This window comes from Leopardus geoffroyi, chromosome A1 (genome assembly GCF_018350155.1).
Source record: "Leopardus geoffroyi isolate Oge1 chromosome A1, O.geoffroyi_Oge1_pat1.0, whole genome shotgun sequence".
Lineage (NCBI taxonomy): Eukaryota > Metazoa > Chordata > Mammalia > Carnivora > Felidae > Leopardus > Leopardus geoffroyi.
Window position 1 is genome coordinate 217,684,491 of NC_059326.1, and position 266,381 is coordinate 217,950,871.

The window sequence follows — 266,381 nt, forward strand, 5'->3', positions numbered from 1 at the left end:
CCTAGAGAGTATAAAACTATGTGATAGAAGTCAGACAAAGACAGATACTGTATGATTTACTCATGTGTAGAGTTAAACAACAACAACAAAACTGAACCAACAACAAAAAAGACAAACAAAAAAGCAGACTCTTAAATACACAGAACAAATTGGTGGTTGCAAGAAAGGAAGTGGGTGAGGGGATGGATGAAATAGGTGATGGGGATTAAGAACACACTTATCTAGATGAGCACTGAGTAAGGTGTAGAAACTTTGAATCATATTGCACAACTGAAACTAATGTAACACTGTACGTTAACTCTACTTGAATCAAAAAAAGAAAACTTACACTAACATGTAGAAAACTCAGCCAATGTGTAGCAATATAATTGACTAGGCAATGCCTAGTATGTTATGCAGAACAATTATTCTAATTGGCCAACACTTATTTCACACCTGTGTTTAAATATTTTGACTAGTACTCTTGGAACAAATCATCCACATCTTCATTTTTGAAAATTAAGAATAATGCTAGATAGTTAATTGATTGTAAAATACTTAAGAAAAAAAATGGGCTTCACAAAACCAAAAATAAAAACAAAAAACAATAAATTACAAAACGACCTCCCAGAGTGGAGTGTCAACTAATACCAGACTAACCTGAAGCATAACATTAACTGCAATGTGACTATTAATATCGGAAATGCCATCTGGGAAGCAGCTGAGTAGCTCAGTAGGTTAAGTGTCCAACTTTGGCTTAGGTCATGATCTCGCAGTTTGTGAGTTCAAGCCCCACATCGGGCTCTGTGTTGACAGCTTGGAGCCTGGAGCCTGCTTTGAATTCTGTGTCTCCCTCTCTCTCTGCCCTCCCCCGCTCACAGTCTGTGTCTCTCTCTCAAAAAATAAACATTAAAAATATTTTTTTAAAAAAGGAAATGCCATTTGAGTTTTTATTGACATACACTTAAATATATGTGAAATCTTATAAATGTGCATCAGCAAAAAAACAAAACAAAACAAAACTTCTATTCTCTACAAAACAGGTTGTAACACCCACGACTACCAACTATGGAGGAAATGATTTCCCATCATGTCTTGCTGAAAGGTGCAAATGGACCACAACAGAATAGTCAACTGGTAGTTAAACTACTTCCTTGATATCTGAGGAATAAATTCTTTTAACGTGGTCTCTTTTATTTTATTGAAACGGTCATCTTCAGGTCTTTAAAATTACTTGAAAACTGTTTGAGGCTACTATTGGTTTGGGTTTCCTAGAAATGTTTGGAATTATGAGTTTACTCATAACAATATAAAGAAGTTTGGATTCTTAATTTTAAATGCCAGGGAAATTCTTTTTTGAGTCTCCTCACCCCTGTTATTTTCCTCCTGATTATGGCAGTTAGCTGTGCGCTAGAATGACTATCCTGCTGTGGTGTTAATCAGATGAGAAAAGACCCTGCTGGGAGATGTGGTAATTACACTGGGATAGTTCATCTCTTTCTGAACTCTCCCTAGGTCTTCATTTTTCCTAACAGCAACAGTGATACTAATTAAAAATGGATGTTAATTATAAAAGTTTAAAATATCCTTCCTTTACAAGTTAGTATAACCTTTTCCACCAATGAAAGAGAGAAGTTTTTACATTCTTGTAGCACTTTTGTCTGATGCTTCAAAATGAGTGAAAAAAAAAGCATTTTGTAAATGATAAATGTTCCTTTATACAGAGTCATAGTTTTCACCTTCCTTTAGGTGCTATTTTAGTCCCTAAGTTCTTTTCATTTATTAATAAGTAAACCTTCTATTAAACTTTATGGCTTATAAAATTGGCATCCTGCTTACAAAAAGAGTAGGATGTTTACTGAGGCTTTGAAAATCAATCTTTATTTATAGAGGGTTTCTAAACATCAACTAGCTGATGTTTGTTTGTTTTTTTCCCAAGAATGACAAATGCAAATAGAATTTGATGTTAATGTATGTATATATCCATTGAGGTGTTTCATCTAAACCTGTTTTTTCCATTGAGATTCAATTCACGTAACCTGGTATTGCAAATGAATGTGAATAATATTTATTAATAAAACTATGTCTCTGAAAAGAATAAAATCAGTCTAAAAAATCACAAGTGTATTAGGAACGTATATTGGTCATAGATAATGGAGAAAATCAGTAGTTAGATTGTTTTAAGGGGATATAAATAGAGATATTATTGTAAAAAATCTCAGGCATTTATATGTTTAATTTAAACATAAAACAGTAATTCATAATTTGGAATTATCAGTTAACTTCAATTTAAATTTATTTTTTTTACTTTGCATAGAAAGTATTAAAATGCCCAGAAAACATGCTTTAAAGAATAAATGCTTCTGACTCATAAGCACCCGATAAAGTTCTAGCAATTATTCTCTGAAATCTGGGACAAAGAAGCTAATTGAGTGTATTATTATAAAACTCTAGGGGGAGAAACAACAAGTTCAGCAGAACTGTCAAAGGTTTAGAATATTTCTACTCTTTATAGGATTAATCTCTCTGGAAGCACGAGATCTGAAGCAAAGTATGAAAGAAGCAATCACATTTTAAGTGCTAATGTGACTGAAGACATTGTCATTTTACGGATAACCAGAGCATCTTTAAATATTAGATACTCAAAAAAGTTAGGGTTTTCAATTTAGTCCTCCATCAAATTCTTTCAAAACACACTTACATATTTTTAATCAAATAGGTTAAATATTAATATCTCATTTAAAAACAAACCTTATTTCACAAAATTTGCATATTTGAATACTGTAAATAAATAATGCCCAGTAGAAGTATATTTTTTTAGAAATTTTTGATATCCAAATTTATTTAACTTTATGATACTTTTTGTTGAATCTGACATACTTTATTTCTAAAATTCAGAATATATAGTTCATGTTAAGGATACATAATTCAAGTTTACTGTGTAAACTGTCCCAACAATGAACCATTTACGAAGGCTGGATCTTCCAATTTTCTAACAGACTTCCAAAAAAGGTTTTAATAGCCATAGACTTTATGTGGAACTAAAGAATCCCAATCAGTACAATTTGAAAAGCCTAAATAAATGAGCATAGTGCTAGCGAAATGATACAATATACAGAGAGTAGAAGAACAAACTAAAAAGCTTGGTTTTCAATTATTTAGCCATATGACTTTTAGGAAGTTAATTACTATATTTGAGTTATAATTTCCTCATTTAATTTGTTATGAGAATTTAATGTTGTAACTGTATTAGGGATGCGATGCATTTATATGATCTAAAATAACATGTAGGAATCCTATACAAGGCTTATATCATTCTGCGTTCTTAAATATTTCCATATTTGATGTACTCATGGGAAATCTGAAGGTTCTTTGGAAAAAAAAATCAATAATGTGGTTGCACTGGGAAATATATGGAAGAAATTATTTGGTAACTTGTTGCCTAAATCTATATGAACAGGTTATGATGGAGCTTTCCTATAGCACCTCTTGACCAACGAAGTTTTCAAAATTTCAGTTACAAAATCACACTACTTTAAGCAAGTGAAGTTATATTTATGGATTGCACCATTACAAAGTCATTAGTGATATACCCTTGCATAACTGTTGGATGCACATATTCAAAGCAAAATAAATGAATACTCCTAATATTGATGAAGCAACTCAATCTCTCCTTCTGCTCATATTAATAAGAAATAATGTAACATTTTCTCCACAGTTACCATAATGGAGAGGAAAAACTTTACCGTAGGTAGGTCCACATTGGAGGTATATCATGAACAATATGTGTCATAAATCCTGGGACTTTCCCAGCGGGGACATTGGTCCTCATATTCATAGATTCTGTATTTGTGAATTTACTAACTTACTAAAATGAGTTTGTAACCCAAAATCAATACCATGGCACTTTTGTGCCCATTTGCAAACATGCATAGGCAGCGAAAAACTTGAGTCATTGAATGCTCACCTTTCCAGCTGAGACTGAAGAAGATGTCTCTCTGCCTTCTTGTTTCAGCCCTCATACTGTACACAAGTGTCCTTTTGTGGTCTGTCTAGTACCACAGTTTAGCATTTTCGTGGTTTTTTTAATGGTGATTTCACTGTTTACAATGGTCCCAAGCTAGTCCTGAGCTACTATCTAGAGCCTAAGCTCAAGTAGACTGCAATTTTCCTTATGGAGAAAATATGTGCATCAGGCAAGGCCTCATTTAGACATGAGTTATAATACTGTTGAATGTGAGTTCAATGTTGATGAATCAACCGTGTGTGTGTGTGTACGTAGTATCTATACACAGAAACACACATAATACAAGGTTATATATTGATTGGTTGGCACAAGTGTTATGACCAGAAGACCTAACTCTGTATTTCCCCTAAGACCATTGATTCAGTATTCACTAATTCTGTGTTCTCTTAAACTATATAGAAAACAACTGCTATGAATAATTAGACTCACCATATTTCCCTACCTTGATATTTTTTATTTATAGAAATATATTAATTTATTGCCTGGTATAAAAATTTTTCAGTTCTATCAATCATACTTGGTATTTATTTAAATGAGTTGGAAATTTACATCTGCACGAAAACCTGTACATGGAAGCTTTAGCTGTAATTGTCAAAGCTTGAAAGCAACTGAGATGTCCCTTAATACTAAATGGATAAACAAACAGGTACATCCAGACAATGGAATATTATTCAACAGAATAAAGAAAGGAGCTATCAAGCCATGAAAAGACACAGAGTGACCTTAAATACATAATGCTAAATGAAAAAACTCAATCTGAAAGTGCTACATATTATATGATTCCAACTATATCTGGAAGAGATAAGACTATGAAGACAGTAAGAAATTCAGCGGTCAATTGGTTCAAAAGAAGGGAGAGAGGAATGAATAGGCAGAGCAGAGAGGACTTTTTAGAGAAGTGAAACTACTCTGCATGACACTATAATGTTGGATACATGTCATACATTTGTCAAAACTCATTGAATGTACAATACAAAGACTTAAACCTTGGTATAACCTATGAACTTGAGTTAGTGACACTGTATCAATATTGGTCCCTCAATTGTAACAAATGAACCATGCTAAGTTAACATGTTAATGACCAGGCTGACTCTGGTGAGGATGGTGGGGATCAGGAGGATATGAGAACCCTACACTTTCTGCTCAAATTTTCTATAAACTTACAATTGCTCAAACAGTAGTGTATTCATTTGAAATAGAAAAAAAAAATGGATGTTAAGTCTCTTAGATTCAAGTGAGATTAGCCCAGTTTAGCTAATTTAGCAGAAATAAAATGGGGATTTAAGAGAATTGCGAGTTCAGGAGAAATAGGCATTGAGGCACCTTAAAATACTGGAAATTATAATACAGAATTACTGCAGCATCTGCAAGTAAAAATACTATTCATTCTGCCACCACCGTAGCTGCCATTGGACATTGACTGCTATAACAAACATCAGCCTTAGTGCAATCCCAGCAAACTTGAATGTGTTGCCATAGATACTCCCCACACATTGGTTTTTCTGCTGTGACTTCTTTTTGTGTCACTATCTCCTGACGGAAAGTCTGTCGCCATTTAGGCAATGAACTGAGTCTTGGTCTAGTGTTTCTATCCTAGTCGTTAAGGGAACTCTGCCTTCATCTAAGATGTTCAAGTTAAGAATTCTCCATGCATAGGAAGAAGGCTCAGATTCTGAGAAGCCATAAGAAATATTAACTGTTCACTGTAGTAACACAATGCATTAATAGAAGAGGTAATGTAAAGATGTCAACACAGCACGTTTATTCATTGTAAAAATTTACTTAATGAACTAGCAAGAAAGTTATGCTATTGAAAACTCAGACATCAAATCAGGATTTGATATACATTTAATTTTTTTTTTAGATGACAACCTAAGGTCTAACTGATGCTTTTGAAGCAATGCTTCCATTCTCTTTTTTATTTCTCTAATACCAATCTGGGTAATTTCTTGTTTTATTCTGTTTACAAGTTACTTCAAAGAACATTTTACCTATGCTAGACTCCATCCACTGCATTCAGTTTTCTCTTCCTATAACTTCACTGCAATTGCTCTTATATAGTTACCAATGCCTTCTAAAAATTTTTTCTATTTTAAATTTCATTTAAAATAAAATTATAGGGGTGCCTGGGTGGCTCAGTCTGTTAAGCGTCCGACTTCGGTTCAGGTCATGATCTCAGTTTATGAGTTTGAGCCCCACGTCAGGCTCTGTGCTGACAGCTCAGGGCCTGGAGCCTACTTTGGATTCTGTGTCTCTGTCTGTCTCAGCCCCTCTCCTGCTCACACTTTGCCTATCTCTGTCTCTCAAAAATAAATAAACATTAAAAAAATTGTAATAAAACTGTAATTACATACACTGTTGAGGACTCCCACCTTGCAACACTCTACTTCTTTTCCATGAAATCACTTCTCTGTTTCTGCCTATTTCTTTGACTGTTTCTTAGCAATTTATTTAAGAACCCGCAAAACCTAGAGGGTCATGAGGCTTCCTTATAGACTCTCCCCTGGATGAACTCACCCAAGCCTACTGCTTTAAGCATCACTTATATACTCTTAATTCCCCCATCTAATCTCTGTATTTCCATTTTTCTTTAATGTAGACCCAAATTTCCCCAGTGTATCTAGAAATGTCCTCTTATAGCTCATGATCCTCTCCAAATTAACACATCTTATAAGACTAAAATCTATCCCTCCACCTCTAGTCCTTTCCTAAATTAAACATTACTGCCACATTGTATCTAGTATACCTAACTGTATCTAGTATATTTAATTAAACATTATTGCCGCACAGATAGGTTAAATCTTGTACATTGTTCTAAAATTTGCATTCTGACTTGGTCATCACAAGCAACCTGTCCCATTGTCCTATACTTTCTCCCACCTAAATAGAATGACCCTTTTTCTCTTTATTTCTATTTCCAATGTGTTGTTTAAACCTTTACTTTTTCTCCCCAAAGCTATTACATTTTGTATGTTGCTAACATTTTTACATTCTCAATCTCTTCCCTCACTAGTCCCTTTCATACAATGTATATAGTGAGATTTAACATAAATAAACCTCTTTCAAATTCTTCAATGTTGTGACACAGCCTATAAAACAACATCCGTGCCTTAACTTTACAGTCAGCCTTCACAACGTGGCTCCTACTACCTGTTCTTAACCCTGGGATTTGTTCGTAATGTAAGCAGTGACTCGACTGTTTACATTTGCCTCTGTATGTCATCTTTTACAATTCTGTGTCAAGTTGGGAGGTAGAATGGTGTATATAAGGAGATGTGGCTAGGATTTAGATAAATCTGAGGATGAATCCAGGCTCTTCGCCGTACCTATGACTTGAGAAATATCATTTCCCTGGGCTTCAGTGTCCTGATTTGTAAAAGGGAAATACATACCTGGCAAAGTAGTGATGAGTTGTAGACAATTTAATATAGCTCAAGAGTATGGAACCGTGTACAGACCTCTTGTAATCCACCATTTTATCCATTCAAGAATCAATTATTGAGTAGTTACTATATGCCAGACAATACTCTGGAATGAGAGGCGTGCATATTTCTATGAACAAAACAACCATATTTCTGTTGATTTCCTTTGTCCCTTTCTCTTTTTGCTTTTGACACTTCTGATCCATATATTTTTCTGATCTTACTTGTCTGATAAACGACATTTGCAGACACTGCAGAATTTCAAATGCATTTTCCCCTCCCAATCTTGTGAAGTTTAGTGGAGCTTGTATGCACATCCATTATGGTATTTGTTACTTGATTTCAGTTTATTATTTGTTCTTACTATTAGACAAAAAACGTTTTGTACAGCAGAACTTGTATCTTATTATTTAAGTAGCTATCCATGGTAAATAGCATACAATGAATAAAAAGCCTTATTCTCAGATGTTTTAACCTAGGTGTTTACATTTCCACAATTATATCTTTAAAGCTATAGGTCAAGCATAGTGGTAAAAAGATTGGAGATACAAAAGTATAGGAATTATTGCTAAAAGGTAATTTGAGCAGAAAACACACATCCGTGAAAAAAAAAGTTGAATTGAAACATAGTGCTCATGTTTTTTTTTTTTTTTTTTTTTTTTTTTTTTTTTTTGCTAATTAGTAGTTCAGGTAATAAATTCCTTAAGAGTTCAGGGTAGAGAAACATCACTGTGGATTACTCCAGTTAAGTGAAATTTCCATGGAGAATTCAACTTTAATGAGAGGAGAGAAAAGGCAAAGACATTCCAGGTGGTAGGAATGAAGTAAGCAATGGAACAGAGCCAGGGATTTGCGGCATATTTTACGGGGAAAATATTAAATCAATTTTCTAAAGTAAAGAATTCACTTAGGGAGGTAGTGAGTGATGAATCTGGAGACACACAGACTGGCTATGAGAGATCTGAAGACCAGAGCTTTAGTGGGGCTGTATGATTTAGGTAGAGAAGAGTTACGACAGTCGAATCAGAGATGGAAGCAGAAAGCATTGTCTCAGAACATTTGGTCTGGCTGTGAGATGCTCGATGGTTGGCCTTCAGGGTGCCTTTAGATCTGGAGAGATAGTTAAAAGGCAATGCTGATTATTTTTATGTGAATTAATTACGACCACGGCTAGCATTTGTGTATACTCTTTAGTCTTCTAGTAAATTTAATTCATTCTTGATGTCAAAGTGATGGCAACACTTCTAAATTAAATATGACAAGTTCTTCTGAAATACATAGTTTCCATAATTGTTTTCAATTTTACTTATTTCCAAAAGATACCTAAAATAGGTTGTATTAAAATCATATGGATTCTGGAGTCATATATTATTTTAATAATAATTGAGATGACTAATATGTGTATTTCCTTTTTATTCATTGAAAATTTGAGTTATTATACTGTAGAGGAGAGAAAATAAGTGGAATAATTTCTGCTTTCACGATGTTTACAATCTATTATGGAGACAGTTGAATTCATCAGTATGATATAAAAAATAAGTGGTAGATATTGTAAGGGTTTATAAAAAACAAAAAGTCTCATGGAAGCACAATTCTGGCAGGAATAATTAGAGCAAATGCCACTGAAAGGCTTGCACATAAGCTCTGTTTTAAAGTATATGTGGAATTTTGAACCACAGAGATGGATGAGTAAAGGCATGACTGTAAGAGTGTCAAACAAATAGAGACAGAGAAGAACACGTATATGACATATTTGGAAATTGACATATTGACAGGAAATCACTGTGGTGTGAACAAAGGATAAAAAGAATAGTATCCTGAGAAATAAAGAAGGTATAATCGATTGTGGTCATGCCACTGCAGTGTGTGTGTGTGTGTGTGTGTGTGTGTGTGTGTGTACATGTGTGTGCATGCATGTTCATGAATGTGTGTGTGTTGGGGAAGCAGGGCTTTAAATATCATTATATTAATTTTTGATGTTATTGTTTGATAAAGTAGAGAGCCATGGGAGAAGTAGAAGGAGGACAGAGCAAGAGACTTCAACTGATGTGCTGGGGCCATAACACAGGCATAGGAAGGAGTGTGGACTCATGTTGGCCTCAGTGAATCATTGGAGATTTGTGAGCAGAATAACAACATGGTTCCTAAGGTATCTGGTTTAGGGAAGTAGCTGTGTCAGTAATATATAAGAGTTGAGAAACGAGAGCTTGTGATAAACAAAGAGAACATTTAAAAGATTTCTGCAAAAGTTCAAGGAAGATGTAAATGTGCCCTGAAATGCTGCTTTCTATCCAACACAAGCAAGTACACGTAGGGAAAAATAAACTGTATTCTAACAAGTAAAATTTAGTTATACAATCTATAACCAAATACTGTAATATATATTGAGGTAAAACTAAATTCTATAATAATAATTTTTCAGGCATAGAAAAAAACTAATTATATACACAACCAACATATTAAAAAAAGAGGTTTTCTTTATTTTGCCAAAATCATAAAAACTTTTAGAAGCCGTTATAGAAAATGTTTCTTTTCTTTTAAAGTTATTTATTTTGAGAGGGAGAGAAAACATGCACATGTGTGCAAGACAGCACATGAGTGTGGGAGGGGCAGAGAGAGAGAAAGAGAGAGAGAGAGAGAGAGAGAGTGAGAATCCCAAGGAGAATCCATGGAGTCAGCACAGAGCCCAACATGGGGTTCAACCCCAGGAACCGTGAGATCAGGACTGAAGTGAAAATCAAGACTAGGGCACTTAACTGACTGAGCCACCCAGGTGCCCCTATAGCAAGGTATTTCTATTAAAAAGCTATATTCACTAATAAATCAGTGCAAATGTTTGATTTTTAGTATTTATAAAACATAACCTTAGGGATATTGGATATTTCAAAACCCTGAGAAGATTGAGACTTACTATCGTCAACTACACATATGGTCATTATTCTTTATAAAGATATATTCCTCTTGTGTAAATATAATCTCTTACTGGCCATGTATTGTTTCCAGTTCAACAAGAGAATATATTATAAGGAGTATATTTTGTTTTATTATACACATATAATACTTTGGAATTCTGAGCAAATTCAAAAAGCTCGAATCATCAACAAAGAACCAGCAGTTTATATATTAAAAGTGGTGATACTTTTATAAATAATACATTCTACAAAGTGTAGGAGTGGGCTATAAAAGGCAGGGGTTACAACATACCTTACCTATCTGCTATTGTTCCTGATGACGGGATGGTCATTGTCAAATACCATGCCCTTGTCACTTAACTGATGGTAGACCAGGACCAGATCCGAGGACTTAACTGTTAGTCTAGGTTACCTTTCACCTTCCATGGAGTTCTTCTGTTAGAGAGTGCCATGATGTCACCAATATTAATATACTATAACTTTGCTTTAATTTGAAGCATTATTAAACCTTAAAACAATATTTTATCCAGGCTTCCTCATTAGAAATAGTGTATGTTTTATAACTGAGTACATGTTTTTAATTTATTATTAGTATGATGACATTTTAATTGGAAAGCTTTATTTTACCAGCACTTAAGAGTTTAAAAGTTTACAAAAATCATATAGCTTTCAACTTATTTTATTTGTCATAAAGTCAAATTTTGTGAAATGTTCTCTATAATCTTGATATTGTCTTCATTTAGCAAGTTAGCAAGTTACCTAATTTTAACTGACTTGTAAGATATTCCAGAGATTTCACCCTTCCATGTATTTATTTTTCTTATAATTAAGGAAGAGTTTTATTTCATAATATAGTTCACAAAATATTTTGCGTGTATGCATGTCTTTCCTATACTTACAATATTTATTATGTAAAAATTAACTCCCATAGATTTCATTGCTATTCAAGAAAACTCCAACAATATTTTACATATTCCCTCACCACCCCTGTGCAGAATATATGCAGAGACCTTTAAGCCTAGAAGTTTCCATGAATACTATAAAGACAACTATCATTTTTTAAATTTAAATTTGGCTCTTTGATTATTTTCTAAAATGTACATTGTCTTAATAACATTAAGTTACTAGGTAACCACTGAATTTTCATAGAAATATATGTACAATTTGATTAATAAGATAACTGGCAGAAACCTTCTTCAATCTCCTCTCTGATTTCCAAAGACTATAAATACCTTATGAGTTTCAAGGTTCTAAAGGAATATGGTAGAGGTTAGAATCTCAAAAGTTGCATGAAAACTACTAATATCTTTATTTGGAGTAATGGATGTTTAAAATTGTATTTTGGTTTTCATCACCTTTTTAACTGATTTTAGTGTTCTTAACCCATTTTGTGTACTTTCTCTTTTGGGAAACACAAAACTGCATTATCTCAGAGCTGACTGGAGATGAATCCAACAACTGACTTCTTTCAGAAAGGCTGTCTGTGTTATGTTTTATGTATGTATGTGTGTGTATGTATGTTTGTGTGTGTGTATGTATGTATATATGTATGTATGTATTTAAATAAGCAGAGTCAGATGATTCCTTTCCTGACTTTATTGTTGAGTTTATTCCATTTCATCTGTGTTATCCTTCCACTTTTTCTACTAGGAGCTTTTAGTTTTTAAAGAAAGTTTTGTCATAGTTGTTGTGGTTTCTCTCCCCTTCCCTTCTGTACCTGTGTGATTTCAAAATTTGTTTTCTTTTCTCTCTACTATGACCCTGACACTGAAAATGAAAATTATCTAAATATAGTAAGGTATAATATTTAAGAATGTTTTATCTGCTTTCCAAATCAGAAGGTGTATTAGTTTGGTAAGGCTGCCCTAACAAAATATCAAAGACTGTAGGGCTTGAACAACAGAAATTTGTTTTCTCTTAGTTCTAGAAGTTGCAAATCCAAAATCAAGGGGTCATCAGGTTGTTTTTCACCTTCTGTGACTTCTCTCCTTGGTTTGAAGATGGACCCTTTCCACGTGTGATCTTTCCTCATGTGATCTTTCCTCACTGTGTGAACATCTCCAGTGTCTGTGAGTATAAATTTATGCTTCTTATTAGGATACCAATCATGTTGGATTAGGATCCACCCTAAGAGTGTCATTTTAACTTAATTACCTCTTTACAGGCCATATCTGAAAACAGGGTCACATTCTGAGGTACAAGGACTGAGGGCTTCAACATACGAATTTGGTGGGGGCAAAATTCATTCCATAACTCAACCCATTCAGAAAGTAATTTAAGGGTTAAGTCAGAGAGCATTAACCTTGAAGTCAGAAAATCTGTATTAAAAAAAGTTTCATGCCATTTAATAAGCAATTCAACATCTCTGAAACCCAGTTTGTCATTGTTTGAGAATAATAATGCCCATTTCGAGGTAATTGTTCTATGCTTGCACATATAGAAAGCCTGCCATATTGCCGTATTCATATTCATAATACATTTACTGAATATGTATATTGTATCAATGTCACCACACATTTTTGTGCATCCTAAGACTAAGGAGGTAATATGATAGAAATGCTGAAATTTAAATAGTGTTTTCATTTTGCCTTTGTAAGCAACACATTTTTTGTGAAGAATAAATTTGACCATAATATATTAAATGTGTCCTAAAATTATGAGAGCATTTTTGAGAAGCCAAATTGAAAGATTTTATTTCTATTTAGTCCTTCGCAATACTCTGTTTCATGCATCATTGATTTATAGACATTTGTCACAAACAAGATAGGCCCATATGTTAAAAGCACTTGCCTTTTTTTTTTTTTTTTTTGTGACTGCCTTCAATCAGATTGAACAGATTAATGATTGTAATAATCAGTCATCCTGATTTTCAACTACATGGTCTTAACTATTCTACGATTTCAGGTTGTCCCTTTATCTAAATCATTAAACTCTTTAGGATTTATTAAAGCCTCTTTTTAGTCATATTGATCTGCATTCAATTTGTACCTCTTTGGAATGCCCTTTTCCAGCATGAATTTTCATAGCAAAGTATTCTTGTTGATTGATGTGTTCATGTGTTGTTATATTGCTTCACCTTAAGTACCTTTTTTCCCCCACCAAATCTCCTTGAGTCTACTATTTTAAATGCTTTAACCTCTTATATGTCTTTGTAATGTCCTTCCATGTAAGATCAGGTACAGTGGGCTGACTGTATTTTCTAGTGCAAATTAAAAACCCATTTGTTCAGCTTGACTTCTGCTTAGTGACAGCTCTGTGTATTTTTATGCTTAGTGACAGCTCTGTGTATTCACATGTGATATGAATACATGAAGGACACAGCACAAAATCTAACTGCATTATACTCCATCTGCATTGTGAGGTAAATGTGGAATAATTACTACTGTCTAAGTTTTTATTCATTTTTTCATTAAAGCTGTTATCATGTCAGGGACAAGGATAAATAATACCCAATACCTGCCTTTTATTAGTTTCTGTCTTTGTTAAATGTGAATGACGTGAAAGGCAATAAGTAAGGCTGTAAAAAATCATAAATAAAACATTAGCACATTTTTTTAATAGTGCAGGTGTAAATGTCACTAATGAAGTAAGAATAAATATGTTATGTTAATTACACTGGTTTGCCTTAGTGTAAAATGTGAAAGGAAATGTAGTGCTTGACAAGAATGAAAACAGGAAAACCAAATTTTTTTTACCATAGGAAATACTCATTTATTTTAATTTTGCCATACAAGAGTAGGTTATATTACAGATTTGGCCATGTGCTAGACCTGTTTTACAGAATGATATTCCAAGCTCAATAAGTCACTTATGGCTATTATAGTTTCACCGGGTGGCCCCAAACAGATACCTACTTATACAGACTGTGTCCTACAGTGTGTTTTTCTCTGTTTCTTCAGGGTCAAATAGCACATAGTACTTGCTTCTTTAATGCTTCGTATCCTTTTCTTCTGTAAATCCTCTCTTGCTATATAACAATTACTCTTTAATATGCAAAAATACAGGAAAGTCAAGTGTATTAGAATGTCATTTAACCAAGTCTAAGTAGATTAGGAATTGACACTTTAAAAGCCAACTAATAAAAGAAGTTCATGAACTATAAACAGTAATTACAAAATTATTTGTTTTGTTTATTTTGTGTGTTCCTTTGTTTAATCTAGAAAGAGCAAGAAATGTGTTGTCAAAGTTCATGGCTCACTTTTGAAGGTCTCATTGTATCTATTAGTGTGCGTTGGGAACTTCATCCTTAGAGTAGAGAGCCACACAAAGATCAAATTTGACTAATTCTGCTAAGGTGTCAATTCCACATTTCATTCATTCTTTGCTTATCAAATATCATTGTATCCAGCAAATCAAAACCAAAAAACCCTAAGGGTCATTCTGCTCTATTTTATAGGCGATGATGGTAAAATTGATCAGGCTTATTAGCACATATATAAATAAAAGTCCCCCTTTTAGAGATGAGTTATCTTTGCATCAGAAGGGATATTAAACTCTTACAATTGCACATAGCCACCAAGTCTCAAAATCAGAATTCAAATTAGAATCAACACAACATTTGCAACCAACCTGCAATGCTCATGTGTCCCAAAGGATTATCTCTAGCCCAGACCTATGTCCTGAGGATCATGTCCACTTACAAATCATAACATGGCTTCTCAACATATTCTTTTGGATGGTGCAAACACATCTTAATCCTAAATTACTAAAAGTCTGTCTTCTTCAATTTTTACTTATTTCAATGAATGATGCCACCTTGAAACCAATTTCTTAAGCCTGGAACCTAGCTTTCACTTTTCACAACTTCTCCCCTGAGAAGTTGTCACTTCTACATCCAGTATATCACTTGGCCTTGTCATCTTTGCCTGACAGATATGTCTTACATCCATTGACATTCACTCACCACCAGTGACATCACTGATTACTGCAGAACACTTTCTTCCTCTCTTACACACCTGCCCAGATACTGCAGTGGGCTCCTAACAACTATCCAGAGACATCATCTTGTCTCTCTTCAATCATTTCTTCACACTGCTGTTAAATGACTTAAAGCCTGCTATACCACTGTTCCTTCACTTTATAACATTTTTTATCCTTGCTGTAGTTCAACCACTCTAGATTTCTTTAAGTTTCTCAAATATACCTTACCAATGCCTGCCACAGTGCCTTTGCATATGTTGTCCTACCTTGAAAGGTGTTTGCCACCAAAAACTTACTTAGCCCTTGTCTACATCTATTCATCTTTCTTTTTTTTAATATTTATTTATTTTGAGAGAGAGAGAGAGAGAGAGCACGTTTGAGCAGGGGAGGGACAGAGAGAGAGGGAGAGAGAATCCTAAGCAGGTTCCACACTTAACAAGGAGCCTGATGTGGGGCTTGATCCCACAACTGCGAAATCATGATCTGAGCTGAAATCAAGAGTCAAGGCTTGATTGGCTGAGCTACCCAGGTGCCCCCATCCTTCTTATTTAAGGTCAAATACGATTTGCCCAAAATATAATTAACTGAGCTTCATATTAATATGACCTCCATTTTGCATTGTTAACAATATTTTATGGCCTTTTTGTTTATAATTGAATATTTACTTGTGTGATTATTTAATGTCTTACCTACTATGTGTACTGATACACTTTCTGAAGGAAATGTACATGTCTTATTTTTCACGTTTTTATATCCTATAGGTTTAGCACAGTGCCCAGGACAAATTATATAATAATTAGAAATATGTTGAAGTACTAAAATCATGTTTCATGCTAAAGCTAATGTTATCTAATGATGTAAAAACATCACGCTAGAAATAGCATCTATTTTTCAACAGCTTATTGTGAAAGAGATCTCCTTGAATAAATTTTGAAGGCTTACAGTGGACATCAGTATAATCTTCACTACATTTCATTATTTTTTAACATTTTGCCATCCTTGCTTCATCTAGCTTTCTGTCTTTCTCCTTCTTTTCATTTTGCTTTTCTAATCACTTGAAAGAAAATTGTACACAGCATGACATGGAAACCTATTCCTAATTACGTGAACATTGTATTTTTAATAACATTCTTATCCATATTGTACAGTACACACCATTTTCACATTCAAGATATACAAAAATGGAAGATTATAATGTCTTGAAGGTTATAATAAAATAATTCACATATATGTATATTTTATTATAAACCTGTTATGTAAGATATATACTAGGCCTATCATTATATGTGTTACAATATGCTCAAAAATGAATTTGATAGGTTAGCTTTCTATAATTATTTTAAGTGTCAAAAAGAGGATTTATTTATTTATTTATTTTTTAAATTTTTTTAACGTTTATTTATTTTTGAGACAGAGACAGAGCATGAACGGGGGAGGGTCAGAGAGAGAGGGAGACACAGAATCTGAAACAGGCTCCAGGCTCTGAGCGATCAGCACAGAGCCTGACGCGAGGCTCGAACTCACAGACCGCGAGATCATGACCTGAGCCCAAGCCGGAGCTTAACCGACTGAGCCACCCAGGCGCCCCAAAAAGAGGATTTAAACTGAGGTCTACAAAGCTCCAAAGCTCATTACTATTCCACCATATTATCAAAAATCATGATCATGTTATTGACATTGTTTCCAGAATTAACTAGAAATTAGACAATATTTGAGAGCTTAAATAGAAAATGTCACATAGGAAGGCATACTATGTACATTTGAATGCCAACTGAAGAATAGGAGATATGCTCAGTTTTTAAAATATTTTCTTCTCTCAGGGCGCCTGGGTGGCTCAGTCGGTTAAGCGTCCGACTTCAGCTCAGGTCATGATCTCGTGGTCCGTGAGTTCGAGTCCCGCTTCCGGCTCTGTGCTGACAGCTCAGAGCCTGGAGCCTGTTTCAGATTCTGTGTCTCCCTCTCTCTCTGACCCTCCCCCATTCATGCTCTGTCTCTCTCTGTCTCAAAAATAAATAAACAAACGTTAAAAAAATAAAAATAAAATAAAATATTTTCTTCTTTGAAACTGGCTTTATTACTGTATGTGAATATATGATATTGTTCTGAGCCCATTATGGTATAAGAATCACTGATAGGTTCTAGAGTTGTAACTGAATTATTAAAATTTGTGAGAGTAACACTTCATTCAAGAAAAGAAGAAAGAAAGAAGAGTTAAATAAAATAGACTTTAAAAAAATAGAAAAGATCAATGAAACTAAGAGCTGATACTTTGAAAAGATAAACAAATTTGTAAACCTTTAGCCAGACTCATCAAGAAAAAAAGACAGAGGACTTTAATAAATAAAATTAGAAAATAAAGAGAAGTAACAACTGACAAAACACAAATACAAAGGATTATAAAAGACTACTATGAAAAATTAAATGTCAACAAATTGGACAACCTAGAAGAAATAGGTACATTCCTGGAAGCATACGGTCTTCCAAAATGGAATCAGGAAGAAATAGAATATCTGAACAGATGGATTACCAACAATGTTATTGAGTTGATAATCAAAAAAACACTCAACAAACAAAAGTTCAGGACCTGGTGGATTCAAGTGAATTCTATCAAGCATTTAAAGAAGAGTTATTTTTCTCAAACTATTCCAAAAAATTAGAAGAGGAAGGGAAGCTTCCAAATTCATTCTATGGGCCTCGCATTTCCTCTATACCAAAAGTAGACAAAGACACTACCAAAAAAGAAAACTAAAGGCCAATATCTCTGCTGAACATAGATGCAAAAATCCTGAACAAAATATTGGCAAACCAAATTCAACAATACATTAAAAGGATTAGTCACCATAATCAAGTAAGGGGGATGTATTCTAGGAATGCAAGATTGGTTCTATATCCACAATTTGAAACATCATATTAAAATTTTTTTAAAAAACCACATGATCATCTCAATATGTAGGAAAAGCATTTGATAAAAATTCAACATCTGTTCATGATTAAAAACTCTCAACAAAGTGAGTTTAGAGGGAACATACTTCAAAAATAATAAGGGTCATATATAACAAACCCTCAGCTAACATCAAACAGACCAGAAACAAGACAACAATGTCCACTTTCACCACTTTTATACAAAATACTGGAAGTCCTAGACATAGCAATCAAACAGGAAAAAAAAAGACTTCCAAATTAGTAAAGATAAAGGAAAACTGTCATTATTTGCAGATGACTAGACATAGAAAACCCGACTCCACCAAGAAAAACTATTAGAACTGAGAAATGAATTCAGTAAATTTGTAAGATATAAAAAATTAATATACAGAGATCTATTGCATTTCTATACACTAATAATGAAACAGAAAGAGATATTAAGAAAAAAATCCTATTTAAACTTGCAACAAAAATAATAAAATACCAATGAATCAATTTAGGCAAAGAGTTGAAAGATCTATACTCAGAATAATAAAACATGGATGAAAGAAACTGAAGACAACACAAAAACATGGAAAGATATAACATGCCTATGAATTGGAAGAATTAATATATTTTTAAAATTTATTTAAATTCAAGTTAATTAACATATGGGGAATATGGTATTAGGACTACAATTTAGTGATTCATCACTTACATATAACACCCAGTTCTCATTTCAACAAGTGCCCTCCTTAATGTCCAGTACCCATTTAACCTATCCCCCACCCAACACCCCTCCAGGAACCCTCAGTTTATTCTGTATTTAAGTCTCTTATGATTTGCTTCCCTCTCTGTTTTTATCTTATTTTTCCTTCCCTTCCCTCTATGTTCATCTGTTTTATTTCTTAAATCACACATATGAGTGAAATCATATGATATTTATCTTTCTCTGATTGACTCATTTCACTTAGCATTTACTGTCTAGTTCCATTCACGTTGTTGCAAATGTCAAGATTTCCATATTATCCAAAGCAATCCACAAATTCAATGTAATCTCTATAAAAATACCAATAGCATGTTTTAACAGAACTAGAAGAAATAATTCTAGAATTTTTATGAAACCACAAAATATCTCAAATAGCCAATGGAATTTTGAAAAAGAAGGAAAAAACTGGAGTCATAACAATTCCAGACTTCCAGATATAATTAAAAGCTATAATAATCAAAACAGTATGGTACTAGCACAAAAAATAGACACACTGATCAGAAGAACAAGTTAGAGAGTTAGTATCCAAAATATATTAAGAACTTATACACTTCAACACTAAAAAACACAACTAATCTTTTTAAAAAATGGGCAGAGGACCTGAACAGACATTTTTTCCAAAGAACATATACAGATGGCCAGTAAACACATGAAAAGATGCTCAACATTACTAGCCATCAGGGAAATACAAATCAAAATTACAATGAGATATCACCTTACAACTGTCAGAATGGCTACTATCAAAAGACAAGAAATGACAAGTACTGGTGAGAATGGGGTAAAAAGGAAATGCTCATGCACAGTTGATGGAAATATAAATTGATTCAACCACTCTCAATAACTGTACTGAAGTATCACAAAAAAATTAAAATAGAAATACCATAGGATCCAGTAATTCTACTGCTGGGTATTTACCTTGAAAAAATAAAAATATTACTTCACAGTAATACGTGCAGTGTTATATCTATTCAAACATTATTTACAATAGCCATGATATAGAAGCAACATAAGTGTCCTCTGATAGATAAATGGGTAAAGAAAATGTGGTATCAGAGTACAATGGAATATTAGTCAGTCATAAAAAAAACCAATGAGATCCTGTCATTTGTGACCACATGGATAGCCTTAGAGGGTATTATGCTAAGTGAAAAAATTCATACAGAGAAAGACAAATACCTAATGATTTCACTTGTATGTGGAATCTAAAAAACAAAACAAAAAAACAAACAAACAGAGATCATAAATACAGAGAACTGATGGTTGCTGGAGGGAATAGGGGTGGGAGAGGGGCAAAATCGATGAAGAGGATTAAGAGGTACAGACTACTAGTTATAAAATAAGTAAATCATAAGGATAAAAAGTACTGCATAGGGAATACAGCCAATGATATTTTCATAATATTGTATGATGACAGATGGTGACTGTACTTATCATGATGAGCATAGCATAACGTATAGAATTGTTTAATCACTATATTGTATGCCTGAAACAAATGGAATGTTACATGTCTACTATACATCAATAAAAAACATGTACTTAAAACACTATTCCTTGACCACATCTGGAAGAATATTGAGCAGAGTTGACCAGAAGACTCATTCTAGCAAAAAAAGAGTACTGCATTTCAAGTCATAGCACTTGAAAGAATTGTTGTTCCTGCCATGGGAAACTGTCAGTTCCTAAACACCTTCATAAAAGGTATGGATCTCCACCAGAAAAATCTCTCTCCAAACGCACATGTCCCTCACAGTGAATCTCTGACTGAGGAAGAAGTTGAAAATGTAAGGGTAAATTTTACCACACCATCTTTAGCAACCAGAGAATGGTCTCTAGTCATGAAAACAAACAAACAAAAAGCAGATAAACTGAAAAAGCAGAATGGAAAGGCTACTATGGAGGAACATCATAGAATTAGACCAAGAACTCATAAGCATATATGAATACAGAACTAAAGGGTGTTTCTGGCCAAACATATGATTTTCCAAGTGTGCCAGAAATTTTGTTTTCATAAATTTGTATTATGCTTCTTGAAGAAGGGTCCCTAAATTATATAAACCTCAGGCCCAACAAAAGTTCGTATTTCTATATGAGACTTTAAGAATATTAAGAGAGGAATTGAAAGAGTTATCATTACTGAACTTTGAATCAGTACTTTGAGACACAGCTCATAAAACAGCACATTTTAAAAAATAATGGAAACCACAGGTAAAAAGCAAAAGAGAGATACAGAGTACATATTCAGGATAACTAATATCAAAACATTAAGTTTTATGAAATGTCAGTTAAAAAAAAACAGAATTAAAAGAATTATCACACTTACAATATAAGAAAGCTTTCTAACTTGTTGAAAATTTTTTCCCTATAGACAGAAAGTAGATAATGAGCACCAGCAACATTTAAGTCACTAATTGAATGAAACCATATTGGGCATCTTCAATTAGTCCAGCAGAATTCTAAGCACTGGGGATTCAGCAGTAGGGAAAAGATGCCAGGCTTTTTCCTTTCACAGAGTTTAATGTAGTCAGGGGAGGCATCCATAAATGAATAAGACTATATCATCACACAAGATCATGTCAGGGCAGTATACATCCTGAAATATGAGAACATGGTATGAAATGGTAGTGAGTTGTTGGGTGTACAACTAATTATAACATTGAAATACATAATCACTAAGTATACAGATAATATCTCAATATTTTCCAGTAAAAATATTTTTGTATTAAGAATTTCAATACAGAAACAGTGGGACATTAAACTATGCACAGAGTCTTTCTAAGGCAGTCTTGTGCCACTGCCCCATCCATAGGCCCATGAAGCTGGCCCCACCACTGCCTCCTAATGGCAGCGAGTTGGAAGGGAGCCTTGAAAAACGCTTTCCAGGAGTTAGCTTTACCGAGAGAGGAGCAAAGTGAGGAAGGCTGCTGAGTGTGTCTGTAAGCAAACAGGCCAATGGCCAGCAAAACATTTAATGAGTAAGCAAAACTTGTGATATTGACATTGGTGTGAAATATTAAATGGGACAAAAAGTATATGAAATGTACAGTTTACTGAAAATCTATCTTTCAAAATTAGCAGAAAAAATTGTTTTACTCACTGGGCTATACTTTAGAGAAACTTCAAATGATACATAATTTTTATTTCATTAAAATTATTTTGGATTCAATAAATTAAAAAATTAGTTTAAACACTTAGCATAAATTTATTAATGACATCTTACTGAGCATAGCTCAGAGTAAAAACATAACTCATTTGTATTTATGAACCTTTCAGTAAAAGGTTAGGTTTCTCTTCATTTCTGGAGCTATTGATGCTATTTCAAAAGATCTAACATAATATATTTCAACCATATTTCATTTGAATCATGTATTTGTACGAAGACTTAATTTTTTCTTCCTCCCTGGAATGGTTCAGAATTTCTTTTATCTCTAATTCTATATCTTGTACATAAAAGCCCTTATTCTTTCTTCAAAGGCATTCTAGGATAGTATCTTAGATCACTTTAATCTAGTTGCAATATTTACTTTTTACAGTTTTTTAATGTGCATCTGTCACATTTTAATTAAAAACAAATCTTACTTTATAACATTAATTTTTACCATAGTTGAATTAAGAACAAATCATGTTTTAGAAAGTAAGCATTTAAGGCAATACGTGCATTTACTAAGTGTTCACTAAAGTTTTAATTCATATTTATGTTAGAGAATTTGATGAACTTCCTGAAAATAAGATATAAAATTGATACTCTACTGGCCATAATTAGCCAAGAATGGAATTGGTTTAAAAACCCTATTTGCAATAGTAACAGAAATCCATAAAATTACTTAGGTATAAAATTCACAAAAATAGATGAGTTATATATTAATAAAACTACTAAAATACTTAAAATATAATAAAATCCAGAATACAGGGAACAATTAATATTCCTGGAGATTATAATGTTGAAAGGAAATCTATTGCAAATTGCAATTTATTAATATATATTAACAAAATATAAAATGTTAGGATATGAAAATAATATTTATTTGTTAGGTTAGAATAAATTCTCAGACCTGAAGATATTCTTTGGAAATAGTAACTGAACTTGAGAAATATTTTGAATTGTGCAGTAGAATGGATTTTTATAGCGTACAGCCCAGCAATTCCATTTTGATATAAAATGCAAATAAATTTTCACTGAAGGAACTATGAAAGAACACTTAAAACATAAGAATATATTTTTCTATAAGCAATATGTTAGAAACAAACTATGTTCATCAGCAACAAAATGAATAAATTGTGACATACAGTTAACATACTGTGTATTGATAGATATATATATAAATTAGATTACATTGATGAACATCATAAACCTGGTATTGAATGATGAAAAGTTTCCAAGAGAATGCAATCAGTATATTATTTCCATAAAGTTTAAAAACTTGATAATCAATGCCATATAATATTTATGTATATATTTAACCATGTATAATATAAAATAAACAGAAATGCATAATAATAAGAAACACCAAATTCAAGATAAACAATGAGTGCACAGGTGTCTGAAACTGACTTGGTAATATTTTATATATATATATATATATATATATATTTTTAACTGGATGGTGGGTACATATAGGTTTTTGGAAATAGTTTCACAAAGTTCTAAAAGTCTTTAATGTTTTATAACATATTTTTATTTTTATTTTTTTATTTATTATTTAAAAAAATTTTGTTTTTAATTTTTGAGAAAGAGAGACAGAGCATGAGTGTGGGAGGGGCAGAGAGAGAGGGAGACACAGAATCTGAAACAGGCTCTAGGCTCTCAACTGTCAACACAGAGTCAGATGCACGGCTTGAACTCACCGACCATGAGATCATGACCTGAGCCGAAGTCAGTACCTTAACTGACTAAGCCACCCAGGTGCCCTTATAACATATTTTTAAAGAGCAGATATCTTACTATACATCATTACCTTACATATCTTAAATCAAAATTTAATTTTCAAGAGATTGGTAAAACATTAAAACGTTTCATTTATATCCATGCTTAGTACTATTGTTGTTACTGTTATTGATAAGCAATTTGTATCATGAGTGTTTTGGGTTTTTTTTATGTATATCTGTTTCACATTCTATAATCACATGTGTGATAAGAGCACTTAATATTAGAAAGTATCAGATATAAAAATGTGCCTTCTTGAACTAGAAATATTAGCTATTACAGAACTATGGTACCAGTAGTATTATAAAATTTAATTTGTACTATGCATATCAAATAACAAACACAAAAGAGGACTAGGGTATGAGAAAGGCATTTTCCATCAGATGATAAATCTTTCTATAAACATCCAGTAATCAAAAGAGAATGGATTTGTACATAACCAAATAGATAGCTGAAAGAGAAAAGGTTGATTCCAAAAGATGAAAGTACGTATGAAGCCTTAAGCAACACAAATAATGCAATTAGTAGTGTTGGTATTAATGGTATTAGTATATATGGAAAGTTTACCATGCCCAGACATTAATTGTTGAATGCAAATTAAAACATCAGGGAGTTATTTGGTGTTCACCAGGATTGGTGATCTTTTGGGCAACAGGTAACCTCATGCATTCTACTGTTAATGATCATTGTTAAAACTCATTTGGAAAAAATATAGGAGAATCTATTAATATTCAAAATATACATTTTTAAAAAGTGAAGTACAATATTTTGGACTCTACTTACATAGAAATAAAAAAAAAACAAAAAATTTTCCTAAATGAAAAGATGCAGGTTAATTGCTACCCAGAAAAGAAGTTTGTAATTGTCAAATGTGTATAACAAATTGAATGTTCATGATAGGAGAATTAAAGAGAATAGAGAACATAAAAACATTAAAGAAAATACAGAGAGGGTATAAGATATATCTATTTTAAAAATTTATGTTGCTAACTTTTGGCAAGGATATAGGTCAAAGATAGTTAACAGAGTAAATAAGTAAAATTTAAGTATACTTCTTAAAATAAAATAAACTGTGAGTATGCACGTGACTTTATATGTGTTTATGATCACAGAGAGAAGTGTAAAGGGTACGCATAAATCTATGTTCAACGGAGGGGCGCCTGGGTGGCGCAGTCGGTTAAGCGTCCGACTTCAGCCAGGTCACGATCTTGCGGTCCGTGAGTTCGAGCCCCACGTCAGGCTCTGGGCTGATGGCTCAGAGCCTGGAGCCTGTTTCCGATTCTGTGTCTCCCTCTCTGTCTGACCCTCCCCCGTTTATGTTCTGTCTCTCTCTGTCCCAAAAATAAATAAACGTTGAAAAAAAAAAAGAAAAAAAAATCTATGTTCAACGGAAATCTGAAGAGTTTGCACCATAAGGAGAAATGGATACATAAGTGTTTCTATGTATTATTACTTCCTTTGTTGCTATTAGCATTTGTTATTTGTAGGAGAATATTTTAAAAAGTCAAACAGCATACAATGAAGACCCATGTTGTAATATACTTTTGTAGAAATCCTAAGTCAAGTACTTTAAAGGAAATCCATATGCTTTAGAACCAGAAGGATATAAAGTCAAATTTCTCTCCTAGTGTATTAGTATGCAATTTTTATCTCTGTAGAATATGCATATATTCCCTTTCAGAGTTATTTCTATAGGGTATACATATATTCCCAGTAGAATTTATATATATTCCTTTTTCCTTCATTTTTTATTTTGATGCTATGTGAAGGTGATTAACATCTGTGAGTGAAGACTACTGAACCGGTAACTGGAAAACCAAAAGAAGCTTCCATTCCTTTGTCCAAATTAAGTCTTTTGATAATGATTGCAGACATGATGTGAAATGCTTATTGTTCACGAATTATAGTTGGCCTGAGAATATTTTGCTGCAAAAACCCTTCCTGATTCTCTTTTAATAAGCAATAGCTGTAAGAGAGTTCTGCCTGGCAAATCAGAAATCTGGAGTAGAGCAATATAACACTGGCTCTCCTGAGGCTGAACCCACTTGGTAATGTATTTAGTAAAACCGAGCCTAATGCAAAAAGTGCACAGGCTTGAATAAAGAAAAAAATCTCCTTCATTTTATAAGCCTTTTAACAAAGTTGTGGATGAAAAGATAAATAATACAAGGATAGGAAATTATCCAGGTCTACAAAGGAGTAGGTTCATTGTTTGAGAACTAAAAAGGCTCTCAGTGGAAAGGCTCTCACATACTTGACACTTCCCTATCACCTCATCCCGTCAGTTTCCTCTTCTTGTGTCCACAATTGAAGTACATTTCCATTTCCATTTTAAGCAAAATCCTTGAAAGGGTATTTGAAGTTGTTGAGAAAGAGGGCTATGGGGGAGTTGGCAGAACCATTAAAGTTTCAAGGAATGAAAAGATGAAAATAGCTTCACAAACATAACAGGAATGATTTTAAACATCAGCATGTTTAGAAAATTGAAGAAACTGAACGAGTTATCTAAAAATAAAAACAGAGAATGAAAGCCATGAGCACTGCTTTTCTATCTCAACTAGGTGTATCTTTACATTTTCCTAGGTGATGAAATTCCTTGCTGTAGCTCAAATCTAAGAGAGAAAAATGAAAAAAAAATAAATATTAGAGTTTATAGATTCCTTCAGTTATTGAGATAGAATCATTGGAAAGGAGCTTACATATGATTTAGTCAAATCCCTCAGGGAAACTGGGGCACAGAGAAGTGATTTACACACATTTATGAGAGAAAAGTCAGTCATGATTGGAACGGGGATTAACATGTAGGATTGTTAGCCCTTGTTTGGTGATTTTTTGGTATATTAAAAAAAAGAAATAATAAAGCACTTTATTTATCCAGTTGATAAACAAATATTTATTGGACACATCTTACTCATCAGGTATCTTCCCAGGACTGAGTATGGAGTTGAGAATAAGATATGTTCTTTTTTGGGACATAGTTTAAATTCTAATATGAGAGACATGTAATTAAAAAGTGAAAACAAAAGATGCAACATGATAAATTCAAATGATTGTAGCATAACAAACAGAGAAAATGTGTGAATATAATTCAGGATTATTGCAAGGCACTGTTAGCCTTGAAAAGAGCAGTTTAATAGTAAAGGATGGAAGAAATGTTATATGAGATTATATATGATGCTTGTACAAATAGGAAAGAATTGAAACACCTGAAGGAAAGACATTTGAGATGGATTGTTAATAGGTTTCATCTGGTTTGTACTAACTTCCTGATTTGAGAAATTTCAATGGCATTTTCAATGAGGAAAACCTAATATAATTAACCTGAAAAATTCATCTAGGCAAAAAGGTTAACATTGGCAGACATGAAAGTTAAATCATAACTGTTCAAGTGAAATAAATAGTCCTGCTTCACTGTATAAAATAATTGCCCCCAAAAGTGATGTACAAAGTTAGTCTGCTGGTTAGAGACAACATCACATGGTTGATTACATGATATGTAAAATTACCCAGTACTGTAGAATAATAGGTAACAGTCCTGCTTGATGTCGATTTTATTTTTCGATACATTTTAAAAAGATATTGCTTTTCAATTTATTTTATTTTTTTGAAAGCTATCACTAGATGTTGGGACAAGCACATTTCTAAGACTTAATTCACTCCAGAAATAAAATAGACTGCAGGGTAATATTTTTTAGCCATTCCACTTTATCCTTTAAATAAGTTACTTTCCATGCACTAGACGCTCCCATGGTCAGTTCTGTAGCTGATTGCATAGTTCTTTCCTGATTAAAGATAGCTTTATTATGGGGTGCCTGGGCGACTCAGTCAGTTAAGCGTCCAACTTAGGCTCAGGTCAGGATCTCACGGTCGGTGAGTCGGAGCCCGGCATCGGGCTCTATGCTGACAGCTCGGAATCTGGAGCCTGCTTCGGATTCTGTGCCTCCCTCTCTCTCTCTCTCTGCCCCTCCCTCACTTGCTCTCTCTCTCTTTCTCTCTTTCAAAAATAAATAAACATTAAAAAAAAAAGTTAGCTTTATTTCATTTGTTTAAACCATCATCGTGATTTGAGAATACAAATTGCTTCATTGTATTCAGAGAGTCTAAAAGGTACCCTCAAAGAATAAATAGGAATTGAAATTCATTCTGCAACTAAATATTACTGTTGGCTGGGGTAGGTGTTATTGAACTACTACAAACAAATAGAAAGTGGCTATTCGTAATGATTCGAGCTTACCTTGTAATAGAACTCCAACTTATTGTAGGAGATAGTTTTAATGAATAATTTGAATTTTTGATGCAATAACAACCCCCCCCCCCCCCCCCCCCGCCCATGACAGACATTCAGTTTTTGCATGTTAAGGAAATAAGGTCTTGAAGGGATGCTTATTCACGGACAACATACATCCACCCCAAAATCCCCAGCATTACATAGTGTGATGCAAACGATTCTTAGAGATATCAAATTAATTAATTTGAATTTCTGCTCTTTTTGTTCCTGTTGGGTCTGGGAGACAATTGTGGGATAGCTCTCAAAAAATGGGAGTTAAGTATCATTCTGATTTATACCCTTGCTTTGTGGTCTTGAGAAAGACACACAATGAATATACTCACTTTATCTTTAATAACGGTAGTTTGACTTCAAAACAATTGAGGGATTTTTTTTCCCCTTAAAAGAAAGGCATATTTTCTAACATCCACTTTTACTGGAAGATACCCATTTTAAGATCTTCAAATGGGTTTGTTATCTGTAACAAATGCATGAGTTAGGGCATATGATTTTAGAATAGAAACCCATAAAGTTAAAAGCAGAGAACTGAAATACTACCCACTGAAAGGTAGAATCCAACTGTTCATAATTGCTTGTGAATGCAGAAAGTGAGAAAAAGAAAAAAAAGAGCCCTAATATTTCTGATTCATTTTCATGATCCATTGGCCAGCTGCTATGAGGAGAATCACTAATGAAGCATGGGGTTTCATGCTGTTTGGCCCCACAGCATGAGCCATGCTTCACCTTATGGTCACATTCTTTACTCGTTCCTAACACCAAAAGGTCCATGTGTTCTGAACACATTAAAATAAGATATGTACATATTATTCAGCTTTCTTTGAAAACCACTGACAGCTACCATACCATTGGTGAGAGTGACAGTGTTCAGCAGAGCATTGTTCTGTGAAATAGAGTACAGAATCACATAGTGTGAAAGGAAAAATGTAAAATCAAAAGTTTTCCAGAAGCTATTATTTAGTATGGTTTTTGTTAAGGAGTTAATACTGTCATAGCTCACCTGTAATTTTTGTTTCTTCTTCAGAGAAAAATTGGGTTTCACAACGAATGAGATCGTAGTGTTTATTACATGTTTTTGATGTTCCCATCACTTATTAGTTTTGCGCTGCATTTCCTAGCACTGTAAAAATCTATGTGGTCTTTGACATTACAGTTTACAATTGAGTGCTGACAGCATAACAATGAGATTTTCTCATTTATTCTTACAAGTATTAAAAATAAAATTCTTAAATGGACTTTAAGTTCTGGCATGTCAAAAGTAAGCAGCATTGTTTTTTTCTTAAGTCACCTTCTGTTTATAAGAGATTGTTCAATTGATTTGATAAGTAAGTGGATATATGGAACTCTTTTTTTTTCTTCTCTGCATCTTGTCCTGGTTTTGAAATTGAGATTGATTTTCAAATGTAAACAATTTGTAGAAATCCATCTGTGAATACTAGCTGTCATTAGAAGATAAGCATGTATCCTACATTAATCTACTAAAATATGCCCTAACTCAAAATGTTTAATCTAAGTTAGAAAAGCCATTAAGTGTGCTTTCTTACATTATTTAGTTCATTATATCATGAATTTGTTCTATGAATAATACATTATGTACATAAGGAAATTAGAGAAATTATAGTAACACAGAAGGCCTCTCTATGGCAGTAGCTGAGTTAAAATTACAGCCAAAGCATTCCCCTAGATATTGTGGATAAAACAGAAATTTGCTGTAGTTACAATTGTTATATAAAGCATAATGTGGGTTTTTTTAATCCTTAGAAATGTCATATTTTTGTTTTCTCTAAGAATGCCTCCTCCTGGGTTCCCCAGAAAACAGGATCTGAAGACCTGAAATCAACAGGAAGGCAACCTGTGTAGATACATTCTCAGAAAGGTCGCCTGTTGACGGGAGGGAAGGATTGGACAGGGCTGGGGAACAGGATTTGGATATTGTGGCAACAGAAGACTCAACCTGGACGAAGTTCAGCTTAGGATCTAGAATACCTTGAGACAAAGAGACAAGGACCCTAAACTCCCGCAGAATTAGTCACTGGATATGGGCTCTGGGGAGAACAATACGTAGCCTTGGGCAAAGTGGTTCTCTTCCCCATAAGAACAACTCCCAGGGAGGGTTTCAGCTTTCACCATACTGTCAATTTGTATCTACCAACACTATTTTGCATGAACTTAGGCATGTTCAAAACTTCACCATATTATTTAAAGTTTAGCATTGTTTTCATAATTAATAATATATAATAGTGCCTTAAGGATTGGGAAATATCAGAAAATTTTCATCCCTTTTAAATCATGAAAATGTTATTTGTTAATTTTTCTATGCTGCTGCTGATGTTGATGGCTCATAAATATGTATGTTGTTAAATCTGTGTATGATATTTGCCAAAAAAGCATTACCAAAGATATGATTATTCCCTCATAATTTCTTGAGAAAACTTCCATATAAAATCGGTGAAATCGATTTTATCTTATCCTGTAACACGTATATGATAATGTTAGAGGAACACATAAATATCTGGTGACTGAAGCTCCCCCCGCCCCCATATGTTGAGCTGTATAGTTACTTAGTTAAGAAATTCTACAAAAATAAGCACCTATTATGTACTAAGGACAGATATACTGTTGGCCCTTACACAATGCAGGGGTTAGGAGTGCTGACTTCCCATGCAGTTGAAAATCTGTGAATAACTTTTAACTCCCCAAACACTAAACTACTAATAGCTGGAATCCTTACCAATAACATAAACAGTTGATTAACACCTGTTTTGTATGTTACAGGTATTATACTATATTTTTACAATAAAGGAAGCTAGAGCAAAAAATATATATAATTAATAAGATCATAAGAAAGAGAAAATACATTTATAATACTGCATTGTGAAAAGTCTGTGTATACGTGGATGCATGCAGTTCAAACTCATGTTGTTCAAGGGCCACTTGTATAAAGTATCTTGCACTCGTGGGAGCCAACTTCTGGAAATTAGGGATTCCTTTCTTTAATTAGATTCTGTTTATCTTTAAAAAATGCACTAGTGTAAAATAACATGTTTTTTTTTTTTTTTTTAGAAAGGGAGCTTTTTTCTTTTTTAAAAATCTCACAATAATTGCTAAGTTTTTATATATGCACTGTAACTTTAGTGCATTCAGTAAGCTGTAAAGAGTAACTATGAGTTTATAATTTAAAACATCTATTTGTGGGGCGCCTGGGTGGCTCAGTCGGTTGAGCGTCCGACTTCGGCTCAGGTCACGATGTCGCAGTCCGTGAGTTCGAGCCCCGCGTCGGGTTCTGGGCTGATGGCTCAGAGCCTGGAGCCTGCTTCCGATTCTGTGTTTCCCTCTCTCTCTGCCCCTCCCCTGTTCATGCTGTGTCTCTCTCTGTCTCAAAAATAAATAAATAAACGTTAAAAAAAATTTAAAAAAAATAAAATAAAATAAAACATCTATTTGTGAGTGAATGCATAGTGACATTTTGTCTTTGCCTTATTGAAATCATTTTATTTCTTGGAGTCAGCTAACAATTGTCAGTGGTTATGTAGATAGTACTGTACCTCTTTCCAAAAGATACATTGTATATTCCTAGAGTGAAGTTCTTGTCTCTTACTACAAACTTAATTCTAGTGTAACTTCCAGTAGGACTTTATACAAGGCTTTCCCTCTGGCTTCTCCAAGTTTTCAAATTGAACAAGAAAAGTTACATAAAATGTTAATGTTTAGATATAAATTTCTGAATACAAAGTCATGTGAGAAAACTAGACATGATTTCTGGAACTTAATCATTGTCAAAATAGTAGAACACAGAATAAAGTTTAAATAATTTTTCAGATGTAATTTTTAGAGGGATAGGCCTAAAGTCTGAGGAAGTAAAAAAAAGAAGGAAAAGAAGAAATGTGTAGAATAGTATATATGTGTACAGAGAAAATTCTGTGTTTTCTAACATTTTATTTAAAATGTTCGAACATTCTGCAAAGGAGAAATGATTTACTGTGAATACCCATCACTTACCATTAATATTTTACTATAATATTTTACATTAATCCAGCTCTCTTCCACCCATGTTTCTTTTTTGTTTTTAATGTTAGTCATGTTATGATTTTAAATTATTAATCAAGACTCTCACAATAGTTATGCAGATTACTGCAAAAATATTTTCTCATTCAATCCTGCCCTAAACTATTCTATTTAAAACTGGAATCCTCCCAACAAAAACAAACACACATACACATATGCACGTGGGTGTATGCGCACACACACACACACACACACACACACACACACACACACACACTTGGGGTCCAAATTCCTATTGCACCCATCTACATTTTTACAAAACCTTAACACTTCCCAACTTGCTATGAGAATGTAAACACCGTAAAGATGCTTATTTGGTGGCAGTTTCTGTCTTTTGCTTGATAATTTATTTCAAAATTTCAGAAAAGAGCGTGGTTCATAATATGAACTCAATATATATTGTTTCTCTTTCATTGTACGTATAGGTGATGAAAAAAGATGTCTCACTGCACAGTATCCTTACATTTACACAATACTACTACAAGTTTCTATATGCAATTGTATAATTTAAAGATACCCATATAATTACAGATTGATCCAAAAGCCCCTTCCCTATAATGTCCTCTATTAATTTATCATTTTTTTCATTTTTCCCTAAAGCTCTGTTTTTATGTAGATCTGGAGATCTAACTTCCATGGCATCATTTTAATTAAGAATAACTGCAAATAACCCAATTTTATCTTTAGTGTGCATTACCATCATCATTGTCATTTTCTATTTGCTTATTCTGCCATTACGTATGGTTAAGTTTCTGCCACTTGCTTCTACTTCATTTAGTTGTTTCTAGTACTTCTATGTTAGCACGGATATCAAAATTAATAATGGAACTGAAAGCCAGGGACACATAAACGGTCTCTCTTTCCTCCCTTTCTCTGTCTCTCTCTCTCTGTGTCTCTAAAATTATGTATGGAAGACCAATAAACTTTCAAGATCAAAAGAGTAACCTTAGAATGACAAAGCAGTAGGTTGGGCTTTTAAGCACCTCCCCCCGCAACCCGTCATACCCTGAAACTGACACAAAGCCAGCCTCCTAAGCTACTGGTTCTAAGCTGTGGAGCACTTTGCTGTTTTGACAATCTGTTTATTATGATGAGGTTTCAGCTTTGACTTAATCTTGACATCAGTTGGCTTTTTAGCTGAAAATCTGCAATTGAGATGGTGAAGCTGTCACTCTTGTTGACCTTTTAACAGCCTGGTGACAGAGAGTCATCTCCTTTTACTAGACTTTAGTTAACCAGAGATTCTGTGGGCCAGTTTAAATCAGAGATTTGGAAACACAAGCTAACAAACTGACAAATAGGATTAAAACATTCAATGTGTGAAAACATGGTTGTTATTCTAGCAGATGATAGGAGAATTTGGGGTTGGCTTGCATAAGCTGCTTTTCAAAGCACATAAGCCAAATTCAGCAGATAATTTTTCATTTCTCCCTTTGACTTTGCTTGCGTAGATTCCTCCTGAAAGTAAAACTATTCAATTCTAGAGAACTGAATATTTTAGACTGAAGTCTTTCCTCATAAAATTCAAGTGCAGTGTGGAAATTGGATATCACAAGTAAAAAAGAAAACTATAAAAGAGAGTGTTTACTATGCCTTCAATATAAAATATTTTTATATATTGCAATGATAAATGTTTTAAAATTGTTAAAGCATAAAAAATCCATAACAGCCAATAATATTTTCAAACATATATAATAGATTGTTTATATAGTAATTTTCTAGTTACCTTAGTATAATCTAATCTTGAAATTCTGAAAATATTAAACTATGTATTAGTATTTATTCCTTAAGTTTAGGGACACAATTTTAAGAAAGAGTGCTTATGGGGGACACCTGGGTGACTCAGTCAGTTGAACGTCCGACTCTTGATTTCAGCTCAGGTCATGATCTTGGGGTTTGTGGAATGGAGCCCCGTGTGGTCAGTGTGGAGCCTGATTGGCATTCTCTCTCCCTCTCTCCCTGCCCCTCCCTCACTTGCACTCTCTGTCTTTCTCACAAAATGAGTAAATGAACATTAAAAAAAAAAACTTTAAAAAAAAGAGTGCTTATGGTATACATTTTATTTTTGTTAAAAATCTCAGTCTTAAAATTTGTATGATTACCCTATGGTATTTTTAGAAAAAGCATTTTCATGACCCATATTTGGGATCATATTTCCTCTTCTTTCCTTACAATTTCCCCTTGCAATCCTTTTCCATTACATGCCTAATTCATATTAATCCTTTAATAGTAATTCTACTTCATCATTATAATAAATCATTTTAATGAGCATTTTAAAAACACTTCTGACATTCTTATCAAGCATTTAATAGCGCAAATTAAGTAAATGGCAAATTATGATTTCATTTGTGTTCACTGTAATGTTATTCATCAGACATTATTTTGGCATTTGTATGAATGCAGCCCTCTATTTCCATGGAAATTTATTTTTATTTTGTTCTTAATTGAGTCAACTTGACTCATTGTTCTAGATGGTTTAGTTAGTAGGCTCAGAGTACCTAAGAAATAATTCAGGTACAAATGGGAGAAATGAATCTCCACCCTTTTAACAAGTGTTTGTTTGGCCTATAATAATTAAAGTTTTGGAAAATTTACATAGCTTACAGAATTTTTGCCTTATCCTCATAAAAATGGTTTGGGGGTTGCAGGGATAAATTTTGCATTTAAAGTGTGTTCTACAGTTTAAGGGCCATTTAACTTTCATATTGTGCTTGATGCACTAATTTTTAGTAGCTTCTTATCTCTTGCAGATCAATGAGACTGCATTGTCTACAACACAGACTTTCTTGAAGAGTACTGGGGACATCTTATCACTTTGTCACCTGTTTAGACTGTTTTGCCACGCATCAAAATTGGTTCTAATCTCAGTCTAGGTACAGGACCTTACATAACCTATACTGTGATCAGTAGACAAGTGATTAGGTAAAGTACAATTCATTAGGGTTTTAGTAAGCCAAGAAGGAAATACTTGTAATTGAATCAACCATTTGCCTGGACTAAGCTCTTGGTCTTGATTACAGGAAGGGTACTCTCCCACCAGATGGATGTTGTGGAAAGTGGATTAGCTACTTGTGATTCCCTGTGTTCATGATAATTTCTAGATCTCAGAAAAATGTTTGAATTGGGAAAATGTTATGTGTCCAGTTTGGTCACAGAAAACAAAAGTACTCTGTTTAGAAATGACTGTGTATCATGATAAAAATAATATAATAATGATGGTAAAAGTAAATTACGGTTATTGAATTGGTTTTGAAGGCATAGTCAGAAGAAAAACAATTAAATATTCCAACTATTATAGTCATTGATGGTGACTGTTTTGTTTTGTTTTTCTTCCTTTCCACATTTCCTGACATTTTAAGAATCCAATGTGATGACATCTACTTTGTGAATTATGCTTCACATTAGGAGGTAAAGTGATTACTCCTTTACGTTAGCTGTCATTGTACATTCTCTTTAGTCTTTTCAGATATGAGCGTGGGAGAGCCGGAATAGAATTAGCAGCCAGTACTAAAGCTGAAAGGAGAGAGAAGAGACTCTATTCTGGGATAAATGGGAGGTGTCTGAACAACCTCCATTGGAAACTGAACATGTACTGTTTTTGTGTCTATCTGAAATTCTTCTGAGAGATGGAGGACAGAATGGGCTTCCAAACTACAAATCTTGAACTGAGATTGATATGAGAGACAGTGACATAAATTTGAAGGGGCCACGTCAGAAAAGAATCCAGACATTATTGTTACTAAATCAGAGCAGAAAGGAGAACTCAAGTGATTCCTTAAAATGAAATGTGATGGATGATGGTTGTAGAAATGGATCTTTTGTTCCTTGTCTGTTTGTAGCAGGATATTTTCAGACTCATTCATAGAGAAGGGACAAGCTGTTAAGGAAACCAAGCCAGTTCAGAAAAAAGAAAGAAAAGAAGACCTGGGACAGGCCAGGGTCTAAATAGTGAACTTTTGGTCTAATTAATTATGAGGAGTCTGCTTTGGCTCTGTTGCACGAGTATAATAATATTCTTTAAATCTGTTTTCCTAGGATTTGATAAAAGAAGTATATTTTTAGATAATGACTCTTAAAGCAGAAGTACTCTTTTTAGAAATGACTGTGTATCATGATAAAAATAATATAATAATGATAGTGAAAGTAAATTACGATTATTAAATAACTATTATGTTCAAGACATTGTACTAAGCAGTATATGAACATATTTTCATTTACCCTCTTAAAATTTTTCTAATCACCGTATCCTAAAAAACAAATGTAATATTGGAAGCATTATGTCGTTTGATCAAGGTCCCCGAGTACTACAGAAAGCTAGAATATAGGCTGAGTGTGTCTGTCTCTCATCTTTTGAGCATTGATGTCTTCTACCACTATCTACCTCATCTCTATATGTTTACTTTGAAGGTAGCTTTACTCTGTGGGTAACTTTTTGCAAGCCTTCATAGAGAAACCGGTTTATTTTTCTATAAAAAAAATCATTTTAAGGTCTTTTTATTTTAAGTATTCTCACTAAAATAACTTCACATGTATCAACTTAATGATTAAATTTTACATGCACCAACTCAAGTCAAAATCAAAGACAAATATTAATAGAAGGCTTTCAAGCATTCACAATGGAGTGTTAAGAGGAATTCAATACAAGGAAAATGAGTTTTCCTTTTCATTTTAAATAATTACTCGCTGACTACCTAACTTTTGGGGGGAGGCAGATTCAGAAATTTCAGGCTCTGGATTTGGTATTTGTTCTAATTTATATAATTTAAAGCAAAGTAAGTTTTATTGTTGAAGCTTCCTATACAACAAAGGAACATTTTTAGGTTAGATGAAAATGCATGTATTCTGCTAGTCATGAAACTAGAATTATTTTCCTTCATGCTTAGTAAAATGCTTCTTAGGATATAAAGTATTCTACCTTTAAGTAATAAATACTCAAATTTTTTCTTCTTTCCTTTTTAAACCTTTTGTATTACTTCTAGGTATTTCTAAATAGGCTTCTATTTGGAAATAGACATCAGTATTTCTGTATTGTGGAAAGAAAGGTGTTTTATTTGATTCCTTTCTTATTCTATAGCTTATATTTGACTTTGGATATGAAGATAAGAAGCATGAATATTTCAGGCCAGTAACTGCTAACACAGTTTTAACCACAAAGGAACTTAGTAGTTGGTGTCAAAGTGTCCAGGTATTTGTTAATTTGACTCTGGTAATATGACTGCATATCATGTCCTTACACTTTGGAGCAGAGATTTATAAGAAATCACATATTTGAAAAAATTTAAAAAAGGTGATGTTTATGCAATTTAAAAAAATAGTCCTCATCCTAAAGTTGGCTCATATCATTCATTCAAATTAACCTCCTGTCAACTCAGAAAGTCCTGTGAGAATCAAATAGCCCCAGGGACACCATAGTCCAGTCAATAACATGCCAATAAAGCCAGCGGTTCTTATACACAGTAAGGGCATGACCATTAATATCTGTACTTTTTCTGGACTTCTAATCAGGATAGACTTAGGAACATCTCGTGTTAATTCTGCAATGCCTGGGGGGAATTTACAGTTTTGTTTTCTCAATAGACCAAACTGTTAGTACTTATCCAAGCTTATACCTCAAACTCTTAACCATGAATTTATCACCACTATTTTTTTTCATAAGTTGAAGTTTTTTTGAGACATTATTTAAGTAGACTAGGGGAAAAACTAATATATCTGATCCTAAGGGGGTGCCTGGATAGCTCAGTTGGTACAGCATTGGGCTCTTGATTTCACCTCAGGTCATGATCCAAGGGTCCTGGGATCGAACCCTTTGTCAGGCTCTGCACTGAGTGTGGAGCCTTCTTAAGATTCTCTCTCTGTCTCTCTCTCTGTCCCTCTCCCTTGCTTGCGTACATGTGCACACGCTCTGTCTCTCTCTGTATCTCGTAAGCAAAATAGAACTGATCTTAATATACAGTTATTCAAATGCTAAAATAGATCTAAAAGAAAAGTCAGCCCAATATGGGGAAAATGATCTAGGCTATTCTAAATTCTCAAATTTATGCCATCATCTCTAGCTCTGAAAAATAAATCTAGTTTTCTTTTCTTTTTTTTTTTTTTTATTTTTTTTTTCAACGTTTATTTATTTTTGGGACAGAGAGAGACAGAGCATGAACGGGGGAGGGGCAGAGAGAGAGGGAGACACAGAATCAGAAACAGGCTCCAGGCTCTGAGCCATCAGCCCAGAGCCTGACGCGGGGCTCGAACTCACGGACCGCGAGATCGTGACCTGGCTGAAGTCGGACGCTTAACCGACTGCGCCACCCAGGCGCCCCTAAATCTAGTTTTCTTATCAGAATGGTGGCTGATTAGTTTTTAGCTAAATATGTCACTAAAATTAAAATATCAAAGTAAAGAATACTGCAAATAAAAAACACCAAAGAATCACTTATCTATTGTGTTAAATTTGTTAGATTAATTTCAATGAAAAAACTAAATAAAGAACTTTCCACATAAGAATAGCAAGTATGTTTATAAGGATGGAGGAATAAAGCCATTCATATAGCTAAAATTCTACCTCAAATTAAAAATAAAATGGAAAGCTTTACAAAATGAGGCTACATTGTGAGGATGAAAGCCTTACAGTTAGAATGAAAATATGGATTTCCTTATGACATATAGGAAGTGTTGGATGTCTACATACTGAAAGTGCATAAAAAGTCTCCAAGTATAAATATTTTTGCTCAAATAAACTATTTTATCAAGTCCCATTTGCTAGTATTCCCTAAGCACTACTGAGCATTGTACATTATCATTACACACATTAAGACCTTTTATATTCTTCAGTTATTTATGAACCATTGGTAGATTTGTAAGTCAGAAAACAATGGCAATTGTGAAAATTAATATTCAATAACCATATTAGTTTACACAAATTATTAAAGGCAGTATTACTAATCTCTCCTTAAATGTAATTGGATTCAAAATACTATACTAAAAAGCAATTCTTGATACTTTTTCTGTAATTAAGAAAAATTGTATTTTCATTAATGTTTCTACTTATAATTTTCAAATATTTAATTTAGAACAACTGAAAACAATATTTTCTAATAGGTAATAAATTATAAACTATTACACTGTATAGCCAAAACTGTATTTATGATTTAGGGATGAGTTTTAGACTTTAAGTAAATAGTGAGAGCATTTATGTAAGGAAGTAAGAAATGTTGAGTTTGTATAGCTGAATTATTAGGGGCTGACATTTTTAATACTTCCAGATTATTCTACAGGTTAAATCTTTACAAAAAATGAGAAACAGAAATCTGAACTAGAAAAATTTTTTAATTGATATTGTACTCTATTATTTATGCACTACGAAATTGGTACTTTTCTTGGACATTTGCACATTAAATATTAAATTTAGCACTTGGTTGAGAATAAGAGGCCACACAGTTCATCTTAAATATACAACTATGAAAAAGGGCAGGGAATTTTGCATGTTTAACAAAAATAGCTTCCCTTCACATCCATTTCTACCCAAAGCACGTCTATATCTGATACTCAAATCTACAATTAAAAGGAAGCAGTCATTGTACTTGGGGGAAAAAAAGATAATACCACATGATTTGCTGCATATAAATAAAGGTACATTGAACATAAAATAATGAGAAAGTAAAGACATACCATGCAAGTATTAATTATAAGGAACACTGTAGTAACTCTAACAATATCAGGAAAAAAAAAGTAGACTACAAGAAACAGAATATTGTCATGGATAAAGATAACACTTCATCATGATGAAAGACTTAATCAAAAGAGATTGAAGCACTCTATCTCTTCATCATTAATGAAAAAGTAAAAATCAATGAAATATATAATGGACAAGCAATATAGAAAATCAATGAAATTAAAGATGGTTGTTTGAAAACCTCAGTAAAATCAATAAATCTCTAAGAAAATATAAATGGTACAAACTACTAATACCAATAATGAAAGAAGAGAAAGAAACTCTAATTTTATAAAGCCAGAATTACTGTTACACAAATCTAACCAAAATATCATGAGAGGAAAAACTGTGATCTTTTCAAGGAATGTAGAAAATTATTTCACCAAATTCAACACCCAGAAAACTAGGAATAAAGGAAAATTTCTTCTACCTGATGAAGGACAGTATGAAAAATCAGCAGCAGTCACCATGTTAATAGTGAGCATTCGGTGTTGTACGTAAGTGATGAGCCACGGGGATCTACCCCAAAAACCAAGAGCACACTTAACACACTGTATGTTAGCCAGTTTGATAATAAATTATATTAAAAAGTAAATAAATAAAATAAAATAAAATAAAATAAAAGCAAATCATACAGTCAAAAAACCCAAAAACAAAAACAAAAAAAAGAGTGAAAACTATAATATTTTCTCCTGATGAAACAATGATTTCCACTCATGCTCTCATTTAGTTTTTCATTGCAGGTTCCACCCAGTACATTAAGGCAAGGAAAAGGAAGAAAATGCATACAGATTATAAAATGTAAAACTCTCTTGAATCATAATAATCATATGTATTTAATATAAGTGAATATCCTAAATCTATAAAAACCTATTAGAAATAAGTAAATTAGCAAGGCCATAGGACGTAAAATCAATATACAACAATTAAAGATTTTTTAACATTTATTTATTATTAAGAGACAGAGAGAGACTGAGCATGAGCATGGGAGAGGCCAAGAGATGGGGAAACACAGAATCTGAAGCAGGCTCCAGGCTCTGAGCTGTCAGCATAGAGCCCAATGCCGGTCTCGACCTCCCAGACTGAGAGATCAGGACCTGAGCCGAAGTCGGACGCTTAACCCAGGCGCCCCTAAATATACAACAATTAAATAAAAGACAAATATTTAGGGTTAAGTCTAAGAACCTAGAATTAAAAAAAAGAAAGAAAGAAAGAAAGAACAAAGGTAGAGGGCCTCACTTAACCTGATTTCAAGATACACTATAAAGCCATAGCAATCAAGAGAATGTGACATCAATATAGACGTAAACATCAACTGAACAGAACAGAAGGCCCACAAAGACATTCACACACACAATCATCTGAAACTCTATAAAGGTACCAATATAATTCAATTGGGGAAAGATTCTTTACCAAGAAAATAAAAAGGGTGCTGAACTTTGATATACTCGTAAGATAAAAACAGGAATCTTTACAGAATTATACACATCTTTCATATTCTGAGATACTCTTAAGCCATAAAAAAGAACAGACTACTGATCCACACAAAGCATTATGTGGAAGAGGTCAGATCCAAACATGGAACATTCTGGATTATCACATCTATGTGAAGTTCTAGAACAGTGAAAAAAAACTTTACATCAAACTGTATCCATCTGCAGGAAGAAATAAGTTTAGTTTAGGTAAATATCTCACTTTGGGTCTTTGATTTTCTGATTTTAATAAATCTTTATAAATCAATTCCTAAAAGAGGAAATCTAAGACAGAATTCTTTGACCTGTGGTTAAATTAATTACATTACTTTTGTTCACTTTATTTAACTACTGGAGTCTCAAAAATGTCTGTATGCTGTGGTAGGTGACACTTCTTATAATATTCATTTGGCTAAGAATTTTAGAACAAAAATAATGAAAAAATTGGTTGTGCTTTCAATTTGGTCAAAAACAAGCATCTCCAATTAAGAGTTTTTATCTGGGGTGACATTAAAAATATTAAAAGTATAAGTGTATAAATATTGCCAAAATTTTTCTTTCCATTCCTCTCTTCTTTTTTGGTATTGCTTCAGATTTCAGTCTGGTGTTGTATTGGACAGGGAGTTACAGATTTGAAGAAATTAAAAAACAAAATTAAGAAACAAAAGGGGTAGTAAGCTTTGTATAGCTAGTGCTTGGAGAGAGAAAAAGATAAAGGAAGAGAAAGAATTAGGACATAGTAAGTGACTGGGGAAAGGGTTTGGGAAATTATGGAAAAATGAGGTATGAGTAACAGAACTAACCTGAATGGAACATCAATAAGGAGGAAGATTTTAAAGAGATTTTGCTATATTTCCAATGTTATTATTTGGCTTTTTTTTTCATTCTCAAGAGAAACTTAATATAAAGCTACATTAATTTATGCTTTAAAAATCAGATTTAAGATTGTTTTTATCATTCTTATGCAGAGCTTTTCTTCAAATGGCTCAATTTCATTTGTATCCTTCATATATTCAGTTAGGATATGACATTACAAAATTTAGACTTTTTGATGTCTTTAATGTTTATTCATCAGAATTCGTCCCTGTCATTCTTAGTTGTAACATTTTTTAAGTTTTGAAAATTGGGTATAGTTTCCAGTTAAATAGTTCTGTCAAAAAACACACTCATAATAGTAAATAATTAGAAATGAATCTCTTACAATAGGAAAATTATTGATGGAATAAAGTTGGTTAAAAAAAAAAGGCCTATACACTGAACGCAAAGATTATAAAAATCGATAGCTATGATAATGTGGTTTTTACTATTTTGCAAGAAATCATTGCCCAAACCTTAAATTAAAATTCCATCAAACATGCTACAATACAAAAACTTACATTCTGTTTTATTCTTTCCCCCCTAAATTTACAACTTTTTTAATTCGGAAAGTAGAACAAACTCATCATAAGAAAATCAGAAAATATGGATATGACAAAAGAATATACAGAACAATCATGATCTCAACCATCCTATGTTGGGTTTGGTGTTTATCCTTCTATATTCCTTTACTTGTATATTATGATTAATAGTATTATTGCATAAGATAGATTGTGCCTGCTATGCATAAATTTGCCATAATTGGTTGAACAAGTCCTCTGCATTGGGGCTGTAAGGTTTTGTGTGGTTGGTATGAGATGAGTTAGTGACTAAGACTGAAAACAGTATTCACCAACTTGCCCTACATTCCTTTGGCCAGTTTTAGTCTCATGACTGTCGCCAGAGACATGGGGCATGAAAAATGTGATCCATCAGCACTAGTGGGCTTCTAGATCTTCCCAATGGTGAGTAGAGAGCAAGACATAGAAATAATTACCTAAAATTTAACATCTGTGAGGTGTATCAATCAAATTGAAACAGAACAAATAAACTTATTTAAAATACAGATCAGTACAAATTTCTCAAACCAGTATGTTAAAAGTGAAATGAGTGAGGGTAATAATTTTGGCCAATCCTAATTATAAAAGACCTATTTGGATAAAATATAATTTAATATATTCCTTAGATTTTTATTCTATTTATATTTATCCTATGCAGTTAAAAAAATCTAATGTACCCACTGAATTGCTTGTCTATATAAAGAATCGGGTTTTAAGAACTTAAAAATTAAACAAAAATATCATAAAAGATTTTTTTTAACTTCCAAAGAGCTCAGAAGTGAGGGGGAAAGATCCTTCAGTTTAAGCAGTGTCATATTCTGTCTGAAAATCATTTTCTCCTTGATATGTTTTTCCTGCAGCAAAGTATTCTGACAGAGTCAAGTGTAATTGAACAAAAAGTGAAATTATTTCCTTTTATACAAAGGATGCCACACAATATTTGAATTTATATGAAACCTTGAATTGTCATTTCCTTTTATATTCAACGTATGCCTATTGATTAGCTTGCAAATTTTGTCACAAGTGTGACCCTGTCTTCATAGATAGTTACTGTTAAAAATACTATTGTGAAAAAAAAAATAAATAAAAATACCATTGTGTCACACTTTCTATCTTGTCCTGATGGCAAATAAAATTAGAATTGGAATAGTTCAATCAGGATTGTGGCTTGGGTCAACATTAAAGTTAAAGATATGTTCACTAACCTAAGATCTATGAGGAGAAGCATTGTCATGTTCAAGGCCATATCCTTGGCACTTCTATATCCTATCACATAGTAAGTATTCAACAAATATTTGATAAGTGAGATAGTAAGGTTTTTTGTCCTCCTAGCTCTGAGATGTGTAAGCTTTTATTTGGGAAATAAATGACATATCTTTTTCTCTGGTTTTGCCATGTATAGAAGGAGGCAATGCTTATACGATGGTGATTACGGTTTATTATGAAGTTAGACTACCTGAGTTCAAATCTCTGTTCTGCCATTTATCAGTTGTATGATCTTGGGAAGGAAGTTAACTTCTGTACAATAATTTCTCAGCTAGAAAAAGGGGAGATAATAATAACTCATATCTAATATGGCTGATGTGATAATCTAATGTGTTTACATCAGCTCTTGAGAGACCAAGCACTAAAAGGACACTGCTTAGCTCACTTAATGAAATTTGTAGCTAAATTGTGTGCCTACTTATGTCCACATTACAGTATAACTTGTTTTGTTTGATGCCAAATATGTAATACAAAATTGTTAGTGTCTTGTAAATTAAGCAGTAGTTGATCTTTTAAAATGCTTTTTAAAAAATGTCTTAATAATGGTTTACATTTATAAAACATTTTGAAAATAATCAGTTACTCATGTTTTCCTCTTAGTACAAGAATTCTTCTAGGTAGCTTTCTTATGTCAATCAAATAACAGCCATAAAAATACAGATAGATAAATAGATTTTAATGTCTCAGAAACTAGTGATATCAGTTATAAAACTTTTGCCCAAACACAAGGGTAAGGATATAATTTTCAGGGGGCTACATAATGAAAATATGAAGGATACAGATTACTTTCAATATAGTAGTATATTTTTAAACTCCACTTTCTTTAGAAATTATGAATACATTCTATTTGGGCTTGTGTCAAAGTAATTTTCCGTGGTAGGAATCTTTCTGCTAGTCATTTTTATTCATTTTATTTGTTTGGATTCACTTTTTCAGTGAAAAATTACACATCGGTTTCAGGATTTTCTCTGTTGAATGAACATAGTAGACCCAATCCCCAAGCTGCTGAAGTGAAAAGGTAACTTAATGTCATCAGAACTAGGAATGTGAAGCTGAAATTGGTGACATATAAACAGTGCTAGTAATCATTTTCCATATAGAAATATTATTCGAGGGTCTCTAAAGAGTTTCTTTAGAAAGTAATAAAATGGTTTTCCATTATATAAACTAGCAATTTGTTAAAAAGACAATGTAGCTAGCTAGTCATTTAGAAAGTTGGAAAATTGAATGTACTCTATAGTTGAGTGAGGAGGGTAAACAGTAGAGTGTGGGGTTTGTAATAACCCTCTTGAGGTCACATTATTATCATTCTCATTCTGGTGCCCTTAGAGAAAGTTGATACAAAGATTTGGGGACTTTACATGGTGCTTCAAAAGACTCCAAGAAAAGAAATCTGTCATATCTAAACTAAGAAGGCTCTTTCAATGAACGCATTCTATATAAATACATTCTTGCTGAACTGTTAGCCTTTTAGATAGAGTTTTATAAAATTAGCTCTTAATCTTTGTATTCCAAGATATCAATACAAAAATCAAACAGATTTGAGGAGATCTGCAACTCACTTTATTCCTTCTAGAATATTTACATCACACTTCATTGTGTCCACTTGAAAACACATAATTATTTGAGATCTCTAATGGATATTGTAATACTCAGACAATAACCAAATAAGCACAAGATAGTAGTATATACTTAGAAATGTGTTATATGGATTACAAAAACAATCTTAAAGCAAAGAAAAAAACTGTCCAATGATTGGATAGTTAAAATAATTTCTGATAGAAAAGACTATAAATAGTGTAGTAAAGAACACAGATTTTTGAGCTACATAGATTTGGATTCATATCTTCAGTTCTGCCTATCAACCACCAGCAAACAGGTTTTTCCAAGTAAGTTAGTCCTGCTATTTGTTTCTTGATCACTAAAATTAGAATAATGATATTGGAATGATATCAAGAAGTTATGAGATTTATATGAGATAATCATCTGGATTTAATGAGATTATAACTGACTAGTCCAGAGAAATCACTTTCTAATTCATAATCATGAAGATTTATCATAGAGGTATTTGCCTTTAATCTGCTTATTCTCATTTCCTGAAGTGGAGAAGATATTCTTACTTCCAGCATTGAGTTAGCTTTTAATGATAATCTAATAATTACTGAATCATCATGAAATGGGGTGATACGAAAACTTTTGTCACTGGTAAGATATTAGGCATAATCAAATAAAAACAGATGCCAAGTATGAACTGCCAGTAAGTAAGGACTAATACAAACCAAGTGAGTATCAGCCTAACAGAAAGCTAAATACAAAGAAAAAAATACATCATATTTACAAAATGGATATAAACATGTTAGTAGTTAATATTGACAATGTGTCCTGTGACACCATGTTTTTTTTTTGTTTTGTTTTGTTTTTGTTAGGGGTTATACTTGGGTTTTTCTGCAAACCTAATATACTTTGTGATAGGTGATCTTGTTCAAGATGATAGCAAACAGTTTGTCAAATGAATGCACAGAAAACCATAATTTATTTTCATTTTTTACAAGTATATTATAAAATTATTACAAGTATATATTTACAAGTATATATTACAAGTAATATTACAAGTATATATTTCATTTTTTACAAGTATATTAATTATTTAAAATCCATAATTTACATTAGGGTTCACTCTGGGCATTGTACACTTTATGAGTTTTGACAAATGTGTAATGACATGTATCCTCTGTTGTAGTATCATACAGTCCTCTGTGCTCTATTTATCCCTCTCACCCCCAGAGCCCTTGGCAACCACTGCTCTTTTCACTGTCTCCATTGTTTTTGCTTCTTCCAAACTGTCACATAGTTGGAATCATACAGTACGTATCCTTTTCAGATAGACATCTTTCACTTGGTATTAAGCATTTAAAATTCCGCTATGTCTTTTAATGTCTTGGTAACACATTTGTTTTTAGCACTGAATAATATTCCACTGTCTGTACATACCAACGTTTATCCACTTTTCTATTAAAGGACATCATGTTTGCTTCCAAGTTTTGGTAATTATGGATAAGGCTGCAATAAACATACATGTGCACATTTTTTTTTATGGATATAGGTTTTCAACTCCTATGGGTAAAAATACCAAGGAGCAGAATTGCTGGGTCATATGGTAAGAATATGTTTAGTTTAGTAATAAACTGTCAACTGTCTACCAAAGTAGCCACACCACTTTGCATTTCCACCAACAATGAAGGAGAGTTTCTGTTGCTCCTCACCCTTGCCAGCATAGCCCATTTTTTTTTTTTTTTTGATTTTCACTATCCTAATAGGTGTGCACTTATCTCATTGCTTTAATGCACAATTCCCTAATGACATGATCTTGAGTGTCTTTTCATATGCTTATTTGTCTTCTTTCTATATAGCTCTTTGGTGAGGTGTCTGCTTGAAACTTCTGCACATTTTTAATTTTTTTTGCTTAATGTTTATTTATATCTGAGAGAAAGAGAGAGCAAGCACAAGTCAGGGAGTGGCAGAGAGAGACCAATAGAGAATCTGAAGCAGGCTCTAAGCTCTGAGCTGTCAGCACAGAGCCTGACACGGGGCTTGAATTCACAAGCTGTGAGATCATGACCGGAACCGAAGTCAATGCTTAACTGACTGAGCCACCCAGGAGCGCAGGAGACCCATTTTTGCTCATTTTTAAATTGTTCATTTTCTTATTTCTGAGTTTTAAGACTTAGTTATATATTTTGGTTAACAGTCTTTAATCAAGTATGTTTTTTTCTGTGAATATTTTGTCCTGGTATGTGGCTTGTCTTCATTTTCTCTTAACATAATCTTTCATGTAGTAAAACGTTTTTTTTTATTATTTTAATAAAGTCCAGCTTATTATTTTTTTCTTTCATGGATTATACCTTTGGTGTAGTGTCTAAAAAAGTCATCACCATAACCAAGGTCACCTAGATTGTCTCCTATGGTATTTCCTAGGAGTTTGATAGTTTTCCATTTTATCTTTAGGTCTATGATCCACTTTGAGTTAATTTTTGTGAAGGGTAGTAAGGTCTGTGTCTAGATTTATGTTTGTGCTTGTGGATGACCTGTTGTTCCAATACCTTTTGTTGAAAAGACCATCTTTTCTCCATTGTATTGTATTTTCTCCTTTGTCAAAGATAAGTTGAATGTATTTATGTGAGTCTATTTCTGATCTCTATTCTGCTCCATTGATCTACTTGTCTATTTTTTTGCCAATACCACACTGTCTGGAATACTGTAGTTTTATGTAAGTCTTGAATTTGAGCAGCTTCAGGTCTTTGATTTTGTTCCTCTTCTTTGTGTTGGAAAAAATAATTTAATAAAATCTAGACTGAGGATTATCTTGCAAGTATATCTCATATTCTAAAGAAATAATTGAGAAAATATTTTATAAAAGAGGCACTGTATGTTATACACTTGCACACAACATCGTCTCAACTATTCAACTCTGCTGTTTCAAGTAAAACAGTCTTAAATAAAATATAAATGAATTAGAGTGGCTATGTTACAATACATCTTGATTTGCAAAAACAGATGCTGGGTCACAGGTGCTAAACCTGTTTTGTCTACTACCTTATAACTGGTATCAAACAAAGTCTCGGCAAATATCATGGATTTAACAAGTGTATGGTGAAGAGACAAATAAAGAATATTTTTCCATTGGAGATATCTATTAATATTTTATGTTTAAGGTATTTATTTAAATTCCAGTTAGTTAACATACAGTATAATATTAGTTTTAGGTGTACAATATAGTGATTCAACACCATCCCGTGCTCCTCACAAGTGCACTTCTTAATCCCATCATCTACCCATTCCCCCCTCCCACCTCTCCTCTGGTGACCATCAGTTTGTTCTCTATAGTTAAGTGTCTGTTTCTTGGTTTGCTTACTTCTCCCTCTCTCTTTTTTTTTTTTTTTGCTCCTCTGTTTTCTTTCTTAAATTCCACATATGAGTGAAATCATATGGTTATCTGTCTTCCTCTGACTGACTTATTTCACTCAGCATAATGCTCTCTAGCTCCATTCATGTCCTTGCAAATAGCAAGATTTCATTCTCTTTTTTTATGGCTAAGTAATATTCCGGTGTGTGTGTCTGTGTGTGTGTGTATGATATACATATATGACATATATGAATATATATCATATATAGATATATATATGATATCTGATATCATATATATGATATATTACATATATATAAGTGGTATACCACATCTTCTTTATCCATTCATCAGTTGATGGACATTTGGGCTCTTTTCATAATTTGGCTATATGCTGCTATAAACATTGAGGTGCTATAGACATTGAGGTGCATGTATCGCTTTGAATCAGTATTTTTGTATCCTTTAAGTAAATACCTAGTTGTGCAAGTGCTGTATCATAGGGTAGTTCTATTTTCAACTATTTAAGGAACGACCATACTGTTTTCCACAGGGGCTGAATTTGTGTACCAGTTCTAGCAATCTTTTGGTGGAGTCTTTCAGGTTTTCTTTTTTTTTTTTTTTCTTTTTTTATTTAAAAAATTTTTTTTTCAATGTTTATTTATTTTTTTGGGGACAGAGAGAGACAGAGCATGAACGGGGGAGGGGCAGAGAGAGAGGGAGACACAGAATCGGAAACAGGCTCCAGACTCTGAGCCATCAGCCCAGAGACTGACGCGGGGTTTCGAACTCACGGACCGCGAGACCGTGACCTGGCTGAAGTCGGACGCTCAACCGACTGCGCCACCCAGGCGCCCCTTTCAGGTTTTCTATATAGAGTATCAAGCCATCTGCAAATAGTAGAAGTTTGACATCTTTCTTGCCGATTTGGATGCCTTTTATTTCTTTTTGTTGTCTGATTGCTGAGGCTATTTACTTTGTAAATAACAGTGGTGAGAGTGGACATCTCTGTCTTGTTCCTGACCATAGAGGAAAAACTCTCAGTTTTTTACCTATAATTCAGAAGTGTATATCTTATTTTCAGCAAAGCTTAAACTCCATTAAAGGGATTCTGGTTATAAGAAGCTAATAGTTCATGTATATTCCTCACTGAGAGGAGTATTATTGCTTATTACTCTATGCATAATGTATACAATATAGTCATCCACATCTGATAATAGTTTGTACAAGTCAATAAGGAGTCTATAACATAAGAAGAAAAAATAAATAATATTCCCATTAGGTAAACTTAATGTCTGCGTTTTTAATACCGAAGGATCTGTGTATTGTAATGGAAAAAATATATTTAGCTAAAATACATATTTGTAATGCAAAAAATATATTAGCTAAAATACATATTGTAGATGCAAATTTCTCATCACTCTGAAGTAGATACTCTCATTCAAACACAAGATACAATAATAACATTTTTTTTTTAGTAAAGTTCACTGTAGAAGTGAGACATTATTTCTGAAAACTCAGTTTATTTCATGTTTTAATTTAGCATTTCAAAATGTCTGTAAAAAGTTATTTAGAAGCATATTTATTTCTGTAAATTACAGTCTATTTTAGTAGTCAATTGTAGTATTAATATTCATATTAATTCTAGCCTGCTAATATTCCTTATTCTAATCAGAATATGCAAACCTTTGTTATTATTCACTGTTGCCATCCATTAACAAATCACATGGGAAAAATGTTCTTTAATACATTTTGCACTGAGAGTGCAATCTGAAATAAGGATTTTTCTCTTGTGGGATCCAAGAGGCATATTGGTATAGGTAATCTGAAATAGGAAATGATGTAAAATTGGAGAATCTGCTTAGCCATTTGTTGGGGTTATTACTGAGGATGATGAGATTATACACAATGCTTGGCTAACTGAAGTGTAACTCAGAGATTTCAGGTGGGCTGCAGTTAAGCCTGGGAGGGCCTTGGGTCTCTTGGGATGCCTGTCTAACCAGCCTGATTGTGGAATGCTTCGGGGCCGGCCCTCTCAGGTGTTTCTGCAGTCCTTGGAGAACTCCGTTCTGTACCTTGTATACAAAGTTTAGCAAAACAATAGGACACAGAGACCCTTGCCATGTATCTCTGATTTGATGAGTTTCTTTTGATTGTTCCACTTGAAGTCAAGCACCCTTTGTTTTTGTACCTGAAATGTTGTCCGCCCTCTGTACACAAGCCATCTGAGATTTGTGACTGGCCTGACACTGCAAGAAAAGAGAATAGGAGTGAGGTGAACGGGGTCTTCGTCTTTGAACGTTGACCTCCAAGCCTTCTCCTCTCCTTCTTGGCAAAGTGTAGAGTAATCTTTCATGCCTCGGGGCAGGGTTTGTTGGTCATTCCTGGCAGACATTGAATATCTAAGCAAGTATCTTAGTGGGTTTCATTAGTGTCAAAAGGGATCCACTATTTTAAGTAAATTCTTCAAGCACAGTGAACTAATTGGTCTAATAACAGCCATTATGTTTATTGAATTTGTTTCCATAGTAGCATATTTAGACCTATAATAAATAAAGGCTTTATTAAAAACTTATATTACTAATGAACAAAGGCAAGAGATGATAAAAGTAAAAAACAAAGATTTAATATAGTCTATTAAACTATAATGTCCCTATATTTAACGAAAAGTTTCTCATGATGCACAATCACCAGTTACGATATTCACTGCAGTGGCCCCACTGTCCAGCTCTCTGATACTGACCTTACATATGAGTCCTAATTTCATCTCTTGAGCAATTTATAGGGCGTTTCCATTTGCATGTGCTGCCCTTGCCTCAAAGTGCATGGTTTAATACTGACATCATATTTTTCTTTATGTCTCAACATTCCTATCTCTTAATAAATAGGTCTAGAAAGGTTAAGTTTTCCTTCAGGGCAAGTCCAAACAACAATTATCAATGCTTCAAAAACTTAACCTTTCCTGTGGTCTGCACTGAAATATTGTCTGTGGGTCTAGACTCTAGCTCTTTGTAAAGAAGGCATCCAGTGAAAAGTAATAAGACTTTAACTATAATCCTCAAATTATCACTTGATTGATGTAAGAACTGAGGCTTAGAGAGCTTTGCCAGCTTGCTCAAAATTGCATTGCTGATGAGACTGCAAGAGGCTTTAAGAGAAAAGAAGCAGATATTTGGGGAGAAAAGGTAGAAGGGACTGTCTGTGAAAGAGACATGAGTACACAATTGAGAGAGTAAGGAAATGTGCCAATTGAACAATATTATCAAATACTGATGTGATTAGATATTAATACTATTAATGCTGAAGAATATAGGGTAATTTTCTTGTCATTTATTTTTTGTTTCAAAATTGACCAGTTTGAATTCACCTGATTTTCTTTGATTTAGGTAATGTAATTACTTATCTATTACATAAGAATTTGTATAATTTTTAGGATTTTGAGTGTTCTCCCTAATGTTCTGCCTAAATTGGTTTCTCATCCAGAATACAAAGAACCTTCTAGGCATGTTAAGTCTTTCTTGGTGAAAAAAAAATGCCAGTTGCAGAAGGTTCTTACTATTGTAGGGGAAATCTCAACCTACCCTGGTCCACTGGAAACATTAAAATGTTACTGAACTAATAGGCTTCTGATTTTGTAGGTTATGTTTCTCACTCTTTTTCATAAGAGCTTCCAAACAAGGCACATAAGGTATTCACTAATCCTTGGTTACCAGTGCTAATCAGCATTCTAATCTAATCTTCACTTCACATTTAACCAGGTTTCTACTGCTAGCCTGAATGCTTTCTCTGAGAACAATTTGCTACACATTCAACAGACTGAAAACCCTTCTGGAATTGGCATCATTCCTTAGGAGCAGAGCTTAACCAAAGACTGAAGGAAGACAGAATATGCATACTTCAGCTCACTTGCCTTTTCGACATACGTGTTGTACTCTGTTTCCTGGAATTCGCATGTGTCATTAGGCTTCAAGTAAAACTAGTGATAACTTGATGGATAACAACATTTTCAATATAATATGATGAAAAGTAAATACCTATGGATTTCTTGGTTTTATAAGTCAAAACCTGAGAAAAAAAAGATTTTCTTTTTAACTGAATTGGCTTAATATCTTGATAACACATATCATAGGAAAATTCATTAGTTTACTAATTATAATAGCAAACCAAGGAGATAAATAAATAAATCAAAAGTTGTTGTTTTTTTAACTAAATGGCATCTACTTCTTTTCTGTTAAAATACTATGGGTAATTATAATGCATAGTCATATTTATTTCCTCCTATTAATGCTAATAAAAGCAGCCTTTTTTTTAAATATGAAATTTATTGACAAATTGGTTTCCATACAACACCCAGTGCTCATCCCAACAGGTGCCCTCCTCAAAGCCCATCACCCACTTTTCCCTCCCTCCCACCCCCCATCAACCCTCAGTTTATTCTCAGTTTTTAAGAGTCTCTTATGGTTTGTCTCCCTCCCTCTCTAACTTTTTTTTTTTCTTCCCCTCCTCCATGGTCTTCTGTTAAATTTCTCAGGATCCACATAGGAGTGAAAACATATGGTATCTGTCTTTCTCTGTATGACTTATTTCACTTAGCACAACACTCTCCAGTTCCATCCACATTGCTACAAAAGGCCAGATTTCATTCTTTCTTATTGCCACGTAGTATTCCATTGTGTATATAAACCACAATTTCTTTATCCATTCATCAGTTGATGGACATTTAGGCTCTTTCCATAATTTGGCTATTGTTGAGAGTGCTGCTATAAACATTGGGGTACAAGTGCCCCTATGCATCAGTACTCTTGTATCCCTTGGGTAAATTCCTGGCAGTGCTATTGCTGGGCCATAGGGTAGATCTATTTTTAATTTTTTGAGGAACCTCCACACTGTTTTCCAGAGTGGCTGCACCAATTTGCATTCCCACCAACAGTGTGGGAGGGTTCCCGTTACTCCACATCCTCACCAGCATCTATAGTGTCCTGATTTGTTCATTTTAGCCACTCTGACTGGTGTGAGGTGGTATCTGGGTGTGGTTTTGATTTGTATTTCCCTGATGAGAAGTGACATTGAGCATCTTTTCATGTGCCTGTTGGCCATCTGGATGTCTTCTTTAGAGAAGTGTCTATTCATGTTTTTTGCCCATTTCTTCACTGGGTTGTTTGTTTTTCGGGTGTGGAGTTTGGTGAGCTATTTATAGATTTTGGATACTAGGCATCTGTCCAATATGTCATTTGCAAATATCTTTTCCCATTCCATTGGTTGCCTTTATTGTTGATTGTTTCCTTTGCTGTGCAGAAGCTTTTTATCTTCATGAGGTCCCAATAGTTCATTTTTGCTTTTAATTTCCTTGCCTTTGGGGATGTCAAGTAAGAAATTGCTACTTCTGAGGTCAGAGAGGTCTTTCCCTGCTTTCTCCTCTAGGGTTTTGGTGGTTTCCTGTCTCACATTCAGGTCCTTTATCCATTTTGAGTTTGTTTTTGTGAATGGTGTGAGAAAGTGATCTAGTTTCATTCTTCTGCATGTTGCTGTCCAGTTCTCCCAGCGCCATTTGTTAAATACAATATCTTTTTTCCATTGGATGTTCTTTCCTGCTCTGTCAAAGATTAGTTGGCCATACTTTTGTGGGTCTAGTTCTGGGGTTTCTATTCTATTCCATTGGTCTATGTGTCTGTTTTTGTGCCAATGCCATGCTGTCTTGATGATTACAGCTTGATGCCTCCTGCTTTGGTCTTCTTCAAAATTACTTAGGCTATCTGGGGTCTTTTGTAAGAAGCAGCCTTTTGAATCTAGTAACTACATCCTAAAATTATGGCAAGTGAGAAGTATCAAATTTTAAGACCTATCCTTCTAGCCTTTACATTATTTTAAAAATGTTTACTTTTGAGAGAGAGAGAGAGCTCCTGTGCACGAGTGGGGGGGGGCAGAAGGAGAGGGGGACAGAGGATCCAAAGTAGGCTCTGTACTGACAGCAGAGAGCCTGATGCAGGACTTGAACTCACGAACTGTGAAATCATGACCTGAGTCAAAGTCAGATGTTTAACCGACTGAGCCACCCAGGCAGCCCTAGCCTTTCTACTTTAAATTGCTTATAAAGATATGCATGGAGTTTGGATCCTACTTTTAGGAAGGAGATCACAATTGCTCATATATTTGCACACACACACACACACACACACACTCAAACACACACACATATGATAACTTCTAGTACCAGCAATAGTGTTAGAAAGCAATTCGGTCATGGACAGTGTGAATATAAATTGTGACAAACTTTGGAGAAAATATGTGGCAGCACAAATTAATATCAAACATGTATATTACCTTTGACACATCAAACCAAATTTTAGAATTCTAATAGAAATGATAACACCATGCATATATCTTGTAAAACTATAGTGAGAGAACATGAGAAAAAAATTAAATGTCCATCAGTGGGGAATGGTTGACCTTTTCTATATCCACCCAGTGAAATTGAAATATCATATATCCATGTTAAGCCATCATAATAAGTATGAAATCTTGTTGCAAGATTAAATATACAAGAGGGGGAAGAGAAGAAAAGAGAGGAGACAGCTGAAAAAAATATCAAAGAAAAAAAAAAGATAGCTACCAAAGCTACCAAAGGGGCTGAGAGACTGACAGAGACTCTTTTAAAAAAATTAATACCATAATCATACTTAAAGCAAAATCTAAAAAAAAAAAAAAAAAAAAAAAAAACAAGCAAAAAACAGGATTGTAAATAAAATACACACATGAATTTCTTAATGCAAGTATTAAGAACCTTCATTTAAATATAGAATTTGATTGGGACACCTGGGTGGCTCAGTAGGTTAAGTATCAAACTGTTGATGTCAGCTCAAGTCATGATCTCACTGTTCTTGAGTTCGAGCACCACTCAGGACTCTGTTCTGATGGCATGGAGCCTGCTTCAGATTCGCTCTCTCATCTTTCTCTGCCTCTCCCACTCTCCCTCACTTTCAGAATAAACTAAATAAATATATAATTTGATGAAGAGAAGCAAAGAAACTTCTTCCTTCCCCCCTTAACACACAATTATGTACATAGTCAACATTTAGCATGTTCAGCCTCTGAAAGTTCATCAACCATGTTTTTGGGGGGCCTTTTTATTGTCCACAGGGATTTATTATTCACCTTAATAAATTAATAAAGAATTTTAGTGATGTTTTCCTCCTGAATATCTTAGATAGACAACAGTGACTTGTGCTAAAAAAAAAAAGTCTTTATGAACTCAAAACATTGTGAAACCTTTTTTATAAAATATGTCTTAGCCATGAAATACAAAATCAAAAATTTCCTTTAACACTTAAATTGTTACCAAATCATTCAATACCATTATTTAGGAAGATCATGGGGAAATTAGTGATTTCAAGAAACACAGAAGTTTATATGCAAAAGTAACCTCACATTTAAATTTCACTTTGAAAATTTACTTGATCAAAAAACATTTCTTAGATTCTTTTATTCATTTCTAATTTACAGCATTATAAAGTCAAATTTTGACTGTTGAAAACAGTTGCCACAGATGAAAATGTTTTCCAACTGAATTTTCATAGTCATTACAAAGTTAGGTTTATAATGCAATTGCTGACAGGCTTTTAGCATCTTGATGTTCAATATTCATTTCTGCTACAAGAAAACTCAAACTAAAAACTTTTTTTTTTTGGTAGCTGACACTGTTCAATGCTTGACTGGAAGACTATTTTAGGACAATCAAAAGGAGTAATAGCATACAAAAATTGATCTGATTTAATAGACACAATTTTGGAAAGGAATAATTTAACATAATGTGGAAGAAAAATCTTGTCTGTTTACTTAAAGACCAGAAAGCCCACAGATAAGCAGATGTTCAGTACTTCCCTTTGGTATTTTGATATTTAAGGGACTAAGCAGAGTTAATACACCTCGTCTTTTCAATTCTACTAACTTTCATTGGATTTTCATCCTTTCCCTGTACCTTTTTATTTTTATTTTTTCTATTTTTTGTAGTTTCAAGTTTTTATTTAAATTCCAGTCAGCTAAAATACAGTGTAACATTAGTTTCAGGAGTAGAATTGAGTGATTCATCACTTTCATATCGTACTCGGTGTTAATCACAAGTGCCCTCCTTTTATAAAAAAAAAATTTATTAAGTGTACTTATATTTGAGATACGGGGGCAGAGAGAGAAGGGTACAGAGGATCCAAAGTGGGCTCTGTGCTAAGAGCAGACAGTCTGATGTGGGGCTCAAACTCACGAACTGGGAGATCATGACTTGAGTTGAAGTTGGACACTTAACCAACTGAGCCCCACAAGTGCCCTCCTTAATACCCATCACCCATTTAATCCACTTCCCCACCCACCTCCCCTTCAGCATCTCTCAGTTTGTTCTCTACAGTTAAGAGTCTGTATCTTGGTTTGCCTCCTTCTCTTTTTTTTTTCTTTACTTTTCTGTTTTGTTTCTCAAATTCCTCATATGAGTGAAATCATACGGTATGTCTTTCTCTGACTTATTTCACTTATCCTAATACTCTCTAGCTCCATCCATATTGTTGTGAATGGCAGGATTTCATTCTTCTTCATGGCTGAGTAATATTCCACCATATATATATTTGGCTCTTTCCATAATTTGGCTCATGTTGATAATACTGGTATAAATATCAGGTTTCATGTATCCCTTTGAAAGAATATTTTTGTATCCTTTGTGTAAATACCTAGTAGTGCAATTGCTGTGTCATAGGGTAGTTCTATTTTTAACTTTTTGAGGAAACTCCATACTGTTTTCCAGAGTGGCTGAACCAGTTTACATTCTCATCAACAGTATAAGAAGATTCCCCTTTCTCCATATCCTCACAAACATCTGTTGTTTCCTGCATTGTTAATTTTAGCCCTTCTGACAGGTGAGAGGTGATATCTCATTGTAGTTTTGATTTGTATTTCCCTGATGATTAGTGATGTTGAGCATCTTTTCATGTGTCTCTTAGCCACCTGCATGTCTTCTTTGAAAAATGTCTATTTATGTCTTCTGCCCATTTTTTACCTAGATTATTTGTTTTTGGGGTGCTGAGCTTGATAAGTTCTTTACAGATTTTGGAAACTAACCCTTCATCAGATATGTCATTTGCAAATACCTTCTCCTACTGCTTATAGTTTTGTTTATTGTTTCTTTCACTATAGAGACGATTTTTATCTTGATGAAATCCCAATTATTTATGATTTTGTGTCTCTTGCTTCTGGAGACATCTAGAGAGAAGTTGCTGTGACCAATGTCAAAAATGTTACTGCCTGTATTCTCTGACATTTTGATGGTCTCCTGTCTCACATTTAGGTCTTTCATCCATTTGGAATTTATTTTTGTGTGTAGTGTAAGAAAGTGGTCCAGTTTCATTCTTTTGCATGTGCCTGTCAAATTTTCCCAACACCATTTGTTGAAGAGACAACAGACTCATTTGTTGAAGAATCTTTTTTCCATTGGATATTTTTTCCTCTTTGTTGAAGATTAGTTGACTATAGGTGTGGGTCCATTTCTGGATTTTCTATTCTGTTCCATTAATCTATCAGTCTGGTTTTTTTTTTTATGTCAATACCATACTGTATTAATCACTATAGCTTTTTAATATAACATGGATCGCAGAATTGTGATGCCTTAACCTTTGCTTTTCTTTTTCAAGGTTTCCTTGGTTATTCAGGATGTTTGGGATTCCATACAAATTTTAGGATTATTTGTTCTAGCTATCTCTGTGAAGAATGCTGGTGGTATGATAGGGATTGAATTAAATGTGTAGACTGCTTTGGGTACTATCAACATTTTCACAATACTTGTTTTTCCAACCCAGGGACATAGAATGTTTTTCCTTTCTTTGTGTTATCTCCAGGGCCAGATGGCTTCACGGGAGAATTCTACCAAAAATTTAAGGAGTTATTACCTGTTCTTCCCAAACTATTCCAAAACATACAAAGGGAAGGAAAACTTCCAAAACTCATTCTGTGAGGGGAGCATTACCTTGATTCCAAAACCAAAGATTCCGCTAAAGAAGAGAATTACAAGCCAATATCCATGATGGACACGGATGCAAAAACTCTCAACAAAATACTAGTAAAGTGGATCCAACAGTAGATTAAAAGAATCATTTACCACAATCAAGTGGGATTTATTCCTGGGATGCAAACGTGGTTCAATATTCACAAATCAATCATAATGATACATCACATTAATAAAAGAAAGGATAAGAACCATATGATCCTCTCAACAGATGCAGAAAAAGCATTTGACAAAGTAAAGCATTTATCTTGATAAAAACCCTCAACAAGTAGGGAAAGGGAACATACCTCAGCATCATAAAGGCCATATATGAAAGACCCACAGCTAACATCATCCTCAATGGGGAAAAACAGAGTTTTTCCTCTACAGACAGGAACAAGAGAGGGATGCCCACTCTGTCTACTGTTATTTAACATAGTACTGGAATTCCTAGCCTCGGCAATTAGACAACAAAAAGAAATAAAAAGCACCTAAATTGGCAAGGAAAAAAAATCAAACTGTCACTATTTGGAGATGACATGATACTCTATATAGAAAGACTCCACCAAAAAATTGCTAGATCTGATACACAAATACAGTAATGTCGCAGGATATAAATTAATCTGTTACAAAAAATCTGTTACATTTCTATACACTAATAATGAAGAGCAGAAAGAGAAATCAAGTAATCAATCCCATTTACAGTTGCACCCAAAACATAAGGTACCTAGGAATAAAGCTAACCAAAGAGGTAAAAGATAGGTACTCTGAAAACAGTACAAACACTTATCTCTGCATCTTTTTAGAAGCTGCTTCTGTGGGATCTTATGTATACTATAGCCTCTTAATAAGATATATAAAAAGAAAAAAAATAAATTTTATTTATCCAGTTATACCAGCAGTTAATTATACAACCCAATTTTGTTTCATTTGTACTTTAGTATGAATATTTGTATGTCTAAAGAATTGGGAAAACCCATTTTATTTCCACATCAGAATTAAACTGTCAATATAGATGGGATGATTTCATGGTTAGTTGCTATTTGCCAATATTGTGTCCCAAACTAGAAATCACTTCCAATGAAGAAGAGAGGAAAAAAAAAGACAAAGAAAAAAGAGACAGAGAAAGGCAATGACATTTCTGCACAAAGAAGTTTGAAACTGTGTCAATTACTTGAAAAATCAATTTAATGTAAGCCCAGTCTCAGTGTGTTTGGTAGCTTGAGTTTAGATAACTATTTATAAAGTTCATATCTGCAACTTCGGTTTAATCAGTAACATTATGTAATGGTAGGAGACAAGTCTCAGGGTGCTGAAATCTGAAACAGTTTTGGCTTCCTATGTGATTGATAAAACCTGTTTGAAACAAAAAACTTAATTCTATTGTCAAATGCAGTATCAGTGAGGAGCCTTATTTCACTTTCATGGTAGAACAATAGGAGATATATAATTCTACCTAAATTTGTCTCACTGTTCAGCTTATAATTAAACACACTGTCACATGTGCTTTTTCTACTTTTATATTAGTGATTAACAAAAGAATGATTTCACCTAAACAGTATAAATTGCTATTTCAAATGGAATAATTCCTTTATGTGTTTATATAAATCATCCACACTTAATCTTTCTCTAAAAATTTTATTAGAATTATGTATACACATTTATAAAGATTTGTAAGACATTTGCTTGGTTATGTAGTTTATAGTTTTATAAATGTTTAGTGGTAACAGTTAAATTAGTAACATACTTATTTCTTCAAATTATACAAACATAGTTTGTATGTGTGTCTTCAAATTCTAGGAAATTCTGAATATATCATTTACTTTTTCAGAATGGCATCTTTTCCTTGAGTTTTATGATTTATATTATAAGAAATTAATATATGGGGCACGTGGGTGGCTCAGTCAGTTAAGCATCCAACTTCAGCTCAGGTCATGATCTCGCAGTTCATAAGTTCAAGCCCCGCATCGGGCTCTGTGCTGAGAGCTCAGAGCCTGGAGCCTGCTTTGGATTCTGTGTCTCCCTCTCTCTCTGCCCCTCCCCTGCTCACATTCTGTCTCTGTCTCTGTCTCTGTCTCTGTCTCTGTCTCTGTCTCTCTAAAAATAAATCAACATTAAAAAAATTAAAAAAAGAAATTAACATAGAAGTACATATTTTCTAAAAAAAATATGTCTATCTATCTATCTATCTATCTATCTATCTATCTATCCAAATATGATTTTATATTCAAATGTACTCACTTTGATGATTCTATGCTATTCCTCTGGATTATAACAGAGTTAAAAGCTTTCCACTTATGTTGTATTCTTAGTACATCATGTGCATAATTTGAAATAATAATTTTGCTAAAATTTCCATCCAAATGGAGAATTATATGTCAGTTGGGGTTACTGGAAAGAATATGGATTCTGGAGTCTTAGAAAAACAGTTTCCAAGTACTGGATTCAAGACTGCCTATTACAGGAACTTTCTCTCCTTCAGTTGTTTTTTTCTTTCTTTTTCTTTTTCTGTTTTTAATCGTGCATTGAAAGGTGGTTAGGATAATTAGAGAAATTTTATTTAAGGCACTAAATATATCATACCAATATTGCTTAAGAAATATAATGTATTACACTCTTTATTCACATGGTCATTTATTTATTTATTTTTTACCTAACAAATATTAATTATTACCCTCTTCTATGTACCTGTTATAGTAGGAGAGAAAGGAACATAAATAATAGCAGAACAAGGAGGTTTTGCTTAAAAAGCATATAGTTTAGCGTGCCACATGTTAAACAGAAACATGCCATTGTAGAATTATGCTCAATATTTTTCGGAGCATAAAGCAGGGGTCTCCTAATTCTGCTTGTGCAGTGGAGGATAGAGAATTAAAGAGAAGGTGATATTTGATCTATGACTTGAGGGTTGCCTATAAGTTTGTTCTTCAGGTAAATTGAGTTTATGGGTAGAATAGTCAGGGAGGGAGAGATTAAAATGAACTGGAAACTTTCTAGACAGCGGGATAAGCATATGGAGGTAAAAAATAAACCGACATATACAGCTACCTGAAAATAAGAGCACATGGCTGAGATTCAGCCATGTGTGCAAGAGATGAGATTTTATACCATAAGGAGTCACATAAGCCATCTGCAAAGCAGAGAGATAACACTAGCAGATCTGAGTCACCCCTTCCCTACTTGAGGTTAATTTAATTGAGACACCAATTTTTCTCTAGGACAATAACCAATTCAGTGCTATGATAACTTGAGATAAGGAAAGCATAAAAAGTGAACTCCACATTTATCTCAGCTTTTTTTCTGGGTGTGTTTTCCAAAGGTGCACAGGAAAATGGAATACAAGCAGAAGTGCCTATATTGCTGCACGAATGAAACAGAGATTGGAAACCAAGACAGCCAGCGCAACTGAATTTTGGAGACAGGATATGAGAAAGGTAGAGATTGCATATAAGGATTCTCCGAAAGCTATATAAAAAATTTCCCTGGTGTCCTTGGCTATACATATTCAAGGCAAAACTTTGGGATGCCTAAGACAGAACAGATGCTGGGAATCTAAAGAGCCAAATGGAAATGTCAGTGTTTTCACAGTGCTGAAATATTTTGGTGTATGAACCCAGCCAGAGAGAACACTGAAGATTCTGACTATTCAGCTGAGATTGTGAAAGGCACTAGGAGAAAGATCAAATAGAAAAAAATCTGCCTTAACGGGCCTATAATCCAGTGTCAATACGATCAAGGTGATCCATGAGAATTAGACTGCACAATAGAGCAAATATCAATACTCTTCAGAAGACACCATAATCCACATTCTCAGGGTATATTATCCACAATGTTCAGTATAAACGAAAAATCTCTAGACATGTTAGGAGATAAAATAGTCTAGTGATATTCAGGTGTGACACTGTCAATATAGCATAAAGGAACGCTTGAAAATAATCCAGATATTACAGCAAGCACAGCATCAAAACAATGAGGACTAACTTGTGAAACAGGGAAAACAGTTGACAAAATCATGTCAATAAGATGAGCTAAGACCAGGCTGGTATTAGCAAACAGAAAATGGGATTAGAACAATTGAAAACCACTTATTAGAAAATATCCTATCTGAAGCATAGAGAGGAAAAAATAATGGAAAAGAGAGACAGCATAAGAGAAATGCATATGATAAACAAAAATGAAACATCATGCAACCAAGGTTGTAGAAGTAGAAGAGAGTGGGAGAATGGAACAGAAGTAATTTAAAAAAAAAATATGTTTATTTATTTTTGAGAGAGACAGAGAGACAGAGCACAAGTGGGGAAGGGGCAGAGAGAGGGAGACAGAATCTGAAGCTGGCTCCAGGCTCTGATCTGTCAGCACAAAGCCTGACACAGGGCTCGAACTCACGAACTGTGAGATTATGACCTGAGCCGAAATCAATGCTTAACCAACTGAGCCACCCAGGTGCCCCCAGAAGTCATTTTTAGAAGAAATATTGGGCATTAATTTTCCAAATACAAAAAGATACATCAAACCACACATTCGAAAGTGTGAATAAATAAACCAGAAGAAGAAACACAGAGAAAACTACAACTTGGAAAGTCATAAGCAAATTTAGAGAATGAAATGTAAAGAGTAAATTATAAAATCAGGCAGAGAAAAAAAAATATTATCTTTCATAATCAATAAGAAATATATAGAAACTTTGTCTCAGCAGAAGACAAAGAAATGCTATCTATAAAGTGATGAAAGAAAATAGAACAGTTAACAAGTAATTCTATATCCAGCAAAAATATCCTTCAAAATGAAGATGATATAAAAATAGTCTCAGGAGGGGTACCTGAATGGCTCAGTCGGTTGTATCTGAATTTGTCTCAGGTCATGATCTCACGGCTGGTGAATTCAACCCCAAGTCGGGGTCTGTGCTAACAGCTCGGAGCCTGGACCCTGCTTCAGATTCTGTACAATGTCTTAATGCTTTGTAAACATGAAAAATTAAAATACGTAACTATGACTGCACAAAAAGTAGGCACAGGAAATAAAGTTATTCCACTATCATTATTTTTTGTATTGTTTCACATGCTATAGAAATATTGTCTCTCATAATAAAAACATGTATTGTTGTCTCCAATACATTTTCAACTTCTAAGATAACCAGCAGAGGATAGTGATAAGTGACACAGCAAAAAACTAGTAGAAGAAAGAAAAATGAAATAAATGACATTTACAAAATATCTAATATAAAGAATGACAAGAAAAGAAGAATAAAGGAGAAAGTAACAGGGATGTCTGGGTGGCTATGTGGGTTTAGCGTCCAACTCTTGGTTCGGCTCAGGTGGTGATCTCACAGTTGGTGAGTTCGAGGCCCACTCAGGCCCTGCACTGACAGTGCGAAGCCTGCTTGGGATTCTCTCTCTCTCCCTCTCTCTCTGCCCCGCTTCTGCTCGCTCATGATCTAGCTCTCTCAACATACATAAATAAACTTAAAAAAGGGAGAAAGTAACAAAACAAAGAGCCATATGATAGATGTAAACCCAACTATGTGAGCAATCATATTATAAGTGAATTATCTAAACATGCCAATTAAAACACAAATATTTTGAGGCACCTGGGTGGCTCAGTCGGTTAAGCGTCCGACTTCGGCTAAGGTCATGATCTCACAGTTCGTGAGTTCGAGCCCCACGTTGGGCTCTGTGCTGACAGCTCAGAGCCTGGAGCCTGCTTCAGATTCTGTGTCTCCCTCTCTCTCTGCCTCTCCCCTACTTGTGCACGCTCTCTCTCTCTCTCTCTCTCTCTCTCTCAAAAATAAATAAAATGTAAAAAAGAATAAAACACAAATATTATGAGACAGGATTTGAAAACAGATAACTCAAAATGTTTTAAAGACATACACACATTTAATGTATTTAATTATATATGAAGCTGACAGATCCGGAGTCATTCCCTACTCTAAGCATGTGTAATATACAAATCAGGAATCTAACACTGATGACATTACTAATGCAATTGTTTTACCACACTTTTCTCACCTATAAGTCAGGAGACGTGCTCTCCTGTGGCACATTACATAGGTTCAGGACATACAATCTATATTTCCTCCTTTGTCTTTCTCTATAAACATGTTGGTAGATTCTCTTTTTCTCTACATGCATAAAAGTGACTTTTCTCCATCATCTTGTCCTTGCCACGTTTTCACATGTTAATATTCCATGACCAGGTTTTGTCAGCGTTAGCTGTCAGTGTTAATCTAGTATCCCAAAGTGAAAAAAACCAAACAGACATCTGAGACTTCAGCTGTGAGTGAACAGATACAAACCAAATGCTAATGTGGGCCCGGAAGTCAAACAGACACCATCAAATAGGATGATACCTGTAGGCCACTGGAACCAGAATTCCTAAAATGACCGGAGCCTTCTCCTCAGTGATGCACTTCCATGTGTTTTAAAAGCAAAAATTCCAAATTTGACACCAGCAACATAAACCTAGTTCTCTATAGCAATGTCATTGTCTCCTTTGGTCCTCACAGAGCTCCTATGATTATTGCCTCGTTTGTTGGGTGAAAACAGGCTGTGAGACATGAGTAGCTTGCTCAAATTCACACTTTTAGTACACAGAAAACTTGGAATTATTATCGAAATTATTAAAGTCATTCCCCTGAAAGATGGAAGACACAGCAAAAATCAGACAAATGTGCTCGGAACGTGTAATCTGATGTTTTCGTGTATGGCACACTAGAAATAACAAGTATCAGAAAAAAACAAATTTGGGTTCAATCACAACTGTGCCACCTGCTGGTTATGTGATTTGGCCATTATACTTGACCATTTCTGAGCCTACATGTAAGATGAGAAAATTCAGGCATGCTTTTTTATATTACTGTGGACTTCCAATGAGGTAAATTTAAGAAGTCCCTAATGGAATAACCATCATAGTTGGTCTTCAAGCTATGGCAGTTTTACTGTTAAAAAACAAGACCAATTATACTGAAAACACAAGTACAGTCTAGTACTTCTGTGTATATTTTTCATTTTAAGACCTAAAATTAATACTAGGTATTAAAATATTAATCTCAACAACACAGTATTGTTGACTAATGTTACATTTCCTTTTGTGGTGTGTTTATAATAGTTGTTAATCTACTTTTGCTTGTCAAATTATTCTGCTGTATAAAGTTAATCATACTTTACAGATAATGAAGTGATTGCAGAGGGCTCTTTCTTTTAGTAAAAAAAAAAAAAAACAAAAAAGAAAACAAAAAAAAAAAACTGAGGTCTTATATATTAACTGATTGGCTAAATTAAAAATCTGACAGCACCCTTCATGAGCCAAACCATATGCAAGGCAGGTAATGATATATGTGTTGGTGATGTCACAGTGTGTAAATAAGGAAAGTTTTTAGCCTCTAAGGAACTTACAGTCTGATGGCTGAAGGTGGACCTGTCAACAGCAAATACAAAACACAGAAATAAATATATGCCCATTAGTGATATCTGAAGAGGGGTGTACAAGAAGGAGGCCTTCACTGAAGGAAGGACACTTTCACAGAGGTGAAATTGAAAAAAACAAAACAAAACAAAACAAAACAGAGAACAGAAAGATTTTCTCGCAGAAGGAATAATGTATGAGAAATATGAAAAACAGGCAAACAAAACATGGTATACTCAAGAAAGTATGGAAAATTCCATTTACCTTGAGTACTGCATATTAGGGTGGGAAGGACCGGAATCTAAAGTCTTATGAGATCTCTAGACGTCATGCATTTAAACCTCCTGAACATAACCAGGGGCTGAATTTGTAAGCCCATTCTCAAATCAGCTCCTGAGCCCATGATTGTTATCTGACCATTCTGCTTATTGGAATCACAAGGGGAGCTACTGAAATTGCCAGGGTTTGGGCTTTACCCTAGAACAACTGAATCAGAATCTCAGGAAGAGAAGTCTACACTCATCTGATTCTCATGTGTGACCAGGGCCAGGAACCCCTGAGCTAGTTACTCCAACCAGGGTTAGATGCTAACAGACAGTACGTTAGAGTCAAAAAGTCTTTCCTGCTTATTGGTTTAAGAAGAAACTGTCTCAAGGTCATTTTCAGTCTTCAGGGTTCTAAGGTATTCTTTTGGTTTCTTAAGAGAAAAAACTCAGACATTCTACTTTGGTATTTCGGTGTTTCTTGCAAAGTACTGTGTGTGTGAAGGTATTCTTTAAGTCTGCTTATTTATGAAGATGATGTTAAAGTCACTGTTTAACTCAGAGCTTTCAATCTTTTATTGGGTCTTGGCTGTGCACTTAAGATATATATATATGTCTTTTTTAAATATATTAATTATAATTTTTGTGCAATTTGTTCAACTCATGTGTATTACAATCACACTATAATACAATGTGTTGATCTATTGTACATTATAAAACATACAATGTAACAATTTGCAGTGATGAAAAAGAACAATTTAACAATATTTTAAAATTAAAACCTCCAAATGAAAAATAAAAGGACTGTATAAATTAGATTTTTAGATTTTAATATAAATTAGATTTTTATCTTCAAAAGACTTGGTAAAAAACAAAAGGACTATCATTAGCTGGAAGCTTTGCAAGGCATTTACATTAAGGCATGGATGGAAGCACCTTTATAAACCACCTACCAGAGGTGCCTAGGTGGCTCAGTCGGTTAAGTGTCCGACTTCGGCTCAGGTCATGATCTCACAGCTCTTGAGTTTGGGCCCCGAAGCAGGCTCTATGTTGACAGCTCAGCGTCTGGAACCTGCTTCAGATTCTGTGTCTCCCTCTCTTTCCCCCCCACCCCTTAAAACACCCGTCTGCTCACATTCTTTCTCCCTCTCTCTCTCAAAAAATTAAAATAAAGAGTTAAAAAAATTTATAAGCCACTTACTAGAAATTGCTGTTTACTAAATTGAAGCATGGCACACACACTGAGAAGTAACTATTAGCTTACTTATTGGGAAACATTTTTCTTTCTTTAATATTCCAAAATTTCTGCTATTTGCATGTGCAGATTATTACAAAGCTCTTTGATTTAAGGGTCGATATTTCTAGGATTTAAATTGTAAATACCAGGCTTTTCAATATCCAAGTCTCTCAATTCATATTTTTCTTGTGAAATTTTGTGATGCAAATGGCATTATTTTCTGTTCTTCCATTTGTTAATACACTAAACCTAAACAGAGAACCTATATTACTCAGAAAACTGAACACAGATATGTTATTTCACTCCTTCCCAACTACAACAACAAAAAACCAAAACAAGCAAACAAACAAACCAAAGATATTCCAAGGGAGGGAATCGCAGACAAGGAGAAGATAGTAAATCAATTTCAGAAGCTCGAAAGTAGATGAAGAAGTGTTTTACCAAGAAAAACAAATCTAAAATTTTCAATTGTAAAAGCTTATATAAACTTTATAAAAAGAAAATGTCCATAAATATGAAATAGAAAAGTGTGTTTAGTAGCCTTTGAAACAATGTTTATCAATAGATTTGTAGAAATGCCCACAATATATTAAGTAGAAAAGCAAGATGAAGAAACGTGAATCAAATGTGCTGTTTATTTTTAATTATAACACTAAAGGTAACATATAAACAACATAGGTCATAGGGAGAGAGCGATAAATAGAGAAAAAGACATAGATACAGAGAGACAAAGATGGATACATAGGTACAGATAATAGATTTTTAAATATGATTACATAAGGTATGAAAAATTTTACAAGAATTTGTTAATGTCAGTACCTAGACTGAGAGAAGGGGTAGTCAAAGCAGAAAGCAACATGAATGGGACAAAAAAAGAGGAAAAAAAGTATTCAAATGCAAATTTTAAGGTATCCATAATAAAAATAATACACAAGATATGATCCCGTTAATTAAAAATTAATTGTGTGAGTGATTTCAGTTGCATGCTAAGTGATAACAATAGAAATTTTATTTGTGTGTATTCAAGAGATTTTATTCTCTAGCTTTTAAGATAAACATAGTGTTTATGTACAAGTTTATAACAAAACTATTTTAACTAAAAATAAAATAAGTGACAGTGTTTTTATTAAACTGTAATTTTGTTGGAAACTTACATAGGACACGTAACATACCATTTACTGGCAAACTACTCTGTGCTTTCCCATGTGCTAAGAAGATGCAAAGATGAATAAAACCCTAGGGTTTTTAAAAATACATCTTCCTTTAATGTAGGTGTCAGTGTAATTTTTGTTATAACATGTTCTTTTTAGAATAGTTATCTGACTAACATCATCTGGAAAAGCGTTTGTAAGTATTTCCAAAGATTTACCCATGAGCCAGAAAAATAATCTTTAAAGTATGTTTAATACTTATAAATCATTTATAAATTAGAATGTTTTTCCTAACCTAGTTCCTTACTAGAACTTATGCTAAATCTAGATACGTGTTTCTTACATATTATATTAAAAAATCTCTTTGGCAAGGATAAACATCTTAGATAGAATTCTACACTGTGTAGAAACTTTGAGGATGAGAAACACCTCTAGAGGATACACAATATTCCAGTTAGCTTTGCCCATTAGTGCCTGAGTTGTGATGCACTGTGTGGTCGGCAGGCAATTGAAGGAGGCTGTACAATAAGTATAGTGCTTAGAAGGATGCGCATGAAACTTAAATAGAATCGGTCTCTACTCTAGGTTCTAACAACTGCCTAGGCAAATGGATTTTGAGGAATAACTTTCCTGGCCATCAGTTTTCTTGCACTATATCAAGAAAAACCAAAATCCACCTGGTAGAGTTGTTTAAAGACATTTATAAAATGGATGCAGTTAATGCGAGTATACAATAAATTATAGTGTTGTTATTCCTAAAATTAGTGGTATCATTATTACTAGTGATAGCAGTAGCAGATGTAATGTTGGCCACAATAGTATTCACGTAATAAGTTAAACCATAATTGGGTTTTTGAAAAAAAAATGGCCACCTATGTTGTGCATGGCTTATAGATATCCAAGGACAGACTTCAAGGATACTGTGAAGTTCCTAAACTTTCATCTTCTGAGTGAGGTCTGGAATATGTCAAGATTCTCTGAACTATGAAGAAAGAACAAAGAGCAACTAAAACAGTAACTCTGACTCTCAAATTCTACTTCAGCTGCATTATTTGCTGTATATGGATCACTCCATGACCCCAGAGTCTACCCCTGGTCCATATTTTGTTGCCACAGACATAATATAAATCTTTTTCTTTATCATTTTTTCAACATTCTCTAGCAAAAGTGTTACTTTCTAGAGGCAATGCATATATAGTCATCGAGTGAGAACTGAACCAGAGGGTAAGCAATGGAGTAGTTTTGATAATTGCCCTTAGGATCAAACATGAATGGGCAGAGAAGTAAGAATCTCAGAGGAGAGACAAACATTAAAAATGATGCGGGGCTGATGGATGAGAAGTCCTGAAAGGGAGGTAGAATTTCTGGCATTAAGGCAACAGAGAGAGTGACTTGGAAGTACAAGTTTGAATAGCAAAATTGGGATTTTTGGAAAAAAAATATATGCATATCATTTTTGATAGTAACAAGTCTAGGTATTAAGCTTTAAGTTAGGAGCAAACACCAGGTACAAGGTAAGGTTTACCCAGGAAAAAACAATCTTAGAGTGAGAAAAATCAATATAATCTTGCTATGGTCTATTTGTGTTCTCCCATAATTCATATGTTGACATCCTAATGCTCAAGATAATGCTGTCAGGACGTAGGGCCTTTAGGCAGTGATTAGGTCATGAAGGTGGAGCCCTAATCAAAAAGAAGAGTGCCTTTGTAAGAAGAACAGAGATTGATCCCTCACTCCTTCCACCACATGAAGATATAGCAAAAAGATGCAAAGCAAGCTCTCTCCAGACACCAAATCTACTGCTGCCTTAGTCTTGAACTTCCAGCCTCCAGAACTGTAAGAAACAAATTTATGTTGTTTATAAACCACCGAGACAATAGTATTTTGTTGCAACAATCCAAAGCGACTGAGACAAATCTTTTTATTGCGTTGGCTTTCTCCATCTCACAGAGAGGGTTGTTTGATCTGGGAACCCTAGGTAATCATTCAAAAGAGAATCCATGTCCTACGAGGGGCCTGTGGGGCACCAGGTCCTTTGATTTTTCTGGTTGAGATAGGCCACATGGATGAAAAGATAATTCTCTCTCCTCTGACTTTGTCCTCTACTGACATCCATTTACCAATCATAAAAGGCAAATAGAAATCTACTAGCCTTTCATCTGGATCCAGTTTTGTTTAACTGAGTCAACTCATTGCTATTCTACCCTGAGGCACAGAATGAGAAGAGCTATCAGGGTTCCACAGGTTTTTTTCTCTTCTAGATAGGGTATGACAATAAGGCTACAGCTGAAAAGGAGAGGAGGAAATAATCATTGGAAATGGAAAAATCAAGAGGAGTCAAAGTGTTGTGTAAATCATGTAAGTGGTTGCTTAATTTAAGAATGATGAGAGGGGTTCTCAGGCAGTTAAGCGTCTGACTCTTGATATTGGCTCAGTTCATGATCCCACAGTTCTTGAGATTGCACACCACATCAGATTCTATGCTGAAAGTGCTGAACCTACTTGGGATTCTCTCTCCTTTCTCTGCTCCTCCTCCACTTGTGCTCATTCTCTTTCTCTCTCTCTCTCTCTTCCAAATAAGTAACTAAACATTGAAAAAAAAAAGAATGATGAGAGTAGTGGCTAAAAATCAAAACAACAGCAACAACAACATAATAATGGAGGAGGAGGAAGCAAAGGAATGGGAGAAGAAGGAGAGGAAGAGGAAGAAGAAAAAGTGGGGCACCTGGGTGGCCCAGTCAGTTAAGCATCTGACCTCGGCTCAAGTCATGATCTCACCATTCCTGAGTTCAAGCCCCGTGTCGGGCTCTGTGCTGACAGCTCAGAGCCTGGAGCCTGTTTCAGATTCTGTGTCTCCCTCTCTGTCTCTTCTCTCCCCCACCCATGCTCTCTTTCTCTCTTTCTCTCTCAAAAATAAATACACATGAAAAAAATTTTAAAGAAAAAGAAGAAGGAGAGCAGGTAGGAGAAGGAGAAACTAAACCAAGTACTATACTCAGCTTCGATGAATGAGTAATAATCATCTCACTTTTAACTGATTTCAACAAGGAGAGTTAGGCATGATAAAATCTATGGCATGTATGGGTAAAGAGGTGAGGAAGAACGGTCTAGCAGTGACAAGCAAGGAGACAATTCATTCTAACTCTAGGTCCTATGGTACATGGACTATGGGAGTAATATCTCTCATGTGAGAAATATGAAACAGAAAAGAATCTTCAGACAATAGCCATCTTTGAGTTAGAGCTGGGAATTGAAAGGAATGTCCAAAGAAAAGGCTCAGGACACAATTTTCTGATGTTAAAACAGATTCACCAGTGGGTATAACTGGTCTGAGGGAATTTTGATGAGATGTGGGGAGATCTCAAAGCACATTGTGACAAGAATCATGGGGAAATGACAGGGAAACTTCGACTTAGAGAGGACATGATGTAAGGAGGAACGTGAGCAGTGACCGGACTAATGTTGACAGCGTGTTAGGCTAAAAGAGGGAATAATTCATAAATTTTGCTCCATCCTGATTACAGTTTAATCTCTAGATTATAGAAGGAAATTCTTGGTTTCAAGGTCTTGTGGGGGTTAGTCTTAACAGTGGCAGGCAACAGATGTTCTACAAAGATTTGAGCTGGGAAGAGGTGAGCAGTTCTCAGCTGTTGGTTTTAAATTCCAGGGTGGTCTTAGGAGTGGTGTCATAGCCCAGGACACTTCTCACAGTTGTCCCAGTTCAATACCATGTCTTCATGGTGCTCTCTGAACACTGAAGGGCCAATTGTGTGCTCAACAACTCACTTTAGCATAAAATTCATTTTATTCATTAATTCATCTTGTTATTTTCCATTTCAGTGCAAGATAAACTAGCATTATGACTACTTGACTTTTTCAATATTTCTTTCTCAACAGTCTAAAATTACTAAAATTCAAAAGGAAAATATTTGGAGTTGTCTACGTGGCAGGGTAAATAGGTTCCAGTACCAATTCTAATGTGGAGGCAGGGAGGTTCACCACACCAACATGTAATTCTTGGGACACCAGTTGGTTGTCTTATAATTTAACTTAATTATGACACCATCTATCTGAAAGTTGCATCATATTCCACAGGTTAAGGGTTCAGTTCCACAAGATTGCCTCCTTCCTCCCCCATTCCTTTCAGATGCAAGTAACAAATTCACTCTAACCTTTACTTCTGACCAAGCTGCTTCCTCTTGTTCAGAAATAAGGCCCCACCTTAGGTTCAAGGGCTCAGGGAACTGAGACTAACATTTTACTTACTAGATCACCAGTTTTTTATAAAAGGATATAACTCAAGAAGAGACAGATGGAAGAGATACAGAAGGCATGGAACCCATGACCCATCCCAATGTGCCACTCTCCCAAATCTCTGGGTGTTCCCTAACCCAGAAGCTCTCTGAACGCTGCCTGTGCTTTTGGGTTTTATGGAGACTTCTTTACATAGGCAGGACTGATAAAGTCATTGCTCATTGGCGATTGATTCAACCTCTACCCCCACCCCTCTCCCAAGAAATCAAGGGTGTAGGACTAAAAGTTCTAACCTTCTAATCACATGGTTGGTTCTCCTGGCAACCAGCCCCCATCCTTTGTTGTGTTAGAAAAGTCATCTAATTAACATAACAAAAGACAACTTTATGCTCTCATCACTTTGGAAATTTCAAAGGTTTTAGGAGCTCTGTGCCAGAAATATGGATGAAGACTAAATATTTATGTTTTATAATGAATCACAATATCACAAGGATAAAGAGTTGCTTTGAACAGCATCAAATAGGTGGAGGCCTTGAGTATGGAGATGCATTACATTCAAATAAAAAGAAAATAAAAAAATTGAAAGACATGTTTTCTTTTTTGTTTTGTTTGTTTTGTTTTCATATGGGACATTTGTTGCTGGTTGAAATGGGGAGAACCTGGGCCCTGAGGCCTTAACCCAGCCATCCCTAGGATGTCACCAGAGACTCTTGCTCTTGTCAGGAGAAAGATTTCAAGGACAGACACAACATGGGGGAGAGTGACAAGGGCGGGAAAGTTTATTAAAGCAAAAGTACACTTTCCAGATGTGAAAGCACGTGAGCTTGAGAGAGAGACAGAGAGACAGAGAGAGGGCTGCATCCCAGGGATTCAGGTTTGTATCTTTTATCCACAGTTATTAACAAAGGGTGGAATCTGCCTTACTTGAGGCCGGGATTCTTTGGAAGGAGGTTTCCATACTTTTTATTCCTTATTTGGTTAGGGGTTTCCTGTTTCCTGTCATGGCATCTTGGGCCTGTCTGGTTTCATCCAGCCTCTTGTGGTCCTGTTTTGGACTGATGCCAGGACAGGCCTTGGACTTTCCCTGATAGCTGGCCATGCCTTGCTCTTTGCTAGCCTCATTAATTGGCTCTTCTGACACATTTACAGTACCAAACGATTAAGAAAAGTTAGTTTATGCTAAAATAATCTTGGAAAGAATAATTCAAATAATATTTTACATTTACTGTTAATGATTTTGATGTGTGAGTATATCAGAAGGGAAAATATACTCCTACTATAAATAATAAGAATGAATAATATTTTTGTGCAAACCTGTTGCTAAATATTCATAAACATTATTTTAAGAATTAAAATGTTTTATTTAATATAGATTTCTACTTCTACATGAAAATTTACAAGTAGCTATACATACGATACAAAATAATTTTCCAAAATTCCATGGTTTAGGCCCTCTGTTTTCAAATGCTTCATAATTATTATGAAAAAGAAGAAAAGAGCAGAAGATTCCTGATAGCACAACCATAACCATTTTTTTAATGTGGTAAAAATGCTCCCCCCCCCTTTCTCTAGAAGTAGTAAAAATAACTTCAAATCAGGTAACAATAGAATGCTTGTTGGATTGTAGTTTCAGACAAAACAGGTTTTTTCTTACAGTTGGGTTTGAAATGAAATCTATTCAACTTTAGGGATTTAAAGCTTGTATTTGTGAATATTTATGTTAAACTATGATAAAATATTTTGTTTGGTTCTTTTCCCCACTTTACATACACTACTTTATCTCAGAATTAACAAAGAGACTTCTATAATATACACTTTTATTTAAAGTAACAAGTAGACCTGGAAGAAATGAGTATAAAAGAGTGTGTGAATTTTATATTAAATATCTTTGCCTCAAGAAAACACTCTTAGCCTCCATGAAGAATTCACTAAGCTGTTCTTAACCACTTGGATCCATCTAGCCCTGGATAATATGCATAAAGCTTTATTTCTGTTTTCTGTTCTTTCATTTGTAGATGAGCAAAATGAAGTCTGGTTTGTTTTTTTTTTGTCCATTTCCTACACTTGAAATTCACAATTATTTAAAAACCTTGTACTCCAAGTTCAATTACCATATATTAGTAGTGCCATGTTTTATTTTGGGATATGTAAAACTGTATTTTCTAAGTATTTGTTTTCCCTTTCAAGAAATGAACTTCCATAGTGCACATGCCACAAATAGGCGGCTCTATAATCTATACTTTATAGATAAATGTCACTGTTGGGGTGGGAGGTGGCAATTTTATTTTTATTTTCTATTGTCAGTTTTCCTTTGAAGCATCAAATAGGATATTGATATTTTTTGGCACTTAAGCTATTTACTTATTGTGACTTAACGAGCCGTTATAAAGTGAGCCATATTCCCACCGTGCATTTCATACAACTATTACTAGAACTTCTTTTCAGAAGGATTTATCTACTAATCAATATCCTTCTTATTGTGCCATTTCCAGAAGTACTAAAGAGACTTCTCTTCTGAAACAGGGTTTGACTCTCTCGTGTTTTACTCTCTCTAATAATGTACAGTGTATAACAGTGAATCTAACAGGTGGACCATGTAAGTTCTTGTGATGTGTCTATGGTCACAATTAATTTTGACATTTCTGGACAAGGTGAACCCTCCCCCCCCCCCCCCATTGCATTATCAAATAAAAAGCAGGGTTGCAGAAATTTGAAATTGTATTTGAAATCATTCCCTTGCTTAAAAAGAACACATTAGGACGTCAGTTATTAGATGTTTTTAAATCACTGTTTTTGAAAGGTTATTTTAGTTTATAAACTCAGTGACAGATAACAATTCATGATCAATGATAAATGCGATCTGGATTCTTTCTCTTCATTTTCGTAAACTTGAAATTGTGGTACTGAACTGAAATAGGTAGTCGTGAATTCTGCAGGGACTGTAGCCAAAATTTCTTTTGAGCAGAAGCATTCTCCATGAGATACATGTTATCCACAGATGATTTACAGGTTACAGACACGCTGTGACCTCTCTCCCAATTGCAAACAGATTAAGCAGGGCTGATTAACCGAGACTAAAAACACTGGGTTATTTTCTCCGGTGGGGGTCTTTGACAAAGCCCTCCTCCCTGAACCCTCCGACTTCATTCGCTTGCAAATCGCTGTGCCTGAACAGGTCTTCCTCCCCCAGCCCCAACCCTTGAGCCCTGCAGCGCCATCAGCGGCGATATCTTCCTACGTGAGGGACGTCTCTTATTAATCAGAAACGCTGAATGGAAACCAATCAGACAGAGAGTTTCTTTGGCTTCAGCTTCCTGCCTGTCTGAGTTAAAAGTGATGCTCGGAGAGGGAGGCACACTGAGATGCATGAAGCTTCAGCTGTGAAGATACTATAAAAAGAGAAGAGTAGGAACGAGACAGAAGCAACGCCGGAATTGTCAGTGCTGAGCAGGGCTAAACTCAGTTCCGCTACTAACCAAGGTAAATGCTATTTACTTTACCTGACTATACAATCTATTCAGTTTTTGCTTTCTTATACTGAAGTAGTACAAATACTGCTTTTCTCCTAGTTGCTTTATTTTGCACTCTCTCTCTCCTTCCCTCAACATTTGTTGGGAAGCAGGTAAGAATTTATTTTGTAGTATTTGAATAAGATATTAAGATGCTCAGTGAAAAAAACTAGCAACGCTTGCTTCATATTTTACTTTTACAAAACAGATAACCCATCTAAGCTCTTTTCATCGTGCTAAAATTTGCACATGGAGCATTATAAAAATAAAACTAAACTTCACATTCCGTTTGTTGATTTGGAGGGGTGTTGAATTACTCACATTAATGTGTTTATGTATGCTATTATTATATTAATTTGAAATGGTCTCCTGGCTTTCTCATAACTTTTGGTTCCAAAATTTGAGTCAGAACTGTCAAAAATAAAGGCATCTTTATTCATCATTGAATAAATAACTTCTTTAGTTTTAATATTAAATAATATATAAATAGTACAAATAACACATGTAGAGACACACAGACATAGGCTGTCAGGATTAAGGTGATCACTATACCTCGCAAAGAAGATTTCTCCACATATTTATGGCTCTCACTCAAGTCAACATTCTGAATGTGCACCTCTGTTGACTATAATTGCTCTCCATTATCACAGGCAAATGTATCTTAATAGAGTAAACACTGGATGAGAATCACAGAAGGGAGAGCATCAAAGGCAAAATTGGCATGTTTTTTTGAAATGATATGGAAAATGAAATGATTTGATGAAGCATTGTTTTATTTTTCTTTGCATACTCAACATAACCATTCACATCAATTAAATTCTTAAGCACATTAATTTCAAAAAAAGCATGATGAATTTCAACTACAAGGTTGTCAGCATTCTATAGTATTGACACTTAGATACTGGTAACAGTGTGTGTTCTCAGAATCTAATTTGAAAACCAAAGGTGCACTAAAAGAAAGGTGGTCACCTGTAGTAAGTAGCTAAGTTCACATTTATTTGTATGATCAACTTTTGATGGGAATGTAGTGGACTATAGATCTGAGGAGAAATTGGAGGTCTTTTCTGAAGATCTGTTGTCATTTAATATTTTATGTTATAGATCTACGAGATTACTAGTAATAAAGATATTTTTCCACAAGGTTTTCCAAATCTATGTAGCACAAAAAAATGAATGATTTCATGACAGGAAAAAGTGGTAACTTTTGCATGGCAGGAAGAAATCTTCATTGGCTCTTTATCTATGGAATAAGAAGAGTTACCCATCTTCAGCCATAGCTGACTAAAAATGAATTTGATCATTCAGTGCTCTTAACTGGAAAAGAAATGTGTTTAAAATCTACTGCATTCAGTGGAGAATAAATCCTATTTTCATTGCCTGCTTCATTGCCTAGGCAATGCTATGTCACATGTAGAACATATTTGTGTAACCATGAATCTGGCTAATCCAGGTTTGAACAGTAGATCTTTTAAAAGATAAAGAAAATGAAATAGGATGTTGTTTCAGCACATAGTAGCAAAGAACTTAGATACAACAGGAGCAGCATGCATTTGTGGTCTTGGCATCAAACACAGGAATTCAACCGAAGTTTTCACAAAGAAAGAGTACGAAATAACTATATGCCCTTAATAGATGTACCCTGAAATGTTGAAATACTGTCAACTTTGTAGTTGCTTGTTTTGAAAAATGAGAAAATGTAAGGTAAAGTGCATGGTACGAGCAAATCTAATTCTGAGAATAATGAATAGAAAAATGATTCAGGGGAAGCAGATAGTAGTATCAATTTGAAAGTAATTCTCTAACTTTAAGTCAGATAGATTTGGTAAGACTAACAAGACAAGTCATCTAAGATAACATTATTTTCTGGGATGAAAAAATATGTCTTTCCCTTTATTACATTAGCTGATAGCTTTTAAGATAATTTTGAAATGGTCTTGCATAATTACTCACCAATGTTGTATTCATTGCATATTTGAAGTAAAAATGTATTGTACCATTGCCTATGTGTAGCAAGATCACAATATCAAAGTTGGCTTTGAAATGATCTTTTTAAATGTTGTGTTGTTTGACTTGATACATTTCATGTTGGATCAGAAGCTCTTCTGAATGTCACCTTCCATGAAGAGATTTCATTTGGTATTTTCCTACAACCCCTGTATACACAAAGTTTAGTCTCTGAAGTGTCCTTTCTATGGTGCATTCACCAACTGGGATTTAAAAAACAATAACCGGAAAAATTTTTTCCACTGGCTTACCTCTCTTTAGACATAGTGATTTGAAGTAGATACGCCTTTTCTATAATATTTGCACAATGTATAGGTGGAGTTAATCAGAATGCTTTGGACAATGCTTCAAATTGTTTAACATAAAATATATGAGTAATATGGCAATATATTGTATGCAGGAAAGTATAAATTTAGATGAAAGTTAATTTAAAGAATACATGTGAATATGTCATGAATAAACATTGGCTGTAATTTGTTCTCTATGAAAGTGAACAGTCTAAATGAATAATTACTTAGCATTAATACAGATGTTTCAATGTAATGGATCATTAGATTGCTATATTCTTTAAGACTAATTTTGTTCTCTCTAATGAAAATTTAAATCTAAAGTATAAATAAATCTAACATTCGAAAAAACAGTGTGATAACTTACAAAACGTCCAATGTGATATTTTAAATATTTATACATTTAAAGTATATATTTATACTTATGACTTCGATAGCAATACTTTTGATATTATATTTATAAAGTTATAAATATAATTTATATTACCATATTATAATATAAATATTAAATCAATAGTAATATTAACTGTAGAGTAAGTTTGTTCTATTGTCAAAACTAGACAAAAGTCTAGTTAAGTTCTTTGGTATTTTACTGCTTAAATTATCTACTTAATTAAAATTAAGTTTTCTTAAGAAAGACGACAGCATGTGAAATAGAACCAAAACCGCATTGGTTTTAACTAGCTTTGTCTTTACCTGATGCTAATTTGTAATAATTTTTCATTGTAGAACATCTTTCCTAAGGTAACATAATTTTGTTCATTGTATCTTGCATATTTGTTTTAAAAAATGAGTTGTGTCTTAAAATATATCCCCCCAAAGTCTCTTAATACCCATGATACTATCCTATTTAGGTGTTTAAATAAAACTAGAACTTTAGAAAAGGGATTTTAACCACCTTCAACTCTGATATTACATGAGAAAATGGAGGTTTAAAAAGATAAGATTATGTGTCCAATGTTGTCAAATTGTATATTAAAATTGGCAACATTATGTGAAAATAAATAATGTTGACTCATGAAAATCATTTGGTATACACAAACACATACACACAGTGTTTAGTTGACAACAGTATCTCCTGGATTGCTTTAAACATTCTGAAAAAGTTTTTTTTTTTTCTCTTATGAGTCACTTCAAATCCTCTGCCTGGAACCACCATTATCTTTATCATTAAAATATGGTAGGAAATGCACAGTGAGGTGAGTGTCTTTATAGCACTTTTATACATTTCCATAGCAGTCCTAATATGTTAATGCTCTTATCCCTAAATTTAGCACTAGTAAGAGATGGTCTTACAGCCACATTAAGAATGCAGAGTGCCTGAATAAAAGCATGATCTCTGGAGCCTAAGCAAGACATTTTATATTAGCACTACCAAGAAACATCTCCCCAAACATAAAAGTCATGATAATGGATCTTACTGCTTAGGAAGGGAAAATGGTAACCTCATAAGGTATTGTTTTTGTTGCTGTGAGGTGTGTGTGCATGCATGAGTGTGCATGCATGAGAAAGAGACAGGGAGAGAGAGACACACAGAGAGACAGAGACAGAGAGGGAGACACACACACACACACACACACACACACACACACACAAAGAGGGAAAGAGATTTATTTTCAAGAGGAAAGGTGGAGAAAAGGAGAACACCTAAATATTTTCTGAAAGTGACAGAGTTTTTCTTTTCTTTTTTTCCTTTTCTGTGTCTTTGCATTACTTCGCCAAATTATAAATCAATTGCAGGAGAAATGAGTGCTCTTGTATTATTTTTCTCTTCAAGAGCAAGATAAGTCTTGGTCTTTCTAATTAATCAATGAAACACCAGAGTGTATGATTATTTCATAAGTATGAATTAAAAAGCTTGCCTTTCATATCACTTTTTGAGATTAGCTTTATAGTTGTGAATAGCATGGATGACTTCATTAAATTTTTTACTCTCAACACTTATTCATCTTCTAATGGAAATAGCAGTGGCTAATAGTTTTTATTTGATTTTTGAGTTTAAAGTTGAATGTGTTCCTAAATGTATTTAAGAAATAGATATACCTGACAGAATTTATATTAGAATATGCTAAGCTTACTATACTTTGTTTATTATTAATTAAATATCCCCTGCATAAAGAACTTCTTCCCCATTTTACTGAAACCCAATTTCAGGAAAGTCATAGTAATCTAGAAATAATATTCACGGGAAGCCAGTATAACAAGGGAGATACAACACGTATAACAATATGTAGTCTAACAAATAACCACCAATAACCACTTCCTGTGACAAAAGACATGTGAAATATTCTGCTTTTCTAAAACTGGGACATCGAACCTGAAAGTTTTCAAGGGGAGTTTTCCCCCAGATAATCAAGTAACTTTCTCACCATCTATTTTTTTTCCACTAAAGTAGGTTACTGCAATAATTTAATGTAATTGCCAGAAATATTTTTTAAATATTCACTTCTATGTGTTACCAATGCTTTAAAATGCAAAGAATATACCATAAATTCAAGAAATTCAAATCTTTTTCACTGTAGTGGTAATTAAATCACAGATGAAACATCCGAGAAAACTCACAGGTCAAATTACAAAGTAACCTATATATCTGTACCTTTCTGTCTTAAATATACATACCTGCATCTATATCTGTGTTCCCATTCATAATTCTGTATACTTGTATCTGTAGGTATCTCTGTGTGTATGTATGTTTATGTGTGTGTGTAGACTCAAAAAATATATGGAAAACACAATTATATCGATGTATACATCAATTGTAGTTCTAAATTGTTAAAATGGTATAACATTCATTATACACTAAAAAGCTCTTTTGTCAGGTGATTATAGATGTTATATTATGAATAAATAATGACATAGCAATACTATATTTTTTTTTAATTTTGGAAAAAATAAACTCAATTATAGTCCATGTGTTATGGCTGATCTGGATAAGTTTTTGAATAGAGGGAATTAGACTTTCACTTTTTAAAACCCTAACCAGAAATAATTTTTCTCCACTGAATGTCCGCAACTCTTGAAAACCTCATAAAAATATAATCGCTTTACCCACTCCTACCGTGGGAGGTAAAGTATCATGTAAAGTAGGAATTATAATGCTATCTCAAATCATATTGGTAAAAATTAGATTATTATTACTATCAGAAAATAAAATCCTTATTATTTTTCATTTGCTATGTATAATACAAAGAAAGCACAGTTACATGGTGGAATTTTAAAGTTATTTACTTGGTCATTTTCCCTAGCTGAGGATTAGATCAAGGCATTTTATACTTATATTACTGGACAAATTATTTGCTTAACTGCAAAATTGTTTTATATTAAAAATGTAATACTAAGATTAAATATCATTTCCTTATATCTAATAAGATAAACACAATACTTAATACAACAAGGATAAATATTTGTATTATTACCACTCCTTCTAGATTAATGTTATAACCTATTAGTACATTATGAATCAACTATGTGTGCATGTACTGAGCAGGAATTAGATTAACTATTAAAAGAAAGATAATATTTTTCCTTCTCCCCCAGATCTTGCCAGTTTATTTAGATGATGTGATATTTTATAGGTGCATTTAGTTCTGTTATATTTAACATAAAGTTTAGGTTTGTATTTCTGACAGTACTTACTCTTCGAAAGATGAAACAATTGATGTCCTATTACAATAATATGTATGATTATGTATGCAAATCACATTTGTCTGATTTTTATGCTTAGCTTAGAATTGAGACCTCTGATACAATCATTAACAACGAAGAATGTTATTGTCATACCTGCAATAAATATATTTTTCTTTATGATAAAATTAACTTTGGTCACTTTAAAATAGGTAGTTCTATTAAAATGCAGTGAATATCAATAATAAACATCCTTTTTAATATTGCCATATTATTTTACACATTAAAATGAAGAGTTTTTATCAGCACTGTATCTATATGTTTCTCTCTCTATACCGAAATAGATATAAAGATATGTATGATGTGTCTTAACTTCACTACTTTGGACTTGAAACCCATGTAAAATTTCATTTTCAATGGCTGAATATGGAATGCTACTTAAAATAAGAAATGTGCAACTTTGGAATTTTTTTGTGATTTTAGACAAATAAGACAATTGTTCTGATATTATTTAAAAAATAAGTATATATCAGGAAGCTACTTGATATGATATAATTACTTATACCCAAAGATGAATATTGAAACTGATGGAGACCACATGATAGAAAGGAGACTAGGAAGAGGTGGGGTTTCATGCCATGCTCAGGAGAAGAGTCACACAATTTGAATTTTCTAATGAGGCCATCGCGGATGTCTGACATCTTCCCAGACCTATGCTGTTTTTAGGCTTGCTACTAAACAAATGAAGCATTGCCTTTGGTATCACTGCAACGCTTTATTTAAACAGGAGCATGGAAGGGTGCTGGGTACCTCAGCTGGTTAAACCTCCGACTTCAGCTCAGGTCACCATCTGACACTTCGTGGGTTCGAGCCCCACGTCGGGCTCTGTGCTGACAGCTCAGAGCCTGGAGCCTGCTGCGGATTCTGTGTCTCCCTCTCTTTCTGCCCCTTCCCAGCTCATGCTTTCTCTCTCTCTCTCTCTCTCTCACTCTCTCTCTCAAAAATAAATAAACATTTTAAAAAAATAAAATAAAATAAATAAAATAAATAAAATAAACATGAGCATGGAGATTCTCCTCCATTATACCCAAGAGTAAATTGTGGTCATGGAAGTCTTATGTTGACATTGAGTAAATATATTCAGGGAGGAACAAAATGTTATTTCAGAATAAAACTGTCATTTGTATATGACTTGCATTCATTTCATTCAATATATTTATAAATTGTACTCTTCTAAAATTATAAGAAAATGTAAGTAAACAGCCCACAGGAAAAGAATATGAGGAAATTCTACCTGGAATGAAAATTTGATCCAGATTATGGGTTTGGACAAACATATCCCTAACTATTTATAAACAATATTTTGTTCTATAAAATATGGATTTGGAAGCAGATTTTAATAAATAAGTAACTTTAAATTATAAAATTCTATATATATTCAATACAATACAATGGCTTTCTACCAATAAGAGATTTCTTATAAGCTATCAGTGATATATATTTTATTAAAAATTCAGTTTTAGATAAGTTTTCTAGATGTAATGATGTTTTTATTGTTTCTTATTCTTGGAATTTCACTTCTCTAACCTAGAACTTGTATGGAAACTGCTCTTCAATTATCTCCATTATGAAAAAAAATATTTTAAAGCATTAATTAATCAACCTACTACAAGAATATTTTCCACTAATTTAGTATATAGGAAAGTAAGCATATGTTAAGTTTACAGAAGGGGTTTTATTATTTAGGATGTGATTAAAAAGTTTTAAACAACATATATACTAATAAAATGTATCACCTGATATACTAATAACTATACATATGCATATATGATACACTAATACGTTACTATTTCTAATATGTTTGGTGACACGTTTTATGTTTTCTCTCTAAAATATAATTATAATATGTAGGAAAAGATATTACATCCATCTTTTATCCTTTCTCTTATGCTTTAATTTTAAATCATTTGGTGGCTAACACAGACTTCACTTAAACTGTGCCTTATCCACTGCCTTCTATCAAATTGAGTACAAATTTATAATGATTAATAGAAAGCTGATTGGTCTGTTCCATGCAATGAACTGTGATGATTTCTTTCTCTTGCTGTTTTTCATGAACACGTGCTTTCTTACCTTTATTGCAACTTTAGCTTTGCTGCTACTTCCGTTTCCAAGTTTTACTGCTTTGCTTCTATCCCCTTCTCATTATTCCCCACCCCACCACACCTCCACTTCAAAGACAGACTATTTAACTACCAGGGCCTGTCTTCCTTAACTTGGCTTGCATTGTGGGGAGATGATTCAGCAAACTGTAACACAAAAGTAGCTTTGCCAACATGAGAAATTCCTTAGATGTGGAGCTAATAAATATTGGTCGATATATTCATGGGCGATTTTAGAAACACTTCTCCATTCCAACTTTCCCCTACTTTCACTTTCTAATTGACTGCCAATGGGTCTTAAAAGGATTAAGTATTACCAACGTCACAATTCATTAGGAAGAGAAGAGTAGAACGAGGAGACATACTGGTACTGACAAGAGTAGCATAAGTCCTGGACCATAAGTCCAGGAATGCAGTCCTGCATAAGGATTTTGGAGAATTGGTAAGAAAAATTGGGGCTCGAAAACCGAAGGCTATCCTTACATTCTGAAGTTTCATAAGGTATGTTGTATGTGGAGACAAATTGGAAAACTGTTTTGATATTGACTGTTGGCGTCAGGAGACCCAAAATTGATGCATACAAACTTTTCACATTAAGAAGCTGGTCTTTGTCCCATGTCCGTGTAGTAGAAATGACGTCGGTCTTACAGTTTGCAGGTATAGGCAGAAGCAATGCTTCTCATAACATTAGTACATTAATGTAGTATCCACAATGTGTACAGCCTATTCAGAATCCTGTATGTACCCTTTGTTCTTTTCTTTTAAATTCACCATCAGGAAAAAGACCTTCAGATTCTTGGCAATAATTAATTTATTCATCCACCGGATGATTATTTCAGTTTCTTATTTGTGAACTTACTCATTATTGAGTGCCTGCTCTCAGTCCCTACTCTCTGTGCTGTGGTGAAACATGTGCTAGGGAGAACTTCTCACGGTTGTTGTTTCCAAACAACTTCAGTTGTTAGAGAGTCTCTTCTTTCCATATGCGACAAAATTTATCTGTTTGTAACTACGCTTTTTATTTTGTCTTAGCCTTGCCCACATAGTTTGGAATCATTACTCCACTGCTATCTGATAGCATTAAATTCATTCAAAGAAAACTGCGTCGATCTTATACTTAGTCATCAATATAAATATCCCTCATTATTTCACTTTTAATATAAGTAACATTTTACAGACTGCCCTACCATTCTAGCTACCCTGTGTGAGGTGAACTTTTGCTTGATGCTGTCTCTAAAATTGAAATAAAAAAATCCTAATGTGAAATATGGGGCACACAATAACTGGGACTAAAAACTCCCTTTTAAAAGCTACTTTTCAAATTAAGCTAAGACCATGTTTTTATCCCTTCTCACTGCTTCCTATGACATACACAGAAAAAGAATTATTTATATAATTATTTCTTATAAGATGTTTCCAAATTCTGACAGATATAACCCTTGTCACATCTTACATTGGTCTCTTCCTGTCTAGTCATTGGGGTGCTTCTCCTGTAAGAATCTTAATATCTCTTTGTTGTATTATTATAATAACCTTTTAATTGCTCACCTCACCTACAATTTCTTTAACAACAGATACATTCTACAAAGCATAATTTTGTCAATTAAGAATTTGGTCAAGTAACCCTGTCTCCTGTTACCCTCAGCTCATAATCCCATTACATCTAGAAGTAAATCAATACTCCTCAGCTTTGAATCCAAGTCTTCAGCAGTTGGTTTATTTTATGGTTTAAGTTTTTGAGCTAAATTGGTACCCTTAGAAATATGGCCACAGCCTTAAGGAGCTCAAAGTTTAGGCTTCAAATGATCAAAACTATTCTGAACTCTTTACAGAAATATTGTATTTATGATTTAGTGTGAGTTCCCTGGAAAAAGGCCAAAGCTTTCATGATATTCATGGACTTTTCATATCACCCCAAAATAAAATATGGGCTGCTTAACTTGAATCCATAGAATTAAAATATCAATATTTAATAATACTACTTAATTGGAGTAAGAGTAAAAATGCAGTATGCTGGCAATGTCAACAGACTTAGTTTCTTCCCAGCTCCATTTACTTTTCTGTTTTGTTGGTAGGTTATCTTCACTTCTGGGTGCAAATTGTCTCACATATAATATGCAATAAATAAAAAACTTAGAAAGAGTCCTGGGGTCAGACGTCCAAAGTACATGAGTTGGACAAAGTCTTTAATACTTCGGAGTTCTAGGAGCTTAATGTGTTAAGATATTAGCAGTATCTATATTATAATGTATTATGAGGAAACATGATTGTCCTTGGAATAACTTCTGTTATTACTATTATATTATTAAGAATATCGGGGCGCCTGGGTGGCGCAGTCGGTTAAGCGTCCGACTTCAGCCAGGTCACGATGTCGCGGTCCGTGAGTTCGAGCCCCGCGTCAGGCTCTGGGCTGATGGCTCAGAGCCTGGAGCCTGTTTCCGATTCTGTGCCTCCCTCTCTCTCTGCCCCTCCCCTGTTCATGCTCTGTCTCTCTCTGTCCCAAAAATAAATAAATGTTGAAAAATTAAAAAAAAAAAAAAAGAATATTATTGCTCAGGTTCATTATATTCAGGTAAAAATTATTGGTACTCCATATAGAAAAGCACAAGGGACCTAGCTTAATTCGATTAATTTCTTTGTTCTTGAAATTAGGTAAGATAAATCTAGAAGCATTATTAATATACATATATATATATATATATATATATATATATCATATGGCTCCTTAAGTTGACCCAACATACAATGAAATATTTTGTGTTGTAAATTTATTATATTAAAATTAATTTAGAATACTTGCTATCATAAATAAATAGTATAAGTTTTATTGCTTGAATTGGAATAAGTATATTACACTAGGATCTTGGAGACAAGAATGAGTTATAAAAGCCTTTTAAATATAAGTAACATTGGATAAATTTTCAATGGTAATAAAATTTCATAGTATCTCATATTATCACATATTTTTTTTCATCACATATTTTAATGCCAGGTATTTAATTTTCCTTTTCTAGCATTTTATGGTTTCTCCCTTTTATTCATTGATTTATATTAGTGAGTATAAAGTGAGTGACATTCTTGACCTTAAAATGAATATAGCTTATCAAGGTGGTTTATTTGTATAAGAATTTTACTGCAGTTTGGGGAAAAAAAAAGTTCAAACAAAATTAGTGGTAATGATTGCTTGTGAATAACACTGATTAAAATTACCATGGAAGTGGGGGGGCCTTCATGGCTCAGTCAGTTAAGCATCTGACTGTTGATTTCAGCACAGATCATGATTCCAGAGTTATGGGATCAAGCCCTGCATCAGGCCTCGAGTCAGGCCCCATGTTGGACCCTTTGTCAGGCCCTGAATTGGGCTCTACCTCGTACTCTGTCAGGCTCTGTATTGACAGCAGGAGCCTGCTTGGGATTCTCTCTCTTCCTCTTCCTGTCTCTCTCTCTCTCTGTCTGTCCATACCCTGCTCGTGCACTCTCTCTCCCTCTCAAAATAAATAAACATAAAAAAATTAATTAACTTGAAAGTTGTATTTGTGGTCAATGTTAACAATTTGATAGTTTATCCATAATATGCATAAAATGGAGTTAATGTTACTTATGAAACACAGAAACCATTTTAAGTTATATTACTCATAAATTTGTTCTATAATCAGGTATGGATGCCAAATATTTATTCAACGTTTACTATGCATGTTGCATTTGTCTGGGTGCTGAGGTTATAGCAGTAAACATGATAGAAGAGATTCTAATCACCAGAAGGTATTCTCTAGAGGAGTGATACAAATAATAAAAAAAAGATAAATATGGTATTGATAAATGCTAAGAAAATAGGCAGTGTGGCGGAGAGTTACCGAAGGGGTAGATAGAACAGGTTGTATGAGGGAAGTTTTATTGAGAAGGTAATATTTGAATTGATTCTGAATGGAGAGAAGGAAATACTATGAGAAACATTATTTTAGGTAGAAGAAATGGCAGACTCAAAAGCCTGCAATGTTAACAAATTTTGCTCATTTTATAATATACTCCTAATTACAATTAATGGTAATATATAAACACTACATTGTTATATTATGCCTATTTAGATACCTATAAATTTAGTAATAAGAACATGAGCTGAACATTTTCCAGTTTTCATAGTAATGCTATATTAATAATAACCTGCATTCTTACTTTTCTTTTGCTTCATCAAATAAGTACTTCCAATATAATATATTTATTTTTCAGGTATACAAAGTTAAACTTTCATTAAATGTTACTATTCATTACAGTAGTGGGAATTTCAGCTGCTGTATAGTATTTAAATATTAACTATGAGTGTTCAAATTATTAAGTTGTCTAGTTTCTCCTTTTATAAGTAGAAGACTCAAGCTGAGGCAAGGAAGAATATCTCATTGTGACAAAAACTAATATGCCTGTGTATAGCTCTGTATATTTCTATATTATTAGCTATAATAATAAGGGACTGTTAGTCTTACAAGTCTTCCCTACCACAACACCCCCCAAAGGGAAATCCATAATAGGATTGATTCTCCTTTATCCTAAATGTTGAGGGAGGTCCTATCCTTTTTGAAGGCACTAGAAAGAGCAGAATCTGTCCTAGAATTTTCTCAAATGTCTTGAAATGTGGATTCCTTTCTATCTATGTGATTTTACCTTGGATATGATTTTCATACTTCTAATACAGTTTCCAAAAGAATTTAATCATGTGACTGAAATTCTCTACTTCTAAGGGTGGATTTTCTGCAAGTTCTGTTTTCGTCACTTTGTTCGGTCATGCCTACCTTTATTTTCTGACACTTTCCTGGTTTCTCTTTCTTTTTTACGGATTTCCTCTGTTCAAGGATCTCTAGTTAAATTTTCAGAGATAATTATATTAAAAGAACTCTTATTTCTTTGTACCAGAACTCTAGATAATCTTTTGATTGGCATTCAATATTTCCCTAACCTTATCTAAATTAGATGACCTCAGTCATATTCTCTTGGGTCTTGGGTAAATAATGTATTTACTGAAAAGTGATCTTTATCCTCACAAAGACTTGTTGGACACCCCTCTTTAAAAGGACCTGTGGACATAGTACTCAATGGATATTGAGAGTTCTACACCATTTGTACAAAGTAGACAATTATAATGACAACATTCTGCTCCCCAAATGAAATGTAGATGATATGCTTATCACCCTACTTAATAGTGTTTACTTGGCTAAAATGTATTTAATAGTTGTAAAATAAAAATGGAAATGTGGCAATTTGGAGTTTTAAGATCATATCAAACAGTTTATTGGTTGTTTTCAATGGGGAAATACAAAAGTAAAGGTGTTTAGGGTGAATTTTGTTTTGGATGAATTATGTTTGGTAATTTTTACATTACTTAATAATAAAACTGGTTCATATACCACATTAGAAGGTATGGTATTTATAACTTTTTGTCTGAGCCTAATTCTGTATGTACTAATTCCCTGCTTCTCCCTTTTCTAGCCAAAATCTTCCTGCCCTTCTCTTGAGCTACAGAGCAGGAACAAATCTCTACAGAGTAGGGAGAAGTATTTACTTAAAGATTAACTGTAATGGTTAAGATGTCAGATTCTTGAACCAGAAACACCAGCTCCACCTCTTGCCTACAGTGTGGTCTCATTAATTTATTTCATCTTCCTAAATTTCAGTTTCCTCCTGTGAAAATGATAATTGTATTCGTTAGTGTTGTTGACAATGATTACGATCATGCGTACATCAAAGTGCTTATCATAGTAGCCACCTAGTATATATTAATTTTGCTTACTACTATCAGTAGTAGTAGTAATATTATATTCACAATATACTCAAACTCTCAGTTCCTAGTACTGTTTTTAGAGAATTTTACCACTGTATTTGGGAAAACTAGTTACAATATTCTGTACATGTTTGTAGGACTTTCCTTGTCTAGACTGCAAAAAGAAGTTAAAAAATAAAAAAAAAATAATTATACCCCCAATAGTTGACGAAAAGATGCTTTTGGACCATGCTAAGACTTTACTTGATTAGACAACATATTTTCTCCAAAGAAATATACACTGGCTTTTAAAAGTACCATATGATCAATCATGAATGCAGAGAGTAGGAGTAACAATAAGAACAGATTGGAAAAGTTAAAGAAATGTTGTTAAAAATTATTTAAGCAATCACACTTGTAAAAGACAAGGGCCACTAAAAACAAAACAAACAGGGGAGCCTGGGTGGCTCAGTCGGTTGAGCATCCCACTGCGGCTCAGGTCATGATCTCGCAGTCTGTGAGTTCGAGCCCCGCGTTGGGCTCTGTGCTGACAGCTCAGAGCCTGGAGCCTGCTTCGGATTCTGTGTCTCCCTCTCTCTCTGCCCCTCCCCCGCTCATGCTCTGTCTCTCTCTCTCTGTCAAAAATAAATAAACATTTAAAAAAATTAAACAAACAAAAACCCTCCCAACTATAGGAGTATGAAAAATATGTTTGAAAATTTTTGAAAAATATGATTCTTGGAAAATATTTCTTCAATTTTCATTATAAATACAAATAGAGCCAAGTTATCATAATGGTTTCTAATGATATTACATGCTACTTTAAAATGAAAAAAAAAACACATATATTCTATAAAATGTGATCTCTCTCTTGGAAGGGAGATTTTAAATGGAAAAAGCATGATTCAATATAATTAAGGATTATTATAACAAGAAGAAACCTGACATTTTGTTTGACTGATTTTACAGATTAAGGATAACAAGCAAGACCCCGAGATGTTTGTTCAAAGTGAGCCTAGAGGAGAAAAACCAAGAGTAGAATCCAGGGCTCCAGGAATAGATTATGTGACTAAGATTATTTTATCACTGTAAATCCTTATATTTTTACAAAGTTGTTTTTGATTCATAACCTTTTACGTGTAAAATGTGGCATGCTGGTGAGCATGCGTAGCTAAAGGTGAAAAATAACCACAATTTGATTCACCACTGTGGTTGGGCCTGGTTATCTCTACAAACCTTGCTGAACGGATAGATGAACCAACCAAACTCTGTATGTAGAGAAAGAAAAAGAGATTTATGCCAAATGATATGCTAAAAGAACTAAAGTGTAGTTGATTAATTATTTACCAAATTTTACATGGTGGGATTCCACTCCAAGCTGGTGTGGTAAAGAGAACAATGAATGGGAAATAAAAAGACCAGAGAATAAGGGATGTGCATTCACTTATCAAACTGGGATTTAATTTCTTCACTCTAAAAATTATCTACTAGGAAACATCTAAGGGCATTATTAGTTCCAAAGTCAATGGATCTTTGCTTAATCATATTAAACTTTCAATTGTTTCTCAAACCAGCTTCTATCTTGGGGTGGGGGGTGGGGGGAGAGCAAACAATAGAAATAATGGAAATGCTTGGTAGTATCCAAAGGCCTGGATAACATGTTCTCATGACTGGCCCTCTTGAAGACATTTTCTTTCTTTCTTTTTAAAGCTTATTTATTAATTTTGAGAGAGAAAGAGAGAAAGAGAGAGAGGGAGAGAGACAGAGAGCATGCGCACAAGCAGGGGAAGGGCAGACAAGGGAGAGAGAGGGAAAGAATCCCAAGCAGGCTCTGTGCTGTCAGGATAGAGCCCAATGCTGGGCTGGAACCCACGAACTGTGAGATCATGACCTGAGTGGAAATCAAGAGCCAGATGTTTAACCAACTGAGCCACACAGGTGCCCTGAAGACATTTTCTGAGATGTGGATTCCTCTGTGTTAGGTCTAATTGCATCTGTTCAATTGACCTTCTCCATATTGCCTAAATGTCCTCCACTGATACCAGCATTTCCATGTATAAAAAGAATATGATATGTAATTTCATCATTGTCCACAAATATTCAGAAATGTATCCCTTGGTCATGTCTATAGCACCAGTCTCTTTCAAACATTCTGTCTGTTCACAACTATAATAATGAATTCAAATTATCAGCTGCCTAAAAGAAATTAAAGTTTCAGTCACATATTTCAAACCATTTTTGTGTTCAGATAATTCAAATAGTGTAATCTGCTCATTTGATTGAACTTAGGTATATATTTGCAGTTATAAAACTGTGCTATTTTTGCATTATTTACATATACAAATTATTTCTATATTATAGCAAAGATTGCACAATATGGAACAATTTGTTAATACAACTGTTCAGTCTTTGGGAAAAAAAGAAAGTATGTCAGTTTGCCAATTTTAAAGACAAAATTGGATTCATTTGAAGAACAAACAATTCTAATGTCAAATGAATCCCTAAAAAACATTCAATTTGTAAAAGACCAGATTTTTTGAAAAAGAAATTAAAGGTCAGTTATTTCTTTGAGACATTATATATTGGAATATTTTAATAAATCTGTCCGTGAATACCATATCATTGATTTATGTCAACAAATAATCTGTTGGTGACTTTAGGTTTTAGACCCCTCAGTAAAACCGACAAGAAATTACTATCCTTAGCCATGTTTTATCTATAGTGTTATGAGAGTAATAAGAAAAGCATGAATGTGTAAGATAACTTCTCCCAAATCACAAAAGAGCAACACCCTCTGTTTCAAGGTATTGTCTTGAGAAAACCTAACAATACCAATATCTGATAGTCAATTAAACATTTTGCCTTCACAATCTATTTACATGAAAATTAATTATTTATAGGTAAATTATCTCTTCTCCTTTTAATTTCCTACTGGAGTTAGATTTCTTTCTGATGTTCTGAAGAAGGAGATTAATCTATTCATTAATTAAATTAATCTCATTGTAAAATAACATTTTGTAATAAGGAAGTACAGATTCTGTTTTTCTTTGGCCCTGAACCTTTATTTATAATGTTATCTTGCCCTAGTCTATGGGGAAAATTGATAGCAGCTGTGTTAGATAAACCACACATACAATTAGCATACAGGATCTTGTTGCCAATGGTATTGCTGAGGTTATGTAAAATATTATATATTCCTGGCATAAGTTTTATAGATGCATCATATTTTATATTACTTTTAAGTGTTTTCATGTACATGGAAACAATGTCAATATTATTAGTCCTATTTATATAAATGTAGAGATAAATCATGTGATTCAAGTTACCTGAGGCTTATGTGATTCCTCCACTTTCTATACTCACTATTAAGAGATCTTGCTTCATGTACATCCTATCTTCTGTAATTTACTTTTGTAATTATATTATGGTTGAAAAAATAATTTTCTTCTAGGGGAATGTACAATCTTAGGACCATAAGCTAAGTATAGTACATAATAAGTCAATGTTAATAAGCCAACATCAGATTAAATTTATATGCAGACACAGTGTGCAACTCATATGTGAATCGGATTCAAAAGCTAATAGTCATAAAATCAAGCTATTTAGCACAATACTTTAGCTCCCCCTTTTGGATGGCCCAGACTGCAATACAAAAAATATGAGAAAATGCCCTCGTCTGTCCTCTTTTCTACTGTCATTTTATATTTGAGGTAACATGTATTCTATTATTCGACTGCATAAAATTAATCATTTAAATCAGTTTTCTATTAAAAATAAGTCAAATATACTTCTGTTTTTTTTTTTTTTTTTTACTGGTTGAATGTTATGTACACTTAATTTTAAAGATGTATTTTGACACGGTGTTTTAATATATATGATTTAAAATCAATTAATGTTTACTTACCTTTATAAGGATTTTCAGTACTATTTCTCCAAATAAAATATTTGAGCTTAGTTGTGTCATAAACTGTACTAGTTATCCTTAAAACATGTAATAACCAAGAAAGACTTTTCAAAGTATTGAACACCAGATAGTATAAATTTGGGGAATTCTTATTTAAAAGATTCTAACTACTTTCTTTAATGACATAAACAGAAACACATCAAGATATATAAAATAAGTAATTTGTGCAAACTCTTAGTTTGCAAACATATGCAAACATATTGTGTTATGCAACTATATACACATATGTGTATATTTATATGTGCATATATATATGCACATATAAATATATATATGAACAGTTAATCCTTGAACAACACAGATTTGAACTGCATGGGTCCACTATATATGGAATTTTTTCAGTAAACACCGTATTGTACTGTAAATGTATTTTCTCTTATGAGTTTCTTAATAACATTTTTTTTCTCTAGCTTACTTTAGTATAAGATTACAGTATATAATAGATATAACATACAAAATATATGTTAATCAACTGTTTATGTTATTGGTAAGGTTTCTGGTCAACAATAGTGATTAGTAGTTAAGTTTTTGAGATGTCAAAACTTATACATGGATTTTCAACTGGGTGGAGGTTTGTCTCCCTTAACCCTCACACTGCTCAAGGGTCAATTTTATATAATAAATACTTAAAATAGTTAGTATTTTAAGTATTACTCATTATTCAAGCTGACCATACAAAACTATGAGCATATATAGTACATATGTCAATTTCTCAAAATATCAATATGAGCCTCTCCAAAGCTATATTGTCATCTATCACAGCATCTGTCACGTCAGATGTGCACCTAATTTTTCCAATCTTCAAAGCTGTTCTTTCCTTTCATACCCAAATACCTAATTCTAGTTGCATGATAAAAGCAAACCTAATCCACCCTACCAATTATTTCTTAAATTTCTAGGAGTGTTGTAAAAGTTCTGGATTTCACCTGTTACCATCTGCTTAGGAATGCTCTTCAAGTTTCTCTGCTGATCTCAAGGCCTAACCCTAACTAGGCTCCTTCTTGCTTCCCTTAGCCCTACTAATACTAGCACAGAACAGTAATGAATAATAATAATAGAATTTTACACCATTTACAGAAAGATAAAAGGAGTGAAGATAATGTTAGGGAACCGGAAAGCATCTGGAAAGAAAAACTGACATGTAGCACATAGCTGCTGTATCTAAATTCCATAGTCCAGGTGGTTTTCCAGGACTTGACGACTGGCCATCTCCATCTTTTGCTCTCAGGTTGCTGCCATGTGACTGCAGAACATTTCTCCAGCATGTATTACCTTGGTACTAACTGTTATTTGGGAGTTCAGAATCCTCTGTCCTTCTCAGACTCTGGGAAAGGATTAAAAGATGTAAAATATGTGTGCCTGGGTGGCTCATTTGGTTAAGTATTGGACTCTTGATTTCAGCTCAGGTCATGATCTCATGGTTGGCGAGACTGGGCCTTGCACAGGGCTCTGTGCTGACAGTGGGGATTCTATGTGGGGTTCTCTCTCTCTGCCCCTTCCCTGCTCACATGCATGCACACTTTCTCTCAAATAAACATTAAAAAAAAATTGAAAATAATTGAATGATAACATTATCTCAGAGATGCCGACTTTTTTTGTTTTAAATGTTTTTATTTTTGAGAGCAAGAGAGACAGAGCAAGTGGGAGAGGGGCAGAGAGAGAGGGAGACACAGAATCAGAAGCAGGCTCCAGGCTCTGAGCGGTCAGCACACAGCCTGATGCAGGGCTTGAACTCATAAACCGGGAGATCATGACCTGGGCCAAAGTCGGACGCCCAACCAGCTGAGCCACCCAGACGCCTCTCAGAGATGCGAACTTTTAAACTAAATTTTACATTATTAAAGAGAAAGATTAATACCCCTGTATGACATATGAGCATTTGGATTTTTCCATCACTTAATCTATAACCTACATGATTTAAAGGACTCCCTGAGAACAGAAAGAGCTTTCATAAAGACAAATCATACTGTCTAATAGTAGAATCCAAACTAAAAAAAAAAAAGGTATTAATTTTGTCAATGTTTTATCAGTAATAACTACGCATGGGTTAGATCTATTTTGTACTATTTTTCTCTCTTAATTTTAGGTAGATATAAAAAATACTTAATTTTCTATATATTTAATATATGGTTAAGGAAAGACAATATATGTCTGAGAAATATTCTATATATAATATGTAAAAAGTAAATTTCTTTAGTTCTTCTTTTTTTATGTTTTTATTTGAATTCTAGTTAGTTAACTTATAGTGTAATTTTAGTTTTAGGAGTAGAATTTAGCGATTTATTACTTACATATAACACCCAGTTTTAGCTCTTCTTTAAATAAATGGAAGCCTATATCAGTTTGAATGGCTTTCTATTTGGCGGATGCCCCCTATTCATAAAACATATCATTTGCAACATAGAAATTGATCCAAATAATTTTCTGAGAAAGATAATGGGTTTTAAACTTTATTTTTTAAAACACGGATAAAAATTAGAATTAATGTCTCTCAGCCTTACTAGAACTAATGCCAGCTTCTATTATGAAAATTAAAGATAATATAAACCCTCTCTCAAACACACACAGCCCATCTTGGAAAAGAGCATATGTGTTAGGAAGCAGTGGGGCCTGAAGTTGAAAGGGTAGCATGGGTTCAAGAATGGAACTCCGAAAAAATGAGCAGAGGGATTGAACCTGATGTAGGCGGCAGCACCAGAGGCTCCTTTAACAACGTAGATCAGAGTTTACTATCATGTGCTCTGAAATGAGATCATCTGGTTTCCTATTCCAACACTGTCATATCCTAACTCTAATCCTAGGGAGGTAATTTGATTCTTCTGAGCCCAAATTTCTTTATTTGTATAAGCAACCCGTAATAGTTTTCCCAATATGTTCATTTGTAAGGCTCAATGAAATAGACTTGAAAAGTATGTGTTTATGATGATTAAGGAGATACAATGTACAAAAAGTATTTTAAGAAAAGTATTTTTAGGTATATATGTCAGATATCAGAGAAAAGCCAGATTGAGGAGAAATAGAAGATATGAAAAGTTTTGGGGTGATAGGTTCCTATATTTATTAAACTTGAAGCTTGTCGTGTTGGAAAAGAGAAGACAAGAAAGGAAAAGAATGATAAAAGTTGATAACAGTCTGGCGCTTGGAACTCCAAGTGATCTGAATACAACTCTTTAGAAAGACTATCAGGGTTATTTTAAGTGAATAACAATATGTGTTTCCTCTCTATGGATTAAGAAATAAGGTGTTCTTTGAAACTTTCAATATGCTTCCTTAATCTTTCTCTCAATCTCACCAAAATTTCATAAATAAAGAGTTATCATGTCTTAAATTTTTGATTCTTCAAAGCACTTTTAATAGTTGGTGAAAGAAAACAGAATTTCACTTGCTGGACAATTTCCACATTGGATTTAAGCTACTCTTGAATTTAAAACTACTACTTAAGAGAAAATTATGTGGCCCATCATGCTAAATTTCATCCCAAAATGGATGTAACCAAATTCTCAGATTTTTAAATCCAGCCATTGAAAAATTCAAAGTTCACATATTACTAAACTTTAAGCATTCTTATAAGATGAATAGCATATAAGTTTTTAAGTATATTGGCCAAATGAGCCTTCCTTCTGAATCAGTGGCCAACTGTAAAATTCACAGTAGTTGAAATTTTTATATATAAATCTTATAATTGTGTTCACATTGAGGCATTTTGTGACGAGTGATGTATTTTTTCATCAAATGACAGTCTCTGTCAACTTTATCCCTCTCCTCAACCTTGTACGGTCTATTGATTCCAGCACCGTGTTGCAGAATTGACTTGTGAAGGTATGGCCCAGACCCACACTTGACAGTGCATCAAAGTTCTGGGGGAAAAAAACAAGATAAATTTACTAATAGTAGGTACTCATATGCTGGTACTGTCTGTTAGAGATTTGTTGAGATGCTACAATATCCATTTCTGAGGATGGATGCAATTAAGGGAAAAATAAATTGCTCAAAATCTGTAAAATGTAGAAATGTTAAAGGATAGATTAGCTGACTAATAAAAATTATATAAAATGTCAGTAGATGTTGTATCTGTCTTTATACATTTCCTCTGCCTATTTACCTACATTAGTTCTGACGATGATGTTGATGAAAATCATGATGATGATGATGGTCTCATTAGATTAGGATGACAAAATCATGAACTAAAAATGATTGTTTGTTGAGTTATTATCTATCAGGAGATTATGACATACTGAATATCCTGAGTCACAGTGTTGTTGACAAAGGTGACTCTTAAAGGCTTAGTAAACAGGATCCTATTAGAAAAAATAAGCTGTGTCAAGTATGTGGCAGAGTATATGGTCACAGTATTATGCAATAAAAACAATAATTAAATAATTCTGTGACTCACTATTAATGTCCAAGTAACCAAAGCATACATTCTAGAATGTATATTTAGTAACAGGCTCCTTCCTAAGAGGCCATATTTGAGAATCTGATTTTGGCTTTGATGAATATACTTCATATCTCTGATGCTTAATGATGTTATTTAAGCAGCAAACATATGTTCCTTTGGCAAATATATGATGAAAAAAATAAAAATAAACTGGTCTTCTCATGTGACAGATTTAAATGAGTTTCCTACAGAGAAGGATCCATAGCAAGAGGTGTAAGGAACTTCAGCTAGGCCTAATTTTAGATTAACTTGGATGCATTTTTGCTTCTTAGTTTTCCTTTTATAGCAAAGAAAAGATGTCCTAATGAAGATTAGTAGTAAGAGTATGATTGTTTAAGGTGAGAATAATACTCTCCCTTGGGAATGCAGTGGGTTATAGAGATATTTCAGTCCTTTATTAACCTCTTTGTGCAGGATTTCTAACTAAATTTTAAGCATTTGTAACTTTACAGTCCCTAAAAAAATAGATCCAATTATGTGCAATGTGTGTAATATGTGTAAAGTGAAAGATAACATGTTCAAATTGTTGAAATAGTACCTACAGTTAGGTATTCCATTACATCCCATCTTATAGGCATAAAATAAGCACATTGAGTCATTTGAACTCTTGATCCATTATTCCTCCATCAAATCAGATCATAATTCTACACAAACCCCTGGGTACATGATAAGGGTAATTAATTTTTAATGCAAGATACTTTTGATTCACAGGTTCTTATTTATTGGAAACTCTCAGGAAAACTGGGGTAGCTGAAAGTAGAATATGGGAATAAAAATAAAATTAAATCAATGAAATAAGAGACCCTTGTATGAACAAACAATAATTATGGCTCATAAGATGGGAGTATAATTGATGCAAGCCTCTGCAAGTGAGGTTCGGGCAGGGGGGTGGGAAGTAAACCTATTCCTTAACAAAATTTCCTTATAAATTCACACACACACAGACACACACCAATAAATCCTATCAGTGCTGATTTCACTACAATGTTCCTTGACATATTGTTTTAATTCAAATCCCTTGAGTAGTTCAGTAAAAGAAAGGAAATAACCTATGTTAATTACTTTATTAATTATCAATATTCATACTGTTTTATTCAGATTTATTCAGCACAGTGGTGTGTTATGGATACTAGAGCCAGACTCCCCTAGTATAAGTCTCAATTACCATTGGAAAAGTCCAATGTCCAAAAAATCACGAATAATACAGTTGTGTCAAACTTAGGTGTATTAACTTCCTGCAACGAGGCACACTTCCCATCATGGGGAAGTTGGAAGTAATTTGGTCAGAGAGAGATAGGATAGGCTTATTACAGAATTTGGGAATATGCTAGGATATTTGGGAAGTGCTTATGAAAGCAGAGATCAGCATTTGATTAGGTCATATCAGGAAATCAGGGCAATTTTATAGATGTATATTATCTTCTATATAGAAAGCTAGAAAAACAGTTTGAGATTGTCTTTGAAAAAGTAACTAAGAAAGAAAGATATTTGATCATTTTGGGGCTACCAAGTGTCTCTGCTTTTGCCTTATCCATTCACAGCTATTGAGTGAGTTCATCTGATGATGATATTCTGTTCAATTGGTGTTCAGCAGGGGAAACTATAGCACAGCTCTTAGTCAGCAGGCCAGGTACCAGCTGTCAGCTCTCAGACGTGATTTTTATTTTCTCCCTCACCACCTAATAGATGTTTACCTTGGGCAATTTATTTAAACATTGTGAACTTTCATATTTTTCATGTATAAAATCTGAACAATAGCGCCTTCATCAAATAGATTTTTGAGAGTGTGATTTCAGCAATTTCTGTGATTTAAGATATATGCATCAGTTATAAAGGCCTAGGGTGTGCAAGAAGTTTCAAACAAAAATTTTCTTTTTCTCTCCCATTATATATCCATCACAGGTTGGCTTGCAGGGGTGGGGGAAAGCTCCTGTTGTCTTTATTTGGGGTCCTAGGCTGGGAAATCTTGCCATACTGGGTATGGCAGAGGAAAAAAGATCACGCAGCAGTTCATAAACTTTCTTCCCAGATAGAGCACACATCACACCCACCCACATTTCACTGGCTGAATAGCCCCAGGAAACTTAAAGATGGAGGTGGAAAAATTCCAGTGGACTAGGAAGAGAAAAACATGGGCTGTCTCAAAACAGAATGAATGATTATCAAAGCTGTGAGGAGTGCCTGGTCCATGACATGTACTTAATAAATGCTGGATAGAACCATAATGAATGACTGTTATATTATTATCATCTCTATTTTCCTTCCCTCCATAGATTTAATAGTAACTATTTATTATATGTAACTTTATTTTCAGATAGATTTTCCAGATGATAAAAACCCTGGATTTTTTAATGACAGTATCTTGACAATGACTCATTAAGTAAAATTTTTTGTAACTGTGTTGTGCTTATATAGCTGATTTGCAAACGTAAACATGCTAATGGATTTAAAATACTTTTAAACTTTAGTTAGAGAATATTTGAAATTTGAAACCTAGGAATAGACCATGGTTGTTGCTTGTTTCACTTTTTCTTTCTTTCTTTCTTTCTTTCTTTCTTTCTTTCTTTCTTTCTTTCTTTCTTTCTTTCTTTCTTTCTTCTTCTCTTTCTTTCTTTCTTTCTTTCTTTCTTTCTTTCTTTCTTTCTTTCTTTTCTGTTTGGCTCTTATTTGACTGGTAAAATCAAATAATCTGTAGATCCATTTTGAAGTTACTAAATGATACACTAGATCCATGTTATGCTGTGACTGTGTATCACTAATTGAAAACATTACCATGGCGATTGCTATAGTAACATTTAAGTTGGCATCGGTGCCAAGATCCTTACTATCGATCTGACAGAGTTCATTTCACAGTGCATTTCAAGAATATAAATGGAATTTTGCTGGTGTTTTTATTCATATAGGCTGAGGAAAAAGAAAAAAAATATGTATATGTGTTTTAAACATAAAAATATATATTTAAAAACCACACACATTTTAAAAGTAAATATATATGTGTAAAAATAGATTATTAGAGAAATGCTTAAATATAAATGGTCACAGGGTGCCTGGGTGGCTCAGTCGGTTAAGTGTCTGACTTCAGTTCTGTCATGATCTCACAGTTTGGGGGTTTGAGCCCCGCGTCGGGCTCTGTGCTGACAGCTCAGAGCCTGGAGCCTGCTTCGGATTCTGTGTCTCCCTCTCTCTCTGCCCCTCCCCTGTTCATGCTCTGTCTTTCTCTGTCCCAAAAAAATAAATAAACGTTAAATTAAAAAAAAAGTAATATATATATATATATATATATGTATGTATATATATATATATATATATATATATATATATAAATGGTCATGATTTATATGTGATTTCATACTTTAATATTAGAGTACCTAATATAATTTTCTTCCACATTACATTACTTTTTAAGAAGGAATTCCAAAAATAACATAATATATGTTGGGGCGCCTGGGTGGCTCAGTTTGTTGAGCGTCCAACTTTGGCTCAGGTCATGATCTCGTGGTTCACGAGTTTGAGCCCCTCATTGAGCTCTGTGCTGACAGCTCAGAGCCTGGAGCCTGCTTCAGATTCTGTGACTCCCTCTCTCTCTGCCCCTCCCCTGTTCACACTCAGTCTCTCTCTCTCTCTCTCAAAAATAAATAAAACATTAAAAAAATAAAATATATGTAATTCAGTATACTGAACATTAAGTATTTAACTTAAATTATTTAGTCAGTAAACATATTTTTTAATCTTGTGCTCTGCATTGAGCAAGATGATTTAATATATGGATGAAAAAAATCCCTATTCCAATTTCAAATCATAGTCAAAAATCAAAAATCATAGTCAAAATAGTCATAAGTAACTTAAAAATATCTAACCTTAACTGAACATTTTTCTAACCTTTTAAGAGAATTAGTAGCAATGAGTATTATTATTATTATTATTATTATTATTATTATAACTGTTTTACAAAGTAAGTAACTGAGACATAGAGAAGGTTAGTGTCTTACCAAAAGTTATATGACAGCCTTCCAGAACAATTCTAAGTTTATGGTCTTAAAAATCCATCATGTTAACTCTCTGTCCTTAATGTTATGGATTTAATGATGTTGAAGAACAGAAAAAAGAATCTTTTAAATTTACCTGATAAATTCAAGGAAATATTACAAATTGATAATAAACATTTATATCTAATTAGCACTGTGTTAGTTTTGTAGGGCTGCTGTAACAAAATACAACCAACTGGGTAGGTTCAAACAATTGAGATGTATTATCTTATAGCAATGGAGGCCAGACATCTAAATAAAGGTGTTGGCAGATCTATACTCTGTCCACTGACTCTAGTGGAGAATAATTCCTTATTTCTTCCAGCCTCTGATAGCTTGGTTTATGGCAGCACAACTCCAGTCTCTACCTCCTCCTTCACATGGCCCTCTTCACTCTATATTTGTGTCTCTTCTTATAAGGACCCATTGGATTAAAGTCCACTCTAATTCAGGATGACTTCATCTTAACTTGATTACATCTTCAAAGACTCTGTTTCCAAATAAGTTCACATTTTTAGGTACCATGTGTGAGGAGTTGACTATACCTTTTTGGCAGAAACAATTCAACCCAGAACAAGCATTTTCATAGGTTGTTGAAGCAATCATCAGAACTCTTGTCCAAATATTTCTGGATTTCTCTCTTCCAAACACATCATAAGATTATTTTACTCCCCTACCTCTGAATTTAGACATAACCATGGTTATGTTTTGCTTTGCCCACTGAAATGTGGGTGCAAATGTGTCTCTTCTGCATGGGAGGCCTAAGGGCCAACATGGGATTCTCCATGTTTCCTCTGTCTTCTCTTGGCAGTCATGGAGTACGGTGATAGAAGTTCTCCTGCCTTGGGTTCCTGGTGATAAGGTTTATTACAGTCTCCCAGGACAAGAACAGCGGTCATATACTCTGAGTATGCATTTATTTCTAAAGCTACTGCAATTTTGTAAGTTTTCAATTACTATAGCATGACAGGTACATAAATATCTACTAGAGGTGATATGTTGTCCTAAAAACAATAAGAAATCCTAAAATTTGTAGCATTAACTTAATTCCTGGCTATCCAGCCATAAAGAAAGCCTAATCAGAGGATCAAGAGGTGGAAATTCACTTCATAAAAGAGCGTAATATTTGTCATAACTTGGAACGCAGATCCTGGGCCCAGTGAACTTGTAGCCCTAAGGGAAAATGTAGGAAATCAGGGTAATTGAAGGGCATATTTGTCACCATGCCTGTATTGTCAAAATGCTATTAGAAAACAGATAAATTCAGAGCATTATTGTCAGTTTGATGGCAAAATATTTGAAGAAATGCAAATGGCATAAATGGACCAGCAAGTTGAGCGAAAGAGCCAACTTTTTCAATGCTCCTTGTTAAAAAGAAATAATAGTTTGTTTTGAAAATGGATGATTGAAACGTTTGTAGCAGAAAGCAAAACAAAAGAATGACCATCATGGCTATTTTCAAACTTCTGAACAGATTATGTCAGCAAAATTAAGGACCCAGTTAAGTGTTTGGTTCTCAATACATCCTTATACCAGACAAATTGTCTCATGTTAAAGACATTGAAACTATGTTTCGTCCAGTAAAACCTATTAAGACTAAGAAATCTATAATGAAGTAGACACAGAAAGACCTGTGGAGCAGTGGTAAGAAAATAAATAAATATAGAAAATGTAAGAAGTATGTTTAAATGGAACATATTTCTATGGAGTGACACTTGACACATGAAACTAACTGGAGCCAAAAAGAAAAAGAGGAGTTAGTTTTTAAGAACTGTCTTGCCAGGCCAGATCCAAAACTCTGGGTCTGAGTGAGGTTAAGATGATTCTGGGGCCATCAACTTGCATGGCCAGTAAGTTCACTATGAAATTTGCTCATCTTGCAAAGAGTGATACTATTCACTCTGCCTTCTTCAGCAGTGGTCCATGAGGTCAACAAATATGAAAGAATTCCAGAAAATGAAGAGGCACAAAGACTACTAGATAAGGGAGATCCTCTCAAGAGACAAAACTGGAGAATAAGATCTAATTATGGCTTAATACTCTACTGTCAGAATAGTAGGACAAGCAAACAGGATTTCAAAACAGCCATCATTTTCTGGAGAAAGCTTGTTGCACTTATGCTGCCCCTGTGTCACATGCTATCTTTTAATCTCTGGTCATGAGAAGCCTCGTGTAGATTTGATATAGAAACTACTTCATGCTATATTTCTTCCACACTCCCTCGATTTGAACTTGATGACAAGTCTGGATGGAACTTGTGAGTGGTATCTTTGCACATTTTTCTCCAGGAGGAAGAATCAGCCTCATATTTGGTTAATGAGGGCTTCAATTGTCATAATCATCTATGTCATTTACCAGATATTTCTAACTTCTGAGTGTTTGCTAGGAAGGTATTTCACCAGTACCTTTGAAGTTAGACAAATTCACCTGATTTGGTCAATGAAAAGGGAGTGTAATTGAAGTGTGTAAACTGATGTGTGTGGAGATGTTAAATGACTGAAGGTCACTTGCAAAGTTACTTTTTCTTGCCTTGGTAAAGGTGGAAGTAGAGAGAGAAGCATGTCTGTCTCCCTTAGCCTGAAATTCTGATAAAGATGAGGTGGAACCATCAGCAAAACTAAAAGATGGCCTACTGAATGGGAGAAGATATTTGCAAATGACATATTTGTAAAAGGTTAGTATCCAAAATATAAAGAGCCTTTACAACTCAACACCAACCCCCCCCCAAATAATCCAATTAAAATGGGCAGAAGACCTGAATAGCCATTTCTCCCAAGAAGACATATAGATGACCAGCAGTCACATGAAAAGATGCTCAACATTACTCATCATCAGGGAAATGCAAATCAAAACCACAATTAGATACTATCTCACACCTGTCAGATGGCTAAAATAAAAAAAAAAAAAAACAGGAAACAACAAGTGCTGGCGAGGATGTAGAGAAAAAGGAACCCTTGTACGCTGTGTGTGGGAATGCAAACTGGCACAATCACTGTGGAAAACAGTATGGAGATTTCTCAAAGAATTAAAAATAGAACTACCATATGATCCAGTAATCACACTAGTGGGTATTTATCCAAAGAGTGTGAAAACACTAATTTGAAAGTACACGTGTACCATTATGTTTACTGCAGACTTATTTACATTAGCCAAATTATGGAAGCAGCCCAAATGTCCATCGACAGATGAATGGGCATATAATAGTAATAATTATATATATATGTACATGTATATACATATATACACACACACATATATATATATATATATATATATATATATATATATATTCAGCCATAAAAAAGAGTGAAACCTTGCCACTTGCAACAACTGGATGGATCTAGAGAGTATAATGCTAAGCAAAATAAACCAGTCAGAGAAAGACAAATACCATATGATTTCACTCCTATGTGAATTTTTTAAAAATATTTTTTATTGTTTATTTATTGTTTAGAGAGACAGAGAGAGAGAGAGAGAGAGTGTTTGAGCAGGGGAGGGGCAGAGAGAGAGGAAGACACAGAATCTGAAGAAGGCTCCAGGCTCTGAGCTGTCAGCACAGAGCCCAACATGGGGTTTGAACTCACAAGCTGGGAAATCATGACCTGAGCCGAAGTCACACACTTAACCTATTGAGCCACCCAGGCGCCCCACTCATTTGTGGAATTGAAGGAAAGAAACAAAGCGGGGGGGGGGGGGAAGAGACAGAAACCAAAAAACAGACTCTTAACTATAGAGAACAAATAGATGGTTACCAGAGGAGAGGAGGGTGGGGGAATGGGTAAAATAGGTGAAGGGGATTAAGAGTACACGTCTCTTGATGAGCACTAAGTAATATACAGAATTGTTGAATCACTGTAACGTACACCTGAAACCAATTCAACACTGTATGTTAACTATACTGGAAATAAATTAAAAATAAAAGAACTTCTGGCCTAAGTGAATTGAAAATGAGATCCTGAGGGGGGGAGAAAAAAAGATAAGGTGGAACCATCTTCAGTAACTGACCTATGATAAATGTGCTGTGCGTGTGAGAAACATTATTTTAATATACTGTTATCATTGCATTAAATAGTCCATTCAAAATTGAATATCCAGAAAATATATCATTTATTTTATGGGTATCAGCTAATTTAACTCAAAGCATCCTAAAAATCCACAATAATACAACATGCACAGCAAGGTAAGTGGAGAACTCATAGTAAAATAAGAAGTTCAAAGGCATCTGGTAGGACTAGGACAGCTGTGATTTGAAACCAGGCATCCAAGTTCCAAAGTTAATGCTTTCAAACAATAAGCTGTAATAGTATGAGTCTTAAAATTTGAACAGTTTCCCAGGCCAACTTCACAGAAAAGTGAAATCAAGATAGATAAAAGGATATTTGCAAATTTATTTGTCACTAACAAAGATTGAAGCATGTCCTAGGAATTGCACATTAGACCATTTGAATATTTAGAGGCCATTTGAATAATCCAGGTAAAAGAAAATATATATTTATTCGAAAAGCATTGCAATATATTAATTACATAGTGAAGGTTATAGTTTCAATCTAGTGGTCAATTTCCAGTCCCCATAGTTTTGATCACTTGGCTTGATGCTACTACCTCTTAATATACTTTCCTTTCTGGCATAAAAAAACCTCCTACTCTCACTCTGTCCTCTCTTCCTATACTCTCCCCTTCACTTATCTTTCTCAGACACAACTAAAACAAGCCAGGCACTACATTGCTATAGGCTTTTACTCTGGCTGAAAATATTTCCCTTGCATATCTACTTGTATAGTTCCCCTTACTTCAAAGTTTTATTCAAATAACACCTTCCCAATGAGGCCAACCTGGAATTTCACTTCTTTTCCCTTCCCCAGACCCTATATTCACATTCTCCTATATTGCTCTACTATTTTTCAATAGCACTGAATACTTTCTCTCTACTGTTTTCATATTTATTACATTTATTGGATAGTGTTTATCGTTTCCTGCTTGAATGTAAGTTACACAAGGGCAGAAGTCTTTGTTTGCATCTCAAGCATCTAAAGTGTGCTATGCATCTGGCAAAAGTAGGCACCAAATAAATATTTGAAAAATAACTGAATGGCTCACTTCTAACAGAGTAGAAGTTCATTCAGACTATATATGTACAATCTTACAGGCTTCCCTAGATCCAGTCTGAGACTTGGATTTGGATATAGCTGATTGATTGAAAATGTGCTTCTCAGGAGACAACTGTAATAAAAGGGAATAAAGCAGGAAAAAGAAAGATCATAGAGACATATTCTCAGATTGAGTATAGCCTTGCCTGATCCACAGAGAGAAGACTCTGGAATACAGTTGACCCATCTTGAGGCAAAGGATCTATTTGCCCCTCATTGTTACTGACCGTAGTGGTGAGTGGAGTAAGTCCCTAGTTTGGTGGTTCTCATCAGTCCAGAAAATTTCTCAGAAGGAGTTAGCTATAAGCAGGTAGCAGCCATACCTAACAATAGCTGGCTAGTAAGTAGACTGGCTTGGTAAACAGTATCCGTGTGGAACACACAGTGTCTACCACAGACTCCAGATTAACACTTCGAATAAACCATGGATGTGCTTATGCCTTTAAAACGGTTACTGTAATAGTTTACAATGACCTTCTCAAATCTCATTTATAGTTTCCCAGGCAAATGCATATTGCTTTATTGCACATTAATAGAATATAATTATTTAATGAACTAATCAATAGTTTCAGCTTGAAGGAAAGGAAGACTATAATTATATATTATTAATCTACTATATTTCAGATTCTTTTTATACACATGATTTTATTTAATCATTTCATCTCTGTATAAGATAAGCTTATGATTCCCATTCCAGATATAATGAAAATAAAACCTAGTTAATAAACTTGCCTAAGCTCATTAAGAGAGTGACAAACTCAGAATTTTAATCCATATGTCCTCCCTGTAGGTTTACTGTTCATTCCAGTCTTCTGCCTAATGTTATTATAAAATTACATATTCTTCAAAATTTGTCTTTTTTTTAAAATTTTGTAAGTAGTTCTAAGAAATCTTAACATAGAGTTTATATATTTAAACTGAAAATATATTACATCAATATTTGTACTATTCTCGAACTGAAATTTAGCATCCCTCCCAATTATGTTTATGTGTATTACTACACAGAAGTATTAGAGGTATCTGTGATTGTATCCTCAGTAGGAATTAAATATCATACTAAGTACTTCGTATGTTCATTTTTTTCTTTGACACCATGGTACTAATAGATCTGCTGATGGGTTTTGTAATTTATTGCATTAATCAAGAAGCATATATATTATTTAACCAAAATCAGTTTTTAAAATGTTTTGGTAGCTGTATTTTAATAGGATTGATTTTCTTTTTAATACTTATGTCTCATATCTTAATTAATGATTTAAAAACATTACCCTGTAATCAGATTGACAAAAAGTTTCATGAAACAAAAAGACTGAAATTCCTTTTTAAAATCCGAAATATTCTCTCGTGCTCGCCTTGGCAGTACAGATAGTACAATTCGAACAATACAGAGAAGACTGGCTTGGTTCCTGTGCAGGGAGGACACACAAATTCATTAAGCATTCAACATTAAAAAATAATAATAATAAATAAAATGAAATCCATAATACCCATGAATATTTGAAATATTTAAAATATTTATTTAAAAATTTTAAAACATTGAATAGTTAAAATATTAACTTATCTATGTCTCCACTGTAAAAATTATTATAAATGTCTGGACATTTATGTTATAATTTGCTCTTCCACAGCTATTTAACTTCCCTTCTTCTCCTCCAGACTGCCAAGCACATCCTACCACTACACCCTCTTGTCCCCATTTTCACCCCTCCCACTCTAAGACATAAGCAGGCCAACAGTTTTGTCTGAACTACTGGTTTCTAGACCTAACTCAAGAAAGAAGCTCTGTCAAATCAAATACAGTGTTAAATATGGACAATTTTTAGCACTGTGCACTCTTTCTTAAATGAGAAATACTTAGTGTAGGCTGATGGCATGTGAAACACTCATTAATTTGCATTTGACAGACTCTGATGTTCATTTCTGTCACTGGAAGCTGACGTGAAACCACAGGCAGGAAATTCACTTATACCTTCTCCACTAATTAAAAATTTGAGATATAAAAATAAGTTTCTCTTTAATTTCCCTGATAGATGACATATTATTGAAGAAATTCAAGATGTGATATCACACACACACACACACACACACACACACACACACACGTATATTCATACAGAATGGAACATTACTAAGCCATAAAAAATGGAAGCTTGCCATTTGTGATGGACGCACAGGGATTTTTACTAAGTGACATAAGTCGGACAGAGAAATGAAAAACGCTGTGTGATTTCAATTATATGTGGAATCTAGGAAAGAAAACAAACAACAACCAAAGCCCAGTAGAAACAGATTCATAGATACAGGGAACAAAGAAAACATTACTTCTAATGTCAGCGATCTCTTCGGGGTGTTTCATAAATAAACGTTTTTTTTATGTATGTAAGACTATATTTCTGGAATGCAAACTCCTCAAGGAGTCTGTTATTCTTTTCACCTAGAAAAATGCCTAGAAAAAGAGTAAGCATTTTGTATATATTTGGTAGAAGAATTAATATGTAGATTGTTCTGATGACTTCATCATGTCATTATATTGCATGTAAGTTGCATGACTTTCTTACACTTCCCCTTTCATAGACATTTAGTTCATTTCCAAATTTCTCCAATGTTTCTGTCAGAATGTTTACAGGCAACAGATGACATACTCAGTGACTGAGACTGTTTTAATAGACAGTGAGGGCAGTGTTAAAGGCACTAACTAGGGATGGTGGCATGGCAGAATTCACAGCAGCATAAACTTGTTACCCCTCCTGGATCTACAGGAGGAAGGCACCGGAGTAGACATTACTTCCGAGAGAGTACCGGTTATTCTAACAGAGCACCAGCTATCTGAAAGAAGCTGTGGCTCATTGTAAAGAAAAGCAACTGGCCATTAGGGGTGTGGTGTGGAGAAGACTACCTCCATCTCCTTCTACCCATCATCTCCTGCCTATGCCTCACACCGGCTAAATGCACCCAAGGACCAGTGAGCCCACTGACACAGTTCCTACAAATTTATCTCCTGCTGCACTGAGCAAAGTAAGAACTGAGAGTGCGTCTGAAGGTGCAAACATAAAAAGGTCCAGTACATCTCATACTAAACAATGCTTTGATAAATATGGTTATACCCAAGCCTCTCTTTCAAATGCCTAATTTCTTAAGAAACTTTCTTAGAATTTTATTCGTTAAACACTGTAAACCATTCTAAGGCTTTGATCCTTATTCACAAATTACTTTCAACAAAATTTTATGCATTTTACTCTCATCATTAATAATATTCTTCTTTTTGTATACCAAGGACTATGCCCACCCTGCTATGCCTTAACAGCACTCAGTACTATCCTTGCTTTTTTCAGAATTTTGGCTTTCATTGTCAAATATTAAGCCAGGTAACCTTAAACCTTAATTATAAAATTTGCATTTTCTTACCTTCCATTGAGACTGAAACTGTATTCTTATTTTTGTACTGCATGTGTAATTTCAACCACTCTCATGGCTTTAATAACCCTGGAATGCACTGGTGAAACTCAATAGTCTCAGTCAGTCCTGACAATTCCTTAAATTCCAGACTTGAATGTCCAAATGCATGTGGATTATCTCCACTTGGATATTGAATAAAGCATGTTCTAAATCAAAACCTTGATTCCCTAATTCCTCATACAACCTGAACTTCTCTAGCGCCTCTAATGGGCAAATGGCAGCTCTAATCGGATGTTCAAGCCAAAGCCTTGGATTCATTCCTACCTACTCCACTTCTGTTAATTTCATCCCAATGAGAACATTCACTTATAAGGGTTATTTGGATCACCTCACCATTTTCTCTGTCTCCTTTCTTTCCTTATAAAATCTATTTTCCCATACGCTAGTCAGAGTTACCCATTTAACATTAAGTTATGTCAGGATCCTCCGCAGCCCACAAACCCTCCTGTGATTTCAATATTATGAAGGTTAAGACCCCTTATCATGGCTTGTAAGACTCTAGAAGTCTGTTGCCTCTTGATCTCATAGCTTAGAATTATCCCCTTGTTCACTCAGCTGTAGGTACATTTATGTCCTTTCTATGACCTGAAGGCTTCTAACATGAACATGCTTTCTTCCCCTACCCCTTCCCTGCTAAGTGTTTGCATTTTGTTAGTTCCTTTCTCTGGAACACTGTTCCCATTGAAATCCTCATAACTATCTCCCTAAGTCCCTTCAGCTTTATGCTCAAATATCACCGTAATCTAGAATCCCCCTCTTTGATCATATTATCAAAAGTAACAGAACCTCCCCCAACACACATAATTTATCCCCTCTGTCTGTTAAACTCACTTTATTTTTCTTAAACTTTATTTTTAGAATAGTTTCAGATTCACAGAAAAATAAAGAACGTAGAACATAATGTTCCAATACATGCTTTACCTAGTTCCATTTACTATTAACATATGATGTTAGTATAATATATAATTTTTTATAATAAATGGATCTATTTTGATATATTGCTATTATTGAAGTCCATACTTTATTAAGGTTTCCTTTGTATCTAATAATTTTTCTGTTTCAGAATTCCATCTAGGATATTACATTTCATTAGTAGTCATGTGTTCTTAGGCTTCTCTTGGCAAAGACAGTTTCTCAGACTTCTCTTGCTTTTGATGACCTAGATGGTTTTGGGGAGAACTGGCCAGGTATTGTGTTGGGAAGCCTTCTATTGGAATCTGTCTAATGTTCTTCTGTAATTAGCCTGAGTCTGGCTTGGAGGAGAAGGCCACGGAGGTAAAGTGCCATTTTCCTGATATTGTGTCAAGGGTACTTAACATCAGCTTGATTTTATATTGTTGATATTGACCTTGATACCTGGCTGAGATAGTGTTTCTCAGGTTTCTACACACACACAAAAAAAACATAAAAATAATAAATAATAAAATAAAATTAAATTAAAATAAAATAAAATAAAATAAAATAAAAGTACTTGTTTCTTCTGGGGCACTTGGGTGGCTTAGGCGGTTAAGTGTCCTACTCTTGATTTCAGCTCAGGTCATGATCTCAGGGTTCATGGGTTCAAGCCCTATGTCAGGTTCCGTGCTGGCAGTGCAGAGCCTGCTTGGGATACTCTCTCTCCCTTTCTCTCTCTGCCCCTCCCCCCTCAAAATAAATTAATAAAGTTAAAAAGAACAATTGTTTCTTCCAATTTTCATACTATACTCTTTTGAAGGAAGTTACTATGTACATCACACACTTACGTAGTGGGAATGTAGAATCTTCCTGCTTGAGGGCAGAGTTTTTATATAAATATTTGGAATTCATATTAAGGGAGATTTGTCTTCTCTTCCTCACTCATGTATTGATTGAATCATTTATTTATATCAATCTGAATGCATGGATATTTATTTTACCCATGTAATTATAATGTAATATTTTAGTTTCTTGCTCAAATTAATCTAGTTTTGGCCATTGAGACATTTTTTTTTTTTTTGTTCTGTGAGCTTTTGAAATACCCCTGTCAATGGTATGTTTTTGGTGTTTGTGTGTTTGTTAAGCACCCTTTTACTTCCAGACCTTGCAAGATGCTCCCAGCTCATCTTATATGTTTCTTGGTCTAGTCCTAGCTATTTCCCCCAAGGAGCTCTGGTTCATTTAATTGGAAAACTGTATTAGAAACCAAGATCTGGGTGCTAGGTTTATTGGTACTGGGTGGCAATGCGCTAGGCCATCTTGGCTGACAGAAAAACAAACAAACAAACAAACAAACAAATACTCTATACAAACTTGTACATATGCACACATCTATAAATATTTCATTATTTAGCCATCTGTAACTATATCAAAGTATACAACTTTTTCTTAATGCCTCCAATTCTAATCCATCACCACATGAATTTCACTGTTCTCCTCCTTTTGCTTATCTGTAAATTCCCATAACAACAGTAAGAAGCCAGACTCCCAATATCTGTCATCTATTTACTTAATTGTTCAGTGTCAGTATACATGTGTAGCAGCATGAGACTTGTTAACCTATATCCTCAGGAGAAGCAACTTTATTAACTAGAATGCAGTTTGTTGAGAAAGCTATCTTTTCTCCACTGAATTTCCTTTGCCTTGTTATCAAATATTAGTTTACTGAATTTTTGTGGATCAAATTCTGTACTCTATTCAATTGTATGTGTCTATTCTTTTGCCAAAATCATGGTGCCTTGATCAGTGTAAATTTATAGTAAGTTTTGGAATTGTCTGCCACTTTATTTGTTTGTTGTTGTTGATGACTATTTGTCCTCTGCTAACATTTCTACAAGGTAAGGTACTTTAATTCATTACTGTATCATCAGTGTCTAGAACAGTGTTTGCATGATTTTTTCCAGTTTTTCTTAGATAGTGAATGAATACATGCCCACAATTCATTGGCGCTTCTTTTTAAATACTTACATAAGTCCACTACTTTGTTACTAGTTTTGAAGAATATTTTCATTTCTTTAAACTTTTTTATTTTTTAAAGTTTATTTTTGAGAAGAATATTTTATTTATCAATGATACTGCCTCATTCTCTATAAAGCTTGTTGCTGTCTTTTTTGCCCTCCTTTTCTCATGTATTTAAGAAGTTCACCAGATTGTGAGATGTGTTGAGACTTAAGTGCTCTTCTGTCTCCTACAGAAATTGAACTGCTCTTTCCCACATAAAGCCCTCCCTTCATCTGACTTGCTACATTGTTCACAGACTCTCTGTTGTGCTTGGTGAGGTGTTTTTTTTTTTTTTTTTTTTTTTTGCTTTTTTGTTTTGTTTTGTTTTGTTTTGTTTTCTGTCTTTCCCTCAGCTGAAAGTGTTATTGCATGTGCTCGTGTGATAGGATGGTGTGGATTCCCATAGGCCTTCGTATAGCCCAATTTCATGCTGTATATTATGTCATTTCCTCATACCAACGTGGAAATGTTTAATCTAGTTTCTAGTGTTTTAAGAACATATTGACTGAAAATGTCATTTGTTTATGACACTATCAAATTCTACCTGCCCCCCACACCAATAATATCTCATTAGCCAACATTTTAAACAAGTCCTGAACATGGACCTCTCTCACTTAGCTGTTCCATCTCTCACACTAAGTTGCTTATAAGGCGTATCTACAAATTAAAATATATACAAAATAATACCCCCTAAATTGTCTCCTTTCCCTCCCAGCCCTGTTATATATCGAATAGATATAATAGTATCGGAACAAACTTCAAAGGGGGTATAAAAAGATTATACATAAGTTTTGATCCTTGTGATCCCCATTCAGGGGACCAACACTGGGGAAAAGTGCCTATTCTTTTAATTGAAAGTCAATGCATTTTTCATATATAACAGGGAGTTATCAACCATTATTTATTTTCCTAATCTAGTCTCACTAACCTTATAGATTGTGATTATCTTTCTAAAATTCTGGAAATACGGTCTTTACATCTCTTTATATTATATATATATATATATATATATATATATATATATATATATATATAATTATTTATTTTTATATATGTCTTTATATTCTATTATGTACAATGTTATAATTGTTATTTTTTAAAATAATTTATTTAGTTAGCATATAGTGCAACAATGATTTCAGGAGTAGATTCCTTAATGCCCCTTACCCATTAGCCCATCCCCCCCTCCCACAACCCCTCCAGCAAACCTCAGTTTGTTTTCCATATTTAAGAGTTTCTTATGTTTTGTCCCCCTCCCTGTTTTTATATCATTTTTTGCTTCCCTTCCCTTATGTTCATCTGTTTTGTATGTTAAAGTCCTCAAATGAGTGAAGTCATATGGTATTTGTCTTTCTCTGACTAATTTCGCTTAGCATAATACCCTCTAGTTCCATTCACGTAGTTGCAAATGGCAAGATTTCATTCTTTTTGAGTGCTGAGTAATACTCCATTGTATATATATACACCACATCTTCTTTATCCATTCATCCATCAATGGACATTTGGACTCTTTCCATACTTTGGCTACTGTTGATAGTGCTGCTATAAACATTGGGATGCGTGTGTCCCTTCGAAACAGCATACCTGTATCCTTTGGACAAATACCTAGTAGTGCAATTGCTGGGTCATAGGGTAGCTCTATTTCTAATTTTTTGAGGAACCTCCATACTGTTTACCAGAGTGGCTGCACCAGTTTGCATTGCCACCAACGGTGCAAAAGAGATCCTCTTTCTCTGCATCCTCCCCAACATCTGTTGTTGCCTGAGTTGTTAATGTTAGCCATTCTGACAGGTGTAAGGTATCTCATTGTGGTTTTGATTTGTATTTCCCTGATGATGAGTGATGTTGAGCATTTTTTCATGTGTTGGTTGCCCATCTGGATGTCTTGTTTGGAGAAGCGTCTATTCTTGTCTTTTGCTCATTTCTTCACTGGATTATTTGTTTTTTGGGTGTTGAATTTGATAAGTCCTTTATAGATTTTGGATACTAACCCTTTATCTGATATGTCATTTGCAAGTATCTTCTCCCATTCTGTCAGTTGCCTTTTAGTTTTGCTGATTGTTTCCTTCGCTGTGCAGAAGCTTTTTATTTTGATGAGGTCCCAGTAGTTCATTTTTGCTTTTGTTCATTTAGTTCATTTCGCCTCCAGAGACGTGTTGAGTAAGAAGTTGCTGCAGCCAAGGTCAAAGAGGTCTTGCCTGCTTTCTCCTCTAAGATTTTGATGGCTTCCTGTCTTACATTTTAGGTCTTTCATCCATTTTGAGTTTATTTTTGTGTATGGTGTAAGAAAGTGGTCCAGGTTCATTCTTCTGCATGTCGCTGTCCAGTTTTCCCAGCACCACTTGCTGAAGAGACTGCCTTTATTCCACTGGATATTCTTTCCTGCTTTGTCAAAGATTAGTTGGCCATACATTTGTTATCATTCTTATTTTGATAGGACACTGGCAAAACCTGATTCAAGAGCTTCTCTTTGATATCAGTCTATACTGCCAGTTTTCTAAAGACCTAAAACTAAATATTTAAAGCTGAGAGTTTACTTATGTTAACTATTCAGAAATCCTTATACAAAGCTGGCAGCTTTTATTTCTTCCAACAATTTCTGTTTTTCTTGAAATCATGTACAACATCATTCAGGTATGTGTAAAATCTCAAATTGTACTCTGACAATAATTGAATATGAGGTTGTTGAAAAAATCAATAAATGATTTTAGAGATCTTAAATATATATTGAATAAATATGATAACCCAATAATCAATTATATATATTCATATGTATGCCCACATACATTTAGATAATAAATGAAAGAATCATCAATTACTGTGAAAAATAGACATGTTAAAACATATAGCCCTAAATAGTTCCTTGATTATGTAAGACTAATTTTAATGTCTATTTAAATTCATAGAATTTGTTCTTTACATTTGTGTCACTTAAATGAGTTGTAAGACTTGTCTCTCCAACTGATATATACATCGATATATCTATATCTATCTATCTATCTATCTATCTATCTATCTATCTATGTAAAACAAAACACAATGCTATGTTGGAAAGATCACTGGCCAAGGAATCAGATAACATGTATATGACTTTTGCCCAAACCATAAAATAATTGTGTAATCAGAGACAGCTTTCTTCATTTCTCTTATCCTCATATATCTTACTGAAAAAATTTTAAATTATATGACCAAATCCAAATTTTCTAAAAAGATAAATGGTTAATTTATGTGGAAGTACTTTGTTGATTACAAACAGTATAATAAGATATAAGTATACAATTGTGTTATAGTTACATTTCATTTGAGAAATTACCTGAAAGACATGATTGGAATTATTAAATACTTTATCTGAGTTTACACTATAGGGATAAGAAATAATGATATAATTTAATTTAGATGTGGATTTTATATACTGAACATCCTACTTAATTACAATAATGCACAGGTTTTTTTTTTTTTTTTGGATTCACAAATAGCCAACAGCCTTTTTTCACAAATGCAATTAAATATAATTATGGGAACAAGGGAATAATAATAAAACAATTTTCAGTTTTTAAAGTTAACAAGATTCAAGTGAATTCCCTGATTACAAAATCAAAGTTAAAGCAAATTTAAAATATTGTACTTTATAATGCATCTGATGGTATTTATTTATCAACAAAAAATATGATTAAAATGCAGAACATTTAAGGCTGATAGAGATAATTAAGCATAGAAAATTTAGTAATCAGCTTGTTGCTATTGAATGAATAAAGGATAGGAAGAATTTTTAATAAACCCCATGAGATAAGAGCTTGCTAACTTTAAAACAAAGTGCAATAAAAAACGTTTTATAATGTGTACTTTTGTCTAAAAGCAGAGGAATGCGCGGGTGTTAAATTGGCCACAGGAGGCATACACTATTATTCCTAAATGTGAAAGAATTATGCTAAGAATTATAAGGAAAAGAATCTACTTAGTGAAAGGGATTCATGTTCAAACAAACAGTCTATAATTTATATGAATCATGTTCTAAAGTTCATATTTAATCCCACATTATGCAAATGTTTATGCATATTGTTCTTATTTTACTGAAAAAATGGACTGTAGTCCATTTGTCGGGAAGAAAATCAACAGAGTTCTTTTAAGGGCATATTTCCTCCCAGCTGAGCTCTTGCCTTATCTCTATTAGCTTGTTTAGGCATTTGAATATTAAGTCAATCTCATTTGTGATCCCAGACTCAAATTGAGGATTATCTATTTAGGTGTGAGTCAACTAATTTTATAAATACGTATTAAGCACCTACTATATATCAATAACTATTTTATGCAGAATACAGTGACTTACAGAGTATCTCACCACCATACAAGTTACATCATAACTAGAAAAACCCATCAATAAATACATAATCCACTAAAACGAAAGAGATCATTAAAATCATGGTAAATACTATATAGGAAATAAATGGATGGTATGAAAGAAATCAATAAAGACTGAAGTGGGTAGGGTGTTTTTGAAAAAGTTGTTATAGAAGACTCCTCAAGAAAGCAGAATATGATAGAGAAACTGAAAATAATACAATGGAGATGGCTATGGATGAACCAAGTAAGACTGTTCCAGGTCACACTGGGAGGAAAGAAAGACCCTGAATAGGACAAAAGCGGGTGAAGGAGGCCCCAGGTGGGCGCACGTGGAGCATCATTATCTAGCAACAGTACAATTCATACCAGGAGCACTGACATCAGTCCAACAGAATTCAAATCCTGAATGCCTTCCACCTTTCCCACAGGTGTCTACCACCTTGTGATAACAGCAGGTTACTTAAACAAGCAAAGCCTCAGTTTGCCCCTTTGTCCAATGTGACATCCCTTCCTGGTAATATTTCTGTGATGGGAGTTAAAGAAACGATGCTTGAAAAAAGACTCAGAATAGTGTCTAGAACACAGAATGTACGTTAAGATAAATGTTGGTTGCCAGCCTCACAGATGTCAGGAGGCTATTTCTGGAGCAGTGCAGCCCAAGGCAAGAGGGTACCTGGATTTAATTATCAGTTCTTCTGGGTCTGCTTATATAAACTTGGGCAAGCCAATTAACCTCTCTGTGCCTCAGTTTCCTCATCATAATATAAGGGATTATGGAAGAACTCATTTTAAAGAGTTGTGATAAATATATAGATTGAATTAGTAGGATAGCGAATCATTTCGCTTCCTATGATTAATATGTTAGTAATAGTACCAGTATAAAAGTGGCCAAAAATAAGAAAAAACTTGATTCTTCATTTTCCTAATAGATCATCTTTTATAAGAGGTGTCCCTGCTCTAAGCGACACCACAAAAATGGCACAATAATTTACTCAACACACAAACTAATAATCTAAAAGCTATACTTTATGTATCTTTTTTCACCTTCAATATTTAGAACATAAGCAGGTAGCATCTACTCTTATTGACGTGTCAATACTTGGATTGTATTCATGCCTTAGGTCCATTTCTCCAGAGTTGGATCCTGAAGCAAGGATTAGTATACAATTGTTTAGTTAACAAATTGCTTCCAGGTCAGAAAGTGAGAAAGAGCATGGGAAAACAGAATCCAAACAGGGTGTGATTTCAAAGTTTTCAGCCTAGCATGAGTCTGTAGGGGGACTCTGGGATGTAAATAAAGTGTGAATTTCCACATTTTTGCACCTGTTAGACAATGGCTCAGGGATTTCACAGGAGATGATTGTAAACTTGTAGGCACTTTAGGCACCCTGTGCGTGTGAACAGAGTGGTTCCAGTAGCCAAAGGAAGTCCTCCAAAGAGAGTTGCAGGTGCAGGTCATTAGAGGCAAAAGCCTGAAAAAATTTTAGTGCATGTGGTGTGTGTGTGTGTGTGTGTCCATATTAAAGAATGAAGGGAACCTGAGCACGGTGTCAGTGTCCACTGGAAACCACTTCTCCATATGCCACTGCCATCTTTTTCTTAACTTGAGAGATAGACTCTAACTGATCTCCCCCTTAACCAAATTTCTTGCTTACCCTCTAACCTACTTTCTACTCTGCAGCCAGATTGATCTTTTCTAACCATTTCATGTTAAAAATCTTCCAACTGATTTCCATTGCACTGAAAATGAATGCATTTTTTTTTTTTTTTTTACTCTAGCTTATAAAGACCTATGGGATCCTGGCCTCTGCCTAAGTCTCTGGCTCCACCAAATACAACTTAACTTTTCTGCTTAAACGCTTATTTCCATCTAAAGTGGGCATCACAGTTAGAACAGACCACAGGAAATGAAGAATGCTCTCTAATTTCTCTTGCAAGAGTGGTCAGTAAAAATGATGGTGAAAAGAGATTTCCCACTGGGGGGAAAACAGGTGGCCAGTGTGGTCAACTAACGAATTTGTTATATTTTATCAAAGTGAGACACCAGCTGTTCTTGAGATCCTTCGGCAGCTCATTTCCTACTGCACCATCACTGTTCAAACCATGCAGGGCATGTTCTGAGCTAGTGGCCACCAGATGGTACTTTTCCATTGCACTTTTTCTAAGCACTTTTTGACCCTGTAGTTTTCTGATATTTATTTCAGAGTTTTACATCTGTTGTGGTTAAATTTACCAATTTCCTATAGTTTACAGGATTACGAATAGCCACATAAAGTACTAAGAAAGACAAGTACCTGAGATTTCAGAGTCAAAAAGTAATGCGATTTTAATTTCTCTCATTTTGCAGTGTGAGGATTTGTGATTATATATGTGTATTTTGTTAAGTAAGAAGTTTTTTAAAATAATAGGTATGGAAATTAGAGTACATGTGTGCTGGACAGAGCCAATAGCTGTGGACCATAGCAAGCATCCGTACCATTATCTGCCAATCACCATTCCTTATCTGATATATGACTATGACTATAGTGGAAGCAACCATGGATGATGATGATGATGATGATGATGATGATGATGATGATGATGGCATTAACATGTTGACAATTTGTATGCTAGCACTATGCTAACTTCTTTACATATATTATCTTTTGTAAAACATTGTTTAAGGCTGTGTATCTAGTTCCAATACTTACTACTTGTGCATTTGCCAGATTACTTAAATTCTTCACATGCAGTTTTCTCATGGGTATACACTGTTGTAGAAATAAAATAAAATTTTTGTGATACAAATAAGTATTACTTTGTATTCCTAAAGGTTTAAAATAAAATTAATAACAATGTTTTGTGAGTCAGGTAATAATTATTCTACCTTTCTAGGAGTAAGTAGTTGAGACCAAGTAAATATCACCAAATCTCACAGATAATAATGGAAAAGCCAAGTTAGAGGCACATGTTTGACCTTTATGCCTTGATAACAACAACTGACTCCAGAGACTTATGGTCCAGTGTTGGGCATCTGGCCTAAGGCAGGTAAATTAGAGTCCATTCCCACAGTTTTTCAAACTCAAATTAGAAAACACTGTCAGTTGCTTTCTGGATTGGAAGATGTTAAATCTGAACTTTATATATTCCTATATGCCATCAGGTCGATGAGGCTTAGTTGAAAGCAAGAGAGGAGAGAGGGGTGAGCAAGAGAGAATAGTATTAAAGTACCCACGCCCCTAATTCCTGTTTTCATGAGCAGGAAAAGCCCAATTGATTCTTTGCTCCTTTCATTTCTTCCTTTCCCCATTTAGTTTGATTTTATATTCCAGTGAATTCTTCCTTTGCCTACATTAGTTTGAGATGGGTTTCTATTGCTTACCAATATCATTACCATCAGCAGCAGCATTATTAGGATTTCACATCTTCTGAATGTTTCCAAATGAAACCAATTTGTTTTGCTAATAAACAAAATTAATTCTGAAATACCAAATGAACTAGTGTTTTTTTTTCACTTCAAGAAAATTCAACTTACCGTATCAACAGAGAGACAGTGTTGCAAAATTCTCGATCAAGTTATCTCATAGCTAAGACGCCCATATCGAATTTTAACACATCAATTTTGTGCACTGATTTTTCCTATTATTTTAGGAAATAAATATGTGTTGTTGTTTTTAATTGTCAGGTAAAGTGTGTCCATTTAGAGCATGCTCTTTTCAGCCTCAAGTAAATTTGAGTGAGTTATTCAACTGACTGTCAGGAAAAATACAGTTATCAATTATAAAGGATCAACATAGTATGGTGTTAGGTATTGCAGGACATAATCCAAAGTATATTTGGTACAGGTTAGTTTGCCTTGAGGAAATACCTTATCATGGTACAGAAGAACAAGGAGGAAGAAGACGAAGAGGAGGAAGAGGAGAGGGAAAAGGAAAAGGTGGAGGAGAAGAAGAAACAGATTGTAAAAGTTGATAGCTTGTGCACTGAAAACAGTGTTACTAAAGGTATATAAGCTCATATATATGTATATATTAATAAATACACTAGTTTTTATTAGTCTTAAAGACTCAGGAACATTCAGTATGATCTTTGGTATATTGTAGAGCTTAATTTTTTTTCAAATACTTGGTATTTTAAATTACAAATATGTTCTCATTTATATGCTGCAATATAGTGATATTAAAGTCACCTGTTAAATTTCTGTTTAGTTTATCTGTGCTACACGTCTCCTCACCTCACTATATGATATGTGAGCTATATGATGTGATATGTTTAATGATAAGTTCACTGATGTAACGTGGAAAAATAATGTATATATATTATTTATAAAATCTTAATATTCAGAAAAGTTTTATAGTTTACAGGTTATGTGAAAACGAAACACAACCTAATAAGCCGTTTTTCTCTCTCTACTCCTCAGGGGAATTGGACAGTACATTGAATTTGATATCCTACTGAAGCTGCTTATAATGAGGACATACTATTGCCTATCACTATTCATCTGGACCTATATGTTTCATACAGTTGATGCTATTCCATTAGAGGAAAAAGCTAGTAGGGATTTGCCAAGCAAAAGGGTTGTGGATCTGACAAAAGATGATAGTAAAATGTTACATCGTACCAAGCGTGGCTGGATGTGGAATCAGTTCTTCTTGTTGGAAGAGTACACAGGTACAGACACACAGTATGTTGGCAAGGTAAGAATTTTTATGTGATAAATCTAGAAGCTGAAAGTGATGGCAATTTATTTACTTTTTACAGCAACTTCCCATATTATTAATGATTATTTTACAATATTTGACTAATTATGGTGTGCAGAAGGCATAATATTGCAAATGTTTTCAGTAGGATAGTATGGGTAATGTGATTTACTCAGGTAGCTAAATGTAGGTCAGTGTCCATAGCATTATTAATCAGCAATATATGATTTATATTTATATATTTATGGATGTGCATCTAAAATGTTTTAAAAACGTTCTTTGAAATTTAATTTAAAGCATCGGATAAAGAATAACTTAGTGTGTTATATGAGGCAAAACGAAATGCAATTATAGTATACCAAAAATTACTAAAATATATTGGTGACTACTAATAAACAATTTATCATAATTAAGAATAGTCTGCTGTGTATGAGAAGTAAATAAGTATAAATACTTCTCTCTCGGTAGTCTGTTTCTTAATATCAGTCAAACTGAACGACTTCTCGCCTGTAATCCGGACCAAAGGGCTCAAGGAGAAGGAGAAAGAAAACGGAAGTAGAAAGAAGGCAGTACCTTCGGGAAGGTTAAAACCATCCTAACAGCAATAGCGGCTCATTAGCAGTCTGGAACAAACCGTGATAGAGAATACGTAACTCTCCTTCTCGTATTCAACTTTGAGAAAATAGACTCGTAAACTATCTCTTCCTCTTTTCTGTCTTCCTCAAAATAGATGACATGATCGTTCCAACATCCAGAATTTTCTATTTATCTAATATCTACCAATCTCACTCATACCATTCTACATGCAAGACAAATCCTTTGTTTATTGGATTATTCCAGATATGTGCCTAATGCTGAGATACTTTCAAATTCTAAGAATAAAACAGAATAAACAATGATGAATACTAACATTCCTCATAAATCACATACTTTTTTTTCTTGATTCTTTGCACATGATACTAGAAATGACTGTGATGGTCACAGTATTTTTTGAGTTACTAGCAGATAAGATAGAATGGGCCAAAAATAAAAACATAAAAAGCATCTGATATCACAAAAGTCATGCCTATATTGCTTTTAAACTAGAAACACATTTATTCTGTGAAATTGCCAAAATCTTGATCTAATTTTTCAGTGTGTGTGTGTGTGTGTGTGTGTGTGTGTGTGTGTGTGTGGCAGTGTATTTTTTTCAACTGCAGCTTCTTTTATCAGAAGCCTATTATTTCCTCTTCTTTTGATATCTCCTCCCCTGGTTCCACAGGTCACACTCATTTTGCCCCATATAGTTCACTTGCTGATTCTTTTTTTTCCCCTCTTATTTCTCCTCAGGTTAGTCATAGGGCATCCCCCAGCATCCCTCATTTAACATCACTTCTCACACTATAGTTAATAACTAACATCAGGATATTTCAAGTTCAACTGACAAATGTTTGTGTCTAAGGACTTGAAATTGCCTTATGATTCTTTTTCTAAGGCAGTGTATAAAGGGCACATTCAGTTCACAAGGTCTTACATAGAGGGTTTCATCCTTGGAGATTCACAGATGCAGAAGAATAGCTACAGATAAAAAGAGATGCTCAATCGTAAGGCAATCAAGGCTCCACTACAAGCATTTATTTTTAGCTGTAAACAAAGATGCTTCCTTCTAAAAATTATGTGTGCATTGATTAACAGACACCATTACTGCACCGACATTTTAAAATATGCACTATGGTTTAGAACTTTTTGTACCATCCTGCTTTTGTTTTAATTAGTTCTATAATCTGTCAAAAATAGTTACTAAAATGTGTGCATAGTTTTATTTAATTAGTTTTCATAAAATATTTGATCACTTGTCTTTGGACAATAACCTGTTTTTTTTAAGCCATACACAAGTTAAGTTGTTCAATTTTTTTACTGGTTATTTATCCTTGACAACCAGATTATGAGCCAAAGGTAGAAAACATATTATAATAATAAGAATTTTTGCCAAATGAAGATAATCAAACCAAAAGGTTATGTCAACTATTTTTATATTATATTTGGAAAGCAGTATGTATACGAAAGAGAAACTTCAACAAAATAAAACACTCCTTACTTTTTCGAAAAAAAATGATTTCTCTGTTTTGAAATAGGGCCTTTTCTTAGATATGCCATGCACCATATATGGAGTTCACTATAAAAGTAGGCTTCCAACTACTGTTTACTTTCATTAACTTCTTAAGGGTCTGTGAACTCCTAACCTGTTCTCTTGGCTTTCAACATTATTATTCATTTGCATATGCAGAGCCTAGCTAGGACTCTACTTAGTCAAACTTGAGTCCTTCACTTAGGACTCAACTTGGTCAAACACATGAACACCAAACAGATGGTCTTTTTGACCACATTGCTCTGTTTGCCTAGTCTTCTGGGATCCACTACCGTGGCAACCTCCATGTGATGTAAAGGCCTACCATATTTACCATGTACCATGATTCAAAAAGAATATGTAGCCTCTAATGGAAAGAAATTTTCATATTTTTTCCTAGTTTTCCAGAGGCTTGGCATTGCAGACAATATTAAGACCTATTGTAATTTATAGGTGACATAAAATTGTATAAAGTTGGAAGGATATATAATCCTTGGATGAAAAATTTAGGGTTTGATCCTGAATTTAAATGAAGAAGTTTTAAAACAAGTAAGAAAATAGTAGCAGTAAAATGTAACAAAATATACTTGTACATGCACATAAACATGCAATTTACAAGGGTCAGTCCTGGTTTTGCAATTTAGTAATCGCATACAATTTAGAAATTAACTAAACTTCCCAAACCTCAAATTCTTGTTATGTTAAATTGTTATTAAGATCTCTTTAACTTTAAAATTCTGATGTTTTCTAGGATTGCGGATGGGACTGCATTTGTGTACAAGAAGGGATAGTAAAAATTTAACAAAATTTGCATGTGGATAAATCCAAGGAGGTGGGATTGCATATGGCATGATATGCATGTGAAACACTTGTGTGCACGTGCGCACACACACACACACACACACACACACACACAGAATAGCTTAATAGGATGAAGTTAGACTACTACTGTCAAAGGCTCAGAATTCCATGCTGAGTTGTTTTATATACAGCATGGAAGCTGAACCCTGTTGAAAGCTTTTGTACTAGTTCATTATTGGTGGAGCACAAGTCTGGGATGCTCGGTTTGCTTTCATTGTTAGGATGGACTGGAGGAGCAAAAAAAGGAATCACAATGATATTTTTAAAAGGAAAAATAAGGGGATATTTCTGTATGTCATTTCGTATTTTTTGCAAGACAGGACAGAAAAGTGAGGAATGTTAAAATTAAGAGTAGTTTTTGTATGTTACTATACTGGATTTAAAATTTCTAAAAGAAATGAAAAATAAAAATAAAATTAAGAGTAATTTTCGTTTTCCACAATAATTCAGTCTGAAGTTTGGCTGCTCATTTTTGATGGATGCTATCAGAGATATATTAATTCTTTTTCTGTAATGAGGGAAATTTTTGGTTCTTACTTAAGAGGATTACAAAGTTATGACAATCGCCATGTAGCTTCCCTGTAATTTGAATAGAAGCATGTGGCTGAATTACTTAAGCAAAAGAGTAATACTGCTCAAGAGAAGAATTTAAATAAATTTAACAAGAAGTATAGCAAAGGCTCCTACAACTCTGTTAGAGAAACTTCATATGCACTTGCTTTCTTACACAATAGGTCGAGATCCTGAGGAATCCCTAGTTGTCATGAATTAATAATTAATAGATAACATGCCTATTGTTGAGAATTTATATTTAATATCTGATTAAAACACATTTATTACTTGGAGAGATACCAAACTTACAAGTATAGTGTTTATTCCTCCTGAAAGAAAACACTGGTATTTATAAAATAATTGAAATATCAGCTTAACCCACCATTACACTTTAATTCAAAGCATTTGCTTTGCTCACAGCAATCAATACTGTGCTATGGAACTGCGTATAACCAGTCACCATTTAAATACAACATATTTTTACCGAGTTAGCTCTATATGTTTTTATGTTTTAATTCAAAACCTTTTACTATACCATAGCCAAAATTACCATGAGTATAATCAGAATCTCAAATTGGAATGGGATTTTAACATTTATCAAGCTCTTGGTTACAACTGGATACAATTGATTTACTTCTTACTAAAACAGTGGAAAACAGGTACCAACTGGAAAATGGATGGGAGTGTGGTTTATATCAGACTGAGTAATGAAACTGTGGGATGACTCTCCTTTACACTTACAGATATTGACATATGCACTAAATATTGATATCCCCCCAAAGCATACATAGAATAATGTACTTGGATAGGCAATTTTCTCTTAGGCTTTCAGAAAATGGCACTTTGATGTGTACAGAAACAGAAATAAAGTCTCAAAGTTCCTGAAGGATGTTTGATAAATTTTTATAGTGTATTATAGTGTTTTTCAGCATCTAAATAAATTATCTTTGTAAAGCTTTACTATGGTGCAGTACATGTAGCAGCTGTTTCAGATTTATGGGCACATTGTATCCCAAAATTCTCTTTATAGGTTAGTTGTTTAAAACTAAAAACACATGAGAAAAATATTAAGCATTAAGGCTAGGTTCTCTGGACAGTCTACAATGGCTTATTTCACACTGAGATCTCTAAAACTCTGCTTTTATACTAGAATGCTAGTATTTAATTCTTACTGTCAAGCCCCTCATCGCTTGCACTGCATTATCACTTCCCCGAACCACTGCATTAGCACACCTAATGACTTTTTACTTGACTTCATTATTTTTTTTTTTAATTCTTAAAAACCCATTACACACTGTTTCTTGAATGATACCAACCTCTTGGACAAAATATCTGTAGAAAAATTGACTTAAGTAGATTCAAAGTATTCGATATCATTGTACATTCCAGCCCGTATTCTATGTTCCCACAACAGTATAATATGGCTTTAGTTCTAGACAAAGTGAAACCTTTCCTCTTCCATAGGCTTCACTTCTATTTTATCATGGTCACAGGCACTTTTACAGGGAGTATCTAACCTGCTTTTTCATAATTTCATCTCTTCTCCTTGCTTTAAGTCCTATCTCAACGGCATCCTCTTATATAAGGCCCATCCCCATTCTTCTTGGCTAGAATTTCCCATCAAAATTTAACCACCTATCAAAATCTTATTCAAGGCATAATTTAAATTATTCTGGTCTAATATTTTACCATCTAGAATCTGTGGCCTTTGGGCTTTCAATCTGTGTTTGATTTCATTTTTTTCTTCCCCAAAATGTTTGACAAAATGTATTTATTTACTCAAAATTAATATTCAGTTGCTATCTTTATTAAGCAATTATTACTCTGGATTCTGAGAGACTGGCACTTTGAAACATAGAAACAGCAGAGAAGGTTTAAAATAAATATGTCCCATTTTTCCTGGCACATTTTGCAAAAAGTCAATTCCTTTCCTGTATTTCCATTATCCTTGAAGCCCCTAATTGCAGCTGCAACCCTCTCATTTTGCTCTGTGCCAAAACAGCACACACTTTAGAATCATTTGCATTCCAACAATTTCTTTGCCCTGAATACAGGTAATTCAAACAGGCATTAAGAATTAAAAGATAAGATGAAACAAATTCTGACTGATTAAGGAAACATAACTACTTCTAGAAAAATTTACATTTAAAATTTAACTAAACTTTTTTCCCCCTGGAATATAGTAACTGTTAAACCATTTAAAATATTAGAGTATGGTAGAAATGTTTATTAGTACGATTACCAAATATATGTGTGATTTTCCCTGACATCTTCCACCAACTTCAGTGCTTGTGAAATATTTCTAATATTTTAACAGTCTCTTCCTCTATTGCCAAACTTGCAAAAGATCACATCCACGCTTACATATTCATCAGTGTTTAAAAAACAAACAAACAAACAAAGAAACTTAAGAAGTAGTAGAAACTCTAGGAAGGTCTAGAGGGAGGACTGTGAAAAAATATTTAAGCACAACCATCATTTAATAATAAGCGTTATTATTTTAATAAAAGTTATTAGTGTTCCTTACAAAAAACTAGGTCCATAAAATTAAAAGTTAATGTAAAAAATCTCAAAGATAACTATAATCACACTATGAAGATAAGGTTAAAAGTTTACATATTTCTGCTTATTTCCAGTTATATATTTTAGCACTGTTGATTTCATATTACTTACATATATTTTAATTTGTCTTTCTCAGTTAATTCTGTGTTTCTGCACATTGTTAAAATTTCAGTATTTGCCATATAATATCATACATATAATTTTTAATTAAATTAAATTTATGTCTTTTCTGAAATTTCTATTTAGACTGGTATTACACACACATACACACACATTTCTGTGATGAAAATTTGGTAGCTAATAACTTTGAGTGTATTTTAAATTACACTTACTAGATTACTTTATTACTGAAAGTAGAATTCCAAGAGTAATAGATATGAATGGATTTTAAAGCTCTGGGTATGCATTAGTCAGTTGCATTTCAGAAAATTTATGATGCTTATCTTCCAAAAATATGCCAACGTAAGGCATTAGTGTGTTTATTTGTAAAGTTTTTTTACAAATTTATTTTACAAATAAAAAGAATAACAAAGTTATTTTACAAATAAAGATATTTATTTGTAAAGTTATGACTATGTTAATGTGGATCTTAACCCTGTGTATTATTATTCAATTAGTTTTAGAAACTGAACACCTACAATGCAGTACACCAAAACTGAATCCTAAAACTAAGAGTAAATAAGATGCACTGGTCTCTATCTTAGAAATAGATAGAAATAATTTGTTGTAAATAAAATAGTCTCTATCTATAATAAGCAAAATTTTATTATTGCTGGCCTGTTGGAGAAATACCTGATAGAAGTCTCAATTTAGATGAAGGAAAATACTTTTTCCTTATCTAATAGACTGAATTCCTAATAGCTAAATTCTACCTAGCCTAATTTAGCACTAGAATCACCCTCCAAGTTAATAACGTATGCATGTTTGTTTATTTGTTAATTTAGGACTGCCATATTTCCCTATTCCCATGAACATAGACTATTTTTTTTACCAGATTTTAACAAAATATTCAAACTTTGCTTGTGCAAACTTTTTGTAATGTGTCCACAGTAAATTCTAATGACTCATACTAATAGTCTTATAGCTATTGTGGTATTGTTCATGGAAAAGGAATTAGGACAGTGTTCTAAAAGATGTTCAGCCTTTTTTGCACTGACTTCATAAAGTAAATGAGGCCACTCTAGATATGCCACTGAATATACATTTAGTGGAACTCCCTCAGTAAGTATCCTGTTTCACAGCCAGAATGTTTTAGGGATGCTATTACAATAAATCATCATACTCAGAACTATACGCTAACAGACAGAAACACAAAAGTGAGTTCAAGATCAATAATAAATGTATTGGCAAATCTAAGAGGAAAAAGGCCTTTCTTTTTCCTACAATGGGAAGGGATATATTTGTATGTGGCCATTTTGTGAAAGTTTCAGCTCCTTTAATGGTTACTATAACAAAAGCTTTTCTTGAAAAATTAAAACATTGTCCCACAGTTTATGTCTATTGATCTTACTCTACAAATACAGTAGGATACATCGCTATTGCATATTAATGGTTTTAAAAAATGCAATTTAAAAACTATTTTCGTAAATGTGTCTTCTATATTTAAAAGGAATTATTGCATACCTACTGGGTACAGTATTTTGCAATCTTATATAAGCTTGATGATAGTATTATTCAGTTCTCTATGGTTAAAAGTTTTGTGTCTCCTTATTCCAATTCTCACTGTGAGAAGAGTATTAAAAAGTTCTATATTTTAATTTCTCTCTTTACCTCTGTCAAATATTCTTTATTTGTTTTTATGCAATTATTGGCTGCATGGCTAATTATCTCTTAGGTTTCTGATTAATTGATGCTCTATTATTATGAAATATCACCCTGTATCTTTCATAATACTACTTGCTTGAAGTTTACTTTGCCTGGTACAAACTTTGCCACACCAATTCATTTATGATAATATTTGTATGGTTGATCACTTACATCATTTTGCTTTCAGCCCTTCTGTACCATTTAATATAAAAAACAGCTCTCGTAAACATCTCAGAAGTGGTTTGTGCTTTTCTATCCAATCTGACAATCCTTAACATTTAATTAGTGTTAAGTCCGCTCATAAACAATGTAATCATTGACATAATTGGATCTAAGTGTATCATTTTCTTGTTTTCATTTGTTCCATTTATTCTTTCTACCTTGGTTTTTGCTTTCCTACCATATTTTGGGTCAACTGAGTGTTTTCTTAAATGTCTAAATTTGGTCTCCTTAACCTGCTATAATATAAATCAAATAAATATTATATATTTTTAGCATGCAGTGCAATCATCTTACAACAGTATGATTTTATTTCCTCTGTAGGGTTTTAGTCTATATTTGTCAGATACTTTCTCTCTGTATATATTATAAATTGCACCCTGTGTTGCTAATATTTTATTACTTAAGCATTCCATTATTTATTAAAAATTTTAAGAAACACAATCTTATGTTACATTATGTTACATTATGTTGTGTTATATTTACTTATGTAGTTACCATTTCCAGTCAGTGCTTTTTATTCTTTCATATTGATCTGAATTTCTGTGTACTATCATTTTCTTTCAACCTGAAGATTTCCTTTAACATTAATTGTAGTTTGTATCTGATGGAAACAAATTTTTTGGTTTTTTTTAATCTGAAAATATCATTATTTCACAAGTGATGAATGGATAAAGATGATGTGGTAGATATATACAATGGAATATTATTCAGCCATCAAAAAGAATGAAATCTTGCCATTTGCAACAACATGGATGGATCTAGAGTATATTGTACTAAGTGAAACAAGTCAGTCAGGGAAAGACCAATACCATATGATTTCAGTCATATGTCGAATCTAAGAAAGAAAACAGATGAACCCAGGGGAAGGGAAAAAAAGAGAGGGAAACAAACTATAAGAGACTTTTAACTATAGATAACAAACTGAGGGTTGCTCAAGGGGAGGTGGGCAACATGGGTGATAGCTATTAAGGAAGGCACTTGTGATCAGCACTGGGTATTATATGTGAGTGATGAGTCACTAAATTCTCCTGAAACCAATATTATACTAGATGTTAAATAAGTAGAATTAAAAAAAAAAAAAAAGTGAAACAAACAAGAAAAAGAAAAAAAATACTTGTTTTACTTTTTATTTTTTTAAGTTTATTTATTTTGAGAGAGAGAGAAAAAGAGAGGGCAAGCAGGGGAGGGGAAGAGAGAGAGGAATAGAGAATCCCAAGCAGGCTCCTTACTATCAGCAAGGAGTCCGACATGGGGCTTGATCCCATGAACCTTGAAATCATGACCTGAGCTGAAATCAAAGGTAGGACACTTAACCAACTGAGCTACCCAGGCACCCCTAAAAAGAAAAATATTTTAATTGAATGTAGAAATATAGATTTGCCTGTTTTTTTTCTTTTTGTACTTAAAATTTTTGCTACATTGCATTGTGGATTTCATTACTTTTGGTAGTAATGCATGTATGTCATGTGTATTTGTCTCTGGTTGCTTTTAAGGTCTGTGTCCTCAGTTCTCTGACTGTCTGTTTCAACAGGGGTTGTACTTTGATACCTAGATGTGTTTTGTTTAACCTGTTTGGGACTCACTGGCCTTCTTAGACCAGTGTGTCCTTTTTCATCCAATTTTTAAATTGTATGCTTATTTGTATTTTTATGGCCTGCTCTCTCTTCTTTGGAGGAGGAGAACTCCAAATACAAGTATATTAGAGCATTGTACATTGTCCCATACATCATTGAGACTGTGTTATATATTTTTTATACCTGTGTCAATATATTTTTATATTGGTGCTTTAATATGGATCATTTATTTTTGGTGTCATCAAATATATTGTTTCTTTTGTTTCTGTGTCCACACCACTGTTGCAAATTTTTATTACAGAAGCTATAATTTCCAGTTCTAGGTTTTCTTTTCTGTTTGATTTTGCATATAATTTATGAAATCCCTAATATATTATGTCCATTATTTTAGTATGCCATAAACATTCTTTAGTATACTTACAATAGCTATATTTAAAGACTTTGTCTGTTAAATTTAACAACTTAGTCTTATTTTCATCTATTTCTATTGACTATTCTGTTTTGCTTTATTTTTCTGCTTGTTAAATCTCTACAAAATTTAGATTATATACTGGGTATTAAGGGCAACATATTGTGGAGATTCTGGATTTTGTTTTCTTCCTCTGAAGATTGTTGAGTTTTGTCCCAGAAGGAAGTGAACTTATGGGATTCTACTTTGATTGTATATAGGCTTTTAGGATTTTCAAGGAAGACTATTTTATTTATTCCCTTAGCCCTGTGGTATAACCCTAAATCCTACCACATCTTCCTGTCTCCTAAGTTATCACTTTTCTGCTGTTTTACTGGAAATCTCAAAGTGTTCACCAAACACATTTACCTACAAGGAGCTTTAATCTTAAACTCTTCATTCCTAGTAGCTGGAATGGCTAATCTCTCTGCTTAGTTATTAATCTTCAGACTGTTCCTTTTATCTGGATTCCTTGGAGTCTTAGTCTGTACATGGTCAGTTTAGAAGTCAGCTACATGTTACATGCAATGTATATTCAAGGTTTAGGGCTCTCTCTTCTGTGGCTTCCTCTATTCCTGGATTTCTTCTCTCAATTTTTAGCCATTATGATGTCCCTGAATCCTGACCTCCGATGCTTCATCATAAAGACTGCTGATTTCTGCTTGAACCCTGTCTTCTTCATGACATATGAAATGTGGTATACTTGCAAGAAAAAAAGGGGTTAATGTGGAAATCACTTTATTCCCTATTTGCTAGTAAGCCTCTGAATTTTTGCTCCTGGTTCTTATCTACTACCTTTATAAAGTGTTTTGTATTTTTAGGTTTTTGGTTTTTTTTGTTGTTGTTGTTTTTTAACTAATTTGTAAACAGTTAATTATTTCAAGAAGAGTGTTGTTCCCACACAAGTTATGTTCCATGACTAAAATCAACTTCTATGTATTATTCCTTTCTTAAAACTTGTGTTACCTTTAAATAAATGTCTTATGATTGAATGTATGTATAAAATGAAGCCCTATGAGACAAAGTCAGTGATGAAAATATAATTCAGAGCATATAGATTAAAAATTATTTTATTCTAGGGCACTTGGGTAGCTCAGTCAGTTAAGTGTACAACTTTTGATTTCGGCTTAGGTCATGATAACATGGTTTGTGAGATCGAGTATGCATTGGGTTCTGTGATGATAGCATAGAGCCTGCTTAGGATTCTCTCTCTCTTTCTGCCTCTGCTTCACTCTCTCTCTCTCTCTCTCTCTCTCTCTCACTCAAAATAAATAAACATTTTAAAAAGGAAAAAACTATTTTATTTCATTTTCTTTTCTTGAATAATTTTTCTTTTCCACAGTAGAAGGAACTGAAGAAGGGGCTGGGCATTCTTATCAAAGGCCCTAAGAATATCACATAATAAATTTTAATTTTCTGCTGTAAATAACTATTTTAAGATTGTTAATTGGAATAGTATTGTCAATATGTTAAGAAAGATAGTTGAATGAAGCAAATTGCTTGAGGAGAACATTAAGTCATTAGATAATATTAAGTCATTAGGTAATAGTAAGTCCTAACTCTATACAGGAATAATGGCAGTGACAAGGCAGAAGTCTTTATATCCACCACTGTTCTTTATATCCACCACTTTTTCTGGGTGTGTTGTTTCTCTTCTTTTCTTTTCTTTTCTTTTTTTTTCTTTCTCTTCTTTTCTTTTCATTTTTCCTTTTTTTTAAAAAAAACATTTAACATGTATTTATTATTGAGAAACAGAGAGAGACAGAGCATGAGCAGGGGAGAAGCAGAGAGAGGAGGAGACACAGAATCTGAAGCAGGTTCCAGGCTCTGAGCTGTCAGCACAGAGCCTGCCACTGGGCTCAAACTCAGAAACCACGAAATCATGACATGAGCTGAAGTTGGACACTTAACTGACTGAGCCACCCAGGTGCCCCCGGGTGTGTTGTTTCTTCATCTGTCAACCACTGTTGAAATTCAGTCACTATATTTAATAAATTAAAGGATAATAAACTTTTAGGGAAAAAACAATATTTCCAGTAATTATGTTAATGTATGTTTTAAAAACACATTTTTAAGTTCTTACTTGCTTAGAAAATCATTCTTTGTAGTTGCTGTAGTAAATTTCATTTTAATAATAATCAATAAAAATGCAACATTCAATATCTTTAAAAGCCCAAAATACTAGGTTACTGACAAAAGCTTTAAATTTATGAATCTCTGAATAAAAAGATTTATTGACTTTTCTATGCTTACCTCAATAAAGCATTGTCTTAAACTGTCAAAAAAAATCTTCACTTCAAGTAAGTGAAGTCATTTTTTATGTGTATATGAAAAAATAAGTGTCTTGGTCAAACCATAGACAAATAAGTATTTGTTTAAACATGTTATGAAATCAGTTTTCTAAAATACAACAAAATCATAAAGTATATTCCATTTTCCCAAAATTTATCATTAAATACATTGATTTTTTTATAAGTTTAATTTCTAATTTACAATGAGCTAAATTTAGCAAGTGTTTTTCACATAAATGAATATATATATTTTACTTCAAAATTAATGTGAACAAAGCAATGGTGAACATTTATTATAAAATGGATATTAGGAATACAATGAAATATAAAATATCATAAATACAAAGTTATGTCACTACTATTTCCCATAAATTCTCATAATAACTCCTCTAAAGTAAGTCAGGAAACTTCAGTATCTTCAAGTTATATAAACCTGAGGTACTAGAAAAATTTCATTTTTCTTCTTCCTAGTTCTATTAGGCTAATATTAGCAAAGAAGTTGCTTTGTTGGTGATAAATTGGAAGATTAAATTGAAAGTTAAAATCTTTGACCAAAAGACGAAAGATAGGGACAGAGATGAGAAGGGTAGACATGCCCTTGGACATTGCCTAGCCCCTATTCCACAAAGTGCCTTGTCTGGTTAGTGCTTATGGGAGGAATACACAAAAAATGCTTTAGTCAAAAAAGTTACTTACTTACTTATGTACTTACCTATTTATTTTTTTGGTGTATTCCCAATAGTTTATTTTTGCTTTTGTTTCCCTTGCCTAAAGAGAAATATACATAAATATATTGCTAAGGCCAAAGGTCAAGTATTTACTGGCTCGTGCTGTTTATGGTTTCAGGTCTCACATTTAGGTCTTTAATCAATTCAAGTTTATTTTTGTGTATGGTGTAAGAAAGTGCCCCAGTTTCATTCTTTTGCATGTAGCTTTTCAGTTTTCCCAACACCATTTATTGAAAAGACTTTTCTTTTTTCCCATTGTATTATTTTTGTCTCTTGTCATAGAATAGTTGACCATTTAAGCATGGATTTATTTCTGGGCTGTCTATCCTGTTCTACTGATCTATATGTCTGCTTTTGTGCCTGTACCATACTTTTGTGATTACTATAGCTTTTTAGTATATCTTGAAATCTGGGATTGTGATACCTCCAGCCTTGTCCTTTCTCAAGACTGCTTTGGCTATTTGAAGTCTTTGGTGGTTCCATACAAATTTTAGGATTATTTATTCTAGTTTTGTGAAAAATGATATTGGTATTTTGAGAGGGATTGCATTGAATCTGTAGATTGCTTTGGGTAGTATGGACATTTTAATAACATTCATTCTTCTAATTCATGAGCATGGTTTATCGTATTTGTGCCATGTTCAATTTCTTTCATCAGTGTCTTAGTTTTCAGAATATAGGTTTTTCACTTCCTTCGTTAAATTTATTCTTAGGTATTTTATTCTTTTTGGTGCAGCTGTAAATGGGATCATTTTGTGAAATTCCTCTCTCTGACACTTTGTTATCAGTGTATTTAAATGCAACAGATTTCTGTATGTTAATTTTGTATCCTGCAACTTTACTGAATTCATTTATTAGTTCTAAAAGTAGCCATTGATAGATGAATGGATAGAGAAGATGTAGTCTACATATATAATGGAATATTATTCAACCATAAAAAGAATGAAATCTCGCCATTTGCAGCAACATGGATAGACCTAGATGGTATTATGCAAAGTGAAATAAATCAGAGAAAGACAAATACCATATGAATTCACCTACATGTGAAATCTAAAAAAAACAAAACAAATGAGCAGGCTCTTAATACAGAAGGGAGATGGGAAGGAATGGGCAAAATAGTTGAAGGAGATTAAGAGGTACAGTTTACCAGTTATAAAATGAAATAAGTGAGCCATGGAGGTGAAAGGTACAGCATAGGAATACAGTCAATAATATTATAATAATGTTGTATGTTGACTTACGGTGACTATTGAGTAGTGTACAGAGTTGCCAAATCACCATGTCATATACCTGAAAGTAATATGACATTGTATGTCAACCATACTTCAATATTTTTTTAATATACTGAAACTGTGACATTCAGAGTGCCAGTAAGTTCAAAACAACAGTGCTAGAGTGATTCTTTGACTATGAGAATTAATAACATTTAGAATTAATTTCATAGACATTATTTTTGACCATTTCTTAGAAGCTTTAGAGGAATTGAAAGAAAGTCAGTGAGGCATAAACACAAATTTAAAAATAACTCTTAGAGATGCCAGGAAATTGGTGTTACATATTTGCCCCTCAACTTTTGCCTGCTAATGTTACTCTCTTTGCCTTGGATCATTTAACCGTTTTCTCTGTGTCCTTTGATACTCTTTAAGTTCTAAGTCAAAGGCAGTAATATAAAATGGGACGATTTGGGATGAGAGTGTAAAAGTGCCATTAGAAAATTGTAAATAATTTTAAAACTAGACCATTAATAAATTGGTCTCCTTTGTGAAGTGATAACACTCCTCCTCTTAAAGTGTGCAAGGAGAGGATAAATGTACACTGAAAGTGGAAAATTTATAAATGATGAACAAAGCAAAGAAGAAAATATAACCCCCAAACTCACTGATAATTATGGTTATAATGAGATAATTTTTTTTGGTATTCTTTTTTGTCATAAAATTTGTATATAGTAAATATCTGAAAATTAGAAATGGTGTTCTGCCTATGTACCTAAGATTATATATATATATATATATATATATATATATATATATATATATACACACACATATATATATATTTTTTGAGAGAGAGAGAGAGAGAGAGAGAGAGAGGCAGAGACAGAGGAGAGGGAGAATCCCAAGCAGGATCTACACTGTCAGCATGGAGCCCAATGTGGGACTCAATCTCACGAACTATGAGATCATGACCTGAGCCAAAATCAAAAGTTGGAGGCTTAACCAACTGAGCCACATAGGCACCTGGGCTGTGTACCTAAGATTAAAGTGTGAACATATTTTGATGTCCCAGAATTATTTTCCAGAAATAGTTTTCAATTGCTGTATAACATTGTGGCAAATAAAAATAGTATTATGAAAAACCCCATTACAAATCACAAAATAATGACTGTAAACATAAATGATTCTGAAACAACAGAAAACATTTTAAAGAATGCCTGTGTTTGTATGGGTATGTGTTGCCAACTTGGTTTGTTTAAGATGTACATGTGCAAACTGATGTATGCACATCTTAACTGTACAGCTCAACGAGATTTTATATTTCTATTTGCCTATGTTAATATGACCAAGATCACAATATAAAAAATGTTTGGCATCCAAGAAGACACCCTCTCATTTAGCCTTTCCTAATCAATGACCTCCCATAGGTTACCAATTTGCTGACCCCAATCCCTATTGATAAGTTTGCAAGTAGTTGAATTTTATATGCATGGGATTACACAGTATGTCTGGATTCTGTATTTCAATTTTATACAGGATAACTTCATCCATGACATTATATGTAGAATTATTTTTTTAATGGCTACACAGTATGCCATTGCTTAAGTATGCCACAATTTATTCTATTGATAAATGATTGATGCACTTCTAACTGGACGTTATTATATATAAAATGTGCTATGAAGAATCTTACACATTTTATTGTCACATGTGGATTTATTTCCTTTGGGTATATTTTATGAGTAGGATTGCTGAATCATTGAGTGGGCATAGATTTGTCTTTAGTAGATACTCATAAAGCATTTTCAAAGAAATTGTACCAACGTTACACTCCCTCCAGGAATTTGTGACTGTTCATTTACTCCATGTATTTACTAATGCTTTTACTTCCATATATGTTACTCCATATATATTGCTAATGCTATGTAACTTTACCTTGCCATGTCATAAAGGTTTTTATACATACAAGTCACTTTTTGAGAGATATTGAAATTATTTTCTCCTAATTTCAACTCACTTCTTCATTACCATCATACTGTATTTTAATGAAGAAAGTTTCTTACTTTTATTTCGGTTCAGTATACCAATCTCTTCCTTTGAGGCTATTAATTTTTGTGTCCTATGATTGAATTATCATTAGGATAATATCTTTTGCTTTTTTTCTGGATGTTTCATTGTTTTCTGTACCAAGTTTAGGTTTATAAGCCAACTGAAATTCATTATGGGCCACATGTAAAGTAGAGATCAAGGAGTGAATATAGGCCTAGATTTTTTCCAGTATTAATTTTTTTTAGAGATCATTTCTGCATCTAATTCCAATGGCCACTTTTTGCATAATTCATGTGGCTGTTTATGTGTACATGTTTTGCTAATCTTTTTGTCTTTATGTTTATACCAAATTCTTGTCGAAGCATTATTGTTTTAGTTTTTAATATAGCCATTTAAGTCCCCCAACTGTATTCCTCTTCTTTAAAACCACTGTAGCTTCTGAGGTCTTCTGCATTTTCATAAACTTTTAAAAATTAGTTTGTCAAATTCCATTAGTCTCAGGAACTGTTTCGGATTTAAGAGACTAAAATGACATACCTATTTTAGGAAATGTGTGACCCTGGATTGAATCCTGGATTTTGGTGGCATATTATCATAAATTCTTTACTAGAACAATTGCTATATTTGAAGAGGGACTTTTGTTTTAATGTTAAATATAATTATACTATTAAATTTGTTTAATTTTATGATTATTATCATGATTATATTAGACAATTTTCTTGTTCTGAAGTATTCATTTTGAAGTATAAATTGATAAGGTATCTACAAATTGATAAAGGCAATTTTAACATTTATTTTTTTAACATTTTTTTAACATTTATTTTTGAGAAACAGAGACAGAGCATGAGTGGGGGAGGGGCAGGAGAGAGAGAGAGAGAGAGAGAGAGAGAGAGAGACAGAATCTGATGCAGGCTTCAGGCTCTGAGCTGTCAGCACAGAGCCCAACATGGGGCTGGAACTCACATACTGCGAGATCATGACCTGAGCCAAAATCGAATGCTTACTAACTGAAGCACCCAGGTGCCCCATAAAAGCAATTTTAATTCATACAGTACATGTCATAATAGATATGACAAATATCATATACCTACAGAAGTATCTAAATGAAGAAGAAAATGATGAACAGGCAAAATGATTGAACAGTTATTTCACAAAAGGTGATACCCAAGTATGCCAATAAGCATACATATGATAAGGTGTTCAAGTTATTAGGAAATGCAGATTTAAACCACTTAAACAACAGAATGACTAAAAGTAAAAAGAAAATCCCAAGGGGAGATGATGGTATGAACAAACTGAAACTCTCACAGATTCAGGATAAACTATAAATGCGAGCAACATTGAAGGGCACTTATCTGGAAAAATACAATATGCTTAGATGATAGAAGACTCAAAAATAATCTAAAGATTAAATGCCATCCTTTTGATATCCCTGTGTATTTCAGATCTCGAGTACATGAAGTTTAGACCTCAATTTGGAGATCTTAGCAGAGACAGGGGGGCTCTACTCTCTGTGATCCTCCCTAAGATTGTGCTGTACGATTTCTAGCCACTCTGGCAAACCCAAACTCTTACCACTGTCTTCTCAGCCAAATAACACTGCTTCTCTCTGTTTGGGCTCTAAACATATCGTCACTACTCCCTAACTGGAAAGTACCTTCAGGGGAAAAGGCTGGTAATAGCATAGCATACCAGCTATATTATAGCATATAATAGCATATATTCAAAGGAATATACTTTGCAGCACTTCCTCTTTTGATTCGCATCAGTTTTGTCTGTCTGCCTGCATATCTATTTGTTTTGATCATGTTTTATAATTGTTCCCAGCAGGTATATTTTTCCAGTGCAGCTAAATACCAAGATTGCTTTTGAGAAACACTTCATAATGTGAATGTAGGGTTCATGGGCCACTAAGGCTTGTGATATTGTTAAGATTTAAATATTTGTCCAATGTGCCTAATAAAAATAAGATATACTTATTATTTCTGTTTCTTGTTTTATCATATTAGGTAGAACTTTCAGAGTGTTTTTTATCATAGGGAATAGTGTGAGTCGATTCCTTACTGTGATATGTCACTCTGAAGGATAAGTTGTTGGTACTTTGGGGGTTCTCTAGCATGTTAAGAAACATGGTGCTTCACTGTTTCCTTCCTGGCAAAAAACTCAGACCTTCCAGTGAACATCTGCAGTGGCCATTTGTAAACATTTGCTATTCATTTCTTGTCTGGACGAGCAAGTCTATTTTAGAGTTATACTCTGCTCTTCTCATCGCCACATCTCGAATGCCCTGTGGGACTGATGATTAGTGCCCCTTCTTTCCAGGGCAATTTCCAACACCTCCACTCATTCCATCAATACCTCAGTAAGAGTGTGGGGGCAAGAAGTCAGGTGTCACTAACTAGCCTTCACCTCTTGAACTATCTAATCTTTCATACTACTTTATATATAACAGAATTATGTAAAATTAAAACCAACATCACCATTATGTTTTACCGTATTTTATAAAAATACTTTCATTATATCTTTTCAGACTTGGTTATTCTTTGAAAATATAGATTTTTTTTTCTTCTACTTTAGTGCCTGGAACATATTAGCACTCAAATCAATGTTGGTTTTAATCCAGTTTTTTAAGCATGGGACAGTGATATTATTATCATTGTTGTTATCACTGCACTCATTAAGGACAAGGCACAGTTAAACTAAGCAAGCGGATATTTTCCAAACCCACTGAACTGTTTTAGAGGAGTTTTGCAAAGGGGAAAATTATATATCATGCTTATTTACTTATTTGTCTTCAAAAGTACAAAAATCATCATTTTGCTCACTAAATATGGCCTTACCATGAAGACACAATTTTAACAAAATGAACCAGAAGAGAGAATAAATTAAGTTTTAAAATATATTGGGTAAGATAATTAGGTAAAATTGAGTCATATTAAATACTATAAACATTAGATATTATTTTGTTGATTTTTCAATTTTAAATTATAAAAATGCAGTATTTTGGACCTTAACATCAATAACATTATGTTAAAAATGAGATCACAATATAAAAAGAAAGAAAATTAATTCAAAGAATAATTCATTAACAGACATTCCCTAGGTAGAGAGACAGACACTCAAATTGGTGAAACTTCTTGTTAGAATCACTTGAAAAACTTCAGTTATGAAGAAGGTGAAATTGATAGATAATATTCATGCTTGTGATCAATTTAAATTCAGTCTTTACTGGATATCAATAGTTAATGTGGCTTGCACTGCTAATCTTCAAGGAGCTTTTTTCAGGAAAAGAATAGTTGCCATAAAAGTGATTGCAAGGTAAAGAACAAAAGCAAATGATATATTTATGCAGATACTTAGCAAAGGTTTTATAGGTTACAGACCATGGTTGCTTAGGTTTTCCAAATTCTTAAGCTGTTAACTGATGCCATACAGTATAGGGGTCATATATAGAACACATTCAACAATCAATTTAAAGCCCAAATCATGATCAGGTATCATTTCAAAGTTGTGTAAAAATATAAGGTTACTATTCCTTTGCTGCAGTTAGCAATCCTAAAATTAAAACTCATCATTATCACTCCTTAGTTCCTTCCTGCCCTCCACCTACAACTAAATGCAAAACCAAAAGACATTTTAAAATGTTTGACCATATGCTGTGAGTTGTGATATAGACACTTTTAATATTTAGTGTGACATGGCCACAGAAAAGCATCTAATATACAAAATAGGTTCAAGAAAAACGAATGCATGAGTTTATTCCTCTTCTGTGATTGATCTGGTTCCATTAATTTACCTTCCAGACTCATAAGTGTGGTGAAATATTTGTTTCTGCCACAAGTAGTATCGAGGTGTCTCTTGTCAGCTTTCTTATATTAAATCTTTAACTGGTCCTATTCCCTCTGATTTTTGTTTTGTCTTTCAAATTGCCTTTATACACTCTGTGAGAGTACTTTTTCTAAATTATCTTATCCTCTTTGAACATCTTTAATGGTTCTTGCCTAGGGAAAATGCTCAAATATGTTCAGACTACTGTTATTTTAAAACCTTTCAGAATAGGGCATTCGCTATTCTTCTTGGCACAATCACCCCATACTTAATTTCCATTTAATCCTGAAATCTCCATTGTTTATTTATACCTTCCATTTTATTCATTGCATATTAAATCCTGTTCAAATTTAAAAGGTCTACATTTGATATCATTCTTACGAGCTGTTTATCCACCTCCCAGCCAGTGGTTGCTATTTTCCCTGTCCTGTAACACTATGTTTTATAGTATCTTTGTATCTTCCTATCACACAGCTATATCTGTATATGTGTATGTGTGCACACGCGTGGTGAGCATGGGTGTGTGTGCCTGCATATGTTGTGAGTGATTTTTGTGCAGGCTGTGAAAAGAAAAATTACTTAATCCCTTTACATTCCAATGTCCCAGCTCAGTGCTTGCATGCACATGCACACATGTGCGCGCACACACACACACACACACACACACACACACACACATTTGTTAGAGAAATAAGAACAGCTTTCTCTGTAAAGAGACTAAATTTCTGGAGCAAATATCCTAAGGAAAATCCTGTTGTCAAGTGCTTTTCAGCCATGTAGTCGATTCTGGCAACATGTACAAATAATCACTTGCATGAAAATGATTCATTCTAAATTCTTTTCTTTTTGACTTGCAGGTCTTACATTTAATAAATTTTGTGCATTGAGGGCACAATGGATAATACCATTTAAAGTTGTTCCTACTGAACAGGTACTTCTCTAAAGTTGGAATGAAATAGTGGGAGTGATAATACATTGCTGTAGTTAGCACTCCCCAGAGTATAATAATTGCCTCTTGAAAATGATGTGTTCAAGGCAATAACCTTCATTTGTATTCTATGAGATATAATATGACCAATGAGTGAATCCTAATTTTCTCTCATGTCATTTCACTCCTGGTAATAAGTGCTTCATCTTGACCATTTTCATGGTGAATAACGCTGGAATCATACAGTACACATTCTCTTTTCTGACTTTCTGGTCAAGGCTAGAAATAGAGGCTCCCATTTTAGCTTTGCATAAAGCTGAAAAGAAGCAGAGTTTGCATTTATGTCAAAAGGAACTTCATAGAATAAAAGGTAGCTGAAATGTGTGAATTGTGATAAGAATGGCCTCTTCTATGTCGGAAGCATTTCTGAGGTTTTTACTGCTAACATTCTTTTCCCCGCTATGGATCAGAAAATTTAAAGGAAATGAAAGTTTATGTTGGTATTCAATTTGAATTATATGTAAAAATCTCAGGACCATATTTATTATATTCACACTAGACATTTGAATCGCTGTAGGACCTGCAACATTTATGAGAAAAAATCATCTTACTTACATGTATACAGGTATAGAAGACAAGGTCAAATTTGCAAAATGAGGTTTTTCTCAAATAAAGAAGATCTAGTCTATGTAAATATATGGAAAGAAAATTCAGTGAAGGCAGAGAAACGAAGGTTCTGATTACTAATGCAAAAACTTCATGATGTACTCAATTATTCTATCATACTTCTTTGGAGTTGCAATGATTTAGTTATTTCTATGTTTACTTTAGATTAATAAGCCTGGTAAATGTGATGTGCCTTTAAGAACAAAGGTTGATCATAAATATCAAAGCAATGAAATATTGGGAAAAACATTTACATGAATACAGACCATATATATCATGTGTATGTATATATTAATTTAATGAGGTTTATTTCTCATTACAGTTTACATGAGTTGTTAGAAAAAACATGAATAAATTGATAAGGATTATTTTTTGCTGTAAAAACAGTGAGCTTCATAATAATTTCTTCACTAAGCTATTTGAAACCGTTTAATTGATTAGTAAAACCTGTAATTTAAGGTCAATAGCTTTAATTTAAATTGTATGTGTTATCAAGAAAAAGACAATGACTACTTAGTTTTGTGACATTTCCATAGAAACAAAACCCGACATCTCTTGAATTATCAGAATTCAAAATTTACTACTATATTTTGTTTTGAAGAAATTTTCAAACTCATCAGACTTACTTTGAAAAAGGTGTAAAAGTATATATGTATATATGTAATTTATTTTTCAATCTATCAGTGAAATCAGCAGACTACGAAAAATAAAAGTCTAGGGTTCTTGCTGTCAGAAAAAAAAAAAACAAGGAAAAGAGAATTAATAGAAATGATAAGTGTAGATACCAAGCAAAGGAAATTTTGAATCTTTAAAGCATCAAACAATCTATTTAAACTCTACAACTATATACTGGCATCTGCTAGTTTGAGGCTCTATGCTAGGATATTTCAGATTACAGTGAATGTTTACAAGAAACACACAATCCAATGGCAACAGGAGTAAGAACATACATACAAAAGAAAAAGCTATTTTTTGAAATGATTATCACTCTGAAAACCCTTCTCTGGCCAATTAACATTAGAACAGATTCTCTAGCCACAAAAACAAAAATAATATCGAAACAATAGTGAAATGCAATTCTTCTTCAATGAGCCTAGTAAAAGTGTAAAAGCTTGATATTTGGCAAGGGATTTTTGAAGTCCCTTTTAGCTATAAGTATCCAAAACTACCAAAAAAATAAAATAATAGTTAATAGTTGATGCAGCAATTCCCCCACTAGAAATTTGTCCAGTAGTTATATTCTTAGAAATATATGAAGACATATGGACAAGAGTATTCATTATAGCACTTGATATAATAACCAATGACAACAACAAAGGATCCAAACTAAATATCCATTCATTGAAGATTACTTAAATAAGAATAAACAATTCCTTCGCTGTGGAAAACGAGTACATGAAACTATATAAAATGATATGAGAACTCTCTAAGATAAATTAGTAAAAAAACAAAAAGCAAAAAACAAAAAAGGGAGAGATTTTAGGTTTAAGGAGGATTAAAAAAACATCAGTTAATAGTTGCATACTTATATATCTGATATATATAGACTGTGTTTCTGGTCAGTGAGGGGAGGACAGATGCGATCTTTATATTTAATTTGGTTTATATACTTAACACTTCTATCTAATTCATGTGACATGAAAATCTGTCCAGACTTGGCCCCATCACTCTCTAAATTCTAGGCACTACTCCTGACAAAAGTTAGAACCCTGACTATCCTGAAATGGTTACTGTGTTCAGACCATCCACCTCTTTGGGATATATATCTATTCATCTATCAAAAGTCATCTCTTATACCATCACTTCCAGAAAACATTCTCTCAAATATCCCCAGGTTTCTTCTCTTTCCTGAACATACTTCTATATATACTCTAATAATATCATTTTGTATTTCCATTGTTTGAATGCCTGGCATTCTACTAAAATGTAAATCCATTAAATTAATGTTATTTTTATCTCTTACAGATACTGTATTGCATAAGCTGATGGTTCACATTGGATCCATAATTTTATCTAATGAAAAGTAAAATAAAGACCATAAGAAATAAAAACCAAAGTTTTATTTAAAAAAAAATTTTTTTTAATATCTATTCATTTTTGAGAGACAGAGAGAGATAGGGCAAGTGGGGGAGGGGCAGAGAGAGAGGGAGACAGAATCTGAAGCAGGATCCAGGCTCTGAGCTGGTGGCACAGAGCCCGATGGGGGGCTCCAATTTGGGAACGTTGAGATCATGACCTGAGCTGAAGTCTGACGCTCAACCAACTGAGCCACCCAGGTGCCACAAAACAGAGTTTTATACGTATAGATGTCACTTAAAATAGGATGTGAATACCTCTCACTATTTCCCCCTAGCAGAATGTATGCTCCAGTTAGCAGGCATTTTCACTTGTGTTCGTTGCTGTATTCACAGTGCCTAAAACCGTGCCTGGAATATATTTTGATACTAAACAAATGAACATTAGAACAGATGTAGAACTGTAATTGCATTCGTAAGTACTCTTTCTGAGGAAACTTATAATTAAAGTAATTAAATAACTTTCTTAAGGATTTGAATTTATAATACATTTAAATTTGGATAGATACAGTTTTAATTTCAAACAGAACTTGGTCTCGAATCTTATGAGCAAGGCTACTCCTTTAGAGAAACTTACAGGTAAGTATGGGGTTTGCTGATACTGACGGTAATTAAATTACTGGGGCAATACATACAGGGAAAGAAGACAAGAGAAAAGAACATAAGACAACAGAAGAGGACTCCAGGACAGAAACTAAGGAATGCATACATTCCAGCCCAAGGGCTAGTCATTCCAGAAAGAGTCAGAAAACCACAGATAAAGACAAGCCCTGGGAGAATTAGAAAAATTCAACATTGCAAAGCTCAAACAAGGATAATTTGCAATAATTACATGGTAAATGATGTCACAGTAATGTATTTATGTAATTGGGCTAAGAGAAATACTGGGTTTGTTAACTGTAAAAGAACATTCCAATTTTGTGGGTAGAAGCCAAATTGTGAAGAACTGTCTTGGGAATGTCAGTAGAGTAAGTGGAGAAAGTCAGTAGAGGCTCTTTCGTTTATTGTACGACAAAAGAAAAGGAAAAATAAGTGGTACCTTCACAGAAATTAAATATTTTGTTTTTGGGTGGATAATTGGGAGAAATCAGGTGATGTGTGTTTAGAAGATCATCTGAATACGGATCGCATATTAGATTGTTTCCTACCGCGGCAGATCCTGAGAGCTTGGTATGAAGCTGTAGCAGGAAACACTCTGAACCAGAGCCACAAGAAGTAAAGACTGAAGACTGGAAAGAGAAGTTGAACTAGGACATGGGGCAAAAGCCAATCCCGTGAAGAGTTCTAGATCTGGAATTGCTCTCAGAGCTACCCAACACTGAGACAAGGAACCTGGGACTTTGTACTGTGCATCAAGCATTGGATGTGGGGAGCTTCAGGGGAGGAGTTTAACTTGGGTGAGGTGGTTCCCTTTCACTGAGCTGCAGTAACAAGAGAATTTCATCAGTGACCTGGGGAAAGTGCCCTAGTTCTGAAGAGGAGATAGGTTGATCGGAACATACATAGCAGTAAATTCAGTTGGCAAAAATGGTATATAATATAATAATATTACAGTATAGTACAGTATATAGGTTTAAACCCACCAAAAAGATTTACATGGTTATTTAACATATTAAATGCTTATGGAAATATAAAATGTTTTGCTTTATTTTACATGGTCATAGAGTTAATTTAAAATCTTTAATTTTGGTGTTACTGTTACTGCTGTTCCAATGCTTTTGAATCAGCTGTACGTAGAACATGAGAGAAAATGAACCAAATAATCTAGTCCTCTGGCTCATTCTATTACTATGAAGTCCACATTTCTTGGGACAAGCCCAGAAGTGTTCACATAATTAGGCTAAAATAGTGGGTTCAGTTTCTAGTTGTTCAATTACTGTTTCCTGTTCATAAAGTGCACAAGGGTATCACCAACTGCAAAAGAGAGATATTTTATTTTAATGATGCAATAGGAAAACTATTTTAATGACGTAAAAGGAAAACTAGTTAAAAGTCAATGTATCCTGGATGTTTTAATTACAAGAGATTCCATTCTTTTTAAGATAGATTTGCAACTGTTCAGTTAAAAAGGAATATCATCGGTAAAGGACAATAGTCTCTAGTCATTGATTAATCTCTTCATTGTCTGACCCAGGAAAATCATTGGGAGACCAACAAGAATTAGTTATTAGCTGGAAATTTTTAGCAAGGGAATAAGATACTGGAATTTTGCTGGATCAGAAGATGTATCCTTGTATTTTACAAAATAATTACAAGACTTAAATATAATGGTATTGAGAAAATCTATTTGATTCATGAAGGCAAAATTATTTTTTTCAATCAACACACCATTTTTCTGGGAAGAGAAAAAGATCAATGGAGAAAATAACCATCATTTATAGTTTTATATATTTTATGACTTTGATTCCTGTGCATTCATTGAGAAAGGATAGGCCATAACTCAGTAGACCAAATTCCTAGGGAGTAGGAACAACGGTCTCCTTGTGATGCTCTTGGAAGTCTAGTCTAGTCTTTCTGCAGTGAAATATAAAATTAAAAAATATTTCTCAATCTCCACGTTCTAAAATAGGTGTGTGTGTGTGTGTGTGTGTGTGTGTGTGTGTGTGTGTGTGTATGAATCATCATAAAGGCTTGTTCTATATTGAACATAAATTTTATGAAGAGAATATTTCCTTGAACAAAACAATAAAGCAGAACACAACGACAGCTCTATTATAAAGTGTATGAAAGTACTATTCACAATTTCTTGATTGCACTTAGCATGAGCACTCATACTTTTTCTTTTCATTTTAATGGAAAACGATAATATTAGTGCTTCCATGAACCGTGAATATAATTTGGTATAAAGCCTTCAATTTAGTGAGATGGATTCTTTTCTAAAATCATAGTAGTATTTATTCAGAAAGATTTTCAAACTTTTAATCAGTGCCATTTCTTTCTAATAATCTTTAAGTTCAAGTTAAAGGTACATTTTTCCATATTCTTATTTTGTGATTCATTTAACATTCACTGAGTTACCTAATCTCTGGGAGTAACTTCACAATGTCCATTGAAATAATGTATCATTTTATAAAGAGTGACAAAGACCTAATCACCAATCTGCACTAATGTTCACGGATACATGGTAAGAGTCAATTTGCATTTGCACTCATTATTCGAGAAAAATATATACAATAATTAAATAAACATTCCCAGGCTTCTCTAGTTCAGAAACTTTTGGGAGAATAGTAATGGCTAGTTATTTATTATTTATTTGATCTACATTTCTATATCTAATTTATTTATGTAGTGCTGATTTTATCTCATAATGTTCTGGCTGAGCTCAAAATTCAGCAATGCACAGTTGTTGTCAGCATAAACCAGGAAACATAGAATTGGCATTCAGTGTCTTTGTGCTTACCCTTATTTTTCTATATACTTTGAGAGAGTCTAAGATATAAGTGACATATCCAAAGTGACATACTTAAAAGTCCAACAGATAGCATCTCACAGGAGATTAGAGCCAGAAGCTGTTCCACTGCTAAACTACAAAGGAATGTAAATTACTTTGGTACTATTTTATGTTCTCCATTTTCTTCTGAGCAAAGCAAACACTATTCTTGAAAAAAGACAAAATCTAAATGCTATAGATTGAAGATTATATCACTATCTGTAGTTCTAAAGTGATCAATTCTAATGGGATTTAAAGAGTTCTGATCAATTGTCATGGAGTATTTTTGTCTATTAAAGTAATTGTTTTTGCAAATAATAGTAACACAGATGATTGCAAATAATTGTTTTTGCAAATAATAGTAACACAGATGATTGTTTACTTTCTTTTAAATTGTCATGATATCACTGTGCAGATTAATTTGTTCAAAGAGAAGAGATTTTTTGGGGGGCAGGGTAGGAAAATATATTGACTTAGCTGCAGGAAGATTCCTTTTATTAAGAAAATAATTTTGGTGGGGCGCCTGGGTGGTTCAGTCGGTTCAGCGTCCAACTCTGATTTTGTCTCAGGTAATGATCTCCTGGTTTGTGAGTTCCAGCCGCACGTCAGGATCTGTGCTGGTAGTGCAGAGCTTGCTTGAGATTCTCTCTCTCTCTCTCTCTCTCTCTCTCTTTCTCTGCCCCTCCCTGCGCTCTCTCTTAAAATAATTTTTTTTTAAAAAAGAAAATAATTTTTGTTTACAAAAAATATGATAAACTGATTATAGAGTGAGATCTTTGGGGAGAATCTAAACCAACAAAAAAATAGTTAAAAGGAGAAAGCTTGGGGTTTTTGTCTGTGGATGGGTTGTCCAACAAAAGAGGACAGAGGTCAGGGAGATTATTAGCGACAGGAAGCTACCTGTTCTTTGTGGTGAAGGATCAGTAAAAGTCAGAAAGAAAACCTTGGATTTGATAGTAAAAAGCCTTTAACACAGTGAACACATAGTGTTAGATTTCTGTGTAGTGGTCACAGTGACTGTGCCTGGACTGTCATATAATAGATGAAATCTATTGTCCTCTTAGCTTTTTTAATTAGTTTTATTTTATAATACATTCTACTCTGTTATGATAAATCTGATTTTGAGCAACTATCAATGATGAAATGATTTAGTATGCTGTATAAGTTTTCTGAAATCAAGTAATAAGAGACTTTAAAAAGAAAAGAAAGCGGGACTGACAAGCTTTTGGTAAATATAGTGCCTGAGAATTAAAAACAACAACAACAAAAACCTGGGTCTGTTTGTTTATTTGCTTTAATAATATTGGAAGTTTTATTTTCATATGGCCCAAATAATTAAGTATATGAATCAAAAAAATCATTATGCCAAAACCAGAAATATTCTGCATTGAGGTACCTTTATTATCTCTTTGACATATGAGATGATACTAACCCTTGTCCCTCCCATTAGGGGTGAGATAAACAGAAAGATAAACAGAAAACACTAAAAGAGGGAGTAGTTGGTGTAAATAAGGAGACATTTTCAGAAGACATGATGAGGAAGGTTCCGCTTCCTCATTAGGCTTTTGAGTCCACATCTATAATGAAAGTTACCTGAGGGGTTCTAGAGTCTTATGTTAGTTAGAATCAGTTAGAGGGTTAGTCTTCAGTGTGCCTTGGTACAGATCTTGCACTCAGCTGTGCCTGCCTTTGTTGCTTTTGATTTAATAAACAAACAAACAAATAAGTACATAAAAATCTCCTCAAATAAAATAAAAATTGCATATGGAATTGTTAGTAGGTATGTTGATTGGTTCATTGGTTAGTTTGTTTGGAAATTAAGTGAGTTAATTTTTTTCTTATTTTCTTTACTTTAACAATTGTACCTGGGATGATTTGGAAAATTTACAAGAGAAGAGGGAAGGGAATATAGATACTCTTGATAATGGCTCAGTGAATATAGAGAGCTTTGCATTATAATAGTATATAGTAAAAGGGGATTTGTGCAATTTCATCTAAATTTTCAAGTTCTGAATACACCAGGTGATATCAAGTTTATAATTGGAGCTATAATACACAATTTAAAATTAATCTCACTTAAATGACAAAATATTCAGAGGTTCAAAATCATATCAATTTTCTTCTCTCTCTTCATATCTACCATTATTAAAACGATGTTACATTTTAGTTTGTTTTCTAATTGAGATGGCAGTACTTTACAGAGATGTGTGTTTGAAGTCACTGGTTGTCTTCTTTTATGTTGAGAAAATTTCTAAATACCATTCTCAACAAACAGCCTCTTGTATCATAATTATATTACTAATTATATTATTCTTTGAAAGTTTAATATGATGTCTAAACTTGTCAGTTGTTTTATGAATGGCACATGGGTGGTAAGCTCTTTGTGTCCATGCATGAGTTATATTGATTTTATCCTTACATTTAATTAACAATTTTATTGAGTATGGAATTCAGTTTCAAAATAATTTGAACATGAATATACACATTCACAACAACGGTCACTCCTTTAGCTTTCAGTGTCCAAGACTGTTGATGACAAGTCTACTGTTTACATAATACACATTCCCAAACAACTGATCTCTTCACTGGAAGTATTTAGGATGCCTTTTCTTTAGGTAGTATTGTAAAAGTTCATGATAACACAAAAGAAAGAAAATCAAATAAAGAGTAGCCAAATTCTTGTTTCATTACTTTTTTTTAAGTTTATTGTTTTGTTTTGTTTTGTTTTTAGAGAGAGAGAGAGAGACAGAGCATGAGAATGGGAGGGGCAGAAAGGGGGAGAAAATAGAATTTCAAGCAGGCTCCACTCAGTACGAAGCCCAACACAGGGCTTGATCTCATGACCTTAGCCAAAATCAAGAGTCAGATGCTTAACGGACTGAGTCACTCAGGCACCCCTTTTTTAAAGTTTTTCAGAGAAGTATTACTAACATAAAATTAACCATTTTGAAGTATATAATTCAGTGTAATTTAGTACATTTTCAATGTACAACCATCAAAAACATTTTCATTACCCCAAAAAGAAAACCCATTCCCATTAAGCACTCACTCAACTTATAGTTGAGTAATATTCCATTGTATGAATATACCACATTTTCTTTATCCCTCATCCATCAATGGGTCTTTAATTCTACATTTTTGCTATTGTGTATAGTGCTGTTATGAACATTCATGTACAGGTATGTTTTTTAATGCCTACAATCTGTGACATTGGTACATTATGTGACAACAGAGCACTGAGGTTGGTAATCAGCTGATCCTGAGATGGTTGTGGGGGAAGAGGGGAGGGTGAGCGAGAAGAGGAAAGGAGAAGAGACTGAGCTACAACCACAAAATCTCAGAGAGCTGCCATGTGAAAATCACTTGACCTGCTATTACTGGCTTTAAAGATAAAGGAGGGGCTTATGAGCCATGGAACCAGGCAGCCTCTAGAAACTTAAAAAGATGAGGAAATAGATTTTCCCTTAGAGTTTCCAGAAGGGAATGTGACCCTGGTGATATCTCGATTTTAGCCTGGTTAGACCTGTAATATTTCTGACTGTAAAAACTAAAGATAATAAATTGTGTTAGTTTAGGCCATTAAAATCATGGTAAATTGAGGCATGTGGGTGGCTCTCAGTCAGGGAAGCATCCAACTCTTGATTTTGGCTCAGGTCATCATCTCATGGTTCATGAGTTCAAGCCTTGTGTCAGGCTCTGCACTGACAGTGCAGAACCTGCTTGGGCGCTCTCTTCTCCCTCTTTCGCTGTCCCTCCCCCACTCTTCCTTTCTCTCAAAATAAATAAACTTTTATAAATAAGTAAATAAATAAATAAGTAAATAAGTAAGATTGTAGTAAATTGTTAGAGCAGCACTTGGAAGTTAAGGGCTTCTTAATATTGTAACATCTAACCTGAACTTTTAACAGCAATCAGAAGTTAACACTGCAAAGAAGTGAGGAGATATTTCAGATAGTGAGAGCTAACGTTTGAAAAGAGACATAGAGCCAACAGCTAAAAAGAAAAAGAACAGCTGACGAATGATAGATTAGCGATGTTTGGTTTTAGTTTACAGTGAGTATTTAACAGCTTGTTATGAAAATATTCTAACAGTCCCATATAAACTGCTATTTAGGTTGAATTTTATGAGGACACACATGACTTAATCAGCATTTGACTTTTATGAAGTTTCATCAGGATTATTATAATTTAAAAATTATCATTAATTTTTCTCTCTTATGTTACAACTTTTTATCTTCACCACAGAAAGGAGTTTTTAAGATCCAAAAAGTGGAGATATAATTTTTCGAGAATGGGAAAAATTGAGCAGTTACCAAAAAGACAAAAGTGCTCTAAATTTTTCAGAAATCCAGTTAGAGAGAGAATTCATATTCATAATTGATAATCACAAATGAAGGAAGCTGTGGTGAGTGTTGTTGTTAATTGGAGTTTAGATATTTATAGAAAAGAATGAACAATTATAAGTCAGGAAATCTGTTTAAATATTTTTCCACAATAAAATTCTAACATGATCTTAAACAAGGTAATTAATTTGTCTTTCTAAATTGAAGAGTTTATGATAAGTTATATGGAAATCCATGGTGAAGAAAGAAAGCCAATGCAGATGTAATTCAGTGAGTGAGGAGAGAAGTAATGACTATATAAATTTGGAGAGGTAGAAAGAGGCAAGGTCAGGTAGGTTCTTGGAAGCCACGGTAATCTGTTGGTTTTCTTTGTGGTTTTTGATTATTTGCCTGGTTTTGGTTTTTGATGTGTGTGTGTAACTTAGGACAATGAAAAAACATAGATGATGTGTTTTAAGCAGGTGATTCATAGAAACTGATTGTTTTTTGAAAAGAATCAGTCTGGTTGTTGTGTGGAACATGGATTCTAATGGAAAATGAAATTCAAGGAGATGGAGTAAGAGGTATTGAAGTAATTAAGGTGGCCCACAGTGCTGGCTAAGATACACTAAGTTGAACTAAGGTGTTAACAAAAGAGTTTTGAGACCATGGGATTTACAGATAGACTGGATGGAGAGGTTTCAAGAAAAGAGAGAAAAGAACTTCAGTGCGATCGATCGTACAAAGGGTAACACTATTGACCACGGTGGAAACAGCAGGTGAAGAGATGAGTAATGGCTAGTTCAGAGAGAAATAAGAGAATCTTGTTTGGCCATATAAAGTTTTAAACGGCTTATTTGACACATTGATGGGTATAAAAGGCAGGCATTTACATATTAGATTTGAAAACACTGGAAAAATTACGGATGAAGATGTCATTGTGAGAGTCATTACATATAATTTGTATGTAAAGTCATTTGACTAAACTGCTTACGAAGAAAGTATAAATAGAAAACAGGGATAAGGACTCTTATTGTGTAAAAATAAATTCATTAAAGTGGTATCCATGGAAATGTCTCAGAGAGAATGCTCTGTGAGTGTACTTGCAGTACACTAGTGTCTAAGCTTTATTTTTAATAACATTTTTGAAGTATAATAGAGAAAATTTAATAGAATAATAATTAAAATTTCAAATTCACTCTGTCATAACTGAACCTAAATTATATAATGTCTTTATACATCAAGTTACTGACTTATTAGGTTTTTAAATAAGAATGTTTGATATATTACTAAGTGGGAAGTTTAATCTTCTCAAACAAAAATGAGGAAATATATTGCCAAATTATGAAAGCATCTATAAACATTGAGGTTAGATAGAAGTTAATGTGGATCATCCACTACAGCCAGTATGTTCTATGCCAAGACTGCATAGAAGATCAATTCTATAGCATGCGTCCTAATTACTTTCTTTACTGTTTTTTTTTTTTTAATTTTAATCTTTCTTCACTTTTGCGAGACAAAGAGAGACAGAGTATGAGCGGGGGAGGGGCACAGAGAGAGGGGAGACACAGAATCCGAAGCAGGCTCCAGGCTCTGAGCTGTCAGCACAGGGCTCGATGCAGGGCTCAAACTCAAGAACCATGAGATCATGACCTGAGCCAAAGCCAGACGCTTAACCGACGGAGCCACCCAGGAGCCCCTTTCTTTACTGTTTTTAAAATTTTTTCACCATTCAACTTTGTACTCTCCGCAAACCGTGTGTTCCTTCGGGAAAGGAGAATTTTGGTTTAATACAATGAGAATTAGTCTTAGAACAACAAAATTCCTTGGGAATTTTTTTTCTCTCTTTCTTGCTTGCTTTCTTTCTTATTTTTTTTTTTTAATTGAAACTATGCATTGAAGATGAACGTTTTGAGAGGACTTTTGAAGTCCAAGGAAAAATACATCTGTGAGAACAGCAGTAGGATGCCTATGATTAAGAAATGATAAACAATTGTTCTTTCCTTCTGAGCTAATAATAAGACAAATGATAAGGAATTGTCAAATCAGACTTGCATTGATCAGACACATTACCCAATATCAAGCCTTTGATATTTCATGTATTTGAAGGATACGTGTAATCTACAGAAATATATGAAGGAGGGGTGCCTGCATGGCTCAGTCGGTTAAGTGTTCAACTTTTGATTTTGGCTCAGGTCAGGGTCTTACAGTTGATGAGATTGAGCCCAAGCTCACAGCACAGAACCTGCTTGGGATTCTCTCTCTCCCCCTCTCTCTCTGCCCCACCCCTGCTCACACTCTCTCTCTCTCTCAAGACAAATAAATAAACTTAAAAAATATATATATATACAAAGGAATATATATATATATATATACACACATATATATAAAGGAATATATATATAAAGGAATATATATTTATATTTACTTATTTATAATATAATTATATATATTAATTTATATATATATTATATATATATATACATATATACATATAGATAGATAGATAGATAGATAGATAGATAGATAGATATAAAGGAAAGAGAGGTGGAGGAGTTCAGTACAGCTCACCAGATCCCTACAGGATGCATCTCCAGCCCATATCTAAAGAATAGGCTTCTATGTGAAATGGATAATCACCTGCTTTAGAAAACTGGGTAAATTTCGGTCACAAATCATCTCCATTTTGTACTGAAGTAGTCACATGTGACATTTTCCAGACAGCATACCTCATTAATAATGGATTTTTTTAATTTAATTACCAAAGGCAAACCTAAACCAGGGATAGTCCACTAACACATCTAAAAGAAAAGAATTCTTCTCCTATCAAATGCCATTATTTTTTTTTAGGACACCTATTCTTAGCATGTTTACATTGAGGTTAGGTGATGTTCACATGCCTTCTTTCAACCTAAGGAGGGTCTGTCTAGTAATGCAAAGGAAACACCTTGAAGGTAAACTAACTTCCTAGTCTGATCTCTGTCCTCAGTCAAAATCGTCATATTTCTAAGACACATTTTAATTATCTGTTTTATAGTTTGTGGTATATTTTCTACAAAGATTAATCTTACTAACACCATGACAATGAATGGGATTTGACTCATGCAATTTTAAATAGGTATTTCCTTGCAAAGCTTGTTAAACATGATGATATCCCTTTTGAGTTATTTTAATATTCTTTTGTCAGCACAATTACTCTTATTCCCCCAGTGATGACAGTCATTTGAACTTTTTATACATTGATGCAAGCATTTATTGAGTGTGTAATTTTTATAAGGCCAACCTTACTTCATTTTCTGGACAAACTGTTTTCAGAGTCCTTTCATTAAGTGATGGCTTCAGTTTAGATCATAAAATGTTTTCTCTGCCTGGAGAATTATTATTTACACAAGTCTGGCTCTAATTTAATTCTCTAAGTCATATGTTCATCATATAGCTTTGGCAGAGAGATTAATGTAGTAATTTCTCTACATACCATACATTCCACTGATTGAGATGGGGACCAAAGACCATTATTCTGTGAATTCTGGGTTATATTTGATTTGTAGTCATAAAAATATCCCAGCTACCATAGGAAAGGGTTTAGGACACTGGCTTCCAGGTGTTAGAACTATGCACTGTGTCGCCCGGTCCATCCATACCCAGTAGAGATGACTCAACTTTGCTCCTCTATTCAAAGCCAGTGGGTTGTATCATAGCAAGGACTCCTTTCATCTGTGATATTCAGGCCATTAGAAAGCAATGATAAAAGCCATACTTCTTTGTGATGACCCACACAGTTGAACTTCCTTTGTTTGCCTTTCTACACCACAAAGCCATCGCATGATGTCTGGTAGCCTTTCCTTGTAATGAATAAGCTCTTTTCCACCATTCTTGACAGCTCTGCTAAAGTTATTATTAAATTAATCCATATAATTAGGGCTTTGTTTTCTCTCAAGACCAATTTCTGGCCATTGCCAATCTCCTGGAAAAGAGCATTTTCTGACGTCCCTATTTGGATAACCAAGATGTTTTCAGCAAGTTGGCAACCTTCTAGGAATGTTATTTCAATCCTACTCAGAGTCTCCAGGTGGACTCCTACTGTACCTACAGAACATATAAAACAATGGGGCCAGTGCTTACAAATCAGCACACATATTTTTATGAGAGCATGATGAGCGAGAGTTCAATATTTCTTCTATGTGAATAACAAGTCCTAAGGTTTCTTTCTCCACTCGCCAATGGTCACATTAGATCTGAGAGGAATAACTAAAAGTATTATTCTCTTGCCCTGAGATGCTCACTTGGAAATGGCACAGTTGCATCCCTACCTGGTTTATTAATCTTTTCTTATGAATGCCTTTTCCATTTGGTATGCCTCCCATTTCTGTTTATTACTTTTCCACCTAAGGTTGACTTTTAAACTTAGCGGGAATGTTATTTACCTACAGAGCTGGTAATAAAAACTGCTTTACTAACACTTTTCATCCACCCCTGCCCTCATCTCTAGGCATATTTGGGATTTGCAGGTAGAGGATATTGGACAAGACCTGCTGCTTGATAATGGAATTGCATTTGTAGGTAGCCCTAATTAGGACACGGGGGTTGGTGTTATGACTTACTCCAAAACACCTTTAAAAATATGCACTGGTAAATTCAGTGACATTAAAATTAGATCTTAGGCATTCTTTACATAGACAAAAATTTTAAGTAGGTGTGACATCACTGGATAAAGAAGAATGGAAGAAAAATTTTCTTAGATGGAAAGATGAAGTGTTTTGTAATTGCATTCCCCTCCTTGTCCATTCCTTTTCTAGAGGCTATAAACAATTCTAGTGAAGACTTCACTTTACCTCCTCTCATACTCAAGAATGTGTTCCTTTAAACTATTAAGACAACCCAGAGACCCTTGCCAGTCACCTGTTTTGAATAACAAGTGTTTCAATTGCCTGTTGAGTAGAGCACTTCTCTCTGTGTAACAAGTACTGTGATATGCTTACAAAATTTGTTTCCTTGATTCTATCTATAGAGGAGTAACTGTATAAAAACTTGTACTTCAGTAGAAGAAATACACCCATGCAAGCCACATGGCTGTTCTAATCCTTTAAATGTACCCTCTGATGTTATACTTGTTATGTGATTAACAAAACTGAACTAAGAATCAGTGGCAGGCCCCCATAACACATATTTGTAACTCCTCAGGCTGCAAATAGAGGTCATGTGATATGAACTATGTCATGCCCTAGTACTTAGGAACTTTACTCACAGCCATTTTCAAGCAATTTTTTTTTCTGTTGATATTGGGTGAATTTCTTGACACAATGGATATTTTGTTGGATGCCAAGGGCATTTCTTATCTCCCAGCACATCAGTGATTGACTGAGACCCAACACATGCTTTCATTTTATAAACTCAAATAGCTAGCGCCAGAAATCTGACTAAGGCCCTGCCTTGGCATTCCATTGCCTTTATGAGCTGTCATCTGCTTTTTTTTGTTTGTTTATTTAAGGAACACCCTTTTATAGTAATTTTAAGTCATAATCTATATACAATAAAGTGTAAAGCTAATCTTAAGAGCTTGATGATGTCATATATGTTTATAGGTGCACACACACACACATTAGTAACTACTTTTCAGATCAAGGTATAGAGATTGTCCAGTATTTCTGAAAGTGTCATTTTCAGTTTCCCAATCAATATACCAAGACTCTGACTTCTATTATCACAAATAAGTTTTGCTTGTTTTTGAACTTTATATCAATGAAATTGTATGGCTCTTTAAAATGATTGTAGTCACTGGAAAGTATTTGAGATTCATACATGTTGTGGAATGCATCAGTATTTTGTTATTTAAGGCTGAGCAGTACTGAATTTTATCGATATACATAATTTCACGTTTCTACTATTGGGTGTCAGACTATTACAAATAAAACCTATATCAACAAATTTATACAAGTGTTTGAAGTGGGCATTGGCATATGGATACGTAATAAGAAGTACATGCACTTGGTCTAAGGGAAAGTATATAAATGATTTTTTTTTAATTTTTAATATTTATTTATTTTTGAGAGACAGAGACAGACGAACAGAGACAGAGGGTGACTGGGGGAGGAGCAGAGAGAGGGGAAGACACAGAATTCGAAGCAGGCTCCAGGTTCTGAGCTGTCAGCACAGAGCCTAACACGGGACTCGAACTCAGGAATCCTGAGATCATGACCTAAGCTGAAGTTGGACACTTAACTGACTGAGACACCCAGGTGCCCCTAAATGATTTTATTAGAAAATGCAAAAGCGTGTATCAGATCTGTGAAACAAGCTTCCTTCCAAATTGAACTGTTTTGCACAACGTATCTTTCTCAGTTTAATTTTTAATTTCAGGTTTTCTGGAATATGTGTAGCACTCCCCACTGAGCTTTCACAGCTGAAGCGTTTTGATGAAGAGTAATGCCATTGAGAACATTTTTATGTTTATTGACTAGTCAAGTATCAACTTTAATGAAATGCCTGTTTTCCTTTGACCCACTTTGTATTGGCTGGATTTGTCTTTTGTTTATTGACTTGTAGTATTTTCATATTTAGAGAGATGAGTCCTTTGCTACTTTATACTCTCTCTCTGCAGTCTGTGGCTTGATTCTCAATCTTACATGGACTTTTTTTTATAAATTTATAATTTGTGTTTTGTTTTTAATTAATAGAGTTTATTTTTTAGAGCAGTTTTGGGTTTACTGAAAAACGGACCATCCCTCTCCATTAACACCATGCAGTAGAGTGGTACATTTGTTACAACTGATGTGAACCATATTGTTACATTATAACTAAAATACATAGTTTACATTAGGGCTCATTCTTTGTGTTGTACAGTTCTATAGGTTTCGACAAATGAATTGTGTCTTGTATCCACCATTATAGTGTCATACAGAGTAGTTTGCCCCAAAAATCCCTTGTGTTGTATCTATTCATCCCTCCCTCCCTCTCCTGAATGCCTGGCAACCACTAGTAATTTGATTAAAGTTTTGCGCTTTCCTGAACATCACATAGAATTATACAGTGTGTAGTCTTTTCAGATTAGCTTCTTTCACTTACATTTAAATGTAATATGCATTTAAAGCTCCTTCACATCTTTTTTTTTTTAAACTTATAATTGATTTGTGAAGGGTAGAGAGAAAATGGAATATATAAAATGCTCAAAAAAAAAACGGAAAAAATGCAGAAAAAGATCAGACAAATAAACAAAAAATAAATAAAGAACCAGTAATTAATAGAAAATAATTACAAATATGGAGGATATTAAATCAGTTATACCAATCAAACTCTTTAAATGTGAGTCTAACACACCACTGGTAGAGAGTGGATAAAAAATATAAAAATACAAAATTCCACCATATGTTGTCTAAAATGAAACCACTTTATACTTAAAGTGGGTTAGATTAAAAGTACAGAGATGGAGAAAGATATTCCAAAGCAACAGTAATCAAAAGAAAGTTGGAGTAGTTAGATGAACTTCAGATACAGCTAATATCAGAACAAGAACATTTATCAGGGATAAATAGAAACATTACATAATGATAAAAAGGCCATTCCTCCAAAAAGACAACAATCCTTAATGTGTATGTACTTAACAGCAGAGTATCAAAAACACATTGTCTGTTGATGAGTATATTTTAATTTTCATTAAATAAAAATATTATTTGTATTTATTGTTTGGACCTATGGATTTTACAAAAGAAATATGTGCCTATTTCAATATCATGAAGTCAAGTTCATGTTTTTTCCAAGATGATCTTTTTGTTCCAGCTATCATATTTAAGTTTGTAATATATCTCAAATTAATTTTTATGGATTATGTGAGGTATGAATGAAGTTTCTTCTGTTTTTACATACCAATATCAATGGAGTTGCTACAGAATTTGCTGAGAATGCTTCCACAACAAAATTTCATTGGCACCTTTTTCTAAAATCAAGTATATCTGTGAGTTTATTTCTAGATTTCCTATTTTGTTCTCATTTGTCTATTTAATACTTCACTCTCTTCATTATTGTAATTCTAGAATAAGTTTTGAACTTTAACAATATAAGTTCTACTTTTTTCTTCTTCCAATTGTCCAGGCTACTCTAGGTCATTTGCATTCCCATGTAAATTTTAGTTTCAGCTTATCAATTTGTTGTAAAATGTAACACTGAAATTTTGATAGGGATAGTATTAACTTCATATATTACATATTATACATATTTTATATATGTACATATATACATATATATGTGGGGAACAACAAACATAATACAGAGCCTACATCAATAGGCCATGGGCTAGATATTTTGGTCATCTCCAATGCAATTTAATACATAGCATAATCTGATGAGTCTCACATGTGTATGTGAAAAGAATGCATATTATGAAGATGCTGGGCTGTGTGCTATTGAAGTATTATTGGGATTGATTTGGCTAAGAGCACTGCCAAAATATTCTGTACCTTTCCTATTATTTGTCTTTTTCTTCTCTAATTACTCAAATTAGTATGTTAAAATATCCAAATATAGATATCAGAATGAACTGTATATTGATACAACTGGTGTCATCTAGGCAGGTATATACACAGACTAGTAGTCAGCCATAAATTTCATTGTTCTGTCAGCTGAAAGGTTCTAAAAGCAACAACACCTAGTAGCAGTAAACACATTTAGCATTCTGATCTCGATTTCTACTGTCCTTCTCCAGTAAAGAGAACTGGGTCTTCCTGAAAAAAAAAGGATGATTCTAGGAATATAACAAGAAATACACAAGATCATTGTGGTGTACCTTGTGTTGCCAGAAATTAAGGACATGCACATAGACAAAAACACACTACAAAGATAGGAATATGGCAAAAGGACACAAGAATTGACTGTAAGGGCTCCCAGTGGGCAAAACTGAAAAAATTGGAGCAATGAAATACACTGGTATTAGCTCCCCCCCCCCCGCCCGCAAAAAAAATCCAAGAGTCCAAACTGATATAACTAAATAACAATAATAAGTAAAGGGGAGAGAATAAACAAGGCTCCCATGTAGAGAAATTTCAAATGATATATGAAGATAGTCTCCCTTCAAAGAGGTGTAACTCCCTACTCCTTAAATGTTGGCAGAATGTAGCGACTTCCTTTTAAAGAATATGGTAAGGGTTACCTGGGTGGCTCAGTCGGTTAAGCATCTGACTCTTGGTTTCAATTCAAGTCATGATCTCACCGCTCGTGGGTTTGAGCCCCACATCAGGCTCTGCACTGACAGCACAGAGCCTGTTTGGGATTCTCTCTCTCCTTGTCTCCCTGCCTCTCACCTGCTCATGCATACGCACTCTCTCTCTCTCAAAATAAATAAATAAACTTAAAAAAAAAATACAGTAAGAAAAGGGAGAAAGACCGTAACTGTGTAGGGCAGACACTGGACAAACACTAAGTCAACTAAGTTAGCGTCAACGGTGATATATCATGATTACAGAATATACCCTTGAAACGTGATGAAAAAGGCCACTGCTGTGGTCTTTATCCCCAAAACACATAATCCTAGAATAATCATGAGAAAGAACATGAGATAAAGTCCAAAAAAGGGATATATCACTATATGTGTATGACATACACTCTCAGAACTATGGAGATAATAAAAAACAGAGAGTCTGAGAACCTGTCACAGTACAAAGGAGTTTAAGGAGCATGAGGACTAAATGTAATGTGGAGCAGATAAAGATATGCGGTAAAAAGCAAGGGACTCTGAATAAGATATACACTTTAATAATAATTTATCAATATTGGTCCATTATTGTAACAAATATACCACAATATGAGGTTAATAACTAAAACTAAGTGTGAGGATGTGGGAAGTGATAGAGATAGCTTTGTAATTTTTGTGTAAATAAAAATATTCTAAAAACATTATTAATATACATGTAGAGGATTAGAAGAACATACCTATTATTTGTACATTTACTGCACATTGTACATTTGTATGTTGCTGCTTGTATAGCTGCTTTGATGATATGTGGGCAGTATTATGACTCACTGTGATCATCTGTTCTAAAATCTCATTATTTCAATTATATGTACTCAATGTATTAGTTTCTTGTAAGAAACAAAAACTAATCATTTCCATAATAAAACCCAACTGTGATTTGGATTGTCTGCTACTTCTTTTAGTTTTATGACAAGTGTTTCATTTAGAAATTTATTCTTAGCTCCATGAACAATAATGATTGTCATATCTTTCTGAGATAATGTCCCCTTCAGTGTTACTAAGTTTCTTCTGTATTATTTCTTAAAGTTTCTTTTGTTTAATTTTAATATAGCCCTACATGCTTTCTTATAATTAATATTTATGACATTTTTATTTTTTTTACTTTAAATTCATTTATACTATCATGTTGAAGGCTTGGCTCTTGTAATCTACATATACTTAAGTACCTTTTTGTAGTGGATTCTAATAGTCTTCTTACTTGAGTTTTTAAGCCCACTGATACTGATGTAATCACTCATATGTTTGTGTTTATATACTGCTGGCCTTCTTGTTTTACATTTGTTCTAATTATTCACCATTTACCTCTTGTTTCTTGCCTTTGTTTATAGAAAAATATTTCTCTCTGTCTCCTCAACTTTCTTTTTGTCTACTAATTAGCATTTCATTTTATTTCCACAGTTGCCATTTTAGCTTTATCTCCTTGTATTATTTAGCAGTTGCCCTGAGGATTATAAAAGGAATATAAGGATAAGGGTTATATCCATCCTTAACTTATTCAAGTCTAACTGGAATATGATGTCATTACTACATAGTGTTAAAACTTGGTGAAAGCAGAATTCCATTTACTTTGCTATTATTGTTATGTATGTTATGTTTACTATGCTATATAAATTTTATAATATGTTGATGTTATACAAGATTTAAACAGCCATTTTTCTTTTAAAAATACTTTAAGATAATCTCTTATGCCAGCTGTTTTGCTCTCATGAAGTCTCCTCATTTCTTTCTTTATATCAAGGATCCAATTTAGCATTATTTCCATTCAGCCTAAAGATATCTATTTAGTATTGCTTGAAGTGAAAGTCTTATTGCAGTGAATTCTCTCAGCATTTTTTTTTCTCTCTCAAAATACTATTTCTTAATTTTTGAAGGTTATTTTTACTAAACAGTTCTGGCTTCCATTATTTCTAATATGAAATCAGCTGTCTTTCTTGTTATATTTTTTAACCTAAACTTATGTTTATTCCTTGGATGCTTTTAAGATTTTTTTACCATTATCTCTTAAAAAATATTCTCTGTCATATTCTTTTCTCCCTTTTGCAACTGTAGGTGCATGAACATTATTCCAATTACATGTATGTCTGTTAGTAGCTCACATATTGGGATTGTCTGTGTTTCTGTTTCCATTGGAGATATATATATATATATATATATACACACATATATATTATATATATATATATATATATATATACACACATATATATTAAATATATATTAACATATATATTAAATACATATTTAAAAAACACATTTTCCTAGAACTTAGTAATTGACACATACTACTATATTACTATATTCTGGGAATTGTAGATGATACAGTCTTCTTGTCAAACATTGTTTTAAGAACTGTTTGAATGGGTCCATTTTAGTTTGTCTATTTTTAAAGAATTTTCATTTTTTAAGTTTTATTAAATCCTGGCGATTTTTTTAAGTAAGCTCTATACCCAATGTGGGGTTTGAACTTACAACCCCAAGATCAAGAGTCACATTCTCTACTGACTGAGCCATCAAGGCACCCTCTGTATTTTTTTTCTTAGGATGTATTCTTCACTCATAGACACAGTTGTTTCTCCCAAGGCATGGCTTTTCTCAATTCTTAACACCCACAACATTCAGTTAAGACTGAACCATTCTGGCTGTGCCCAAACTCCTCTCTTCCCATTCTTTGTAATCGGTGAAATACTCTATTAAAATTTTAGATCCCCAGAAATTTTCTATGCTAAGCCTCTGTGGACATGCACACTATATGATTCTACCATATTTACACAGATGCTCTGACTGGAGCACTCTGTGGCTCTCGCCCCTTTGTATCCTGTCTAGCAAATCGGTGCCACAGTAACAGCCCTGAATTCCCATCTCTGTTTTTCTCTGCCCGGCAGATTTGCCACTCTCTGTACATACTCCACATCCCTACAGTAAAATTTTTCCCAGGCAAACTGGTAGAATGAATTTATAACTCATTTTGTTGCTTCCCTTCTGTTGTGTAATTCCTAAAAACAGCGACTTCATGTAGTTTGTCTAGATTTTTAGTTGCTTACTATGAGAAGGTATGTCCAGCTAATGTTTCTTTAGTCAAAACTGGAAATCTTTATGGCATAACTACATTGCATATCAGTGGTCTTATATTTAATTTTCATTTACTCAAAACTGCGTATTAATATATTAGTTATAAACCCAATACTTAATACAAGTAAATTTAAAGATAATTCAATTTATCTGAAATAAAGAAGAAAAATCTAACTTGAAGACTGCTGCACAACACACTATTTTTAATATATTGGACATATATTTTAACATTATTAAGACATCAGAAGTATGATTAATCATTATTTTTAGTAACTGTCAGCTATAGCTCTTATATCATTCCTCTTTAAAAACTGAACAGTTAGAAAATTCCACATATATATTTTTTAGGAATATGTGAAGATTGTTGATAATAAGAGTTGGACGATATACCATACTTTTGAAATTAAAAACATGTTAAACAGGGGCTCCTGGTGGCTCAGTTGGTTCAGCACCCTACTCTTGCTCTCTGCTCAGGTCATTATCTCCTGGTTGGGAGATCGAGCCCCGCATCAGGCTCCATGCTGGGTGTGGAGTTTCTCTCTCTCCCTCTCCCCTTCTCCTTATTCTCTCTCTCTCTCTCTCTCTCTCTCTCTCTCTCCCCCCCCGTCTCTCTGTCTCTCTCTCTCTCTCCTTCCTCTTTTTCTCTTTTGCATGTGCGTGTGCAAAATAAATAAATAAAATAAACACTTTAAACAAAATTTAAAACAAGCAAGTAATCAAAAAACTCTTACATTCCTAAAAGAAAATGGATTAGGAATAAATTTGCTTGGATTTTGCAAACTTTGCCTTCAATTGTAGTCGTCTACAGGATATATATATATATATATATATATATATATATATATATATATACACATATATATATACACATATATGTATACATATATATGTATATATATGTATATTTGTTTTATATAATATATATAGATATATATTATAAGAAATTGGTTTATATGATTAAGGAGGTTGGGAAGTCCCAAGATCTGCAGTTGGTAAGCCAGAGATTCAGGAGAATCAATGACATAGTTTCACTGGGAGTCTGAAGACTTGAACGTGTTACGTTCCGGTCTGAGTCTAAAGGCAGGAGAAGATCAACGTCCCAGCTCAAACACAGTCAGGCAGAGAAAGCAAATTCCGTTTCTCAGGTTTTCAATAGATTGGATGATTCATACCTAAAATGGGGAGAGTAACCTGCTTTACCTGGCCCATCAATTCCAATATTAATCTCATCCAGAAACACCCTCAGATACACTCAGAATAATGTTTAACCAAAGATCTGGGCATCCAATGGCACAATCTGACACATAAAATTAACCATGATAAGGCCACTTCTTCTTAACTTGGCACTCACACATATCTCCTTAAGTCATGCTAATCTCAAAGAAAGACAATAACAAGGTCATAATTCTGCCTAACAGAATACAACTATTCTGCACACAACTGGGATTACACTAACCCCTTTCCAGAAGAGGTATAGTCCTTTAGTGATGTGTATTCTTCTCCTTGGTATCTTGTAACATAAATACAATAATGTAAAATTAATAATATTTAAATACTGTGATAACAAGTTCATGTATCTTATGTTACATGATAAAGGAAAAAAATGGGAAAAAACAAAGAAATTTGTTTATAAAAAACACACTGTATTCATAACAAAATAAGGAGTAAGTACTCAATGAGTCATTCTATAACTAGACACATTCTGTAACTAACAAATAACTGGTATTTGTAACTGCTTTCCTCCACTACCCATTCTGTATTCCCTTTGCCTTCAGGAAGCACCTAATATGGTTATGGCTCTTTCTCTGGCGGGGTGATTCAAACCTTGATTCCTGAAGGGTCTGGAACACTAGTAGTCGTTTATGGACTGGGTTGTTGTAGTTTTTCATTGATCTTAATCACAGGGCATAGTAATACTAAGAGACACTCTAAGGGATCTCTTGTATTCCAAGTACTGCTCCTTGCCTCCATTTCCCCATTATAGTCAGAACCAATCACCTTGGCAATACAGTAACTCTATTATTTGCCTATTGATTTAGAGGCATGAGGAGTCCAACAATCTTAGCTTACAATTCAATGAAATTATTTTTTTGTCTCCTGGTGGAAAAATTTCCCCATCTCTCTAGAACTAAGAACTCTAGGCCAGCATAGCATAAGGTCTCAGGAACAGGGAATAAAAATTTTGCTAGTGGGTTACTAGGGGTAATAGTGAAAGATGCCTCTCCCATTTCCACTCCTTAATTCTTGGACCTGTGAATCCTGAAACAACACCATTTGTTGGATGCTGATTCAGAGCATATGTAGCCTTCAAGATAAACTCAACCCAGCTCTGCAAGGCATCAGCACCTAGCTGTCATAGTAACAGAGTCTTCTAAAGACCATTCCATCATTGTGCCAAATCAGCTGCTTCAGGATGGTGTGGACCATGGACCACGGTAAGACCAGTGAATCCCAAGAGTATTTACTTATTGTTGCACTTGTTTCACTGTGAAGTGATTTGCTTGATCAGAACTAATACTGTATGGAATACCATTAAGACATGCTGTAAGTCTATGGATGGTAATTTTGGCAGAAACACTGTGTGCAGGAAGGCAAATACATATCCAGTGTAAGTGTCTATACCAGGAGTAATAATAGTAGTAATAATAATAGTAATAATAATTAAAAAAAAAAAAACCAAAAACATTGTCCCAATGCACCTGGGTAGCTCAGTAGGTTAAATGTCCAACTCTTGGCTTTAGCTCAGGTCATGATCTCACAGTCTTATGAGTTCGAGCCCCATGTCGGGCTCTGTGTTGGCAGCGTAGAACCTGCTTGGGATTCTCTCTATTCCTGTCACTCTTTACCCCTTTCCTGCTCATGCTCTCTGTATCTCTCAAAATAAATAAATAAGCTTAAAACAAAACAAAACAAAATAACAGCATCATACCTTTCAGGATGGAAGCATTCCCGTGTAATTGACTAGTTATCAGGAAGCTGGATGATCACCCAAGGAAATGGCACCATATTGGAGGCTCAATGTTGGTCTCTACTGCTTGCACATTGGGCATTCAACAGTAACTGTAGCCAGATGGTCCTTAGTCAGTGGATGTTCAAGTTGTTAAACCCATGTATAACTTCCACTCCTGCCACCATGGCCGCTTTGTTCATGAGCCCACTAGGAAACGACAAAACTGGCTGAGGAAAGAGATTGACTTGTATACACGGACCAAATCATCCTATCTTCTCAGGTGCTGGGCCCCACTCAAAACTAGCAGCTTTTCAGGTGTTTCAGTAAATGGATAGAAATAACATATCCAAATGAAAAATACTCTACCTCCAAAGACCACGAGGTATTGGGCTTCTGTTTTGGTTGGAGGATGGGGAAGATACAGCAATTTATCTTTTACTACAGAATGGATTTAGGATCCCACTGGGCCCACTATTAGACAGATGTCAGGTAAAACTCCATCAATCACCTGACTTCCTCATACCTCTACTCTGGTTGGCAGATCACACTGATTTGGGTTTCCTGGAGTCAATGAGAATTCAGAGCTTGTGTCCAGGACTCTTCAGGTGTCTGATTACTTCCTTTTTATCCAGCACACAGTTACCTTGGTAAAAGGCATAGGCCCATTTGCGGAAGGCCAGGAGAAAGATTAATAGTATGAATGTTCAGGCAAGTACTGGGGACCTTCCTCAAGAAGACTTGAGCATCCCTTTCATTCAAAGGGTCTGGGTCTGTTAACTGGCTCAAGTCTGGGGATGGACTGAGGAGTCATGACTCTCTTGTTTTTACCTTCAAGTTAGTCTTTCTTTTTTTTGATCTTGAACTCTTCTGCTTTTATAGATCAAGGGAGAATTTGGTAGACTTCTTCCTATCTACATACGCATCTATATAATTTAAATTTTTAGCTTATTTTGCATGTACATTTAAATTTTTCAAATTTCTAAAAACAACTGTAGCTGGCAAAATTATGATACTGTTGATTTTGTACAAAACATGATACTGTTGGACAATAATAGCTAGCATTTTAAAACATTATTTAGGATTTATTGTGCTTTCATGGTTTTATTCAAGTTTAAAAGAGGCAAATAAGTTATTTCCAGGGAGGGAGGACTACTTGGTACATTGAGATCTGAAGAAAATAACTATATTTTGGTACTCATATTTCTTCAGGAATTTTATGTGGGCTTTGTTCTATAATAGATAAGCAATAGTCATAAGATTTCTACTTTATTTTCATTGATCCTATAAAATTGCTGAGTGTTGATTCCATATAGAAGATATTATACTTACGTTATAATAGGTTTTGCTATTGATTTCTATCAACTCTAAGGGTGTAATTGAAAATTAATAATGTACATGATGGAAAAATCCAGTATTTTAATATAGCATCTTTTGTTTTTTGTTAGATTACACCAGATAATAAATATTGTGTTTTCATTCTTAAAATGAAATTGTAAATTAAAGATACTGCTTTAAAATATGTGCTTGATTTTATGTGACATAATTCTTTTAAAATGGTAGTTTATTTTATTTTCTTATGGCATTTTAAATTAAGAGAATAAAGAGTACACATAAAATATCATGGCAGACATTAGAACGGATAGGAATAGGATGTAAATCTAAATTATGATTTCAATATAGGAATGACTAAAATATAATTCTGTTGCAAATATTTCATTTTGTAAATAAATTCAATATTTTCAGACCACAAACTTATTCTGAAAATTTTGTAGTTTAATTTCTCTCTGGACACCATATTCAGTCCAAGTAGCATAATTTTAATACTGAAGTTTCCTTGAAATTTTTAAAATCAAATATAAAATCATTCAGAGAAAATTGTAGTGATTATGATTACCATGTTTGTCTGAATATTTTTTCAGCCTTCAAAATACTTTAAATGAGGAGAAATGTTTGAAAAGTGAGTGGTTTCCATTGGTATTTGAATCTAAGTAAGATATAAAAATATAACTCCTGGGGCAGCTGGGTGGCCCAGTGGGTTAAGCATCTTACTCTTGATCTCTGCTTAAGTCATAATCTCACAGTTCATGAGTTAAAGTCCCACATCAGGCTCTGCTCTGATGGTGCAGAGGCTGCTTGGGATTCTGTCTCTCCTTCTCTCTGCCTCTCCCCCATTTGTGCTCTCGCTCTCTTTCAAAATAAATAAACATGAATATGAATATGAATATATGAATATAAATATAATATAAATATAAATATAAGTATATATCCCAATGTACCACTGGTTGCAGCCTACATAACCTGCAAAAAGAAGGAAGATCTCTCCCTGCCCCAGCAACAATACACTAATCAGCACTTGCAGCCAATGAGAAGCAGCCACAACCTCAAAATTTTGTTCTTCTCCAATGAACTTTTGTTTAAAAAACAATCTTCCTCAATTTCCTCCTAAAACCTAACAAAAGCTGACCGTCACTTTTTCTCAGATTTGCCTATAGCTTGCCACAGTTTGCTTGTCCTGAATTAGAGTTCTTCTTCTCTTCCTGAATAAACTCATTTTTCTAATAAAATACCTGGCTATTTTTTTTAGGTTGACATATTGGAATTATGTTAAATACATGGAAAACTAAAAAGGAATGATATACAAAAAATTAAAAAATACTTTGTATTCATGTGTATATATGTAAAATTTCCATTGACGTTGTTTTTCTCCAGTTTTGATTTAATTTCCAATTAGTTAACATACAGTGTAATGTTAGCTTCAGGATTAGAATTTAGTGATTCAACTCTTACATACAACACCCTATTCTCAACACAGTGCCCTCCTTAATCCCTATCACCCATTTCATCCATCCCCCCCACCCACTTCCCCTCTGGTAGCCATCACTTTGTTCCTTACAGTTAAGAGTCTGTTTCTTGGTTTTCCTTTCTTTCCCCCACACCTCACCCATGTTCTTTTGTTTTGTTTCTTAAATTCTACAAATGAGTGAAATCATATGGTATTTGTCTTTCGATAACTGACTTATTTTGCTCAGCATAATACTCTCTAGCTCTACCCACATTGTTGCAAATGGCAAGATTTTATTCTTTTTATGGCTGTGTAATATTTTATATATAACTATATAACTATGTTTGTGTGTGTGTGTGAGTACACACACACACACACACACATATATTATATATGTCACTTCTTTATCCATTCATCAATAGACATGAACATTTGGGCTTTTTCCATAATTTGGCTATTATTGATCACGCTGCTTTAAATTTCAGAGTGCATGTATTCCCTCAAATTAGTATTTTTGTATCCTTTGGGTAAATACCTAGTAGGCAGTTGCTGGATTGTAGGATGGCTCTATTTTAGCTTTTTGAGGAAACTCCATGCTGTTTTCCAGAGTGACTGCACCAGTTTTCATTCCCACCAGCAGTGCAAGAGGGTTCCCCTTTCTCTGCATCTTCGCCAACACCTGTTGTTTCCTGTGTTGTTGATTTTAGCCATTCTGATAGGTGTGAGATGATATCTCATTGTACTTTTGATTTGTACTTCCCTGATGATCAGTGATGTTGAGCATCTTTTCATGTGTCTGTTAGTTATCTGCATGTCTTCTTTGGGAAGATGTCTATTCGTGTCTTCTGCTGATTTTAATTGGATTATTTTGGGGGGGTGTAGAGTTTTTTATATATATTGCATATTAACCCTTTATCACAGATGTCATTTGCAAATATCTTTTCTCCCATTCTGTAGGCTGCTTTTTAGTTTTTTTTTATTGTTTCCTTCATTGTGCAGAAGCTTTTGATCTTGATAAAGTTCCACTAGTTCATGTTTGCTTTTGTTTCCCTTGCCTCTAGTGACGTATCATAGCAACTTCTATGGCCCATGTAAAGAAGTTATTGCCTGTGTTCTCCTCTAGGATTTTTATGGTTTCAGGTCTCATATTTAGGGCCTTAATCCATTTTCAATATTTTTATGTATGGTGTAAGAAAGTTGTCTAGCTTCATCCTTTTGCATTTTGCTGTCCAGTTTTCCCAACACCATTTGTTGAAGAGACTGTATTTTACCCATTGGATATTCTTTCCTGCTTTGTTAAAGATTAACTGACCATACAGCTGTGGCTTCATTTCTGGGTTTTCTATTCTGTTCCATTGATTTATATGTCTATTTTTGTGCCAGTACCATAAGGTTTTACTACACCTTTATAATATAACTTGAAGTCCAGAATTGTGATGCCTCCAGATTTGCTTTCCTTATTCAAGGTTGCTTTAGTTATTCAGAGTGTTTTGTGGTTCCATACAAATTTTTAGATTGTTTTTTCTAGCTCTATGAAAAATGCTATTGGTATTTTGATAGAGATTGCATTAAATGTGTAGACTGTTTTGGGTAGTATAGACATTTCAATGATATTTGTTCTTCCAATCCATGAGCATGGAATGTCTTTCCATATTTTTGTCACCTTCAATGAAATCCTAGCAATTTAAAAGAATAATATCAATCGTTCTCTTTGGAATTTTACAGTTTAGTGGGCACAATAAATAATTTCACCAAATGTGGTGAATATCACGCTAGGACAATGAAATATGCTTTGTAACTACAGAGCTGGCATATGTGTTCTAATCTAGAGAGTAGGAAAAGTCATCCTGATTTTAAATGAGATATGATAAATGTTTAATTAGGAGACAATGCAGAGAAGAGAAAGGGTGTTAAAGGGTAAGAGGAAAATATGCAAACATCAAGAATAAAAACTGGAACAGTATTCTCTGAGAAATGAAGAAGATAGAACAAGGCAAAACAATATAATTGGTTGGTACAGAATGGTAACGAAGTGGGTACAGGTGGCAGTAATGTATCTGGAGATGAGGATAAGATTATGGAAGATGTATAAATAAGGTGATAGAGTCCAAAAAATTAGAATAATAAAAGTAAAGATTATTTTTGTAAAGAATATTATGTCTTTTTAATAGAACAGGCTTAGATTAAACACACATGCACACATACACACATACACACACACACACATTTGCCCAATAGAACACAAAAATTTGCATGAGTATAACCCAGGTTTGTAAGACTTTAGATTTATATTTCTCTTGCCCTGTACCTTGTTGAAGATTTTTAATCTAAGAGGTAACATGACCAGATTTGTGACGTTGAAAATCACCTCCCTGGGGCACCTGCATGGCTCAGTTGGTTAAGTGTCCAACTTCAGCTCACATCATGATCTCAAGGTTAGTGAGTTCGAGCTCCATATCAGGCTGTCAGTACAGAGCCCACTTTGGATTCTCTGTCTCCTTCTCTCTCTGCCCCTCCCCTGATCATGCTTTCTCTCTCGCAAAAATAAATAAACATTTTTTAAAATTATTTAAAAAAAGAAAAGAAAAATCACCTTTATAATGGAAAACTCTTTGGAGTAGACTGCGAGGGGTGGCAGACATTAATTAGGAGATTGCTACAGTGGTCCAGATAAGATACGATGCAGGACAAAACCAGGGTGATAGCCATAGGATGGAGATACATAGATGGGTAGGGAAGGGGTTTCAGAGAAGACTGCATATGATTATTTTGGCACTGAGATTAAAAGTAAAGAAGAGTAAAATATGCATCCCAAGTTTCTTATTTTGGCTACCATAAAAAAACTATTTAAAAAGTCAAATAATTCAAAGATACAATGGGACACAGAAATAGGTGGAGCCAGGAAGTAATGGGAATTTTGGGATATATGATAGAAGACAACATAGTTGTCTTCTAGGGGACAGGCTAGTTAAGACTCAAGTTTCAGAACAGTGTTAGGTTTGAAAAAATGTCAAGATTTTTTCCAATTCTAAATTTCTGTGAATACATGATCTGTTTGTCTGTTTTAAGTACTCAGTAGACTGCCTCCTACATTAAAAAGTCTATTTTTTAGTTGGTTATGTATCAGAAGAAAAATAATTTATGAAAAAATATGTATACGGCCAGTGGAAAAGCCCTGTGTTTTTTATATCAACTGAATTTTAAAGAAGTCTATAAAATAAGTAAATTTCCAAACAAACAAACAAACAAACAAACAAAGGATATCCTGGTTGAAAGTGTACTCTCCCAAAATCATATAGAGAAGAATCTTTGAAATAAAATTCCATCCCTCTGGTTTCTCTGAAGACAGAGCCTCTGAATCTACAAATATTTTACTGATGAGAGGTAAAATCAGTTTGCAGTTATGGTATATATTCTAAACTTATCATGAAAAGTTCAAAACGTCTCACATCATCTCTTAGTTTAGTGATATTAAATGTAACCAGGAGTATGTCACTATTTTATACTCAAGCTCTAGGTTTATGGATGTTTTGTTTTTTCTTGTTAATGTGTCACAGTTTAAATCTTTGAATCATTCAACACTGTGTTTCAAAAGATATATTATTCATTTTTATTTCATTGTAAATTTAGTCCCCTATGATGTACAGATGTAATTATTTAACATTTTTGAGAATGATAAAACTGGAATGTTTAGTATTCTCACCTGAAAATTAAGATAACAACTGTGATCGTTGTTTTAATGACATTATGTGAAGAGTTGATATGTGCCAAAATTAATTTTTTTCTGTAATAGCAATGCATGTATTTATAGAACTTTTCTTTTCTGCCTCTCTGAAGCTTCACACTGACCAAGATAAAGGAGATGGAAATTTAAAATACATATTAACAGGAGATGGGGCTGGCAGTCTGTTCGTTATAGATGAAAATACAGGAGATATTCATGCTGCAAAGAAATTAGACAGAGAAGAAAAATCCCTATACATTCTTCGTGCCAAGGCTATAGACAGAAAGACTGGGCGGCAGGTGGAGCCGGAATCTGAATTTATTATTAAAATCCATGATATCAATGACAATGAACCAAAATTCACAAAAGACTTATACACTGCCAGTGTTCCTGAAATGTCTGGAGTCGGTAGGTATATGTTAATCCATGTAAACTAACATTTTTATTTGTTTGCTAAGGTAATAATTATGGACATACAGTTACCATATATGGTTCTTTCAAGATGAGAACTATAACTGAAAACTACTATTTAGTTTTAACTGTCTCACTTCTAATTATTTTCAATTGTATATATTTCAATGATTCCTGCTATGGTGTACCTTATACCTAAAATGATATCTAAAAATATGATCTAACAATATGATTAATGAGAGCAGTTATTCCATTGCATTTCTACCAACACCTTCACCTCTACTCAACTGCTATTCAAATAGCAGTCAAGATGAATGTATTTCTGCTTGAAATAAAAAAAGGGATATCAAATAGTGTCAGCAGTTTTCGACAGTTTTGCTTGCATTATTTTGCATAACAACTAATACTTGCATTTGACAAATTTCTTTTGATCATCTCATTTGATCATTGAAACAACTTCATGTGGAAAGAATGGGAAATAGAACTTTAAATCCCCATTCTGTTAATTAGGAGCCAGGATTCTGAATGATTAAGCAGCTGAATTAAGATCAAATAACCTGGTAGCCTAATAACAATATTCCAAGCCTTTTAATATTATTTTAGTTGTGTTCTACTACCAAATAATAGTTTATCATGCAAACTGAAAATAATTGTTTCATTTTTTTAAGGCTGCCTACAATTTTAAAAAACATTTGTTATTATGTAATTTATCTGTATGTGTATGTTTAGATGTCTTAATAAAATAAGAGCTATTAAGTCATTACATATTTAAAAAGAAGTGATATAAACTTGCTATAGTATCTAAAATATGCACAACTGATTTTCATAATTTGATACTATGTAGTTGGATATTATTTCATCATTGTTCAGTGATTAACTTTGACATTATTACAATTAGTACATGTTTCAGCCTAAAATAGTTTTTTATGAGGAAAACAAAATTATAACCACCTTTGCTGAGTGAAATGATATAAAATGTTTCTTAACTATGTGTGTCATCTAAACAGAAGAACCAGGGGTTTGCAAAGAAGTGATTTCTTTTCACCTCAAATGAAATCTCATCCATCTGAGAAAAGAGGCAGTTCTCTTATCTTTTAGGTATTCATTCCAATATTATGAAAGAGAGTTATCAAATTAGACAGGAGTCCTAGGAAATCATACAGCCTAGGATGAAATATGAGTTGCTGTGTTTTCTTTAATATTTTAAAATGTTAGCTTGGTATAGATCCGTGGAAGTACTGGACTGATCCATATAGGTCGACCAGTGGGATAATGTAGATACATATGATGATGTCTTTATGGGCTTATATTTGAGATGAGGATACAACTAAAATCATACGTTCCATTTCAACTGCCTGTTGATGAGTATTCTAAAGTAGTTTGGTTTTCTGGTAACACCCTTTAACCTTGATAACACATTATTGTTTACCCTGCATATATGTTATTTTACCAGGTATTTTGACAAATAGTACAAAAACTGTCACTTATCCTTCTGGAAATAGATTTTATATACATACAGGAATAAAAAGTATAATTTGGATGACAGATATTTGAATAAGACGCATTTTGATAATAACTGATTTATAGTTGAATAACTTTTAAAGTTTTCAAAGAATTAACTCAATTAACTCATTTTAAAAACCAGAATACTTATTTATCAGAGACTATTTATATTTAAACTCAGATACCTGCATTTTCTCCCATATTATTTTGTGCTATTTAATGGAATATTATCTCTTATTCTGTATATTCCGATCATTTATCTAATTCAAACATATTCTATCTCATCTAGGTTACATTAATATTTATCAAATACGTAATAATATCAGGACTAGAGTAAGCACTTGTATATTTTATTTAAAAAAAATCTTTGTTCATTCCATACCATAAAATACAGAATATATAAGTTTATACACGGAAGAAGGCTTATAGATTATTTTGTGCAAAAAGCCCTTCCTGTAAGGCAATCTATATTTATATAAACTTTAAAATATGGGCAGCACAATTTCTTATTGTTGCAGCCTTAAAAATGCATATTTGGTGGGGTACCTGGGTGGCTCAGTTGGTTAAGCAACTATCTTTGGCTCAGGTCATGATGTCGCAGTCTGTGAGTTCAAGCCCCGCGTCGGGCTCTGTGCTGACAGATCACAACCTGGAGCCTGCTTCAGATTCTGTGTCTCCCTCACTCTCTACCCCTCCCCTGCTCTGTCTCTCTTTCTCTCTCAAAAATAAATAAACATTATTTTTTTTAAGTGAGAATTTGAGTAATTGTCAATTTTATTGCCTCTGTGCCTAGAATTCCAACAAAACAGAAAAGACAACAACAACAACAACATAGAGATGTATGGCTCTGGTTGCAGCTTTTCATATTAATAAAAGAGGATTTAAAAGTTACAGATAGATCTTGATCCTATTTATGGAGGATAGTTATTATTAGTACTAAAATTGACATCACTGTATTAATTGCTTCCTGTTTGGCCCAACAATAGACTTCGTATGTGTATCTAGTTTTAAATATAAATGTACGTATTATACATACACATAGAAGACACTACATTTGATTTAAGCACTTATTTTAATAAATAAGTAAAAATGAGCCCAAAAGAATTAAACTGGCTTGCCCCAAAACACAGTTTATTACTATACTATTGTAAACAGAAAAACAATGTTTAATAAATGCAGGGAAAGCTGGATAATTTTAATGCCTTACTATTTGTCCCCACTGTAAAATAGTTATGCTTATTATGCAAAACATAGTTTGGAACACTTCCAATTTTATTAGATTCTTAGTAATTCCTCAAAAGCAACATTTTTTAAGTTTTTATCTCTTAATTCAAATGCCCCCTCATTAAAATTAAATCCAAATAAGAGGAAAGGGAGTGAGTGCATTTTGCATTAAGATTTTAGACCTGTTAATATATAAAACATGTCTAAATAAAGTCTATAAATTTTATATTTTTAAATTATATGGTTCTTTTGTCATCATCCTGCTTTAAGGGAAAATAAATATTAACTCACTATAATTTTGTAGATGTTATTTCTATGCTTTTACTGATATAAATAATCAATTGCAGAGAAAAACTAAAGGATGATCTTAAACTAATAGTTAAAGCCCATGCATAATCAGACAACAAAAAGTGCTTCTATAAATGAAGTAATGCACAGTCATTTAATTCTAATATTATCTTCCTTATATTAGTGATTTTCACTTAAACCAGAGCTAAAAAACTACTACTTCTAAAATAAAATGAAATTTCTTTATTATTATCCTACCCTTCTCCCCAATATACCCCCAATGGTCTCGATACTGTCCCTTTCTTCCTATTTTTGTCCGAAGTGTCTCTCCTGTTTCTCTCACACCAACTCCTCTCCTTGCTCTATCTCTCTGCCCCTACTTCCTTCTGTCAAAACCATATGCCACATTCCATTGTGTTGCTCAGAATCACTTTTTAGTTAAAATTAAAAGACTCTAATTGTTGAAATCTTAAATGCATTAGCATCTTCCGATCAGAACACATAATCTGGACAATATTTAAGGATATATAATGAAGGCAAATGGGATGCATTGATTTTAATATTTATAGCAGAGCCCAACTTTTTTCTCATTGACTGGGTAGTTCACCATACTGGTCTCTCAAAAACTTACCCAGTTCCTCTCCAACACCATCACTTCAACAAGAAATCCTTTTGCAGTTTTCACAGTTGGCACATATAACTCATCAATGAACCCTTTATGACTTAACCCAAGCCCTTTCTTAGCATTCACTACCTGTGGATTCAATAACATGTCTAATCACAGCCTTAATGCCAGACAAGCCACTTAGTAAAGAATTTAGAGTGGTGTTTCTTTCCTCAGATTGTCTAGGATGCATCCCATCTCTGTCACCTACCAGGTGACCATGAGCCACTTCTATATGTCTCAAGGCCTATATCTTATGCTAATCATAAGAATAAAGTAATCATACAAATTAAGGGCTGGGTATTCTGCCTCATCTACCTTACAGTCTATAAACGTACATTCTCATTATGACTTTCTGCTGGAAACCATGCTGGGCTTCAGTTAAAATCTGAATAAGACCAGACAGGCCCCTGCCTTTGGAGAGATTACATCATACAGGACAAAGCCTGCAAATAAATTTATCATGATACGACAAATGTCATGTCATATGATACATTTGTCATTTAAGCTTCACTATAATTTTTTAATCTTTGTTTAATATAAAAGTAAAATATTTAGATTATTTGAGAGCAAATGAAAATTATAAGTATTTCAGAATATTCAGAGGGAGATAAAAATCAAAATCTTTTAATTCATCTTTATAAACGCATATTTACGAAATTGGTACAAAAAACATAAAAACCACCTTCTAATTTTATTGCTAAATAGTACTAACTGATAATAAGTCATTGCATTTATGCAAAAAAAAGTACAACTCTCCATTCCCTAATGTCCAACACATTAAGTACTTCTCTTTTTTCATTCTGCTATTATAAATATCATAGTATTAAGCTGTCAGTGTTTATCAGGGTTTATCAGCATTCCTAATCATTACCATGAATCTACAAGAACAGATCGTAGTTTATATGAGTGTTTTTAACATTTTAGTTACATTACAAAATTGATTTTTATTATTTAGATTGAATTATTTTTTTCTTTTTTAGGTCAAGTATTTTTGGATATGTTCAAAGATCACATACCTACAATAAAAAGCAAACAATAGAAAACAAATTTAACAGCAAAATACATTATTAAAAGTGTCAAAAGGTATAGAGAAGTGTTTTTACCTGTTTTCACTATGAAATTATACCCACAGTAAAAGAAAAATGAAACTGGTTAGGAAAATACCGGTCATGAAATTGATGAATTCACTACTTACATTTAGAATACTGATTACACTTAATAATTCATGTTTCAAATAATCCTCAAGTATGAAAATAATTATTATTCTCACTAATATATGTTCCCATAAAATTATATTTAAAAATTCAATATAAGTCAGAAAAACACTTTAGTTGAACTTATAAACATTATTGTATTCTATTGGATTATACATATTATATTATAATATAACTATTATTTTTGCCTTGGTCTGGCTAGGACATGAGTGAGTGTTCTTTAAATGACAAAGGAGTACCCCTGGGATGGACGAGTGAGTTGTACTGTGTCTTCTTGCAGAACATATCAATTCTGTTGCAGCTGAGGAAACAGAGGCCTCAAGAGAAAAAACTCAAGTTTTCTATGCTAATTAATTTTGAAAAAAAAAAACATAAAAACGAATGCTGCTAGATTCCTGTGTTAGTATTCAGATACATTGATGGGAAATGAGCTGTTAGTATAATCTTAACATACAATTAATAATTTTTAAGCATATACATGCAAATTTTGAGAAACATTCATTACAACTAAATTAGACCAGTTCTGAGTGTGTAACGTATGGGGGTTTTAAAGTAAGTGATACGGCCAATATGGAATTTGCCCTGTCCTAAAGAATTTCACAATCTAGGTAGAATCAGAGTCAAACTTCGGAAAATTCTATGTAGTATACTAGAAAATGTCATACAAACTCATTTTGCCCAAGGGATACATGGTAGGCTTTAATCAATAGTAGTTTTACAACCATGCTTTGAATCTTTATAGCGATTAGTGAGATATCAGAAAAGCCCATTAATATACTGCATTATGTTTAGCCCCTTTAAAACCTTTTTATCTTTTTATAAAAAATTGTGATAAAGTTAAAAGACAGTGGTTTAAGTTTCAGAAAATAAAATTAAACAGAGTAGTGTTAAATTATAGTATTGCATGTGACAAAATCCATACTTTCTTAATTTGGGGGGAAATATCTACTGATTTACTTATGTGCAGCAAATAATATGTAGCATATCAATAGATATAATCATATATGACTGTGTTAACTATATTTTAAAGGGAGGCCCAGACGCTTAATAATCATTTATATCTTACACACACACAAAATTACAGGTCAATTTTATGCCGTTTTTTCCCTATGAAAACAGGGTCCCTCTATTTTTTATTCTATGTATAATATACATTTAATTTATCAGAGTAAAAAGCAACCTGGATGTTACCAATACTGGTTTTATCTTTGAATATACATTTCCAGTAAGCAAGAAATGCATTAATTAAAAATTGCATGCACATTGTATTCAGTGAAAAATTGTTCCTCACAATATTTTTGGTCAACTAAAAGTGCAGTGCATTTGTCTCATTATATTCATTTCTGTGATAAAAATAGGTTGCTGATTTTTTTCTCAGATAGCTCAAACAATAAAATTACGGGGTATTTAAATTTTTTAAAAAATGAAAAAAGAGAAGTGTTTTGTTTTTTGTTGTTGTTTTTTTTTGAGGCAGCATCATTTCAACACATTTCTTTGAACATGTACCACCATCTAACACACCGCATGACCCACCAGAAATAATTTTTCGGAAAGACCGTTTCAAAGTTTGAAGTATTTAAGTATCTTTGTTTGGGTGGGTGGGATTCGTGTAGGTACGTCTGTCATACAAGTGACCGCAACAGATGCAGATGATGCCAACTATGGAAACAGTGCAAAAGTGGTCTACAGCATACTGCAAGGACAGCCATATTTTTCCGTGGACCCAGAATCAGGTAATAGCCTTTCATACTTGGTTTCTTTCTCATCTCATTATGTAATACATCCGGATGCACAATTATAGATTTTTCTGTATTTTAAGAGCTATTGATTCAGTATCATGCTTCCACTTATTCCCCATAGTTATTCCATGGAAATAAAAGCAAATTTCATATTATTTAAATAGATTATTTGAACTGTTATCCTTTTAGACTATTATCTACAGAGCTTAAATTTACGACACCAAATACAAAATTTGAGATTTAGCACTTTTTGTGTCCTAGGAAATACTCAAAACAGAAAGAATGTGAAAATCATCAAATTAAGTAAGCTTATTCATCTGAAGATTTTTTAATGAAGTTAATTTTTTTAAATCAAAAAATATAATTAAATTGATTTAGCCAAGCTCATTCCCTGTACAATAGCCAGTGGAAGAATTCTGTCTGTTCTGTCCATTACATTAAATTGGTTATGGATTTCATACAGTTAGGTACACCAGCTTTTTGGTTGTTTGTTATGATGAACTTGTATAAAATAGATCTTGCATAGGATAATCTTAGAACTCAGTGATTAAATTGTAAAATATTTGTCTACTTTTTCTAAAAGGCATAATAAAAACTGCACTACCAGACATGAGCAGAGAAAATAGAGAACAGTACCAAGTGGTTATACAAGCCAAAGACATGGGCGGCCAGATGGGAGGCCTTTCTGGAACCACCACCGTAAACATCACTCTGACAGATGTCAACAACAATCCTCCACGATTTCCCCAGAGTAAGGAAGGTTTTATTTCTCTCGTGTAGGAAGCCTTCTCCAACACACTATGAATAGAGGCTTATATTTGTACCAGTGTTTTAACTATTCGGTTGTGAACAAAGACAAATCCACAACCTATCCCTCCGACAAAATATTATAATTTCCCACAAATTGAATTCCCAATTTTGGCTGTGATCATCTCACTCTGTCTCATATCTGTTTCACGGTTTAGAGCACGGACTCTTAGTTCTGACAGCCTGGTTTCAAATCCCATGTCTGTCACTTGTCAGACCTCAGTTATCTGAGATTATCTTATACACAGTTATCCTATCTGTATATAAGAATTATACTCCCTTATTTAATTGATTCTAAAACACATACTTGATATTTTAAAGTCTCAGATATCAGATACTAGTATTACAATCAACACAAAATGGGTTCAAATGGCAGCACTTGTTTTTCTTAATGGCCCTTTGAGTGGTGGTATGCCTTCTTTCTGATGGCATCTGAGACATGTTTGCTAGTATCTGTTATCTACTTGTAAAGGTCAAATCAGTCAATACCCTTTTAGTCATCACCATTTTAGGCACGTATGTTAAATCCTGAATGCTTTGCATGCCATGAATTCCCACACAAACAGATTCCAATCCTTTCCATTTTGCAGTGAATACAAATATGAAGGGCCTATTTTGAAATGTTCAGTTGAGGGGGTCTCAAATTTAAATTTATGATATTGAATCTAATACATTAGAGCATTTTTCCAAGCTTAAACTATTTGATGATTCAGCTTTGGATGGTTGACATATGTATCTGATAAATGTTTAAAAAAGTTTGCTAAGAATATGAACAATAAGCCTAATTAACATAAATCTAAACTTTGCATTCAGTTTCCTTAAATATAAACTGAAACAGTATGACTTGATGAATTCTCAAATGGCTTGGCACTCTATAATTCCATGATCCATTATAATCTTAGCAAAAGGTTTAGAACAATAATAGTAGTAACAACAAAAAATGTTTAAGAACTATCCCCGGGCTAAACATATAAAAGACATAATTTCATGTAATTCTCATTAAAAAAAAAACTATGAGATGATTGCTGTCATTATCACCCAATTTTATAGATGAAGAAATCAAGGGTTAGAGAATTTAACTTGCCCAGTGATTAGAATTCAAATCCAGGCAGCTGGATTTAGAAGTCCTCCTTAATCACCAAACAAATTAGAAAGAGAAGACTTTGAATCAGAGAGACTTAGTTTTGCATGCTGTTTTTCTCAATTTTATAGGATCATTTCTTTGAGCCCTATCCCTACCTTGATATTATGAGGACAGATATTAGAATTAAATAAATTAATATAGAGGGCCTTTGGCCTTATACAGAATGCAGCACATTTTAAATGTTTAAAAACATTTCTAACTTTCATTAACTTTTTTTTTAACTTTTTCCTATTGATTCTTGAACAAATTGTCACAAACTAAAATCCTTTCAAGGACACCACAATGCAATATAATTGGCTGGAACTGAAGGAAACAGAAACATTCATATCCCTTAAGGGATTAACAAGCAAAAAGGAAGGAAGGAAGGAGGGAAGGAAGGAAGGAAGGAAGGAAGGAAGGAAGGAAGGAAGGAAGGAAGGAAGGAAATTCCTGTGTATGGGTTTATTTTTCTATCTCTGACCTAGAATATAAGAATAAGTGCATGTTTTTGAAATAATATGAAAGTTGTGAAAATGTATAATGACAATATTGAAAGCTCCAGATAAGCGGTAAATAATTGGTTTTCTTGCCCTCTTAAGTAAAAGTTCTGGATTCTAATATCGTGCCTACCATCTGTTATCTCAATAACCTTGGAGCATCCACTTAATCTTCCTGGAACTTATATTTCTCATTTACAAAGTGAGAGTGCTCTGCCTTTATAAATTATTTTTCCAATTTAATAAATCTATAATTTTTGACAGCTTACAATTCAATATGATGAAAAACTCTCCCAGTTTAAAATTAATTTATTGAAGTAAAAAAGGCAGAGGAAAAGAAAGGTTTTTGTTATCTGAAGATGAAATGCCAAAACAGCTCTGATTGAATTTTCAGGTACGTATCAATTTAATTCTCCCGAGTCCGTACCTCTTGGAACCCATGTTGGAAGGATAAAAGCCGATGACCCTGATGTGGGGGAGAATGCTGAAATGGAATACAGCATTGCTGAAGGAGATGGAACAGACATGTTTGATGTCATCACTGACAAGGACACACAGGAAGGGATTATAACTGTCAAACAGGTTTCTTTACGCTGTCTTCATTTTTTCATTGAGTGCTTATAGTTTATTTTTGCTTTTCAGTTAAGGGAAGAAAAGCCTAGGATTTATTTTTCCCATCTTTACAGTCTTCATAGAAGGGGGTATAGTTGTGGCTTCATCTCAAGTTACGCATCTTCACCACTGACACTTAAAAAGTGATACAAAGCCTTAATTGCTTGTGCTTATAGCAGACACTCAAGGTAGGACCAGATAGCCTCGAAAGTCCTTGTTTTATACTCTCCCTGGCTGAAAAAATAGGCATGCAGTCATAACTTTATTTCACACACTTTTCAAAATATTCCAATTTGTCTCTTCAAGTAGATGAAACTTGAAGATGTGTGTTTTATTTTGGATTTCTTGATTTTTAATGTAGTGTGGGGGAACATTATGAAACTTTACCTAGAATAATCCAGCTAAATATTGATCATGTTCTATTTTCCTGATTTTTCTGTTTCCATTCACATCTTGCTTTCCATAGTGTTCAGATGAATGAAATATGCTTTTTCTTTTTAAAATATCAGTTTTAGAAATGTTGGAACTAAGGGGGCAACTTATATGAGCAGTTTGCTAAATCTCTACTTTATTTTATATTTACTCTGATTTTAACTTTGTATAACTTTAATAATAATAGTAAATAATCTGTATATCCATTAGATAATACATTTGCCTGTGACCATCAAAATGTGAATTGCATTAATAAGTGGGATTCAGTCTTAATGTGCATACCATTATATTCAGTTACCCCCTATGAATAAGTGTAAGACAAAACAAAAAATTACTAGTTTATTTGATATACCTATGCAGCAATAACTGAGGAAGTTTTTTAACCACAATTCCTGGCACCAATAACAGAGCTGGATATTCAAATTTAATATTGTCTTCCCTTGTCATATCTGCTATATTATACTAATTTTTCTTATTTAACTCCAGAATTTAGATTTTGAAAGCAAAATGCTGTACACTTTAAGAGTGGATGCAAGTAACACTCACCCTGATCCACGATTTCTACACCTGGGACCTTTCAAAGACACAGCTGTGGTCAAAATATCTGTAGAAGATATAGATGAGCCTCCTGTGTTTAGTAAACTTTATTACTTGATAGAAGTAGATGAAGATGTAAAGGAGGGCAGCATCATTGGACAGGTTACAGCATATGATCCAGATGCTATGAACAATTTAATAAAGTAAGTATTTTGTGATAATTTAAGTTTGCAGAAAAATAATCATCATCCATTTACAAGCTGTTTGAAAAAAATAACATGGTACTATGTATGATCAAGTACAGTAATAAGACTAAATCCTTCCATAGCACGATTCTTAGTTGAACTAACTTCTAAGTGATCTCAATATATTATTGTATTTGACTCATCATTTTGCAAGATAGATCCTATTATTATACCTGACTGCAGATGATAATATTAAGACACAACATTTAAATAACTTGCCCAACAATTAGTCAGTGGCAAAGCTGGGTTTGAGAATCAGGCCATCTGGCTCTAAGAGTCTGTGATTTTAATCCTCCGCTGTAGTGATTCTTATCTCATTGCCTCTCTTGGAGAAGTCATAGTTCAAATAATAAATGACCTAAACAAATAAATTATAAGAAAAATTTGTTCTAGGAATGCTATTAAGAGATAATTTGAAAATGTGGAAACATCTTTTAAAAATAGTCACTAGGCATCAAAATTTTTGGAAAAAACAATATGCCAACCTTTTCTAATAACAGAGAATTAGTAAAGAAAGTAATGATACTCGCAAATATAAAACATATTAAAATTAGTATCATATTGTGTAGTATAGCGTAAATACTTTCCCAAAGTTTGAATATAGTATGGACCATTTCAAAGATTTCAAATATGCCAGAATCTTAAGTGATTGCTTTATATGGTTCTTAAGGGGAATGTAAATACAGTTGTGAAATTAATGAATGAATACAATGGGTGGCTGAAGATGAGTGTCTGATAGTGGCATTAAATTCATGACATGAGACTGTCAAACATGTTGCCTATCGCTTCTTCTGTAAAATAATGGTTACCGTTTATTGAACACCTGGTATAAACTAGAGAGTCTGAAGAGATATATATTTATTAGCTCAGCTCAGCCTCATTACAACTTTATTGGGCAGGTACAACTCTTATCACCCAAATTTTATAGAAGAATAAATAGAGACGCAAAGAGTTAAGGACACAGTGTAACATAGTTAGCAGACCAAGGATTCAAACTTCAGTTGATCTGAATACATAGCCAATTCTTTAGCAGTCATACTCTGCTTTCCTAATGACCTGTTTACTAATTAGAGATAATTAATATAATGTGCTGCATTTATAGACTAATTTGACTGACTTCAGTTATACAAGGTAGATCCCTCAGGGACAAAATTATGCAAAAGGCAAAACATGTATTTTGCCCCTCAGAATTTGGTCTAGTTTCTCTTCATTTTCCCCATTTCCCACAGTAGGGAGTTTCATCAGCTCCAGCTACAGACATGTTAGCTTAGAAAATTACAGCCTTTTTAAGAAAATTATTTTAATGTTTATTTATGAGAGAGAGAGAGATTCCGAACAGGGGAGGGGCAGAGAGAGAGGGAGACACAGAATCCGAAACAGGCTCCAGGCTCTGAGCTATCAGCAAAGAGCCCGACACGGGGCTCGAACCCACAAGCCATGAGAATATGACCTGAGCCGGTCGGACGTTTAACCAACTGAGCCACCCAGACACCCCAGAAAATTACAACCTTTTCATTCTTCTTTTTGAACACTTGTATTAAGGTATTATTGACCAACAATAAACTGCACAGCTTTAATCTGTATGATTTGAGAAACTCTTGTATATTCATACACCCATTAAAACATCATCAAATTCAAGATAACGTAGATATATCTTACCCCAAAAAGTTTCTTCATGTCTTTTTAATGCCTCCCTCCCAAACTTCCCAAAACCCACCCCTGATCCCCAGGCAAACAACGATCGGGTTTCTGTTGATATAGGTCAGAATGGATTCTGTTTTCTTGAATTTATACCAATGCAATCATACAGTGTTTATTCTCTTTCGTCTAACTTGTTTCACTTAGCGTAACCATATTGAGACTTTTCCATGTTGTTATGTACATCAGTAGTTGATCCCTCCAATTGCTGAAAAGTATTCCAATGTACAGAAATACCACATTTTGTTTATCTGTTCACTGATCAGTTGATAAGTACATATACAAATATTTGCGCATTGGTATTTGTACAGTTATATGCTTTCACTTTTCTTGAAAAAATACCTAGAAGAATTATGATCAGATCATCAGGCAGATATGTATTTAACGCTTAAGAAACCAGCATATTATTTAACGTTAAACAATGGCTATACAATTTTACATTTTAAAGTGGCTATACAGTTTAAAGTGGCTATACAATTTTACATTTTTACCAGCAATTATGATGGATTCAGTTTCTATATAGCCTCACCAATACTTGGGAGCCTCTTTAGCCATTCTAATAGGGGTATAATTGTATCTCTATGCGGATATGTTGAGCGTTTTTTCATATGTTCAATAATAATCATATTATTATATATATATATTAAATAAATCATATGATTTATTTTTCATATATTGAACAAGCTCTGCATTATTGGGATAAATGTCACTTAGCCACATTATGCTATTGTTATTATATATTGTTGAATTCAATTCACTAAAGTTTAAAAATAATTTTGCACTTTTTTTTTTTTTAATTTTTTTTTTTCAAGTTTATTTTTGAGACAGAGAGAGACAGAGCATGAACGGGGGAGGGTCAGAGAGAGAGGGAGACACAGAATCGGAAGCAGGCTCCAGGCTCTGAGCCATCAGCCCAGAGCCCAACGCCGGGCTCCAACTCACGGACCGCGAGATCGTGACCTGAGCCGAAGTCGGACGCTCAACCGACTGAGCCACCCAGGCGCCCCGCACTTTTTTGTTAGAAGGGGAAGGGGAGAGGGAGAGGGAGAGAGAATCTTAAGCACACTCCAGCACAAATCCCGAATCAGAGTCCGATGCAGGGCTCAATCTCAGGAACTGTCAGATCATGACCTGAGCCAAAATCAAGATTAATGCTTGACTGACTAAGCCACCCAGGCGCCCCAGCACTTATTTTCATTGGGACATTATTTTACAGTTTTGTTTTCATGTAACATCTGTTTGGATTTAGCCTCATGGTAAAACTGTCTCACAGAATGCAGTCATAAGATCCTCTTTTAATTTTTTGGAAGAGTTTGCATAGAAATGACATTATTTTTCCCTAAATGTTTAGTACAATTTAAAAGCAAAGGATGATATGCTCTTTTTTCTATGAGTCACAACTACAAATCCTATATCCTTACCAGTTGTAAGACTTCAGTTTATCTTAACTCTTACATGAGCCTGTTTGGCTTTGTTTTCCTTTTCCTTCATCTTTGAGGGAATTTGGTAGTTTCATCAAAGTTGAAAAAAAGTTGTTCATAATATTCCTATTGTCTTTTTGATACCTCTAATAATAATAGTCCTCCATGATACTGTTAATTTGTATCTACTTCTGTCTTTTTCCTGACCTGTGTGATTAAATGATTTTTTCAATTGTTTGTTTTCTCTTTTTTTTCCTCTGATTATTCTTTCTTCAGCTTACATTGAGTTTCATTTGCTGTTCTTGCCTATTTCCTTGATTCAGAAGCTGAGATCATTGATTTGAGACTCGTTCCTATTTTCATATGTACATTTTAGTGCTAAATAATTTTTTTATTTATATTTATTTTTATTTATTTAGGTACAGCTTTAGAGGCCAAAGCTGTTTTTTTCTACCAATACAGTAAAACTTTTGCATTGCCCTAATCTTTATTGTTCTCTTTGTAACTTGTCAGTTGTTCCTTAGGATGCTTTTAAATTGTGTCACAACTTTTAAGTAGTTTGATTATGATGCTCCTGTCTATAGTATGCTTCATTCATTTTGTATTTGAAGTTTATAAAGCTTCCTGAATATGTAGCTTTATGCCTTTCTTCAAATTTGGAACAGTTTTCAGCTGTAATCTCTTTAATATTTTTTTTGCCCTACATTCTTCTTTTTAAGGACATTTGATTATAATTATACTAGGTCTCTTGAAAACGTAACACAGTGCACTGGTGCTGTTTATTTAATCTTCTCTTTTCCCTCTTAGTCATTTTAAATAGTTCCCATTCATCTTCATCTTCAAGTTTACCAAGCTTTTTTTTTCCCCCAATATCTAACCTGCTTTAATTCCATCTAGAATATTTTTCATTTTACAGGTTATAGTTTCTCCTCTAAAAGTGTCATTTCTCAGTGTTTTCAATTGCTAGGATTTTCTTCAATCATATTTTCTTTCAGTCATATTTTCTTGTTTTTTGTATGCCTGTAATTTTTGATTGGATATCAAACATTGTGCTCTCACTGTGGTTAGTGTTAGATAGCTTTGCATTTTCATAAATATTCTTGAGCTCCATTCAGATGTGTGATTAAGTTACTTGAAACATCTTAATCTTTTTGGACCTAGCTTTTGAGCCCTTTTTCTAGACCTAATTTTACCCAATAAATCAAGCAAGACCTTTCAGGCACACTTGGGTGGCTCAGTCGGTTAAGTGGCCTATTCTTGATCTCGGCCCAGGTCACAGTTCAAGGGTTTGAGCCCTGCATCCAGCTCTGCGCTGATGGTGTGGAGGCTGCTTGGGATTCTCTCTCTCTCTTTGTGCCCCTCTTGCTCTCTCTCTCTCTCTCTCTCTCTCTCTCAAAATAAATAAATAAACTTAAAAAAAATCAAATAAAACCTTCTGAGTAGTCTCCAAAGCCCCCTGAGTTTGAACTTTTCCCTTTGGCTGGTGGAAACTAGAACTCTTCCCAGTGACAGGCTAGTTCACAGTTTCATTCCTTCTTATCCTTGTGATTGAATACCTCTGTTGCTTCACTCTATCTGTTCCCACGTGAGTTCTGATCAGAACTCCGCTGAAAAGTTGAGTAGCGTTCTCTTCAAATTTCGGTAGTTCCCTATCTATGAAACTCTCTCCCTTGAATTACTCCATCTTTAAAATTCTAGGCAGTTTGGTTTCAACATGGACTATCAGCATTATCTCCTGAACTGAGGGGGCTGACAGACTCCATCTGGGATCCCACTTCCTGTTTCACTGTCTGGAACCTCCCCCTGGCGGCAAACTAGGGAAGTCTCATGTATCATTTCATATCTTTCTCTTTTCTCTGAGATTATGGTCATTGTTCTCTGGTGTCTAATCCTTCAAAAATAATTGTTTCATATATTTCATTTAGTGTTAGTGGATTGTGTGTGTGTGTGTGTGTGTGTGTGTGTGTGTGTGTGTATGTAGGGAACTGGCAAATCCAACCCTTGTTATTCTATAGTTGTTACAAAGGGACATTCAAAATATCATTTTAAACATGTTTTTGATCAACATATTTAGTCATTCTTACACAGGAAATTTTGTAGCAAAGAAGACAGGTATAATTCTCTTCTCAATAGATACTTCAGTGGCATTTTATTCTATTTTTATCAAGTATTGAAACTTTTAATTTATCAATCACCTAATTTTAGTAATAGAGATCATTATAATACATAGAGGTGTATGTATTTTTATTAACTGTGAATATTTGATAATGCCATTAAACTTCTCAATAAACTTCTATTGTATAAATAACACACTACCATGTCGGTGATACATGGCTGATGGAAATTTAGTTGCAAACAGTCTTTCAACCTGTATATATATGTATTAGACATAGATGTAAATAGACATAGATATAGATATATAATATGCTCAGTGTATATATAAATATATACTTTTCTATATCTGGAATTTCCTCAGGATACAATTTTAGCAGTAAAATTTCTAGCTCAGAGACTGATAAACTTGCAACCTTGCTTCATAGTATATAAAAGTGGCTGGTACATTTTAAGTTTATATCTGTCCCCAAAATATTTGTTTTATACAGAACTCAAGTATAAAGAAAGAAACAATGTACAGTGGTTTACCTATAAAATCTCAGAAATTATGAAAAGAAGAAAAGTATTGAAGAAACAAATTTATCCTCAATTGTATTTCTAAAATATTGCCAAGCCTGTTAACATATAGGCTGATTCCTATTTGCATAAAGATATATGCAAAGAAAACATTTATGTATCAAATTACAGTGTGAAAAACTAGCAATAATTCAACAAGGAGACAACATTGTAATATGTGGCTCTTTGTTTGCTCTTAAAGAATTTAGAAGGATGACTGATCCCCAGAGCAGAAAATAGGCTATGATAAGCATCATGGACAAATATTTTCCAGGGAAATCTGAGGAACTATTTCTCACTCACCAGTAAATCTGTTCATCAAACATATTTTCTGAAATACATCTGCCACTTGCAACATGAAATTATGATTACAATTAGCAGCTGTTGTCAGTTCTGTTTCACCCCATTAGTAATCACGGATTTCTCAAGTTATAGGGTTGATTATAGCTTTACAGGTTCTGAAAGAACATGTTGTCTCATTTCACACCTATTTTATACTCAACATTTAAAGTTCAACAAATTTTAGAAGAAATCTTTTTTACTGCAAAGTGAGAAGTATGTACACAACAAACCTGATGGAAAAAAAATGATTTTTTAGTGCTGCTTCAGGAAAATGTACATGATTCCACCCTAAGCTGTGCTGTGTGTGTGTGTGTGTGTGTGTGTGTGTGTGTAACAGTTTCCTTAATAGTTGCCTGATTTTATTATAGAGTAGGATAATTATTATTTATTTACAAATTATGATTATTTAAAAATAATGGTGGGTGCCTAGGTGGCTCAGTTGGTTGTGTCTGACTTTGGCGCAGGTCATGATCTCATGATTGGTGGGTTCAAACCCTGTGTCAGGCTCTGTGCTGACAGATCAGAGCCTGGAGCCTGCTTCAGATTCTTTGTCTCCCTCTCTCTCTGCCCTTCCCCACTTGTGCTCTGTCTCTGTCTGTCTCTCAAAACCAAAAAACATTAAAAAATTTTAAAAATAAAAATAAAAAATAAAAACAATGCCACTAATATTTGAAAAAACAACAACAACAAAAAGATTTGAACTATTCATTCAAGCATTATATAGCCACATTCTCATTTTGAAGGACAATGAAACTTCCATAGGTCATAGATAGAAAACACATTTCTGGAAAGCAGTGGATTGAAAAAAAAGAACAAACTTATTACCTAATTATATTGACTTAGTCAGGGAAAGATGTACCTGGAATTCAGGAAAGGAAAGGGAATACTATCTTTGACATATTTCTGCATAGCACTGATTTGTTCTGGTGTTTGTAATTTACTTTACATATTTTATTGTGCTAGATGAAAATGCAGGGATCTGGTATGTGTTAGATTCTTAATGGGAGAACATTAAAAATTAAAAGCAAACAAAGTAAAACCAGAGTTCGCTTCCACACCTCAGTTCTCTTGTGCTTTTTACTTATTTGCTGTTTCTGCACATCCTGTTGTTGAAGAAGGTGTTCAGTTAAAAAATTATACCAGTGGTCTTTTAAAAAAAAAACAAAACTTACTGCTCAAACTTAAATGTAAGGAGATCAATAAAATAGTGTTGTTTTAATAGGCCGTCTACTAGAACATAGAGATAGCTTTGTTCTGTGTTAAGTGTTTATCAGGTTCTTTCTGGTCATCTGTGGTAATCCACTGTATTTATTATTAATAGGTAAATAAAAATGCCCCATTCTGTGTTGAAAATAGAATACTGGCTGCTGGATAAAAGAAAAATATTTCTGGGTTTCGACAAATTGTGAGACGTCATTTGCACCAGGGCAAACATAGACCTGGAAGTTGGCAGTATTCATGTTAAACTGAGCTATTTCTAAATTGTCAGAGTGGTTCTCCATCATGAAGCCTCAACCTGAAAAGTAGTTCCTTTCAAGATTGAATCTAAGCGTAGAACAGTCAGAAACCCAGACTTATTTCAGTCCCACATAAGTTCCAAGTTGAGTCAAAGCTGGACTTACATAAGGTTAGAATTGTTAGCTATTCCTCAATCATAGAAACACCCATGCTAATCTCTAGGGCAAGTAATAATAAACATAAAGGATTTTTTTTTAATTTTGATCTGCAGTTCAAACAGTAAGAAGAAATCCAATGTCTGTTTAGCCATAAGCAGATAATGGTTGCTACTGACTTTTCCAACAATGAAAAAATACATATATATTCAGGCAAATATTATAAATTGAGTTCCATTCAATACATAGATGTGGTTGAGTTTTGTTCTTTTACTGTGCTTTCTTTGTGTTCATTTTAGGTTTGTTTTATTCATGAGCAGAATTTGGTGTAACTATTTAAGTAAAATAGAACTTTTTAAGAAATGTTCTAATGACTCTCCTAGTCCACGTTAGGAACTAAATTATAGGAGACTTGACCTCTAGAGATAGGAAACACTGTATTTTTTTTTAGGCATGTATTAAGCTATAGAGATTAAAAAGAGAAAATTTAATATGACAGTTGTCCTCAATTTTAGTACATTAATAGTTATTTGAAAAATAAGAGTCATCTCAGATCCTTGTCTGACATTGAATTGTTGGTTAAAATCTGATAGAACTTTTGTTCCTAGGAGATATATGCATACGCCATTATGTATTTTATATATTGATTTTTATATCTTGGTTCTAGTGATCTGTTTAGGAGTTCCCACATCAAAAGTATCACTAGTATTAGGCAGTGACCATATATTATATAAGGTTTTTTTCAAATCTCCCAAATTATTTTCATGACACCATGTAGAAAAATTATCATTATGATTATTGAAAAAGTGAGAAGATACTACCATTTCCATGTAGCTCTACTGCCCACTGCACAACTCTTCCAAAGGGCGAGAAGGTGACTGGACTGGTTTTATATTTTGAGACTAAGGTACAGACAAGAATCTAAAACCAACCATGCAAAGTTTTTAGCTATTCCACTTTTGAGATGAAATCCAGTACATACATATTTTTTTTCCCACATGCTCAAATACTTACTTTGAAATAGTATCTGTCAGTTAAGACAATCATTTCATAAAATTTAGCATAAAATAAACTAGGCAAGGCCCATGATGTTAAATTATTATAATTATTTTACAAATCTGAGTTTACGAATGGATCCTTTAAGTTCAATATAGGTCTTATAGCCATAGACTAAATCACAGGCTCTTTTTTAAAACAACCAAAGCAAACAAACAAAAAAATCATAGAAAACCTAAATGTATTTTCATCAAATATTTTTTAAATTACAAATGTTTCCCAATGTTTAGAACAATAAGATAAAAGCAGTGTGGGTGGTAAACCATAAAAGACTCTTAACTACTTAACTGTAGAGAACAAACTGGGGGTTGCTGGAGGGGGGGTAGGCAGGAGGATTTGGGCTAAATGGGCAAAGAGAATTAAGGAGAGCACTTGTTGAGATGAGCACTGGATGTTGTATGTAATTGATGAATCACTAAATTCTACTCCTGAAACCAATATTACACTATATGCTAATAATTTGAATTTAAATAAAATCTTGGAAGCAAAAAAAAAAAAAAAAAAAAAGGAACACTGGCTGCTCAATTTCTATTACTTATGTTTATGAAAGTCAATGTTTGATAGTGAATATATTACAGATTTATAATGGGAGCTGCAATTTCCAAATTCACCAGATCAAAAAGGAGTTCATTTGTTAAGTGACTTTAATAAGATATTTAGAAAAATGAGAACTACACCAGATGTTGATTAGTTTCTTTGTTGTCTGTCATTTTCTTCCTTTTTCCATCTTTATTCTGAACAGTTTATCCCATGGTATATAGCTACTAATATTAAGTCTTGTCTTGTAACATGGGATTGACCTAAGATGTTTGTTAGAAATACAAAATCCCAGCTCCAACACCTGACCTACTGAATCAGAATCCGTTTTTAAAAAGATCCCAATGTAGGGGTGCCTGGGTGACTCAGTTAAGCATCCGACTTTGGTTCAGGTCATGATTTCCTGGTTCATGGGTTCGAGCCCTGTGCTGGGCTCTGTGCTGACAGCTCAGAGCCTGGAGCCTGCTTCAGATCCTGTGTCTCCCTCTCTCTCTCTGCTCCTCCCCCACTCATGCTCTGTCACTCTCTGTCTCTCAAAAATGAATAAACGTTAAAAACAAATTTTTTAAATAATTAAAAATAAATAAATAAATAAATAAATCCCAATGTAATTCATATGAACGTTAATGTTTGAGAAACACTTATTTTCCTATATGGCTTAATTAGATACTCAGCAGCAGAAATCTCAAAGAGATGTGTTAGTACAGCCTAACATGGCCTGACCTAAGGTATTTTATTATAAGCTAGCTTTTTAAAAGATCTTTCTTATGATTACATTACAGCCTTCTATTGCTGCCATAGCAAATTACCATAAACTTAGTGCCTAAAGTAACTTAAATTTATTATCTTAAAGTTTTATGGGTTCGAGATCTGGGATGAATCTCACTGGGCTAAAGATGTTACTGTGGACAGGGCCATATTCCTGTCTGGACACGGTAGGAGAGCAATCGTTTCCTTCCTCATTTAGGTTATTAGTAGATTTCAGTTCCTTGCAGTTGCAGGACTGTAATTCTTATTTTCTTGCTGTCTTTCAGCTGAAGGTTCATTCTGAGTTTCTAGAGGTGGCCTGCATCCTTTGGCATGATACCCCTTCCTGCAATCCTCAAAGCCAGCAATAAGAGATCAATTCCTTTCCATACTTTAAATCTCTTTTTTTTTTTCCTCCTGTCTCATCTCTCTAGAGCACATCTCTGCCTTCTTCATCCACTTTAAATGGTTTGCATGATTCATTTAGGCCTATCTAGGTAATTAAGAATAGTCTTCCTTCTCAATGACTTTAACCTTAATCACATTTGCAAAGTTACTTTTACCATGTAAAGTAACATATCCATAGGTTTCAGGGATTAAGAAGTAGGCATCCTTTGGGGGACATGAGGAGGCATTATTTTGCCAATCATAGAGTGTCCATATCCAACCCTGATGAGAAAGAGTCATGGAACTCTGTGTAATATGTCATTTCATTTTTATCTGGAATAGGTCAGAGGAATAGATTGGAGGATGACCTTTGATTCAGCTGATATGTTCCCTAAAAGAGAGCCATTCAAGAGCAAAGTATTTTACAACAGTTTCTCTATTCACTTATAGCCATAAGGACTCTGTGGACAAGTTCTTATGTTTCTTTTTAACATAATTTCAATTTATCTATGCAACTGACTCCATCAAATTTAATATGACTACTTAATATGTCTCAAGCACTGCAATAGGTCTATGATAGGATAAGTAAATCAAGTGACAATTAAAAACTCACTCAAAGGCTGCTGCAAGTATTCCTGAGTATAAATAATAACTCTAAAGTCACACAATCGTAGAATAGTAATGATGGAAAAGGCCAAACATATCAAATCGTCTAAGTGACAGTTACATTAAATAAAAATTCAAGAAAGTTATTAGCATTTTACTGTCATGACTTTATGAGAACATTGTTTGAATTGCCTATCACTTTTAAGAAATAGTAGATGAACTAATAATCTTAAAATAATGCCTAGATTCATGAATCTCTTTTCTGCCAGATACTCCATTGATCGGCATACTGATATGGACCGGATTTTTAGTATTCACTCCGAAAATGGCTCTATTTACACTTTGAAACCCCTGGACCGGGAATCATCTCCTTGGCACAACATCACCATTACAGCCACAGAAATAAGTGAGTGGGAAATACATCCATCTGAACACTGAAGTGGTAAAATAACAGCAATAAGTAGACTCTATTTCTTGAGTGAAATAATTTTATCGTTAGCAGCCTGAGCATGTGTTGGATATTATATTATTTAATGATTATCAAATATCCACTTTTTAAATTTAATTTTCTCTTATAGCTTACTGTAGGATGGAAATATAATCTAACCTCATAAAAATAAGTAATCTAAGAAAATTATGCCTTACAAATAATAATACTTCATTCTCAATCATATTCTCCTCTTTTGAATCATGCTTTCCTTCTGGACCATGTAAGCAAGCTGAGATATTCATCAGCAATCCAATTGAGAAAGTGAATACCACATAAATGATCTGTTGCTAAGTTACAAATGGGGAGAGTGGTGTCACTACTTCTCTGTAAATGAGACTGAAGTCTTACACATGTTCTTGTTGCAGATAACTCAAAACAAAGTAGCCACATCCCTGTCTTCATCAGAATTCTAGATATAAACGACCATGCTCCGGAATTTGCCATGTACTATGAAACATTTGTTTGTGAAAATGCAAAGCCTGGGCAGGTAAATAAAACCATTATAAACTTAAATTTGTTTTTTCCTGTGTCCAAAGGCAGATACCATTATATTCATTCATTTGAACAAATCTTTTTTTTTTTTTCATGCAAATTATTGCCATTCCTCTTTGTCACCTGTTTATCTCCCCTTACCAGAACATTCACAGTGATCTAAAAAGGTAACTTTTGAAGTGGTTTCTATTATGGAACCCATGATATAATAGAAAAAGTTGTAATATATGCTTTAATTTATATACTGGTGTATAATAAATATCTATACATATAGTTCTATCTATCTATCTATCTATCTATCTATAAGAAATAGTTTCTACCTGGATTCATAATTATGCTGAAACTGAGTTATATTCAAGAATAGAATGGAAATACATTACTAAATAACACATGAAGTATGAACATGAAATTGTTCTGTGTTAGTATAAAGGGAATCAAAATAATTACCTTGTTCATTACATTTTCCTCTTTTAATCTCTCAGGCAAGACATTTTGGTTGATAATTATACTTTGTGATTTTTCAACTTTAATCTTCTTGAGATAAAAAGAGATTGTTTGTACAAAAGTTACAAAGTCCTCTTGCAAAGTCCCCTCATATATAAGATATCTCTAAAGTAACTTTAAGCAACTGCAGAATATGTTCATTTTTGACACTAATATAGTATTTTACAAATGATAGTAACTGCACAAATTTCATTGAAGGAAATTTTAACAAGTTATTAAGATTTTTTAAGGAAAAAGTGGGTGGGTGTTAAGAATCATATATAATTCATCATGTTTTTTATTTTATTTTATTTATTTTTTAATATTTATTTATTTTTGAAGGAGAGAGACAGACAGAGTGTGAGCAGGGGAGGGGCAGAGAGAATGGGAGACACAGAATCTGAAGCAGGCTCCAGGCTCTGAGCTGTAAGCACAGAGCCCAACTCGGGGCTCGAACTCATGATCTATGAGATCATGACCTGAGCGGAAATCGGACGCCCAACCAACTTAGACACCCAGGCACCCCTCCATCGTGTTTTTTTAAACACAGAAAATAAAAGTGAAATACAGTCTTCTTTTTATTCCAATAGAGATTGCAATGGGCCAAATGTTCATTTGAAACCCTAACCCCCAGTATGGAGATAGAGCTTGTAAGGAAGCAAATAAAGTTAAAGGAGATCATAAGGTTAGGGCTATGATCTGAAAGGATTAGTGTCCTTTAAGGAAGAGACAACAGATAGATCACTCTCCCTCTCTCTCTTTTTATGCATACACTTAAAGGGAAGGCATTGTAAGGATGTAGCAAGAAGGCAGCTGTCTGCAAGCCCGAAAGAAAGCTCTCACAGACCTCGATCTCAGACTTCCAGTCTCCAAAACTGTGAGAAAAATAAATTTCTGCCATTGAAGCCATCCAGGCTGCATAATTTTTACGGCAGCCCAAGCAGGTAGACTAAGACAGAGATATGTACCATATTCCACTTGCATACACAAAAGATAGAATTGGGGTATTATTATTCTTATTCTTACTTGCCAAAAAAGCATCATGACATAGTTATCTGGATTAAAAATTGTTTTTCTTTTTTCACTTTGCAACATGTAATGGACATACACTCAGTTTAGCAAATGATTATTATTTTTTTTTTCAACGTTTATTTATTTTTTGGGGGGGACAGAGAGAGACAGAGCATGAACGGGGGAGGGGCAGAGAGAGAGGGAGACACAGAATCGGAAACAGGCTCCAGGCTCTGAGCCATCAGCCCAGAGCCTGACGCGGGGCTCGAACTCACAGACCGCGAGATCATGACCTGGCTGAAGTCGGACGCTTAACCGACTGCGCCACCCAGGCGCCCCTCAAATGATTATTTTTAAAACGATGCTGAATTTTTACAGCATAGCTATACATTCATTAGTTTATTCAACTACCCACTTAAAATGGAAATTTGGTTTACAAACAAAATATTACTCAGCAGACAGCACTATAATGAGCATTACAGTACATTTATATTTATATACTACCTGATATTCTTTTCCTTTGATACAACCTTCAAAGTAGGAATAAATTTGATATGTAAATGTTCATCAATGCCTCCAAATAGTTGCCTAAATATGTCATATATCTAGTGGATGACTGCTTATTTATTGGGCAACACTAGATTTTAAAATGTCTACCGAAAAATAGTATCTCATAATAATTTTAACACGGATCCTCCCAAAATTATTATTAGTTTCCTAAGGCTACCATGAGAGATTACCACAAACTAGAAAGCTTAAAACAGAAATCCGCTCTCACACAGTTCTGGAGAATAAAGTCTGGAATCAACGTGTCAGCAGGCCATCCCCTCTCTATAAACTCTAGGAGTAGACTCTTTCTTGCCATTTCCTAGTCCCTGTGAGTGCCAGAAACCATTGGCATCCCTTGGTTTATAAGAATTACTCCAATCTCTGCATACACTGTCCCGTGACATTCTATCTGTATCCCTATTTCCCTCTTCTTATGGGAAAAATCCGGTCATTGGATTAGGGTCCACACTAATCCACCACGGTTTCATCTTAACTTGATTGCATCTACGAGAGCCTGTTTCCAAATAAGATCACATTCACAGGTACTGGAAATTAGGATTTGAACATATGTCTTGTAGAGAAAGAAGTCAATTGACAACAGTGTATAGATATTCTTTACTCATTTGTCTATTAATATGCTTTTCATGTGAGTAATTGATATGTATTACAAATTAATATTTGATAAAAATAATTGATCTGAACTAAAAATTATTTTTTTTTCAACGTTTATTTATTTTTGGGACAGAGAGAGACAGAGCATGAACGGGGGAGGGGCAGAGAGAGAGGGAGACACAGAATCGGAAACAGGCTCCAGGCTCTGAGCCATCAGCCCAGAGCCCGACACGGGGCTCGAACTCACAGACCGCGAGATCGTGACCTGGCTGAAGTCGGACGCTTAACCGACTGCGCCACCCAGGCTCCCCGAACTAAAAATTATTTTAATAGATACTGTTAGTATTCAAATTTCTGTCCTTGTTTCTATACTTGACACATAACAATTTGCTTGTTAAAGGTAACAAGGTTAAAAATGTATTTTAAGCTACAGATATGTATTCTCTGTTAAAATATGCTTAAACAATGGCTGATCTAATCACTTCAAGAACTCTGCCGTATAACCAGAGGACCTACATTGTTTATGATTTAAAATATTGCTAAATATCATGGGGCGCCTGGGTGGCTCAGTCCGTTAAGCGCCAACTTTGACTCAGGTCATGATCTCGCGGTTTGTGGGTTCAAGTCCCACGTCGGGCTCTGTGCTGACAGCTCAGAGCCTGGAGCATGCTTTGGATTCTGTGTTTCCTCCTCTGTTTGCCCCTCCCATGCTCATGCTCTGTCTCTGTCTCTCAACAATAAATAAACGTTAAAAAATAAAATAAAATAAAATAAAATAAAATAAAATAAAATATTGCTAAATATTGGATATACCATTGCCAATATGGAACAGGAGGTTAAGCAAAAGTGCTGAAGTCTTAAAAGTATTTTTTTCTATGTCATGACCCAATCTTCTAAGGATAAAATGTGCATTAAATTTCTCTTAATAATTGTACACATACGGAAGAATTATATAAAGAAGTGTAAGGTCACATGCCACTCTGTCAATAAAATGAATGAAATCCTAGTTAGTATTAAAAGAGGAAAACACATTGACTAGTGAGTCATCAGGTTAGTATGGCTACAGAAGGTTCACAGTAACAAAAACTGTGGATATGCCAAACTACTATGAAATTCCAACAGTTGTTCATCACAGAAGTCGGACTACTATGCCTCTAAGTGAGTGGCGCAACTCTTTTTGTGGAAAAGAAATTTGAAAGTAAGAGTAATTAAGTGGCTATGATTTCAAGCCACACGGATGGCAGACCCAGGACTAGGAAAACAGGCACCCGCTATGTAGCTCGGTGCTTTTTCCATTGTAAAATGTTCAATAGAATATTTTGTGGGACCTGTAATTTGCAGCTTCGTCTTCACACAAGGGCATACCTGTAACTTACAGCAAGCACAGCTAAGAGGTGTCATAATTTCTCAACGTCAACACTGATTTTATGAAACTTTAAAAACATTTATTTGTATCTCTTTCTAAGCTTTGCAAATACCACTGAAAGAAAAACAAATAAGTTGAATAAACTATGCAATGTGATTGTAGTTATGGTGCCCCCTAGCTTTAAAATCTTTTGCTTTCTGGTATCATGTGGCATATTACTCATTGTTTCAAAACTATATTCATAGTGTCCTTGATCTGTAAGAGTGGCTGTGCTAAGCACTTTTGTTTTTGAAAAGTGCATCTGTTATGTTCTCTGCCTTTGAGACAATCGTTATTTAGTGGAGGCAACAGATTGGTAACCAATTATTATTAAAACACACTGGGACATTCTAACAATGTTAAAAGAAGAGATGTTGGGAGTGATTGAATTTTTCTTTAAGGTTGGATATTGCAGCGGCTGGGAATCGGACAATAATTCATAGAGATACCTTGCACAGTAATACTTGATGGACATTTTTTTATCCTTAACTAATTGTTATATTATACAGAACCATAAAAAGCTTTGCCATAATTTCTGAAAATGGGCTCTTTTTATTTCTTTAATGTCAGTGATATTTTCAAAACCCAAACACTGATTTAAAATGTCCTATAAAAACAACATGCGTTGCTTTTTGTTGTGCTTTATTTCATTTATTGACTTGGTTTCAGCTGATTCAGACTGTCAGTGTCATGGACAGAGATGATCCTCCCCGAGGCCACAAATTTTTCTTTGAACCAGTGCCAGAATTTCCTCTCAATCCGAACTTCACCATTGTAGATAATAAAGGTATAGAATATTTTTAAAAGTAAAATTATAAGGCCTTATATTCTAAAATTAAAGACTGGACTGAATTGTTTCCCCCACTTTTTTTTTCTTTTTTTAGATAATACAGCAGGAATCATGACTCGAAAAGATGGGTATAGCCGCAACAAAATGAGCACGTATCTACTACCGATTTTAATATTTGACAATGATTATCCAATTCAAAGCAGCACCGGCACACTCACTATCCGTGTGTGCGCTTGTGATAGTCAAGGAAACATGCAGTCCTGCAATGCAGAGGCCTTGGTCCTCTCGGCGGGTCTCAGCACAGGGGCTCTGATCGCCATCCTTCTCTGCATCATCATACTCCTTGGTAAGCTCTGCCTCTGAATGTTCATTTGACTCAAATAAGTCTCTCCTGCACTGTTCAGTGATGGGGCTACTGAAAAGCACACTTCTCTAGAGTGAAAGATTGACATTTTTAACTCTTTGTTGAAATTGTTCTTTCGATTTGAAGAAAAATCTAGTTGTCTCTGAGGATAGGACTAGCTTTCTAGAGATGAAAAACAGAGCTAACAGCTCATGCCATATGCATGTATACACACACATTTTAAAATCTATTTTGTATTATACTGTTTAGTACTAGCTAATCATGGTCACTGTTCTCAGGACATTTACTTTTACAACTGATTTACTTTTTGTATCAACTCCATAAGATGGATACTCTGGTTCTTCTCAAGGAAGACTAAGTAACTTACATAAATTCAGTCATTTAGAAAGTGTTTTAAATAGCATTCAATATATTAGTCTATTTCAGAATTCTCCTTCTAAACCATTATTATCAAAGTCAAAGACTACCTTTACAAATAATATAGCTAACACATACCAAGTTATGTATATTAGACACCTAGTTGGCAAATGCATTTAAATTGTCAATATAAGATGAGCATTTTATTGATACAATTTGAACATAGGTGCAAATTAAAGGTTTAAGTTCATTTTTAAAAATATCAGTATGGCGTTGTTGTCTACGTAGTCCTGCAGTATTTTCTAAATAAAGTCATGCTTGCTATAGCAAATGTTTGATTTGAGCATGCCCTAACAGGACAACGATTTAATTCAATTAAACAGTTGTTCCACTGTAAAACATTCCCCCCAAAATTGTTTCCATCAAATATTCATCCAAAATGCTTATGCTTAGGGCATGAGAGCCAGCCAAATTTATGTTCCAATGCTCATATGTGCTGGCTCCTTTTCACCGCAAATCCTTTCAAGCAATCTGGATGAAATCCCTCTGGCCAGATATCCTTATGTGACTTCAGTGGGGGATTGATAAAAGTGAGGGGAAAACATTTGTCTCAGTTCAAATGATCCAACTATTTAGAAAAACATTTTTTCAGGGTGCTTTAGAACATACATACACCAACACCAGTCCACATCTCAGAACTGCTGCTAGAAATTTCAGCTCTTCTGTAAAATATTTTTGTATCCCCATGAAGTATCAATTTTGGCTTACCTTTCAGCTAAGTGCTACTGATATTATATTGTTTTATTTGGTCATATAGCTCTACTTTCCTAATTTAGGAAACATGGAAATATGCATATTTTAAATTTGACTTTTAAATTTCTATATTAAGATAATACACACACAAACACACATGCATACATGAGGAAACAAAAGCGCCCCCTAATAAGCTTACCTACTATGTCTTATGACACTAAATTGTTTAACAGTTTTTTCTAAGCAGAAAGCCTACAAGACTGTTTCTTTATTTTGAGAACTCAGCCACCTTCCTGCCTTATACAATATAGAAGGCACACATTTCTTGTTTTCCACCTTCCCAACCGATTGCATAAAGATGGAGGGATTTTCTATTATTTTAGTTAAAATTGTTTCTAATTCAGAAGGTTTCATTATCAAAGTTCCTAAAACATTTTTGCTGTGATTTCACCTTTTTAAAAAGTTTTTGTTTGAATTCCATTTAGTTAATGTACAATGTAGTTTTAATTTCAGGTGTACAATATCAACACTTCCATACAACACACTGTGCTCATCACAAGTGCACTCCTTAATCCCCATCACCCATTTAACCCATCCCCCCCCCAAACACAGTTCCCCTCCAGTAATCCTCAGGTTGTTCCCTATAGTTAACAGTCTGTTTTATGCCTCTCTTTTTTCCCATGTTGATTCCACATATGAGTGAAATCATAGGGTATTTGTCTTTCTCTGACTTATTTCACTTAGCATAATACTCTTTAGCTCTGTCCACATTGTTGCAAGTGGCAAGATTTCATTCTTTTTTATGTCTGAGTAATATTCATTGTGTGTGTGGAGATATATATACATATATATATATATATGTATATATATCCACAGATGAATGGATAATATATATATATATATATATATATATATGTGTGTGTGTGTGTGTGTGTATATATATATATATATATATATATATATATATATATATTATCCATTCATCTGTGGATGTACACTTGGGCTATTTCCATGATTTGGCTATTGTAGGTAATGAATTAGTATATTTGTATTCTTTGGGTAAATATCTGGTAGTGCAATTGCTGAATCATAGGGTACTTCTATTTTAAACTTTTGGAGAAACCTCCATACTGTTTTCCAGAGTGGCTGCACCAGATTGCATTACCACCAACAGTGCAAGAGAGTTCCTTTTTCTCCACATCTTCACCAACACCTGTTGTTTGCACACAGTTACTAAATTTCTATAGTTAGAAGAGTTGCCTCTTTGCAAGACAGTGATATAGCATGGACAATAATATCTCAGACCTACCTTTACAGTTTGAAGAAATATAGTTCTTAGAGTTTGTCTATGTTACAAGGCAAAGTCGAGGATTAAAACCTGATGCAGGACTTTTTAACTGTTTTAGTTCCTTAGACACCTTGGGAATCAAACTATGGGAACTATTTAGAATAATAAATTAATAATAATATGATATATAAAAAAAGGAAATATGTTTATCCAAATTAAATAAGAAACAAAAGCAAAATGTGTTTAATTATTGTCATATGTGCCTTATTCTAGTGCAAGTCTAATGATTATTTAAGATATATCATAACTAAAATGCAATATAAAATATCTATGATTTTGTTGGTTTAATAGTCACACATACTGTTACTATCACTACAGTACTTGTATATTCAGATATTCATACTAGAAATACTAAATTCCAGTAATAGATTAATAAAAATAATGATATACTTTTTTCTATTCATTATCTTTACCTTTCTAAATTCCATCCACATAACCTCAGTCTAGGGAAATGAAGCAGGTAATTGTGACCCAACAAAGGAGAAAAAACAGAACAGGTTCCAAGGTCCATTTGTGGGAGTTAATAAATATTATATTAGCTAAGAACCCTTAATATAATTTGACTATGTTGTTCTTATTTTATAGTCAGAGTTTATAAAAATTTTGAGGAAAGTAGAGAATTTATAAATTAATTCAATATTAAATTTATAAAAAAAACCTTTTTTCTACTTCATGATTCACTAGATTGGTGGATTTCAGATCTATGCTGAGTTAATTAACTTATGTTCATCCTTTAAGAGGGGAAATAGAGATATGTCTCATTTTTATTGAATAGTTTTTTTGTTTTATTGTCTCTAAGATGATTCTGAATATAGCTCAGCACCTGGAGCCTATTCTATGGAGGTTAACTGAAGATGTTACTAATGATTTTTTTTATTCTTTCTACCAATTATTAGGAGCTAAGGAAAGTGTTTTGGCTGATATGACAATAGCATTGGGCAGACTTTAATGGAGTTACAAGAAACTCAAGGGCCATGGTGAAGTGTGGTTTCAATGTAAATGAGTTTGCTTTGTGTGATTTCAATACAAAAATCAAGAAAAGAAATGATAGATTTTTGAGCCAACATGTTCTTGTTTTTTAATAAAACCTAAATAGTATTAGCAAAACATTTAGCTGCCTAAATTAAGGAAAAGCGTTTTTTATTTCTCTCATGCAATGTCTAAGTGTGTTTTGGGAAAGTTTATCTTTATTTAATTTTTAACTTTTCTTATATACAAAATTAGGAACTTGTTCCATTTTCAATGAAAAATTTATATTTTGAAATTATGTATTTTTTCTTACTTTTAAATGTATTTTTAAATTGCAAAATGTATTTATTTTGCATACAGACATTTATTGTCACATATATGCATATGTTACATTTTAGTAACATAACAAAAATAAGAAAGTATATTTCATGTGGGGAGTTCACAATTAATTTGATAACACAAGTATATAAAAAATAAAACGATACAGCAAATAGAGGGATTACAAATAACAGGTCAGCCAGAAAGTTCCAATGTACTTCTATAAGTCAAGGAAATCCTCAATAACAAGATAATTAGTCTGAACTATCTTTAATCTGAACTATCTTGTAAGATGAGTACAGGTTAAAGATAAGTAAGAATTTGAATTCCATATCAGAGCTTATAGAGTGATGGCTCAGATTTTAGGTAGGCTTTCAAAACCAGGTCCAAAAAGGAATTTAAATAGATAAGAGCTATTAGAAGGATTAGATCAGTAGCACATATATATTTTTGTATATATTATATACACACATATATTGCACTTTTATGTATATATGCATGTATATGAGTGATGTTTTGCATATATTGAGTCATTAAGAAACTATTAAATTATTGCTCAATTTATCTTGGGCTAATAATGAGTGTAGCTTTAGAATTTTAGTATTTTTAAGCAAGTTTGCTGTTGGAAGGAATGAGATATCACATAATTAACAGCTGGCTAAATGAATTAGCCATAACTGAATAAGGACTTTTCAATGCCAGAGCTCTACAGGAGAGTGACTCTTGAAAGTAAATAAATGGACTGTAATATCTGTTCTTTTATCAATACAGGACATTTACTCATTGGCCCAAGGCACTGTGTATTTGTGTAGGATAGTCACTTTTTATCCAAACAAATCTTAGCATCTCTCATACCACACAAACTTCCCTTTCCAAAATGTGCTATATTTAATTTAAACCTGAACCATGGAATCTCACTATTTTCTCTTTGTTGTTGTTGTTGTTCCAAAGGGTGCTATATTTAATTTAAACCTGAATCATGGACTTTCACTATTTTCTCTTTGTTGTTGTTATTGTTGTTGTTATTATTCATAGTTTTAGTCGTGCTGTTTGCTGCACTGAAGAGGCAGAGAAAAAAGGAACCTCTGATAATTTCAAAAGACGATGTCCGTGACAACATTGTGACCTATAATGATGAAGGTGGTGGGGAAGAAGATACCCAAGCTTTTGACATTGGCACCTTAAGGAATCCAGAAGCAAGAGAAGACAGTAAACTTAGAAGAGATGTAATGCCTGAAACTATTTTTCAGATAAGGAGGACTGTGCCTCTGTGGGAAAATATTGATGTACAAGATTTTATCCATCGAAGATTGAAAGAAAATGACTCAGACCCAAGTGCACCACCTTATGATTCACTGGCAACATACGCCTACGAAGGCAATGATTCCATAGCCGATTCACTCAGTTCTTTGGAGTCTCTCACAGCAGATTGTAACCAAGATTATGATTACCTTAGCGACTGGGGACCTCGTTTTAAAAAGCTTGCTGATATGTATGGGGGTGATGACAGTGACCGAGATTAAGAGTATCGTATGACTTGATCCATGTTAGTGGAAGTACGCTTCTTGTTACTAGATTGAGTGGCCTGCATTCTCTTCCTTGGAGGAAATTTTTTAAAAATTGAAATTACAAACAATACGTAGGTGTTGTCTTAGTAAGGGTTTGCTTAATCAGTAAGTTTCTGTGAATGAATATGAATGATAATAGATTTTTAAAAAAGTAATAATAACCAGTTCACTCTCTTTGCCTAGCAATCTCTGAACGAAAGTATATCACATCAATAATCAATACAAATTACATAAAAGGCTTTTTGTGCCTTTCCTTAAATATAAAGACTTTATAAATGTTTTCTTAACTGACTTATAGTCACCTTTACTATTAAACATTGTGCAACTGCTTTGTAAATTAATATGAAAATATATCCCTAAAGAAATAGGAATGACTATTACTGCCATATTTATTTAGTTGAAGAATGTCTTTGTGTTAATTCATTCATATTTTTATAAATGTATATTTATATTTTTGTATTTTTATGAAATAAACTAGTATTTATAAAAATAAATATCATTTTATTTACTTCCTAGAAGCAGTTCTGATCTCACTGATAACAGAAATTTTTTACATCTTTATAGACAAAACATAATTTACTCAGGGAAAAAACAGCTAAGTTACTGCATGTGATTTGGAACTAGAATGTAGCAAGACTATAAAAGAGCTTTAGTATAAGATATGATTTTTTGTTTCTGCCACTTGAATATGGAAAAATGCTTATTAAACCACTGATATCTACCCATCAATAGGATATGAGACCTTTGAAATATAAACTATTATAAATATACTTGTGAATGATTATGGTTTTTATATAATTTTTTCTATAGAATCAGCCAGTGAATTTTATTTGAGACTATATGAAGTATGTGTAAGAAATGTTATGTGTATCAGGGGAAAAAATGTAAATCACTCTTTCTCCTTCAACAGAAGTTTTCAGAATGAAAAGGAATAGTTCTGATTTTGTTCTCCTCATCAGATAATTCATGGAATATAAACCAGGTGACATTTAAAATGAGTATCAACAAACTAGAGGGTTTTTTTTTTAATTGAAAACTTTATTGTGTAGATTCAAAGTCACTGTATTTGAGGAAATCTTGAAATAACTGGTGACATGTAGGCTGAAGATTAAAAAAAAATTAGGGAATGTGTGGTTTTACTAATGATTGGGATTGTAAAAAAAAAAATCTGTTTTTGGACAGAATTTGGACCCTTTAAGACATGAGAAAGAGGAAGAGAGTGGCAGAATTGTGCATAATAATCATTAGCAAATCTCTGAGACTGCTATGCAGAAAACCTGCCTCAGTTTAATCTGGAGAATAAAACCTAAACTAAAATATGGAAACTTCACAAGGAGATTGTATACTATTCATTTCCTGTGCCATGAATTATCTTTTGCTTTCTCTTTTATTATTCATCCTTTAAGGAGTAAATATCATACCCAGGGTCATTCTTAATGTGGAATTTATTTAGAAATTTAACACTGACTAGTCTGTTACCAAGCCTTTTTAAATAGCAAATACCAATTATAGACAAATTTGTGTATTCCATTACCATGTTATAAAATTTTCAAAGACCATTCAAGAACTTTAGCCCCAGTAGCTGACACATATTAAAGATTTAAATTGATGCTGAGAAAATAAAATATACTTTGCACTTAAGAAAAATTTGAAATTTTTCTAATCATTGGAATTTTCCAGAAAACAGAAAGTTTTTAAGTTTTAGGTTTCATTTAGAAAGTTGTTTTTTTTTTTTTTTTTACTTTAGAAAGTAATTAAGTTTTCCCATTGCTAGAGCTATTCCAGCATGAATCAGACAAATATTTGAGGAGGATAACGTTGAGTGGCTTAAAGCAGTCAGCAAAAATGAATTAGATATCTATTAAACTTCTTATCACTTTATTCTATAATAACTAGAATAAGTGTCAAGAAGTAAACAAATTAAGAAGAGGCTATAATGACTGTACGTGTAACAGCTGTATAGAAATGAAAAAAAAAATCATGTTGAGTCAGAAAAGGGGAATTGGTAGTTACGTTGCATGCCTGGGTTTACCACACTTCAAATACTAAGCACATCACAACAAACCAAGCAACCTGTAAGTTGTAAACCTACAACTGCAATGAGGAAATCATATTAATACCACATAGAATAAGACACATTAAAATTTTAAGCTTGATTATGAAGAAATATTCATTTGATTACAATTTTTCAGCACTTTAATAAAACTGGTTTGAGTTCTCCCTCTCCTGGATCTCACAATGACTGATATACTGATGTCTTTGTGAGGACAGAGCTAATAGATTTCATACTTAATAAGTATATGATTGTTTTTGCTATCAATCAAGGAGTCCTATTTGGTCAAAGAAATTACCAGTTTCATGAAATATTAATGCTTTTCATAATTTTCTAATAATCTATGAAATTCCTGTAGTAGGAAAATGCATTTAGAAGACTGATCAGCTTTTTTGTAAAAAAAAAAAAAAAAAAAAAAAAAAAATTTCCTAATTGAGAAGTAAAAAAAAAAAAAAAAGAAGAAAAATATAACTTCCCCACCGATACCCACACAAAAAATAGAGATAATAATATTTACTCTATTGTATTTGGATAATTTTATTTCATTAAGATGCACACAATACATTCAATAATATTAGTTTCCATCACTTGATTCTCATGGGACTGAGACACTGGTAAAATCTGAGGAAAATTAATTCTTAAAGTGTGTTTACTTTCAAACAAAATAAATTAGTTAGCTTTGACTGTTTAAACTTAAGATAAAATTGAAGCTAGTTGAGTAAACATTTTTTCCAAATATAATTAAAACAATCATTGTTTTATATATTCAATAAATCCAAAATAATATATGTCTATATTTATATCTGAAGTTTTTTTCAGAGAGAGGAACCTATCTACATTATTTGCACTTTAAGATATGGACTGGGTGGTAGTATCTTCAATCCTGCTCTTAGACACGTGAAATAGATTCCAGTCACTTAAAAAAATCAATTTAGTGGGGCGCCTGGGTGGCGCAGTCGGTTGGGCGTCCGACTTCAGCCAGGTCACGATCTGGCGGTCCGTGGGTTCGAGCCCCGCGTCGGGCTCTGGGCTGATGGCTCAGAGCCTGGAGCCTGTTTCCGATTCTGTGTCTCCCTCTCTCTCTGCCCCTCCCCCGTTCATGCTCTGTCTCTCTCTGTCCCAAAAATAAATAAACGTTGAAAAAAAATTTTTTTTAAAAATCAATTTAGTAAAGAAAAGAAAACAGCATTACCAACACAAAGCAGTAAACAAATAAGGGGAAGAAATCCTACCATAGCCAGTGGTTGAACTGACCTCAGTTGATTATTCCTTCCACTTTGGCGTAACCACTATAGCTGGCTGCCAGGATCCTTTACTATACTGGGTATTCTTTTATTTTACTCAGCCTCCCTGACTGGCTTCTTCCGTCTAACTCTGTATTTTAGAGTAGACCAAGCCCTCTTTTTTCTTTTCTTTTCTTTTCTTAACTTAAATTCTGGCTCTTGATGATCTATCCACTTTCCCAGTTTCTATACATTTTTACATCAATATCCATATGAACATATAGATATATCAATATAGAGATAAATTGAAAATTCTCAAACTTAGACCTCCATCTTTGGAGGTCTACAACCCCTATCTTTGCTTCATTCCTATAATCCAAACATATTTCAAATGAACTGTTCTAAATTTCCACATGAAAGTTTAATGAAGTGGGATATGTCCAAATTTTAACCTCTAATTTTTGCCCCCAAAATCTGTTCTACTCTCAAAGTGGCCCAAGTTGATGGAAAAAAAAAAAAAAAAAAAAAAAAAAAAAAAGACCACAACATCTTCCTACCTGTCCAGGTCAAAAATCTTGTAGTGATCCTTCATTTCTGTTATTCTATAATCCTTCATAGGCTATACTTTAGGAAATCCTATTGACTATACCCTCACAATCTGTCTGGTATATAATAAATTTTCACCACATCCCCGGCTACAATCCTGGCATTTTGTGCACCTGGATTATCGCAGTATACTTCTAAGAGTTCTTTCTTACTCACTTTGGCTCCTACCATCTATTTGAACAGACTGAACAGAGAATACAGACTGGTGTGCATTTCTTTTTCTTCTTTGTTTTCTCTTCCTTCCTTCCTTCCTTCCTTCCTTCCTTCCTTCCTTCCTTCCTTCCTTTTCTTTCTTTTCTTCCTCCCTTCCCTCCATTCAATTAGGTAAGCATGATCATCTCATTTCTCTATTCAAAACCTATCAATTGTTCTTTACAGTGAAAGTCAGTCCTCATGAAGTTATCAAGTACCCTTTATCTCTTTGATCTTACTCTCCTCTAATTCCTTAACTCATTTCACTTCAGTTATTCTGGACTCCTTGTTCTTCCTTAAAAACACTAAGCATTTTCCCTTTGCACTGACTGATCATTATCCTTGAAATTAGTTTTCCCCAGATATTCATGAAGTTAACCATTAGAACTTCTTTCCAGTCCTGGTTCAAACGCCACTGAAAACTACAACACCCAAAACCCATTTCTCCTTTCCCGATTTATTTTAAAATAAATATTTTCCACAGAAAATATCACTATTGAACACAATGCATAATGTGTTTATCACATAATTATTTCATTTGCCAAATTCTACTAGAATGATTGTTGGTTCACGAACTGGCCCTTCCACACACAGGGCAAGGGGAGGTGGAAGAAGGAGGAAGGCCCCTCCAGACTGGCCAGAGGCAGGTTTAATAAGCAAAGGAACTTGCATACGAGGCTTGTCTTGAGCAGCAACAGGACAAGTTACATTTCTGCACCTGCCAGCCAGAATCTTAAAAGTTTGTCAAAGGATTTAACTGGATTCAGTCACCTACTCAGCCTAGATGGTCTCCACAGCTCCTTACTCTCTCAAAGGTGCAACACTGAAACAGCTCCTAGTGTGAGAACGGTGCGCAAAATGTACATTGCAAGGACAGGGGAGGGTTGTGAGGAGCTTCTGAAAGCCCAGGGTCTAGTTTTGGGGTCAACCTGAGGTCACATACTCTCAGTGACCTCTTCCAACAAGAATTCTTCCCAAATCATACCTTGTTAACGTGCAGCAAATATTTGTTAAAAGTTAAGTGACATGCTCAATATTTAGATATGATACTTTTCTATATTTGGTAAAATATTATCAACACATAGGACACTTAAATAAAACAAATGTAAACAAAAAAGAATTATACTCAAATTCATAACAAAGTATATGCCTTCAACACAGTATTGATTATAGCCTAGAGTATTAAATCTAAGTACTATATGCTGAATTCTGGTTGATCATGATTAGGTCACTATTTAAAAAGATCTTTTCAAAATTACAGAAAGCATGACTAAATTTTTTCCAGTTTTTAAAAAAGCCTCCCTAAATTAAAATTGTATGCAATGATCCGTGCTTCTAAAAGTATACGGTAATGGGATTTTACTAGATTTCAGGCCATCAATTCTAAATGCCAGAATCAAAACACAAGCCAACGCAAATAAGAATCAAAGAAACAGCCTTCTCTGTGCAGTTTTAATTATCTTTATAATCACCTAATTATTGGATTGGTTTTAGCCCTCTTTTCTCACATTTGGATAATATTTTGTGAATAAAAGCAAGCTGAACAACCTATGAAAATGTTTTCTTACTTAAATATGTTTAATTACTTTCCAAATTTCAGTAATGATGTGTGACTATTTTTTAAAAATAAACAATTGTTTGGGGGTGCTTGGGTGGCTCAGTCGGTTAAGCATTCAACTTTGGCCTAGGTCATGATCTCACCATTAGGAGTTCAAGCCCCGCATCGGGCTCTGTCCTGACAGCTTAGAGCTTGGAGCCTGCTTTACAGTCTGTGTCACCCTCTGTCTCTCTCCCTCTGCCCCTCCCCCACTCTTCCTGTCTCTCTCTTTCAAAAATAAATAAACATTAAAAAAATTAAAATAAATAAACATTGCTTAATAATAGTTCATATAAAAAAAACATCAGCTATTTAAGTCATTATGTTCAAACTAGCAATGTACAGACATTGGGCCTTATCTTACCTGCAGTCTTTGTTATTGTTGTTGTTTGATGGAATATTATTACCTAATATGGTGTTAAAAAGTACAACAGGGGCGCCTGGGTGGCGCAGTCGGTTAAGCGTCCGACTTCAGCCAGGTCACGATCTCGCGGTCTGTGAGTTCGAGCCCCGCGTCGGGCTCTGGGCTGATGGCTCGGAGCCTGGAGCCTGTTTCCGATTCTGTGTCTCCCTCTCTCTCTGCCCCTCCCCCGTTCATGCTCTGTCCCTCTCTGTCCCAAAAATAAATAAACGTTGAAAAAAAAAAAAAAAGTACAACAAAAATCACCATAGTATTACCAGCATTTAAAGACCAAGGTATTTCACCTATACATAATTACCTATGGATTTTCCTGTGGAATCTAGTAGTGAAATTAGGTAGCTTTCTGCTATATTTATGTATCACTCAGTAAATCTCACCAACTGCCAGTTCATGTCTATTATTTTCTTATTGTTTCTAAACACATAATTATGTAATTTTGATAGTAGCCATTTTTCAATAACATATAAATATCTTTCACAAATATGTGGCTTGCATTTTCACTGTAATTAATTTCAATGTAACCAAAATTATGTATACTATGAAGTTAACCATTAACTATGTCTTATGGTTTCCCTGCAATTTTTTGCTTGGTTTTCTATGTATCCTTATTACTAATTCAGCTCCAAACTCTGTCAGTTGTGTAAATTTTCTCTCTCGAGATTCAGAAGCACAAAAAAAGTGGAGAGCTAATTTCATCTCCTTGAAGAAATCTTTCCTTCAGTCACTGAACTGCTCTACTGCGTGAGATTAACTGTCTTCTAAGCCAGATGCATCCTGGTACCTCCTCCCACCATCTACCTGGGCATTCCCTGAGTCTCTCCTCCAGAACTGGAATCCAGAGTCCTATGTCCCATGTCAAACACTTTGAGTCTTTTTTTCTTGTTCCTTCTCACCACCATGTTTAGGATAATTTTGTGTACATATCTCTTAAACGATGTTACTATACATTTGTGTCTAATATTATATAGTTCCATTGTGTTTTACACAAACAGAAATGCTTTAGTAATCACTTGTCTTTTTGCTCTAACTGTATTGGTGTCGTGAAGTTTCACTAGTTTGAAGGAAGTATTTCAACTCCTTGGTCACCAGAAATTTCTCCAAGGACATTTACACAGCAGCTTCATTAGTTTATATGATCTGCCTATTCCTCATAGGCATTAGGCATTTGAGTTTATAACAATGTTAGTATACAACCTTGACCAGAATTCTAAAAAAAAATTATGAATGCTATTATCAATAAATCTTATTTATTTGATTTTAATTATTATAAATTTAGTATATGATCATTACTTATACTAATATATAATAGCCTCACATATATGCATTATGAGGAAATACATTTTGGGTAGTCATATTCTTGAAATGAATGTGTAAACATTCAGATCTGGTTTTGTCTGTTTGGTTTTATTACGCCAGTTCAAGTCTACTTTTCAGTGTATATAATCCTGAAAAAGGCATTTAAAACCCTTCACATACTTGGAAATTCAGTATGCACACATTGATTTAATAATCAAGTACAACATGATCTAGAATAATATGCACAAAATAGCAACTAAAGCCAAATAAAGTAAGTATCTTTATATATTTATTTGAATCAAATGCTATATTCATCAGAGTATGTCACATTTATAACCTCTCTCTACTGCCAGCTTTGTAAGAATGGTTCAGTTGTGCGGTCTGTTAGTTTCAAATTTATTTTTTTTATAGGAAACATATTGGTGCCTTTTTCTATTAATTACAGGAATAGTATACTGAGAAAAGTAATGCTTTTAATGGAAAGTATTGATTCAAATTATAATTTACTTTTTTCAGGATGCTATAGCAACAAAGAAACTTCACTGATAAAATTTTATGTAAGTTAATGATTAACTTATTAATTTTATAAATCCCAATTAAATGCTAGGATTATGTGAATCTAGGTGAAAAAAAAGCAAAAATAGTACAGCGCAGAACCCATTTCTTGTAAGACTTCAAAATTCAATTCAATAGACAAAACACTAACATGAGTAACTAAAATATAAAGTGGTATGTAATTAAGGCTTAGAAATGGTATAAAAAAAAGGGTAAAATAGTATTTCTTGGCTTCACATGTGTTTCACAATTATATCATTTAAAAACTGGGGGCGCCTGGGTGGCGCAGTCGGTTAAGCGTCCGACTTCAGCCAGGTCACGATCTCGCGGTCCGTGAGTTCGAGCCCCGCGTCGGGCTCTGGGCTGATGGCTCAGAGTCTGGAGCCTGTTTCCGATTCTGTGTCTCCCTCTCTCTCTGCCCCTCCCCCGTTCATGCTCTGTCTCTCTCTGTCCCCAAAAAAATAAATAAACGTTGGAAAAAAAATAAAAAAACAAACAAACTGGTAAACAAGAATTACTATATCCAGTAAAAATCAATCAAAGTCACCTTTGAATAAAATACGGTAAGGAGCTGTTTCTACTTAATTTAACTCAGTCAATTTTGATATTAAAATTTAAGATCACAGTGTAACGAGGACACAGACACCATTTTTTGATATTTGACTACTGAGAGCTTTAAAGCCTTACCCTTCCCTCTTTTCCTTGAGCCCCAAGTCTAGACAAGCTGATAAAAGTCTGGGTGTTCCTTCTTCGGGCACAGACAGGAAATTCAATTCACATACGTCCTACCCATAGGAGCAAAGTTTCATCTAGCCCCACCCTCTAACCACAATAAAAATTTAGCGATTTTGGAATTACTTGAGAGGCTTCAGTGTTCTCCCAAGAGGTGTCAATCATATAAATAATAAAGCTTTTCATACCTTATTGGTGTGTGTGCATGGCATCTTTGGTCTCTATATTCAAATCACACTTTGAGTGGGAGTCCATCTACCTGTGCAGAAGACCACAAGAAACAAATTACAATTAAGTTTTAGACATCTAAAAATGGTAGTTTGATAAGGTTAAAAACAGATAAAATATGATTTTATAAACATTTAAAATACTCTAAAATATTTCACAGATATTTTATAATGGTCCTCTTAATCATGAAATTACTCAAAATATCATTGTATTTATTTATTAAATGCAATAATTTAGTATAGAGCATATTTGTGGTTTCAATTATAGGGTAATGCACACTTGGTTATTGATAGACTAAGTAAGTTGGTAAATAGAAGAAGAGAATAGCTACATTAAGATGTATTTATGCTCCCATGTGCTAGGCGCTGTACTCAGCATTTTACAGGGATTACTCACGTAAGTCTCAAAAATCTTTTGAGACAAGTATTATCCTTCTCTTTATATATAACAGGGAGCTAAAATTTATTTAAGGTTAAAGGTTAGTAAAATATGAAGAAAAGCTTTCAATCTAGGCAGCCTGACTCGATATGGCAGGCTCAGATTTTCAACCAGTATCTTATAGTAGGTCATCATTTTATGAAACGGAAAGCATGGTAGTAGCATTGAGTTAGGAACTTTTAATCATATATTTGTCTCAGAAAATATCAATCATATTCAATTTGATTAAAAATATAATGAAATGGCTGGCTGAGTCAGTAAAGCATGTGACTCTTGATCTCGGGATTATAAATTCAAGCTCTGCATTGGGTGTAGAGATTACTTAAAAATAAAATCCTTAAAAAATAATAATAAAATGTCCACTAACAATTTGGGGTTTTGAAAAACTAAAGGATATAAAATATTTTTCTTGTAAATGAAAGGATCTGAAATTACACAAGCAAGTTCTAGATAAGGGTAATACCAGAATCTGAAGACGTATAATATCTAATAATAAATAGCAAAAGCTAACAAAACTGCAGCATGTAAAACGATGTATTAAAAATTGATACTCTGCGGGACACCTTGGTGGCTCGGTCAGTTAAGCGTCCAAATCTTGATTTGGGCTCAGTTCACGATCTCACAGTTTGTGGGACTGAGCCTGGGTAGGGCTCCTTGCTGACAGCATGGAGCCTCGTTGGGATTCTCTGTCTCCCTCTCTCTGCCCCTCCCCCACTCATGTGCACTGTCTCCCTCTCTCTCTCTCTCAAAATAAATAAACTTAAAAAAAATGCCACAATATGGACGAGATTTCTATTGATTATTTCTCCTTAGATGGGGAAATCACTCTGTGATTAGGAGAAATTCCCACAAAATCTTGTATATTAAATACCTTGCATTGGATAATAAGTTATATGGAGTATATGTAGAATTAGATATGTCTACTTTCCTTAAAAATTAAATATTTTGAGTTTATTTTTACTCTTCGGTTAATGCTAATAGTAATAGGTAAATTTGTATTCATACTTCTTTAATTTTTTTTTAAATATTTACTTTTGAGAGAGACAGAGAGAGAGTGAGGGAGGGGCAGAGAGAAAGAGAGACACAGAATCCAAAGCAGGTTCCAGGCTCTGAGCTGTCAGCACAGAGTCTGATGTAGGGCTCAAACCCACAGACTGCAAGATCATGACTTGAGCTGAAGTCAGACAGTTAACTAACTGAGCCACCCAGGTGCCCAAATATGTATTCACACTTTGAAGCCAGGTAATAGTGGGAAGCTTGTCACATTCTCTCGGATAGGACTGGGACAGAGGAAGCAATAGAAAGCACCAGCACTAAAAACAAAGATTTGAGGTCAGAAGTGAGACCTTATATCCTGCATTTCCATATCACACTTTTAAACCTTTGAAAGACCACTTTTGAATTAATCTGCAAAGCAAGCAAATTAAAATGGTGCCTGGCAGCAATTAAGTCTAAAGTCAAGAAGGAATATTGAACATCACAGTTATCATTAGCCACATTCATTCTAAAGTGGCCAATTTGGAAATTAGGAACATCTTACTAGGATGAAAGAATAGAAGAATGGATGATGGTGACGCTCGTCTGATTACTTTTTCCTCTGGCCACTGAATAAAATATATGGCTTTCTTTTCCCATGTGTATTCATTTAAAACAAATGACAGAGGTGAGCCCGGGAGTCATTTTGATGACTCCCCACTCTGCTCCACACATATATCCACCCGTTCCCGAAGCATGACTTTTTTACTTTTACTTTTTTATATTTTGATTATTTGAATATAGTTGACACACAATATTACATTATTTTCAGTTGTACAACATTGTGATTCAACTTCTCTATGTGTTATGCTATATTCACCACAATTGTAGCTACCATCTGTCACCATACAATAGCATCACAGTACCATTGACTATATTCTCCACACTCTGCCTTTTATTCCATGAATTTTTCATTCCATAACTGGAAGCCTTTATCTTCCAATGATGGAAAACTTCAGACATTGTCAAGGATAAAACTCAAATACATTTAATCTGGGTAGACAGACAGATATAATACTTATATCTATAATATATTTAAAATAAAGCATCTATATCACAGCATCTCCTGAAAGTGTAGAGGGTCATTCATATATGTCATCCGAGAGTGTTTACATACTCAGATTTTAATTTTTATAGAAAAAAATCATACTTTGAGTTACAACTCACTTACCCAATAAGAAAGAACTAATTGTGAAGTTTACAGTATTCTAAATATTCCCCTATGTTCTGGATGAATGGTGGCTTCCTGTATTGATTGCATCATGCTAACAAATTGCCTAACTTACAAAAAATGTCGCTAACAAATTCACACTTGTTTCAGTTTTAGAATTGTTGATGTATTTACGTAGCGAAATAAGGCATCTTATCAAGAAATAATCATGTAATATGATGTAGTTCTTACTTGAGTATTTATTTATTGAATTATGTTAACCTAATGAACTGATGGAAATGTTGATCTAGTGCTACTAGATCAGAGGACAGACATGCTCCGAATAGGAGAGTTGATTATACTGATCTAAGCATCAGTTAATAAAATAGTGGGGAAGTTATTTCCATTTCATGGTCTGTAAAATTAATTCCTTAACCTTCCAGCTATAATGAAAGATTGTATTTTGCATTTTTTCATTATTAATCTACTCTCATACTTATTATCATGAAATTATATTAAATATTCCCCACCTTTATTCATTAAAACTTTAATGCAATAACCATCAGTTTTACTCACTGAATAACAAATAATTTAGAAACAATGTTAAAAGATATTTAAATGCAAATCTCTGTTAAATGAGTGATCTGAATTCCTAAAAAAATTATTTAAAAATCTAATCTAATTCAGTTGAAACTAATACAGCTAAACTGCTTGCCGTTAGATCATATATGACAAATTAATTAACATGATTTGTTTTTATCTTCAGCAGCTTAACAAAATATGTTTTATTTATTCTCTAAATACTATATTCATCTTCCTTTTAAGAATAAATATACATGCTACCAGGCAGCAGAAACCTATAAATAAAATAACATTTCCCAAGAAAACTAATGTGTATTTAACAATTTTAGGCATATATTTTTGGTGAATTTCTACATATGCAGCAAAAACACCTTTGTGAATTGGGACCAAGAAAGTGAACTTAAGATTAAGAGGAAATTCTGCTCATCTTTGAGAGAAAAGCTCTTTTTATAGATTCCTATGAAAGGTCCAAGAGGAAAAGCATAAATGTAAGTGATCAAAAAGAAAAGCCCCAAGCTAAAAACTATGCTATAAATCTCAAAGGGTAGTTGCATTTTTAAGATTTTTTTAAAGTAGAATTCTATTTTGAGGAAAAAAGAAGAAACTTCATCCTTATTCTTCTTCAATTTATGAGGAAAAGAAATTACACCTCATTAAAATTTAATTTAAAATTAAATCCCAAGTAGAACAAAATCAACCATAGAAATGACTGAAGCTCTAATCCACTGAGAACAAAGATGACAATGATTTAAGGAATTATATGCTCATATGAAAGTTCTTATGTGCTCCTACAACATTCATTATCTTGCATTATATAAATGTCCTTTATCAGTACAAAGCCTAGCAATGTATTTCGATAGGAGAAAAAAACGTAGCCAGAGAGAAAGTAAACAAGAAAGCACACACACGTTTTCCTGGTCTATCTTACTTATCTTATTTAAATTATAGATATATATTTTTACTATTTCCACTTTTGATATTATCAAGCATCCATAATCACTAATTTACTTAGTGTAGTTCACTATGAAAGTATTATCTACTTGCCTTGCGGCACTGAGTCAGTATTTGCACAGTGTCGTATACTGATTTGACCAACTGCATTCATACTCACAAATCAAAGTTTTCTCTTTTTCTAGGGATCATCAGTCTCTTTAATATAAGCACATTTTCTCTGCTTTCTGTGCTCATTCACATGGTATTTCAGAAGTTCTAAGATATTCTTTGTCTTCTGCAGGTCATGGAAAATGAGAGGGAAGGATGCAGAATTGAGGAACTTGGAAATAGCTTCCATCTTTTCCATGGGTACTCTGTTATTCCATACTCTGCTCTTAGCCCACTATCATGGGCTATTTTATTATCAAGGTTTTAAGCATCTAAACAGTAATGGAAAGAGCCTCCAGAAATTGCCCAACATTCAAAATTATGAGACACATGTTGCATTTTCCCAAAAAGGCATCCTGTTCTGTTCTCTCTGTTCTGCTTTGATGACAACAATAAAGCAACTTTCCTATTCAGGAACTCAGTTGGCATCTAATTAAGAAGAGAAGGGAAGCCAGATTATATTTTTGTTAATATATCTCTGATATGGTCAGGTGAATTTTGTTTGATTCTTATGGAGCAACACTTCACCTGACTCCAGGAGGTAGGACTACATATGGTACCTTAAAAAATTGGACAAAGATTGCCTACAACTTCTCCCATCAATAATTACAATTTCTTAGGGCACCTTCAGCATGCTTCATGCCTAAGTTCTCACAGTTAAGCATTCAACTCTTGATTTCGGTTCTGGTCATGATCTCACAGTTCATCAAGCTCTGTGCTGAAGGCACAGAGCCTGCTTTGGATCCTCTGTCTCCCTTTCTCTCTGCCCCTCCACCACTTACTCTCTCTCTTTCTCTCAAAATATATAAAAACAAACTTAAGTAAAAAAGAATTATAATTTCTTTCCCCATGCTATGAATTTAGGCTGTTGGTATTTCTACTTGCTTTATTCTAATAGAATACAGCAGAAGTGATTTGTCCAAGTTCTGAGCTTGCAGTTCTGCCTTTGCCCTGAGAAATAGTCTGCCCTCAAATGAACAAGCCTGGCTACCCTCCTGGGGAATAAGAGAAAATATTCATATAAAGAGAGCCTCTAGCTACTCCAGCTAATCCCCCAGAACTGTGAACAAACCCAGAAAATAATATCCAGGCCAATATGAGGACCACCAACCTGAGCCTTGACCACATTGCCAACGCATGGAATGATGAGTTAAGTGAAATGCTTTTGTTTTATGCCCATAAGTTTTGGGGTAGCTTGGTATATAGCAACAAATAACAGAAGCATTGGGAAAGAATAATTTCATCCTCTGTACATTGAGGAAGGAAACCAAAATGCCAGTTTTCCACCAACAAGATCTTTTGTAACTTTTGGCACCTCATGACTATCCCTCTGCTTCTCTGTAATTCTAGGTACATAAAATCAGGTGAATAGTATGTGTTTGGTAATTGGAAGGCAGAGATATTTCATGGGTTCATTTGTAAACCTCAAAGAAGTATTTAATGACAAACTTTTGTCCTTGTCTTATATTTAATTAATCAAAAAAGAAAGATGTCAACGTGTTCAATGTGTTTAACTGAAGAAAAGGATTATACGCAAAAGAGTGGACAGAGTTAAGAGAACCATCAAGAGAGACCGAATGAGGATGAAGACTTTTCACGTGTAGTTCAAAATGAATAAGGATGGGGCGCCTGGGTGGCGCAGTCGGTTAAGCGTCCGACTTCAGCCAGGTCACGATCTCGCGGTCCGTGAGTTCGAGCCCCGCGTCAGGCTCTGGGCTGATGGCTCAGAGCCTGGAGCCTGTTTCCGATTCTGTGTCTCCCTCTCTCTCTGCCCCTCCCCCGTTCATGCTCTGTCTCTCTCTGTCCCCAAAATAAATAAACGTTGAAAAAAAAAATTTAAATAAAAAAAAATGAATAAGGAGACAAGCAGTGTGACAGGAAAAAAGTTTGGAATAGGGTCCCTGTGGGTAGAGAAATCTGTCCAATGCCACACCCATGGCAAACAGAGAGGGACATCAATATTTAGAATTACAAACTCCTATATAATTTAAAATAACATTCTGACTAATCAAACATATGTTTGCTAACATATCTATAGATGACTATTTTTATAAAATATTTTGAAGGTCAAACTACAATTACCCAATTATTCCGCATAGAAAAAAAAATAAACAAATAAACTATACTAAAAACAAAAGATCATTTTGGGTAGTATTAGACCTTATTAGCATTATGGCAATAACATTCTAATGTTAATAAACCTGTAGATATGCAAAGGCTTCTGGATTCCTAAAGTCTGAAAGTTAATAAATTCTCATGAAATGTGATCATTTTGATGATTTAGTAGGCTTTTGTAGTTTATTAATCTTGGCACTGTTTCAGTAAAAAAATATGAGAAAGAAGGATTTTTTGTCTAAAAGAAATGATTCTGATTTCTTGGTAACATACTGTCTTTGAAAATACAGTGACTGGAAGTAAAATAAGGACATTCAAAGTTCAAGAGTCAACCCAAATAATATGCTGGACGAATGTATACCTTTTCATTTTTCAAAATTTAATAAATTTGATCTCTTAATACACTAGCAACATACATACAGAGACTAAATCCTACTTATCCTTAACACACAGCGTATGCCAAGACTCTGGAGTTAGTAATACATAAATTTGTTGGTTACCCAAATGAAAATATTTGGGATGAATATTCTCTGCCTTCAAAGAGGAGAGCGGACTAGGAAAACCTTACCTCATAAAAGTCAGAGGGTATTCAAAAGGATTCTGTAGGAAGAAAAGTAAATGGATGACAACAGTTTTTCCAAAGGGACTGTCTCCACTAAAGACTCACTGAATAATAATGATAAGGTCAAAGCTCATTTTCTTGTCCTTTGTCAGTGAGAAAAATAACAAAAGGACGATAAGTGTCAAAGAATCTGTGAAGATCTTTCTTAGCAACAGTGCCTACAGAAACAATGAACCCCTGCCTAAGAGAAGTACTACTATTGTGTGACATGATGGCAAAAAATAATTCATTTAAATGAAGAGGATGTCTGGAGGAAGCCATGTTTCTGAGAGGTTAATGAGTGGCAGCCCTGTTAAACAATATCTCTTTTCAGAAAGAAAGACATGAGTAATTGATCACAGAGAAAGTGGCTTGCTTGATATTATACCTAAAGAACACTTTCCCTAAATCACTAGGATGAATCACCAGTTGGCATTCATTGCAGTCATATACCAGTGAGAGCAGATGGAATATAAAATGGTATGAAACATGTCTACTGAGAAAACAAGCATTTTAAAAGTTAATGAAAGACAAAATAACAAGGGTATAAAGTAGGCTTAGTGAATGTTAATGTAATTACAGCATAAAGAGAACCCCTACACTTTTAATGATTATCCAAATGGGAAGTAATAATAGTAGTAAAAATAATACCAGTAATACATTTATCATTTTTCTAATCATCATCTTAAGCACTTTAGTTATACCATATTACTTGATCCTTAAATAACATTTGAGAGATATGCTTTTAGTAATCCTATTTTATTGAGAAGGCAAATGTGACTCAGAATTTAAACAAACCTTTAGGGGGTTGAAGATCCAGCATTCAAATTAGACAGATGCATCCCAATATGTTAGTTCACAAATGTTATGCTATATCAATTACATTAAACCATATTTTGAGTGTTAGATTCTTTGTATTAACAAATAAATAGATGTAAGAATATTTTGTGGAATGCATCAGTATTTATTAACTCTAACATTTCAGTGCTTACTATTTACCAGGCCCTTTGGGCATTGGCGATGAAACAGTAAACAAACAAATAACAAAAACCAACAATATCTTACCTTACTTTAAATTACTTAATATTTTAGTAGACAGTACTCAGTATTCCTTATTGAGCATTTACTATGGCTTTGCTACTTCTCTAGGCTGCTTAAATCTATTAATTGATTTAATATATCATTGAGGTATGATTATTATAACATACATCTCTGTATGAGTAAACAGACACAGAGCCATTAAATCGCATGCTTCATGTATGAGTTCTCACAGTTAATAAGTAATAAAGCTGAAACTATCCCTCAGGTAGCCTGCCTCTAGATTCTACAGATGTGACTATTATAAAATAATCCAGGAGTATTTTATCAGAAGGCTCTGACAGTTTCTAAACTATTCACTTTAGTCCACCTTAAAATCTGCTTCATTAAGGATGGATTAAATAATGAACTCTAAAGATGAAAAAAGTTTCTAAAAAGTTAAATATAATAGTCTATAATGGAAAGATAAACTAGCTTCAGACATCAGCCAGAATTTGTGGAGCTGGAGACCATGGAAAACAGAGCCATGCTCCTGTGGAGCAGAGTTTTTCAGCTAACCCTAATACTGCCCGTGATTTACTATGTGAAAGAGAAAGAAATTCCTATCCCTTTTAAGTAGCTAAATTATTGTTGTATCTCTGTTACAGCCTAACTTTACCACAACCCCAAAAAAAGATGATTATTAAATAATTTAATTCAAGCTTCCTCATCATAAAAGGGTATAATTAACTACCAAAGAAACCATGTATTTGAGAAAAAAACTGAATTTAGCTTATGTATTAGCTGTCCTCCAAATTTAGGATAGGAGCAATTTTAGATTTGTGAACACTCACAAATGTTATCCTTAGGGGAACTGGAATCCTAATACCACTTAGATGAAACGTCCCATACTTAGTAAATTGTATCTGAAAATCCAGCCAACGCTTTAGTGTCCTATTCAGTTTGCTATTTCCCAGTCTTTACTTTTTACTTAAATATCAGAACAGGGACCAGCATTTCTACTGAATTTTTCTTAGAACATTTTTTTCGCTTTTAATATATGCTGCATTTATGAAAATGATACATTAGTTCTGTTCTGATTTTGATCCAGACTGAGGTCATTCAGGAAATCTGCCATGCTAGAAGAGGGCTGAGTTCAAGCTGTGTACTTGCTACCCAGAGTTAGATCTTTTGTATTTTTCAGAACCATAGGTATTTTTAACCATAAATATCTCACGAACTATGTGTATGTTTTCAAAATTACATAAAATGGGACTGAAGACTCTGAAAGGCAAACATTATTGGTATTGGCTTGCCATTGCTTCTGAATTTTGAGGTCAGAAATAGAAGTAGGGGCAAAAACAGCAGATGTAGGGCACATGTATTCTAAGCTTCTGATAGCATATAGTCAAGGCTGTATTGTGGTTTTCATGAGCCACAGGAAGTTTTGCCTCTGTGGGTCCCTACTTCTATAAAAAAAAAATTAAATGATATTTTGCATCTTGAAATAAAGATATATTTCATAACCATAAAATTCACCCATTTAGACTGTATTACTCAACGTTTTTAGTATTTTCACCAAATTGTGTATCCATTACTACATTTTGCATCTAGTACCACATGTCCAAGAAATTTTAGGACATTTTTATTATCTCCCTCAAAACCCCACTCCCCTTAGCCATTACCCTTCTATTTCCTGTCTATCATGTGTTGTTTAGCCACTAAAATGGTATTCCTTTACTATTCCACTGCCTCTAATGTAGTAAAGGTGGAAATACATGTATGAGGGTAAATTACTAGGGACAATGATGCAAGAAATAGATGAACCAGAGCCAGTATACTAGCTCAGACCTTTATATGATAAAAAAAAGAAAACTCTATCTTGCACAAAGTTACATAGGTAATGTTTTCCTCCCAACACTAGGCAAACACTACCATACTTTCTGTCTCTATAAATCTGCCTATTCTGTACCTTCCATATAAATGGAATCATACAATATGTGGCCTCTTAACACTTGTTGATTTCACTTAGCACAATGTTTTCAAAGTTTATCCACGTTATAGCATGTTATCAGCACTCATTTCTTTTTATTGCCAAATATTATTTCATTGTTTGGATATATCAAAATATGTTCATCCATTTGCCAATTAATTCATTTCCACTTGTTGACTATTATGAATAATACTGCTATGTACATTTGCATACAAGTTTTTGTGTGTGAATATGCTTTATTTCTTGAGCATGCAAAGATTTTTGTTAGTTTTTGGTTTTTCTTTTTATTTTATTGAAGACTATTTTTAGAGCAGTTTTAGGGTCACAGCAAAATTGGAAACAACTACATGGATTGGATTTTCTCCCAACCTCTCCTTCGTGTACACACGCCCAGATACACAGTGACTAGCCAAAAACAAGTTCATGGCTTATATTTATTTTATCTTTATCACTAGTGACAACTATCCTCAATACAGCTGTAACACAGAAGATTAGATGGAACATGAGGTGGAAACAAGAGATTTTTGTTTTGTTTTCATGAGTGTAATATCAGTAAAATAGTGTCAGTAGGACCATACCACTGTGAATTAAATAAGAAAAGAAGATGAAGAAGGAAAAACAACACAGGTTGAAGATTCAATCAAGAAATTTGGGAAATAATTTTAGTAAAGGTCTTTTGTTGTATTTATTGAGTTGACTTTTTTTTAAGTTGTTTCTTAGTATCTATTAGTATATTAAAGGCAGGTGACCTACTGGACATAATAAAAATGCAATTGCTTCTTTATAATTAATTTAGTAGAATATGGACCAGACTGCTAATTTTAATCTAATATTTATTACTGCTTTCCTTCAGAGTAGTAACATCTTTGGCCTAGCCAATGGTCATACATAATAAACACCTAATCCTAAAGCCTCTTGCTGCTAGTGTGGCCATATCATTGACATCAACTATTAGAATATGAGCAAGATTCGGGGCGCCTGGGTGGCGCAGTCGGTTAAGCGTCCGACTTCAGCCAGGTCACGATCTCGCGGTCCGTGAGTTCGAGCCCCGCGTCGGGCTCTGGGCTGATGGCTCGGAGCCTGGAGCCTGTTTCCGATTCTGTGTCTCCCTCTCTCTCTGCCCCTCCCCCGTTCATGCTCTGTCTCTCTCTGTCCCAAAAAAAAATAAATAAGCGTTGAAAAAAAAATTTAAAGAAAGAATATGAGCAAGATTCATGTGCTTCACCACTAAAACGGTACTCTTTGCCTATTCCATCACCTCTAATGAAATACATGAAGATGGAAACACATGTATAAGGGTAAATTACTAGAAAAAATGATGTAATAAATAGATGAAGCACAGCCAATATACTACTCAGACTTATATAATAAAGAGTTAAATTTCTATCTTACACAGGGATGCATAGGTAAGAAGTTTTCCAAAGGTTAGCGTTAAAAACATAATCTATATTTAGTTATAGGTTTTGGAATGTTCAGTTCCTCAAAATTATCAAACTCTCAGCTTTTTTTGATATCAAATACCCTCAACCACCCAAGCCAGAGTCTTGTGGCTTAATCACTTGCTATGAAGCTTAGTCCATCTATCTCTTTGGGCATTTCCTCCCTCAACCTGGTAGCTAATATTTTTGACCTTTCTAGCTTTGAATCACAGAAGAAATAAGGAAAGGAGAGATAAGACAGTTGTTATAAAATAGCTAGTATCTTTCTCTGCTCTCTGCGTGGTCCACATCTCCTATAAACACACTAGTACACTTGAAACTTTGGTAGCAAGTGTTTTCTTTTTGATTTGATAGGATGTTTCTCCATTATATCTCTCTCAAAGCATCTGATCAGTGTAACTCTTGTTATCTCCAAATGTCTTAGGCAAAAATTACCTTCTAGAAGTTAATATGGAAAAAAAAAACAACCTTCATATCCTAATGGCTTAATTCAGTATAAACGAATTTTATTTTATATTCATTCAATCGTTTGAAGTAGTTGTACTGAAGTTGATTTTCTGAACAGCCAGCCATTCAAGAACTCAACTGGGCCCTTCCATTTTGCAATTCCACTATTCTTTGCATTTGCATTTGTATCTGCTGTCTTCGCTAGACAGCAGAGAGAGACAGAGAGAGGGAGAGAGACAGAAGGAGAGGAAGAGATTCGGGTGCCTGAGTGGCTCAGTCAGTTAAGTGTCCGACTTTGGCTCAGGTCATGATCTCACGGTTCCTGAGTTCGAGTCTTGCATCGGGCTCTATACTGACAGTTTGGAGCCTGCAGCCTGCTTCGGATTCTATGTCTCCCTCTCTCTCTGCCCCTCCCCTGCTCGCTTGCTCGCGCGCTCTCTCTCTCTCAAAAATAAATAAACATAAGAAAGAAAGAAAGAAAGAAAGAAAGAAAGAAAGAAAGAAAGAAAGAAAGAAAGAAAAGGAGAGAAATTAGGGCCTTTTATGAAAGGCTTGGAAGTATTATATCTAATTCCCTTCCACACTGCAGTGGCCAGAATGGAAAACACACAGCCACATGTATGAGAAGTTGGGAACTATGACTTAGATATAATTTCAGGAAGAAAGAGACATGATTTGGGTGAACTGGTAGTCAGAATAATAGCATACTCCTCCCCCAGACCACTGTGGCTCCCTAACTTTAGTGATACCTATTACTCCCTTCCACTGGTCCCACTGAAGTTTTTCTCTCTAGACCTGCCCTGGAAAAGAGCATTTTCCATCCCTCTTCATTTGTAAGGAAGATTTTGAAAAGATCTTGAATAGAGTACTCCAAATATATCTCCAGAAAAGTCCTTGCTATAAAATCTGTGTGTTTTTTTTTCTTTTGTTTGTTTTGGCGATTTTATTACTTCAGGTTTGATTTGGAATCTCTGAGGGATTCTAGACTCATGGCAAAGATTCTAGGGCAAGAATATTGACAATCTGTACTTGAGACTGATATCATACAATCGTGCCTCTGGTAGAACTCCAGTTCTAAAATCCTAGGGGAGAGTAAATTCTTAGAAGAGAAGAATAAAAGTGAGCAAAATTGGAGAGGCTGAAAACATAGAAAAGAACTGAGTTGGTGGATAATTCTGAGAAGATGGAAATCAATGAGCTCAGAGCATGGTTGGTGGTGTTTCTTTAGGTGGGAAAAGAATGAAAAAAAAATGATGCATATATAAATAATTCTGCTGGATTTCTGACAGGAACTTGGGTAAGTTTCTATTTATTGGCATCTGCTTTCTACTGAATATTAGAAAGGGAGTGTTAGAAATGGGAAATTCAGAGAAAATGGAGAGGCTTTGAAATAGCTGACTGTAGACTATATCAAAGTATATTTCATGGAATATCCAACTTGCAAGGTGCACTCTAAATAAAAAATTCTGTGGTTAAATATAGAAAGCATTATTTGCATAGTCAATGAAGATTCTCACACTATGTTGGCATATGATAGGGTCCAGATTTTGATGCTGAGAATGAACATGTCACCTAATGTTTAACCAACGGATTCATCAAAAATATTTAAAACTATAACTTTCTTTGACCACAGTTGATCCTTGAATAACATGAATTTGAAAAGAACTTATTCATTTATAGGTGGGTTTTTTACAATTCAGTGCGGTAAATGCATTGCCTCTTCCTTATGACTTTCTTAATAACATTTTCTTTTCTTTGGCTTACTTTATTGTAAGAATACAGTATATAAAATATATAACAAAATGTGGGTTAATTGATTGTTTATGTTATTGGTAAGGTTTCCAGTCAATAGTAGACTACTAGTTAAGTTTTGGAGGAGTAATAATCTATACAGAAATTTTTAACTATGTGGGAGGTCAGCACTCCTAACCCGTGTTGTTCAGTGGTCAACTATGTATCTATTTAAATACCACTGAATTTAATATAAACCACATGGGAAAGCATTTCATATAAACCACATGGGAAAGCAGCCTTAACATATTTTCTCAAGAACTAGCAATTATGACATTCTCAAACATTAAAAAAATTAGATTGTATGTGTCCAATTTGTTCTCTCTCTAGACACATAAACATCAAACACAAAAATTATCTCAAGCTGTAAAACTGAATGGAAAAGTGGATGATTGTGGACTGACTCACTTTCAGTATGTGAGAACGTACTGGCAAGAAGAAAAAAATACATAGAGGTTATGTTAAGTGCAAGCTTGTTTTCCAACATCTAGGAGATATATGTTTGCTTCTGAACATTTTTTTCCTAGATCTGACTGGAATAAATTCACAATTTTCCCATGCGTTTAGTTGATCAGAGGCCCTTGGTGAAATGATTGGCCCATTACATTTCAAAGTGAAAAAGAAAAAGGAGACCAAAGGTAGAACCCCTTGGGGCTTACATGATTTTATGACTATTCATTGAAGTAAAGGTTCTTAACGTATTCATTTAAGAAGACAAAAAATACTTTACAACCAGCTGAAAGAAAATGTTTCCTCAAAGGATTTAAAAGTAACTGCATAGGTCTACTTAATAGCATCATTTATAGTCACATGTACATTCAATCTTTTTGCATAAGCCCACAGATTAATTTGCATAATAATCACTTAAGGCAATTATCCCCATAAAAGGGATTGTGGGGATCTGTAATATTTCTCTGGGTAATATAATCTGAAATTCTCATTTTCTTCTAAATTCTGAGAACTATGTGCTATCTCAAATGATACTGTATAATTTATTAATTCAAGTTTACAATAAAATTCCACATTTGTCTTTCTAGATGCCAACCTGACAATCATTTAGAAATAATAGCTTACATTTTACAGAATAAATAGGAGAATTGTATATCAATCTAACTAATCAACAATTCCAAGGTTGAAAAAATGCTTCAAAAACCAAACAAAGCTGTTATTCATCATGGTTTGGGCAGCAGAAAAATAGGACTATTTAAGGTAATTTTCTCAGTTTAACTCAATTCCATAGACATAACATGTGTCCCCACTTTAAGCCAACCAAAATGTGTTGCATGAGCTACCCAATATAAAATGCGGGGCAAAGAAATTAATTTATGATAGAATTTATAATTAAATTTATAGTCATTACATTAAATATTATATATTTTGTATAAATAAAAAATAAGGGTGTGGTCAGAAAGTACAAACTTCAGTTATAAAATAAGTTATGAGGATGTAACATAGCATAGTGCCTACAGTTAATACTGTATTGCATATCTGAAAGTTGCCAATAGATCTTAAAAGCCCACATCACAAGACCAACAAACAAAACAATAAAGACACACTTATCATGACAGTATGTTAAAAGTGTAGACATTTAATTTTGTGTCAAGCTAGATAGTTGGTAAGACTTATTTAGGCATGAATTTTATAAATTTCTTTCTAATTATTTGATCCATGTTCATTCTAATTGTCTTCTGTTTCTCTACTCTCTTTTGCCATTTTTCTGATCATCTGAAAAGGCTCTCTGCAATGCCTCTCTCTGAAATGATCCAATGTGTAAAAAGGATTAATTCCATTAAACTTCCATTGTACTCAGCAAGAAAATTTATAAGCTTTCTGTATCCTTTGCTCCCCTTTTCTTTAATGCTTTCATTTTCCTCTTTGAAGATTCTGCTTGTGTCACTTATTGTGTCTCTTTTCTCTTCCTGCACCTCAATTTCGCTTCTTATAATATATCAATGCAAACTAGATATTCCATTATGTACTGTGATTCCTTTAAAACTTCACATTTGAAAGATAGTTATTTTACCTCTTTTGCACACTAAGAACATTATATATTTTTTTCTTAAGGATTCCTTAATCATATTTGAATTTAAAAAATGATTCTTGGCAAAATACCAGAAGGATGATCATACCCTCAGGAAACAAAATTACCCTCCTGTCAATGAAACTTCCGGTTATCTCACTCTGAAGTGTCCCAATTATAGCTTCTGAGCAAGATCAAAGAAACCATTAGAGTCAAGGAAAGTAGGAAATGGAATCGGAACACTTTCACTTTTAACATTTTATAGCCCATCACGTGTAGATTTAAATGGTACAACATAATCTCAGATCTGCATTGGCAGATGTCTCTACTGATCAGCATTCAGTAGTGTTCTTTCCAGTTTTTAGATAAATGTACTCATAAGCATTAGATAAAAGGCATTTGTACTGAATGTATGGTAATAAAATTAAAGATACAGGCTTATCCCTAGATAAATGTAGCTGAAGCCCTTTGTGATCGTGTCACTTTGAGAAACAAGACAATAGAGGCAATTTTAAAACTTCTGGAAGGCCTGGGCATCAAAAAACTTAATACATTCATTTTTGTAAGTGGCAATACATTCATTTTTGTAAGTGGCATCTTTGGTTGGCTGGTGCTGCTTTAAGCATGTGTTTAGTTTACCTGATAGTTAAGTCTGTAAATCCTAGAATAAAGGCCATGTGAAATGCCTCTGTTAAGCATACTTTAACACTATGCTCTCCAATCATAGCACTCATTTTTCTCTATAGAAAATGCATGATGATTGTTCTCCCTGGTCAATGATATTTAGTTTTCTTCATTCATTTTATATACCAATTACTTAATGTGATGCCAAACACATGAAAGATACTCAAAACTCTTTGTTTATATCAGGAAACCCTAAATGAAATAGAGTCCTAAGATTTTATAGATAAACCTAGAAAAATAATAATTAATTATTTATCTGGTAAAACAATAATTAGCCAGGGGAGGAGCCAAGATGGCAGAACAGCATGGAAGTTTTTTGTGTGTCTCGCATCCATGAAATGGAGCCAGACCAACTCTAAACCATCCTACACATCTAGAAAACTGATCGGAGGATTAACACAACAATCTGCACAACCTGAACCACAGAATTCAGCACGTATGTGGCTCGGAGAGGAAAACTTGGGGAGAGAGAAGCTGTGGAGGGCAGGGAGGTGCTTTTGCATAGAGAGAGAGGACGGAAACAGTGGGGAGATTATGAGAAAAGCACCCCTCTCCAAAAGCAGCTGGAGAGAAAGTGGAAAATTGAAAACAGCCACAGGGACTAAACTGAAAAGGGAGAAAGGAGAAAGGAGAGGGTTTAAATTCCATGAAGACTGTAAACAAGGGGAGTACAAAGGCTGCATCTCCACAGCTCCATACCTGGCGGTGCTCTGGTGGGAAAGGTGAATCCCCAGGAACAGAGTGGGGTCCGGGAGGTTCTCGGGCCACACAGGGAAAAGCGGTTCCACTGCTGGAAGGACATTTGGTAGAGACGGTTGAAGCCACCTGGTCCCAGCAGACCCGGGAAGGCAGCCACATTCGCTGGTGCTGGGGGAAGGTTGCTGAGGGTGAAGCCTGGTGCCAGATGTGTGTTGTGATTTTCCATGGACCCTGAAACGCTGAGGCTACACTGTCTCGTGATCTTTTTCAGGGGCGGGCTGGCACCTGGCCACAGTCTCTGGGTACCGGCAACAGCAGGGTCTAGCAGGAGTACCTGGGTGCAGCCGACATTCAGCCATTGCTCAGTGAGACCCTCCCGCAGAGAGGTGGAGCGGGTCAAAGCCACAGTCCTTCTGAAGTAAGGGGCTGGGGAAAACAGCTGCATGTGAGACAAAACATGGGAGAGAGGTACTGCCTGGGGCCTGGTCACAGAGAGTGGACGAGAGCTGAAGTTGGAGGACCGGTGTGCGATTGCCGATCTGGGACAACAGACTGGGTGGCTGGGTGGCGCCATTTTTAACCACTCCCATGCATGCGCACCCACAAGCACTGCAACAATCCACCCCAGTAGGCTAGCAGCGCCATCTAGTGGAGAGCGAAGCTTTTACACCAAGCCCTGCCCAACTGGGCCAACTTCGCTCTTCAACAACACAAACCTCACCGCCGGCTTAATTTATGGACTATAAAGAGCTACATGGACTGACCTCTAGGGGAAAACGAAGCAATTTCAGTCCTATTTCAATCTGTTAGCAGGTTCATCTATTCAATTTTTTTCCCCTCTCTCTTTTTCCTTTTTCTCTTTTACAATTCTTTTTCTTGAATACAGAAAGAGAAAAAACTCATTTGTATTTTCAATTTTTATTTAAAATATCTGTCTTTAATTTTTATTACCATATTTTTGGCTTTTGTGTAAATTTTTTCAAATTGTACTTTACTTCCATCATTTTATTTTGGTCTACTTCAGTGTACTCACCTTTTCAAATTTTCAAACAATTTCTTTTTTCTTTCTTTTTTCTCTTTTTCATTTCTTTTCTTTTTCCTGAAGGCAGAAAGAGAAAAACTTCATTTTTTCTTTCAATTTCTTTTTAAAAAATCTTCATTTATTTTTATTATTATATTTTTTGCTTTTATGTAAATTTTTCAAATTCTATCTTACTCCCATCATTTTATTTCAGTCTACTACAGTGTATTCACTTTTTCAAATTTTTAAACGGTTTCTTTTTTTGTCTTTTCTTTTTTCTTTTTTTATCTTTTTTCTTGTTTTTGTTTTTCTTTTTTCTTAAATACAGAAAACGAAAAAATTCATATTTCTTTTTAGTTTTTATTAAAAATACTTTTCTATAATTTTTTCTACTATATTGTCTACTTTTGTGTATTATAGTCTACTTTAGTGTATGTATTCATTTTTTCAAATTCTAGAACGATTTCCTTTTTTTTGTCTTCTCTCCCCCACTCCTTCTTGTTTTGTTTTGTTTTTGTTTCTCTAATCTGTCAAACCACTTTCTACACACAGACCAAAACACACCTAGGATCTAGCATCCTCTATTCAATTTTTGTGTGTGTTATTATTTTTAATTTTAATATTTTTTTAATTTTAATTTTTTTAATTTTAATTTTTTCTACCTTATTAATTCCTTTTCTCCCTTCAAAATGACAAAACGAAGGAATTCATCCCAAAAGAACGAGCAGGAAGAAATGACAGCCAAGGATTTAACCAACACAGACACAAGCAATTCTGTCTGAAACAGAATTTAGAATCACAATAATAAGAATACTAGCTGGAGTCGAAAATAGATTAGAATCCCTTTCTGCAGAGATAAAAGAAGTAAAAAATAGCCAGAATGAAATTAAAAATGCTATAACTGAGCTGCAATCACGGATGGATGCAGCAGCGGCAAGGACGGATGAGGCAGAAGAGAGAATCAGCAATATAGAAGACAAACTTATAGAGAATAACGAAGCAGAAAAAAAAGAGGGAGATTAAGGCAAAAGAGCACAATTTAAAAAATCAGTGACTCATTAAAAAGGAATGACATCAGAATCCTAAGGGTCCCAGGGGAGGAAGAGAGAGAAATAGGGGTAGAAGGGTTATGTGAGCAAATCATAGCGGAAAACTTTCCTAACCTGGGGAAAGACACAGACATCAAAATCCAGGAAGCACAGAGGATTCCCATTAGATTTAACAAAAAACCGACCATCAACGAGGCATAGCATAGTCAAATTCACAAAATACTCAGGCAAGGAGAGAATCATGAAAGCAGCAAGGGAAAAAAAGTCCCTAACCTACAAGGGAAGACAAGATGAGGGCAGAAAAGGGGCAGAAAAGATGAAAAAAAAAAAAAAAAAAAAAAAAAAACACCAGAAACTCCAACTCTAAAAGCATCATAATGGCAATAAATTCATATCATTCAGTACTCACTCTAAACGTCAATGGACTCGATACTCCAATCAAAAGACATAGGGTAATAGAATGGATAAGAAAACAAGACCCATCTATATGCTGTTTACAAGAGACCCACTTTAGACCTAAAGACACCTACAGGTTGGAAATAAGGGGATGGAGAACCATCTATCATGCTAATGGTCAACAAAAGAAAGCTGGACTAGCCATATTATATCAGACAATCTAGACGTTAAAATAAAGACTGTATCAAGAGATGCAGAAGGACATTATATCATAATCAAGGGGTCTATAGACTAAGAAGACCTAACAATTGTAAACATTTATGCACCAAATGTGGTAACACCCAAATATATAAATCAATTGATTACAAACATAAAGAAACTCATTGATAGTAACACCATAATAATAGGGGACTTCAACACCTCACTCACAGCAATGGACAGATCATCTAATCAAAAAATCAACAAGGAAACAATGGCTTTGAATGACACATTGGACCAGTTGGACTTAACAGATATATCCAGAACATTTCATCCTAGGGCAGCAGAATATACATTCTTCTCCAGTGAACATGGAACGTTCTCCAGAATAGACCATATACTTGGACACAAATCAGCCCTAAGTAAGTACAAAAAGATCGATATCATACTGTGCATGTTTTCAGACCAGAATACCATCAAACTCAAAATCAACCACAGGAAAATATTTGGAAAGGTAACAAATACTTGGAGACTGAAGAACATCCTACTAAAGAATGAATGGGCTAACCAAGCAGTTAAGAAGAAATTGAAAAGCATATGGAAGTCAATAAAATGATAGCACCACAACCCAAAACCTCTGGTATGCAGCAAGGGCGGTCATAAGAAGAAAGTATATAGCAATCCAGGCCTTCCTAAACAAGGAAGAAAGATCTCAGACACACAACCTAACCTTATGCCTTAAGGAGCTGGAAAAAGGACAGCAAATAAAACTCAAAACCAGCAGAAGACAAGAAATAATAAAGATTAGAGCAGAAATTAATGCTATCAACCCCCCCACCCAAAAAAAAAAAAAAACAGTAGAAGAGATCGATGAAACCAGAAGCTGGTTTTTTTTGAAAGAATTAACAAAATTGATAAACCATTAGCCAGTTTGATCAAGAAGAAAAAGGAAAGGACCCAAATAAGTAAAATCAAGAATGAAAGAGGAAAAATCACAACCAACATAACAGAAATAAAAACAATAATAATAGAATATTATGAGCAATTATATGCCAATAAAATGGGCAATCTGGAAGAAATGGACAAATTCCTAGAAACATATACACTACCAAAACTGAAACAGGAAGAAATAGAAAATTTGAATGGACCCATAACCAGTAAGGAAATTGAATTAGTAATAAAAAATCTGCCAAAAAACAAGAGTCCAGGGCCAGATGGCTTTCCAGGGGAATTCTACCACTTAAGGAAGAGTTAACACTTATTCTCTTGAAGCTGTTCCAAAAAATAGAAATGCAAGGAAAACTTCCAAACTCTTTCTATGAAGCCAGCATAGAAACCAGACCAAAACCAGACCAAGACTCCCCTAAAAAGGAGAACTATCGACCAGTTTCCCTGATGAACATGGATGCAAAAATCCTCAACAAGATATCAGCCAACCAGATCCAACAATACATTACAAAAATTATTCACCACGACCATGTGGGATTTATACCTGGGATGCAGGGCTAGTTCAATATCTGCAAAATAATTAATGTGATTCATCACATCAATAAAAGAAAGGACAAGAACCATATGATCCTCTCAGTAGATGCAGAGAAAGCATTTGACAAAATGCAGCATCCCTTCTTAATAAAAACCCTTAAGAAAGTAGTGATAGAAGGATCATACCTCAAGATCATAAAAGCCATATATGAAAGACCCAAAGCTAATATCATTCTCAACGAGGAAAAACTGAGAGCTTTCCCCCTAAGGTCAGGAACAAGACAGGGATGTCCACTCTCACCACTGTTATTCAACGTAGTATTGGAAGTCTTAGCCTCAGCTATCAGGCAACAAAAAAGAAATAAAAGGCATCCAAATCGGCCAGGAGGAGGTCAGACTTTCACTCTTCCCAGATGACATGACACTCTACATTGAAAACCAAAAAGTTTCCACCAAAAAACTGCTAGAACTGATTCATGAATTCAGCAAAGTGGCAGGATATAAAATCAATGCACAGAAATCGGTTGCATTCCCATACACCAACAATGAAGCAACAGAAAGAGAAATCAAAGAATCGATCCAATTACAATTGCACCAAAATCCATAAAATAGCTAGGGATAAATCTAACCAAAGAGGTGAAAAATCTATACACTGAAAACTAAAGAAAGCTTATGAAAGAAATTGAAGAAGACACACATAAAAAATGGAAACAGATTCCATGCTCCTGGATAGGAAGAACAAATATGGTTAAAATGTCGATACTACCCCAAACAATCTACATATTCAACGAATCCCTATCAAAGTAACACCAACATTCTTCACAGAACTGGAACAAACAATCCTAAAATTTCTATGGAACCAGAAAAGAACCTGAATAGCCAAAGCAATCTTGAAAAAGAAAACCAAAGCAGGAGACATCACAATCCCAGACTTAAAGCTGTACTACAAAGCAGTAATCATCAAGACAGTATGGTATGGCACAAGAACAGACACTCCGATCAATGGAACAGAATAGAGAACCCAGAAATGGACCCACAAATGTATGGCCAACTAATCTTTGACAAAGTAGGAAAGAATATCCAGTGGAATAAAGACAGTCTCTTGAGCAAGTGGTGCTGGGAAAACTGGACAGCGACATGTGGAAAAATGAACCTGGACCACTTTCTTATAACATACACAATAATAAACTCAAAATGGATGAAAGAACTAAATGTAAGACAGGAAGCCATCAAAATCCTCGAGGAGAAAGCAGGCAAAAACCTCTTTGATCTTGGCCGCAGCAACTTCTTACTCAACACATCTCTGGAAGCAAGGGAAAGAAAAGCAAAAATGAACTGCTGGGACCTCATCAAAATAAGAAGCTTCTGCACAGCGAAGGAAACAAACAATAAAACTAAAGGCAACTGATGGAATAGGAGAAGATGCTTGTAAATGACATATCAGATAAAGGGTTAGTATCCAAAATCTATAAAGAATTTACTAAACTCAACACTCAAAAAAAAACAAATAATCCAGTGAAGAAATGGGCAAATGACATGAATAGACACTTCTCCAAACAAGACATCCAGATGGCCAACCGACACATGAAAAAATGCTCAACATCACTCATCATCAGGGAAATACAAATCAAAACCACAATGAGATACCACCTCAAACCTGTCAGAATGGCTAAGGTTAACAACTCAGGCAACCACAGATGTTGGTGAGGATGCAGAGAAAGAGGTTCTCTTTTGTGTTGTTGGTGGGAATGCAAGCTGGTGCAGCCACTCTGGAAAACAGTATGGAGGTTCCTCAAAAAATTAAAAATAGAACTACCCTATGACCCAGCAATTGCAGTACTAGGCATTTATCCATGAGATACAGGGATGCTGTTTTGAGGGGACACATGCATCCCAATATTTAAAGCAGCACTATCAACAATAGCCAAAGTATGGAAAGAGCCCAAATGTCCATTGATGCATGAATGGATAAAGAAGATGTGGTATATATATATCCAGTGGAGTATTACTCAGCAATCAAAAAGAATGAAATCTTGCCATTTGCAGCTACGTGGATGGAACTAGAGGGTATTATGGTAAGTAAAATTAGTCAGAGAAAGACAACTGTCATAGGACTTCACTCATATGAAGACTTTAAGACACAGAACAGATGAACATAGGGGAAGGGAAGCATAAATAATATGAAAACAGGAGGGGGACATAACATAAGAGACTCTTAAATATGGAGAACAAACTGAGGGTTACTGGAGGGGTTGTGGGAGGGAGGATGGGCTAAATGGGTAAGGAGCAGTAAGGAATCTATTCCTGAAATTATTGTTGCACTATATACTGACTAATTTGGTATGTAAATTCAAAAAGTAAAACTAAAAAATGAAATAAAATAAAATGATACAAATAAAAAAACAATAATTAGCCATGTTAATTTTTCTCATACAAAAATTATAGCTATAATTGAAGTCGTATTAAAGTTGCATGTTTTTAGGCATACTTGGGTCCCTATAATATCTAAAGCCTTTCACATTGTTCCTTTCATTTATTTATTCTGTTAGTCCATTGTTCTTTCAGCAAATTCTATTATGAGATTAATATTGTTAAATGCAGTCTTGTGCATCATTAATATAGTTGTAAGTAAAACAGACAACTTGACTGTAGTCATATCTTACTGATATAATTTATATTCTAGTGGAGAAAGTAGACAAGAGAAATACATAAATATAGTGGTAAGGAGGGTTGACTAGGTGCTAGGAAGAAAATAAAGCAAGTTAAGAGAGACCAAGATTCTTAAGTGGTTATATAGTATTTTATAAAAGGGTATTAGGTAAAGATTCCTTGATATGATAATATTTGAGCAGACACTAGAAGGAAAATAAAGGACAAAAGTGCTTGAAAATTCTGGGAGAATACTTCCCAGGCAGAAAAAAAACAACCCCAAAAATAAAACAAACAAAAAGGAACGTAAGTCACCAAGGCAGAAATGTGCTTGGCATGATTTTTGGGACAACAAAAAGCAAAATGAGAGAAAATATGAATGAGAATGAAGGAATGAGGTTAGAGATAGGTTATAAATATAAGTGGTTCAGATCACATACATCCTGGAAGACCATTCATATGGAATTCGGATTGTAGTCTGAGTAGGAGTGGAAAACCCTGGAGAATTTGAGCAATATGATGAGACATATTTTTACGGCATCAAATTTGGTATTGTGGACAACGATGGCTGAAGTGAGGTGGTGAGAATTGGTGAGACAAGGTACATTTCAGTGGAACAACCTATAGTATTGTTGGTGTATTGAGCGTGCTATATTATGGGCAAAGCCCAAGGATGATTGCATAGATTTGGCTTGAGCAAGTAGAAGAATCGAGGTATCTTTTCATTAAAATTGGAGTACTGCAGAAAGTGTAGGTTTGATAGGGGAATTATAGTTTCACTTAATACACATTAAATTTAAAATGCCTTGTAGAAACAAAGTGCAAATACTTTTCTGGAGTTAGGAATAAGAAGATCTTGGTAGGAGATATGAATTGCAGCTGATCTATATAGAGAACATTTAAAAAGTTAAAAGATTGTATAAGATCACTTAGTTTTGTCAAATGCTGCTGACAGTTGAGAAAGATGAAGTTTTCTAACTGTCCATTGAACTTGGCATCCAAGGTCTATTAGTTACCCTGAGAAAAGCTGTGTCAGTGGAGTCATGAGAAATGAATCATGCCGTAAGTGTTTCCAAAGGAGAAAGAAGTAAACCAGAAGATTTAAAAATGGAAAAGTTTATGTTACTTGGAAGGGCTTCAGAGTCAAAAGAGAATTTTTAATATTGTGAGATATATAAGCCAAGATAGATGTTAATGAAATGATTTAACAGAAAAAAAAACATACTGTTAGAGGAAGTCAAAAGAGGGAACAATTTCTAAAGTGATGGCGAAGAAAGGAAGACATAAAAATCACAAGTGGGTATTTCTAAGAAACCCAAGGAGCATATCCGCTGTGATGGAAAGAAAGACAAGAACATGGATTCAGATAGATTTGATAAATTTACTGGTAGATATATGTGGACATTCTCTTCTGATTGCTTCTATTTTCTCTGTGAAAAAATGCTAAAGATATCTTGGATCAAGGCAGGAAAAGGAAGTCTTAAGTGATTTAGGAGACAGGAGAAGATGTGACATAGGCATCTAAGAGAGTGCAACTTTGCCATCAACTGCACTTAAATTTAATTCTATCTGAAGCAAGGAAAACTTAGTCCTTTTCACCCCTTTAAGACTCTAACCCTCACCTATAAGTACAATGGACTACAATTTCTTTGGGTTACTACTTGACCCTGAATACTCTTCTCCTCTGATAATACTCTCTGGCACTTTAGCTTTCTAGTGGTCTCACTCTGAGAGACTGTTAAGTACCACAAAGAATTCCTGGCTTATGGTTTTGGGCATTCCAAGTGATTTTTACACAATACTTTCTTACTATATATTTTGTTGAAAGAATACATGGTAATTCATACAATGATGAAGTCTTAGTTAAGAATTCACTTTGAAGCCCTCATTATAAGCTTTATACACAATTACCACAGCCTCATAACTGAGGAATATTCCCAACTACACTATTTACATGGTACCAGAAACGTAGCGTACAAGCACTAATGTCTGACAATCCACTTGAAGTAATTAAAATGTTTATTGGTGCTTCTGAAGCCTAAATCTTCACTAATAATCAGATGCCCTTGTCTTGGGTGCTGAACTTTATTTTAGCATATATTTGAATCTGTAAGCATTATAAAAAAATTCCATTCAGATATCACTATTTGTTTTCCTTCAATTAGATTGTAATTCTTACTTGAAATTTCAATAGGATCTTAAATAGTAATTTAAAGACCAGCATTAATTTCACAATAGAGGCGGTATTTACTCATTTGCATAACAGTCATATTTGAGAGTGGATTTTTGGATGTGATATTACACTAAATTGAGTTGGGATGAACACATATAACACACATAACAGTTTTAATAACTGTTCTATATTGTCAGCCAAAAGTACTACTTTTTTTTTTTAATTTTTTTTTCAACGTTTATTTATTTTTGGGACAGAGAGAGACGGAGCATGAACGGGGGAGGGGCAGAGAGAGAGGGAGACACAGAATCAGAAACAGGCTCCAGGCTCTGAGCCATCAGCCCAGAGCCTGACGCCGGGCTCGAACTCCCGGACCGCGAGATCGTGACCTGGCTGAAGTCGGACGCTCAACCGACTGCGCCACCCAGGCGCCCCCAAAAGTACTACTTTTTTAAATAAAAGTTACTTCTATCCAGATCTGCCTCCATATACAAAACACTTTATCATAAAATACTCTCAGCTCCAGACCTACAACCCATATACCTACTCGAATCACTCCCTGGCTGACTCAAAGACAAATTAAACTCAACAAGACCAAACTGACGTCATGATTTCTCTACTCTCAAAAGTGATTATCTTCTAGCCTTCACTATCTTAGTAAATGACAACTGATTCCACCCAACTATATAAGTCAGAAAACACACTATCACACTCTCCCACACTCTTCATTATCTAATCCATCAACACATTCCAGGCCATTTTTTTTTCCTCCTAAACACTGTTCAAACACTGTGTCTACTTGTTTTCCACCTGCAAAACTCCCTTCTTACTCCGAGATATTTCCATATAACTCCTGGAGTCAGCAACAGCCTTTTAATTTGACACCAAATGCCTTTAGCACTTTTAAATCATTTTATTTATGCTGCACTCAGGAATATTCTCATAGAGTTAAAATTTTATTTATGTTGCTCCATATCCTTAAAAATAAAAATTAGAAACAATAATCAGGGCATTTCCATTGCTCTTAAACTATTTAACGTGACATAGATCTGTCTCCTATATGCCTCTTTAGCTTTGCCTCAAATACACTCCCCATTTTCTTTAGATATTAGCCATTTTGTCCTTCTTACGTTTCTGCAAATGGGACATGCTTCTGCTCAAAGTCACTGTCAGTTGTTCCTTCAATTGCTTGGGACAATATTAGCTGGACCTCACACATCCTCTCACTTTGTGAAATCATAATCTTCCTTCCAATTTCAAATTAAAGATCACAGGGGTGCCTGGGTGGCTCAGTCGGTTAAGCATCTGACTTCAGCTCAGGTCATGATCTCAGGGTTCGTGAGTTCCAGCCTTGTATCAGGTTCTGTACTGACAGCTCAGAGCCTGGAACCTGCTTCAGATTCTGTGTCTCCCTCTCTCTCTCTGCCCCTCCGTTGCTTGCACTCTGTTTCTGTCTCTCTCTCTCTCTCAAAAATAAATAAACATTAAAAAAAATTTTTTTTTAAATTAAAGATCACATCCTTGGAAAATATTTTTCTGGTCTATCAAATGATTAACTCCTCCTCTTACACCATGTCAAGGTTATTTATTTTATATTTATTCAAGGTTACATGTACTGTTTCATCAGAGCTATGGTAGTTTACATATATTTGTATATTTTTGTGATTATTTGCTTGATTACAATCTATTCCATTAGATTGAGACTCCACAAGGTTAAGAACCCTGTGTGCCTTGCTCACAATGATCCCACTAATGTCCACGTTGAACTGAACACATCCTCATTAAATACTAGTTGAGGGAAAAACTGAATAAAATACACAGACACTCTGATATAGAACAATAGTGCTCAGGAGAATCATATAATAATTTTCCAAAGATAGAGCGATTAGAAGCATACTGAAAGCATTCTGGTTTTAAACTAACTTAATCATGGTTGTTTGTTTGTTTGTTTGGTTTGGTTTAATTTGGTTTTCCTTTTTAGAAGTAAAGTGCCAGAGGCAATTCTGGAACCAATTACTCAGAAATGCATAAGCTAAAAGAGGATTCTGGAAACATCATTGTTTCCTGGTTTGTTCAGATGGCAGTTACTCCTGTAACAAAATGCATGTTATATATATTTAAAAAAAAAAGAAAAGAAAAAAGAAAAAGAAATGAACTAAAGTCAAATAACAAAAAACATATTTAGGTAGATGATATATCTACCTACAGAGAAAACGTTTATTCTTCAAATGATTGCTTATAAATTATTAGTCAAGTTTTTCATTTTCTTGGGCTAATTTAAATTGAGTTCCTTTTTCAATTGATAATAAGAAGAGGATTTTTTTCTTTAATTTTAGAAAGATAGAAGGAGACCTGGGGAGAGGGGTAGAGGGAGAAAGAGAATCCCAAGCAGGTTCCCCACTCAGCACAGAGCCCAACACAGGGCTTGATCCCACTACCCTGGGATCCTGACCTGAGCTGAAATCAGGAGTTGGATGCTTAACCAACTGAGCCACACAGGTGCCCCAAGATGAGGAATTTCTTATATGTAATTATTCTGTTTTGTTTTACAAGAAATAAAATATAAAGTTATTATTTAATAAACCCAATTTAACACATATTAAAGTTTATTCACTAGAATTTTAAATTAAGAATCATTCTTCTAATCAACATGAATTTTAATATTAATGGAGGGGCGCCTGGGTGGCGCAGTCGGTTGAGCGTCCGACTTCAGCCAGGTCACGATCTCGCGGTCCGTGAGTTCGAGCCCCGCGTCGGGCTCTGGGCTGATGGCTCAGAGCCTGGAGCCTGTTTCCGATTCTGTGTCTCCCTCTCTCTCTGCCCCTCCCCCGTTCATGCTCTGTCTCTCTCTGTCCCAAAAATAAATAAACGTTGAAAAAAAAAATTAAAAAAAATTAAAAAAAATATATTAATGGAAATTTTCACAAGGGAGTTATTCTCTAGAATCAAGTCTTTTTTAAAAAATAAATGCATGCTAGAGGTGAGGAGGGTTAGAGGATGAGCAAATGGGTGAAGGGAAATGCGAGGCACAGGCTTCCAGTTACGGAATGAGTAAGTCATAGGAATAAAAGGCACAGAATAGGGAATAAAGTCACTGATATTGTGATAGTGTTCAATGGTGGCAGATAGCTGCTACGCTTGTGGTGAGCATAACATAATGTATACAGAAGTTGATTCACTATGTTGTACACCTGAAACTAATAGAACACTATTTGTCAACTATATTCAAATGAAAAATATTAAAATAAATACATGCTGTGTAAAAGTATCCTTAATTCATAATTTTATGGATAACTACTTCAATTTATATTTTGTGTTTGTAATAGCTTAAGTAAAATAGTCCCTGAAAAGGAAAAGGAAGATTTGTATTTCCCTGGAGGCTCTTCTCGCGCTCACTACTTGGCCTTGGGCAATGCACACTGGCATTCTGGATCTTGCTCTCTCCCTGTCTCAAATGGATGTGCTAGTCTTGATTATTTCTAAGGGAACATTCAAAGCCATGATTCTGTGGTTTGATTTTTCTAATTCAAATAGAATACAGTATTAATGTAGTCATAGATTTTTATCCCTGGAGTTTCTTTAATGGGGAAATTAAAGTAGCTTTAAGAAAATCACAAAAGTATAAGTAAAAAGGATACATAGACCTGGGGATTATTTCCCAATTTGGACAATTTTGTTGCTGAGAGATTGTTTCCATGGTACAGATTCTGTCAAAATCCCTCAGAAAAGATGTCTATATTACCATTATTTGCTCTGACAATATCAGCTGTTAATAGTCTTATACTTCCTTTTCAAAACAGAGTTTGAAGCAAGGACAAAGAATGAAATGGTGTAAACTCATTACTGTGCCAAAATTTAATTCAAACTCATTATCATTTAAAAACTATAATCTTGCGCTCTCTCAAGATGAGATACTCACTCAGGGATACTGCATCATTATCTTTCCTTAGAGACCATTAAAAGAAAATTCTCTGCAGGGAAGTGAAGGCCAACAAAAATTACCATCTCATCTATTTAGAACTGGAACATATTTCATCTTTCAATGTATTAGATTTACTTAAAAATTAAATTTTTATTTAAAAAATTAAATTAATTTTATATTGCAAGTCAGAAATAAATTACATGTTATGTGTATATATGTAGGTACACATATGTACATATGCATGCATCTACATACACATTTTACAAAGTCAGAGCATGTATCATTTAGTAAAATTGTCCTCTGACATACTCTTGCCAGGCTGTAATGAATCATGGATACCCATTAAAATTTATTACTCAACATATCACTTACTCTTTTAAATAATTATTCTTTACATAACTTTTTTTTTCTTTAAAGTACACACTTGGAGCAAGTAAAATTAGGTAACATATTTTTGTATTCAACATATTTTTGTATACTACATGTAATCAAATTGCTGAGTTCTGCTGATCCACCATTTTGTTAAAATTAACCATAATAATGGAACTTGTCATGCCTTGACTATTTATAAAGTTTTTCTGAATTTGAGTTTTTCTAATATATTGTGCCATTTTCTACTTGTGGTGTATACCAGAATACAGAATCTGAAGCAACAAACAGTCTGCTTTAGTATAATACATACCTTTTATACAACAGCATATTCAAAAGGTACATTGCATTATGTTAATATTGTTAATTTTATTCTTTATGTGAGATATTGAAAAGTTACAGTTAATTATTTAGATTTATAGTGTTAGGTAGGTGCTAGACATGAACAGTGGAAGGAACATCTGGAGGCCAAGTTCCAAGTCCTTGAAGGGGAATGATAGAGGCATGAGCTGGAGGCAAGGATGGTGATAAATAAACTAAACATTAGAAGCCCTGGGGCAAAACATCCTGACCTTGTGGCTCCCAACACTTTGGGGATGACAGACCAAAGAGCCATAGGTATGACTGTTGGCTCTTCTCTCCCATCTCTGCTCCACCTTAACCCCAGACTCACTTTAATGCATTTGCATTGTGGGCACAGGCCTCCCTTGGAGAAAGGCTGCCATGACTTTTTTGGTGGAAACCTTGTAGGGTCAAAAACTCCCCCTCCCATCCTGTGAGAAGAGTCCCTAAAATGATTTGAAAAAGCCTCATTAGAGGCCACCTCACAGCACATCACAGCTCCTCACAGACCAGAGAGACCCAATAATATCCAATCCCAAAACAACCTAGGGTCATTTGCACCTCCTGGAACCTGATGTTCTCCCACCTTGGCACTGTACTGTCGCTTTAATAAACTGCTTTGTGTTTGCTACTTTCCTTCTGGCTGTCTTGATTTGAGCGTGGGTCTGCATGTAAACCTTCTCGTGGGGAATCCAAGGACTGAGACCTCCATTCACACGATGGAGACTCTATAACTGGTAACAAAAGTATTTTTCCATAAAACTAGTATATGATTTTATTTCATTCAACTCATTCTAAAATAAAATATTTTAATGTTCTACTCCAGATTCCTTATATTTAGTCATCTACCCACATGCAACATAGCAGTTGGCGAATAATTGCTTTTTAATAAATAAATAAATAAATAAATAAATAAGCAAACAAACAAACACCTCAGACATATGCATTTCTTTTCATTTGAACTTTGACCAAAATAACTACATCTGGGAATATTTTTTGGTTTGCTCTTGACTTGCTAGTTTCTGTTCTTATTCACTGGTTTCTATATTTCAACACTGTACTTAGTACTGGTATTTCCTCTAATTTATCAACTTTTCTGACTTTTGTTCTGAGTGTTTTCTTTGTCTTACCACTGTAGTCATAGCTTTACCTAAATGCTGATTTCAAAATCTAAATCTAGATTTGAAATCTAAATATCAAGAGAGATAGCACCTGCATCCCCCTATTTCTGTGGATGGAAAGGAGCCTAACTACTGTGAGCACCCATTCCAAATTCCAAAATGATCACCTGTGTCATAAAGACATAAGAAGTTTTTCTTCTCATAAAGCCAAATCGCTAACAGAGGTGGTCACTCCGCTTACAAGGTGGATCTGGCATGAACTATGTGTGAAAAATGGTGCTGCCAACTGCTCTTACTTCAAAACTAATTACTGTTCATCTTGAGAATACATTTGCAATGTGTTGTAACTGTTCAACCATATAAAAGGCTGAGATTCCTTTCTATCTTTGCAACCTCTTCGTGGATTGCCTGTTAGAGCATCACATTCTGATTTCATGCTTATTCAATAAAAAAAAAAAATACTTTTAATGCTTATTTATTTTTGAGAGAGAGTGCAATCAGGAGAGGGGCAGAGAGAGAGAGAGAGAGAGAGAGAGAGAGAGAGAGGCAGAAAACCCTAAGCAGTCTGGTGCTGTGAGCACAGAGCCCAACGTGGGGCTTGAACTCCCAAACTGCGAGATCATGACCTGAGACGAAGTCAGAAGTTTAACCACCTGAGCCACCCAGGAACCTAATAATAAAATTATTTTCTTTCTCTGCTACTTTTATGGAAGGTCTCTGGGATAGGATATAATTTTGTTTTTCCCAAATATATTTCCCAAATAACTTAACAGCCCTCAGAAGAAAGGAACACTACCAATGCTTTGATTTTGTATTTCGAGCCTCTAGAATCTTAACACAGTACATCTCTGTTATTTAAACCAACCAGTTAGTGACACTTTGTTTTGGTAGCCTTAGCAAACTAATCATATGTTTAGACTAGGGTTTGAATTTAAGGACTGGAAAAAAACTAAAAACCTTAATCCCAGGTTGGTAGACTTCTATTAAAAGTCTGCCTACTTTATCCTAAATACACATTTCCCTGTAATTTTTCATGGGAGTGGGAAATGTCAATAATAGGATTCTGATATGTGTGAACTTTAGGAACATAATTCTTCCCGAATACACATTTTACCATTATTTAACACATATCTGATAGCATTACACATTTCACCTACTGTGTTAAAGATTAATATCTCACGGGGCGCCTGGGTGGCTTAATCGGTTAAGCGTTCGTCTTTGGCTCAGGTCATGATCCCACGGTCCATGAGTTCAAGCCCCGCGTCGGGCTCTGTGCTGACAGCTCCGAGCCTGGAGCCTGTTTCGGATTCTGTGTCTCCCTCTCTCTCTGCCCCTCCCCTGCTCATGCTCTCTCTCTGTCTCAAAAATAAATAAACGTAAAAAAAAAATTTTTTAAATAAAATAAAAAAAATCTCAGAAGCATATCATTGGCCTCTGTAAAGGAATTCTCTAAGTTTTCATAAGTTCATAGTCTGCTTGAGCTTTAAACCATTCCAGAACCTATTAAAAATTGAGCCCCAGTTTTAATATCTACCCAAATAATGTCAAGATGAAAAATGATCAGTCAAAAGAGAGATTTTTAGATTTTAGATTTCATTTAGTAACCAATCAAAAATGTTGGGGTGCCTGGGTGGCTCAGTAGGTTAGGTATCAGACTTCAGCTCAGGTCATGATCTTGCAGCTTGTGAGTTTGAGCCCCATGTCGGGCTCTGTGCTGACAGTTCAGAGTTGGAGCCTGCTTTGGATTCTGTGTCTCCTTCTCTCTCTGTCCCTTCCCCACTCACCCTCTGTCTCTCTCTTTTTCAAAAGTAAAAATTAAGAAAGTGTCTTCAGAAGCCTGTCATAATTTAAAGTAACTTTGTTCATTTTGGCCCTATATCTAGGAATCATACTATCAGAGTGAACCACTGAACTCTCTCCAGAGTGATGGGAATCTCTTTCCTGCCAAATTAATAAATTCAGGTTTGATACAAATTATTTTGTTGTAGTAGGTTTTTTCGTAACTCTTGAATACCTCTGTTTATGGAGATCAACAGACAGACAGAGATGGCTTATGTCCCTCCCAATCCATGATAAGGTAGAGCACAGTAAAAGGACATCACAGTTTTGGCTGAGATGTTTCTACAACTTTTCACTGTTTAATGGGTCTTCATTCTGAGTGTTAACATGTAGAGGAATCCAAGCAATCTCCCACCCATCCCAGCTCTACCAGCCCAATCATTAAAAAAAAAAAAAGGATCATGGATAAGGATGATAAAAGCAGAAAGAGCCACATCAGTGGAAATCTGTTTGAATTTCTTGTCAGAACAAACAGCTGGCATTATCCTGCCCCTGTCTTTTCATCCCAACTCAAGCCATGGGGTGCTGTGAAACAAATACAAATCTAGACCTAGATGGGGAAATCCTTTACTCAGAACAAAGTTTATTATAAAGGGGAATGCCTCAATCTTAGAAACCTACCAAGTGTCTCAAAATCAAAAGGAAAAAGGCATTTCTTTATGTGGTGGGGACAGATAACAAATATCAGCAAAAACTTGTAAGAGAAAGTTGGACAACTAAGGGAAAATGATCATTATAGTCTGACAGGAGGTGTTTCTTGCCACAATCAGTGGATTCCTGGGATAAGCGGATAAGAGGGCATGTTCCACTTTTTTAGCTCTTGCTCAAACTTGGGAGCAGTTAGAAATCAGGGACCCCTAGGAAGGAGAGAAGACTGATAAATGGTTGGTCAGGACAAAGCAGAGGGTAAAAAATAGTCAATGATGTTGTAACAGCATAATAAGGGGACAGATGGTTGCTACAGTTGTGGCCAGCATAGCTTCACATAGAAACTTGCTGAATCACTATGTTGTACACCTGAAACTACCGTGGCATTGTGCATCAACTACACAAAAACCCCCACAACATTAGAGAGAGAGAGAGAGAGAGAAAGAGAGAGAGAGAGAGAGAGAGAGAGAGAGAGAGAGGAAATGGGCAACTGAGAACATTTTGTCAGTGGGAATGGAAGCATTCTCTATTCCAGTAAATGTGATTTCGCTACTCAGAACTGAACCTCTGTGGACAGGGGCTACTTGGTATTTTGTGAATCAAAGTCAATTTTATGAAGAGTAACCCCTCTAGCATCCCAACCCTTTCCCTACTGGGAAAAGACTCCCTTTGGAACATTTCAATGCACATCTTTGGGAAGCCACTTAAAACCCAGTCTCCAGGGAAACACTCTGCCTTTTAAAACTCAGGTATTAAGAATCTTAAATCTATTTGTGTAAAAACAAAACAAAACAACAACAACAAAAAAAAACAAATACAAAGATAAGCAAACATATATTAATTAATTATTCAAATACACTATCCTTTAATGATGTTTTATTTTCCATACACCCTAATGTTATTTAAAAACTGAGTTCATTTTATAAACTGGAGCATCATAAGAAAACAAGCTACAAAGCACTTTCAAAAACTTTTATTTATTATGGGTAAACATCAATGTGGAAATATGAAGATTTATATGGTATGTTTTTTAATATAATGTTATGAAAATTATTTATATTGGTTTTAATGACCCATTTTAATTGATTTAATATGATTATATTTACTTATGATATATTTACTATATGATTTAATATTTAATATGATTATATTTACTTGTATTTGAAACATAAAAGATAACATAGTATTTATTTATATGTCCTATGTAACACATAGGACAGTAGGGTACAATCCAAAAGTTTAGTAATTCAGAACATGACAATAAACCATATGAATAGAAGTATCTATATACTCCATTTGTAGGTTTCCATTTACTATGGCACCTCACTATACATAATACATGAGTATTTGGCAAGTTGCTTAAATATGACATCTCATCATTTTTCTCTTATTTAACTAAAATATACTTGAAAATTTACAGGTGACTCTGCAAGCAAGAAACTATCTTTGATTCTTAAGTTTTTGTGAATAATGTTAAAATCATCATGCCTGTGACTTGTATTTACCACTGATTTGAGCTGATGTGACATTACCTTTAACTTAACAGTCCTTAAACTTGTTGAAAACACTTCCGTATAGAAATCTGACTGAATAAACTAACACAAATATAAAAATATAAGGCTTTCTAGTCAACATGGTGGAGAAGTAGGGGGAAACCATATGTCCCGCATCTCTCAAACAAAGAAGTGTAAAAGCCAAAGGACTTTGAACACCAGAGCCTGGGAGGAAAAGAGACTGAATCTAGTAGGAATAAAATGGAAAAGCTGGAAAAAAAGATAGGTGGGTAATTGCAAACAGGGGGGGATAAAAAAAAAAAAAAGGCCGCGTGGGCATGGAGGGGAGGGACCCCCTTCTGTGGAGAGACAAAGGGAAGAGAAAGAGTGGCTAGGGAAGTGCAGGAATGTATCTGGACAGGAGAAAGACTGAGACTCGGACTGAGACTGAGAGGGATCCTATCTCTAACTGTAGGGCTTTCTTCGGACTGGGGCCAGCTCCCTGTTCGTGTACCTGGGGAGGGGGGGATCCAGGCCTGGGTGCGGGTGTAGGTCAGGGGCTCAGTCCACAGCTGGAGAAAGTGGTTCCCTCCCTGGAGGGCTGTGCGATACTACAGAACCTGCCTGTGTCCGCCACCCCCGGGGTGCAGTGACTGGGCCAAGGGCACAGTCTACAGGAGGGTAAGACTGGACTACAGGAGGGTAAGTCTGAACTCCCTTCAGACGTAACTTGAATCGATCTTCTGCACGGCATATCATAGTGAAACTGGCAAAATACAAGGATAAAGAGAGAATTCTGAAAGCAGCTAGGGATAAACAGGCTCTAACATACAAAGGTAGACATATAAAGATAGTAGCACCTATCTACTGAAACTTGGCAGGCCAGAGGAATGGCAGGAAATGTTTAGTGTGATGAACAGAAAAATATGCAGCCAATAATCCTTTATCCAGCAAGTCTGTCATTCAGAATAGAAGGAGAGATAAAGGTCTTCCCAAACAAATAAAAACTGAAGGAATTCATCACCACTAAACCAGCCCTACAAGAGATCCTAAGGGGGACTCATTGAGTGAAATGTTGTAAGGACCACAAAGTACCAGACACAGCATTATAAGCATGAAACCTTCAGATTTCACAATGACTCTAAACACATATCTCTCAGTAATAACACTGAATGTAAATGGACTAAACGCTCCAACCAAAAGACATAGGGTATCAGAATGGATAAAAAAACAAGACCCATCTATTTGCTGTCTAGAAGAGACTTGTTTTAGAACTGAGGATACCGTCAGATTGAAAGTGAGGGGATGGAGAACTATCTATCATGCTACTGGAAGTCAAAAAAAGCTGGAGTAAGTAGCCATACTTATATCAGACAAACTAGACTTTTAAATTAAAGGCTGCAACAAGAGATGAAGAAGGGCATTATATAATAATTACAGGGTCTATCCATCAGGAAGAGCTAACAATTATAAATGTCTATGCGCCGAATATGGGAGCCACCAAATATATAAAACAATTAATCACAAACATAACCTTATTGACAAGAATGTGGTAATTGCAGGGGACTTTAATACTCCACTTACAACAATGGATAGATCATCTAGACACATGGTCAATAAAGAAAAAGGGCCCTGTATGATACATTGAATCAGATGGACTTGACAGATATATTTAGAACTCTGCATCCCAAAGCAACAGAATAGACTTTCTTCTCGAGTGCACATGGAACATTCTCCAAGATAGATCACATACTGGGTCACAAAACAGCCCTTCATAAGTATACAAGAATTGAGATCATACCATGCATACTTTCAGACCACAATGCTATGAAGCTTGAAATCAACCACAGGAAAAAGTCTGGAAAACCTCCAAAAGCATGGAGGTTAAAGAACACCCTACTAAAGAATGAATGGGTCAACCAGGTAATTAGAGAAGAAATTAAGAAATATGGAAACAAATGGAAATGAGAAGACAACAATCCAAACGCTTTGGGATGCAGCGAAGGCCGTCCTGAGAGGAAAATACATTGCAATCCAGGTCTATCTCAAGAAACAAGAAAAATCCCAAATACAAAATCTAATACCTAAAGGAAATAGAAGCAGAACAGCAAAGACACCCCAAACCCAGCAGAAGAAGAGAAATAATAAAGATCAGAGCAGAAATAAACAATATAGAATCTAAAAAGGCTGTAGAGCAGATCAATGAAACCAAGAGTTGGTTTTTTGAAAAAATAAACAAAATTGGCAAACTTCTAGCCAGGCTTCTCAAAAAGAAAAGGGAGATGACCCAAGTATATAAAATCATGAATGAAAATGGAATTACTACTACCAATCCCTCAGAAATACAAGCAATTATCAGGGAATACTATGAAAAATTATGTCAACAAACTGGACAACCTGGAAGAAATGGACAAATACCTAAGCACCCACACACTTCCAAAACTCAAACAGGAAGAAATAGAAAACTTGAACAGACCCATAACCAGCAAAGAAATTGAATCAGTTATCAAAAATCTCCCAACAAATAAGAATCCAGGACCAGATGGCTTCCCTGGGGAATTCTACTAGACACTTAAAGCAGAGATAATACCTATCTTTCTCAAGATGTTCCAAAAAATAGAAAGGGAAGAAAAACTTCCAGACTCATTCTATGAAGCCAGTATTACTTTGATTCCCAAATCAGACAGAGATCCAGTAAAAAAAGAGAACTACAGGCCAATATCCCTGATGAATATGGATGCAAAAATTCTCAACAAGATACTAGCAAATTGAATTCAACAGCATTATTTCACAGCAATAATTCAACAGAATCATTCACCATGATCAAGTGGGATTCATTCCTGGGCTACAGGGCTGGTTCAACATTCGCAAATCAATCAATGTGCTACATCACATTAATAAAAGAAAATATTAGGACCATATGATCCTGTCAATCGATGCAGAAAAAGCATTTGACAAAATTCAGCATCTTTCTTAATAAAAACCTTGAGAAATTCGGGGGAGAAGGAACATACTTAAACATCATAAAAGTCATTTATGAAAAGCTGACAGCTAATATCATCCTTAATGGGGAAAAACTGAGACTTTCCCTCTGAGATCAGGAACACAACAGGGATGTCCTTTCTCACCGCTGTTGTTTAACATAGTGTTGGAAGTTCTAGCATCAGCAAGCAGACAACAAAAGGAAATCAAAGGAATCAAAATTGGCAAAGATAAAGTCATGCTTTCACTTTTCACAGATGACAGACTCCACCAACAGTCTGCTAGAACTGATAACTGATTTCAACAAAGTCGCAGGATACAAAATCAATGTATATAAATCAGTTGCATTCTTATACACTAATAATGAAGTAACAGAAAGAAAAACAAACTGATCCAATTCACAAATGCACCAAGAATTATAAAATACCTAGGAATAAACCTAACCAAAGATGTAAAAGATCTGTATGCTGAAAACTATAGAAAGTTTATGAAGGAAATTGAAGAAGATATAAAGAAATGGAAAAACATTCCGTGCTCATGGATTGGAAGAATAAATATTGTTAAAATGTCAATACTACCCAAAGCAATCTACACATTCAATGCAATCCCAATCAAAATTGCACCAGCACTCTTCTCAAAGCTAGAAGAAGCATCCTCAAATTTGTATGGAACCACAAAAGACCCCGAATAGTCAAAGTAATAATGAAGAAGAAAACCAAAGCAGGAGGCATCACAGTCCCAGACTTTAGCCCTTACTACAAAGCTGTATTCATGAAGACAGCATGGTATTGGCACAAAAACAGACACATAGATCAAGGGAATAGAATAGAGACTCCAAAATTGGACCCACAATTATATGGCCAAGAAATCTTTGACAAAGCAAGAAAGAATATCCAACGGAAAAAAAAAGATAGTCTCTTTAACAAATGATGCTGGGAGAACTGTACAGCAACATGCAGAAGAATGAAACTAGACCACTTTCTTACACCATTCACAAAGATAAACTCAAAATTGATGAAGGACCTGAATGTGAGACAGGAAACCATCAAAACCCTAGAGGAGAAAGCAGGAAAAGGCCTCTCTGACTTCAGCCTTAGCAATTTCTTACTTGACACATCTCCAAAGGCAAGGGAATTAAAAGCAAAAATGAACTATTGGGACCTCATCAAGATAAAAAGCTCTGCACTGCAAAGGACACAATTAACAAAACTAAAAGGCAACCAATGGAATGGGAAAAGATATTTGCAAATGACATATCGGACAAAGGGCTAGTATCCAAAATCTATGAAGAACTCACCAAACTTCACACCCGAAAAACAAATAATCCAGTGAAGAAATGGGCAGAAAACATGAATAGACACTTCTCTAAAGAAGACATCCAGATGGCCAACAGGCACATGAAAAGATGCTCAACGTCACTTCTCATCAGGGAAATACAAATCAAAACCACACTGAGATACCACCTCACATTGGTCAGAGTGGCTAAAATGACCAAATCAGGAGACTATAGATGCTGGAGAGGGTGTGGAGAAATGGGAACCCTCTAGCACTGTTAGTGGGAATGCAAACTAGTGCAGCCGCTCTGGAAAACAGTGTGGAGGTTCCTCAAAAAATTAAAAATAGACCTACCCTATGACCCAGCAATAGTACTGCTAGGAATTTACCCAAGGGATACAGGAGTGCTGATGCATAGGGGCACTTGTACCCCAATGTTTATAGCAGCACTTTAAACGATAGCCAAATTATGGAAAGAGCCTAAATATCCATCAACTGATGAATGGATAAAGAAGTTGTGGTTTATATATACAATGGAATACTACTTGGCAATGAGAAAGAATGAAATCTGGCCTTTTGTAGCAATGTGGATGGAACTGGAGAGTGTTATGTTAAGTGAAATAAGTCAGGCAAAGAAAGACTGATACCATATGTTTTCACTCATATGTGGATCCTGAGAAACTCAACAGAAGATCAGCAGGGAGGGGAAGTGTGATAAAAGTTACAGAGTGGGAAGGAGGCAAACCATAAAGTACTCTTAAAAACTGAGAACAAACTGAGGGTTGATGGGGGTAAGGGGGAGGTGAAAGTGGGTGATGGGCATTGAGGAGGGCACCTGTTGGGATGAACACTGGGTGCTGTATGGAAACCAATTTGACAATAAATTTCATTTTTAAAAAAAGACCATTAATAACTGGTCAACTAATCAATACATACATTGTTTAATTTTTAATTTTTTTAATGTTAATTTATTTTTGAAACAGAGAGAGAGAGAGAGAGAGAGAGAGAGAGAGAGTGGGTGTGTGTGTGTGTGTTTGTGTGTGAGCAGGGTAGGAGCATAGAAAGAGGGAGACACAGAATCCAAAGTAGGCTCCAGGTTTTGAGATGCCAGCACAGAGCCTGATGTGGGGTTTGAACTGAAGAATCATGAGATCATGACCTGAGTCGAAATCAGGAGTCAGACGCTAAACCGACTGAGCCACCCAGGTGCCCCTATATATATATAAAACATATAAATTGATCATATATATAAAGTGTAAAGAGTAGCATTGTGAAATCCTGCAGCATTGAATTGCCTAGATGCACGAATCAGATTTGGAGTTCATGCTGCTCTTCTGTAAATGCCAATAATGGAGTCACATTTTTAAAAACGTATCTCTTCCATGGGCTTTGTCATGTTGCTACATTATAGACAACTGAAAGCTGCTGATAAAATATTGATGTTTTCAAAAGCCATTGTCACCTGTAAACATCTCAGCTTGAATTCATTTCTGAGATTAAGAATCCTGTGTGTAGGCAGAATACCACAGGGATGAACGGTGACAGAGATGAAAGCAATAAAATGATCACTGAGGAAAGAGCTGAGCTATGATTCAGTAGTGACCTAGTGATATGACAGCAGGCAAACTGTTTCATCTTTTAATTTCTCACCTTCCATATTTGCAAAGGGTTAATACCTGCACTCATATTGCATTTTAAGATGTAGATCATTTCTTTTCAAAATAGGGTATTATTAACCTAGCTCTCACCCTGACCTCTACATTGGAGATAATTAACCGGGAGAAATTCACAAGTCGTAATTATACTTGCAAATAAAACAAAGGAGTACTGTGAAATCTAGCTGGTTCTGGTCCACAGTGCACAATTAGAAACCCATAAGGCCAAATACGACTTATAATAAGAAATTTCAAATTTCAAAAATCTAAGTTGATGCATATACTGGATATTGATTATTATACAAACATATATTCTGCATGCTTAAACAAGAGATTTGAAGAGAAACAAATATTACTTATTTTGAATAAAATATGGGGATATTTTTCTAAATATACAGTTATGATCCGATAATCTAAAAGACAGAGCACTTAATCTTTAACCTTTAGTGTCACTGAAAGGTACATTCTCTTGATTTATGAAATAAAATTTGACCTTAACCCATATATCACATATATCACATACATCACACCTTTAAGGTTCCGGGAAATTGACTGCAAGTATTCATCATTATTCAGTGTGACTAAAAGGTAATAACGCTGACATCTGTAAAGCTCACAGCCAGAATGATGTCCACCTTGTACGACTGCCCATTTTCTTATGATTCCATGCAAGAAAACCTTAACAACCCTTTGTAATCTCTCCCTTTGTCTTTGTTTATTCCTTGTGTGTTTATAATATGCTTACATTGTTTTGTTTACCATGAACGTCATATGCTAGTTAATAACCTCATGAAAATTAACCACTTGTCTTTCTCTAGTGGCCTCATTCTCTGTGACTCACTGTCAAGTCAATGGCAGACTCCTTCAGTTACCTAAACGTCAACAATTCCAAACTGAGTCTTCCTTGTAGCAGTGCCTAGCCCATTCCTCTGCAGCTAGAGAAGGCCAGTGACTAAATTCCTCTCTTCTATTGTAATCTAGTGTCAGACATCAAGGCTGATTCTTGCTTATTGAATCTAAATGAAATATGCTGGGAGCTTCTGCAAGTTCTGATAAACTAAGAGATGAAAGAAATAAAGACACTAGGTATACTCCTCCTGCTATAGGGCATTATTTTGGGAGTACTAGCAGCTGAAAGTCACTCTCATCATCAAAAAGAAGGGTCAGAAAACAATACAGAAGGTGGCTCTGAAAGATGTCACCATTATTAAGTAATTAAGATAACCCTGGAATCCATTACTTTTAGATTTCTTGGCAAATACAACTTTTTAATGAAGCATAGTATATTTCAGCCAAACGACCTTAATGGATTAAAGGCCTTAAAATAATCACTTATCATGATAATTTGGGGTTGTGCATTTATGGCCCTACCCCTGTCATTTGAGTTAAAACACAAGGGACATTTTTCACAGTTATTTAGGAGTGAGTTTTATATGAATGCTAAGAACACAGTTAATATATAGGCAAACAATCATAGAGAGTCATGGTGAAGATTTAAATATGAGAACACATTAAATTTGGTTTGGATGACACTATTTTATCCATTCTAATATCACTTCTTTTATATGTTGATCATTAATAAAACTTAAAGCAATCTTTAAGTTTGTTTAAAGCAATCTTAAATATCTCTATTTTTCTAGGACCAACTTTCTACCTGTTATAAAATGCTGTGATGTTAATATAGTTTATACGCACAGATATTTTGGTATATTTTTGTCACCACTAAAGAAAATAAGCTAAAACTCCCTCTTAGTAATTCCATGAAACCAAAGAAAATTGTCTTATTCATCCTAGTGTTAATGCATTTCCTAACTGGAGTTGATTTCTTAAGTAGCTTTCCAAGATTTCCAAAAGAATGATATTCATAGCATCACAGCTTCATTTCACCGATAAGCTTGAATTTAGTTTTCTTTGTCCTAAGTTTTTAGAGAACCCTGCTGTGTTTAGAACAAATCACAAAATTAAATGACTCACTAAACTACGGGTAGCCAGCTGTTTCAACCATTTTGTATAAAGGAAGGAGAGGAAAAAAAAAAAAAACTTCTTTGATTCTTTGACTAGAATTTGAGAAAACATGAAATTATTTAAGGCTTTACCACATGATAATACACTAGCTGTCAACACATGATTTCTTGATATTAGTATTGAAAGACTTCTCAGTCATTGAAGGGCATTTATCTTCAAGGTGGTTTGGAATTATTACGGTGACACAAACAAAAACCCTTCAGTTTTATATAATGAATACCTTTGGGAAAGTGCTGGAGAATGGACTTCCTAACTAACCTTACCATCTTTTGTACTCTGGAGAGATTCCAGTCAACCTTCAAATATCACACACAAATCATCCTATACTTCGACATCTATTAGGCAACAGCTCCAAATTTCAGTGTGAAAGGGTTTTCTTAACATAATAAAGATGATTCAGAAAGAATCTCTCGCTGGTGACCTATCATCATCTTATTAGATAATATCTTTAAAAATGCTAATATTAATGTGTGCATTTATCTTAATTTTAATACCACTTTATTTTTTTTCTCCAAAATCCTATAAAATTCCTATCTTCTTTTCTTTATTGATATATAGTTGACACCCAATGTTACATTAGTTTCAGGTGTACAATGTAGGGATTCATAAATTCTTTATATTACACTACGCTCACCACCATAAGTGTAGTCACTGTCTGTACCATAAAACACTATTACAATGTTTTGTTTTGTCTTGTTTTTGGTTTACATTTCCTTTAATTTATCCTTTTTTTAATTTTTTATTTCATTTTTTTTAAATTAATGTTTATTTTTGAGAGAGAGAGAGAGATGGACAGAGCATGAGCAGGGGAGGAGCAGAGAGAGAGAGGACTACACAGAATCTGAAGCAGGCTCCAAGCTCTGAGCTGTCAGCACAGAGCCCAACAGGGGGCTCAAACCCACAGATTACAAGATCATGACCTGGCCAAAGTCAGATGCTTAATGAACTGAGTCACCCAGGTGCCCCTAATTTAGCATTTTTTTAAATCCAAGGTCATTATCATATAGTGTACCAATGATTTCAGAAGTAGAATTTAGTGATTCATCACTTACATGTAACACCCAGGGCTCATCCCAACAAGTGCCGTCCTGAATGTTCATCATCCATTTGTCCCATTCCCCCAGCCAACAACCCCTCCAGCAACCCTCAGTTTGTTCTTTGTATTTAAGAGTCTGTTATGGTTTGCCTCCCTGTCTTTATTTTAATTTTCCTTCCCTTCCCCTATGTTCATCTGTTAGTAGCACTTGAGCAGAACTATTAAAAACATTAGTACTATTATTTGTTTTCAGTTCTAATGACTCATTAGGTGTTACAGTATTATTTTTCATTATTTTGCATTCTCAAAACAGCAATTTATTGCCTAATAGACCAGTATAACTTGTATATGATTTATTTATAAGAAACATCCCAAAAAGTATTTTATAGTATTCGAATGAAAAATATTCTTTTTAAATGTCTAATTACCTATAGACGGATCTACATTTAGATATATAGGAAAAATAGTGATTAGATGCATTAAGTAAATTGCCTAAGCTATAATGTTAGAACAAGAATTTAAATACAATTCTTTTACCACAAGGTGCTATGTATTATTGTGTCTAAGCAATATTCCCTGTGTCTCTGACAGGTTAGATAAGTCAGAACGTAATAGGAATTAGGAAAAAAGTTGGAAATTACATTTGAGCCAAGAAAACATCATCATGCTCTGTATCCACAAATTACTTTTTTCACCATGGTCAGAAATTCCACAGATAACTCTTATTAATCATGAAGGGATTCTGGTCGCAACCATGTGTATATCAGTGCATGACCATATTTATAGTGTTTTCTAATTAATAAATGATTAATAGATATTGAATTGATATTGTTAGTAATTTATAGAAATTAAAAAAAAAGAAAAAGAGAGGAAATGCGCATTTACACATCAGATTCTTGACTGAAAGGAAGAATACTAAAATTAAGCACAGAAAAAGCTCAATTCCTGGCACAAAGTTAAGATGTTAATAATTGATAACAAATATATGTTTTTAATAAAATGGATGAAAGATGAAAACAGTGATAAAACAAACCCATAAAAACCATCCAAAAATAAGCACGAACCTCAGGAATTTATTTGTTTCCTATTGCAGCTGCAACAAATTACCACCCATTTAGTGGCTTAAAACAACACAAATTTGGGGCGCCTGGGTGGCTTGGTTGGTTAAGCGTCCGCCTTCGGCTCAGATCATGATCTCACGGTCCGTGAGTTTGAGCCCCGCGTTGGGCTCTGTGCTGACAGCTCAGAGCCTGCAGCCTGTTTCAGATTTTGTGTCTCCCTCTCTCTCTGCCCCTCCCCCGTTCATGCTCTGTCTCTCTCTGTCCCCAAAATAAATAAACGTTGAAAAAAAAATTAAAAAAATAAATAAATAAATAAATAAACGTTAAAAAAAATTAAAAAAAACCCCACAAATTTATTATCTCATAATTTTGGAGGTCAGAAGTCCAAAATCAGTCTCATGGGGCTAAGGGTATCATGTCAGTGGACCTAGTACCTTCTAGAGTCTCTACAGGACAATCTATTTTCTTTTTTTCCCAGGTTCTTTGTCATTCTCCTTTCTCCACCTTCAAACCCACCAGCAGTGTGTCTTCAAAATCTCTCTCTGCTTCCATAGTCACATTGACTTCTCTAGCTCTGACTTTTTTGTCTCTTTTTTAGGAGTCTTGTGATTACATTGTACCCACCTAGATAATCTCTGCATCTCAATATCATCAACTTAATCTCATCTGCAAAATCCATTTTTCCTTTTA

The 266,381-nt window shown here is 34.1% G+C and overlaps 1 protein-coding gene and 1 non-coding gene across 3 annotated transcripts; both read left to right on the top strand.

The window, feature by feature from the left end:
* Positions 1-76,291: 76,291 nt before the first annotated feature.
* Positions 76,292-211,434, top strand: CDH9 (cadherin 9). 2 transcript variants are annotated; one of them, XM_045441311.1, is made up of 12 exons: positions 76,292-76,766; positions 123,347-123,623; positions 177,169-177,463; positions 183,976-184,095; positions 184,685-184,852; positions 186,923-187,110; positions 188,059-188,312; positions 199,701-199,837; positions 200,287-200,408; positions 205,143-205,260; positions 205,358-205,609; positions 210,408-211,434. In XM_045441311.1, exons 2-12 carry the CDS (start codon positions 123,396-123,398, stop codon positions 210,893-210,895), a joined length of 2,370 nt encoding a protein of 789 aa, XP_045297267.1. In that variant the 5' UTR covers positions 76,292-76,766; positions 123,347-123,395; the 3' UTR covers positions 210,896-211,434. The 2 variants fall into 2 exon arrangements, with proteins under 2 accessions (XP_045297267.1, XP_045297270.1); XM_045441314.1 differs by lacking the exons at positions 76,292-76,766; positions 123,347-123,623; positions 177,169-177,463; ... (2 more) ...; positions 186,923-187,110; positions 188,059-188,312 and having other exon boundaries at positions 199,764-199,873.
* LOC123581918 lies at positions 109,540-109,646 on the top strand. Its single transcript, XR_006704085.1, has one exon. It is a non-coding gene; the product is annotated as a U6 spliceosomal RNA (small nuclear RNA).
* Positions 211,435-266,381: the final 54,947 nt, after the last annotated feature.

Coding starts and splice junctions, on each gene's coding strand:
- CDH9 (XM_045441311.1), top strand. CDS start 123,396: ATGAGGACATACTATTGCCTATCACTATTCATCTGGACCTATATGTTT. Junction 205,261..205,357: donor CACCATTGTAGATAATAAAG/GTATAGAATATT, acceptor TTCTTTTTTTAG/ATAATACAGCAGGAATCATG. Junction 205,610..210,407: donor CTGCATCATCATACTCCTTG/GTAAGCTCTGCC, acceptor TATTATTCATAG/TTTTAGTCGTGCTGTTTGCT.